We start from the raw sequence: 272,776 nt of genomic DNA on the forward strand, positions 1-272,776 counted from the left end.
GGGGTATCAGCGTACTCAGGACAAATTGGACAACAACTTTTGAGGTCCAATTTCTTCTCTTACCCTTGGAAAAATAAAAAATTGGGGGCAAAAATATAATTTTTGTGAAAAAATATGATTTTTTATTTTTACGGTTCTGCATTATAAACTTCTGTGAAGCACTTGGTGGGTCAAAGTGCTCACCACACATCCAGATAAGTTCCTTAGGGGGTCTACTTTCCAAAATGGTGTCACTTGTGGGGGGTTTCAATGTTTAGGCACATCAGTGGCTCTCCAAACGCAACATGGCGTCCCATCTCAATTCCTGTCAATTTTGCATTGAAAAGTCAAATAGCGCTCCTTCCCTTCCGAGCTCTCCCATGCGCCCAAACAGTGGTTTACTGCCACATATGGGGTATCAGCGTACTCAGGACAAATTGGACAACAACTTTTTGGGTCCAATTTCTCCTGTTACCCTTGGTAAAATAAAACAAATTGGAGCTGAAGTAAATTTTTTGTGTAAAAAAGTTAAATGTTCATTTTTATTTAAACATTCCAAAAATTCCTATTAAACACCTGAAGGGTTAATAAACTTCTTGAATGTGGTTTTGAGCACCTTGAGGGGTGCAGTTTTTAGAATGGTGTCACACTTGGGCATTTTCTATCATATAGACCCCTCAAAATGACTTCAAATGAGACGTGGTCCCTAAAAAAAAATGGTGTTGTAAAAATGAGAAATTGCTGGTCAACTTTTAACCCTTATAACTCCCTAACAAAAAAAAAATTGGTTCCAAAATTATGCTGATGTAAAGGAGACATGTGGGAAATGTTACTTATTAAGTATTTTGTGTGACATATCTCTGTGATTTAATTGCATAAAAATTCAAAGTTTGAAAATTGCGAAATTTTCAAAATTTTTGCCAAATTTCCGTTTTTTTTCACAAATAAACGCAGGTACTATCAAAGAAATTTTACCACTATCATGAAGTACAATATGTCACGAGAAAACAATGTCAGAATCACCAGGATCCGTTGAAGCGTTTCGGAGTTATAACCTCATAAAGGGACAGTGGTCAGAATTGTAAAAATTGGCCTGGTCATTGACGTGCAAACCACCCTTGGGGGTAAAGGGGTTAAGGACGACCTTTCCATTCAAATGGCGTTTTGACTCCATCACCTATCTGGGCATTAAAATTACAAGCAAAATTTCTAAACTGTTTGAGGCTAACTTTACATCAGCCCTACAAAAAAACAAACTTAAATTTAGAGAAATGGCATAGGCTTCAATTGTCTTGGTTGGGCAGGATCAATGCAGTCAAAATGGCCCTCCTACCACGCCTCTTATATTTCTTTCAAACAATACCTTTATACCTACCAGCCTCCTTCTTTTCTCACCTCAAACAAATAATCACTCGTTTTATTTGGTCTCATAGTCGGGCGCGTATTTCATATACATTATTAAGTAGATCTAAACTGACAGGTGGTTTGGGCCTCCCGGATCTTGCCTTCTATAGTTATGCATCAATAGGAACATGTATCCTGGACCTCTACCACAGTAAAAATAGTAAAAAATGGGTAAATCTAGAAAACGATCTTAATGGCTGCGACTCTCAAGTTGTTCTTTGGTCCGGAGGTAAGGGGATGGGGCCAGGTGTCTACATACCCTTCCTCACACGAAACATATTGCTTCTTATTAAAAACAGAAACAAAGGCCTTCAGATTACAACTCTCCCGCGTCCTTTGATTCCAATCTATGATAATCCTGCTTTTCCGGCGGGGCTAAATAGAGAGATGTATCTAAATAAGAGAAAAGATTCCAAACCCATCATCCATGACTATTTAAAAGAAACCGGGATGAAGTCCCTTCGGGAATTATTTCCAGAGGAGGAAACACACTTTGTTGATTGGTTCTTCTCGAAATGGGAGGGCGACCTGGGAAGGCCCTTGTCATCTGAAGACAGGGAAAAAATTCTTCTCTTCACGTTCAGATCGTCATTATGCGTGGTATCACAGGAGAGGAGCTATAAGATTCTAACAAGATGGTATAGATGCCCCTCCATGGTGCATGCGGTGTTCCCCACGACTCCTGACACCTGTTGGAGATGCTTAAAAGAAATAGGCTCTTACATGCATATTTGACGGGATTGCCCCCCCATAAATGATTTGTGGTTGGCCGTCTTTGAACTTCATAATAGGATGTCTATCACACGGATTCAACCCTCAGCAAGTTTAGCGTTATTGTCCTTATGTGACTTGTCGATCTCTAGGTTTAAGAAGGGCATCCTCAGACACTTTCTTACCGCAGTTAGGAATCTAATTCCACGTTTTTGGAAACAAGAAAAATTTCCTTCACGTGCGGAATTTGTGGCAGAACTTAATGATATCTATAGAATGGAGCAGCTGATAAATCAGTCTCCAGGTAATGTAGAAAAAACTTACAATACATGGGTTCCCTAGATTGCTTTTAGGGAAACCCCTGAATTAGATATCTGGATTTCCAGAACCTGACGTATTATGTAGCTCATTATCGTTTATTTCTGGGCCGTTTCTCGGCCCGCGCTCTGGCCGCTGGAATGGGACGACAGCCACACTTCTTTCCAGCATACCCCACACCCCCATCCATTCCTTTCCTCTTCTCTCCATCCCCCTTCCTTTTCTTTATCTTACTTTCTTTGTTTGTCTTCCTCTTATCCAGTTTGAATGTATATTCTGTTTTCAAATAATCACAAAGAGATTTAATAATGGCTATCAACTATTCTTGTTGTTCTTTATTGTTAACACTTTATAATATCGGGATAACCAGCAATATTATTTACCAAAAATGTTAAATTGCAAGACTTATATGCTGTCACAATGCTTCACTTGACTAATTTGTAACTACTGCTTAACATCGCACTGATTTACTTGTTTGTACTGTTTACCTTTATTCTTTTTTGCCGTGACCAATAAACCTGATTTATACAAAAACTATGAATTAACACATGTGGAATTATATACTTAACAAAAAAGTGTGAAACAACTGAAAATATGCTTTATATTCTAGGTTCTTCAAAGTAGCCACCTTTTGCTTTGATGACTGCTTTGCACACTCTTGGCATTCTCTTGATGAGCTTCAAGAGGTAGTCACCGGAAATGGTCTTCCAACAATCTTGAAGGAGTTCCCAGAGATGCTTAGCACTTCCCAGCATGCTTAGCTTAACCAGGCATGTAGAGTCCATCCGTTCACCTTTTCTGCGCCGCACAAAGACACGGTGGTTGGAACCAAAGATCTCAAATTTGGACTCATCAGAGCAAAGCACAGATTTCCACTGGTCTAATGTCCATTCCTTGTGTTCTTTAGCCCAAACAAGTCTCTTCTGCTTGTTGCCTGTCCTTAGCAGTGGTTTCCTAGCAGCTATTTTACCATGAAGGCCTGCTGCACAAAGTCTCCTCTTAACAGTTGTTGTAAAGATGTGTCTGCTGCTAGAACTCTGTGTGGTATTGACCTGGTCTCTAATCTGAGCTGCTGTTAACCTGCGATTTCTGAGGCTGGTGACTCAGATAAACTTATCCTTAGAAGCAGAGGTGACTCTTGGTCTTCCTTCCTGGGACGGTCCACATGTGAGCCAGTTTCTTTGTAGCGCTTGATGGTTTTTGCAACTGCACTTGGGGACACTTTCAAAGTTTTCGCCATTTTTCAGACTGACACCTTCATTTCTTAAAGTAATGATGGCCACTCGTTTTTCTTTACTTAGAATTTGTATTCTGGCAAGAAGAAAGCAGCTAACAGTCTATTCAGTAGGACTATCAGCTGTGTATCCACCAGACTTCTGCACAACACTACTGAGGGTCCCAACCCCATTTATAAAGCAAGAAATCCCACTTATTAAACCTGACAGGGCACACCTGTGAAGTGAAAACCATTCCCGGTGACTACCTCTTGAATCTCATAAAGAGGATGCCAAGATTGTGCAAAGCAGTCATCAAAGCAAAAGTTGGCTACTTTGTTGAACCTAGAATATAAGTGTAACGCTCGCGCTGAGACTGGTTGGCGCGGGCGTCTGGGGGTGTGGCCCCACTGGACCACAGACCAAACTTCCCTGTAAGGGGCGTAACTAAGTAGCTTCCTAGGTGTTCGTTGGAGCCTCTGATGGTGAGGTTAGACTTGCGCAATCGGAAGCTACCAGGTACCACTCCAGGGTGGAGTCTGACTGTGGATGCTGATCCCACCGGGAACAAGACACAGGCAGGCAGGCATGGCTGTGATACTGACTGATGGACGGGTGCGGCAGAGGCCCTGACAGGCAGACTGGCTTGATGGAGACACAGGCAGGCAGATGGGCACGGCTGGCACTCTGGCAGACAGGGCTGATACTCTGGTAGGAACTGGTACACAGGTGGGTGTATGGAAACAGGTAAAAACCTGTTCAGACTTGAGAGCATAAAGAAACAGGTAGAGACCTGTACGGCAAGTTGCTGAACAGAGGTAGAGCAAGAGCGGATGCAAAGCAGAATCACAGGAGGCGGAATAAGAGCAGGAAGTGGAGCTAAGAGCAGAGAAGGAGAAGGCAGAGACAAGAGTAGAGAAGGAGAAGGCAGAGGAGGAGCAGAGAAGGAGAAAGCAGAGGAGGCGGAGCCAAGGATGGAGGCGGAGCCAAGAGCAGAGGCGCTGGAGGCGGAGCCAAGAGCGGAGATGCTGGGGGCGGAGCCAAGAGCGGAGACGCTGGGGCGGAGCCAAGAGCGGAGACGCTGGAGGCAGAGCGGAGACGCTGGAGGCAGAGCCAAGAGCCAGAACCGCAGAAGGCAATGCCAAGAGTCAAAAGTCAGGGGACCACAGGTAGTGGTGAGCAAAACAGAGAAGCACAGAACCACAATGTAGTGGTGAACAGAGCAGAGAGAAGCAGAGCCAAAGACAGTGGCGAACAGAGCAGAGAGAAGCAGAGCCACAGACAGTGGCGAACAGAGCAGAAAGATAAGGCGGAGGTACACACAGCAGAGTGGGAAATGACAAATGACAAAGAAGGAACAGGAACGGACATAGACCAATGTTCAGACAGGAACGGACATGGATACACAAACAGAACACAGATGAAGGCCTGACAGACACAACCTGGCAGCTCAGTAGCAAGTGCTAACTGAGGGAAATAGTTTGCACAGGCATCCTCCAATGGGTGAGGATGCCTTAAGTATCAGAGACCTCTAAGCTATTGGCCAGGGACACCTTAGGGAGGTGCACACAGTCTCAGTAAGAATCCGGAGTTGCTGGCGCCGCCTGTTGTGAATTCTGTTGTCGGGCTCCCTCCTGTGGTCATGAATGGTACTTCGGCTGGTTCTGTCCATGGACTTCCTCTGGTGGGTGTTTCTGAGTTTCCTTCCACAGGTGACGAGGTTAATTCGTTAGCTGCTGCTCTATTTAACTCCACTTAGATCTTTGCTCCATGCCACCTGTCAATGTTCCAGTATTGGTCTAGTTCACTCCTGGATCGTTCTTGTGACCTGTCTTCCCATCAGAAGCTAAGTTCCAGCTTGTATTTCTTTGGTTTGCTATTTTTCTGTCCAGCTTGCTATTTAATTTGTTGTCTTGCTTGCTGGAAGCTCTGGGACGCAGAGGGAGCGCCTCCGCACGGTCGGTGCGGAGGGTCTTTTTGCGCCCTCTGCGTGGTCTTTTTGTAGGTTTTTGTGCTGACCGCAAAGTAACCTTTCCTATCCTCGGTCTGTTCAGTAAGTCGGGCCTCACTTTGCTTAATCTATTTCATCTCTGTGTTTGTATTTTCATCTTTACTCACAGTCATTATATGTGGGGGGCTGCCTTTTCCTTTGGGGAATTTCTCTGAGGCAAGGTAGGCTTTATTTTTCTATCTTCAGGGCTAGCTAGTTTCTTAGGCTGTGCCGAGTTGCATAGGGAGCGTTAGGCGCAATCCACGGCTATTTCTACTGTGTTTGATAGGTTTAGGGATTGCGGTCAGCAGAGTTCCCACGTCCCAGAGCTCGTCCTTATTATCAGTAACTATCAGGTCATTCCGTGTGCTCTTAACCACCAGGTCCATTATTGTCCTGACCACCAGGTCATAACAGCCGCCCCCCTATGCACACAGCCAGGAAGTGTACACAGAGTAAGCGCCCAGGGAACATGGCATGGAGCCGGCAGCTGACAGATCTCACAGCATGGCACTGGGTGAGTGAGTTGATGTAACAGGCAGGTGGGGAATGGAAGGTCTGCAGTGATGCCGACAGGGTTGTTACAATAAGTCATAAATTCAGTTGTTTCACACTTTTTTGTTAAGTATATAATTCCACATGTGTTAATTCATAGTTTTTTTTTACTTTTTGCATGCTTCAATAGTCTCCATGGGAGACTAGAAGCTGTGATAACCCGATCGCCTCTGCTACACACAGGCCATGATCAGATCGCCTGTATGCAGCAGAAATGCTCACTTGCTATGAGCGCCGACCACTGGGCTGCGCTCATAGCAATCCGTCAATAACAACCATAGAGGTATGCTGTAGACCTCTGGTTATCATGCCGACCCATCAGTGACCCGCGATCATGTGACGGGGTCACCGATGGGCGGGATTAGTGACGAGCTTCCAGCGTGATAACATTAAATGCCCCTGTAACTGATTGACAGCAGCATTTAACGGGTTAACAGCCATGGGTGGATCGCGATTTCACCCGTGGCTGTTAGGGGCACATGTTAGCTGTTCAGAACAGAACACTGGCTCTGATCTGATCTGCAACCTTTCACGTTAGCGCCGGTCAGAGCGCTGCGGTTCCCACTCTGTCACTCAGATGACAGCGTGTGAACCAGCAGCTCTGACCAGGGGTGAAATGCGTCGGCTCACGAGAGTACTTCTTTCATCAGCCTACGCCTCGTTGATAGCAATGAGAGCAGGCGAGGCTGATTAGAATATTCACCAGCCTGTCCATAGTAATAAAATTATCAGTGAGATAATTATAAGGCTTTGTGCACACGTTCAGGATTTTTAGCGTTTTTTCGGCCGTTTTCCTAAAAAAAAGCTAAAAAAGCTTACATAAGCATCCCATCATTTTTAATGCATTCCGCATTTTTTGTGCACATGCTGCATTTTTTTCCGCGGTGGAATCACATTCCGGTAAAAAACGCATGTTCATTCTTTGTGCGGAATCGCAGCGATTGCGCACACATAGGAATGCATTGATCCGCTTACTTCCCGCATGTGGCTATGCTCACCATGCGGGAAGTAAGGCTTCTTTCACATTTACGTCGGTACGGGGCCGTCACAAAGCGTCGGCGCGACGTACCGACGTACGTTTCTGAGTTTGTGCATAACGTGAGCAGCGGACGCAGTATTTCAATGCGTCCGCTGCCCATTTTAAAGTCCCCGGGAGGAGAGAGATATCTCCGCCCGAGCATGCGCAGTTCAAACTACAGGATGCAATGTACGAAAAAATGTTCCCTTGAACGTTTTTTCAAAACGACGGGCAGCCAAAACCCGACGCATTTAGTGGAGGACGCATGCAACGTATGGCCATACGTCGCAATGCGTCACTAATGCAAGTCTATGGTGCAAAAACGCATCCTGCGGGCAACTTTGCAGGATACGTTTTTCCACCAAAACGACGCATTGTGAGGGTTCCAAAACAACGGAAATGTGAAAGTAGCCTAAGCGGATCATGTGCGGTTGGTATCCAGGGTGGAGGAGAGGAGACTCTCCTCCAGGCCCTGGGAACCATATACCTGTAAAAAAAAAAGAATTAAAATAAAAAATCGTGATATGCTCACCTTCTGATGGAACCTGCAGCCTTCCAGCTCCTCGCGATGCTCCCGTTCCCAGTAATGCCTTGCGACAATGACCTGTGATGATGTAGGGGTCTCGTTTATGTTAAGTCATCTGGGGTCAATGCCGCGAGGCATTACTGGGAACGGGAGCTGCCGGGAGCATCGCGAGGAACGGGAAGGCTGTGGGGGCCGTCGGAAGGTGAGAATATCACGATTTTTAATTTTTTTAAATTATTTTTAACATTATATTTTTTTACTATTGATGCTGCTGGTTGACCTCTTTGGTGGGCCCAGGCACTGACACCTGCTGGCATACAGGACCAGCAGTTGTCTATAGATGCTGATACAATTGAAAGCAATAATGGAGGAGAGAGCGTCAGATGACGTTCCCTCTCTCATCATTCCCCTCTGGCATAGCAGGTGTGCGATGACGTTACTTCACCGCGTACCCGCTGTGTGCCGGGCAGACGGCAATGCAGCTGGTGAGACTGGAGCAGAGCTGGAATCAGCGTGGGAACGAGGAGGAGAGGTGAGTGTTGTGATTTGTTTTATATATATATATATATATATATATATATATATATATATATATATATCTCACAGTGAGTCATGGTTGTATTATACCCTATGATGGGGCAGCAATACACCTTATGGAAGGGCTTCATTATACCCTATGAGGGGGGCTACATTATACCCTACAAGGGGGGCTGCATTATACCCTATGAGGGGGCTGCAATATACCCTATGAGGGGGCTGCATTATACACTATAAGGGGAGCTGCATTATACTCTATAAGGGGGGCTGCATTATACTCTGAGGGGGCTACATTATATTCTGTGGGGAGGGCAGCATTATATTATATGAGGCTGGCTGCATTATACCTTATGAGGGGGGTACATTATATTCAATGGGGGCTGCATTATATTCTATGAGGGGGCTACATTATATTCTATGAGGACTCTGCATTATAAAACCAGGAGTGGGTGAATAATGCTGAAATGGTGACATTTTTCTATTATACTTTTCCTCTGATTGCTCCACTCCTGGTTTTGGCCTACAAATACTGAGGTAAAACACTGACCAAATACTGAGCGTGTACGTGCCTTAGAGTATGTGCTTGTGAGGCGTAGTACAGTAAAAGCACTGGTATGGGATTTTAAGGATTTGCATGCACATGGTGTGGAGAATAGTTGAAATTTGCAGCTATTATGTCATTTTATGCAGAGAGAAATGTGCCTCAAAATGGCAACATTTTTGCAATTCTGCAGCATAGCTTACACTGCAGATTTTGTTGCGCCAATTCTGCTGTGGTAAGTCTGCAGCGATTATGCCCTGTACTTTAAAGCAATGTTCACACAGGGTTTATCGAGTCAGACAATCTGAAGCGTTTTCAAGCAGAAGCTGCTTCAGGAACCTCAACTTAAGCAGATTTCAAAAATTTTGGAACAGTGAATTTAATTATGATCTGTTTTAACCCCTTACGACTGGGCAATTTGTTTTCTATGCTTCCATTTTTTTTCCTCCCCTTCCTCCAAGAGCCATAACTTATTTCCCTTTAACATAGATATATTTTTTTTTGCGGGATGAGTTGTAATTTTGAATAACACCATCCATTTCACCACACAGTGTGCTGATAAATGTGAAAAAATGTGCAATGAAATGTGAAAAAATGCACTTGTTTTGGGGTTTCGTTTTTACAACTTTCACTTTTTCTCTCAATGCAGCTATTTGAGGGCTTGTATTTTGCATGTTGAGCTCAAGTTTTCATTTTCAACATTTTGGAATAAATATTATTTTTATTTTGGGGTGAATTGCGGCTACCAAATATGTATGGTGGCCATCGTTAAGGGGTTAAAGAAATAACTTTTTTTTTACCACCTCAGAAAAAAAAGGAAACGTTCCAAAAATATATATGAATTTCTCATAGATATGACTAGGAAGTTTTTTTGGAACGTTATTTTTAAAACTATTTTGGAGCCAAAAAACTGCGTGAACATAACGCACTGTGTGACTAAGGCCATGTTCACACTAGCAGTATTTGGTCAGTATTTTACCTCAGTATTTGTGAGCCAAGACTAGGAATGGGAGAAAATGAAGAAATGGCGCCCGTGTTTCTATTATACTTTTCCTCAGATTGTTTCTCTCCTGATTTTGGCTTACTAATACTGAGGTAAAATACCGACCAAATACTGATAGTGTGAATGTGGCCTTATGGCGGCTTTGTCTATTGCTACATCACAACCACCGCCAGTGCGCGTGGTCGTGTTACAGTCCACAAATGACCACGACTCATCAGTTGTCACAAGTACAAACACCGCCACATTCACTACTACATCGGGGCTAAAATGGCGACTATGGGTGCGACACCTGTCCTGTGACCAATTTTTGCTAAGTGTGAGGCGTCATTGTTACATATTGGGTCACATTGGGACACTGAGTGTACTGTCACAACGACAAGCAAGTCACAACTCAAGAAGCCCAAAAATGTCCAATTTTTGGTGATTTTCAATGTCTCAACAAAGTCACCTTGTAAGGCTACGTTCACATTAGCGTTTTGCGTGTTTGCGTCGGGCGACGCAGCGGCGACACATGCGTCATGCGCCCCTATATTTAACATGGGGGACGCATGGACATGCGTTGTGCGACGCATGCGTTTTTTTTGCCGCAAGCGTCGGGCGCAGAAAACGCAACAAGTTGCATTTTTCTTGCGTCCAAATTTCGGCAAAAAAGGACGCATGCGTCGCAAAATGCAGCGTTTTTGCGTGCGTTTTGATTTGCGTTGTGCGTTGCGTCGCCGACGCAGTGGCGCACAACGCAAATGTGAACGTAGCTAATCCCAGCAGCCTTAGGTGAACTTTTTAGCAGCTAAGTTGTAGCCAACAGTCTGCGTGTGGCCCTCGTTTTAAAGTCCTATAAAATTGAGGTGTACATGCCGCAGCCTGGAGGGGGAACGGGGTAAACACAGTTATTTCCCTATGAGTCTTCTCAGCGGGAGCTGGACAGGACGCCATTGTGCCTCTCACAGCTCTGCCCTGGGCCACTAGGGGGCGCTGTGTGACGCAGGAGAAGGAGGAGCGCTGAGGCTGAGGAGCTGCTGCCAGGACGAGGCCTGTCTTGTGTCTTCAGTAGCTGAGTGCCGACATGGTGCTGGAGGTCTTAGCTCGGGTCATCAAGGTGCAGCTGCCCGCCTATCTGAAGAAGCTGCCTGTGCCGGACAGTATCGCCGGCTTCATCAGGCTGACAGGTAACATGGCGGCCTGAGTCCGGACTAGGAAGTGGTAATGCCCTCATGTGCTCCCTTACTGCCGGGCCTCTGCTGCCCTTCTCATTGTGTTGCTGGCTCGTGGAGAATCACTGGTGGGTGGAGGTGGATTTGTGTGCGGGTGACGCTGACAATCCTCTCAACATGTCCGAGCGTCTTCCCAGTTATAGTGTGAGGTATGGAGTGTGTTCAAAGAGAAGAGCACCTGGCGCCATTAGAAGCCTGAACGAGCCGTCTTCCATAGGAATGAATGGGCAGGTTCCTGTGATTATTGTGTTAGCTCATTTTCCCCCATATTTGTGAGTGAACCAGCTCTAAACAAAATCCCCGGCAGCTTTAACTGTTTATCTCTGAGATGCTGCAGCCTGATACAGCAGGTTCACGTTACCGAGCCCGGCACATCTGGCGGGTGGCTTCCGCCATGCCTATGCGGCATCAATAGTAAAAAATGTAATGTTAAAAATAATAATAAAAAAAAAACCTGCTATACTCACCCTCCGTAGTCGCTCGCGCCGGCCGCCATCTTCCGTTGCAGGTTCCGGTGGCAAAGATGGTATGCGAGAAGGACCTGCCATGACGTCACAATCATGTGACCACGACGTCATCACAGGTCCTGCGCTCATACCAACCCTGGGACCGGAAGCTGCCGCGTACACCGCACATAGGCGCCAGGACTTCAAGAGGCCTTCGGAGGGGGAGTATATGTTTATTTTTTTATTTTAAGTCTTTTTTTTAACCACGCATATAGTGCCCACATTGCTATATACTGCGTGGGCTGCGTTATATATATATTACATGGCTGCTATGTACAACGTGGGCAGTGTTATATACTGCGTGGGCTGCGTTATATACTGCGTGGCTGCTATGTACAACGTGGGCAGTGTTATATACTGCGTGGGCTGCGTTATATACTGCGTGGCTGCTATATACTACGTGGGCAGTGTTATATACTGTTGTGGCCTGTGCTATATGCTATGTGGCTGCTATATACATACATATTCTAGAATACCCAATGCGTTAGAATCAGGCCACCATCTAGTCCTACTATATAATCGTCTAATTCTATCTGTTTGTAATGGAAATCCCGCATCACTGATTGGTCACGGGCGGCTGGTGCGACCAATCAGCAACAGGCGCAGTCCGTCCGTAGTTCACTCACGTTTACTGAACACATTCTGTCAGTCACAGTGCCACATAGTTCAGTCACGTTCACTGAACACGTTCTGTCAATCAGAATATTCTAGAATACCCAATGCATTAGAATCGGGCCACCATCTAGTCTGGTATGAACAGGTGTGAAAATGCCAAGTCACTCAAGTTTTGCACCACTACAGGTTGCATAAAATGTTGTGACTTTTCCGAGCAATTTACACCAGATTTTTAGCTGAATTGGAGAAACGAGTCAACAGTCAATTGCCTAAAAGAGAAAAGAACCTCTCAGCATGATTTGTCCCTATAAACTAAAGCCATGGCCATAATGCCATTGTCATGCTGATCAATACGATACCTAATTATGAAGTTTTCATAAAATTACGTCGTGTGGTTCAGGATGTGCGGGCAGGGTCTTCCTCTCATTCCCTCCCTATAATCAGCCTCCTGTGCTTCTTCAGAGCCGAAATCTCGATCTGCGCATGTGCCACCTCCGGTGCCATTTTAGTTAAAGGGACTCTGTCACCTGAATTTGGCGGGACTGGTTTTGGGTCATATGGGCGGAGTTTTCGGGTGTTTGATTCACCCTTTCCTTACCCGCTGGCTGCATGCTGGCTGCAATATTGGATTGAAGTTCATTCTCTGTCCTCCATAGTACACACCTGCGCAAAGCAATCTTGCCTTGTGCAGGCGTGTACTATGGAGGACAGAGAATGAACTTCAATCCAATATTGCAGCCAGCGGGTAAGGAAAGGGTGAATCAAACACCCAAAAACCCCGCCCATATGACCCAAAACCAGTCCCGCCAAATTCAGATGACAGGTTCCCTTTAAGTCCTGCACACGGGATGCTGACTCCCACTGCGCAACCCACAGGCTCTCCATGCATGTGCTGTGACACATGTAGCTGCGGCGCTGATCAGCCGGCGCGCTCCATGGATCCGGGTTCCTTCTTGAGCTTATTCGGTAAGCGCTATAGCTTGCTGAATAAGCGGGGACCCGAAGAAATTTGCTCAACTCTAGTCTTCACCTTTTATCTCCACCACACCGTAGGTCTTTAGCAGGTTGTGACTACAGTGTTGTGAGCCAAAAGTCACTTTTCAGTGTAAGTCAATGAGAGCCTCGTTCTAGCTCTCATAGATTTATATTGAGCGCTTGTGACTGTTAGGCCGGGTTCACATTGCATTAAACAGCAGCCCGTTCAACACATACGTGAACGGGCTGCTGATGCAAGTGCCGACATTCTTCATCGCGCTAGCGCAGATAGAGCATCTGCTAACTCTGTCTGCGCTAGTGGTGACAGACCTGGAAACGCTGTAGCCTGTGTCTCGGGATCCGTCACTCAATGACGGCACATCGCTAGCGCACGCCCATTGTGGGCGTGCGCTAGCGATGCGTCCGACATAGGAGTTAATTGCGGCGTTAAGGGACTGCGTTACACCGCGGTGTAACGTAGTCCGTCTAACAGACGCCATTAACGCTATTTGAACCCAGCCTTACCTCTGACTTCTGGTCAGTGAAAAGTTGCGCTCACAAGATGGTGCCGCGGTTCCAGAGCAGCACCGATAAAAACGTGAAGACTATGACGAGTCGGGGACCTTCAAATGGTAGCACCACTGCAGTGCTGAAGTAGGAAAAAAAAGCTGGAATGGTGCTTTAACTGATTGTACCACCAAGTATGTGAATATACAGTATGTCCTCCCTCCTGCCAGCTTTTACCGCTTGTAGTGTGTAAGTTTTCTTATACTTCCATAATAAATATAAATATTTTCTTTTTTTGTTTGTTTTTCCCCATCATTGAATCTGTGCATATGACGAGCTTCCATCTAAACAAGGAGTTAAGTTAAAAATATAGAATTATCCATATATTATTACATATGACTATAGAGAGATGGTCAAAGTTTGGTTGCTTTATAAATTTAACCCCTTCCCGACCTGTGACACAGCGTATGCGTCATGAAAGTCGGTGCCAATCCGACCTGTGACGCATATGCTGTGTCACAGAAAGATCGCGTCCCTGCAGATCCGGTGAAAGGGTTAACTCCCATTTCACCCGATCTGCAGGGACAGGGGGAGTGGTAGTTTAGCCCAGGGGGGGTGGCTTCACCCCCTCGTGGCTACGATCGCTCTGATTGGCTGTTGAAAGTGAAACTGCCAATCAGAGCGATTTGTAATATTTCACCTAAAAAAATGGTGAAATATTACAATCCAGCCATGGCCGATGCTGCAATATCATCGGCCATGGCTGGAAATACTAATGTGCCCCCACCCCACCCCACCGATCGCCCCCCCAGCCCCCCGATCTGTGGCCCGCTCCCCTCCGTCCTGTGCTCCGCTCCCCCGTCCTCCTGCCCGCTCCCCCCGTGCTCCAATCACACCCCCCCGTGCTCCAATCAAACCCCCCCGCACTCCGATCCCCCCCCGTGCTCCGAACCACCCCCCCTGCACACCGATCCACCCCCCCTGCACACCGATCCACCCCCCCTGCACACCGATCACTCTCCCCCATGCTCCGATCCCTCCCCCCCCGTGCTCCGACGCCCCCCCGTGCCCTGATCTCCCCCCCCCTGTGCCCTGATCTCCCCCCCTTATACTTACCGATCCTGGCGGGGTCCCGTCCGTCTTCTTCCCCGAGCGCCGCCATGTTCCAAAATGGCGGGCGCATGCGCAGTGCGCCCGCCGAATCTGCCGGCCGGCAGATTCGTTCCAATGTGAATTTTGATCACTGTGATATAATCTATCACAGTGGTCAAAATAAAAAAACAGTAAATGACCCCCCCCATTTGTCCCCCATAGATAGGGACAATAATAAAATAAAGAATTTTTTTTTTTTTTCACTAAGGTTGGAGTTAGAACTAGGGTTAGGGTTAGGGGTAGGGTTAGGGGTAGGGGTAGGGGTAGGGTTAGGGCTAGGGGTAGGGCTAGGGTTAGGGGTAGGGTTAGGGTTAGGGGTAGGGTTAGGGGTAGGGTTAGGGTTAGGGTTAGGGTTTCGGTATGTGCACACGTATTCTGGTCCTCTGCGGATTTTTCCGCAGCGGATTTGATAAATCCGCAGTGCTAAACCGCTGCGGATTTATGGCAGATTTACCGCGGTTTTTCTGCGCATTTCACTGCGGTTTTACAACTGCGATTTTCTATTGGAGCAGTTGTAAAACCGCTGTGGAATCCGCAGAAAGAAGTGACATGCTGCGGAATGTAAACCGCTGCGTTTCCGTGCAGTTTTTCCGCAGCATGTGTACAGCGATTTTTGTTTCCCATAGGTTTACATTGAACTGTAAACTCATGGGAAACTGCTCCGGATCCGCAGCGTTTTCCGCAGCGTGTGCACATACCTTTAGAATTAGGCTATGTGCACACGGTGCGGATTTGGCTGCGGATCCGCAGCGGATTGGCCGCTGCGGATCCGCAGCAGTGTTCCATCAGGTTTACAGTACCATGTAAACCTATGGAAAACCAAATCCGCTGTGCCCATGGTGCGGAAAATACCGCACGGAAACGCTGCGTTGTATTTTCCGCAGCATGTCAATTCTTTGTGCGGATTCCGCAGCGTTTTACACCTATTCCTCAATAGGAATCCGCAGGTGAAATCCGCAGTAAATCCACAGGTAAAACGCAGTGCCTTTTACCCGCGGATTTTTCAAAAATGGTGCGGAAAAATCTCACACGAATCCGCAACGTGGGTACATAGCCTTAGGGTTAGGGTTGGGTTGGAATTAGGGTTGTGGTTAGGGTTAGGGGTGTGTTGGGGTTAGGGTTGTGGTTAGGGGTGTGTTGCGGTTAGGGTTGTGGTTAGGGTTACGGCTACAGTTGGGATAAGGGTTAGGGGTGTGTTGGCGTTAGAATTGAGGGGTTTCCACTGTTTAGGCACATCAGGGGGTCTCCAAACGCAACATGGCGCCACCATTGATTCCAGCCAATCTTTCATTCAAAAAGTCAAATGGTGCTCCTTCCCTTCCGAGCCCCGACGTGTGCCCAAACAGTGGTTTACCCCCACATATGGGGTATCAGTGTACTCAGGACAAACTGGGCAACAATTACTGGGGTCCAATTTCTCCTGTTACCCTTGAGAAAATAAAAAATTGCTTGCTAAAACATCATTTTTGAGGAAATTAAAATGATTTTTTATTTTCACGGCTCTGCGTTGTAAACGTCTGTGAAGCACTTGGGGGTTCAAAGTGCTCACCACATATCTAGATAAGTTCCTTGGGGGGTCTAGTTTCCAAAATGGGGTCACTTGTGGGGGGTTTCTACTGTTTAGGCACACCAGGGGCTCTGCAAACGCAACGTGACGCCCGCAGACCATTCCATCAAAGTCTGCATTTCAAAACGTCACTACTTGACTTCCGAGCCCCGACATGTGCCCAAACAGTGGTTTACCCCCACATATGGGGTATCAGCGTACTCAGGACAAACTGGGCAACAATTACTGGGGTCCAATTTCTCCTGTTACCCTTGAGAAAATAAAAAATTGCTTGCTAAAACATCATTTTTGAGGAAAGAAAAATGATTTTTTATTTTCACGGCTCTGCGTTGTAAACGTCTGTGAAGCACTTGGGGGTTCAAAGTGCTCACCACATATCTAGATAAGTTCCTTGGGGGGTCTAGTTTCCAAAATGGGGTCACTTGTGGGGGGTTTCTACTGTTTAGGCACACCAGGGGCTCTGCAAACGCAACGTGACGCCCGCAGACCATTCCATCAAAGTCTGCATTTCAAAAGTCACTACTTCCCTTCTGAGCCCCGACGTGTGCCCAAACAGTGGTTTACCCCCACATATGGGGTATCAGCGTACTCAGGAGAAACTGGACAACAACTTTTGGGGTCCAATTTCTCCTGTAACCCTTGGGAAAATAAAAAATTCTGGGCTAAAAAATTATTTTTGAGGAAAGAAAACGTATTTATTATTTTCACTGCTCTGTGTTATAAACTTCTGTGAAGCACTTGGGGGTTCAAAGTGCTCACCTCACATCTAGATAAGTTCCTTTCGGGGTCTAGTTTCTAAAATGGGGTCACTTGTGGGGGGTTTCTACTGTTTAGCCACATCAGGGGCTCTGCAAACGCAACGTAACGCCCGCAGAGCATTCCATCAAAGTCTGCATTTCAAAATGTCACTACTTGACTTCCGAGCCCCGACATGTGCCCAAACTGTGGTTTACCCCCACATATGGGGTATCAGCGTACTCAGGAGAAACTGTACAACAACTTTTGGGGTCAAATTTCTCCTTTTACCCTTGGGAAAATAATAAATTGCAGGCTAAAAAATCATTTTAGAGAAAATAAAATTTTTATTTTATTTTCATGGCTCTGCGTTATAAACTTCTGTGAAGCACTTGGAAGTTCAAAGTCCTCACCACACATCTAGATTAGTTCCTTTAGGGGTCTAGTTTCCAAAATGGGGTCATATGTGGGGGATCTCCAATGTTTAGGCACACAGGGGCTCTCCAAACGTGACATGGTGTCCGCTAATGATTGGAGCTAATTTTCCATTTAAAAAGCCAATTGGCGTGCCTTCCCTTCCGAGCCCTGCCGTGCGCCCAAACAGTGGTTTACCCCCACATATGGGGTATCAGCGTACTCAGGACAAACTGGACAACAACATTTGCGGTCCAATTTCTCCTATTACCCTTGGCAAAATAGGAAATTCCAGGCTAAAAATCATTTTTGAGGAAAGAAAAATTATTTTTTATTTTCATGGCTCTGCATTATAAACTTCTGTGAAGCACCTGGGGGTTTAAAGTGCTCAATATGCATCTAGATAAGTTCCTTGGGGGGTCTAGTTTCCAAAATGGGGTCACTTGTGGGGGAGCTCCAATGCATAGGCACACAGGGGCTCTCTAAACGCGACATGGTGTCCGCTAACAATTGGAGCTAATTTTCCATTCAAAAAGTCAAATGGCGCGCCTTCCCTTCCGAGCCCTGCCGTGTGCCCAAACAGTGGTTTACCCCCACATATGAGGTATCGGCGTACTCGGGAGAAATTGCCCAACAAATTTTAGGATTCATTTTATCCTATTGCCCATGTGAAAATGAAAAACTGAGGCGAAAAGAATTTTTTTGTGAAAAAAAAAGTACTTTTTCATTTTTACAGATCAATTTGTGAAGCACCTGAGGGTTTAAAGTGCTCAATATGCATCTAGATAAGTTCCTTGGGGGGTCTAGTTTCCAAAATGGGGTCATTTGTGGGGGAGCTCCAATGTTTAGGCACACGGGGGCTCTCCAAACACGACATGGTGTCCGCTAACGATGGAGATAATTTTTCATTCAAAAAGTCAAATGGCGCTCCTTCCCTTCCGAACCTTACCATGTGCCCAAACAGTGGTTTACCCCCACATGTGAGGTATCGGCGTACTCATGAGAAATTGCCCAACAAATTTTAGGATCCATTTTATCCTGTTACCCATGTGAAAATGAAAAAAATTGAGGCTAAAAGAATTTTTTTGTGAAAAAAAAGTACTTTTTCATTTTTACGGATCAATTTGTGAAGCCCCCGGGGGTTCAAAGTTCTCACTATGCATCTAGATAAGTTCCTTGGGGCGTCTAGTTTCCAAAATGGGGTCACGTGTGGGGGAGCTCCAATTTTTAGGCACACGGGGGCTCTCCAAACGTGACATGGTGTCCGCTAAAGAGTGGAGCCAATTTTTCATTCAAAAAGTCAAATGGCGCTCCTTCCCTTCCAAGCCCTGCCGTGCGCCCAAACAGTGGTTTACCCCCACATATGAGGTATCAGCGTACTCAGGACAAATTGGACAACAACTTTCGTGGTTCAGTTTCTCCTTGTACCATTGGGAAAATAAAAAAAATGTTGCTAAAAGATAATTTTTGTGACTAAAAAGTTAAATGTTCATTTTTTTCCTTCCATGTTGCTTCTGCTGCTGTGAAGCACCTGAAGGGTTAATAAACTTCTTGAATGTGGTTTTGAGTACCTTGAGGGGTGCATTTTTTAGAATGGTGTCACTTTTGGGTATTTTCAGCCATATAGACCCCTCAAACTGACTTCAAATGTGAGGTGGTCCCTAAAAAAAATGGTTTTGTAAATTTCGTTGTAAAAATGAGAAATCGCTGGTCAAATTTTAACTCTTATAACTTCCTAGCAAAAAAAAATTTTGTTTCCAAAATTGTGCTGGTGTAAAGTAGACATGTGGGAAATGTTATTTATTAACTATTTTGTGTCACATAACTCTCTGGTTTAACAGAATAAAAATTCAAAATGTGAAAATTGCGAAATTTTCAAAATTTTCGCCAAATTTCCGTTTTTATCACAAATAAACGCAGAATTTATTGACCTAAATTTACCACTAACATGAAGCCCAATATGTCACGAAAAAACAATCTCAGAACCGCTAGGATCCGTTGAAGCGTTCCTGAGTTATTACCTCATAAAGGGACACTGGTCAGAATTGCAAAAAACGGCCAGGTCATTAAGGTCAAAATAGGCTGGGTCATGAAGGGGTTAAAGCACCACTCCAGTGTGGTGTTTTTTTTTTTTTTTTTTTTTTGTTTTTTTTTAACCCCTTTCTGCCATCAGACGTACTATTGCGTCCATGGGGGGTGGGCCCTACTTCCCAAGGACGCAATAGTACGTCATATGCGATCGGCAGCGCTCACGGGGGGAGCGGCGCCGATCGCGGCCGGGTGTCAGCTGCCTATCGCAGCTGACATCCGGCACTATGTGCCAGGAGCGGTCACGGACCGCCCCCGGCACATTAACCCCCGGCACACCGCGATCAAAGATGATCGCGATGTGCCGGCGGTGCAGGGAAGCACCGCGCAGGGAGGGGGCTCCCTGCGGGCTTCCCTGAGACCCCCGCAGCAACGCGATGTAATCGCGTTGCTGCGAGGGTCTTGCCGCCCTCCCTCCCTGCTCTAGCCCCGGATCCAAGATGGCCGCGGATCCGGGTCCTGCAGGGAGGGAGGTGGCTTCACAGAGCCTGCTCAGAGCAGGCACTGTGAAGCCTGCACTGCTGCATGTCAGATCAGTGATCTGACAGAGTGCTGTGCAAACTGTCAGATCACTGATCTGTGATGTCCCCCCCTGGGACAAAGTAAAAAAGTAAAAAAAAAAATTTCCAAATGTGTAAAAAAAATTAAAAAAAAATATTCCTAAATAATGAAAAAAAAAAAAAAAAATATTCCCATAAATACATTTCTTCATCTAAATAAAAAAACAAAAAAACAATAAAAGTACACATATTTAGTATCGCCGCGTCCGTATCGACTCGCCCTATAAAACTGGCACACTAGTTAACCCCTTCAGTAAACACCGTAAGAAAAAAAAAAAAAAAAACGAGGCAAAAAACGACGCTTTATTATCATACCGCCGAACAAAAAGTGGAATAACACGTGATCAAAAAGACAGATATAACTAACCATGGTACCGCTGAAAGCGTCATCTTGTCCCGCAAAAAACGAGCCACCATACAGCATCATCAGCAAAAAAATGAAAAAGTTATAGTCCTGAGAATAAAGCGATGCCAAAATAATTATTTTTTCTATAAAATAGTTTTTATCGTATAAAAGCGCCAAAACATAAAAAAATGATATAAATGAGATGTCGCTGTAATCGTACTGACCCGAAGAATAAAACTGCTTTATCAATTTTACCAAACGCGGAACGGTATAAACGCCTCCCCCAAAAGAAATTCATGAATAGCTGGTTTTTGGTCATTCTGTCTCACAAAAATCGGAATAAAAAGCGATCAAAAAATGTCATGTGCCCGAAAATGTTACCAATAAAAACGTCAACTCGTCGCGCAAAAAACAAGACCTCACATGACTGTGTGGACCAAAATATGGAAAAATTATAGCTCTCAAAATGTGGTAACGCAAAAAATATTTTTTGCAATAAAAAGCGTCTTTCAGTGTGTGACGGCTGCCAATCATAAAAATCCGCTAAAAAACCCGCTATAAAAGTAAATCAAACCCCCCTTCATCACCCCCTTAGTTAGGGAAAAATAAAAAAATGTATTTATTTCCATTTTCCCATTAGGGCTAGGGTTAGGGCTAGGGTTAGGGCTAGTGTTAGGGTTAGGGCTAGGGTTAGGGCTAGGGTTAGGGCTAGGGCTAGGGTTAGGGCTAGGGTTAGGGTTAGGGTTAGGGCTAGGGTTAGGGCTAGGGTTAGGGCTAGGGTTAGGGCTAGGGTTAGGGTTGGGGCTAGGGTTAGGGCTAGGGTTAGGGCTAGGGTTAGGGTTAGGGCTAGGGTTAGGGTTAGGGTTAGGGCTAGGGTTAGGGCTAGGGTTAGGGTTGGGGCTAGGGTTAGGGCTAGGGTTAGGGCTAGGGTTAGGGCTACAGTTAGGGTTGGGGCTAAAGTTACAGTTAGGGTTTAGATTACATTTACAGTTGGGAATAGGGTTGGGATTAGGGTTAGGGGTGTGTCAGGGTTAGAGGTGTGGTTAGGGTTACCGTTGGAATTAGGGTTAGGGGAGTGTTTGGATTAGGGTTTCAGTTATAATTGGGGGGTTTCCACTGTTTAGGCACATCAGGGGCTCTCCAAAAGCGACATGGCGTCCGATCTCAATTCCAGCCAATTCTGCGTTGAAAAAGTAAAACAGTGCTTCTTTCCTTCCGAGCTCACCCGTGTGCCCAAACAGGGGTTTACCCCAACATATGGGGTATCAGCGTACTCAGGACAAATAGGACAACAACTGTTGGGGTCCAATTTCTCCTGTTACCCTTGGGAAAATACAAAACTGGGGGCTAAAAAATAATTTTTGTGGGAAAAAAAAGATTTTTTATTTTTACGGCTCTGCGTTATAAACTGTAGTGAAACACTTGGGGTTCAAAGTTCTCACAACACATCTAGATAAGTTCCCGGGGGGGTCTAGTTTCCAATATGGGGTCACTTGTGGGGGGTTTCTACTGTTTAGGTACATTAGGGGCTCTGCAAACGCAATGTGACGCCTGCAGACCATTCCATCTAAGTCTGCATTCAAATGGCACTCCTTCCCTTCCGAGCCCTCCCATGCGCCCAAACAGTGGTTTCCCCCCACATATGGGGTATCAGCGCACTCAGGACAAATTGGACAACACATTTTTGGGTCCAATTTCTCCTGTTACCCTCGGGAAAATACAAAACTGGGGGCTAAAAAATAATTTTTGTGGGAAAAAAATTTTGTTTTATTTTTACGGCTCTCCATTATAAACCTCTGTGAAGCCCTTGGTGGGTCAAAGCGCTCACCACACATCTAGATAAGTTCCTTAGGGGGTCTACTTTCCAAAATGGTGTCACTTGTGGGGGGTTTCTACTGTTTAGGTACATTAGGGGCTCTGCAAACGCAATGTGACGCCTGCAGACCATTCCATCTAAGTCTGCATTCAAATGGCACTCCTTCCCTTCCGAGCCCTCCCATGCGCCCAAACAGTGGTTTCCCCCCACATATGGGGTATCAGCGCACTCAGGACAAATTGGACAACACATTTTTGGGTCCAATTTCTCCTGTTACCCTCGGGAAAATACAAAACTGGGGGCTAAAAAATAATTTTTGTGGGAAAAAATTTTTGTTTTATTTTTACGGCTCTCCATTATAAACCTCTGTGAAGCCCTTGGTGGGTCAAAGCGCTCACCACACATCTAGATAAGTTCCTTAGGGGGTCTACTTTCCAAAATGGTGTCACTTGTGAGTGGTTTCTACTATTTAGGTACATTAGGGGCTCTGCAAACGCAACATGGCGTCTCATCTCAATTCCTGTCAATTTTGCATTGAAAAGTCAAACGGCGCTCCTTCCTTTCCGAGCTCTCCCATCCGCCCAAACAGTGGTTTACCCCCACATATGGGGTATCAGCGCACTCAGGACAAATTGTACAACAACTTTTGGGGTCCAATTTCTTCTCTTACCCTTGGAAAAATAAAAAATTGGGGGCGAAAAGATAATTTTTGTGAAAAAATATGATTTTTTTATTTTTACGGTTCTGCATTATAAACTTCTGTGAAGCACTGGGTGGGTCAAAGTGCTCACCACACCTCTAGATAAGTTCCTTAGGGGGTCTACTTTCCAAAATGGTGTCACTTGTGGGGGGTTTCAATGTTTAGGCACATCAGTGGCTTTCCAAACGCAACATGGCATCCCATCTCAATTCCTGTCAATTTTGCATTGAAAAGTCAAACGGCGCTCCTTCCCTTCCGAGCTCTCCCATCCGCCCAAACAGTGGTTTACCCCCACATATGGGATATCAGCTTACTCAGGACAAATTGTACAACAACTATTGGGGTCCAATTTCTTCTCTTACCCTTGGAAAAATAAAAAATTGGGGGCGAAAAGATAATTATTGTGAAAAAATATGATTTTTTATTTTTACGGTTCTACATTATAAACTTCTGTGAAGCACTTGGTGGGTGAAAGAGCTCACCACACCTCTAGATAAGTTCCTTAGGGGGTCTACTTTCCAAAATGGTGTCACTTGTGGGGGGTTTCAATGTTTAGGCACATCAGGGGCTCTCCAAACGAAACATGGCGTCCCATCTCAATTCCAGTCAATTTTGCATTGAAAAGTCAAATGGCGCTCCTTCGCTTCCGAGCTGTGCCATGCGCCCAAACAGTGGTTTACCCCCACATGTGGGGTATTGGCGTACTCAGGACAAATTGTACAACAATGATTGCGGTCCATTTTCTCCTGTTACCCTTGGTAAAATAAAACAAATTGGAGCTGAATTAAATTTTTTGTGAAAAAAAGTTAAATGTTCATTTTTATTTAAACATTCAAAAAATTCCTGTGAAGCACCAGAAGGGTTAATAAACTTCTTGAATGTGGTTTTAAGCACCTTGAGGGGTGTAGTTTTTAGAATGGTGTCACACTTGGGTATTTTCTATCATATAGACCCCTCAAAATGACTTCAAATGAGATGTGGTCCCTAAAAAAAAATGGTGTTGTAGAAATGAGAAATTGCTGGTCAAATTTTCACCCTTATAACTCCCTAAGAAAAAAAAATTTTGGTTCCAAAATTGTGCTGATGTAAAGTAGACATGTGGGAAATGTTACTTATTAAGTATTTTGTGTGACATAGCTCTGTGATTTAATTGCATAAAAATTCAAAGTTGGAAAATTGCGAAATTTTCATAATTTTCGCCAAATTTCCGTTTTTTTCACAAATAAACGCAGGTACTATCAAAGAATTTTTACCATTGTCATGAAGTACAATATGTCACGAGAAAACAATGTCAGATTCACTGGGATCCGTTGAAGCGTTCCAGAGTTATAACCTCATAAAGGGACAGTGGTCAGAATTGTAAAAATTGGCCCGGTCATTAACGTGCAAACCACCCTTGGGGGTAAAGGGGTTAATATTGCAACACCAGAGTGGTGCTTTAAATGTAATTCACCTGTCGCCGCCTCCGTCCCTTTCCAGCTTCGCTCCCGTTGGTCTCTAGTAAAGTGACCTGCCAGCAGCTCCTGTGTTTTATGGAACTTTCAGTTTAGTTTTTTCGTAGTTCTGAAATTTATGTACGTTCCTATATATTGGAGTGGGAAATACACTAATGCATATTAGCACGACCGAGGCCAGACAGACCCTATTTGGCCTCTGTTAGATGAATGGATCCTTATATTGCTCCAACAAGTCCAAATATCAACCACATTCGGATCCTTCAGACAGAACCGGAAAGCCTACAGTCTGCACTGACCCCCGCTGCCGCCTCACCACTACTGGAGCTGCCGCCTCACCAACACCGGAGCTGCTGCAACCCTCAACCTACTGTCTCTTTCCCCACCATCTGTAGAATGTAAGCCCGCAAGGGCAGGGTCCTCGCCCCTCTGTATCAGTCTGTATTTGTTTGCTTACTGTAAGTGATATCTGTAATTTGTATGTAACCCCTTCTCATGTACAGCACCATGGATTCAATGGCGCTATATAAATAAATAACAATAATAAGTACATGTGACATGTTTGTCAGGAGCTTTTCCCCACATATACACCAAACATAGGTTTAAAACATGATGTGAACGTAGCCTAAGACTATGTGCACATGTTCAGGATTTCTTGCAGAAATTTTCTGCAAGAAATCTGCTTGCGTTTTTTTCGCGTTTTTGGTGCTTTTTTTTTTTTTTGCGCATTTTTCCAGACATTTCCCAATGCATTATATAGTGGGAAATCCGCCAAAAAATCTGCAAAATTAATGAACATGCTGCGTTTTTTACCGCGATGCGTTTTTTTTTTTTCGTGGAAAAAAACGCATCATGTGCACAAAAATTGCGGAATTCATTCCAAATGATGGGATGCATAATGTAAGCTGTTTTTCTCTAGTCACGTTCCATGACGGCATACGGAGGTTGCCTCTTTGCCCTAATGGGGAACAGGAAATGGAGAGGTTAAAAGGCCCTCCCACCTCCCTCTCACCAGTGTCTTTCCTGTTCCCCATGGGACAGGAGAGGTTTACTTCGTATGCAGTGGTGGCCGGTAACTACTGCTACGCAGGCTCTGCCTAAATTATAAACCGGGCAGCATGGGGTCGTTTCTTACCTCCCCCTTCCGCTTATGCTGCTCCCGTCGCGCCGCGGTGTCCTTGGGACCTGGTCCTAGCCTTCCCGCGCCCCCGTGAGGGCAAAGCAGGCTAGCGTTCCTATCCGGAGTCCTCCTGGAGCTCTCCGGTGTCCTCTCCTCCACATGCCGCTGGCGACCCGGAAGTGATCGCGCGCGTCACTTCCGGTCTTTTTTGGGCGCCCTGGAGGCACTTCCGCCGGCGGTATCTTGTGCAGGACGGCGTCCTTCACCCTGGCCCATGGAGGGGAGGAGGAATTTTACAATCGCTGGGGGCTGGGACATGCCACAGAGCATAAAACCTGCCAGAAGACGTCGCAGGTAAGACTATCCTATCATGGAGAGCAGTACCTGCTCTGCACTTGCAGAGCCCAGCGCTGCCCCTGCCACAGTAAGTGCCGCAGGGACAAGGGGTCCTTAGATGGTATTTGGGGGTATTACTATTAGCATGACTCTCTCTCCCCTCTCATTGCAGGAAGAAAAGTCTACCCCCAAAACTACTACAAAAAAGAAGTGTGCCATCTGTAACATTAAGCTGCCACCATCTTGGGAGAAAAAACTCTGCAAGACCTGTACTGACAAGATTGTCAGGGCAGAGCAACCTTCTTTACTAGAAGAAATACGCTCCTTGGTCAAACAAGAGGTGCAATCCTCCCTAGCGGCCTTTATCCCCCCACCCCCTCAGCCACCCTCCCCAGCTAAAAAAAGGAAAATCCAGGAGGAGGATTCTGAATCTGAATCAGACCTCTCCTATGCCTCATCCTCGGGTAGACGGGAGGAACCTACGTCTCCTATAACCTCTGAAGTTCGGAAGTATCTTTTCTCTTCAGAATGGGTTGAGGATTTAGTAGCTGCTGTACGCAGTACTATGGGGCTGGAGGAAGAGCCAGAGCCACAGTCCATACAGGACCAGATGTTTGGCGGTATATCCAAGGGTAAACGGGTGGGGTTCCCGATCCACTCAAATATATCTGATATGATCGATCAAGAGTAGGAACTTCCTGAAAAACGTCTCAGTACTCCATCCGAGATGAAGCATAGATTCCCCTTAGAAGGAGATCTGACCAAATGGGATGTTCCGAAAGTTGATTCACAGGTGGCAAGAGTGGCTAAGAGAACGGCTCTTCCATTCGAAGACTCGTCTCAATTGAAAGACCCGATGGACAGAAAAATTGAAAGTCTGCTAAAAAAAATCGTGGGAAACCTCCTCGGTAGCCCTCAAAGCCAACATTGCTTCAACCTGCGTGGCTAGAGCACTTTTTCGTTGGTTAGGTGAACTAGAATCGCACATATCCCAGGGTACATCTAGAGCTGAATTGTTGGAATCGCTACCCAGTCTCCTTAGAGCCACGGGTTTCCTAGCAGACTCTTCTATGGAAACCATCAGAATTGCTGCCAGGTCATTAGTACAGACCAATTCGGCTAGAAGGGCGCTTTGGTTAAACATGTGGTCTGGTGATATCACCTCCAAGGCCAAATTATGCGCCATACCTTTTAAAGGTAACTATGTCTTCGGGCCTTCCCTGGATGACATCTTGGAGAAGGCAACCGATAAAAAGAAAGCCCTCCCAGAGCAAAAAACTCCCAAAAAGAAGTTTTTTCGTCCCTTTCAGGGCCAAACCTCTCAGAGAGGGAAAGGCAAGTCTGGGAGGTGGTTACCCGAAGGGAGGCTGGAGATGCATCCTTATCCCTCAGCAGCAGCAGTCTCAACAAGAGAAGCGGTGACTTCGACCCGGTGGGGGGAGGGGGACTCTCAGAATTTATACTCCAGTGGCAAAAAATCACCAATTGCTCCTGGGTCCTCAAAGTCATCGAAGAGGGTCTTCTAATAGAACTCATTTCCTCTCCCCCACGGGGTCTAAAAATCACCTCCCTTCCCTCCGTGAAAGACCAGTCCACTCTAGAGTCAGGTCTCAAGACCCTAAAGCGGTCAAATGTGATATCCCAGGTTCCGGAATCAGAGAGGGATCGGGGACACTACTCTCGTCTATTTCTGGTTCCCAAACCATCGGGCGAGTCCCGTATTATTATAAATCTGAAGGGCCTCAACCGGCATGTCAAATACCAAAAATTCAAGATGGAATCAGTGAAAAATGCGATTCCCTTGATAAGTCCGCACTCCTACATGGCCACTGTCGATTTGAAAGATGCATACTTTCACATCCCCATTCATCAGAGACATCGCCAGTACCTCAAGTTTGCAGTGCAGAAGGGACGTCTGATAGAGCACTATCAGTTCAACGTCCTTCCGTTTGGGATCTCCTCTGCTCCAAGAGTTTTTTTCCAAAGTAATGGGGGAAGTAGTCTCCTTCATCCGGAGGCAAGGCGTCTGTATAGTGCCATACCTAGACGACCTTTTGTTAGTGGCTCCCACCAAACAAACCCTGGAGTCTCATGTATCAAAGACTCTCGATATTCTGACATCTCTTGGATGGGTGCCGAATTTGGAAAAATCCCACCTACGACCCTCCAAATGCAGGAAATTCCTTGGAGTTCGTCTGACTCTATCAAAAGTCAAGATGTTCAGAGACACCAGATCCCCCTACAATCAGAGAAGGCATGTCTCTGCTAGGATCGATGACAGCTTGCATCCAATCGGTACCCTGCGCCCAAGCCCATTTCAGGATTCTTCAGGCACATATCCTACAGAATTGGAATGGTCAGCCCAGTTCTTTGAACAGGAGATTGTACACACCGGGCCGTGTCAAGGCCTCTCTGGCGTAGTGGATGACTCCGAAAAATGTACAAAAAGGAGTCAGTTGGACTCAGGTTCCTCTGACTACGGTCACAACAGATGCCAGCAAAAGAGGCTGGGGGGCCATGATAAATCGCACCCCTTTCCAAGGGCTCTGGGACCAATCGACGAGCAAGAAATCATCCAACTACAGAGAGCTAAAAGCTGTAGAGGAAGCCCTTCTGATGGGGGGGTCATCTTATCAAGGGATATCATGTCCGAATATATTCAGACAATGTGACCACGGTGGCTCACATCAGGGCAGTTCAAAAAACAACAACCTGAAGATCATATCTGCCAGAATATGTTCCTGGGCAGAAAGACATCTGTTATCCCTGACGGCAGTTCACCTGAAAGGCTCATCCAACACTCAGGCGGATTATCTAAGCCGTCAAGACATACATCCTGGAGAATGGTGTTTGAACAACCAAAGTTTCGAGATGCTGGTGAACAAATGGGGTCTTCCAGAAATCGACCTCTTTGCATCCCGGCAAAATGCGAAAGTCGAAGCCTTCTTCTCCCTAAACCCCAGAGACGGCTCCAGAGGAGTGGATGCATTGGCCCAGGAATGGAATTTTCGACTGGCCTATGCGTTTCCACCAATTCCGATATTGGCAAAAGTCTTGCAGAAGGTTCGGGAAGAACAGACACCAACTATATTGGTAGCTCCTTTGTGGCCAAAGAGGAGTTGGTACAACATGATAGTGGATTTACAGGTGGATGGGCCATTCCAGTTTCCGATGGAAGAAAACCTTCTTTCTCAAGGACCAATACATCTCCTAGACGTCCACAAATGGAATCTGGCGGCATGGCTACTGAAGCCCAGGTGTTGAGAGCCAAAGGACTATCAGAAGCAGTGGTTTCCACACTTCAAAAATCAAGGAAACTGGTGACCATTGCTATATATAATAAAATCTGGAAGAAATTTTCATCCTTTTGTCTTCCCGAAGTACCGGATCCCCTTAATCCGAATCTGTCGCAAATTCTAGATTTTTTGCAAAAAGGCCTAGAAATAGGCCTCAGGCCGAGCACCCTAAAAGTCCATGTTTCTGCACTCAGTTCAATATTTGACCAGGATCTGGCAAATCATCGCTGGATTAAGAGGTTCATGGTATCAGCCTCTAGGATGAATCCTAAAAAACAAATTACAGTACCTTTATGGGACCTGAATCTGGTATTACAAGGACTTACAGGTGCACCCTTTGAACCATTATCCTCCTGCTCGCAGAAAAATCTGATTTATAAAACAATTTTTCTAGTGGCCATTACCTCAGCAAGGAGGGTAGGAGAACTACAGGCTCTCTCAATAAGAGAACCATACTTGTCTATCTGAGATGACTCTAATACTGCGCCTTGACCCCCTCCTTTCTTCCAAAGGTCGTATCAGATTTCCACCGCTCTCAGGAAATCATTTTACCTTCTTTTTTGCCAGAATCCAACAAATCCAAAAGAAGAGAAATTTCATACTCTGGACGTCAGACGCATTGTATTATTTTACCTAGAGCAGACCAGCTCTTACAGAATTGACCAGAATCTGTTTGTCCATCCATCAGGACAAAATAAAGGAAAGAAAGTAGCAAAAAGCACTATTGCCAACTGGATAAAGAAAGCGATGGCAGAAGCATATCTCGCTCAAGATAAAACTCCTCCAGTGGGAATCAAGGCTCATTCAACTAGATCAACCTCAGTCTCTTGGGCAGAAAGAGCAGGTGCATCAACAGAGCAAATCTGCAGGGCAGCCACGTGGTCTTCGTTGCATACTTTCTCCAGACATTACAGACTAGACGTAATGTCCAACAAGGATTTAGTCTTCGGCAGGAAAGTACTCCAGGCCGTTGTCCCTCCCTAGCGCCAAAATTAGTTGGTATTCCTCCGTATGCCGTCGTGGAAGGTGACTAGAGAAAATAGAATTATTCTTACCGTTAATTCGGTTTCTAGGAACCTTCCACGACGGCGCTAGTTCCCTCCCTATATACTCCTGGATTAAAATCTGGGATTCAAGGTAAACCGGTGCTATGGTTTTCAGTTATAAGTCACTGGTGAGAGGGAGGTGGGAGGGCCTTTTAACCTCTCCATTTCCTGTTCCCCATTAGGGCAAAGAGGCAACCTCCGTATGCCGTCGTGGAAGGTTCCTAGAAACCGAATTAACGGTAAGAATAATTCTATTTTTTTTTTTTGCTTGTTTTCATAGCGAAAAAAACGTGAAAACTCAGCAACGTGTACACACAGCCTTACATTTTCCTTCACTGCAAAAAAAAAAAAAAATCACCTTTTGACCACCCCTTTAACATGTACATGGATTGTGATGAGCCATTGTGAAGTCTACTCCATAAATAAAGAGCTGGGCTCCGTCTGTGGCACGGAAAGTCTGACTTGACGGAGGATATTTCACTTTTTGACTTGCGTTGATCTGCCTTAGCTCAAGCACCAGTGGTCTTTATCAAACTTGGTAATAAACACAAACTATAGAACGTACTGATTGTGAAGGGGCAACATGCCCGCCTTTCTGTCGGATACCTGTGTATGTGTTGAATTATTTTGCAGCAATGTGAAAATAGCAAATCTTGTGCCTGGATATTTGAAAATCATCTGCATCTGGCTTTTAGATTGTTGTTGGTGCGTTTTTTTTTTTTTTTTTTTGTTTTTATAAATATTTGCAGTGTTTATAGAAATTGATTCAGCATTGCAGTGAAATATTCACCTTTTAATTACCGTACTTCCAGATCACCATTGTGTTCACGTTCTATGTCTTCTCTTCAGTTTCAGAATGGCTGCGGTTACTGCCTTTTCTGGGTGTCCTCGCTCTCTTAGGCTATCTTGCAATTCGGCCATTCCTGCCAAAAAAAAAGCAACAGAAGGATAGTTTGATCAATCTCAAAATCCAAAAGGAGAACCCAAAAGTGGTGAATGAAATTAACATCGAGGACCTGCATATTGCCAAAGCTGCCTACTGTCGATGCTGGCGCTCTAAAACGGTAAGCTTCTATCATTCCCATTAGCTGCCTGTGTAACTCCAAGTGCCTAAGCAAATGTACTAGCACATAGATCTCGGCTACTACGTTCTACTGTTAAGTCCCCAGTGAAAGGGTTGTCCACTACTGAGACAACCCCTGTATTTCTGCCTTGTAAAATAACGCTTAGATGTGCCCCTGGTGCCAGCACCGTTCCAGTGGTGCTGGAATGGCTTTAGAGGTGAATATAGTATTTTACAAGGTGGAAACATTGGGATTGAGAAGGGGTTGTTTCAGTAATGGCCAGCTCCTTTTTAAGATCTGTAAAAAAAAAAAGTAGAATAAGTAAATTAAAAATGTTAAAAAAAACCACAAACCCAACTTTACAATATTTTATGGTCTAACAACTTTTACAAAAATGTGTACACTCAGATTCATGAAACCTGTCTAAAGGTAGGTGAACGTGAGCATATTTTCTCACTTGTCATTTGTGCAGTCCACATACAATCCTTTTTTTACAGCTATTTATAGCAGCTATTAATAATTTACAGGACCATTTACAGTTTTCTATTACAGAATTGCAATGTATCCGTAAAGCCCGGATGCTATATTATGGCTCCATAAGGCATACATTTATTTATTTTTATTTTTTTTTACAACTAGCGATGTTTTTTATTTTTCAAGAGCAAAATAAGGTGTGTTCGATGGGTTGCTATAGACAAGACCTTTTTCTTTTAGTTCATAAATCACCCACACTACCCTGCCCAAATCTCATGTAATCAGTTTTTTCTTTGACTGTATGTTTTAGGACTATTGGTGAATTGGACCAGCATTTCTGTGCAGAACGTTCTATTTTAAGACTTCCCGAAAAAGTAGCAGCGACCCACCATGCCAGCACAAAATTGCATTGTCATAACCACATTGCTATTTAACCACTTAATGACTCGTGATGATAATGTACTAATTCCTGTAAAATGTCACACCACGGTATACACTTTCATCACGATCATGTTAGTGTATAAGATTTTATTTTGTTCCTCCAAGCTGGAGCGGAGTAATATTACACAGTCCCACTTTTGTCATGTAAAAGAAATCATACCAAGAAGTCTCCCATAATCTGTATAAATCCACTGACAAACATAACATTTATGAGGGTGAAAATACGGTAATAATAATAATGTCTAACACCCTGTTATAAATGGGGATGTGGTTGTGCTTAGAATTAGCCAGTCACAGTTCTACTCATGATAAATAGTAGTCTGTACACCACTGCCGCCATTTACACTCATTCTGATTAACCCCATATAAAGTTTAGCTGTTTTTAGTCGAATTTTCCTGACATTTTTCTATACTTAATCTCTCTCGTACACTTCTTGTCATATATCCTGTGGACCGGTGATATATGGATTTAGGTCAGAGATGGAGAACTGCAGGCCATGTATGGCCCTCTATCTATTATCTGGCCCCCGGGATCGCAGTACTTGGGCTGGCAGCTGTATTTTGGCGGCTGCCATCCCATTCATCTCTTGTTGCTTGGTGAGCACGTGCTTTCAATGTTTACATGTATTCATTTACTCAGCATTCAGCAGTGATGAAAGATTACGTACTGACACCAGTGCCAGCGTCAGGACGTACTTGGGTCGAGTTAGTGCCCAATTTATACAGCCCCCGAAGGATGATACAAATATCCAAATGACCCTTGGCAGAAAGATTTTGCACTCCCTGATTTAGGTGGGCATTATCTTTTAACATGTATTTACAGTGATATTTAATGAAGAAACTGTCAGCGTGATTTTGTAAAGACATGGCTTTAAATGTACTAGACTAATAACTTGATACCTTTTGGGTAAGAAATATGCTTTGTGGTTCTTCCTTAAAGGGAACCTGTCAGCAGGAATATGTGCAAAAAAAACCTCCTCATGTGTAAGACTGCCTAGTGCAGTTGAAACTCGTCAACCATGTAAATTTTTCTTTTGTATGCACCATATTTTCTTTTGAAAAAGAAAAGGAAAATCCAAGTCCTGTTGAGCTGGATTCCAATTTTTTCTCTTTTCCTGTTTATTGTTATGCTGTAATGTATTCTGTCTGTAAAAGTCTCCTCTAAAATGTAAAGTGCTGTGGAATATGTTGGCGCTATAGAAATAAAATTATCAATAACTTGAACAGTAAAGGCCCCGCCACACATAGCGAGATCGCTAGCGAGATCGCTGCTGAGTCACAAGTTTTGTGACGCAACAGCGATCTCAGTAGCGATCTCGCTATGTGTGACACGTACCAGCGATCAGGCCCCTGCTGTGAGATCGCTGGTCGTGTCGGAATGGCCTGGGCCATTTTTTGATCGTTGAGGTCCCGCTGACATCGCTGAATCGGCGTGTGTGACGCCGATTCAGCGATGTCTTCGCTGGTAACCAGGGTAAACATCGGGTAACTAAGCGCAGGGCCGCGCTTAGTAACCCGATGTTTACCCTGGTTACCATCGTTAAAGTAAAAAAAAACAAACGCTACATACTTACCTACCGCTGTCTGTCCCCGGCGTTCTGCTTCTCTGGTCTGGCTGTGAGCGCCGGGCAGCCGGAAAGCAGAGCGGTGACGTCACCGCTCTGCTTTCCGGCCGCTGTGCTCACAGCCAGACCAGAGAAGCAGAGCGCCGGGGACAGACAGCGGTAGGTAAGTATGTAGTGTTTTTTTTTTTTTTTTTAACTTTAACGATGGTAACCAGGGTAAACATCGGGTTACTAAGCGCGGCCCTGCGCTTAGTTACCCGATATTTACCCTGGTTACCGGGGACCTCGGGATCGTTGGTCGCTGGAGAGCTGTCTGTGTGACAGCTCTCCAGCGATCAAACAGCGACGCTGCAGCGATCCGGATCGTTGTCGGTATCGCTGCAGCGTCGCTATGTGTGACGGGGCCTTTATTCCTAGAACACTAAACATGCGATTTATGCTGCAGCGCATGTTTTTTTTTATTTTTTGTTTTCTTCAGTATGTACAGAGAATTATTATGCAAACTAGGGTGCAGATCAGTGACCTGTCAGCAGTCTGCATTACAAAACCGGGCTGACAGGTTGTCTTTGTCTTTCAGATTAGTTGATTCACCTCTTCTAAGTTGCCGTTTGTGTTTAGTTCCACGTTGTCTATCATTCCTGCTTTTTACTACATACATACGTTGTATTTAGGTTGGTGTTATTCTTCAGTAATGCCCTGATTCTGAATATTGTTTTTTAATTTTTGTTTCTCCAGTTTCCAGTCTGTGATGGTTCCCATAACAAGCACAATGAGTTAACGGGAGACAACATCGGTCCACTCATACTCAAAAAGAAAGACGTATAATGTCAGTCTGCATTCGTTTAGGAATTTGTGACCTGGTCCAATATACCAATCTAGTTTTGTAAAATAATTTCGAGACTGAGTTCTTTCTGTCCACCTTGAAATCTTGGAATGGATCCTTAGCACATTAATGATGGACTGTACGGAGAAAACCGTTTGCCTTATATAAAACTGTAGTGCCTAGCCCAAGATCCGTGAGCCCCAATTATTGGATATGTTTGTCCTATTCTTTGCACTTGTAAAATTCTTACAACCCCAAAATTAATCAGTGATGTGTTTGTAAAGTAGGCAGTGACCAGATTCTCTTGTTTAAAGGGACTCTTGTCAGCACATAATGACTGTTCAATTCAAGTAAAGGCACTTGGTGCTTCATGGTGGGGCCAGCCATTTATATACCCCTCCCACATGCCGGCTTTCCATATCTCCTCCCTTGTTTGGCTTTTTTAAGTCAAAGTTGTCAGTTAAAGGGGGGGTGGGGTGGTTGGGAAGGAGTGCCTAAATGTTTGCCCCTGCCATAATGCACAGAGCATTAGGGCTTAGTTTGAACAGTCATTCTGTGCTCACAGTTCTTTTTAAAATGCCACTATAGTGTTTTTGTTTTTTAATTTTTTCAGTGTTGGAGTGGTGCCATGAACATTAGGGTCCTGACCATAGTATTATGCTTCCCAGCTGCCATCTTAAGCTACTTATGCAGCTTTTGTTCCAAGCTGCCATCTTGTGACCATATCTTTTGATTAAACGGAAATTAGAGGTAATGGTAACAAGACAAGCTCTCAATGGAAGTTTATAAGAGTCTCTTTTTTGAATAGTGACATCCAGACCATCCAGCAAGCCAGACTGCTGGAGACCATATGGAGCGGCGCTGATAACAGAAGATGATGGTGGCTGGGGAGTATGCGACTATGGCTAAGTTCACATTAGTGTTTCAGTCTGCAGCATGGTGCTGCGGACTTCTTTCCTAAGGGTATGTGCACATGTTGCGGATTCCATTGCAGACTTTTCCGTGCTGATTCTGCAGAATCTGCAGGTAAAATGCCCTGCGTTTTACCTGCGGTTTTCGTGTGGATTCTACCTGTAATTACATCTGTGGATTCCTATTATGGAATAGGTGTAAAACGCTGCGGAAAGAATTGACGCACAAACAATTGACATGCTGCAGAAAATAAACCACTGCGATTCTGCACAGAATTTTCCACAGCATGTGCACTGCGGATTTGGTTTTCCATAGGTTTACATGGTACTGTACAATGCATGGAAAACCGCTGCGGATCTGCAGCCAAATCCGCAACGTGTGCGCATACCCTTAAGATCCACCTACGCTTGCACCCTGTGTACCTATCTTTAACATTGTGTACGCAGGCATGTGTTGTATGCGGATACGTCCACGTGCGTCGTTTTACGTGTCCGCCGAACGCAAGAAAATGCAACATGTGTTCAGCGGCACGTCAAAGATGCATGCAGACACATCCACATACAACGCATGTCCCTGCGTATACAATGTTAAAGATAGGTACGCAGGGCGCATGCGGAAATAGGCGGAGCTTAAGGAAAGAAGTCCGCAGCACCATGCTGCGGACTGAAATGCTAATGTGAACTCGGCCTTAGTGCAGGAAACTTAGATTAGTGGCACCATTCCAGCACTGCAATAAAAAAAAAAAAACATGGACTGGTACTTTTATATACTTTTGAAGCAGTGAACTAAAAGCTCCAATTGTCTTATTTCAAATTGAGCATATATGTATTGAAAAATAGGGAATAAATTTATATCAAAGAGCACAAAGTTGCTGAAGCCCGCTGTGCTCGCTTGTTCTGTTAGTGTTCAACACTTTCTGTTTTAAAGGGGGAAATTGACAGTTAATATCACGTTTTTTTGCTACATGTATCTTTTTTTTTTTTTTTTTTTTTTTCCAATTTGAGAACTTTTTTTTCATATCCAAGATAAAACAAAATTCCAATTTTCATGATGGCCACTAGAGCTTTTTTGGACTCTTCCTGTCTTTTACAAAGAGTTTACAGCAGTATCTTTATAATCAGAGCCAAAATTTAATTGACAGGTAACACCTCTATACACAGTTGATGACACAGAGGCTTTTGGTACTTGCAGTTTTACATTAGTAAGTATTGGTCCAGACATCAAAGCCAAACCATTCAGGCAAGAAATATAAATATATTTTGGTAGGCGTTTAGTAGACTAGCTGTGTTGTTGCAGATGTCAGCACTGCCTAGTTTATTCGAATGACTGTCACAATTACCACATCAATAAATGGGGTTACATTATTCTAAATGTTTTCTATAATTATGGATTAATATGTAGAAGTTTGCTGTTTCTATTGTGTAAATAGAATTGTCATCTTTTTTATACTATAGACCTTAGAGGTTAAAATAAAGCAAGCTCCAAATCTGAATATGTTTTAGTTTTTACAATTTTCTATTTTGACTTGAACACATTTCTGTAGAAAATTCTTTGAAGGGAACCTGTCCCCGTTTTGTTAACCTGCAGATATGGTGTGACTGGATTCAAGCTCTCTGGCATCCATTGAAGTGCACACATGCGCTGGGTTTTTTGTGTCCGTATAAGATTTATTATACTTTCCCATTCCTCACCATGGAGAGAGGATCCACCTCAAAGATAGGAAACCCTATAGCTTTAAAAGGCAGAACGCTTCAGTGGTTTCCTGACCTTGAGGGAGACCTTATTGCTCTGGGGGAGCGAATATTACCTGATTCCAGCAGAGTGGTGTCCATGGGCGGGTGCACAGCTGGCATTCATCTCCCCAGGAGCATGGCCAGGCCCGGTGTGTTCCTAGGAGCTGGTGGAAGTGGACTGACATTTCGAGGGGCATTGTCTAGTATGGTGCGGTGCTTCCCCGTAATCCTGCAGCTGACATTACATCCGGCAGCACGGTGCATCGCTGGGAGCCGGCATAGCGATGTACTGCGGGAGCACAGCCTGGTATGGCATAGTGTGTCCCCGGAATGGAGCTCATCGTCTTTTGGGGGCACGGCCTGAAGTGGCATAGTGCATCTCCCCAGCAACAGAATCCCAGCAGCAATGGATCCAGGGCTAGGATCCAATTTCTACACCTGGCTCGATCCAGGGGCAGACCTAGAAGGAGGGGTACAGTAATAAACCCCCCCACACACCACCTTTGAACCATGCTGCGGGAGGTATTCCAGATGGAGGATGTCAACCAACCTGGAGAACCTACAGATGCAGCCCTTCTGACCTCAGTAGTCCTGAATCGGGTATGGTTTGAGTCAGGGTTGAATTCTTGGAGAAAAAAACCTTTCTAAATGCCTGCATATTTTTTTCTGTTATCTGTGCGCTTTCTAGGCCTGCACTATAAAAAAAAAAAATCTAAAACCAAGCACAGGGAATGTGCTCTATGTAGGAATAGATTAGTGGCCACCTACACAAACTGTGGAAGGAGTGCATCCTGAAAACCCTGACAGAAGAATTCCCTTCCTTCATGGATAGTATAAGAGACATGATTAGGGTATAAATTAAGAAATCTCTAAAGGGGATTAAGGCCGGAACCTCAACTAGAGAAGCTAGAGCAAATTCCAGTTCAGAAGATGGAGAATTGAGGGGTTATAAAGACACATCCTCCTCAACTGACAGCAGCGGGAAGCCATCTTCCTGCCAGAAGACACGGCTGGATACCAGAAAACATAGCTGCTTTCTTGTATACAGGTCCTTCTCAAAAAATTAGCATATAGTGTTAAATTTCATTATTTACCATAATGTAATGATTACAATTAAACTTTCATATATTATAGATTCATTATCCACCAACTGAAATTTGTCAGGTCTTTTATTGTTTTAATACTGATGATTTTGGCATACAACTCCTGATAACCCAAAAAACCTGTCTCAATAAATTAGCATATCAAGAAAAGGTTCTCTAAACGACCTATTACCCTAATCTTCTGAATCAACTAATTAACTCTAAACACATGCAAAAGATACCTGAGGCTTTTATAAACTCCCTGCCTGGTTCATTACTCAAAACCCCCATCATGGGTAAGACTAGCGACCTGACAGATGTCAAGAAGGCCATCATTGACACCCTCAAGCAAGAGGGTAAGACCCAGAAAGAAATTTCTCAACAAATAGGCTGTTCCCAGAGTGCTGTATCAAGGCACCTCAATGGTAAGTCTGTTGGAAGGAAACAATGTGGCAGAAAACGCTGTACAACGAGAAGAGGAGACCGGACCCTGAGGAACATTGTGGAGAAGGACCGATTCCAGACCTTGGGGAACCTGAGGAAGCAGAGGACTGAGTCTGGTGTGGAAACATCCAGAGCCACCGTGCACAGGCGTGTGCAGGAAATGGGCTACAGGTGCCGCATTCCCCAGGTAAAGCCACTTTTGAGCTACAGAGAAGCAGCACTGGACTGTTGCTAAGTGGTCCCAAGTACTTTTTTCTGATGAAAGCAAATTTTGCATGTCATTCGGAAATCAAGGTGCCAGAGTCTGGAGGAAGACTGGGGAGAAGGAAATGCCAAAATGCCTGAAGTCCAGTGTCAAGTACCCACAGTCAGTGATGGTGTGGGGTGCCATGTCAGCTGCTGGTGTTGGTCCACTGTGTTTCATCAAGGGCAGGGTCAATGCAGCTAGCTATCAGGAGATTTTGGAGCACTTCATGCTTCCATCGGCTGAAATGCTTTATGGAGATGAAGATTTCATTTTTCAGCACGACCTGGCACCTGCTCACAGTGCCAAAACCACTGGTAAATGGTTTACTGACCATGGTATTACTGTGCTCAATTGGCCTGCCAACTCTCCTGACCTGAACCCCATAGAGACTGTGGGATATTGTGAAGAGAAAGTTGAGAGACGCAAGACCCAACACTCTGGATGAGCTTAAGGCCGCTATTGAAGCATCCTGGGCCTCCATAACATCTCAGCAGTGTCACAGGCTGATTGCCTCCATGCCACGCCGCATTGAAGCAGTCATTTCTGCCAAAGGATTCCCGACCAAGTATTGAGTGCATAACTGAACATTATTATTTGATGGTTTTTTTGTTTGTTATTAAACACTTTTATTTGATTGGATGGGTGAAATATGCTAATTTATTGAGACAGGTTTTTTGGGTTATCAGGAGTTGTATGCCAAAATCATCAGTATTAAAACAATAAAAGACCTGACAAATTTCAGTTGGTGGATAATGAATCTATAATATATGAAAGTTTAATTGTAATCATTACATTATGGTAAATAATGAAATTTAACACTATATGCTAATTTTTTGAGAAGGACCTGCATAAGAGTATAGCTTAATTAATCAAAAAGGAATGAAAAAAAACCTGACACATGCTTTCATTCCGAAACAGATTAAAAGGAAGTACCCTTTTGAAGCCGGGGATTCGGAAATATGGGACAAAGTGCCCAAGGTTAATGTGACAGTAAGGTGTCTCGCAATACGGCACTTATATTTGACGATGTAGGGCTGCTTAAGCAACCACATGATAAGAAAGCAGTCCGCTTTCTGAAAAGAGCTTTGGAATACAGGGCTGCTGCGATCAAGCCCAATATAGCCGCCACATGTACAGCAAGATCCCTAAGCATGTGGCTTGGTTAACTCCAAGAACAAGTAAGAAACAAATGCCCAAGGGATTAGTTAATTGCTAGTTTACCAAACATAGTGAAGGCGGCAGATTTTCTGGCTGATGCCTCAGTGGATGCTGTCTAACAGCACGGGCCTGTGCTTTTCCAAATACAGCTAGATGGGCCCTCTGGCAAGAAAAATTGGACTGGGGACTTCAACTCTAAATCCAGACTCTGCGGTATTCCGTTTAAAGGGGAATATCTCTTCGGGTCGTCACTGGACAAGATCCTGGATAAAGCCGCAGACTCTAAGAAAGGGTTTCCTCTGGCTAGTGTCCCAAAATTTAAGAGACCCTTTTGGCCATAAAGGAAAGGGGCCCCTAAACAAAAAGGAAGCAAGATGGAAGGATAAAGGAAAGACCATGCAAGGGGATTATTTTTTATCTGGGTTTCCAAAAAAAAACAAACCCAAAAAACAAGGAGACCGACGCCAGGCCCCAGGTAGGTGGAAGGCTGAGTCTAAGTTCACAGATGTGCGCAGCGTATCATCTGCTGCCAAAACGCATGCAAAAGCACGCTTACGCCTGCGCATCATCTTGCGCATGACACAAAAACGCATGTGCATGCTTTTAAATGTGTTTTGCCATGTGTTGCGTTTTTTATGCGCATGGTGGAGGCGGCGACATAATTTTCTGGACATTCGCAGTCTAAAGTACACATCCGTATTGCACACCAATGCGTTCCCATAGACAGTAATGTTTTCTTTTTACGTAATCATCCGAATGCAGAAGATTGCGCAATATTTGACGCCTCAAAAAATGCAACATGTTGCGTTTGCCGCAAACAGCGAAAAGACGCATGCGAACGCATACAAAAGCATATCCCTGCGTACACCATGTTAAAAGATATGTACGCATGACCCATGCGGATCATACGCTGCGCGCAAAAACACTAATGTGAACCCGGCCTGAGTCAGTTTCTTCCTGCCTGGGAAAGGATTTCCCTGAGCCCTTGGATATTGGGCACCATAAGGGAGGGGGTAAAGCTAGAATTCCTCTCACCCCCCAGAAAGATAAGTGGTCACAAAAGATTCGCATTTAGGGGTAAATCAAAACACCCTAGAGGAGGAAACAAGGTCAGTTTTAGAGAAGGGGGCCCCTCACTCTCGTGCCAAGTAGTGATGAGCCAATATACTCGTTACTCGAGATTTCCCGAGCATACTCGGGTGTCCTCAGAGTATTTTTTTAGTGCTCGGAGATTGTTTTCTTAGCCGCAGCTGAATGATTTACAGCGATTAGCCAGCTTGATTATGGAGCGCCCCCATGGGGCCGTGGGGTACTCGGTACCTGGTCCTGCAGTTCACAGGGTGATGTCATGGTGGCTGACCCGGCTCGGGGCCCTGGGACGTCTGTGTAAAAGGGAAAGGTCTTTAAAGGGATAGAGTTTATGTTCGTGAAGCCATCTGTGGTATTCGGTCAGGGTGACTGACGGTGCTTTAAAGGGTACACTGGGGTGATGTTATGGCAGCTAGATGGTATACCTTCGAACAGGTGAAGTATGTCCCCAGGGCTTCCCGGTGTGTAGATGGTGGTATGGTGAGAGGTGCAGAGAAGAACGAGGACACAAGGTTGCAGTCTCTACCTTTACTGAAGGCTTCAGCATCCACAGTCCAGAGCACCAGATCACAGGGCAGGCAGAGTCCGGCCGGTTTGGAGGCAAGTCCAAGTGGAAATCAGTAGCCTTCCCTTGCGCTGCAGTGTTGTAGTTCCTTACTGCCTAAGGCTTCACATAAGGTCCTCACAGGTGTAATGTCTTTCTCTCTGTCCCCCATATAGGATAGGACAAACCCGTATGATTGGTGGCTAGAGGCTGTGTATAGGGACTCTATCATGCCCCGGCCTCCATAGTTTGCCATCGTGCCTCCTGGGTGTATGGTGGACAGGTAACGTGAAATTAGCTGTCCTGCCGTCTCTGGAGCACGGCATAAAGGTCGTTACTCCCTCGGTGTTGCGGCTACTGGGCTTCTGCGCCTCAGAAGGAGGCAGCCTGTGTAGGGCTGGTCCCCTTCTGGTATCCACTCCTTTGCATGCACAGTTCTGTGTACTTTCTCCTTCGTTCTCTGACACGATCCCACCCCTGTCAGGGACCTACTAACTGAGCGATGCTCAGCCAGCAACTAACTCACTTTCCCTACAGGCGACCAGTTTTACCAATGTGGGGAGTGACCTAATAAATAGGAGCAAGAGCTCCCCCTGGTGGCCTGGAGTGTGAAATGTGTTGCATGTTTGTGATACCTGGATGCAGTTGTCCTTCTTTGCCTCCAAATGTAACACCACTCTCCCCTAGAGGAAAATGACGTTACTGCAACAACCAGGACCCTGGGGCGCTGCAATTACATGTGGGTATTCCCTAGCAACCAGGCAACCCCCACATGTACTTAGCCTGGCTAATAGCTGTAAATCATTCAGCTGAAGAGATGAAAACGAAATCTCCGAGCACTAAAAAATACTCGGGAGGACACCCGAGCGTGCTCGGGAAATCTCGAGTAACGAGTATATTCCCTCATCACTAGTGCCAAGGGGAGAAGGGGAAAGGGTTCTACAGCCCCATATTCTTAAGGAAAAAGCCAGACAAATCATTCGGGACAATAGTAAATTTAAAAGGCCTAAAGCAATTTCTAGTGCCCTGACCCTTCAAAATGGAGGTGTTATTGCCACTACAGATCTCCAAAACGCCTACTATTATGTGCCTATTTTTGAAAGCCATCAAAAACCCCTCAGGGTGACAGTCAACATACAAGGACTGTTAACACCCCTACAATTCCTGGCTCTCCCCCTTGGCCTATCTATGGCCCCAAGGGTCTTCACAAAGATAGTGGCAGATATGTCAGCACATAAGAGAAAAGGACATTTTATTCATCCTATACTTAGACAACTTCCTCATTGTTTGATGGAAGTCAGAAACCGAATGCAAACAGGCAGTGGGACATGTAATGGAGATACTGCACTCCATAGGATAGATAATAAACTTGAGAAAAATCAGGGGAGAATAAATCAAATTCTTAGACATTTTGTTGGCTGCAAAGAGGCAAACTTATTTTCTTCCGGAAGATAAAGTGTGCAGATTGGCTTCCAAATTGGTCAAATACCCAGTGACTGCCCTAAGAAGGGCTATATCAATCCTGGGAATCTTAACATCTTCCATCCCAGCTGTAACCTGGGCAAGGTTCCACTTTAGAACCCTTCAGTGGGAACTTCTGGAAGAGGGGAAAAAAAGCAGAAGGAAATCTGGACAAAAGAATTATTTCAGAAAGGATGCAGCAATCTTTAAGGAGGTGGCATCACAAGACAAACTTGTTGGGCGGAGTTGATTGGGAAATTAAAAACGCCCAAATCACCACGGGCTTAAGCCCTTTCGGCTGGGGAGCACACACAGAGGGAAGAATTCTCCAAGGAGAATGGTCTCAAAAGTTGCTGGACGCAGCTTCCAACAGGAATGAACTAACGGCTATCAGGCTGGCACTTATAAAAAATCTTATCAGAGATAAAAGGCCAACATGTCAAAAGTTTTGTCGGAACACCAAAACATCAGTTGTGTATATAAACAAGCAAGGGGGCATGGGGTCTCATGCCAGAATCAGACAGTATAATGACTTTAGCTGAAGAAATCTTAAGGTCACTATCGGCAAGTTATCTAAAAGAGTAGAACTCTGAGCAGATTACGTCAGTCATCATATGGTAGATCAAGATGAGTGGTCCCTAAACCCATAGATATTGCAAAGAATAAATCAAATATTAAACTCTGACACTCAAAAGATGAACGTTTGAAGTTTTATTGAAGCAAAACAAAAACCCATGATTTCGGATAGTAGACCCATACGAATACAGATGTGTTAAATTCATCAACGTTTTAGTGTAATTTCGCCTTTTTCAAGCTAAATCTGTTGTGTAAAATAAAACAATATTAATATAAGATAAAGGGTCTCAAAATGAAAAGAAAGGATACTGCTGTCTAGTTAATGGACTAAATGGAAACTATAATATTGCACAATTTAACTAAGTGATCTGAAGAGGCTATATACACCAAGTCCACTATATACACCAAGTTCAGGAGAAACTGGTTAACTGTGCCCACATGAATGTCAGTTTTATACCAGAGAAAGTATATGCGTGCATGCTGTTAAAGAAAATATGCATAGACCATGGAAAATGAAAGAAGGTTTCATATTTAAAGTCATGGATAATATATAGAGCCAGCATTACATGAGGTAAATAAAAGGAAGGAATCAAAGCAATAATGTACGCCCAAGAAAAATTAGAGTGACATGCTTTTAATAAAGAAAATGTGTACATATATATTACCTTAAAGGTTCAGGGTCCCCAAGTGGTGGAGTGAAGTGTCCAGGTGCATTGGTGTGTGGCTCGTTACAAACGTGCTCATTTATAGCCCAAGTGGAGGCGATTGAAAATACTTCCGGTGTTCTGCCCTATTTCTTGACTTTATATTTCAAAGAATAGTCTCAGACGCTGAAGGGAACCTCAGACTTGTTCACAAGCAAATCAAACAAATAAAAAAAAATCTTGAAGGTTCTTCTCCCTGGATCCAAAAGACCCTCCTATGTAGTCGACGCCCTTCTCCACAAATGGCCAAAAGAGCTAGTTTATGCTTTTCTCCCCAATTTTCATTTATTACGATAGTTCTCAGGAAAATTCTGTTGGACCAAGCCAAAGCGGTATTAATAGCACCCCTCTGGCCCAGAAGAACCTGGTTCACCTGGCTACATTGTCTGGCAGTGGGGGAACCATGGGTACTACCAGAAATCCCAGGGGACCCATATTACATCCCAATATCAGGGATCTCCATTTGACTGCATGGAGCTAGAGCGGAAGCTTCTAGCGGCTAGTGGATGCTCAGATGGGTTAATCTCCACCCTTATGAAGTCTAGGAAAAAAATTACATCAGACATCTAATCTAGAATTTGGGGACAATTCCTAACCTTTTCAGGGGTAGACCCATTAATAGCCAGGTCCCCTCGTTTCCTATTATAGAATTTTTTACAGAAAGGGTGGGTGTTGGGGTTGAAAAAGAGTACCCTTAAAGCCCACACTACAGCACTGGGAGCCCTCTTCTACCAAAGAATTGCCGATCACTCCCTGATAATAACATTTTTCAAGGCAGTCGCTCTGAGATATTCCCACAGCCCTGAGCCGCCTCTTGGGATCTAAACCTAGTTTTAAAAGCTTTAGTCAAACCTCTATTTGAGCCCCTATCAGATTGCTCGATTAAGATTTTGACCCAGAAAACGTCCCTTCGTGTGGCCCTTACATTAGCTAGAAGGGTTGGGGAGCTGCAGGCACTATTGGTCAACCAAACTTTTACTTGGATCTTGCCAGATAGGCTAGGTCAGGGCTTAGTATAACCCTTTCTCCCAAAGGTGGTAACAACCTTTCACAGATCTCAGGAGATAATGTTGCCATCTTTCTGTGATAACCCTAAAAATGAGGGGGAAAGAGGGTTTCATACCCTGGATGTTAGGAGACGCCGGATACAATACATAGTCAACCAGGGAATTCAGGAAATCTGTTCTCTTTCAGGGTCACAGGAGAGGCCAGGCTACGTCCAAAGAGTCCATAGCCAGATGGGTCAGAACACAGATTGCCTTGGCTTACACTTCGTGAGGTGCTTCCCCCATCCCCAGATAATATACAGGTCCTTCTCAAAAAATTAGCATATAGTGTTAAATTTCATTATTTACCATAATGTAATGATTACAATTAAACTTTCATATATTATAGATTCATTATCCACCAACTGAAATTTGTCAGGTCTTTTATTGTTTTAATACTGATGATTTTGGCATACAACTCCTGATAACCCAAAAAACCTGTCTCAATAAATTACCATATTTCACCCATCCAATCAAATAAAAGTGTTTTTTAATAACAAACAAAAAAACCAACAAATAATAATGTTCAGTTATGCACTCAATACTTGGTTGGGAATCCTTTGGCAGAAATGACTGCTTCAATGCGGCGTGGCATGGAGGCAATCAGCCTGTGACACTGCTGAGATGTTATGGAGGCCCAGGATGCTTCAATAGCGGCCTTAAGCTCATCCAGAGTGTTGGGTCTTGCGTCTCTCAACTTTCTCTTCACAATATCCCACAGATTCTCTATGGGGTTCAGGTCAGGAGAGTTGGCAGGCCAATTGAGCACAGTAATACCATGGTCAGTAAACCATTTACCAGTGGTTTTGGCACTGTGAGCAGGTGCCAGGTCGTGCTGAAAAATGAAATCTTCATCTCCATAAAGCATTTCAGCCGATGGAAGCATGAAGTGCTCCAAAATCTCCTGATAGCTAGCTGCATTGACCCTGCCCTTGATGAAACACAGTGGACCAACACCAGCAGCTGACATGGCACCCCACACCATCACTGACTGTGGGTACTTGACACTGGACTTCAGGCATTTTGGCATTTCCTTCTCCCCAGTCTTCCTCCAGATTCTGGCACCTTGATTTCCGAATGACATGCAAAATTTGCTTTCATCAGAAAAAAGTACTTGGGACCACTTAGCAACAGTCCAGTGCTGCTTCTCTGTAGCCCAGGTCAGGCGCCTCTGCCGCTGTTTATGGTTCAAAAGTGGCTTTACCTGGGGAATGCGGCACCTGTAGCCCATTTCCTGCACACGCCTGTGCACGGTGGCTCTGGATGTTTCCACACCAGACTCAGTCCACTGCTTCCTCAGGTTCCCCAAGGTCTGGAATCGGTCCTTCTCCACAATCTTCCTCAGGGTCCGGTCTCCTCTTCTCGTTGTACAGCGTTTTCTGCCACATTGTTTCCTTCCAACAGACTTACCATTGAGGTGCCTTGATACAGCACTCTGGGAACAGCCTATTTGTTGAGAAATTTCTTTCTGGGTCTTACCCTCTTGCTTGAGGGTGTCAATGATGGCCTTCTTGACATCTGTCAGGTCGCTAGTCTTACCCATGATGGGGGTTTTGAGTAATGAACCAGGCAGGGAGTTTATAAAAGCCTCAGGTATCTTTTGCATGTGTTTAGAGTTAATTAGTTGATTCAGAAGATTAGGGTAATAGGTCGTTTAGAGAACCTTTTCTTGATATGCTAATTTATTGAGACAGGTTTTTTGGGTTATCAGGAGTTGTATGCCAAAATCATCAGTATTAAAACAATAAAAGACCTGACAAATTTCAGTTGGTGGATAATGAATCTATAATATATGAAAGTTTAATTGTAATCATTACATTATGGTAAATAATGAAATTTAACACTATATGCTAATTTTTTGAGAAGGACCTGTAAAAGCACACTCTACAAGGGCTGTCTCTACATCCTGAGCAGAGAGCGAATGCATCTCTGGAACAAATCTGTACAGCTGCCACATGATCTTCACCCTCCACTTTTTCAAGCACTACAGGGTGGACTTAGGTGCTGGGGAAAGTTTTATAAGCAGTGGTCCCTCCCTAGGGGATTCCTCCAAAATCTCTATGGTGCTGTCGTGGGAAATGAGAAAAATGATTACTTAACTGTTATTCAGATTTTCCAGAATCCATGACAGCACCCTTCCTTATTCTCCCCCTTCTCACCTCTCTTTGGTGGATGGTCACTGTTGATTCACCGGGTGTTGCAGATTTTTTTTTTTTAATTTATTTTCAGATGTAGTCATGTGCAGGGTATGACTTAATACCACTGGAATAGCATGTATTACCAAATTTGTATATATACAATATATGTTAGTCTGTTTACTAAATTGGCCAAATGGAGTTCCTCATGCTATGTAAACTAATGAAGCGAATGAACCAATGAAGCGTACTCTAGGGCTCCACCTTTTAAAGCTATAGGGTTTCCTGTCCTTGGGGTGGAGCCTCTCTCTCCATTGTGCAGTTGTGGGTTCTGGAAAATCCGATTACCGGTAAGTAATAATCATTTTCATAAACTTCTACAGCGCTCAAATGCAAAGAAACTGCATTTTCCTGGCACAAATGAATAACCAAAGTCATTTCAGTGGGTAGGCAAAATAGTTCAAAACTGTCTTGCCTATTCTGCTTTAAATCCACCTCTCAGGCTCTGGCAGAGACTGTTCACCATTAATGGTATTTTCCCTGTCCAACCATCACAGGCACTCTAAGCTAGCTCAGCTGCCTGTTATTAGACAAGCAAACCCTGGGCTGGAGTATATGAGTGCGACCTTTCCCACACAGGCTCTTTTTAATCACTCCTAACTCCTGGACCCAAAATCTGTGACTTTCTTTTTTTTAATTATTCCTGGACTTACTTCACTGAAGCAAGCCACCTCAGTGACTCATACCTGCCATTCAGGACTTTACCTCCTGCTTCCCTACAGGTGTTAATCTGCAGATTAATAGCGTTCCAAACTGTGCAGCCGCCAGACTGATAGCCCGGCTAACAGTGGGAAGTTAACTTTATTTTTACTGGTAGCCTCTGGTTTTCAGTCACCAATCGGTACGCAGTGAGCAGAGCAAGCTGTCCGTCAATCAGCACTGAGCTGGCTGTCAGTCAATTCCAGGACATGGTTACAGCCGCCATTCAGTACACAGAGCAGTAACTGAAGCCATGTCAACACACCTCTATGACTGAAAGCTGGCAGCTCCCACAATGAATAAAGTTAGTTTCCTCCCTACATCATATCTCCAGATTAATAGGTTTTTAAATGTGTTTTTTTTTTTTTATCAATGAACAGATATGTCACAGATACATGCTGCTGACTACATTGACATAGTGGGAACTACCCAGTGTAGCAACAAGGTGGTGGTCTGAGTGTCCTGCAACAGCAATCAGGATCACAGGTCCATGTTAGGCTTCACTCGCACATCCCTGACTCCTAGTTTCTTCTCCAAGACACACAGTGTCCTATTTTCATAAATTTTGTTCATCAGAGTGCCATAAAAAGAAACAGAACTTTGAAAAGTCACTATATATTAGTCATTTATAGTAAACCTACCTAGTCCGAGCCATTTTTCTACAGTCTCTTCCTCTGAAATTGGCATTTTAATTCTGCATCCAAGGATGCCGCTACTGGGAAGTGGGGATCACAATGGTAAGTCTGAATCATGCCTTTACTTTTATGTTTCTGCTGTCAGAGACATGGCTCAGATTTAGCACTGCGGCAGCTGTTCCCCGTCAGTCATTGGGGTGGTGCTGTGTGCTGTTCGCTCAGGGTTTAGCAGTGACTGTGACCTCGCTGTAATCACTCCCTGGCAGTTTCAGTCTGCTTTGCACACACACGTTCTGTAGAACAGGCTGTTAATGTGCCCTGGATTGATAACGTGTGCTCGCAGTATAGTGAGAGATGACTAACTGTTCCCTGTACCGTCCTGATTATTTGGAAGCTAGCAGAATAACTTAATTTTCTCCCTGTAGCTACACTTTCAGTGAGCTGGGCAGACATGATTTAAACACTTGTTTTTGGATATGACTGCTTCCCTTTAAATATGGCTGTTAAATAAAGTGGCTGGGCTAGTAGTAATATAGTTAGCAAGGCCGAAAAAAGACATTTGTCCATCCACTTTAGCCTATATTCCGTCAGAACAAATCCCCAGATCTACATCCTTCTAAAGAACCTAATAACTGTAAGATACAATATTGTTCTGCTCCAGGAAGACTTCCAGGCCTCTCTTGAACCCCTCAACTGAGTTCGCCATCACCACCTCCTCAGGCAAGGAATTCCAGATTCTCACTGCCCTAACAGTAAAGAATCCTCTTCTATGTTGGTGGAAAAACCTTCTCTCCTCCAGATACAGAGAATGCCCCCTTTGGGACCGTCATATTCCTTGGTAACTGTATATATAGTTTATGACTCCTTTTTGTTTTGGAGCTACAACAACAAACTGAACGCCTGGCTCCAGGTTTACGTTGTCTATGTTGGCAGACAGTTAATAAAAAAAAATATACAGAGTCTCTATAGATATAAAAGTAATCTTTGTTTCCTCCGAAGATCATCCATTGTGCACATTCGATATTTACCTTTTATAAGAAATGTCAGAGGAAGTAGCATTTAGATGCACATAATGAAGGGCTGCTCTTGAACTGACCCAATATTCATGAGTACAACCTGTAAGGTCATTATCCTGAAGTCATGGTCGTCAGTTGACTATATTTAGGGTCTAGTATAAAAATAAGAAACTTTGAGATCTTTATTAAAAATTATAAGGATAAAAGTCTGATTGTTGTATAAGGCTTCCCAAGCTGTTCCAGTAATTAATGAAGTGCACTTACCCGTATATGCTGGTCACAATACTTTATTCGGACATGGTACAAAAAGTGCAGGGAGGGATGTGAAAAAAGCAGACAACGATCGTTTCGTGCCTCAGCACTTCAACGGGTCCACAAAAAAGTGGACCCGTTGAAGTGCTGAGGCACGAAACGATCGTTGTCCGCTTTTTTCACATCCCTCCCTGCACTTTTTGTACCATGTCCGAATAAAGTATTGTGACCAGCATATACGGGTAAGGTAACGTTCACACTAGCGTTATGCTAGTGTGCGTCGGGTGACGCAGTGGCGACGCACGCGTCATGCGCCCCGCATGCGGTTTTGTTTGTTGCGTTGTGCGACGCATGTGTCTTTTTTGCCGCAAGCGTCGGACCAAGAAAATGCAACAAGTTGCATTTTTCTTGCGTCCGATTTTCGGCAAAAAACGACGCATGCGTCGCAAAACGCAGCGTTTTTGCGTGCGTTTTGCCGCGTTTTTGCGTGCGTTGTGCGTTGCGTCGCCAACGCAGCGGCGCACAACGCTAGTGTGAACGTAGCCTAAGTGCACTTCTTTTTTTTTTTTTTTCTTTTGTTGGACTATTATGTTGCACTTTGGAAGCTGCACCCCGTAAGGTATTTGGCTCTCTGATCAGTTTGGGTTGTTGCATTTTTAGAATCTAACTAGATAGCAGCGGTGCGGTGGTTTTTTTTCTTTGTACTGCTCTGGTTCCAGTAATTAATGAAGTTTATAGGATGCCCCTTATGTGAGCAAACACCCATATCAAATGAAAACTGTTTAGCGGGCTTTGATCCAGTCTTGGACACAAGCTGCAGGTGTGAAGGGTAAGGGTATGTTTCCACGTCGCGTATTTGCTGCGGATTGGAGGCTGCGTACAGCCACAGCATCCAGATGTTACAGCATAGTGGAGGGGATTTTATGAAATCCCATATCCACTATGAGTACAAAGACGCAGGTGGCAAACCTGCGTATGCACACATGCGGCACGTCTTTATAGATAAATTGCGGATAAATAATACAAAAGTCTCGCACTCAACTTAAATCTTATTGCTTGATAGATTTTATTGGTACTAAGGTAGCACTGGAAACGTTTCAGCCCTTATCGAGCTTTCATCAGTCACGTGCTGTGCCTTTAAATGTGTAACGACTATACCAGACGCACAGTCTCCGCAAGATCAATAGCACTGTTCTATGTATAGGATGCGGTGATTCTGCATGTGTTCAATGAACAAATGCTGAATCACCGCCCATACAAAAGCCAGCAGCGCTTTGGACGGGGTGGGTGTCCACTGCGTCCAAAGCGCTCAGAATACAGGAAACATACCCTCACCGGTTATGCAATAACAAAGCATAGTGGCCATCTTGAATGCAACTTTTCTTGGATTTATATTTGTTTTTTCTTCAAATAAAAAGGCAGATGTGATACTCAGACTGGAAGTTCTATTAATATGAAGCACACCATTGTTTTTCTGGTAATTCTGTTTTCTTTATCATGTTAATAGGGATTTTACACTGATGTGAAAATGAAGACAGTAAATTGGGCACTGTGCATTTTGGACAGCCAGTCATGGTGGCCTGCTAAGGTACGTAATCTTGCTGTGTCTTAAACAACTGTGACCGTACCACTGGAACAATAAAGAATTCTAACTGGGAAGGAATTTTTTTCCCCAATGTGGAGCTTACTCTTTGCCACATGGTTTTTTTTTTGCCTTCCTCTGGATCAACATGTTAGGGCATGTTAGGTTAGGCTATGGGTTGAACTAGATGGACTTATAGTCTTCCTTCAACCTTAATAACTATGTAACTGAGAATTGAGAGTAATGAGGTCCATCAAAAAGCTGGTAGCAAATTGTGTAATATGTCATTTATGTCTAAATTGGATTACACAAACTATTCCTTGAACCAAGAGAAAATCTAAACTAGTGTTTCATATGACATTTATTAAAAGAACACTGAATTTGGGCAAAATGGTGGCTCAGTGGTTAGCCTTCGGGTCCCAGGTTCAATTCCCAAAAGGACAACATCTGCAATGAGTCTGTACGTCTTCCCTTGCTTGGTGGGTTTCCTCCATGTTCTCCAGTTTCCTCCAACACTCCAAAGACATACTGATAGGGAAATTGTGAGCCCCAATGGGATCTAAAGCTCTGTGGAATTAATGGCGTTATAAAAGTGAATTTTGAAGTCGTGACTGTCATAAGAAAGTAACCAAAATCCATGTGAATAAAAAAAAAAAATTGTTTTCATAGAATCTGCAGTAAGTTAAAAAAAAAATGTCCATACTGATGCGAGACTCGTTAAAGGGTCGATAGTAACTTGAAGGATTGCTGTTTCTAACAGGTGGCGCTATAGAGTTCCAGTCCTCTTCCACAAGATGCAATTTGCATACATATAGATTCTTGTGAGCCATGAATATGACAATATATAAATCATTCTTTGTTAACAGCAGATATAGTGAGAGAGCGCTGGTATAAATTACCCTCCATATATGCAACACCTGAAAGGTAGAAATAACCCTTCTTCTGAGTTTATATCTTCCTAAATATTTATTCCTTGATTGTGTTCATTAAAGTAACCTGTCAGCAGGATTGTGCGCAGTAACTTACCCACAGTGTCAGGTCGGCGCCGTTATACCGATTAAAATAATACCTGTGTTGATTAAATCAGTCTTGTTGTTTAATCTTTATTTGTAGTTTACAGCTAATGAGATTCTCGTGCTTCGGAGCGGCCTGTGTGTGTGTGGGGGGTATTTGTGGTGCCCTGCTTCAGGGGCGGACGTACGGCATGTGCAGCCAGTGTGGCTGCATTGGGACCCGGAGGTGTAGAGGGGCCCCAGCAGGGCAGCTAACTCTGAGGACCATCTGGCCTGTTTATCTGGCCCTGAGGCACCAGGCAGGGCCCTGACAAGATTGCCCCCATGTGCGGCGGGCAGGGAGCGATCCCTCCTGCTCCGCTACCTACAGTAGAAAATGGCAGCGGAGCGAGCTGCAGGGATCCGTCCTGCTTCCTGTCTTGACAGCAGTGCGGCCGGATGACGTCAACATTCAGTGCGCATCTGTGTCGGATAGAAAACTGCTGGAGACAAAAATTCTGTGGAGATGTGAGTGGTGTGTGGTGCAGAGGTGTGTGTGCATGGGTAGGTGGTGGAGAGGGCAATGAAGGGGGGTGGTGGGGGAGAAAGCAATGATGGAGGTGGTGGAAAGGACAATGCTGGGGATTGTAGGTTAGAAGGCAATGAGGGTGGTGGGGGAGGAGGCAATGATGGGGGTGAAGGCAATGATGGAGGAGGTGGAAAGGGCAATGATGGAGGTGGTGGAGAGGACAATGATGGGGATGGAGGGGAGAACAATGACTGGAGGTGGTAGAGAAGGCAGTTATTGGAGGTGGGGGAGAGGACAATGATGGGGATGGAGGGGAGAACAATGACTGGAGGTGGTAGAAAAGGCAGTGATTGGAGGTGGGGGAAAGGACAATGATGGGATGGGAGGAAGGGGGGCTTATAATGGACATTCGAACAGGGGTTGGAGGACGTTAAGATATGGATGTAAAATTAATTGGTTGGTAGAGGAGGCTACTCCCTGATAGCGTCCTCCCCATCTCACAATCCATTGTTGTGTTATCAGGGACTTAAAATTTATTTAGTATTGGGAAAGGAGGCGATAAGGTACATAGGACCCTTTTATAATGAACTGAAAGGTGGGAGAAGACGCTGTCAGGGACTTGTAATGAATTGGGAGGCGGCAAAGGATGCTCAGTATCCGATAGCGTCTTCTCCCACACCAAATTAATTATAATACTATCAACTACATATAATAAATGATGGGGACACAGGACAGGACTAAGGCTATGTGCACACGTTCAGGATTTGAAGGAGAAAATTCTGCTGTACATCCTAATGTGTTGACTGGAAGAAAGTTGAGTAAAATACATTTTTTTTCCACATATTTGCCAGGCTTTTGTTAAGTAATTTTAGTACAGATGAAATGCGCTGCTAGAATTGACATTATGCAGATTATAATCTATAATCTACTGCAAATCTGCAAGGAAAAAATAAGCAGCATGTGCACGAGACTTCAGGAATCTCATTCACTTCGCTTGTACTGTAAAACACTGCATACTTTACGTGTGCACATAGCCTTACAGGTATTTGGGGAAAGTCACAGACTGAATAATTTATATTATTGGGAGTCAGTGATTATAGTTAATGGGGGTCATAGTTCTGCTTATCACGTTATATTTTTAATGGTGGGGTACATATCTATTCGGGGGGAGACATGTATGTATACAATATATGTGACATTGTTATTTTCAGGGCTGCGAAGATCATTGTGACAAGACGAGTCGTGGCTGGGAGATGTCGACAAAAAGGTTTGACCAGATGGTGAAGAAACAGGAGAAAGCGGCTCTAATCAGACGAGACGTCAGCGGTAAGTGTCTGGATGTAGATATTATTCTGTATTTGCACTGTGTGATGTGGATTGATAATGTTTTTTTTGTAAAAGCCCTTATTCTACATTCTCACATTTGTGTGAAATGTCCGTGTGCTTCCAGGTTTTTTTTTTTTTATCAGCTTTATAGGTCCACACACATACATGTAAACTACAGATCTTTCTCTGAGGGTCAGAGAATGTTCTATTCTGATCCGATTTTGAGGATCAAAAAGGACATGCTCAATGTGTCTGTAAAAGCAGGCAGCACACCAACACTGCACACAGATACAGAGATGTAGCATTATGTCTAACACAGTCCCTTAGTATATTGTGTACTCACTTATTATTTATAACACAGTCCCTTAGTATATTGTGTACTCACTTATTATTTATAACAGTCCCTTAGTATATAGTGTACTCACTTATGTATAGCACAGTCTCTTAGAATATAACATACTCACTTATGTATAAGCACAGTCCTTATTTACAGTTTCTTTTATTATGCACAACACCGTCCCTTATTACATACCATCCTCTCTTTATATATGGTTCCGTCCCTTATTACATAACTCTGCTGTTATGTACAGTGCTGTGTCTTACATAGTGTATTTTTGTTATTCACAGTGCCCCCTTATTACATAGTCCTCTCTTATTCGATATAAAATGACTGCTTATGGAGCAGTCGGTGACTAGGAAACCAGTCCATCAGCTCCTCCATTAGAAAAAAAGCTTTCCCATGCTCCATCAGCATCATTGCATTATATATCTAACAAGACAGGACGGTATGTAATAAAGACAGGGCTCTATATATTCCGATATGTAAGTACATAAGAAGAGAGGACACTGTTTAATAGATGGCAATATACATAATAAAGGAGACTATGTAATACATATACATGTATGTGTGGCTATATCATGTATATAGTGGGCAGTTCAGTGACCTGACATAAGCTATACAGATGTATATGTAAGCAGAGCTGGGGCGGACACTGACCGCTTGGGGCGGACACTGACCACTTGGCGCCCCTGTACATTTATGGTGACAAATCTAATATATAAAGCTGAATGTGTGTGTGTGTGTGTGTGTGTGTCCGGGATTGGCATCTGCACAGTCACCCATCTGGACATCGACAGCATCATAGGCTATGTGGTGAGGCGAAATTTTAACCCCGCGCGTTCCAATTCACCAAACAAGTTTGCCCCTATCTACATAATGGGGAAAACGTGAAAGGAAAAGTGTTGGAGGCAAATTGACAGCTGCCAGATGTGAACAAGGGGGACTTAAAGAGTGAGAGCGATGGCGCCAAAGAGTATATACCGTACAGTTGCTAAGGTGGGGCCCCGAAATGGGATACTCACCACACACGGGGATATGAACACACACACAAAATGCGCCACACACTACCACGTGCTTGAACACATATACCACACTCGGCAAACATTTCACCACACACACACCAACCTCGCCACATAAAAGTCGAAACTCAAAAGTCGCCGCTCAAAACTCGCCACGCGCAAAACTAGGCTCACGCAAAACTCGCCACACGTGCAAAACTCACCTCATGGAAAACTCGCCACACGCAAAACTTGCACACGCGGAAATATTACCACATGCACAAAAATTGCAACATATGCAAAAGTTGCCTCACACAAAACTTGCACATACTCAAAACGCACCACACATAAAACTCGCCACTTGCAAAACTTGCTGCACACAACTTGCTACGCTAACCTGTCACATGCAACTTGACACACAAAGTTGGTACACGCATGTCGCCACACAAAACTCATCTCACAAAAGTCGCTACATGCATGTTGCCACACGCAACTCAACACACATAATTTGACACATGAAACTCGCCCTAAAACACACACAAGTCTGGTATTATCCTTCAAAAATAAAAATCTGATTAATAAGCAGACAAACTACAAGAGCAAGAAATATACCATATAGGAAATACGGCAGCTGTCAGTCACATGACCTGTCTATTATGTGTATGTGTGAGCTAATATATACTGCCAGGGGGGAGGCCTTCCTGTTGGCTGGGGATTTATCAGGCTGCCAATTTAGCTTACAGATACTGAGGTAAAAATACTGACCAAATAACGTGTGAACGCGGTCTAATACAGGAGGAGATGACATACAGATATATACTATATACAGGGGAGATGACACACAGATATATACTATATACAGGAGAGATGACACAGGTATATACATGAGGAGATGACAGGTATATACTATATACAGGAGGAGATGACACACAGGTATATACTATATACAGGAGGAGATGACTTACAGCTATGTACAGGAGGAGATGACATACAGGTATATACTATATAAAAGAGGAGATGACACATAGGTATATACAGAAAAAGATGACATACAGCAGATATACACTATATACAGGGGAGATGACATACAGGTATATACTATATACAGGAGATGACATACAAATATATCCTACATATAGGGGGAGATGACATACAGGTATATACTATATACAGAAGAGATGACATACAGGTATATACTGTACTATATACAGGAGGAAATGACACATAGGTATATAAAATATACAGGAGGAGATGACATACAGTAGGTATATACTATTTACAGGGGAGATGACATACAGGTACAGTATATTATATACAGGGGAGATGACATACAGGTATATACTATATGCAGGAGATGACATACAGGTGTATACTATATATAAGGGAGATGACAAACATGTATATACTGAGGGGAAAATGAGAGGTGTGAGGTGAAAATGAAAAGGTGTGAGTGCAAAATGAGAGGAGTGAGGGAAAATAGTGGAGTGATCGGAAAATGACAGATGTGAGGTCGAAATGACAAGTGTTAGGGGGGAGTGAGGGGGAAAATAAAAGGAGTGAGGGGGAAAATTATATATGTGTATATATATATTATATATATATCTATATATATCCATCTCTCTCTCTCTCTCTCTCTCTCTCTCTCTCTCTCTCTCTATATATATATAATCTACTATATAATTGTCTAAGTGGTACTTCCGTCTGTCTGTCCTCAACTTCCGTAACGGAAATCCTGCGTTGCTGATTGGTCTCGGCAGCTGCTTGTCATGGCTGCCGCGACCAATCAGCGATGGCCACAGTCCGATTAGTCCCTCCCCTGCACTCACTGCCCGGCGCCCGCTCCATAATCCCCTCCAGTCACCGCTCACACAGGGTTAATGGCAGCGGTAACGGGCCGCGGTGTAACGCACTCAGTTACCGCTGCTATTAACCCTGTGTGTCCCCAACTATTTACTATTGATGCTGCCTATGCGGCATCAATAGTAAAAAATGTAATGTTAAAAATAATAATTAAAAAAACAAACCTGCTATACTCACCCTCCGTTGCAGCTCGCACCGGCCACCATCTTCCGTTACAGGTTCTGGTGGCAGAAGGACCTGCCATGACGTCATGGTCATGTGACCGCGACGTCATCACAGGCCCTGCGCTACAAAGACCTGGCATGACATCACGGTCATGTGACCGCAACGTCATCACAGGTCCTGCGCTAATACCAACCCTGGGACCGGAACCTGCCGTGGACTACAAGGGCTCCCTCGGAAAGGTGAGTATATGTTTATTTTTTATTTTTTCACCTGTGACAAACCTGGCTGGGCAATATACTACGTGGCTGTGCAATATACTACGTCACTAGGCAATATACTATGTGGCTGCGCAATATACTACGTAACTGGGCATTATACTACGTGGCTGGGCAATATACTACGTGGCTGGGCAATATACTACGTGAGCTGGGAAATATACTACGTGGCTGGGCAATATGCTACGTGGCTGGGCAATATACTAAGTCACTGGGCAATATACTACGTGGCTGGCCAATATATTACGTCACTGGGCAATATACTACGTGGCTTGGCAATATACTACGTGGCTGGGCAATATGTTACGTGGCTGGGCAATATACTAAGTCACTGGGCAATATACTACGTGGCTGGCCAATATATTACGTCACTGGGCAATATACTACGTGGCTGGGCAATATACTACATCGCTGGGCAACATACTACGTGGGCTGTGCAATATACTACGTGGACATGCATATTCTAGAATACCCGATGCGTTAGAATCGGGCCACCATCTAGTATATATATATATATATATATTGTCACCATAATTCCATAAATGTACGGGGCCCCAAGCGGTCAGTGTCCGCCCCTGTTCTGCTTACATATACATCTGTATAGCTTATGTCAGGTCACTGAACTGACCCCTATTTTACATACTGAATATAATATAGTTTTGAAAAAAAAAAATAAAAAAATCACATTCAAACCAGTTTATATTCAGTATGCAAAATAAGGGGGCAGGTCAGTGCGGTATCAGTGACCTGTCATAAACCATACATATGAATATGTAAACAGAGCACCACATAAGGTCCTCCACAACAGGCCGCCCAGGAGCACGAGAATCTCATTAACTGAAGAGGTATCATTGTAATCAGTATAACGGAACCGACCTGACACTGTGTGTAGGTTACTGTGCACAATCCTGCTGACCGGTTCACTATAAATACTTTAGAGAAGATAAGATTCCCACTACTATGGTCCAGCCACCATGGATTGGAAGCCACACCAGGGCAGTGTGAATCTTTTTACTCGTTTCCATTTAATACATTTCAGAAAAAAATATATAAAATTGTTCCTACTGCTGGAACTGTACCATAAATGTTAATAAACTTTCCCATAGATTAGCAGAGTGGATTGTATGTCAGACTGGGCCAGAGATTTCCATCCTGTTGTCTGTCACCTCAGATTCTTCTGAACCTATGCGTGGGTTTGATTTCTGGAGCATTTTTCGCCCTGTCATACCAATGATTAAAGCACCTATTGGTGCAGTGATTAAAATAGCCAGGAAAGCTATAGTAAGCACATCCATGCCATATGCTTCAAACTGTTGGTTTCCAGTGTTCCTCGCCATATCCAGGGCAACAGAGCCAATGGCAGCCTGAAAGAAACACAATACAAGGTCTTTCAAAATTGTGTTAACTAGAAGGCAACCACAGAATTTAGTCTACAAAACAGCACTAATTTAACATAAGAATCTGATGATTTTTCGTTGTTTTCCTCCCCTTGTTCACTGAGCCATAACTTTTACTATTTTTTTTTATGGGCTCTTGGTTTTTTTGCAGGAAGAATTGTACTTTTGAATTACATCATCCAGTTCAGCATTTTTTTTTTTTTTAACACAGCATTAATCTTACCGTAAACCTGCAATACCAAAGATGAATAGTTTTTGTTTTAAGTGGTGAAAAAAGGTACATTTTGTAAAGAAAAAAGTTTTTGCTTGTGCCACCATTTCCCCAGAGTTGTAACGTTTACAGTTTGCAGGATATGGAGCTGTATGAGGACTTGTTTTATTATCACTTTCAGGTGGATATAATTATAATTATGTAATTATAATTATATAATTGCCAGTTTTTCCGTATTTTTGTGTCACTTCGAGGGATGAAAAAACACAATTCTGTTTTTTTCGCTATGCCTTTAACCGATCAGATTATTTTTTTTATTTTGATCAGACTTTTACAAATGTAACAATACCAAATCTGTGGTTTTTCTTCAATTTAAGTGTGGTGATTTGAAATGTATATTTTTTTCATATTAACCTTTCTTTCTTTTTACTGTATGTTAGTTCCATTAGAGCCATATGAGCCTGCAAACATCTGATTGCTTGGGCAATTTTCAGCCCTGCTATGTAAAGTGAAAATAACAGTCTCCTATGAACATGGACAAAGCAGAATTCATCATCTTTCTCTCATAACCATACTATGGAACTCTCTACCCCAACATATCAGACTCTCACCTACCATGGAAACCTTCAAAAGGAACCTGAAGACCTACCTCTTCCAACAAGCCTACAACCTGCAGTAACCACTCATCCACCAAACCACTGCACGAGCTGCTCTGCTCTTGCCTACTGTATCCTCACCTCACACATCCCTTGTAGATTGTGAGCCCTCGCGGGCAGGGTCCTCTATCCTCCTATACCAGTCATGATTTGAATGGTTTAAGATTACTGTACTTGTTTTTTATTATGTATACCCCATTTCACATGTAAAGCTCCATGGAATAAATGGAGCTATAATAATAAATAATAATGCCAGCTAAAGGACGGGGTCCCACTAGTGTATCACACTGAATGTAATATTCTAATGACACTCAGCTCCTGGTCTGCTGCGAGTGTGAGCCGAGTATCAGTGCTCTGTGGTGGAACACGCAGCAGATCTGTCCTGGCGGAGGTATCCAGGATCCTAGTCTGGGCAGAGAATCATGAGACAGCAATCTTGGTAGTTCATATTTGGAGGGGGGTGTAGCTGGTAGAAAACTGGGCCACCAACTTTCTAAGTCCACAGGGTCTCGCCTCAAGTGACTGGTCACTCAACTCCGAAGTTTTCATCCAGATCTGTCAGAAGTGGGACACCCCGACGAAGATCTGATGGCTCTTTCGATTCTTTTTCAGAAGGAGCTGGCGTCACGTCAGATCAGGACCTTCCTCAATGGAGTTGCCCACTTGGCTGCACCTTATCAGCCTCCGGTAGATCCATGGGATCTTAACTTGGTCCTATCTGCTCTTCAAGACTCTCCGTTTGAGCCCATCCAAGACGGTACAAATTTGTTCCTCTCCTGGAAGGTTGCCTTCGTGGTGGCGATCACGTCTATCAGATGAGTTTCGGAATTAGCAGCGCTTTCCTGTCACTCTCCTTTTCTGGTTATCCACCAGGATAAGGTCTTTCTTAGACCGGTTCCTTTGTTTCTTCCAAAGGTAGTTTCCTCTTTCCACATTAATGAGGATATTGTTCTGCCTTCCCTTTGCCCTTCCCCAGTTCATCCCAGGGAAAGGTCTCTCCACAAGCTGGATCTGGTCAGAGCTCTTCGTTACTACCTTTGTAGGGCAGCTCCCTTCCGGCACTCTGACTCTCTGTATATCATTTCGGAGTGTCGGCGTAAGGGTCTCCCAGCATCTAAATCTACTATCGTTTGCTCGATTTGCTCGGCTATCTTGGAGGCATATCGGGTTAAGAGCAGAACTCCCCCTCTGGGGGCTTCCTGGGCCGTTTGCCATCAGGCCTGTTCATCTTAGGTCTGCAAGGCAGCTACCTGGTCTTCCCTTCACACTTTTGTGAGGTTTTACAGAGTTCATACCTATGCTTTGGTGGATGCCAGTTAAAAGAAGGAAGGTTTTGCAGATAGTGGTCTGAGTTTTTTACCTGAATCCGACCTGAGTTTTCAAGATTCTCCTCCTCACCTACCCACTTTGGGATGTCCCATGGTTACCTGTGTCCCCCAATGAAGCGATAAAGAAAGATGTATTTTTTTGGTACTCACCGTAAAATCTTTCTTGGAGCCTTCATTGGGGGACACAGCACCCTACCTGGTTTATGCCATGTTGGGCCTGTTAATAGTTTTAGAGTTACGATTGCCTCTCCTACTGCTTTTTCACTAACTGACGAGCTTTGTGTCTGTTGGTGGGTGTATACTACTGAGGAGGAGCTAACTTTTTTTTGCCTACTGACAGCAGCACACAACCATGGTTACCTGTATCCCCCAATGAAGGCTCCAACAAAGATTTTATGGCGAGCACCAAAAATCCATCTTTTTAATCCATTCCTGATCCTTTTTAGATTAGTCCTCTATAAGTGAACTCCACCAGGAAAGAAATCCCAGTAGATGGAGAAAAAAAAAAAGAAAAAAGTGAGGAGCTTGTGTGGTCCCCATATTTATAATGGGGGCCTGCTGCGCGCTGTAGTACATCTGTATTGTGACCAGCAAGTTATTTCTTTTTTCACTGAATAACTCCTCATCTTGGCTTAAAAACAAGCATAAAAAACACTGATCAAATCCTTAAGATTACCCATCACCAGAATTCTAGTTTTATTAAAAAATGTAATTATTTGTTTACTTATTTTGGATGGATACTGACTGCTTTGAAAGTAAATAAAAATCTTTGTTTTCTGGACTTATTTTGCATCTTCTCACTTATTCCTATGCACCACGCTTCCTTCTAATTCACATGCGGAGATACTGGAAATGTGCTTGTTCTGTCTCCGCCATCTAATTTGTTACCCCACTTATCTGTTTGCATAATTGCAGGTTTCTCAGTATTGATATATTCATACCTTTATTTGTTTGTAGTGCTTTGGCTCCCTCTAGCGGTCAGAGTCATGTTGGCAGTTCCATTTTTTGTTTTTGGTATTTTCCATTTCTCATTCTCCTCCCCCTTTGCAATGCATTATGGTAGCTCAGCCTCCATTTCCCTTTCACTTCCTCCAGTTTGCTTCCAAGGAAAGACGCTTGCACTTCATCCCCCTTGCGATTGCATTGCCGGTATGTCTTTATGTTTTCTCTAGATAATTCCTGCTCTATATTAGCCTAGCTTAACCAGTTGTACTTCTAGTTCAGTTACTAGCTTTCTAAATGTTATGCATAATGTACATCATGTGTAGTATGTATCTGTTCTACTCCATGCACTGATTCTATGTATATCATTGTTCACAGTTTCACCGCATCAATATACCACTACGTTTAATAAAGCACAGACTCAACCACAGTCTCCTTATTGGACCCCGGTATAGCGGTTTAGCTGACTGTATAGCTACGTGGGCCTGTCTCATTTAGTGAGGACAGAACAGTGCTTCTTCTGGTGACATACTGCTATTTTATAAGGGGATTTTTCCTGGCCGCTACTCAGCTTCTCAATCTATCAGTCACAATGATTGTGCTCTGATCGATGTGAACACGCTGCAATCAGAGCATTAATGCCTAGTGAAGTTACAGGGAAAACTACTAATATACGTAGCACTGGTGAAGGTCGCTGGTGTGGCGATGAGCGGTCTTCAAATAAAGTGGTGCGATGTTTCTGGAAGCAGGTTAACGCGAGATCTCTGCTTAGTGAGGAGTAGGGTTGAGCGAAACGGGTCGGTAATATTCAGAAGTCGCCGACTTTTGGCAAGGTCGGGTTTCATGAAACCCGACCCGACCCCAGTGTGGGGTCGGCCATGAAGTCGGCGATCTTCTGAATCTGGAATCGGAATTCCGATACCGATTCCCAATATGTTTAAGATATCGGGAATTGGTATCGGAATGCAGATTTAAGTGTAAAATAAAGAATTAAAATAAAAAATATCGCAATACTTACCCTCTGACGCGCCCTGGTACTAACCGGGAACCTTCCTCCTTCGAATCAGCGCTTGCAGGACCTTGCGGTGACGTCGCGGCTTGTGATTGGTCGCGCGACCAATCAGAAGTCGTGACGTCACCGAAGGTCCTGGAAGCGCTGATTCTTAGGAAGGAAGGCTGTCGGAAAGAAGCAGGGCGCGTCCGAGGGTGAGTATATACCTAATAGGAATATACTCACCCTCGGACGCGCCCTGCTTCTTTCCGGCAGCCTTCCTTCCTAAGAATCAGCGCTTCCAGGACCTTCGGTGACGTCGCGGTGACGTCACGGCTTCTGATTGGTCGCGCGACCAATCACAAGCTGCGACGTCACCGCAAGGTCCTGGAAGCGCTGATTCGAAGGAGGAAGGTTCCCGGTTAGTACCAGGGCGCGTCAGAGGGTGAGTATTGCGATATTTTTTATTTTAATTCTTTATTTTACACTAAAATATGGATCGCAGGGCCTGAAGGAGAGTTTCCTCTCCTTCAGACCCTGGGAAGCATGGAAACCCAATGCACTGCATTGGGTTTCGGGTTTCGGCCGACCCCGACTTTTTTATAGGATCGGCCGCTTTCACTCGACCCGACTTTTGAAAAAGTCGGGTTTCGTGAAACCCGACCCGATCCTATAAAAGTAAAGGTCGCTCAACCCTAGTGAGGAGAGACACCTTGTGCTACCATACGCACAGCTCCAGAGAACATCATTTCGCTTTCTTAGAAACCCGCTCACCATCGCCCTTCACCATTTGTATAGTCTTAGTTTACCCTGCCATTCTGCAGCTTCACTATATCAATACCACACCGGTCTTTGCTCTAATTGGAACGTGTTTACTCCAATCAGAGCACAGACCAGTGTGACAATGAGGCATAGTGAAGAGCGTCAGGAAAAAATAATCTTTTAAAACAGTAGCAATATTTCCCCAGGAGAAAGGCACACATTTACTCCTCATCACTGAAGATGGTAAGATAGGTCACTTCTGTGCTGTGGAGTGACATAGCACCATTAGGCATGTCGGAAAATGGTGGCAACTTTTTATTGATAGCTGTATTAGCATATCATTTGCGTATCTTATCATGGTATTAAACAGCCATTTTTAGATTTTTTTTTTAAATGATATTAACGATCATTTATATATTTTTTCTTAATAAAAAAGCAAAAGCTATTCTTATAATGTGCACCAACAGTGCGCTCTCTTACAGACCCTTTACTCTCATCAGAGCCGGCGAGGGAGTGCATTGTCACTGTGCACTAAAAAGAATAGTGCGCAGTGATAAGATCCTACTGAGTATACGTCGAAACTGACAACCAACGCGAGCGCAGTAGAGCAGGGACTAGCCCAGCCTCTGAAGCGGATGTCACTAATGACACATTGCTTCAGAAGCTGTGGCAGTGAGACCCCCTCATGACAGCTCGTTTGAGTATCCTACCACTTACAAGGGGTTCTCATACAAAGCATCAAACAGGAAGGAAGTAAAATAAAGCAGTTAGATAGCATAGTGAAGGAATGATGGGGGTCTTGTTATTAAAGTATATTATAAAAGATTTAGGATTCAAAAATGTTAGTTTAACTTTACACATTTTCATTTGCCTTAAAGGGGTTGTGTCACCAACGAAGTACATTTTAATCAATGGATCCTAGATAATCTTGTAAATGTGCCACTGCTATGTACTGTGTAATGGCCGTGTCTGACCGTACAGGAACATGGTCTGATCATGCCCTATATGCTGCTAAACTGTTATTACAACATGGGATTGCAGTGGATTCTTTAGTTTTAACCCCCTTAGTGACCGAGCCAATTTTTACAATTCTGACCACTGTCACTTTATGTGGTTATAACTGGAACGCTTTAATGGATCCCGCTGATTCGGAGAATGTTTTTTTGTGACATATTGTACTTCAAGATAGTAGTAAAATTTCTTCAATGTGACTTGCGTTTATGTAAAAAATGGAAATGTGGTACAAATTTTAAAAAATTTAGCAATTTTCAAATTTTGAATTTTTACGCCCTTAAATCAGAGATGTCACACAAAATACTTAATAAACAACATTTCCCACAGCGAGGATGCGGCGATTACGCAGAACGGGAGTGGGTAATTGGAGGTTTAGGGGCTTTGCGAACGCAGAAATTATTATTATACAGGGTGGTCCAAAAGTAGGTGGACAGAAAATAACATTTTATTTTGATTTATTATTATTATTTATTTTGAATTTTTATTCTGTTACACCAGAGAGTTATGTGACACAAAATAATAATAATAATAAATAACATTTCCCACATGTCTACTTTATATCAGCACATTTTTTTTTGTTAGGAAGTTACAAGGGTTAAAAGTTGACCATCGATTTCTCATTTTTACAACGAAATTTACAAAACCATTTTATTTTAGGGACCTCCTCACATTTGAAGTCAGTTTCAGGGGTCTGTATGGCTGAAAATACATAAAAGTGACACCATTCTCAAAACGGCAACCCTTAAGGTGCTCAAAACCACATTCAAGAAGTTTATTAACCCTTCTGGGGTTTCAGAGCAGCAGAACTAACATGGAAGAAAAAAAATGAACATTTAACTTTTTAGTCACAAAAATGATCTTTTAACAACAATTTTATTTTCCCAAGGGTAAAAGGAGAAAGTGAACAGCAAAAGTTGTTGTCCAATTTGTCCTGACTACGTTAAAACCTCATATGTGGGGGTAAACCAATGTTTGGGCGCACGTCGGAGCTTGGAAGAGATAGTACAGATAGAGGAGGTTTGGGTGTCCCAGATATCACCAAATATTATTGGGCAACTCATTTGAGATGTATCCCAGTCTGGTCTGCACCTAGAGCAATTTCTAGGTGGAGATTGAGAAATTGTGGATGGCTCTGGTCCATCCCAACTCGTATCTATGGGCAACTACCTCAAATAAACTCGACCTGCACACATTGGGACCAATAGTGTTCACTAAGGGGATTTGGAATACCTGTATGAAAAAAATCCCACTGATGTCGAGATGCTCTCCCATAACTTCTTTTTTGTTTAATCCCAAACTACCAGATAGCTTTAGCGGGAACTTGATTAAGTTGTGGTTTGATAAGCGACTTTTTTGCTTTGCTGATATAGTTGATAGTCACTCTAGGTCCTTGTTACCTTTTGATAAGATACAATCGGGCTTCGATTTACCATCAAACTCTTTCCATCAGTATTTACAAATTAGTCATTATATGCAGTCTCTTTACTCCTCCTTAACAGTTTCTATACCAACTCGCTTTGAGAGACTCTGCAGGGCGGGAGTATCGACCAAGGGTCTTATTTCTGATATCTATGGGATTTTATTGGGCCCATATCCAGACGAGTCTCCATGACACTCCTATATGGACAGGTGGGATTGTTTCTTGGGGGAATCTTTCTCCGGGTGTGTGGCAGGGGGTCTGGAGGTGAGCAGCTAAGACTTCCACTTGTTACGCGTATAAGGAAAACCAGTTTAAATTGCTTATGTTTTGGTACCACACTCCTTCATTATTACATAAATGTAATCCTAATATATCTAACCAATGTTGGAGGTGTGGTTCTGATGAAGGAGACCTAACCCATATTTTTGGACATGTTCAATTATACAAAGGTTCTGAAGTAAGGTCAAAACTTTAATTTTTGAAGTCACTGGTCTTCATGTTCCATTAGACCCTAAATTCTACTTGCTCAATATCCCACAATTCAAGATTGGAAGTAGGACTCAGTGGCTTCTTTTACATCTGACCACAGCTGCGAGATGTATAATATCAAGGAATTGGAGGCTGGCTTATTCTCCATCACTTAATGAGTTATATTTCCGGATACAGGACACATGAAATATGGAGCACCTCACAGCTTTAATAAATGCGTTGGAAAGTTTTGAAGCAACGTGGAATCTGTGGGACGTCTACTGGGCTCAGAAGGCCTAACAATAGTATTTACCCAGCAAAATGTACCATCTTTCCCAGGGACCTCATCTCCTCTCCTCCCTCGTGTTTCACTGTCTTGTCAATCCTATTTGTTACTATTATATTTGTTAACTAATTTGCATTGAATGTTTACATGTATTATATCTTGGTGTGATTCCATTCTGTAAATTTCTATTGAAAAATAAAAAAATATTCAATTAAAAAAAAACCCTGACCTAATTCATGTCCTCTGGGGTCTCAGCTACCCCCCTCTCCCAATAGCCAAGACCCGGAAGATTTTCTGACTCTGGGGGGCGCTATCCAGTTATTTCTCAGCGCCGTTAAAAAGCGGCGCTGAGGAATAAGAAGCCTTAGGCCGGGATCACACATACGCGAGATACAGCCGAGTCTCGCAGGTGAAATCCCTCCTCTGGCGCCGGCACTCCGGAGCAGCGCATGCAGCCGCACAGCAAAACATGGAGCTGCACGCTCCGCTCCCAAGTGCCGGCACTAGAGGAGGGATTTCACCTGCGAGACTCGCCGTATCTCGCGTATGTGAGATCCCGACCTTAAAGGGAACCTGTCAGCAGATTTTGCCACTATAAGATGCGGCCACCGCCTTTCAGGGCTTATTTATAGCATTCTATAATCTACTATATAATTGTCTAAGGGTCACTTCCGTCTGTCTGTCTGTCCTTCTGTCACGGTTATTAATTCGCTGATTGGTCTCGGCAGCTGCCTGTCATGGCTGCCGCGACCAATCAGCGACGGGCACAGTCCGATTAGTCCCCCCCCTGCACTCACTGCCCGGCGCCCGCTCCATAATCCCCTCCACTCACCGCTCACACAGGGTTAATGGCAGCGGTAACGGCCCACGGTGTAACGCACTCCGTTACCGTTGCTATTAACCCTGTGTGTCCCCAACTATTTACTATTGATGCTGCCTATGCCTATGTTTCCGTCTTAGCAGCTGCATGATTTACAGCTGCTAGCCAGCCTGAGTACATGTGGGGGTTGTCTGGTTGCTAGGGAATCCTCACATGTATTCAAGCTGTTTAGCAGTTGCAAATCATGCAGCTGCTGAGACGAAAACAATCTCCTAGCATTCACAAATACTCGGGAGACCACCCGAGCGTGCTGGGGAAAACCTGAGCAACCAGTATACTCGCTCATCACTAGATCTATTGATTGAAATATACTTTGGAATTTGCAACTATGTTTGTGATAAAACCCCTTCATTGTGTATTCACATAGTCTATTTGAAGAAAAACAAAAACAACTTATACTGTGCTATTGTACGAGGTATAGTTAGATACTTGCCTGAACTGTAGCTTTAGGCATCCATGCCAAAGAAATAAATAATCTTTCTTTCATATTAAAACCGGCACAGGACACCATCAGGAAAGTGGAGAATATTCGTATGAGCAATGCGATGCCAAGCGTAGCAATACACAATCCTTAAATGTAAATGGAACAAATATTGTGTAAATAAATTTAAAAAAAAAAGTACACACTTGATGAATAAGGCAGGCAGCTGTTGTTCCTGTTTCCTGGAACTCATGATCAATGTCTTGCTTTGTCTCAAAACCATCTTAACCCCATTCCATCCATGCCCATTTAACCCCTTAGTGACAGAGCCAATTTGGTACTTAATGACCAGGCCAATTTTTGCAATTCTGACCACTGTCACTTTATGAGGTTATAACTCTGGAATGCTTCAACGGATCCCGCTGATTCTGAGATTGTTTTTTCGTGACATATTGTACTTCATGTTAGTGGTAACATTTCTTCGATATTACTTGCGATTATTTATGAAAAAAACGGAAATATGGCGAAAATGTTTAAAATTTTGCAATTTTCAAACTTTGTATTTTTATGCCCTTAAATCAGAGAGATATGTCATGAAAAATAGTTAATAAATAACATTTCCCACATGTCTACTTTACATCAGCACAATTTTGGAAACAAAATTTTTTTTTGTTAGGGAGTTATAAGGGTTAAAAGTTGACCAGCAATTTCTCATTTTTACAACACCATTTTTTTAGGGACCACATCACATTTGAAGTCATTTTGAGGGGTCTATATGATAGAAAATAATGAAGTGTGACACCATTCTAAAAACTACACCCCTCAAGGTTCTCAAAACCACATTCAAGAAGTTTATTAACCCTTTACGTGCTTCACAGGAACTGAAACAATGTGGAAGGAAAAAATGAACATTTAACTTTTTTTTGCAAACATCTTAATTCAGAACCATTTTTTTTATTTTCACAAGTGTAAAAACAGAAATGTAACCATAAATTTTGTTATGCAATTTCTCCTGAATACGCCAATACCCCATATGTGGGGGTAAACCACTGTTAGGGCGCACCGCAGAACTTAGAAGTGAAGGAGCGCCGTTTGACTTTTTCAATGCAGAATTGGCTGGAATTGAGATCGGACACCATGTCACATTTAGAGAGCCCCTGATGTACCTAAACAGTGGAAACTCCCCACAAGTGACACCATTTTGGAAACTAGACCCCTTAAGGAACTTATCTAGATGTGTGGTGAGCACTTTGAACCCCCAAGTGCTTCACAGAAGTTTATAACGTAGAGCCGTGAAAATAAAAAATCGCTTTTGTTTACACAAAAATGATCTTTTCGCCCACAAATTCTTATTTTCACAAGGGTAACAGGAGAAATTAGACCACAAAAGTTGTTGAGCAATTTCTCCTGAGTACACTGATACCCAATATGTGGGGGTAAACAACTGTTAGGGCGCACCGCAGAGCTTGGAAGAGAAGGAGCGCCGTTTTACTTTTTCAATGTAGAATTGGCTGGAATTGAGATTGGACGCCATGTCGCGTTTGGAGAGCCCCTGATGTGCCTAAACAGTGGAAACCCCCCACAAGTGACACCATTTTGGAAACTAGACCCCTTAAGGAACTTATCTAGATGTGTGGCGAGCACTTTGAACCCCCATGTGCTTCACAGAAGTTTATAACGTAGAGCCGTGAAAAAAAAAATTGCATTTTTTCTACAAAAATGATCTTTTTGCCCACAAATTTTTATTTTCACAAGGGTAACAGGAGAAATTAGACCACTAAAGTTGTTGTGCAATTTCTCCTGAGTACGTCGATACCCAATATGTGGGGGTAAACCACTGTTTGGGCGCACCGCAGAGCTTGGAAGAGAAAGAGTGCCGTTTTACTTTTTCAATGTAGAATTGGCTGGAATTGAGATCGGACGCCATGTCGCGTTTGGAGAGCCCCTGATGTGCCTAAACAGTAGAAATCCCCCACAAGTGACCCCATTTTGGAAACTAGACCCCCCATGGAACTTATCTAGATGTGTGGTGAGAACCTTGAATGCCCAAGTGCTTCACAGAAGTTTATAATGCAGAGCCGTGAAAATAAAAAATATTTTTTTTTTCCACAAAAAAGATTTTTTAGCCACCAAATTTTTATTTTCACAAGGGTAACAAGAGAAATTGGACCCCAAAAGTTGTCCAATTTGTCCTGAGTATGCTGGTACCCCATATGTGGGGGTAAACCACTGTTTGGGCGCACGGCAGAGCTCGGAAGGAAGGAGCGCCGTTTTGGAATGCAGACTTTGATAGAATGGTCTGCGGGTATTATGTTGCGTTTGCAGAGCCCCTGATGTACCTAACCAGTAGAAACCCTCCACAAGTGACCCCATTTTGGAAACTAGACCCCCCAAGGAACTTATCTAGATGTGTGGTGAGAACTTTGAATGCCCAAGTGCTTCACAGAAGTTTAGAATGCAGAGTCGTGAAAATAAAAAATATTATTTTTTTCCACAAAAAAGATATTGTAGCCCCCAAGTTTTTATTTTCACAAGGGTAACAGGAGAAATTGGACTGCAATAGTTGTTGTCCAATTTATCCCGAGTACGCTGATGCGCCATATGTGGGGGTAAACCACTGTTTGGGCGCACGGCAGAGCTCGGAAGGGAAGGAGCGCCTTTTTGGAATGCAGACTTTGATAGAATGGTCTGTGGGCATTATGTTGCGATTGCAGAGCCCCTGATGTACCTAAACTGTAGTAACCCCCCACAAGTGACCCCATTTTGGAAACTAGACCCCCCAAGGAACTTATCTAGATGTGTGGTGAGAACTTTGAATGCCCAAGTGCTTCACAGAAGTTTAGAATGCAGAGTCGTGAAAATAAAAAATATTATTTTTTTCACAAAAAAGATTTTGTAGCCCCCAAGTTTTTATTTTCACAAGGGTAACAAGAGAAATTGGACCCCAGAAGTTGTTGTCCAATTTATCCCGAGTACGCTGATGCCCCATATGTGGGGGTAACCCACTGTTTGGGCGCACGGCAGAGCTCAGAAGGGAGAGAGCACCATTTGACTTTTTGAGCGCAAAATTGGCTGTCGTATTTGGAGACCCCCTGATGTACCTAAACAGTGGAAACCCCCCAATTCTAGCTCCAACCCTAACCCCAACACACCCCTAACCCTAATCCCAACCTCATCCATAATCCTAATCACTAACCCTAAACATAATCACAACCCTTACCCCAAAACAACCCTAATGTCAACCCTAACCATAACCCTAATCAAAACCCTAAATCCAACACACCCCTAATCCTAATCTCAACCCTAACCTCAAACCTAACCCTAATCCCAATACACCCCTAATCACAACCCTAACCTTAACCCTAATCCCAAACCTAACCCTAATCCCAAGCGTAACCCTAATGCCAACCCTAATACGAACCCTAATCCAAACCTGTTGTGAATTCTGTGGCTGAATTCACTCCTGTGGTCACAAGTGGTATTGCAGCCTCTGGGCTTCCTCCCTCAGGTGTTTTGGTGAGCTCGTTGGCTGCCTTGCTATTTAACTCCACCTGAGTCTGTCTTCCTTGCTCCTTGTCTATGTTCCAGTGTTGGATCTGAGCTACTGCATCTTTCCTGTGGCCTGCTGCTCTGCTAGATAAGTGTTACTTTGTTTTTGTTTCCGTTTTTTCTGTCCAGCTGTGCTATTCTCTTTTGCTGGAAGCTCTGAGACGCAAAGGGTGCACCGCCGTGCCGTTAGTTCGGCACGGTGGGTCTTTTTGCCCCCCTTTTGCGTGGTTCTGCTTTAGGGTTTTTTGTAGACTGCATAGTTCTCTTTGCTATCCTCGCTCTGTCTAGAATATCGGGCCTCACTTTGCTGAATCTATTTCATTCCTACGTTTTGTCTTTTCATCTTGCTAACAGTCATTATATGTGGGGGGCTGCCTATTCCTTTGGGGTATTTCTCTGAGGCAAGTCAGGCTTGTATTTCTATCTTCAGGCTAGTCAGCTCCTCAGGCAGTGCCGAGTTGCATAGGTAGTGTTAGGCGCAATCCACTGCTGCTTTTAGTTGTGTGAGGATAGGTTCAGGTATTGCAGTCTGCAGAGATTCCACGTCTCAGAGCTTGTTCTATTGTTTTTGGGTTATTGCCATATCACTGTATGTGCGCTGATTACTGCACACTGTGTTGCCTGATAGCACAGCATAACAGTACAAGGAGCCAAACCAATGATTCTCAATAGAGGGAAAAAAGAAGTCCTGACATCATTTTTTTTTTTTTTTTCCTCAGCTCTGTCTTCAGTTTTTTTTTTTTTTTTTTTTTTCCCTAGACATTAGAGTGCTTCAGGACACAGCTGTGGACATGGATATTCAGGCTCTGTGCTCCTCAATGGATAATCTCGTTATGAATGTACAAAAGATTCAAGATACAATTGATCAGAAATCTATGCTAGAACCAAGAATTCCTATTCCTGATTTGTTTTTTGGTGACAGAACTAAGTTCCTGAGCTTCAAAAATAATTGTAAGCTATTTCTGGCCTTGAAACCTCATTCTTCTGGTAATCCTATTCAACAGGTTTTGATTATTATTTCTTTTTTGCGCGGCGTTTTCTCTTGCGCCAGGAGACCCTGCATTGAGTAATGTTGATGCGTTTTTCCAGGCGCTTGGATTGCTTTACGATGAGCCTAATTCAGTGGATCAGGCTGAGAAAAATTTGCTGGCTTTATGCCAGGGTCAGGATGATGTAGAAGTATATTGTCAGAAATTTAGGAAGTGGTCAGTACTCACTCTGTGGAATGAATCTGCACTGGCGGCTTGGTTCAGAAAGGGTCTCTCTGAAGCTCTTAAGGATGTCATGGTGGGATTTCCTATGCCTGCTGGTTTGAATGAGTCTATGTCCTTGGCCATTCAGATCGGTCGTCGCTTGCGCGAGCGTAAATCTGTGCACCATCTGGCGGTATTGTCTGAGAGTAAACCTGAGCCTATGCAGTGCGACAGGACTATGACTAAAGTTGAACGGCAAGAACACAGACGTCTGAACAGGCTGTGTTTCTACTGTGGTGATTCCACTCATGCTATTTCTAATTGTCCTAAGCGCACTAGGCGGTTCGATAGCTCTGCCGTCATTGGTACTGTACAGTCCAAATTCCTTCTGTCCATTACCTTGATATGCTCTTTGTCATCGTATTCTGTCATGGCGTTTGTGGATTCAGGCGCTGCCCTGAATCTGATGGATTTGGATTATGCTAAACGTTGTGGATTTTTCTTGGAGCCTTTGCGGTGTCCTATTCCGTTGAGAGGAATTGATGCTACACCTTTGGCCAAGAATAAGCCTCAGTACTGGGCCCAGCTGACCATGTGCATGGCTCCTGCACATCAGGAAGTTATTCGCTTTCTGGTACTGCATAATCTGCATGATGTGGTCGTGTTGGGGTTGCCATGGCTACAAACCCATAATCCAGTATTAGATTGGAACTCTATGTCGGTAACCAGCTGGGGTTGTCAGGGAGTACATGGTGATGTTCCATTTTTGTCTATTTCGTCATCCATTCCTTCTGACATCCCAGAGTTCTTGTCTGACTTTCAGGATGTATTTGAAGAGCCCAAGTCTGATGCCCTACCTCCGCATAGGAATTGTGATTGTGCTATCAATTTGATTCCTGGTAGTAAATTCCCTAAGGGTCGTTTATTTAATTTGTCCGTGCCTGAACACACCGCTATGCGCAGTTATGTGAAAGAATCCCTGGAGAAGGGACATATTCGCCCATCGTCATCACCATTGGGAGCAGGGTTCTTTTTTGTAGCCAAAAAGGATGGTTCGCTAAGACCGTGTATTGATTACCGCCTTCTTAATAAGATCACTGTTAAGTTTCAGTATCCCTTGCCATTGATATCTGACTTGTTTGCTCGGATTAAGGGGGCTAGTTGGTTTACTAAGATTGATCTTCGTGGTGCGTATAATCTGGTGAGAATCAGGCAGGGAGATGAATGGAAAACGGCATTTAATACGCCCGAGGGTCATTTTGAGTATCTGGTGATGCCGTTCGGACTTGCCAATGCTCCATCTGTTTTTCAGTCTTTTATGCATGACATTTTCCGTGAGTATCTGGATAAATTCCTGATTGTTTACTTGGATGACATTTTGATCTTCTCTGATGATTGGGAGTCTCATGTGAAGCAAGTCAGAATGGTTTTCCAGGTACTGCGTGCTAATTCCTTGTTCGTGAAGGGATCAAAGTGTCTCTTCGGTGTGCAGAAAGTTTCATTTTTGGGGTTCATCTTTTCCCCTTCTACTATCGAGATGGATCCGGTTAAGGTCCAGGCCATCCAGGATTGGACTCAGCCGACATCTCTGAAAAGTCTGCAGAAATTCCTGGGCTTTGCTAATTTTTATCGCCGCTTTATCTGTAATTTTTCTAGCATTGCCAGACCATTGACCGATTTGACCAAGAAGGGTGCTGATTTGGTTAATTGGTCTTCTGCTGCCGTGGAAGCTTTTCAGGAGTTGAAGCGTCGTTTTTGCTGTGCCCCTGTGTTGTGTCAACCAGATGTTTCTCTTCCGTTCCAGGTCGAGGTTGATGCTTCTGAGATTGGAGCAGGGGCGGTTTTGTCACAGAGAGGTTCTGGTTGCTCAGTGTTGAAACCATGTGCTTTCTTTTCCAGGAAATTTTCTGCTGCTGAGCGTAATTATGATGTGGGCAACCGAGAGTTGCTGGCCATGAAGTGGGCATTCGAGGAGTGGCGTCATTGGCTTGAGGGAGCTAAGCATCGCGTGGTGGTATTGACTGATCATAAGAACTTGACTTATCTCGAGTCTGCCAAGCGCTTGAATCCTAGACAGGCCCGTTGGTCGTTATTTTTTGCTCGTTTTGATTTTGTGATTTCGTACCTTCCGGGCTCTAAAAATGTGAAGGCGGATGCTCTGTCTAGGAGTTTTGTGCCCGACTCTCCGGGGTTATCTGAGCCGGCGAGTATCCTCAAGGAAGGAGTCATTGTGTCTGCCATCTCTCCTGATTTGCGGAGAGTGTTGCAGAAATTTCAGGCTAATAAACCTGATCGTTGTCCGGCCGAGAAACTGTTCGTCCCTGATAGGTGGACTAGTAAAGTTATCTCTGAACTTCATTGTTCGGTGCTGGCTGGTCATCCCGGAATCTTTGGTACCAGAGAGTTAGTGGCTAGATCCTTCTGGTGGCCATCTCTGTCACGGGATGTGCGTGCTTTTGTGCAGTCCTGTGGGATTTGTGCTAGGGCTAAGCCCTGTTGTTCACGTGCCAGTGGGTTGCTTTTGCCCTTGCCGGTCCCGAAGAGGCCTTGGACACATATTTCGATGGATTTCATTTCTGACCCTCCCGTTTCTCAAAAGATGTCGGTCATTTGGGTGGTCTGTGATCGCTTTTCTAAAATGGTCCATCTGGTGCCCTTGGTTAAATTGCCTTCCTCCTCTGATTTGGTGCCTTTGTTCTTCCAGCATGTGGTTCGTTTGCATGGCATTCCTGAGAATATTGTTTCTGACAGAGGTTCCCAGTTTGTCTCGAGGTTCTGGCGAGCCTTTTGTGGTAGGATGGGCATTGACCTATCTTTTTCCTCGGCCTTCCATCCTCAGACTAATGGCCAGACCGAACGAACCAATCAGACCTTGGAAACATATCTGAGATGTTTTGTTTCTGCTGACCAGGATGATTGGGTGTCATTTTTGCCGTTGGCTGAGTTCGCCCTTAATAATCGGGCCAGCTCGGCTACCTTGGTCTCTCCATTTTTCTGCAATTCTGGGTTCCATCCTCGTTTCTCTTCAGGACAGGTTGAGTCTTCGGACTGTCCTGGTGTGGATTCTGTGGTGGACAGGTTGCAGCAGATCTGGACTCAGGTAGTGGACAATTTGACCTTGTCCCAGGAGAAGGCTCAGCTTTTCGCTAATCGTAGACGCCGTGTGGGTCCCCGACTTCGTGTTGGGGATCTGGTTTGGTTATCTTCTCGTCATATTCCTATGAAGGTTTCCTCTCCTAAATTTAAACCTCGTTTTATTGGTCCGTATAGGATTTCTGAGATTCTCAATCCGGTGTCTTTTCGTCTGACCCTCCCAGACTCCTTTTCCATACATAATGTATTCCATAGGTCGTTGTTGAGAAGATACGTGGCACCTATGGTTCCATCTGTGGAGCCTCCTGCCCCTGTTTTGGTGGAGGGGGAATTGGAGTATATTGTGGAGAAAATTTTGGATTCTCGTGTCTCTAGACGGAAACTCCAGTATCTGGTCAAATAGAAGGGTTATGCTCAGGAGGATAATTCCTGGGTTTTTGCCTCTGATGTCCATGCCCCAGATCTTGTTCGTGCCTTTCATGTGGCTCATCCTGGTCGGCCTGGGGGTTCTGGTGAGGGTTCAGTGACCCCTCCTCAAGGGGGGGGTACTGTTGTGAATTCTGTGGCTGAATTCACTCCTGTGGTCACAAGTGGTATTGCAGCCTCTGGGCTTCCTCCCTCAGGTGTTTTGGTGAGCTCGTTGGCTGCCTTGCTATTTAACTCCACCTGAGTCTGTCTTCCTTGCTCCTTGTCTATGTTCCAGTGTTGGATCTGAGCTACTGCATCTTTCCTGTGGCCTGCTGCTCTGCTAGATAAGTGTTACTTTGTTTTTGTTTCCGTTTTTTCTGTCCAGCTGTGCTATTCTCTTTTGCTGGAAGCTCTGAGACGCAAAGGGTGCACCGCCGTGCCGTTAGTTCGGCACGGTGGGTCTTTTTGCCCCCCTTTTGCGTGGTTCTGCTTTAGGGTTTTTTGTAGACTGCATAGTTCTCTTTGCTATCCTCGCTCTGTCTAGAATATCGGGCCTCACTTTGCTGAATCTATTTCATTCCTACGTTTTGTCTTTTCATCTTGCTAACAGTCATTATATGTGGGGGGCTGCCTATTCCTTTTGGGTATTTCTCTGAGGCAAGTCAGGCTTGTATTTCTATCTTCAGGCTAGTCAGCTCCTCAGGCAGTGCCGAGTTGCATAGGTAGTGTTAGGCGCAATCCACTGCTGCTTTTAGTTGTGTGAGGATAGGTTCAGGTATTGCAGTCTGCAGAGATTCCACGTCTCAGAGCTTGTTCTATTGTTTTTGGGTTATTGCCATATCACTGTATGTGCGCTGATTACTGCACACTGTGTTGCCTGATAGCACAGCATAACACAAACCCTAACCCTAATCCCAGCTCTAACCCTAACTTTAGCCCCAACCCTAGCCCTAACTTTAGCCCCAACCCTAACCCTAGCCCTAGGGCTACTTTCACACTTGCGTCGTTTGGCATTCCATCGCAATCCGTCGTTTTGGACAAGAAACGGATCCTGCAAATGTGCCCGCAGGATGCGTTTTTTGCCCATAGACTTGTATTGCCGACGGATCATGACGGATGGCCACACGTCGCGTCCGTCGTGCACTGGATCAGTTGTGTTTTGGCGGAGCGTCGGCACAAAAAAAGTTCAATGAAACGTTTTTTTGTACGTCGCATCCGCCATTTCTGACCGCGCATGCGTGGCCGTAACTCCGCCCCCTCCTCCCCAGGACATAGATTGGGCAGCGGATGTGTTGAAAAACTACAGCTGCTGCCCACGTTGTGCACAATTTTCACAACGTGCGTCGGTATGTCGGGCCGACGCATTGCGACGGCCCCGTACCGACGTAAGTGTGAAAGAAGCCTAACCCTAAGTTTAGCCCCAACCCTAACCCTAAATTTAGCCCCAACCCTAACCCTAAATTTAGCCCCAACCCTAACCCTAAATTTAGCCCCAACCCTAGTCCTAACCCTAGCCCTACCCCTAACCTAACCCTACCCCTAACCCTAACCTAACCCTACCCCTAACCTAACCCTACCCCTAACCCTACCCCTACCCCTAACCCTACCCCTAACCTAACCCTACCCCTAACCCTACCCCTAACCCTAACCCTACCCCTAACCCTACCCCTACCCCTACCCCTAACCCTACCCCTAATTTTAGCCCCAACTGCTGTTCTCCTGCCGGCCGGCAGATGGAGACAGATGGCGGGCGCACTGGGCATGCGTCCGCCATGTTCTGCTGCCGGCGGCCAGGAGGAGCAGCAAGAGGATCCAGGGACCTAGGTGAGTATGCTAAGGTCCCCGAATCCCCCTATTTCTCTGTCCTCTGATGTGCGATCACATCAGAGGACAGAGAATTACACTTTACTTTTTTTTTTTTTTTTGCGGTCGCCGGTAAACAGTTAATTACCGGCGATCGCAAAACAGGGGTCGGTAATACCGACCCCGATCGTGCTCTTTGGGGTCTCGGCTACCCCCGGCAGCCGAGACCCCAAAGATTCTCCCGGTGCCGGCCGGCGGGCGCACTGCGCATGCGCCCGCCATTTTGAAGATGGCGGCGCCCACCGGGAGACACGAGGAGCATCGGGGGAGCTAGGTGAGTATTGGGGGGCCACCTGGGACCCCTTTTCTCTGTCCTCCGATGTGCGATCACATCGGAGGACAGAGAAATTAAAAAGAGATCGCTTTTTTTTTTTTTTTTTTGCGATCGCCGGTAAACGGTTAATTACCGGCGATCGCAAATGCGGGGTGGGTTAAAAACCCCCCGAATCATGTTCTCTGGGGTCTCGGCTACCCTCGGCAGCCGAGACCCCGGAGAAAATCGGCCTCTGGGGGGCGCTATGGACTTTTTCCACAGCGCCGTTAATTAACGGCGCTGTGGTTTAAGTACCCTTAGCGGCCGCCGTTAAAAGGCGTATCGGCGGTCACTAAGGGGTTAAAGTATTTTCATTTTTGTTTTATTGCCCCCAATCTGCCAAGAGCAGAAATATTTTGGAACAGTTTGGAACATGACAAGTTGCAGTTTTGACACCAATTTACTAATATACTGAAAAACAGGAAATATTCCTTTCTGAGTTGGAATGGTGAAAAGATGAATGGAATATTGTAATTGCCATTGTTTCATTTATTAATTTACTTCATATGCATAATAAGAAAAATACGATTTATATATTTTAAAATTTTATCCATACCTATTTTCATATTATAAAGGATACTGTCCCCCCCTAAATGGGGGTATGTCTTATAATCCGAATGTAGTTTGCCGAGAGAGGGGGGGAGGGGGGGGGGGGGGGTGTCGGCCACAGTGGAGTGGGGTCCCAGGAGGCAGGGTCACTGCTGCAGGAACCTGGCAGCAGGGGTGAGACGATGTTGCAGGCCCTAGGCTGGAAGAAGGGGGTGTTTAACAATATGAGGCTGCGGTTGTCTCCATGCTTTCACAAAATGTCAGCAGAGTCCTCACACTTCCCATCCTTTTCACTGCGGTGGACTTTGGGAAAATGGCCGAAGCTTGCACAGATTGAGGCCTAGCGTCCCAGCATTGCCCCACTCCTGCAGAAGTGACCCTGCCTCTCCTCGGATTCCCCACCCCCCGGTCAGCTATTGTAAAAACGGACTATAAGGCACACCTTCATTGAAAACATTTTTTCCGCTATTTTCCTCTCCAAAATTTGTGCTGCTTCTTATAGTCTTCAAAATACGGTGTGTATGTAATTTATAAATAGTGCATGAATACAGTCATGGCTGAAAGTGTTGGCACACTTTCTCCCAGAAAGTTATTGCAATTACACTTGATTAGTTACACACAAAGGAAATAAACATGCATACTGGAACAACACAACAAAAATGCAAATTGGACATAATTTCACACAAAACTCTAAAAATGGTCTGGCCAAAATTGTTAGCACCTTTCCAAAAATGTGGGTAAACAACTTTGTTTCAAGCATGTGATCCAAAATTCCAGTCGAGAAGTTTAAGAAGCTTGTTGGTGATTCTAGGAAGTGATTGATTGCAGTTACAGTTGGTACGGAAAGTATTCAGACCCCTTTAAATTTCTCATTCTTTTTTCATTGCAGCCATTTGGTAAATTCAAAAAAGTTGATTTTTTCACATTAATGTACACTCTGCACCTCATCTTGACTGGAAAAAATGGCCGGAGCTTGCATAGATAATATAATATAGAAATTTTTGCAAATTTAATAAAAAAGTAAAACTGAAATATCACATGGTCATAAGTATTCAGACCCCTTGCTCAGACACTCATATTTAAGTCACATGCTGTCCATTTCCTTGTGAACCTCCATGAGATGGTTCTACTCTTTCATTGGAGGCCAGCTGTGTTTAATTAAACTGATAGGACTTGATTTGGAAAGGCACACACCTCTCTATGTAAGACCTCACAGCTCACAGTGCATGTCAGACCAAATGAGAATCATGAGGTCAAAAGAACTGGCCAAGGAGCTCAGAGACAGAATTGTGGTAAGGCACAGATCTGGCCACGGGTACAAAACAATTTCTGCAGTACTCAAGGTTCCTAAGAGCACAGTGGCCTCCATAATCCTTAAATAGAAGAAGATTGGGACCACTAGAAGTCTTCCTAGACCTGGCCGTCTAGCCAAACTGAGAAATCGTGGGAGAAGAGCCTTGGTGAGAGTGTTAAGAAGAACCCCAAGATCACTGTGGCTGAGCCCCAGAGATGCAGTAGGGAGATAGGAGAAGGTTCCACAAAGTCAACTATCATCGCAGCCCTCCACCAGTCAGGTCTTTATGGCAGAGTGGCCCGACGGAAGCCTCTCCTCAGTGCAAGACATATGAAAGCCCACATTGAGTTTGCTAAAAACCACATGAAGGACTCCCAGACTATGAGAAATACAATTCTCTGGTCTGATGAGACGAAGATAGACCTTTTTGGTGATAATTCTAAGCTGTATGTGTGGAGAAAACCAGGCAATGCTCATCACCTGCCCAATACAATCCCAACAGTGAAACATGGTGGTGGTAGCATCATGCTATGGAGGTGTTTTTCAGCTTCAGGGACAGGACAACTGGTTGTCACTGAAGGAAATATGAATGCGGCCAAGTACAGAGCTATCCTGGATGAAAACCTCTTCCAGAGTGCTCTGGACCTCACACTTGGCCGAAGGTTCACCTTCCAACAAGACAATGACGCTAAGCAAACAGCTAAAATAACAAAAGAGTGGCTTCAGAACAACTCTGTGACCATTCTTGACTAGTCCAGCCAGAACCCTGACCTAAACCCAAAGGAGCATATCTGGAGAGACCTAAATATGGCTGTCCACCAACGTTCACCATCCAACCTGACGGAACTGGAGAGGATCTGCAAGGAAGAATGGCAGAGGATCCCCAAATCCGGGTGTGAAAAGCTTGTTGCAACATTTCCAAGAAGACTCATGGCTGTACTAGATCAAAGGGTGCTTCTACTCAATACTGAGCAAAGGGTCTGAATACTTATGACCATGTGATATTTCAGTTTTTCTTTTTTAATAAATTTGCAAAAATTTCTACATTTGTTTTTTTTTTTTTTCAGTCGAGATAGTGTGCATTAATGAGAAAAAGCATTAAGCTACTTACCGGTTGCGGCGTTTTTCGGAGCACCACGAGAGAGGGGATCCACCCCTTAGGAACAGGAAACTCACAGATACAAAAGGGCGGCACCTCTCCCACGTATCAGTTGTATTACAGAGCCTGAGAGGACTACTGCAGTTAATGACAAGCATATACAAACATTATATACAATTAAATACAATATCTTTAATAAAGTAATAATTCAGATATCACACGTGACACAATCTTTTTTTTTTTTTTTTTACATTCTAAGGAAATGCAACCCCCACGTGAAAGTGAAATAGGGAGGGAACTAAGGGTGCTGTCATGGGCCTCCGAAAAACGCAGCTACCGGTAAGTAGCTTAATGCTTTATTTGGACTCCCTTGACAGCACCACGAGAGACTTACAGAGAAGTAAGCCACCTTAGGGAGGGACTATAGCCTGCAGCACCTTTAACCTGAAGGTGAGATCTGAGGAGAACCCCAAGTATAACCAATAGTGTTTGAAAAAGGTGGAAGGGGATGACCATGTGGCCGGCTTACATATCTGGTCGATTGACACTCCAGACCTTTCCGCCCAGGATGATGCCATGGCTCGGGTGGAATGCACCCTCAGATTCTGCGGAGCCCCACCTGCTGTGTAAGCCAGAGAGTTAGCCTCCCTAATCCATTTAGCTAGTGTGTATTTTGACCCTCTAACCCCCTTCCTAGGACCTTGGAAGGATAAAGCCCCCGTCACACATAGCGAGATCGCTAGCGAGATCGCTGCTGAGTCACAAGTTTTGTGACGCAACAGCGGCCTCAGTAGCGATCTCGCTATGGCTACGTTCACACTAGCATTCCGCTAGTGTGCGTCGCCTTAGCGTCGGGCGACGCAGCGGCGACGCACGCGTCATGCGCCCCTATGTTTAACATGGGGGACGCATGCGTTTTTCTTGTTGCGTTTTCCGACACGTGCGTCGTTTTTGACGCTAGCGTCGGACGCAAGAAAATGCAACAAGTTGCATTTTTCTTGCGTCCGATTTTCGTCAAAAAACGACGCACGCGTCGCAAAACGCAGCGTTTTTGCGTGCGTTTGCACGCGTTTTTTCGTGCGTCGTGCGTTGCGTCACCGACGCAGCGGCGCGCAACGCTAATCTGAACGTAGCCTTAGTGTGACACGTAGCAGCGACCAGGCCCCTGCTGTGAGATCGCTGGTCGTGTCGGAATGGCCTGGACCGTTTTTTGATCGTTGAGGTCCCGCTGGGTAGCACACATTGCTGTGTTTGACACCTTACCAACGACCTCGTTGACAGGACGTCGCATTGAATCGTCATGAAATAGCATCGTTGTACAGGTCGCCGCATCGCTGCTGCGTCGTTGGGGAGATCGCACTGTGTGACATCTCACCAGCGACCACATAGCGACGCAGCAACGATCCCTGACAGGTCGTATCGTTGTCGGGATCGCTTAAGCGTCGCTATGTGTGACGGGGCCTTAAGAATAGTGCCTTATCTTTCTTTCAGTCATTAGTGACTGAAATATATTGTAGAAGGCATCTCCTGACATCTAATGTATGGAGTTTATTCTCTTTAGGGTTAGAAGGATTAGGGATAAAAGAAGGTAGAACTATCTCCTGTGACCTGTGAAATTGCAATGCTACCTTTGGTAAAGGTACCGTCACACTAAGCGACGCTGCAGCGATACCGACAACGATCCGGATCGCTGCAGCGTCGCTGTTTGGTCGCTGGAGAGCTGTCACACAGACAGCTCTCCAGCGACCAACGATCCCGAGGTCCCCGGTAACCAGGGTAAACATCGGGTTACTAAGCGCAAGGCCGCGCTTAGTAACCCGATGTTTACCCTGGTTACCAGCGTAAAAGTAAAAAAAAAAACAAACACTACATACTTACCTTCCGCTGTCTGTCCCTCGGCGCTCTGCTTCTCTGCCCTGTGTAAGCACAGCAGCCGGAAAGCACAGCGGTGACGTCACCGCTCTGCTTTCCGGCCGCTGTGCTTACACAGGGCAGAGAAGCAGAGCGCCGAGGGACAGACAGCGGAAGGTAAGTATGTAGTGTTTTTTTTTTTTTTTTTTACTTTTACGCTGGTAACCAGGGTAAACATCGGGTCACTAAGAGCGACCCTGCGCGTAGTAACCCGATGTTTACCCTGGTTACCAGCGAAGACATCGCTGAATCGGCGTGACACACGCCGATTCAGCGATGTCAGCAGGAAGTCCAGCGACGAAATAAAGTGCTGGACTTTATGCAGCGACCAACGACATCACAGCAGGATTCTGATCGCTGCTGTGTGTCAAACTGAACGATATCGCTAGCCAGGACGCTGCAACGTCACGGATCGCTAGCGATATCGTTTAGTGTGACGGTACCTTTAGTAAGCTGGGTCTGGCCTGAGGATAACTCTATCCTGTAAGAATTCCGTATACGGGGGAAGTCTGGAGAGCGCCTGGATGTCCCCTATTCTGTGAGCCGATGTTATAGATAACAGAAAAGCTGTTTTGAGAAATAACATTTTGATTGAGGCTTCATGTAAGGGCTCGAAGGGGGCTTTTGTTAGAGAAGAAAGGACTAGATTTAAGTCCCACTGTACCATTTTATTTTTATGTAACGGTCTAGCTCTACCGACTGCCTTAATGAATCTCGACACCCAATAATGATTGACAATATTACAAGAGAACAGGGCACCAAGTGCTGACACCTGTACTCTCAGTGTGCTTGTAGAGAGATTTAACTCTAACCCCCTCTGCAGAAATTCTAATATTTGGCGTATCGGTACCCCTTCTTTGATGTTAAAATTTGAGAAAGTCAGGAACTTTCACCAGGTTCTAGAGTAGATTTTTGTTGTTATCTGCTTTCTACTTTTTAAAAGGGTATCTACCAACTTTGGTGAGAAGCCTTTATCTTTTAATAATGACCGCTCAAACTCCAAGCCGTTAAATGGAGTCCCTTCACTTGTGGATGGAATATCGGCCCCTGGAAAAGTAAATTCGGAATGTCTGGTAGCACCCAGGGATCGCCTACCGACATTGTCCTGAGCCGTGCGAACCAGGTTCTCCTGGGCCAGAAAAGAGCAATCAGAATGACTTTCGCACGATCTTCCCTGATTTTCCTCACCACTAGAGGCAACAGGTTTAATGGTGGGAAGGCGTAAGGCAGAGTAAAATCCTATTTTATGAGGAATGCATCCACTGCCAGCGGATTCTCCCTGAGATTCAAAGAACAAAAGTTTTTTTTACTTTTTTGTTGTCTCTTGTAGCGAATAGGTCCACCAGTGGCTGACCCCATCGGCGGACAATCTGATTGAAGACGTCTCCATTTAGAGACCATTCCCCTTGTCTTAGTATATTGTGGCTGAGAAAGTCTGCTTTTACGTTTTCCTTCCCTTTGATGTGGAGAGCAGTCAAAGATTGAAAATTTGTTTCTGCCATCTGGAACAGGCAATCTGTGACCTGCATCAGAGTTTCGGAACGTGTTCCACTTTGATGATTTATATAGGCGACTGCCACCTGGTTGTCCGAGAGGATCCTGAATTGGTGGCCCTGAAGATACATGAGGAGTTTTTTAACTGCCAATTCAATCGCCAATAACTCCCTCTGATTGGATGAAGACGTTGTGTATGGTTCCCATTGTCCCTGAACCACAATGTCATCCATGTGAGCCCCCCACCCTGAGGGGCTAGCATCCGTAGTTATCACCCGGGATATATCTATTATCCAGGGAACCCCTGCCGATAAATTATCCCTATCCAGCCACCACTTTAGGGATTCAAGAGTTGCCGGTTTCAAGGTTATTTTTTCCCTTAATACACCCCTCAAGATTCTGTAATTAATCAAAACATGTTTCTGAAGGGGTCTAGTATGAAATTGGGCCCATCAGACCGCTGGGATGCATGATGTGAGGGACCCTAGCAGGGACATAGCTTGTCGAAGGGTCATAGAGGGTGTATTGATTGCCTTTAATACCTGATGCTGAATTTGATCTAATTTATTTACTGGGAGAAGACACTGTTATGTAGTTGAATCTAATAATAACCCTTTTGAATTTTTAGGGGCTGCAACCAGGATTTCTCATAATTAATTATCCAGCCCAGGTGTTCCAATTTAAGTCTAGTTACCTCTAATTGTGACTAACAGTGTCCCATTGAGTTCCCTGCTATGAGGAAATCCACAAGGTAGGGAACAATAAGAATATTAGATTCCCGTAAATGTGCCATAACCTCCCCAATTATTTTAGTAAATACTCTAGGGACAGAAGTTATACCGAAGGAAAGTGGTCTGTACTGAAAATGGTGAACTACTCCCCCCATTAATACTGCTACCCTTAGGAATTGTTGGAAATCTTCATGAATGGGCACATGATAATAGGCATCTTTTAAATACACTACTATCATAAAACAATTTTTGAACAGCATCTTTATTGTTGGGTTGATAGATTCCATCTTAAAGATATGTTTAACCAGGTAACTATTAAGAGGTCTACTGTGTGGGAAACCATGAAAGCGTACTTGAGAGGGCTGTTGTTTAGGGATATTAGCAGGTGTAAGCGGAAATCGAGAGAGGCAGAGAGGCTGGCGATAGATGGGCTGAGGGTGGCTGAAGATGAGATGGTAATAATGGGTACTTTGGAGGCTGGGAGGAGGTTAAAGGCAGCTCAAAGCCAGCTAGAGGCGGTCTTGCTGAGTAAGGCTGAAAGGAAGAGGGAATTCATGAATTTGGCCTATTACCAGGAGGGTGAATCAGTGGGTCATTTGCTGTCGCTGGTGGCATCTGCCCAGAGAAATACTTCCTTTGTTCACTCTTTGGTGACTGGGAGTGGTGTTGCTGTTTCTGAGACTTCAGAGATTTTGGAGACTTTTGCAGATTTTTACGCAGACTTATACTCCTCTCGGGTAGATGGGTCAATGGAGGACACGGTGGCGTTCCTTGAGGAGTTGGAGCTCCCGAGGCTGAGTGACACAGCTAGGGAGGATTTGGAGGCTCCCATTACGGAGGAGGAACTGGGACGGGCATTGCAGTCGATGGCTAATGGGAAGGCGCCTGGCGTAGACGGATTTCCTGCCGAAATTTATAAAAGCTTGGGGGAAGTGTTGATCCCTAAATTGAAGGCTGTCTTGGAAGAGGCTACGAATGGTGGAAGGCTACCGGCATCTATGCGGGAGGCCACAATAGTGGTGATTCCAAAGGAGGGGAAAGACCCGACACAGCCGGATTCATATCGGCCAATTTCTTTGCTTACTATCGACGTTAAACTCCTGGCTAAGGTGTTGGCGATGAGGTTGACAAGTGTTATTTCTGGCCTGATACACTCAGACCAGTCTGGCTTTATGCCTGATAGGTCAACTGCGATTAATCTACGAAGGCTGTATATGAACTTGCAACTCAAAGCCGATAACTGTGGCCAGAGAGTTATTGCATCTTTAGACGCTCACAAGGCGTTCGATAGTGTGGAGTGGGGGTATCTCTGGCAGGTGTTGCAAAGAATGGGGTTTGGACCGCAGTTCATATCATGGATTCAATTAATGTTCTCGATGCCGATGGCCAGGGTTAGGGTAAACGGGGAGTTGTCACGGACCATACAATTGGCTAGAGGGACGAGACAGGGGTGTCCGCTTTCCCCCCTTTTGTTTGCTCTGGCGGTGGAACCACTGGCCGCTACGCTTCGACAGTCTGATGAGATGACGGGGTTTAAATATGGGGTGATTGAAGAAAGGGTGGCGTTGTATGCGGATGATATTTTGTTGTTTCTGGCTGACCCGGTTGCATCCTTGGAGGGAGCCATTGGGATTATTGAACGATTCGGATCAGTGTCGGGACTTAGGATAAATTGGAGTAAGTCTATCTTGTTTAAGGTGGACGATGTGGATGGGGAGCCATTGGAGGACGGGCGACTGGAGGTGACGAGTAAATTTAAGTACCTGGGAATATGGGTATCTATGCCGGTCACTGACTATATACATGAGAATCTGACTCCAATCTTGGGTGCCCTCAAGGCAAAAGCGGATGCATGGCTTAAGCTACATTTGTCTGTGGTAGGCAGGGTGAATCTTATCAAAATGATTCTGATGCCGAAAATATTGTATATTCTTCACAATGCGCCGGTTTGGATACCACGTGGGAAATTTAGACAGATCAACTCTCTGTTTAGGAATCTGATTTGGGGGAGGCAGCATCCGCGTATCAAACTGGAGACACTTCAGCGACCCAAGGATGATGGGGGTCTGGCATTGCCTAACCCTGAGTTGTACTTTCTTGCAGCCCAGAGTCAGCAGGGCTGGGCGCATGAAGGGTCATCTGGGGCAGTACAGCGGTTGATGGAGGTGGTGACAAAAAGAAGGCCAGTGGTGCAATGTTTGGAGGATGGATCCTTGGAGAGTTTGGGGAAGCTATATCCGACTTTGCTGTTGATACGCAAGCTGTGGAGTAGATTGAGGCACATACGTGGGATCACGGACTTGACTAGATACTCGCCGCTATGGCATAATAACAATCTGAAAGAATTTGAGGCATTGGGGGTACTGATAGAGTGGTTGGGCAAAGGGATTCAGTATGTGTATCAAATAATTGAACAAGGTGAACTGAAATAATTTTCCCAATTGCAGGCGGAATTTGGTCTTGGGTCTGCAGGGGAGTATCAATATTTGCGGATGAGGCATGCCTTTGGAGCTCAAGAGTAGGAACGGAGGTATTAGGATTCAAAGGGATATAGTACTGGAGTATGTGTGTAATGATGGGACGACTGGAGGAGTCATATCCACTCTGTACAGGGATCTGTTGCACACTTTTCTATTGGGGTGTCCAATAATGGCAAGAGCTAAATGGGAAAGGGATTTGGGCCCAATAGATAACGAGACTTGGGAGTCGGTGTTGGAATGGATCCCAAGACTGTCGCTGAGTGAACCGTATAGACTGTCACAGCTCTATGTGATACACAGAGTTTATAGGTCTCCGATGGTGCTATATAAGGCAGGATTGCGTAATGACTCTGAATGTCCGAGGTGTAAGTCTACGGATGCAGACATTTTCCATATGATGTGGACATGTCCGAGGTTGGCTGCCTTCTGGGTGGTAGTTTTGAGTCGTATGGAAGGTGCGTATGGATGCACGGTGCCAAGGGATCCAGTTGTCTGTTTGTTGGGATGCGTGGATGAGATTGGAGTGGATAAACACCTAAAGATAGCTATAGCCAGATTGATATGGCTAGGAAGGTGATAGCTAGAAACTGGATTAGGGAAGAGCCGCCGTCAAGAGGAGAATTCCTCCAGTACGTAAAACAGGGCCTGACACTAGAAAAAGGGATTTATAAGAAGAAAGGGAAAACTGAAACGTTCAATAAAATGTGGTCTCCATGGATTGCTATGGGATAGTAATGTGAAGTGTGGCTTATACGAATGGTTGAGGGATTAGATACTCTATTGTTTTAATGATGGTAGTAATTAACAAGATGAGCTGCTTTGTGGGGTGGGGGTGGGGGGCTTTGGGATCGAAGGGGGCTGTTTGAAGGGGGAGAGGGGGGGAAATACTCTATATTGAAAATGTAAATGTAACATGTTAATTGCCTTGTTATTCTTAATAAAAATTTATTTGAATAAAAAAAAAACTATTAAGATGTCTAAGATTTATAATGGTCCTATAAGTCTTATCAGGTTTCTGAATAAGAAACAGGGGAGAATAAAATCCCTTTCCTCTATCAGACTTTGGAACCTCTACAGTGTATAAGGACATTTTTAGAACACCTCTTCTTCTAAAGCTGATTGTAAGAGGGGAGAAGAACGTAAAGGAGTCAATTTAAAATTATCCCGTGGAGTACGGATAAACTCAAGTGTGAGACCCCGAGAAATAGTGTTTTGTACCCAAACACTATTTGTGATCTCTGACTATTCTGAATAGAAATGCAATAGTCTACCCCCCACCGGGATTCCTAGTCGTTTGTCTTCCTTCTTTCTCTCCTTTGAGGAACGACGGAACATATATCCTGTACCTCTTCTACGTCTATCATCCAATCTAGACCGATCTCTTACAGGTGAAAAGGCACGCTTTCTTCCCCGACCAAATCTCTTCTTAGTGAAGGGACGACGATAGGACCCAAATAGATTAGGGAACTTCTTTTTGTCGTCTCCTGCTTTCTCTAGGAGTTCATCCAAGGTGGGATCAAATAAATATTCTCCTTTACACGGAATGGCACAAAGCTTTGATCTTTTTTGTATATCACCTGGCCAGCATTTTAACCACAGGGCTCTCCTAGCCGCATTAGAGAATCCTGCTGCTCTAGCTGCCATTTTAACAGAGTCAATGGAAGCGTCCGACAAGAAGGCAGCCGCCTCCTGAATCACCGGTAAAGCAGTTAGAATAGAGTCCCTAGAAGCTCCCTCTTTCAACTGGGTCTCTAACTGGTCCAGCCAAACCATCATTGATCTGACTGTGCAGGTTGAAGCCACCGCAGGTCTTAAGGAACCGGCCGCCATTTCCCAGGTACCCTTTAGAAAAGGGTCCGCCTTCCTGTCAAGGGGGTCCTTAAGGGTTCCCATATCCTCAAAGGGAAGAGAGGCCCGTTTCGCCACTTTGGCTATTGCCGCATCTAATTTAGGGGCTTTTTCCCAATTGATGACTGCTGGGTCATCAAGGGATACCTGCGTTTTTGTGCTGGTGGTAAGGAACCTTTTTCCTCAGGCGTCTTGCACTCCCTATTAAGAAGTTCTTGAATTTTTTCAATTAGCGGAAAAGCTCTACTTTTCTTTTGCTCCAATCCACTAAACATGATCTCCTCCTTGGATAGTTGTGGTTTGGGTTCTGTTATGCCCATTGTTCCTCTGACTGCTTTAACTAACTTATCTATCCTCTCAAGAGGTAGACAAAAGTGAGCGGTGTCTTCATCCGAGGAAGAGGACGATGTAGCTGAACCGCAGGAAACTTTATCCCTATCCTCATCCGCTGAAGAATCGGAGAACAATGGGGCTTTATATTTAGAGCTTCCTGCTTGAGATAGGCACTTTATGGATTGTTTGACTTCCATCCTGACCATCTCTTTCAGGCTTGCGGCCATAATAAGGGATTCTTCCGCTACCAGAGGAGGCAAGTAAGGCAATCTAATCTATGTAGAAATAATGCTCTCACCCCCTCCCCCTTCTTGAGACCTCACCGTCTGCTGGATACAGGGGGCGGGGCACAGTTTTTTAGGGCACGACTCAGGTAAGGGAACCCCGCAGATGGCGCATTCTTTGTGTTTCGCCTTAGTGACGCATTTCTTCCCCTACAATAAAACATATGAGGGGAATCAAGTCACTGGGTGAAATTTCACGAAGATCACTTACCAGCGGCTGCCCAAAGAAAGAGATACCGGAATATGAGAGGGATTCTTCCTGGCTGATGCTCCAGACCCCTGTCTGGAGGAGCTTTTGCATCCAGATTCACTACTCCTTCTGTCATGTTCCTTTCCTTTGGGCTTCTGAGACACCTCTTCCAGCAGCTGAGGCTGCTGTTCCTGCTCACTCTCCATTCTCACAATATGAGGCCAGAAGCACGGAACCCAGATCTGGAGCTCTTCATATAACCCCTCCTCCGGTCAGCAGATATGCCAAGCGCTCCCCTGATTTGCCGCCTGCCTCCCCCCCAGGTGCAGGACGTCTCCGGGGTCTGATTGCCAGCGGCGTGCAATTGTGGTTGGGCGCCGCTATCTTGGATGCACCGCGCATGCGCGGGACCTCGAAAACCCGGAAGTGACTGCCGGCTCCGCCCCCAGACGTCACCCCAGCTCCCAGCGCTTCGAGCAGCGTGGGACGCCAGGCTAACCCGCAGCACACCGGTGGCACCACCAAATGTCGCCGCCGCCGCAGACAGAACCCCCAGCCGCACCATTCCACTGGAAGGAGGAGACCCAGGGGACATAGTTACCTAGTGCTGGTCTTGGAGACAGGACACCACCGGCGACCGCTCCCTGCCGAAAATGTCACCGCCGTGCAGCCCTGCCAGGACCACCGTGACATCTCCAGGATCTCCGCACCGGCCGAGGTAGGAGACCCCCCCACCCGCTACCTGAGTCGGCCGGCCTGGGATCCTTTTGTAAATTCTGTAGGATTCAGTCCCTATAGGAACAGGAAACCAACTGATACGTGGGTTTCTGTGGGTATCTGTGGGTTTCCTGTTCATAAGGGGCGGATCCCCTCTCTCGTGGTGCTGTCATTGGAGTCCGAATAAAAATGAACTTTTTTTGAATTTACCAAATGGCTGCAATGAAACAAAGAGTGAGAAATTTAAAAGGGTCTGAATACTTTTGTATTTATTCCAAAGGGTGTGCAACAAAATATTAACCCCTCCACCACGGAGCCTGTTTTCACATTCCTAACCAGACCAATTTTTACTATTCTGACCACTGTCACTCTATGAGGTTATAGCTCTGGAACGCTTCAACAGATCCCCGTGATACAGAGACTGCTTTCCGTGACACATTGTACACCAGTAACCTTATGACAATACTTATAATATATTTTTCATAACTCCCCACTCAGTTCGAAGTCACCATCTACCTGGTTGAAAAGTGTCAGACTGCAGTTGGCGCAGCTACAGGCAGGTACCGGCAGGTACCAGCTGTAGATTTTGCTCTATTTTAGGAAATATTTGTATCCTCAGGAAAGAACAATTTTTAAGCATCTTTTTGTAGAACTCAGCAATGTTCTGATTCTCTGATATTTCTACTTGAAATTTATTAATACTTTGACAACTGGGTGCCTCCATTCCACTTGACATTACTGTGGTCACTCTCCCATATCAGTCGCCATCTCAGATGCTGTAATCTTGCCCCCCTGGTCATCACTGGGTCCGTGATGTCTGCAGCACAGCGAGTCGGATGTAAAGGTACCGTTACACTAAACGATTTACTAACGATCACGACCAGCGATATGACCTGGCCGTGATCGTTGGTAAGTCGTTGTGTGGTCGCTGGAGAGCTTTCACACAGACAGCTCTCCAGCGACCAACGATGCCGAAGTCCCCGGGTAACCAGGGTAAACATCAGGTTACTAAGCGCAGGGCTGCGCTTAGTAACCCGATGTTTACCCTGGTTACCATTGTAAATGTAAAAAAAAAAAAACACAACATACTCACATTCTGTTGTCTGTCACGTCCCCCGGCGTCACCTTCCTGCACTGACTGTCAGTGCCGGCCGGCCGTAAAGCAGAGCACAGCGGTGACGTCATGACGTCACCGCTGTGCTCTGCTTTACAGCCGGCCGGCGCTGACACAGTCAGTGCGGGAAGCTGACGCCGGGGGACGTGACAGACAACAGAATGTGAGTATGTACTGTTTTTTTTTTTTTTAACTTTTACAATGGTAATCAGGGTAAATATCAAGTTACTAAGCGTGGCCCTGCGCTTAGTAACCCAATATTTACCCTGGTTACCAACCAGTGAACACATCGCTGGATCTAACCTTTATGCAGGATTATATGGGGCATGTTTTAAAATGGAGCATCTTATGGGGCCATCATAAACTTTATTGAGCATTATATGGGGCTCCTGATTCAATATGGATATTCAAAAACACTTACCGTATATACTCGAGTATAAGCCGAGATTTTCAGCCCATTTTTTTGGGCTGAAAGTCCCCCTCTCGGCTTATACTCGAGTCATACCCAGGGGTCGGCAGGGGAGGGGAAACGGGGGCCGTCTAATTATACTCACCTACACCTGGTGCGGTCCCTACACGTCTTTTCCCCGACGCTGACAGCTTCCTGTATGAGCGGTCACATGGTCCCGCTCATTACAGTAATGAATATGCGGCTCCACCTCCCATAGAGGTGGAGCCGCATATTCATTACTGTAATGAGCGGTAACGGGGTGACCGCTCAGTACAGGAAGAAGCTGCCGGGGAACAGACGTGCAGGGACCGCGCCAGGGGCAGGTGAGTATAACGGGGAGGGGAGCTCTGCGCGATATTCACCTGCTCCTCGTTCCGGCACCGCTCCGTCTTCAGCAGTGACGCTCAGGTCAGAGGGCGCGGTGACGTGGTTAGTGCGTGCCCTGAACGTCAGTGCCGGAGATGCTGAAGATGGAGCGGCGCCGGAACGAGGAGCAGGTGAATATTGAAAGTGCCGGGGGCCTGAGCGACGGAGAGATGATTATGTGATTTTTTAATTTTTTTATCGCAGCAACAGCAAATGGGGCAAGTGTCTGTATGGAGCATCTATGGGGCCAGAACGTTTGTGCAGCATTATATGGGGCCATAACGTTTGTGCAGCACTCTATGGGGCCATAACGTTTGTGCAGCACTGTATGGGGCCATAACGTTTGTGCAGCACTGTATGGGGCCATAACGTTTGTGGAGCACTGTATGGGGCCATAACGTTTGTGCAGCACTATATGGAGCCATAACGTTTGTGCAGCACTGTATGGGGCCATAAAGTTTATGCAGCAATATATGGGGCAAGTGTCTCTATGGGGCCATAACGTTTGTGCAGCACTATATGGGGCCATAACGTTTGTGCAGCACTATATGGGGCAAGTGTCTGTATGGGGCCATAACGTTTGTGCAGCACTATTATGGGGCAAGTGTCTGTATGGGGCCATGATCAACGTTTGTGCAGCACTATATGGGGCAAATATCTTTATGGAGCATCTTATGGGGCCATAATCAACATTTGTGCAGCATTATATTGGGCATATTTTAATATGGAGCATCTTATGGGGCCCATCATAAACTTTATGGAGCATTATATGGGGCTCCTGATTCAATATGGATATTCAAAAACACTTAACCTACTGATGTCTCAATTAATTTTACTTTTGTTGGTATCTGTTTTTACTTTTGACATTTACCGGTAGCTGCTGCATTTCCCACCCTAGGCTTATACTCGAGTCATTAAGTTTTCCCAGTTTTTTGTGGCAAAATTACGGGGGTCGGATTACAGCCAGTCCGTGATTGACAGCAGCAATTAAAAGGTTGATAGCCACAGGAAGAGCTCAATTATGCTCCACCCGCGGTTGTGGGAGGCAAATAATAGTCAACTTTCACAACTCTCATCTGCCAGGAAAGATGAGGACTTGGCTTGTGAGCTTGCATCAAAGTCGTGGAGCCACAATAGGATGCCACTGTACGTTTTATTGCAGCAAGGGGTTAATAATTTCAAAAACATAATTTTACATTTATTGCTGGAAAAGTTTATCTGTTATCTCACACTCATTACATTCATTTTCCTGTACATAGGACCATGTTGTTGGAATAACTAGATTTATAGATCCTGTGTCTTACTACATTTTATATAGGCAAGGACTATGGCAAAAGGCATGCCAAAGACTAATTGGCAGCACATGGAGTAGATGAGGGTCTACATCCTTGCAGGCTGGCTGAACGGCTACGGAGAACAGATCTACTTTGCTTCCACAGTAGCCGACTACAGTCTCTTCTTGTTTTGTTACAGTAAAAGGGCAGATCTGGATCATATAAATCACAAAAAGTGCCCTTAAAATAGATATATCCCTATGACAGGGAAAGATATACCACTAAATAAGTTAATGTATCACATTTTTTTGGTGAAGTTAATCCCAAACCGAGTGGTAATTTGATATAAAATGATTTTTATTAACAACAGGTTAAAATTACATGCAGTAAGAAAAAGGGGCGAGAACAGAAAGATAATAGACAGAGGATATAGGAGAGCCAGGGATGCCCCCAGAGAACACCCACTACACAAAAACCAACCTATTTCCACTTGCAACATAGGTGACAATCAGGTAAGGTTTATTACTAACTACAGTAATGGGTGGTATGATCTAAAAAACGTCATTTTAAAACATTGGCAGATTCTGCATACAGACCTAACTCTCAAGAAGATTTTACCCGAGCGTCCCACCTTTGTGGCAAAAAGGGCCCCAAATTTGCGTGATATTCTCACGCACAGTTCCTACGATCCTAAAAGAAAGGAAATCACTAAGAAATATACGGAACATAGGGGCTTTTTTCCTTGTGGATTGTGCAAAGGATGCGCTAATATGCAAAAAGGCTTTACCTTCTGCAACTTTGACAATACTAGAAAATTTGAGATAAGGGCTCACATTACATGCGCCACGAAGGGAGTAATATACCACGCACAATGCCTGTGTAAGAAAATTTACATTGGCATGACTAGTCGGGAACGTAAAATCAGAGTACGGGAGCATTGCCTTGACATTGAGAAAGCTAGAACAGCCACTCTCCCCAGACACTTTACAAGATTTCACCAATGTCATTTTAGACAGCTTCAGATTAAGGGCATTGACCTTATTGACCTCGGACCTAGAGGAGGGGATCTAAGCAAGAGACTAGCCAAGAAAGAGTGCCAATGGACATACAGATTAGGTACACTCACACCACAGGGGCTTAATGAGAGTTTTGGATTTGGAGCTTTTTTGTAATTCATAATATTGTAGTTGTTTCATCCTCCACGTTTATACTGGAAGTATATGGTAGGGGTTTTATTTATATGTGTGTCAGTCAAGATTCAAGATTCAAAGAAGCTTTATTGGCAGGACCAAATACACATCAGTTTTGCCAAAGCAAGTGTATAGAGGCAATAGGGATAGGGACTGAGGGGATGTTGGGTAGGAGCTGTGGGGGGAGGTGGATGGGGCAGATCCAGGTTGGGGGCTATAGTCCATGGCATAGGGGAGGTGGATGGGGCAGATCCAGGTTGGGGGCTATAGTCCATGGCATAGGGGAGGTGGATGGGGCAGGTTCAGGTTGGGGGCTATAGTCCATGGCATAGGGGAGGTGGATGGGGCAGGTCCATTGTGGGGGCTATAGTCCATGGCATAGGGGAGGTGGATGGGGCAGATCCAGGTTGGGGGCTATAGTCCATGGCATCATAGTTCTCTTTCTCGCAGTCTATGGCATTCGCTCACATACCGCGCTGCTATCTCCACCGCTCTCTCTTCTTCTCCCAGCAAGATATATGTTTTCTCTTCCTCCTTCATGGTGATGAAGTCTGGGAAGAGATGTGAGAGTCTCCTGAAGTGAGTGTCCCTCACTGCTGAGTATTTGGAGCAGTGTAGCAGGAAGTGGGTTTCGTCCTCTATGGCCTCCTGGTCACAGTGTTGGCACAGTCTTTCCTCCCTGGGCTTGTAGCTCTGCCTGTGTCGGCCAGATTCGATGGCCAGACTGTGGGCGCTGAGTCTATATCGGCTCAGGATCTGGCGGTCTCTGGGGTCCGGGAGTTTCTCCAGATATGGGGCCAGTCTGTAGTCTCTCTGTAGGCTCCGGTACATGGTCAGTTTCTGTGAGCTGATGATATCATTCTTCCAGTCACTGACATACCTCTCCTGGCCTTCATCTGCCATCTTCCTAATTCCGGCTTTTGTCAGGTTGTTGTGATTGGTGTTCTGCTCCGGTTGGGTTTGGCTGGGCTGTTCCGGGGGTTCTGGTTTTTCTGTTTCACCTTCATGTATCAGGGCTTTATGGTGATGGGAGCTTGGATTGCTCCTATGCAGGTGAGCCCGGAATTACAGCGCCCTCTTTAGAACTGTCAGGTGTAGAGGGAATCTGCCCAGCTCGGCCCGACAAGCACTGTTGGAGGTGCTCCGATGGACCTGGAGAAGGTGCTTGCAGAATTCCAGGTGGAATATTTCTGTTGTTCTCTTTATTGGTTTTACTAATTATTTTTTCTTTATTTCTTTATATTTTAGTAAGTTCTATTTGTGTTTATTATACATGCTGAAACAGTGGCTGATGCAGAATATGGTTACAATGACTGTCGGCGCTTGGAAGAGGAGGATCTCTTCAGTAAAAATCACCAAGGGATTATATTGAGAAATATTGAAGCCTATGGCCCTTCAGACTATTATTTCTGGGACAACAACCAGTTGGACTTTAAGCGATCTGTTGGTGACTTGTGGCTCCACCCCCTTTTTAGTTTTCTTTTCTCTGTGCTTTTAAGTATTCCTTGGGGTTTTATTATAGCATTTATTATAGCATTTCTTTTCTAGTCTAAGTATTGTATATTAATGTTTGTACCTATATGTATTTCATTCAAGGTCAATTGCTGTTTACTTATGTATCATACTAGATGGTGGCCCGATTCGAACGCATCGGGTATTCTAGAATATGCATGTCCATGTAGTATATTGCACAGCCCACGTAGTATATTGTCAAGCCACGTAGTATATTGCCCAGTCACGTAGTATATTGCCCAGTGACGTAGTATATTGCCCAGTGACGTAGTATATTGCCCAGCCACGTAGTATATTGCCCAGCCACGTAGTATATTGCCTAGTGACGTAGTATATTGCGCAGCCACGTAGTATATTGGCCAGTTACGTAGTATACAGCCCAGAGCCACGTAGTATATTGCCCAGTTACGTAGTATATTGCCTAGTGACGTAGTATATTGCCTAGTGACGAAGTATATTGCGCAGCCACGTAGTATATTGGCCAGTTACGTAGTATACAGCATAGAGCCACGTAGTATATTGACCAGTCACGTAGTATATTGCCCAGCTACGTAGTATATTGCCCAGCCAGGTTTGTCACAGGTGAAAAAATAAACATATACTCACCTTTCCGAAGGCCCCTTGTAGACCACGGCAGCTTGCGGTCCCAGGTTTGGTATCAGAGCGCAGGACCTGTGATGACGTCGCGGTCACATGACTGTGACGTAATGGCAGGTCTTTCTAGCGCAGGCGCGCGCAGGGCCTGTGATGACGTCGCGGTCACATGACCGTGACGTCATGGCAGGTCCTTCTGCCATACCATCTTTGCCACCGGAAACTGCAGTGGAAGATGGCGGCCGGCGGGAGCACTCAGCAGACTACGGAGGGTGAGTATAGCAGGTTTATTTTTTTTAAAATTACATTTTTTACTATTGATGCCACATAGGCAGCGTCAATAGCAAAAAGTTGGGGACACACAGGGTTAATAGCGGCGGTAACGGAGTGCGTTACCCGCGGCATAACGCGGTCCGTTATGTTGTGAATTCTGTGGCAGAGTTCACTCCTGTGGTCACAAGTGGTACTTCGGCTGATTCTCTCTGGGATCTTCCGTTTGTGGAGGAAAGTGGTACTGCAGCTTCTGAGTTTCCTCCCTCAGGTGATCTGGTGAGCTCGTTAGCTTCTTCTCTACTTAACTCCACCTGATGCTTTGATCTATGCTTCCTGACAATGTTTCAGTGTGGGACTTGTTTTTTCCCTGGATCATTCCTGTGGCCTGCTGCTCTGCAAAGCTAAGTTTTGCTTATGTTATTTTGTTGCTATTTTTCTGTCCAGCTTGCTTTATTGGTTTTTCTCGCCTGCTGGAAGCTCTGAGACGCAGAGGGACCACCTCCGTACCGTTAGTCGGTGCGGAGGGTCTTTTTGTCCCCTCTGCGTGGTTTTTTATAGGTTTTTGTGCTGACCGCAAAGTTATCTTCCCTATCCTCGTTCTGTTCAGCTAGTCGGGCCTCACTTTGCTAAATCTGTTTCATCTCTATGTTTGTGTTTTCATCTTACTCACAGTCATTATATGTGGGGGGCTGCCTTTTCCTTTGGGGAATTTCTCTGAGGCAAGGTAGGCTTATTTTTCTATCTTCAGGATTAGCTAGTTTCTCAGGCTGTGACGAGGCGCCTAGGTTCTGGTCAGGAGCGCTCCACGGCTACCTTTAGTGTGGTTTGATAGGCTTAGGGATTGCGGTCTGCAGAGTTCCCACGTCTCAGAGCTCGTTCTATTATTTTGGGTTATTGTCAGTTCACTGTATGTGCTCTGACCTCCATGTCCATTGTGATTCTGAATTGCCTTTCATAACACCGTTACCACCGGCATTAACCCTGTGTTAGCGGTGACCGGAGGGGAGCATGCGGGCGACAGGCACTGACTGCGGGGAGTAAGGAGCGGCCATTTTCTTCCGGACTGTGCCCGTCGCTGATTGGTCGCGGCAGCCATGACAGGCAGCTGGCGAGACCAATCAGCGAATTAATAACCGTGACAGAAGGACAGAAAGACGGAAGTGACCCTTAGACAATTATATAGTAGACTAGATTGTGGCCCGATTCTAACGCATCGGGTATTCTAGAATATGCATGTCCCCGTAGTATATGGACAATGATGATTCCAGAATTCGCGGCACACTGTGCCCGTCGCTGATTGGTCGAGGCAACCTTTATGACATCATCGTCGCCATGGCAACCATTATGACATCTACGTCGATACTGTGCCCGTCGCTGAATCAGAAACGTGAGATGTCTACGTCCATTATGACATCATCGTCGCTATTCCCGTTGCTGATTGGTGGAGGCCGCGCGGCCTCCACCAATCAGAGACGCGGGATGTCTACGTCCTTTATGACATCATCGTCGCTGTGCCCGTTGCTGATTGGTCGAGGCCTGGCGGCCTCGACCAATCAGAGACGCGGGATTTCTACGTCGATGCTGTGCCGGTCTCTGATTGGTCGAGGCCTGGCGGCCTCGACCAATCAGAGAGCCGGGATTTCCAGGACAGACAGACAGACGGAAAAACCCTTAGACAATTATATATATAGATAATTAGCACTTTTGCACATAGCACTTTATGTACACTCATAGTGATGACCCTTATTAAGGGGACCTATAAATGTATCTCTGTTCACAATTGGCATTGTGTAATGTAGACCGCACTTTACAGGTCCTTCTCAAAAAATTAGCATATAGTGTTAAATTTCATTATTTACCATAATGTAATGATTACAATTAAACTTTCATATATTATAGATTCATTATCCACCAACTGAAATTTGTCAGGTCTTTTATTGTTTTAATACTGATGATTTTGGCATACAACTCCTGATAACCCAAAAAACCTGTCTCAATAAATTAGCATATCAAGAAAAGGTTCTCTAAACGACCTATTACCCTAATCTTCTGAATCAACTAATTAACTCTAAACACATGCAAAAGATACCTGAGGCTTTTATAAACTCCCTGCCTGGTTCATTACTCAAAACCCCCATCATGGGTAAGACTAGCGACCTGACAGATGTCAAGAAGGCCATCATTGACACCCTCAAGCAAGAGGGTAAGACCCAGAAAGAAATTTCTCAACAAATAGGCTGTTCCCAGAGTGCTGTATCAAGGCACCTCAATGGTAAGTCTGTTGGAAGGAAACAATGTGGCAGAAAACGCTGTACAACGAGAAGAGGAGACCGGACCCTGAGGAAGATTGTGGAGAAGGACCGATTCCAGACCTTGGGGAACCTGAGGAAGCAGTGGACTGAGTCTGGTGTGGAAACATCCAGAGCCACCGTGCACAGGCGTGTGCAGGAAATGGGCTACAGGTGCCGCATTCCCCAGGTAAAGCCACTTTTGAGCTACAGAGAAGCAGCACTGGACTGTTGCTAAGTGGTCCCAAGTACTTTTTTCTGATGAAAGCAAATTTTGCATGTCATTCGGAAATCAAGGTGCCAGAGTCTGGAGGAAGACTGGGGAGAAGGAAATGCCAAAATGCCTGAAGTCCAGTGTCAAGTACCCACAGTCAGTGATGGTGTGGGGTGCCATGTCAGCTGCTGGTGTTGGTCCACTGTGTTTCATCAAGGGCAGGGTCAATGCAGCTAGCTATCAGGAGATTTTGGAGCACTTCATGCTTCCATCGGCTGAAATGCTTTATGGAGATGAAGATTTCATTTTTCAGCACGACCTGGCACCTGCTCACAGTGCCAAAACCACTGGTAAATGGTTTACTGACCATGGTATTACTGTGCTCAATTGGCCTGCCAACTCTCCTGACCTGAACCCCATAGAGAATCTGTGGGATATTGTGAAGAGAAAGTTGAGAGACGCAAGACCCAACACTCTGGATGAGCTTAAGGCCGCTATTGAAGCATCCTGGGCCTCCATAACATCTCAGCAGTGTCACAGGCTGATTGCCTCCATGCCACGCCGCATTGAAGCAGTCATTTCTGCCAAAGGATTCCCGACCAAGTATTGAGTGCATAACTGAACATTATTATTTGTTGGTTTTTTTGTTTGTTATTAAAAAACACTTTTATTTGATTGGATGGGTGAAATATGCTAATTTATTGAGACAGGTTTTTTGGGTTATCAGGAGTTGTATGCCAAAATCATCAGTATTAAAACAATAAAAGACCTGACAAATTTCAGTTGGTGGATAATGAATCTATAATATATGAAAGTTTAATTGTAATCATTACATTATGGTAAATAATGAAATTTAACACTATATGCTAATTTTTTGAGAAGGACCTGTAGTTATGTTTAACAAAGCTTCACTTTAGGATTTTTACTAATTATTGAGTGACACTTGATATGATTAGTCACTTATTATTTCACTTCTTATCTATATACTTATCCCCCAATTATTCATTTCACTTACTTATATTCATATCCTTTTTAACATTGGTTTAGTCACTGCAAGTCACACTTACACACATAGACCCACAACATCATCTTACTCTTATTCATAGTTTCCCCCTTGGAGTGGTGCGCATGCGTGGTTTGCGGACACGGCTGGGAGATGGAAAGCGGCCTGCAGCGGTGCCACGTACCTATGTCATCATCACTGATGACGGGCACGTCGGGATCACATGACCGCAACCTATCCCCACTTACACCTCCGGTCTGACCACCCACAAATGCGCCGCTATACTCCCTCTTATATACAGAGATCATCAGCGCATGCGCCACTATATTCCCTCATCATATGTACAGAAATCGCCCGCACACGCGCCGCTATATATATTTTTTCACCATATACACAGTGAGCGCCATAAATACAAGTATTTCCTCACCGCCCCTTGGTTTATTTAATATTTACCACTCTATTGCGGATAACAATTTCATCTTCATTCCGTATAACCGGAAGTAAAGATACCTAATATCCTCCCACTTTGCAATACATCCAATTCGCGCGGCACCCTGTTATATTTAAACCGGGAGGAATATGCTACTACATGCTCAAAGGGCTTTATGGTACTATTAGCCCAATTAAATAAAGATACCATAGACTCCCTGGACAAAGAAATTGAGATTGTGCAAAACTCACTTAAGCGAGAGCTATCTGAGGTAGAATTACAAGCACTTAATTGTGAAGTTGATAAAGAATTCCAGAAGTGGGAGATGGAGATTTGTGCCACTAAGACAGCGAAGTTCTAGCGAGATGTTGGGGACAGACGGTCCAATATGATGTATAGGTGGAATTGGAAATCACGTAAATACATGAAGGGATCTAGGAGGAGATCTATATCTGCACCTATGACCTCATGCGCATCAAGTGAGGAATCATCTAAATCGCATTCGAAGGCTGTTGAACCTTATAAGATGTTCCCCAATAAGGATATTCAGGTGAAGCGTTAAGTGGGATATGCCAACAAACAAGATAAAAAGCACAAAACCAACCAACTAGAGGTAATTAATTTATCTGCGCATGTTCTGACTCAGGCTCAGTTGGAGGTTCTGTCCATGGGTTTAACCTTCTCACCAACTAATAATTTTGATTCTTTTACAGCAATAAAGGATTTGTTTTTGTTTTCAAGAAAATTAATTCTTAAAAAATTACACAATAAAGGACATGATGGGCAATCACATAATGAACAAGCAGAAATGGAAGCTCTAAGAGCCTTGGAGGAACTTCTAGCTGAGCAGGACTCAACATGTGCAGGTACGTTCCCACGTTTCATATATCCACGGTCCACTCGTTTCCCCCCCCCTTGTCGGTGTGTCCAGCTGTGGACATATTTACTAGGTTAGTTATGAATGATTTTCAACACATGTCCACCATTCGTAAAACCGATAATCTAACAGCACGGCAGAGACTAGCCCTGAGAGATCTCAGAGGCTATAGGGAAATCGTTATCAAGCCAGCCGACAAGGGGGGGAACATAGTGATATGGCCACAGTGGATGTATGAGAGGGAGGCCTATAGGCAATTGAAAGATAAAAAAACATACGATCGTCTTGATCATAATCCTATAATTACTTTTTCTGCAGAACTTGAATTAATTTTACAACAGGCCTTTGAGAAAGGCATTATCCCCAAAAAAGTAATGGAGGGTCTACTCACAAAAACCCCTAAAGTTCCGACCATCTATTTTACACCGAAAATTCACAAGGATTCTTCGAATCCACCCGGTCGGCCCATTGTGTCCGGCTTGGGTGGACTCTGTGAACCTATTTGTAAATTCATAGATTATTACCTCAAGCCGCTTGTGGAATCCTTACCCTCGTACGCACGGGACACAATGGATGTTCTGTCCAGAATTGACGGTATGCCCCTGGATTCAGATATGTTACTTGTGACGGCAGATATCGAATCACTGTACACATGCATCCGACACAGTGACGGTCTTCAAGCCTGTCGGTTTTTTCTTGATAACAGCAACTGGGATGGCCCTATGTGTGAGCTTATCCTGGAGCTGCTCCAGTACATCCTGACCCACAATTTCTTCGTCTTTCGTGATGTATTCTATCTACAGCGGTGCGGCACTGCCATGGGGGCGGCCTGTGCGCCCTCTTTCGCCAATCTCTTCCTAGGATTTTGGGACAGGGAGATTTATGGGGGAGAGGGCGTTCAGGCTGCGGACCATGTGCAGTGCTGGCTACGCTATATCGATGACGTTTTTATTGTGTGGCGGGGCGGCGAACAGCAGCTCTGTGATTTTATGGATGGCCTGAACTCCAATATGTATAATATCAAATTGACATATACATACAGCAGGACTGAGGTGGACTTTCTGGATGTCAAAATATTGGTGGATGAACACTTGCAGTTGCAGACTGACGTATACCGTAAGCCCAGCTCGGTCAATGCTTTGTTACATGCGAGTTCGGGCCATCTTACAGCCACCATTAGGGCCATCCCAGTGGGCCAATTCCTCAGAATGAGACGTATTTGCTCGTCTGAGGAAATATTTGAGGCTCAGGCGACGGATTTACGTGACAGGTTTCGGATGCGTGGGTACAGTGAACGTTGCATCAAGCGGGGAGATATGCGGGCAAAGAGGAGTAGCCGCTCCACCCTTTTACATGGCCAACTAAAAACCAAAAAAGAGGTGATGACCAAGTTAGATTCATATCCACCTATAATGGTCAGTGGATGCAGATGAGGGAGAGCCTAAAACGGCATTGGAACATGTTACAGACGGATCCAATACTGTCAAAATACTTACCTAGGGATCCACTAATGACAGCAAGACGCAGCCAGAATTTGGGAGATATGCTGGTAAGAAGTCACTACATACCAGATATCAAAAGCCCCTTTAATTCCCGAGGACCGCCACAGGGGTGCTTTCCCTGTGGTAGATGTGTAGCTTGTAAGAATATTTTAAGAACAAACACATTTACCTCATCGGATGGAACACGTAACTTTAATATCAGACAGCATATCACCTGTGCAACTGCACAGGTGATCTATTACGCTACGTGTGACTGCAATAAAATCTATATAGGGCTAACGTCACGACAGCTCAAAACACGTACTCGTGAGCACGTGCGTCACATACTTGCAGCGGCATCGGTCACTGACCAAACTTTGCTAAAGATCATACCTAGGCACTTTCGAAATTTCCACCAATGTGATCCTAAATCCTTTCTGGTCAGAGGGATTCAGCACATCCAACTGGGGATCCATGGTGGGGACATGAAACGCTTACTTGCCCAAAAAGAATGCAGATGGATTACCATCTTGGGCACAATGTCCCCCCACGGTCTCAATGAATCACAGGGGTTTGCTTCATTCCTCTGACCATTACTCACATGCGCTTTATGAGATAGTAGCTGTCTCTTTGTGTTTTCCCTGAGATTATCCTGCCTTCTGCTGTTGTATGTCTTTTTATTGGCTTTTTTTAATCATTTTTATTATGTTTTGACATTTATGTTTTTTATTCTTATTTCTTTAGTGATCAATCATATATAGCATATATGTTTCAACATCTGTTACATGCCCTTTTCAAGATGTATCCCCATACCCGGCAGATTACCTGGACGTTGATGGATATGAAGAGTGGTTCCTAAATACATCTAGCCCAATATCTATCAGGATGCTTTGAACTTCAATATGGACTTTATTTAACCACTTCTTTGATATTCTAAAGTACTGATGATCAGCATTTTGTCAACTGAAGTGTATCTAGTGATATTGCTGCGATGTCCCTTTTCTTGGGATATTTCAGCATAGTTATTATGGCTTTCTATACAATGGCGATCAAAAAAGAAAGGTATATTTTTGTATTCACGGCTCATTGTACCCCCTCCATCTGCCCTGCTTGATTTGGTGCATGGTGGCGGTTTGGCTCCAGCCGCTTCATGTGACCTGTCTTGCGTTGCAGACGGATGTGTGGGCATGTTTTTATTTTTTATCTGTTATGTCTGGCATTTTGCCTGACATTGGGCTCTCCTTGTGCCTTTATGGCACTGATCTCATTGTATGGGTGCTTCTATTCATGCATATACGGTACTTTGCTGCACTGATCTCATTGTATGGTTGCTTCTATTCATGCATATACGGTATGGCTGTTTCTATTCATGCATATACGGTATGGTTGCTTCTATTCATGCATATACGGCACTTTGCTGCACCTATGCTGACACATATCTAATGCCCGGGGATGGTTGCTTCTATTCATGTATATACTGTACTTTGCTGCACTGATCTCATTGTATGGTTGCTTCTATTCATGCATATACGGTACTTTGCTGCACCTATGCTGAGCACTTGCGCTGATGCGATCATTACGATTGGATCGCTTGTACCATGTGACCACACATGCCGGGTATTTAGGGTGGGATGAGTTGCCTCCAAAGCCACGCCCCCTGAAGAAGGTGGACTCGCACCGAAACGTGCGTTGGGGAGTGAGTCCCGGGACACCTGCCTAACACGCTATGGGTAAATACTATGTTTAACTGCAGTGCCATTTTTTTATTCATGTTTCTTGCATCAGTAGCTGGCATGATTTGACAAGTCTGGTATGTGCACATGCTGAACTATCTGGGAGTAGGTGGAAGTGGTTGGGGTCCACAGGGATATATGGTAGCCTTTAACTCCACTATTGCTCTCAGCTTTTTCAGCATGCTATGCAGGCTCTATTAGGAGCTAATGGGAGTGGTTGGCGTTCACAGGGATGTATAATGTGCTTCCAAATTTAACCATTTGTGCTACCAGCATACAGATAGGCTTGAAACTTATTGCTACTGCTGTGATATTTTTATAAATTTATTATGGTACTTTGATTTGGTATTCTTTGCTATATTGTGCTGGCCCAATTGTGCAGGCGGGACCTACCGGCACTCACTTATTTGGAATTTTTGTCATGTACCTCATATTGTTATAAACATCACTGATTGCTCCAAGAACTGTATGCACTGGCACACTAACAGTTCTAGTTTTATGTATATGGATATTTAATAAAAGTTTTGTGTACGTTTGTATATTGTGAGCTTCTGACTCGTTTTTTCTCCTGTATTATTATATATTTAAACCGGCCTTACCCCTGCCTAGACACGCCTCCCGAAGAAGCATTAGAGGCAGAGGGACGCGCATCGAGGCAGAGGGATGCCGAGGAACTCCACACAGCTGACCTTAGGTAATGTTATACCACTTCACTGCGGCATAGTATCCACATGCGCTGTACAGCATCGTAGGGGTTTTCACGTTCATGCCTCATTCCATCTATCACTATGGAGCACACTAGTGTTATTTTTGATTGAGTGTAATAACTAGGGGCAGTATTGTCTACTTTTTTCCCCATATGGTGCAATTGCACTTAGAGTTTCTGCATGTGGAGCACTGCCATACCTTGCTATAGGTGTGTATTTATGCATGACCAAATTGGTTGGAGTTTCCTATGGCAACTTGGTCCCTCTTTTAAATCTAGCACCTTTTTCTTACTGCATGTAATTTTAACCTGTTGTTAATAAAAATCATTTCATATCAAATTACCACTCGGTTTGGGATTAACTTCACTTTTATCACCAAAAAATGTGATAAAGATCTGGATCATGTATATAGCACTAACTCACAAAGAAGAACATGGAGGAGCTCAGGTGAACTTTATTTTTTAAAATGCATGTCAGGATGAAAAAGGTTTGCAGAAATTATATAAATTCTTATTTTAGGGACGGAAAAAATGAAATAAAATAGCGGCGCTAGTGCAGATGGATGAGAGTAGCTGCAGGTAGTATTCTGTACCACACACAGAAATGAATAATAATAAAATAATATATACAATGCGTACTACCTGCGCTGTCTGCTATATATACAATAATCAAACAATCACAGTGTGTATTTACCTGTCAGGTGAAGGACGTTTATCACATTGCTCAGTGGGAGGTGTGTGCATTTACTCGAACCAAAACAGATGGAATTTAGCAGCTATGGTTGAAAGAAAAGAAGAAAGGGGGGTCTTAATAGATAATTACTATTCTTAAAAATAGCCAGGATACTGTTGCGACACTTTCTAATACTACCGGGAGTGCGCTAATGTTTCTCCTAAAAATTACAAAGATATTAAAAATATAGTATAATGGTATACTCCTGTGATTGGACTCTAACAGTAAAACACCCGTAAACTACCTGGAAATAAAGCCCAGTGTTGTATCAGACAGGTACATATATATAGATCGATGCAGAAATAATGGTTGCGCGTGCAGTCTCAGTACAGTACCTGTAGTTTAAATAGGTGCCTTAAAAAATCCGTAGTTGCTACAAATGAATGCTGCTGGTTACTTAGCTTATATATGCAGGAGTTGATATCTTCCAGGCGGCTTATGCGAGCGCTGTCCCGGCCGGTGACAGGCGCTCGCGCGGCCTTTACTTGAAAGTCCTAATGCGGTGCTTCGCAGGACCTGCAGTGACGTTCGGGTCACGTGATCTTGAGTCATGTGGTGCCCCTGGAGACACTACGGATCGCAGTGGGAGCCAAAAACCAACGCGTTTCGGAATGACGCGGATTCCTTTATCAGGGTTGGCTCCCCCTGCGCTGGATTGGCTCTATATACCTGCGGTATGTCTCTCATAGGTTTAGTTAAATGCGAATAATTCCACCTCATTATTAAGGCCTTTAGGTCTCAAAGTATCCATCTCAAAGATGTATTTGGTTTCTTCACGAGACATCTGACTTATGAAATCGCCGTTGCGCCAATCACGATGTACCACCTTCATACCCACCACTTTTGATCCTCACGGATGTCCTTCGTGGTGGATTAAAAAATGTTTAGACAGTGGGTGATCAGCGTATTTGTTATGTATATTTCGGAGGTGCTCATTAATTCTTTGACTCAAAGCCCGTTTGGTGCGTCCCACATATTGTTTCCCACACGGACATTCGATAACGTATATCACTCCTTTCGTTGTACAGGTTATAAAGTCAGTGATGGGAATTTCCGTACCATTCCGTGATATCACTTGTTTTTGTTTGGTTAGTTTTAGTGATTTACACATTTTACATTTTTGGCACGGAAAAAAGCCCTGAATAATTTGTTTAAAAGGGCCCTTTGTTTTGCTTGGGGGATTTGGATTCCGCACAGTGGGGGCAATTAATAGGCCCAGATTACGTGCTTTCCTAAAAACAAAGCGTGGGCGTTCAGATAGTTTGTCCCCTATTATTTTATCCTCTTTCAAAAGGTCCCAGTGTTTATTTACAATTTTTCTCAAGATTTGTGTGTTTGAATTATATTGAGTGATAATAGGTATCACTATCTGGGATTGCTGATTAAAGGGATCCTGTTCCTCCTTATTGCTATCGGCAAGGAGTTTTGTTCGAGAGATTTCTTTGACCATATTTTTTGTTAAGGTCAAAGATTTTTTATCATACCCTTTATTTACAAACTTGTTAACTCCCGCATATACAAGCTAAGTAACCAGCAGCATTCATTTGTAGCAACTACGGATTTTTTAAGGCACCTATTTAAACTACAGGTACTGTACTGAGACTGCACGCGCAGCCATTATTTCTGCATCGATCTATATATATATGTACCTGTCTGATACAACACTGGACTTTATTTCCAGGTAGTTTACGGGTGTTTTACTGTTAGAGTCCAATCACAGGAGTATACCATTATACTATATTTTTAATATCTTTGTAATTTTTAGGAGAAACATTAGCGCACTCCCGGTAGTATTAGAAAGTGTCGCAACAGTATCCTGGCTATTTTTAAGAATAGTAATTATCTATTAAGACCCCCCTTTCTTTTTTTCTTTCAACCATAGCTGCTAAATTTCATCTGTTTTGGTTCGAGTAAATGCACACACCTCCCACTGAGCAATGTGATAAACGTCCTTCACCTGACAGGTAAATACACACTGTGATTGTTTGATTATTGTATATATAGCAGACAGCGCAAATTCTTATTTTATCCTAATTTTACATTAATATGTTATACTGAGCTAAGAATTATTGAGTATTCTTCTAGTAAATATAAAATGTAACTGGCTGATATTTTGTGAGATCATAATTACCTACTGTCTCTGGCCTTAATGAGGAAACCGATATTTCTGCTCCAATCAAGCTGAAGAGCAATAACTGGAAAATATCCCAGCCGACTGCAATAATGTCATCAACTACATCCTGTAAAAGAAATGTACATGGTTAGAATGGTCAAACGGCAGCCTGGAGAAGGGGAAAAAGGCAAGTAACATAACCAAATGTAAGCAAACCTACTAAGTAAAAGCTCCGGGCATTGCAGCCACAAAACAGGATTTTTGGTTGCTTACCGTAAAATCTTTTTCTCTGAGCCTTCATTGGGGGACACAGGAAACCATGGGTGTATGCTGCTGCCACTAGGAGGCTGACACTATGCAAATAAAAAAAAGTTAGCTCCTCCTCTGCAGTGTACACCCTACCGACAGGAAGTAGGATATTCAGTTAGTGAGAAAGCAGTAGGAGAAGCAACGAGAAAGAACAATATAATAATAATAATCTTTATTTATATAGCGCCAACAAACTCCGCAGCGCTCCACAGATTAACAGTTTCAAACGCTCAAAGAGAGTTCAAAGAACTCAAACGTTAACAGTATAACAATAAACAGAGCTGTTCAACTTGGGAGGGTGCTGTGTCCCCCAATGAAGGCTCAGAGAAAAAGATTTTACGGTAAGCAACCAAAAATCCTGTTTTCTCTATCGCCTCATTGGGGGACACAGGAAACCATGGGACGTCCCAAAGCAGTCCCTGGGGCGGGAACAGCAGTCAACTCCAATCTAGGTCAGAGGAACTCACCACCGTCGCCTGCAAGGTCTTCCTACCTAAGCCGGCATACGCTTAAGCTAGGCATCGAAGTTTCGCGAACATGTGGAGGACCGATCGTCGGTCTGTAGAGGTGCAAGGCAGAGGCCTTATATGTGCACCGCCGGGAGACGCCCACTGCCCGGGTAGAGTGCGCCTTAAACCTGGAAGGAGGAGCACTGCTCTGACCTGGCAAATCTAAACATTGCTGACCGGATTTTGCGGGCATACGTTGATTAGGAGGCCGGAGGGCCTCTCTACGCCGAGCCCTTATACTGAAAAGGGGGCCTTAGCTGGACAGACCCGGTAGAATGATGAGAGAACGCTACAAAGGACGAGTCCGAGCAGGACAAAGGGAAGGGAATCAAGAATGATGAACAGAACCATGGAGAACCTCGGCAAGGTAAGAGCAGAGCACTGAACCTGTGATCCACAGAATGTACAAAACTGCTGCCACAGACTCTGGAAGTGGTTGAGAGCCTGAAAGGAAGGTATAAAACTAAAATGGACCCACCCCTCGCAAAAATGCAGGAGTGTCCGATGTCTGAAGAAAGGGAGGACCTGGATGAAGGCTTTCATAAAATAAAGGCAAGCACACGCGGTCCCAGGAGAACTCTGTCCCTCCGAGGACCTCCTTAATAATTGGTTCACGTTGGAGACAAACTGACGGAAACCCTCGGAAGGCAAGCTGTCAGGGACTTCCTAGAGGATAAGTCCTGTCACGCCATAAGCAAGTGGTCCTTCGGAAGGGCACCATATTGCTGAATGTCCAAGTAGCACCTGCAGTGGCATCCGTGGGGACGGATACCATGCACTTCCTGCAGGATTAAATTAGTCCGCAAGGACAGAGATTTTCTCCGATCGGACTCCATGAAGGGGGCCCTGATGGAGCGGCTTAGCCCATGCGTCTATAAACCTTGCTGTCTAGGTGGAGACAAAGGCAGGGCACAATGTAGCGGCGGACACTTCAATGGCCGACTTTGCCGTGGACTATTAGTTCGTCGTTGGTATCCTTGAGGGATGCTCTCTGTGGAAGAGGAGGACTGGAAAAGCTGGAAACTGGAGGGTCCAGAGACGGAGAAGGGGTCCAGCTCGCAGTAAGTTCAGGGGAGAGGGAATATAGGAAAACCGAGAAGCTTCCCTCTTTGGAACGGCTGGACTAAGGATTTTAAGAGAAAACCCAGAAAAGACCATTAAATTGAAATGACAAGAAAAAGCTTGAGAGTAGGGTACTGGGAGCCTGCTAGAAAGCATGACAAGATGGGCATTGATAAGCACAATCGGACATGAGCAGTCAAGGGAGAAGAGTCCATGAAAAACTGGAGTATGTCAATTCCATGGGAAGTTGGCCCTATGAAGGAGTACATAGACCCCGGAAAAAAACTTGACTGCCAAAAGGAAGATCCGTACCTATGACGACCTGAGTGACCCTATCCGTCCCGGACCCTCTGGAATGGGAGAGGATTGTAGTGTGTGGATCTACTTACCTAAGTATAAGACACCACACAAACGAGGATAACAATGAAAGGGATACGAATCCTGCTGAAGGAAGGAACGTATTATCCCAAAAACCCATCATTGGATCCAGGCGTGGAGCAGCCCTGTACACTGGACGATGCTTGCACAGAGTAAGATCCAATTCCTATCCGAGGTGGGAGAACCTGTTCCTGCCACAGTCGGAAATAAAATCCCGGCGCTGCTCGAGGTTGAATCCAGTGTCTGTAAGAAAGAAGAGGTAAGTACTGATGCATAAATAGGAAGCTCTGTATAGAGGTAGTTCAAAGGCCGCTAGAATAGTGCCGTGAACAATCATGAGTCAAGGTATTACATGGGCTCTGACTTCGTAAGAGACAGCCAGACGTATAATACTGTAAATCATATAAGATGGAGTAACGCACTGGATCGTGCAGATAAATCTAGGACAGCACTGTAAACTTACCTACTGGATAGTTAGTGGTAGGACCGAATAACCAAACAGAGTGGAGAGGTCCTGGGGAGCAACCCGCAATTAAGGCCCAGTGCGTGGCTGAAGGAAAACTGCAACCAGTTGGTACCTGACACCGGCGAGTCCGACCTACCTGAAAGTGGACTGGCCACTAGGTCCACCCTGTGGCACTGAGATCCGCCTTGTGGTACGTGCTAGATGTTCTGTTTAGCTGTTAATAGACCACAGACGTTATTGACCGTGAAATACACGGTAAAAGTTGCGGCTCTGACTCACCTGAATGCGGTTGTAACTGCTGCGGCAGTCAACCAGAAGTGATAAATACCGGGCACCTCTCTCTGAGTGGTGATTAAAGGGTAGCCTAGGCAGATTCTGCAAAAGAACCTTAGGAGAGTGATAGAGGGCGTTTCTGACATACCTGACTCTGGAGCAAAAGAGCAGGACCAGTGCAGCAATCGATCTCGGGCACGTCTAAACCACTGGAACGATGGCAGGTATTGACTTAATGTGTCTGGAAGATAATATATAAAGCCTGGATAGCAGACAGTGCTGCTGCAATCGACAGGAGGAATAGGGGAGTGCACCTGACTTACCTGAATATAGTACAGAACGCCGGTGGTCAATCCAAGACATGACTGATCCACTGAAGATACGACAGTTTCAAATAACGTACTGTACCTGGAAGGTGGTGCGTGTGAAACCTGGGTGTCGGATAGAGTACTGCTGCAATCGGCTCTCGGTATCCTGCAACTATGGCAGATATAGTACTGGTGCGATCAGCTCTCGGTATCTTGCGACTATGGCAGATAGAGTACTGGTGCGATCAGCTCTCGGTATCCTGCGACTAAGGCGGATAGAGTACTGCTGCGATTGGCTCAGTATCCTGCGACTATGGCAGATAGAGTACTGCTGCGATCGGCTCTCGGTGTCCTGTGACTAATCAGCCTGGAGAGAGCCCTGGAGAAGGGTATAGGAGAGAGTTGATTCTGTGTTGCGGTCTAGGTCGTGATACCTGACGGCATTAGGCAGAATAACAGCTTCCGTGTAGTAAGCTGCACCACGGAGTCTGTCTTGAAGTATGTCCTGCCGTGCTCATTCTCCTGAAGGTAGGACAGTTGGCTTGTCAACAGGGAGCCTAAACTCCACTCTCTGTTGTGCACCTGAGTTCAAACCTTTGCGCCTGCGATCTGTGGTCAGATTCTTTATCCACTGAGCCACAGCAGACGTTGCTGGGAAATACAGACTCTTAACCGGCTGGAAGTCAGGTCTGAACACTGCAGTCGTGAAGTGAGTAGGAGCAGCTCCCTTCTCTGCTTAGAGCAGTTTAATGGTTGCATCCGGAGGAGGCTGCAGGGAGATGGAGGGCAAGTGCCTGAGAGCAGGAGATATGGAAACATTTGATATGCCAGGGCTCTAGCATCGCTGTGTGTAGAGAAATAGCCGAGCACCGCTGAAAATCAGGGCACAGGTCTGCAATAGCAGAAATCACAACAGCAGTGTGAAAACGTAGAAGTCTGAGAAATATGCAACTGAAACCTTCTACGAAGTGAACGTCATATGGCAGGTCTTATAATGGTCCATCTCCCCGTGGAAGGTGAGGGGCGGACAGTGGCCCAGATGACGGCAGCGTGGGGCATACTGCCATACCCCGCTGGAAACTGCATGGCTCTAGGGCACTTATTACACCGGTGACTGCACGGCTCTTGCTACTACGCCAGTGACTGTACGGCTGTAGAGTGCTACTTTGCCAGTGATTGCGCGGCTCCAGAGTACTATTACGCATTATGCCGGTGACTGCACAGGTCTAGAGTACTACTACGTATTGCGCCAGTGACTGCACGGGTCTAGAGTAGTGATACACCATCGACTGCACGGCTTTAGAGTACTAATACGTAACACACCAGTGACTGCATTACGCCAGTGGCTGCACGGTTGACCGGCTTGCATGAAAGGACGACGAGAACACTTTCTTATAGGATTAGGCATGATAAGCATACCTACTAAGGAATGCCAGAAGGTTAGGGGAACAGGAGAGATGCAGAGAGGAGGGCCAAACTGCTAAGCAGCGCTACTCACAGTAGTTGTAGTGTCCTGTAGTCTGCTCCAAGGTTGTAACTGCGACAGGCATCAGGACACAGGTCCAGGGCACCAGTATGAAGATGGAGGCGGGGAACCCGGCCATTGCAGATGCACGCTGGTGGGAAAGGACAAGCACACAGATCGGAAGAGGGGGGGGGGGGGGGGGGGCGCGAATAGCCATCAGTTCCGGAGGAGAACGGTTCCCAACAAGATAGCGGCGATCCCAGGCCGAATGGTGCGGCTGGGAGTAGTGGGCGGAGCTAGCCGCTCTGAACAGGAATGGGTACAGACTAAACCGCCTGTAGGGGAGCATCAAGATGGCGCCCGTGGGCGGAGCTTGCCGAAGATGGTCGGGCGGGAGAAAAGCCCGCCCGATGAAAAAGGAAGGGGGCGGAGCGCGGCACCGGAAGTAGGCCCCGGGAGAAGCCGGGGCCTAAATTAGAAGCCGGTGACCGCTGAAAAGTGTGCGCGGGCGCAAAGGAAAAAAGTGCGGGCGTCCCGCTGACAGGCGCGGCAGCTGCCGCATGCAACGAGGCGCCGGTGCCGGAAGTAGGCCCCGGGAAGAGCCGGGACCTATATTAAAAGCCGGCGGCCGCAGGAGACTACCGCGGCCGCTGGGAAGGACCGCGGGTCACCTAAAAGGTACGACCGCTGTGGAATTTCAGCGCGGCTGCCAGTAGGGGGGCCGCGCCGCAGAAGGCAGAGTGATCGCGGCCGTGGGGACATCAGAGCCGCCGCGCAAAAAGATAGGCCCCGATTTCTTGTCCCTAATAGCCCCAGTGCAGAAAAGGTGCGGCCGCAGGGATAGAAGTGCGGCCGCAGAAATAGTAGTGCGGCTGCCAGTAAGGCACCGCACAAAGTAGCAGGGGAGGTAGGGAATCCAAGACTCGGAGCACCAATACTCACCTAACATCCCACGCAGTCGTACTAACCTTAAAAAAACATGGAAGATATTAGACGTCCTTGGAGCTGGTGGACGTCCTCGTCTCCTCCGACCGACAGGCTCTGGAAGGCGAGTGGGTGGGGGACGGAGCCAGGACTGGACTTCTGAGCACGCTTGTGTGCTAGGCTCTTGGTCCTGGAGAGGGATCTATGAGGATACGGGGTGGCAGTACACACCGTACTCATAGTCCGCTTTGTGGGACTACAGGTGTGACTGTTCACCCTGTATCCCTTCCGGAAAACCTGAAAAGAAACGACGCACATTGAGGTAGATAAGGGTCTAATGAAAGACCCGTGTCCACCTCCTACTGACACTAAGCTAAACTGAATACCCTACTTCCTGTCGGTAGGGTGTACACTGCAGAGGAGGAGCTAACTTTTTTTTATTTGCATAGTGTCAGCCTCCTAGTGGCAGCAGCATACACCCATGGTTTCCTGTGTCCCCCAATGAGGCGATAGAGAAATATTGCCAGCAGGTGCATACAAATCAATAATACAATCATGAAATTTACATAGACTAACAGTGGAGGAAGAATGGGGTTTGTGAAACAGCTGTCACATGATGCCATCTGTTCAGATAGTAACAGTGTCATTTGAGGATTTCACTCTCTGTAGAAGTGTATGAGTACACTGTAAGCAGAAACATCCAGGGGGTAACAACAGCTGTGCTGTGAAGTGCCAAGGTAGGTAAAAGACAAGTTACGTCCTTTACACGCTCTAGAAGCAACATCGGAAGCTTCAGTCACTGAGTTTACATGGTCAGTGGCCATACACAAGCCTCATATTAACAACCATAACATTGGAACACCAGCAGAGCAGCAAAAAGCCAAATTTAGGTTAGTCAGAGACCATTAGAATTTATATGTGACTCGAGTTTTTCTAGTTGTAGTTTTGAATTCAAGTGTCTGCATACACTTAGAGGGGTCTCCAAAAATGTGTAAAAAAGGCACAGTCACGTAATTCAAATTCCAGCCCATTCTAGTCACGCGCATCTGGACATGTTGCAGTCGGAAGAAACACCACTCCCGAGACCTGCGTCTCAACTGTCAGAGGAGCAGTATCAAACTCACAAAAACACCATTGTGGGCTATCAGAGCAGGTCTGTGACATGAAAAGAAATAAAGCTTTCGTTGACGGAGTGTGCATGGTGAACTAAAGCTGGAGTGCTCAGTCAGCAAGATGATTTATTTCATATCACAGCTGTGCTCTGGCAACTCACTGAGGTGTGTGTTTTGAATCCAGCTCGTCTAACAGTTCAGACACGGGTCTCTATAGCAGTATTTCTTCAGACTAGGATGGGCTGCCATTTTAATGTAATGAGTGCTGATTATTCTGCATGAATAACTCTTTCAAATACTCAAATGGTAACCAAGAAAATAGGAAAACTAAGAAATGTTTTCTCCCTAATCAATTGGTTACACTGTAAAACTGTATATTTTGTGGTCACTGCTGTTTCCTAGTCAAACTACAATGAGCTGATTTGTATTCAGTTCATTGTACAACAGCACCCTGAGCTTACCTTTTCTCCATTCCACCCAAAGCCAGCCAGAAAAGCCATCACCAATGTACACAATCCTCCAGAACCGGGAAAGCCAAAGAAAAGACTGCCAAACACTGCAAACAGGGACAGTGCCAAAATAAGATAAGACCTTTTCCACTTCAGCATCTCCTGTTAAAGAAGGGGAACACAAAGGTGAATTCCTAACATATTGGCAAGGCTTTTTTATATACCATCTATTTCCTTTAGAATAAAGGTGATTTCTTAATACAGTTACTAGAATGTAACTTTGTATATATGTTACACTCCATCCATACCATTTTTTTTTAATGTTTTATGTTGAATGGGGCAAAAAGGGGGCAATTTGAACTTGTTTAATATTTTTAAAAACTTCTTTTTCTTACTCTTCTCTTGCTTCAGATGTTCCCTTAGGAGACTTAAAGCAGTGATCTTACAATCGTCTGTGCTACACATAGCAGAGCTTCAGCCCTCTCATGACAACCCATTGGCGCCCTGTAAATCACATAACAGGGGCGCCATTGGGCGTGTTTTGTGACGTGCTTCCTGTTAGCATGAGATAAATGCCGCTGTCAAGAGATTGACAGCATTTAACATTTTAGCAGCCGCGGATGAATCGCAATTCCACTCTCGGCTGTTAGATGCACATGACAGCTGGTCAAATCGACTGTCATCTGCACGGAAAGATGCGGACTCAGCACCAAAGCCCACATCAAAGACAGGGACACGATTGATGATGTATACACTAGCATGTAAAAGTTTGGACACCCCTGGTCAAAATTACTGTTTTTGTGAACAGTTAGGCACGTTGAAGATTAAATGATCTCTAAAAGACCTAAAGTTATCGATGACACTTTTTTTTTTTTTGTATTTTAGGCAAAATATACAAAAAAGGAAAATGGGAACCCTTGGAGATTTGTGTGCTCAGATAACTTTGACCAAGTTATCAGGCCTTAATTAGCCTGTTAGGGTTATGGCTTGTTCAACATCATTGTTAGGAAAGGCCAGGTGATGCAAATTTCTCAGCTTTATAAAAACTCAGCCTCCTCTAACCTAGTGCCAAAAAACAGCAGCCATGGATTTTTTAAGCAGCTGCCTAGTAACTGTGAAACTGGTGGAGGCTCACAAAGCAGGGGGACGCTATAAAGAAGATTGACAATGCTTTGCTAGTTGCCCTTTCCTCAGTTCAAAATATAATTAGGAAATATCAGTTAACACAAACAGTGGAGGTCAAGCTAAAGTCTGGAAGACCAAGCACAATTTCAGTGAGAGCTGCTCATGGATTGGTAGAGAGGCAAATCAGAACCCCAGCTTGACTGCATAAGACTTTTAGAAAGATTTAGCAGGTTCTGGAGATGTAGTACATTGTTCTACTGTTCAGAGACAGCAGCACAAATATGGCCTTCATGGAAGAGCCATCAGAAGAAAACCTCTCCTGTGTCTTCACTATAAAATTCAGTGTCAGAGTATGCAAAAGAACATCTAAACAAGTCTGATGCAGTTTGGAAACAAGTTCTGTGGAGCGATGAGGTTAAAATAGATCTCTTTAGTCACAATGATCAAAAGGTATGTGTATCTCCAACCATTAATGCATGGGGGTGGATCAATCAATGTATTGCCGCCAGTGGCATCGGGTATTTCATGGGTAGAAGGAAGAATGGATTTGATCAAATGTCAACAAATTCTTGATGCAAACATAACTCCACCTGTAAAAAAGTTGAAGTTGAATAGAGGATGTCTTCAACGAATAGATAATGATTCTAAACACACAGCAAAATCCACAATAGACTACCTCAAAAGGCACAAGCTGATGATTTTACAATGGTCCTCACAATCCCCTGATCTGATCATCATTGAAAATCTGTAGCTAGACCTCAAAATAGCAGTGCGTGCAAGATGACCCAGGAATATCACAGAACTGGAAGAATTTTCCAAGGAAGAATGAATGAAAATTCTTCAAACAAGAACTGAAATAGTCTAGGCTGGCTAAAAAAAAGCATTTACAAGCTGTGATACTTTCAAAAAGGGGGTGCTACTAGGTACTAACTATGCAGGGTGCCAAACTTTTGCATCGGCTCATTTTACTTTATGTAATTTTTAAAATGTAAAAGATAAATTATATACAGTGGGGAAAATAAGTATTTGATATACTGCCGACTCTGCAAGTTTTCCCACCTACAAAGAATGGAGAGGTCTAATTTTTATCGTAGGTAGGCTGCAACTGTGAAAGACAGAATCTAAAACAAAATACCCTGAAAATCAGATTGTATGATTTTTACATAACTAATTTGCATTTTATTGCATCAAATGAGTATTTAAACCCTTCACGACTGGGGCTTTTTTCAGATATGCGTTTTCGTTCCCCTTCTTTCCAGAGCCATAACTTTTTTATTTTTATTTTTTCGTCAATATAGCTATGTGAGGGCTTATTTTTTTTGCAGGACAAGTTGTACTTTTGAACTACACCATTAGTTTTACCATGTCGTGTACTCCAAAGCAGGAAAAAATTAAAAATTCCAAGTGCAGTGAAATTGCAAAAAAAGTGCAATCCTACACTTGTTTTTTTGTTTGGCTTTTTTGCTAGGTTCACTAAAAGTTAAAACTGACCTGCCATTATGATTTTCCAAGTCATTTCCAGTTCATAGACGCCAAACATGTCAACATGTCAAAAAAAATAATAAAATTGCGCCATTTTCCGAGACCCGTAGCGTTTCCATTTTTCGTGATACCACTTTTGTGCATATATGTTCTTTTGATCGTCCGTTATTACATTTCAATGCAATGTCGCGGCGACCAAAAAAACGTAATTCTGGAGTTTTTAATTTTTTTCTTGCTATGCAGTTTAGCGATCAAGTTAATCCTTTTTTTTGTACTGATAGATCGGGCGATTCTGTATGCGGCGATACCAAATATGTGTATGTTTGATTTTTTTATTTATTTTGAAGGTGGTGAAAGGGTGGTGATTTGAACTTATATTTTTTTTATTCTTTTAATAATTTTAAAAACATTTTTCTTTAACTTTTGGCATGCTTCAATAGCCTCCATGGGAGGCTAGTAGGTGCCATAGCTCGATCGGCTCTGCTACATAGAGGCGATGCTCTGATCGCCTCTATGAAGTAGAATTACAGATTTGCCATAAGCACCGACCACAGGGTGGTGTTTATAGCAATCCGGCATCAACAACCATAAAGGTCTCAAGCAGACCTCTAGAGGGCTGTCATGCCGACGAATGGATGAGCGCCAATCACGTGATGGGGTCAGCGGTGAACATATTTCCGGCCCGATGGCGGGAAGCGCTTATTAAATGCCGCTGTCAAACTCTGAATCGTATTCAGGAAAAATGGCAGCATGTTCATTCTTTGTGCGGAATCGCGGGGATTCCGCACACATAGGAATGCATTGATCCGCTTACTTTCCGCATGTGGCTATGCCCACCATGCGGGAAGTAAGCGGATCATGTGCGGTTGGTACCCAGGGTGGAAGAGAGGAGACTCTCCTCCAGGCCCTAGGAACCATATACCTGTAAAAAAAAAAAAAATGAATTAAAATAAAAAATCGTGATATTTTCACCTTCCGGCGTTCCTCGCAGCCTTCCCGCACCTCGCGATGCTCCCGTTCCCAGGCATGCTTTGCGGCAATGACCTGTGCTGACACAGCGGTCTCGCGTAATGCTCAATCATCTGGGGGTCATTTGTGCATTGCGAGGAGCGGGAAGGCTGCGGGGGACGCCAGAAGGTGAGAATATCACGATTTTTTATATTATTTTTAACATTAGATCTTTTTACTATTGATGCTGCATAGGCAATTTCGGACGTGAGCACATAGCCTAAGGGGTTAATACAATAGAAAAAAAAACAACTTTAATATTTAGTATAGAAACCTTTGTTTCCAATGTTTCCAATTACAGTGGGCGTTTCCTGTAGTTCTTGACCAAGTTTGCACACACTGCAGCAGGGATTTGGCCCACTCCTCCATACATTTCTTCTCCAGATCTTTCAGGTTTTGAGGCTGTCACTGGGCAACATTGAGTTTTAGCTCCCTCCAAAGATTTTCTATTGGGTTCAGGTCTGGAGACTGGCTAGGCCACTCCAGGACCTTGAAATGCTCCTTATGGCACCATTCAGTTGCCCTAGCTGTGTGTTTCGGGCCAGTGCCATGCTGGAAGATCCAGTCACAACCCACTTGCAATGCTCTTACTGAAGGAAGGAAGTTGTTGGCCAAAATCTCACAATTCATGACCACATCCATCCTCCCTTCAATAAGGTGCAGTCACCCTGTTCCCTTTGCAGAAAAGCATCCCCAAAGTATGAGGTTTCCCGCACCATGCTTCATGGTTGGGATGGTGTTCTTGGGGTAGTACTCCTTTTTTTTTCCTCCAAACACAGAGAGTGGAGTTGATGCCAAAAGTTCTAGTTTAGTCTCATCTGATCCCATATGACTCTTGCCTCCTCTGGATCATCCAAATGCTCATTGGCGAACTTCAAACAGGCCTGGACATGTGCTGGCATGAGCGTGCCCTGCAGGATTTTAACTCATGACAGCATAGTATGTTAATAAAGGTAATGTTTGAGACTATAGTCCCAGCTTTCTGCAGATCATTGACCAGGTTGTAGTTCTGGGCAGATTCCGGACTTTCCTCAGAATTATCCTTACCCCATGAGGTAAGATCTTGCATGGAGCAGCAGTGTTCCATCAGGTTTACAGTACCATGTAAACATATGGAAAACCAAATCCGCTGTGCCCATGGTGCGGAAAATACCACGTGGAAACGTTGCGTTGTATTTTCCGCAGCATGTCAATTCTTTGTGCGGATTCCGCAGCGTTTTACACCTGATCCTCAATAGGAATCCGCAGGTGAAATCCGCACAAAAAACACTGGAAATCCGCGGTAAATCCGCAGGTAAAACGTAGTGCCTTTTACCCGCGGATTTTTAAAAAATGGTGTGGAAAAATCTCACACGAATCCGCAACGTGGGCACATAGCCTTAGGGTTGGGTTGGAATTAGGGTTGTGGTTAGGGGCGTGTTGGGGTTAGGGTTGTGGTTAGGGTTACGGCTACAGTTGGGATAAGGGTTAGGGGTGTGTTCGCGTTAGAATTGAGGGGTTTCCACTGTTTAGGCACATCAGGGGGTCTCCAAACGCAACATGGCGCCACCATTGATTCCAGCCAATCTTTTATTCCTTCCGAGCCCCGACGTGTGCCCAAACAGTGGTTTACCCCCACATATGGGGTACCAGCATAGTCAGGGGAATAGATGTTTGGAGGGGAATAGATCTGCACAACACAAGAAGAATGTGAATCTAAGTGTGAGGAGGAGGAAGGGCAAGCAGACAAGAAAATGAAAGTGAAACTTTGAGCACAATACTGCAGCATAGCCACAGACAGACAAGTCTGGATCTGTTTGTGTGTACGATCTGAGGTTTATTACATTCTTTCCTTATAATGGCAGCAGGCCGTAAAAGAGACCCAGTTTGGGAATATTTTAATGAAGCTCCTTCGCCTATCGGTAAGGCAGGCATGCGTGCAAAATGCAAACGATGCAACAAAGAGATGCAAGGCCTGGTGGCGCGAATGAGGCAACATCATGAGAAGTGCGGTGATGAAGATGACCAAAGAAACACTTTTGAACAGGCAGGATCTTCAGGTTGGTAAACATTTTATTGAATCCTATTTCTAAAGACTGAACTGTCATGTGTGAGAAAAATTATATTTCTTATTATTACTGCATGTTACTGTCATTTGGTACAGTTATGAAGAAAAACAAATATTCCTTTTGGGGCAGGGGCAGTGATGTGTTGTGTACAATAAGCAGAAATTGTATAAACAATAAAATAACAGAATTTACTTTTTTTGTTTAGGGGAATTCATGGATTCTGGAAACTATCCACCTCCAAGATCACCATCATCCTGTTCTACAGTTTCAGAGTTATCCATCCAGGATAGTGCTTCATTAGCAGCAGCATCATCATCAGACACCCACAGCCACATATCACCATCACCCAAAAGGAAGAAAAAACCTTTACCTCCTGGAACCACCATAGATAGGTTTGTGATAAGAACTAGCAGATTAGAAAAAGAGTTGATTGATGAAAAAATTGCCCAGTTTATTTATGCAACGAACTCTTCTTTCCGTTTGACTGAGAACCCACATTTCATTAATATGGTTCAGTCACTGAGACCAGGATACAGTCCACCCAGCAGAGCTGATGTTGCAGGGAAACTGCTGGATCAAGTGTATGACAGAGAAATGGAGCAATGTGCAACAGCTCTGGAGGGTAAAATTGTTAACCTAAGTATTGATGGGTGGAGTAATGTCCACAATGATCCTATTGTATGTGCTTGTATAACAACAGAAGAAGGTAAAGTCTTCCTTGCACTAACAACTGATACGTCAGGAAATGCACACACAGCAGAATACTTACAAGAAGTGGCAGTAAAAGCTATAACGACATGTGAACAAAAATTCAAATGTCTAGTACGCAGTTTGGTCACTGACAATGCTGCAAACGTATCCAAGATGAGAAGAGAATTAGAAGAGCAGGGAGGGAATACAAAGCTGCTAATAACATATGGTTGCAGTGCTCATTTGCTGCACCTCTTAGCCAAAGACTTAAGTGTTCCATAAATAAAGGCTAATGTTGTTGAAATTGCTAAATACTTCCGGAATAATCATTTTGCTGCAGCAGCTCTGAAAAGGATGGGTGGAACCAAGCTAACGCTCCCACAAGATGTTAGATGGAACTCTTTGGACTGTTTTGAGCAGTATATCAAAAACTGGCCTATTCTGATGACACTTTGTGAAGAAAATCGAGATAAAATAGATGGCACTGTCACGGCCAAAATCCTCAACATTGGGCTTAGGAGAAATGTTGAACATATGCTGAGCTTCCTGAAACCCATCTCTCAAGCTTTAAACAAAATACAGAAAAATAGCTGTTTTATTGCGGATGCTGTTGAAATTTGGAAGGAACTGAGTGAACACTTAAAAACAGAACTACACATGGACAGAATTAAATTACAAGCAGTAAACAAACGAATGGGACAAGCACTGACTCCAGCTCATTTTTTGGCAAATATTATCAATAGCCAATATCAGGGTCAAAACCTAAGTGCTGAGGAAGAGGAGTTAGCTATGACATGGGTATCCAGCTATCATCCATCTTTAATGCCAACTATAATAAACTTCAGAGCTAAGGGGGAACCATTCAAGAAATATATGTTTGCTGAAGATATTTTAACCCCTTCATGACCCAGCCTATTTGACCTTAAAGACCTGGCCGTTTTTTGCAATTCTGACCAGTGTCCCTTTATGAGGTAATAACTCAGGAACGCTTCAATGGATCCTAGCGGTTCTGAGATTGTTTTTTCGTGACATATTGGGCTTCATGTTAGTAGTAAATTGAGGTCAATAAATTCTGTGTTTATTTGTGATAAAAACGGAAATTTGGCGAAAATTTCGCAATTTTCACATTTTGAATTTTTATTCTGTTAAACCAGAGAGTTATGTGACACAAAATAGTTAATAAATAACATTTCCCACATGTATACTTTACATCAGCACAATTTTGGAAAGAACATTTTTTTTTTTTGCTAGGAAGTTATAAGGGTTAAAATTTGACCAGCGATTTCTCATTTTTACAACGAAATTTACAAAACCATTTTTTTTAGGGACCACCTCACATTTGAAGTCAGATTGAGGGGTCTATATGGCTGAAAATACCCAAAAGTGAAACCATTCTAAAAACTGCACCCCTCAAGGTGCACAAAACCACATTCAAGAAGTTTATTAACCCTTCAGGTGCTTCACAGCAGCAGAAGCAACATGGAAGGAAAAAATGAACATTTAACTTTTTAGTCACAAAAATGATTTTTCAGCAACAATTTTTTTATTCTCCCAATGGTAAAAGGAGAAACTGAACCACGAAAGTTGTTGTCCAATTTGTCCTGAGTACGCTGATACCTCATATGTGGGGGTAAACCACTGTTTGGGCGCACGGCAGGGCATGGAAGGGAAGGAGCGCAATTTGACTTTTTGAATGAAAAATTGGCAGCACTCTTTAGCGGACACCATGTCACATTTGGAGAGCCCCCGTGTGCCTAAAAATTGGAGCATAGTGAGCACTTTAAACCCCCAGGTGCTTCACAAATTGATCCGTAAAAATGAAAAAGTACTTTTTTTTCACAAAAAAATTCTTTTAGCCTCAATTTTTTCATTTTCACATGGGCAACAGGATAAAATGGATCCTAAAATTTGTTGGGCAATTTCTCCTGAGTATACCGATACCTCACATGTGGGGGTAAACCACTGTTTGGGCACATGGTAAGGCTCGGAAGGGAAGGAGCGCCATTTGACTTTTTGAATGAAAAATTATCTCCATCGTTAGCGGACACCATCTCGCGTTTGGAGAGACCCTGTGTGCCTAAACATTGGAGCTCCCCCACAAGTGACCCCATTTTGGAAACTGGACCCCCCAAGGAACTTATCTAGATGCCTAGTGAGCACTTGAAACCCCCAGGTGCTTCACAGAAGTTTATAACGCAGAGCCATGAAAATAAAAAATATTTTTTCTTTCCTCAAAAATGATTTTTTAGCCTGGAATTTCCTATTTTGCCAACGGTAATAGGAGAAATTGGACCATAAATGTTGTTGTCCAGTTTGTCCTGAGTACGCAGATACCCCATATGTGGGGGTAAACCACTGTTTGGGCGCATGGCAGGGCTCGGAAAGGAAGGCACGCCATTTGGCTTTTTAAATGGAAAATTAGCTCCAATCATTAGCGGACACCATGTCGCGTTTGGAGAGCCCCTGTGTGCCTAAACATTGGAGATCCCCCACAAATTACCCCATTTTGGAAACTAGACCCCCAAAGGAACTAATCTAGATGTGTGGTGAGCACTTTGAACCCTCAAGTGCTTCACAGAAGTTTATAACGCAGAGACATGAAAATAAAAAAAAAATTTCTTTTCTCAAAAATTATTTTTTTAGCCCGCAATTTTTTATTTTCCCAAGGGTAACAGGAGAAATTTGACCCCAATATTTGTTGTCCAGTTTCTGCTGAGTACGGTGATACCGCATATGTGGGGGTAAACTACTGTTTGGGCACACGTCGGGGCTCGGAAGTGAAGTAGTGAAGTTTTGAAATGCAGACTTTGATGGAATGCTCTACGGGCGTCACGATGCGTTTGCAGAGCCCCTGATGTGGCTAAACAGTAGAAACCCCCCACAAGTGACCCCATTTTGGAAACTAGACCCCCCAAGGAACTTATCTAGATATGTGGTGAGCACTTTCAACCCCCAAGTGCTTCACAGAAGTTTATAATGCAGAGCCGTGAAAATAATAAATACGTTTTCTTTCCTCAAAAATGATGTTTTAGCAAGCAATTTTTTATTTTCTCAAGGGTAACAGGAGAAATTGGACCCCAGTAATTGTTGCGCAGTTTGTCCTGACTATGCTGGTACCCCATATGTGGGGGTAAACCACTGTTTGGGCACACGTCGGGGCTCGGAAGGAATAAAAGATTGGCTGGAATCAATGGTGGCGCCATGTTGCGTTTGGAGACCCCCTGATGTGCCTAAACAGTGGAAACCCCTCAATTCTAACGCGAACACACCCCTAACCCTTATCCCAACTGTAGCCGTAACCCTAACCACAACCCTAACCCCAATACACCCCTAACCACAACCCTAATTCCAACCCAACCCTAAGGCTATGTGCCCACGTTGCGGATTCGTGTGAGATTTTTCCACACCATTTTTTAAAAATCCGCGGGTAAAAGGCACTACGTTTTACCTGCGGATTTACCGCGGATTTCCAGTGTTTTTTGTGCGGATTTCACCTGCGGATTCCTATTGAGGATCAGGTGTAAAACGCTGCGGAATCCGCACAAAGAATTGACATGCTGCAGAAAATACAACGCAACGTTTCCGCGTGGTATTTTCCGCACCATGGGCACAGCGGATTTGGTTTTCCATATGTTTACATGGTACTGTAAACCTGATGGAACACTGCTGCGGATCGGCAGCGGCCAATCCGCTGCGGATCCGCAGCCAAATCCGCACCGTGTGCACATAGCCTAATTCTAAAGGTATGTGCACACACTGCGGAAAACGCTGCGGATTCGCAGCAGTTTCCCATGAGTTTACAGTTCAATGTAAACCTATGGGAAACAAAAATCGCTGTACACATGCTGCGGAAAAACTGCACGGAAACGCAGGGGTTTACATTCCGCAGCATGTCACTTCTTTCTGCGGATTCCACAGCGGTTTTACAACTGCTCCAATAGAAAATCGCAGTTGTAAAACCGCAGTGAAATGCGCAGAAAAACCGCGGTAAATCCGCGATAAATGCACAGCGGTTTAGCACTGCGGATTTATCAAATCCTCTGCAGAAAAATCCGCAGAGGACCAGAATACGTGTGCACATACCGTACCCTAACCCTAACCCTACCCCTACCCCTAACTCCAACCTTAGTGGAAAAAAAAAAAAATTTCTTTATTTTATTATTGTCCCTACCTATGGGGGACAAAGGGGGGGGGCAGATTCGGCGGGCGCACTGCGCATGCGCCGGCCATTTTGGAACATGGCGGCGCCCAGGAAATTAGACGGACACACCCTGGGAGGCTAGGTAAGTATAAGGGGGGAGATCAGGGCACGGGGGGGGGGGGCGTCGGAGCACGAGGGGGGTGGATCGGTGTGCGGGGTGGATCGGTGTGCGGGCGGGTGGATCGGTGTGCGGGGGGTGGATCGGTGTGCAGAGGGGGTGGATTGGAGCACCGGGGGTGGGATTGGAGCCCAGGGGTGCGGACAGGAGGACGGGGGAGCGGAGCACAGGACGGAGGGGAGCGGACCACAGATCGGAGGGCTGGGGGGGCGATCGGTGGGGTGGGGGCACAAAAGTGTTTCCAGCCATGGCCGATGATATTGCAGTATCGGCCATGGCTGGATTGTAATATTTCACCAGTTTTTTAGGTGAAATATTACAAATCGCTCTGATTGGCTGTTGAAAGTGAAACTGCCAATCAGAGCGATCGTAGCCACGGGGGGGTGAAGCCAACCCCCCTGGGCTAAACTACCACTCCCCCTGTCCCTGCAGGCCGGGTGAAATTGGAGTTAACCCTTTCACCCGGCCTGCAGGAGCCCAATCCGGCCATGACGCATATGCTGCGTCATAGGTCGGATTGGCACGGGTTTTCATGACGCATACGCTGCGTCAAAGGTCAGGAAGGGGTTAAGGAAGGTCACACCAGTAAACTGGTGGAAGTCACTTAAGCGCTTGGATTTAGAGACTGTTCAAGTAATGATTTCACTTTTAACAGCAGTAGCTTCTTCTGCAGGCGTTGAAAGAATATTCTCTTCCTTTGGACTCATTCATTCTAAATTGAGAAATCGGTTGGGACCCAATAAAGCAGGAAAGCTTGTTTTTCTTTTCCAGATTATGAATAGGAACAAAGAAGAAGATGATGATGAAGATGACGACAAGTGAGCTACAGAGGACAGCATGGACAGTAGTATTTAAGTTTTTCATGTGTCGGCTGGGCTGACAGTCTAAGTTTCTTATAATATATATATATTTTGTTTAGCCAAATTAGTTAACAAACATGGATGTTTGTTTAAGCAAATAACTTATGCTGTAATGTTGTTATTGTTTCAGTTGAATAAATCTATTTAAATTGTTATTAAGGTCAGGATTATTTTTCTCCTTCCTAAGTACAACAGAACAGTGGTGTCCAAATATGAATGATTAACCCATTAAACTGGGGAGAAAAAAGTAATATAAAAAGTGATTCTAAAAATCTTCATCTACTTGCATGTTAAAGTAGCAAGAACTAGTTTAGGTAGAAACTTTGATTTAAATCACTGATTTAAATCAAGCCTTACTGACTAGTGATTTAAATCGTGATTTAAATCGTGATTTAAATCAAATCCACCCTGGATTGATGCCACAAAAATTGATTAGGGCCTGAGCTTGGGAATAATGAGAAATTTAAAAGGATTATATTTAATTTACTAACTGATATAGCGCCATTAATTCTGCAGCACTTTACTGCACTATTGGCTCACAATCTAAATTCCCTATCGTATGTCTATGGAGTGTGAGATGAAACCAGAGAATCCAGAGGAATCCCACACAAACATGAGGAGACATGCAGATATTGTCTTTGGTTGGATTTGAACACAGGACCCCAGCGCTGCAAGGCTGCAGTGCTAACCACTGAGCCACCGTGCTGCCCAATATGGCCACTACATGTGTACCAATGCCATATTAGTAGAACGCAAAGCAACTTATGTTGTATTGCGCCCACTTAAAGTATAAAAAAGTAGTAGTAGTAGTCCCTCAGACTGAAAAAGGTTGTGCACCCCTGACCTAGTAACAAGCTCCCTTTAAATAAGAAACAATACTGTGTATCTAAACTGTCAATTTAACTGTGACTGTACATCACCAAATTAGTCTGGTACACAGGTTCTATTAAAATTAATTTGGACTGTTCACTGCTTTGGCAATGGTGAAGCTCCGATTGTACGATTTGAGTCTCCACACCCAATGTATAGACAGCAATTGAGAGTATACCACACAGTATATGAGTGAAGATTAGTTATATACATTAAAAAGGTAGTTACTTGATCTTTGCTTGGAAAGTAGTGAAGGAAAAATCCCAAGAGAATTCCTGCTGCAATGCCAACAACAACTTCCAACACCCCTCGGATGATGTTGTTAAATGTGGAGCCTAGAAAAGAAAAGAATGATTGCGGTCATACAGATTAAGGTATACTGTACCTGTGCGATTGTATGAGTACTGCTTAGAAAATAAATACAGTAAAGTCCATATATATTTGGACAGAGACAACATTTTTCTAATTTTGGTTATAGACATTACCACAATGAATTTTAAACAAAACAATCCAGATGCAGTTGAAGTTCAGACATCAGTTAATTTTTTACAGATTTTTAATGTTTTGAAAAAGTGCGGATTTTGGCCTGGTATGGCTTTACATTTTTTATCATATCTCTGGCTAGAATTAAGATATAGAGGTGGGGGAGGCATCATTTTTCTCAGAACGGTACCGGCTTTCATTTGATATGTCACAAGACTATGTTTCTTGATATTTTGTTTTGGAGAAATCAAATTCAAAATTTTGATGCGCAATTGTGAAAAAAACGTATGTTTTAAAATTGTGAAAACATGCATGTGTGTTACTTGTGTTCTTGTTTATATTTGTACAGGGATTCAACTTGGGACCTGTCAAATTTGTATTTTTTTTTTTTTTTTAAGCCTTGAATCATCTGATTTTATGTTTGTGTGAGTCATCCTAATTATATGTTAAAAACCAGATTAAAAGAACCAATATTTCCAGATCGTCCCTCATGACAGCACCACAGGAGGTTGCTCTTCATATCCTTGATAGGGACAGGAACACAGAAGAGGTTAAATAGCCCCTCTCCACCTCCACCCCTCAGTGTTTTTCCTGTCCCTATCAGGGACAGACGCAGGAGAGAGTTCTCCAGAAGATTAGGTTTTTCTCTTTACCTGATCCGAGGTCAGGTCTTGGAGCAGGAGCTCCGGAGAGCGGTCCATCCTCCTGGAGGGGGCTCTGGCCGCGAGAGTCTGGCGACTCCTGAAGTCGCACGATATCGCTGGAGGTCCCTCTGCGACTAGGTCGAGCTGTCTGCTCCCATGCGCTGCCTCATCCCCTCATCAAAGGGGGCGCTGAGGCAGCGGCTGCGGTGTCCGGCGCTCCCTCAGGCTCCACGTGCGGCCGGTGCTGGCGTCGCTCCCCTAACTTCCGGTCCGGCGCTCCAGCCGGAGGTGACGACTTCCGGGGGGCGTGGCCGGATTCCGGGGGTCGGCGGCGCCGATTGTTTCCGGGGCGCCTGGGAGCTGCAGGGGGAGATCAGAGCGCAATGGCTGAAGATTATGCGCCGGTTTCCAGGTCCCAGGCTGGTCTGCATGTGTTCCAGATGACGCATGCGCAGTACAGCTGGGAACCTGAAATCACCGTGGACGCCAGCAGCTGAGCTCGGAAGGAGGACGAATCAGATGTCTTGAAGCCGGGTAAGATTGCTACTTAATGACTGACATCTGACAGCACACTTGACCCAGTAACATGGGAGGTGCTACTCGCCCAGACGTCCAATCCTTAGAGCTGCACACGGACCATGTGAGTAGTACGTGGTACGGGATGCATTCCAAAAAGTTAGTTCTGTACCTACAGGGATCTCCTTTACATTTCAGGATAAGGACATTCCCGAGAGGTCAACTACTAAAAAAAGGACTATTAAATGCCCATTGTGCACCACCAAACTCCCAGAGGGCTATAAGAAGAAATTATGCGAAAAATGCATCGCTAAACTTCTTAAAGACGAACAGGCTTCGCTGTTAGATAATATTAAATCTATGATTAGAGACGAAGTCCAAGCTACAGTGTCTACTATGGTGCCACCCCAATCTCCGCGGCCTAAAAGGCCTAGATGGGATATGGATGTGAGTTCCGAGGAAGGAGAGGTCTCAGGTTATTCCGATCCGGGCTCGGACGAAGAGGACAATACATTAACTGTGCTTCCGGAAGAAATACTTGTTCTCATCCGAAAATACGGATATACTGCTAAAAGCAGTAAGAAGCACTATGAAAATAGAAGACTCGTCTGAGCCTTTATCAGTTCAAGACGAGATGTTTGGGGGCCTGAGAACTCGCAGGAATAGAGTTTTCCCGGTCAACAATCACATAACTGCAATGATAATGGAAGAGTGGGAAGATGTGGGAAAAAAATTAGTAGTCCCGAGAGACTTCAAATACCGTCTTCCCTTTGACCCAGAAGAAACTAAAGTCTGGGAGTCGGTTCCAAAGATCGACATTCCTGTGGCCAAAGTCACAAGGAAAACGGCTATTCCCTTTGAGGACTCGTCAGGGTTAAAAGACCCAATGGATAAGAGGTCAGAAGATCTTCTTAAGAAAGCCTGGGAATCGTCAGCCGCCATTATGAAGACGAATATAGCGGCTACCTCTGTAGCAAGGTCCATGAGTCTTTGGGTGGACGAGCTGGAGAGTCATATTAAAAATAGAACTCCAAGGGAAGAAATCCTAAAATCCTTTTCAGTTTTAAAGATGGCGACTGATTTCATGGCAGATGCTTCAGCGGAATCCGTACGCTTTGCTGCTCGGAATAATGCACTGTCAAACGCAGCAAGAAGGGCCTTATGGCTGAGATCGTGGACGGGAGATACCCAATCCAAGAACAAGCTGTGTTCGATTCCATTCTCAGGTTCTCACGTCTTTGGTCCAGTCCTTGACGAGCTACTTGAAAAAGCGTCTGATAAGAAGAAAGGCTTCCCTGAGGAGAAGCCAAAGAAACCGCAATTCTTCCGAAACACTCGCTCCCACCCAAGACAGGACTACAGAGGCAAGGGGAAGTCCGGTAGGTGGAGCTACCCTAAAGGAGGCAGAGGAAGAGGTTCCTTTCGAGACCAATCAACAGGACCCAGCAAACAATGACGCCAACAATATAGGAGGGAGACTACAATACTTCCAAGAAGGATGGCAGAACATAACTCAGAATCAGTGGATTCTACAGACAGTGGCACAGGGTTACAGGATCGAGTTTACTCATCTACCCCCCAAGAGATTCTGCTTAACACAGACAGAGTCATCAGCAGTACATCAAAGGCTGATAACAGACATACAGGAACTCTAAGAATTAAACGTCATAATACCGGTACCCCATCATCAACATTTTCAGGGGCATTACTCCAGTCTGTTCTCCATAAGAAAACCAAACGGAGATTACCGAACAATAATAAACTTAAAACCATTAAACAAATGGGTGGCGTACAAACGCTTCAAGATGGAATCTCTCAAATCAATTACACCGCTAATAAAAAAGAACTCTGTAATGTGCACGCTAGATCTCAAACATGCTTACTATCATGTTCCCATCCATCCCTCAGATCAAAAATTCCTCAGGTTCGCAATAAGAAACCACAAGAAAATACTTCATTTCCAGTTTCAGTGCCTACCATTTGGTCTCTCCTCTGCCCCGAGGATATTTACGAAGCTCATGACAGAGGTCATGGCCTACTTAAGAGAGAAGGAAGTTCTCATCGCACCATATCTGGACGATCTGTTGCTGATCGCAGATTCATCCCAACAGATGGAAGAATCCTTAGAAATTACCACGTCACTCCTGAAACGTCTGGGGTGGGTAATAAATGCAAAAAAATCGAGTCTCGAACCAGAGACGCAGAAGATATTTCTAGGGGTACTACTAAATTCCGAACTAGAATACTCCTTCCTACCAGACCAAAAACAACGGTCAATAAAAAAAGAACTTCAATCAATAAAAAAACGGAAATACATCTCCATCAGGAAAGCAATGAGGATTCTAGGTCTGATGACCTCATGCATTTCCAGTGTACAGTGGAGCCAGTTTCACTCCAGAACGCTTCAAAGGGAAGTTCTTTCGGTATGGAACGGAAGAAAAGATTCACTAGACAACAGGATGTGGTTACCCAGCAGGGTAAAGCAGTCCCTCTCATGGTGGATCAACATAAAAAACCTCAAAAGAGGAAAACCATGGAAAATATCTCCATGCATAAATATAACCACCGATGCAAGCTCAAGGGGCTGGGGAGCCCACATAGAAGGTCGATACCTTCAGGGGACATGGCCACCATCGATACGCGACAGTTCCTCCAACTACAGGGAACTCAGAGCGGTCTGGGAAGCACTAAAAAGGTGCCAACACGAGATTCAGGGACACCACATCCGAGTCTTCTCAGACAACTCGACCACGGTAGCTTTTCTCCTACATCAAGGAGGACCAAGGCACCGTCCACTTCAGGCACTAGCAGAAGAAATATTCTCCTGGGCGGAAAATACCGTAAAGTCCATCACGGCAGTACACCTAAAAGGTTCACAGAACCAAATAGCGGACTTTCTCAGCAGAGAGAAGGTACAGCCGTCAGAATGGTCTCTAAACGAAGAAATCTTTACTCAGTTAATCCAACAGTGGGGCACCCCACAAATAGATTTATTCGCCTCAAGGAGCAATACAAAAACGAAAGAATTCTTTTTGCTAAATCCAAGAGACAATCCAACTGGCATAGATGCATTGGCTCAACATTGGGACATGGAACTTGCATACGCGTTCCCTCCACTAGCCCTAATTCCCAGAGTTTTGAGGAAAATTCAGGAAAGTTTAGCCGTAGTAATCCTAATAGTGCCATATTGGCCCAAGAGGAGCTGGTTTCCTCTGCTGAAGTGGATGGCGGTGGAAGACCCAGTGTTACTACCACTAAGACGGGATCTTCTAATACAGGGACCATTGGTCCATCAAAATCTAAAGATGCTACAACTCTCAGCGTGGATCTTGAAAGGGAGATCTTGAGATCAAAGGGACTGTCTGAGTCAGTTATCTCGACCATGAAAAAAAGTAGAAAGCCGGTGACCTCGGCTATATACCAGAAAATTTGGAAGAAGTTTTGTGCACAGACCAAATCTCCAATATCCGTTCTCCAACAACCAGATATTCCTCAAATACTAAATTTTCTCCAAACAGGTTTTGATATGGGCTTAAGACCTAGTACGCTAAAGGTACAAATCTCAGCTTTAACTGCCTTTTATGACTATCCAATAGCGAATCATCCCTGGATAATGAGATACATTAAAGCTACACAACGTATCAGACCAACAATACGAAGCTCAGTACCCTCATGGAACCTCACTTTGGTGCTAAATGAGCTACGGAAAGCTCCATACGAGCCACTTGATCAGGCAGACCTAAAATCTGTGACATTCAAGACTGTTTTCCTCGTCGCAATAACGACAGCAAGGAGAATAGGTGAAATTCAAGCCCTGTCCATAACAGATCCATACTTAAAGATACAAGAAGATTGCATCGTTTTAAAGTTGGATCCCTCATTTCTTCCAAAAGTTGTGACGGACTTTCACAGAAACCAGGAAATAGTTTTACCCACGTTCTGCCAGAACTACAATAACGAAAAAGAACATTCTCTTCATTCTCTGGATGTCAAGAGAACAGTGTTGCAGTATCTAAAACTTACAGACAGCTGGAGAATTGACTCTAATCTCTTTATCCAGATGTCCGGGAAAAATAGAGGCAAAAAAGCCTCAAAAGCGACTCTGGCCAGATGGATCAAATCTACCATTTGCGCTGTGTATATTTCAGCTGGTGAATCTCCTCCAGATCACCTAAAAGCCCACTCTCTGAGAGCAGTATCTGCTTCATGGGCAGAGAGTGCGGGTGCATCCATGGACCAAATTTGCCGGGCGGCAACTTGGTCTAGCTCAAATACCTTTTGCAAGCACTACAAGCTGGACGTTCTTTCAAAGCAACAGACTAGCTTTGGGAGAAAAGTCCTCCAAGCTGTAATCCCGCCCTAATAGGAGTTATTTGGTATTTCTCCTGTGGTGCTGTCATGAGGGACGATCTGGAAACTAGGAGTTAGTCATACCGGTAACGGTATTTCCAGGAGTCCATCATGACAGCACCCATTATTTGCCCCCCCTTGAACTACTGTCTAATGTGTGATATGAACATGTATAGAGAGGAAGTTCAATAAAATTGTGTTGTATCCATCCTGATGTGGTACTTTGTAAAATCACTGAGGGGTGGAGGTGGGGAGGGGCTATTTAACCTCTTCTGTGTTCCTGTCCCTATCAAGGATGTGCTGTCATGATGGACTCCTGGAAATACCGTTACCGGTATGACTAACTCCTAGTTTTTACCACCCATTTATACATGTAAGAATTTTTTTTCTATTATATCACTAAACATGTCATTTATGAAGTGCTTAAGAGGAATAGTACAGTAGTTAATTCCTCGTTTTATAAAATATGAACTAGTCAAACAATTAATAGTAGGTTTTTACACTGGCCTGTTATCATCAATGTGTCCCTTCTAGTGGGTGAAATGTAATCTTGTCCATAAGGGCTTACTAGCAATGGCCATTTCCTTTTGTGTCAGAGTATGTGCGGCCGGTCATGGTGCTCGGCTCCACCTGAGTCAATATCTGATTTTTGTTAACTTTTACAATGTCTGGTTTTCTGGGATACACAAAGGACGGCGCTGGACCAGAAGCTCCAGAAAAGTCATTTCTACTTCTTCATTTTCACAATTTTTGGAGAGTACAGTAGTCGCCACCAGCGCCGATCATATTCACAGGTCACATCACCAGTTCTGTCATCCATTGCCGATCTTGTGCCTCCTTCTACCACGTCATGGACGTCCCTCTCTTTGCTGAATGAAGAAACCCTTGTTTATATTTCTGTGTCACTACATGGGATGACAGTCCGGTATTGCTGAGTCCCCTTTCTGCTTCCTGTACCCGAGGTTTTCACAAACTCTCCTCCTCTTTGTAGTCCTGGTTTGTAAAATACATGAACTGGATGTTAAGAATATTTTTCTCCCTCCATTTGAGGAGTTGCCTGGGTAGTAAGAAATGGTGTGAATATGGCCTCTGGAGGCTGGAGCTGCTGGCATCACTGTCTACCCCTGGTCATTCTCAGCCCTAACAAAGCTTTCCCCTCTGTCCTCTCCTGCTTCTAATACTCTGTAACATAATAAAATAATACAGTAATATCTAAAAATCCTGGATTATTTGGTAAATATAGATCCCACACTGTTAGACCACAGGCTAAACAGATCTGAATGCGAGATTTTCGAATTGACACTGTAATAGTTTTATTTTTTAAAATATGATCCCATCATGATCCCAGCTTGTATTTTGGTACAGATGTGGCTAGGAGCATAGCAGGCACATGTGCAGTTTTTGAAATTTTTAAATTAAACTTTTTTTCTGAAATGCGTTTTAGGCGTTCGCATAGGTAAAATATGATCAAAGATACTCTTGTGACATATCTGGTGAAAGCCTGTACAGTTCTGATTAGAATGGTGTTTATTTTGTTTCTCTATCTTTTTTTCTAGCCTGAGTTATAGGGAGAAATGTAAAGGCAGGCAACACCGAAAATCGCACTTTTTCCGAACTTTGAAAATCAATAAAAAAATTTTTAAAAAATCTAGAAATGTTTTTTTCTTCACATTTTGCATTCTCTGACACACTATTACCAAATAACAAAATCTCAAAAGAATTAAAAATATAGTGGTAAAAATCATTGATTCACTTGACTTGGAATTACCCGTGTGTTCAAAACCACATTCAAGAAGTTTATTAACCCTTCAGGTGCTTCACAGGAATCAATTGAATGCGGTGGAAAAAGAAACAACCAACTTTTTCACAAAAATTTTAGTTTAGACAAATTTTTAAATTTTGGGCCTCATTTTTTCCTGAGTATGCAGACACCCCATATATGGGGGGGGGGGGGAGGAAACTACTATTTGGGTGCATGGCAGGTATCAGAAATGATGGAGTGACGCTTTGGAACGCACATTTTGAAGGAATGTTCTGCAGGTGTCATGTCGCGTTTGGAGAGCAACTGATGTGCCTGAACAGTGGAAATCCCCCTCAAGTCCTATTTTGGAAACTAGACCCCACAAGGAATTGATCTAGATGTGTGGTGAGCACCTTAAATTCCCAGGTGCGTCACAGCAATGAATAATGTGAATTAAAAATTAAAAACAAAAAAACAAACTTTTTCCCGCAAAAATGTTCTTTAAGCCCTAATTTTTTTTTTCACAAGGTTAACAGGGAAAAATTTGTTGTGCAATTTCTCTCAAGTACGCCGGTACCCCATATGTGTCCTAAAACTTCTTTTATGTATGTGCACACGTTCCAGATTTGCCTGCAGAATTTTCTGCACAGAATATGCGTCTCTTGCCAGAAAACGCAGGTCAAAATAAAGATCTATTATTGAACAACAACAAAAAAAAAAGAATTGTGATGTCATTTCTTGTCCAACCTTTTCATTTACATACTCCATTGAAGAATAATGTTTACACAAACATAGATAAATAAATACCAAGCCCGATGTTTAGTAATAACCACAATAAAATGGTACATAAAGAGTTAAAGACACACACAAAATCTGCGTTAGGCAGGGATCACACTTGCGAGAAACTCACACGAGTCTCGCACCTCAACACCCAACACTGCCGCCGGCACTCGGGATCGGAGCATTCAGCTGCATAGAAATACATGCAGCCGCATGCTCCAGTCCTGAATGCCAGCGGCAGTGCCGGGTATTGATGCAAGAGACTCATGCAAGTTTCTTGCAAGTGTGACCCTGGCCTTAAACGCAATATCTGTTTGACTTCTAAAAAAAATGACGTGGGCTGACGCGCAATTTTCTGCGCCAGAGATGGAAAGCCAGCGACTAGGGGCCTATGTTTGTAGCTTAGGAAGGGGTTATTGTATTATGGTTATGGGTATTAACCCATGTATCTTCCCAGGCTATGAATATCAGCCCGCAGCTGTATATTTAGCCTTTACTGGCTATTAAAATAGAGGGACCCCCCCATGTAATTAATAGCCAGAAAAGGCTATGCAGACAGCTGTGAGCTGATATTCATAGCCTAGGAAGGAACCATGGATATTGCCCCCTCCCCTGCTACAAACACTAGCTCACAGGCTCCCCAGAAATGGCTCATCGGTAAATGCCCCAATTACGGCACTTAGCCTCTTTTCCCACTGCCCTGTAGCGGTGGCATATGGGGTAATAGGGGGTTAATGTCACCTTTGAATTGTAAGGTGACATCAAGTCGGCTTAGTAATGGAGAGGCGTCAATAAGAAACCTATCCATTACTAATCCTAGTTGTTAATGGGTTAAATAAACACACACACATGCAGGATAAAGTATTTTAATGAAATAAAACACACAGTTTTGCAATCTTTATTTTTCTGCCAATCCATGCGACGCCCTCGATCTCCTGGAAAAAAAGAAAAAATAATAAATCAACACAAATACTCCCTGGAACGACGCAATCCATTTAATAACGAGTGTCCCATGATGATCTCCCCTATAAAGCTGTCACATCAGGAAGCCTCCAGTGACACACTGACAGGAGGCAATGGCTCCGCAGTGTTATCACTGAGGGATCAATGGCCTCTGACTTTACGGCACTACTGCGTGAGAATTTTCCCACGCAGCGGTGCCACAAGTGACAGTATGAACTATACTGTACTCACAGAGGCGGAGGAATACAGTGCGGAAGGATACCTTCATTGTATCCCAGAGCCCCTGGAGAGCGGTCGCATCTGCCAATGTGACAGCTCTCCACGGGAGATCGTCATGGGACACTCCTTAATAAATGGATTACATCGGATCAGGGAGTATACTGTTGGATTATTATTTTTAATTTTTTTTTTTTTTACAGTTGATCGAGGGCTTCGGGGGCTAATCATTCAGCTGCCGCGATGAAAACTAAATCTCCGAACAGTCATAAATACTCAGAGGTCACCCGAGCGTGCTTGGGAAAACCCAAGCAACGAGTACACTCGCTCATCACTACTCACCACCTCTCGTGGCAGCCTGTTCCACTCATTGATTACCCTGTCAAAAAGTTTTTTCTAACATCTAATCTGTGTCTCCTCCCATTCAGTTTCATCCCAATGCTTCTAATCTTTCCTTGTGCAAATGAGAATAGAGAATAAAGATGATCCTTCTACAATGTGACAGCCCTTTATATATTTGTAGACAGCTATTAAGTCTCCTCTCAGTCTTCTTTTTTGCAAGTTAAACATTCCCAAATCCTGTAACCTGTCCTCATAGGACATGGTTTGCAAACCGGTCACCATTCTAGTTGCTCTTCTCTGAACTTGCTCCAGTTAGTTGATGTCTTTTTTTAAAATGTGATGCCCAAAACTAGACACAGTATTCCAGATGAGGTCTAACCAAAGAGTAGAGGGCAAAAATGACTTTGCGTGATTTAGACTGTATGCTTCTGTTAATACATCCCAGAATTGCATTTGCCTTTTTTGCTGCTGCATTACACTGTTGACTCATGTTCAGTTTGTGATCTATTAGTATACCCAAGTCTTTTTCACATGCGCTGTTGCTTAGCCCTATTCCTCCCATTCCGTATTTGCTTTTTTCATTTTTATTGCCCAGATGTAGTACTTTGCATTTTTCCTTGTTAAAAACCATTCTGTTAGTTGCTGCCCACTGCTCCAGTTTATTTATATCTTTTTGAATCTTCTCCCTCTCTTCTCTAGTATTAGCTATCCCTCCTAGCTTTGTGTCATCAGCAAACTTAATTAGTGTAAACTCAATTTCTTCATCTAAATCATTGATAAAGATGTTGAATACAGGGCCCAGGACAGAAGCCTGTGGTACCCCACTTGAGACATTCTTCCAACTGGATGTGCAGACATTATTGGACTTCAGATTTTGCTGGAATGCTTTGAGGGTGCCATGTCACATTGGTAGAGCCCCTGAAGTGACAGAACAGTAGAACCCCCCTCATAAGTGACCCCATTTTACAAATTACACCTCTAAAAAAATTAATTGTCACAAAATTTTATAGCATTGGGCAGCGATGAAAAAATAATTACATTTTTAACCCCTTCATGACCCAGCTTATATTGACCTTAATGACCTGGCCATTTTTTGCAATTCTGACCAGTGTCCCTTTATGAGGTAATAGGAACGCTTCAACGGATTCTAGCGATTCTGAGATTGTTTTTTCGTGACATATTGGGCTTCATGTTAGTGGTAAATTTAGGTCGATAATTTTTGCATTTATTTGTAGAAAAAAATGGAAATTTGGCTAAAATTTTGAAAATTTAGCAATTTTAAAATTTTTAATTTTTATTCTGTTAAACCAGGGAGTTATGTGACACAATTTTGTAAATAAAATTTTTTTTTGTTAGGAAGTTATAAGTAGGGTTGAGCGACCTTGACTTTTTTAGGGTCGAGCCGGGTTTCGCGAAACCTGACTATCTCAAAAGTCGAGTCGAGTGAAATCGGCCGATTATGGCGAAAAGTCGAGAATCGACCGAAACACGAAACCCAATGGGATTATTTCTTTCTCTCTCTCTCTCTCTCTCCCCTCCGTCCGTCCCTGAACTGAAAAGCTGGTGTTACACAGTGCAAATCGCTACAGCGCACAAGCGACAACATGGCGATAGGCGTCCACGCCCCTAAGACCTATGTCATCACTCTGCCCACGCCCCTTCATTGGCTGAAAAAAATGGCACCAAGCGCGTCATACGAAACGCGACTTTGGCGCGAAAGTCGCGTACCGCATGGCCGACCCCACACAGGGATCGGGTCGGGTTTCATGAAACCCGACTTTGCCAAAAGTCGGCGACTTTTGAAAATGAACGATCCGTTTCGCTCAACCCTAGTTATAAGGATTAAAAGATGACCAGCAATTTCTCATTTTTACAACAAAATTTACAAAACCTTTTTTTTAGGGAGCACCTCACATTTGAAGTCAGTTTGAGGAGTCCATATGGCTGAAAATACCAAAAAAGTGACACCATTCTAAAAACTGCACCCCTTTAGGTGTTCAAAACCACATTCAAGAAGTTTATTAACCCTTCAGGTGTTTCACAGCAGCAAAAGCAACATGGAAGAAAAAAAATGAACATTTAACTTTTTAGTCACAAAAATAATCTTTTAGCAACAATGTGTTTATTTTCCCAAGGGTAAAAGGAGAAAGTGGACCCCAAAAGTTGTTATCCTATTTGTCCTGAGTACGCTGAAACCCCACATGTGTGGTAAAATCTCTGTTTGGGCGCACGGCAAGGATCGGAAGGGAAAGAGCGCCATTTGACTTTTTGAATGCAAAATTAGCTCAAATCGTTAGCGGACACCATGTCGCGTTTAGAGAGCCCCTGTGTGCCTAAACATTGGAGATCTTCCACATGTGACCCCATTTTGGAAACTAGACCCCCCCCCCCCAGGGAACTTATCTAGATGCATAGTGAGCACTTTGAACACCCAGGTGCTTTGCAAATTTATCCATAAAAATGAAAAAGTACTTTATTTTTCACAAAAATTTTCTTTTAGCCTTAATTTTTTAATTTTCACATGGGCAACAGGATAAAATGGATACTAAGATTTGTTGGGCAATTTCTCCTGAGTATACCGATACCTCACATGTGGGGGTAAACCACTGTTTGGGTGCACGGCAGGGCTCGGAAGGAGCGCCATTTGACCTTTTGAATGAAAAATTATCTCCATCGTTAGCGGACACCATGTCGCGTTTGGAGAGCCCCTGTGTGCCTAAACATTGGAGCTCCCCCACAAGTGACCCCATTTTGGAAACTAGACCTCCCAAGGAACTAATCTAGATGTGTGGTGAGCACTTTTTACCCCCAAGTGCTTCACAGAAGTTTATAACGCAGAGCCGTGAAAATAAAAAATCTTTTTTTCCTCAGTTATTATGTTTTAGCCGGCAATTTTTTATTTTCACAAGGGTAGCAGGAGAAATTAGACCCCAAAAGTTGTTGTCCAGTTTGTCTTGAGTACGCTGATACCCCTTATGTGGAGGTAAACCACTGTTTGGGCACATGTCGGGGCTCGGAAGAGAAGTAGTGACGTTTTGGAATGCAGACTTTGATGGAATGATCTGCGGGCGTCATGTTACGTTTGCAGAGCCCCTGATGTACCTAAACAGTAGAAACCCCCCACAAATGACCTCATTTTGGAAACTAGTCCCCCCAAGGAACTTATCTAGATGTGTGGTGACCACTTTTTACCCTCAAGTGCTTCAGAGATGTTTATAACGCAGAGCCGTGAAAATACAAAATCTTTTTTTTTTTTTTTTAAATGATTTTTTAGCCCACAATTTTTTATTTTCCCAAGGGTAACAGGAGAAATTGGACTCCAAAAGTTGTTATCCAGTTTGTCCTGAGTAAGTCAGTATCCATATGTGGGGTGGACCACTGTTTGGGCACACATCTGGGCTCGGAAGGGAAGAAGTGACGTTTTGAAATGCAGACTTTGATGGAATAGTCTGCGGGCGTCATGTTATGTTTGTATAGCCCCTGATGTACCTAAACAGTAGAAACCCCCCACAAGTGACCCCATTTTGGAAACTAGACCCTCCAAGGAACTTATCTAGATGTGTGGTGAACACTTTTTACCCCCAAGTGCTTTACAGAAGTTTATAACGCAGAGCCATGAAAATAAAAAATCTTTTTTTCAAAAATGATTTTTTTAGCCCGCAATTTTTTATTTTCACAAAAGTAACAGGAGAAATTGGACCCCAATAGTTGTTATCCAGTTTGTCCTGAGCATGCTGATACCCCATATGTGGGGGTAAACCACTGTTTGGGCACACGTCGGGGCTCGGAAGGGAAGTAGTGGCGTTTTGGAATGCAGACTTTGATGGAATGGTCTGCGGGCGTTATGTCACGTTTGTAGACCCCCTGATGTGCCTATACAGTGGAAACCCCCCAATTCTAACTCAAACCCTAACCTCAACACACCCCTAACCCAACCCCTAATACCAACCCTAATCCCAGCCCTATCCCCAACCCTACCCCTAATCCCAACCCTACCCCAACTCTAACCCTACCCCTAATCCCAACCCTACCCCTAACCCCATCCCTAATCCCAACCCTACACTTAATTTTAGCCCCAACCCTAACGCGAAAACTGGTGCAGGGGGCTGATCACAGGGGGAGGGGGATCATCGGGGCAGGGGGAGATCAGCGTCGCAGGGGGAAGATCAGCGTTGCAGGGGGCGATAAGGGGGAAACACTGGGGTGGGGGGGTGATCACCGGGGGCAGGAGGGGACTGGGAGATGCGGGGGGCTGAGGATATGCAGGAGGAGATGGAGCCTGTAGCAGCAGCAGGTGGGGGTGAACACCGGGGCAGGGGGTGATCACTGGCGCAGGGGGGAGCAGATGTGGGGGGGTAGGTGGTCCAGGGGAGGGAGCGGAGGTCGGGACCGTGGAATTGGACAGCAGGGAGAACAGAGGGAAGCGGAGGGGAGTACCTGGCGGCAGCGGTGATGACTGCGATCGAGGTACAAAAAGTTTTTGAAATAGTCCCCACCCCTTACTCCCCCTCCCTTAAAGCCTCTATAAACAAGAATAGGACAATAGCATACATTGCTTACATAATAAAGCCACATTCCCTTGGAAACCAGTTCCTCTCCATCCACGGTTTCCAAAGTGTTTCAAAGGTTTTCACACTTTACCCTTTTTCATAAATACCCTTTTCCACATTAGTAACCATATCAGACTGTCTATAAAATTCCTGCAGAGTCAGCGGTACCTCACTCAGCCAGTGCCTGGCAATTAGCTTTCGCGCAACATACAATAATCTAGCTATGGCCACTTTATGATGATTTGGAACTCGGATCTCCTCCACATATCCCATAATATATATCACAGGATCTCTTTCAATTGCACAGCCATACGATTTTCCAATTGCTTCTCCCACATCCAACCAGTTTGAATTCAATCTCGTACATTGCCATAACATGTGTAAAATCCCTGCCCCCTCGGATTGACACTTAGGACACTCGGAAGTCTGTCTCAGCCCTGCCTTATATATTCTATCTTGAGTTCTATATACTCTGTGAAGTACATATAATTGCGAAAGTCTACTCGTCTCACTTAATGATAATTGGGGAATATACTCCATGCTATCCTCCCATTTATCCTCCTCTATCCTTCCCAACTCTTCCTCCCATTTCTCTTTTGCTTTAATAGGGAATCTATTAAGAAAGGTGTATAACAAATCCCTATAAATATCTGAGACTACCCCTTTTGTTCCTCCCGTTGCACAGACATAGTCTACCAGAATATCTCTATAAATTCCCATATCAACAGTTTTGCTCTGCGCAAGATAGGCATGTCTCAACTGTCCATATTGAAACCTACATGTCTCCTGCAACCCGTAACTCTCCTGCAGTGCCTCAAAGGATAACAGTCCTTGTGCGCCCTGAATCTGAGCCATATATTGAATACCCAATGCTTTCCAATTTTTGAATTCCCTCATTTTAATAAATTCAGGTAATATTTCATTGTGCCATATTGGGGAGAGATTTGTTAAAAGTCCCACTCTCCTTGCCTTTTTAATTGTCTCCCATACCTTTTGAATCAACGTCAAGGTAGGATAAGCCGTTCCAAACTTCCTGAATCCCCCTGTCTCCAATCCCTGAACCAATGGGTCCCTTTCCCAGTAACCAGACCAAAATCCGCTGAACCGAGCCCAGTCCATTCACCTCTCTCCAACTTCTCATCTGCTCACCCTGCGCTGCCAAAAAATTGATCCAGGGATTCGGAAGGGCCAGTCCCCCCATCTTTAGGCCTCTGAAGCAATTCCAGCCTAATTCTTGGCTGTTTCTTCACCCAAACAAGGTCTCGAAATATAGAGTTAATGGTGTGAAACCACTTTCGGGCAACCAAACGGGGAAATTATGCAATACATACAATAATTGGGACATAAGAATCACTTTGATTAAGTTTATCCTTCCCACCACTGAAAGGTACAGTTTGCACTACGCCCCTATTTTCCTCCTAAACCTGTCCAGCAATGGGGACAGATACAGATCGACGTAGCTCGAAAGAGGAATAGACACTTGAACGCCCAAATATTTAAACTGTGAAACCACTGTCAGCTTACTACCTTAACCTGATATTGGGATGTCATCGCCCCTTTTATCCACTATCAAGATATTTGACTTCTCCCAATTGATTTCAAGACCCGATATATCACCAAATGTATTGAGAATATTCATCGCACCCTCCAAGGCCTCTCCAGAATTTTCTAAAAATAGTAGCATGTCATCTGCATATAGGGCTATTTTCTCTTCTATCATGCCATACCGGAACCCCCTAACCGAAACCGAATTCCTAAATGTCTGTGCTAAGAGTTCCACTGCCAACATAAAAAGCAGCGGAGACAGCGGACACCCCTGCCTAGTCCCCCTATATAAACCAAAACTTCCAGACAGCTCACCATTAACTCTCACCCTAGCAGTCGGAGAAGAATACAACAACCTCACCCACGATTTAAAAGTCGGCCCGAAACCAAAAGATCTCAGAACCTCCCAAAGATAGCACCAATCAACACTATCAAACACTTTACGCGCATCCAGTGAGACCACAACTCTATTACCCTCGTTGTCCGACGGCAGCTGCAAGTTCAGGAATAATCTACGTAAATTTATCGCTGTACACTTATTTGGCATAAAACCAGTTTGATCAGGATGGACCAGATTCTGGACCACACTTGCCAACCGTCAGCAATGAAATTGGCCTATATGACTCCGCCAATCCTGGGTCCTTACCTTCCTTTAAAATGACCACTACTATCGCCTCTCTCATGGACGCCGACAACTCTCCCTCCTGTAATGCCTCAAAGACAATCTTTAATTTAGCCACTGAAATATCCAATAAATTCTTATATATCTCAACCAGGAGTCCATCAGCTCCAGGGGCCTTGTTATTAGTCATTGACATGATGGCAAGTTTAATCTCCTCCTCCATTTTAGGTTCATCCAACCTCCTCCTATCATAGTCCCCTATCCTGGGAAGATTCGCCTCACCCAGGAAGTTTACAATGTCCCCCAATGTAGCCCTCAACCCAGATGAATATAGTTGCTCATAAAAACTTCTAAACTCACCCAGGATATCTACTACATCTGTCAACACAGTACCTCCATCTATTCTTAAATTGTACACATACGAGGATTCTTTCTGTGCCGGTTACCACCGAGAGCAAGTGCCCAACTCTTTCTCCTTCCTCAAAAAACTGTAATTTCTGAAAAGCTCTTCTTCTCTCCTTTTTTTTTCATATACAACTTATTAACCGCTTCCTTGGCTTTCCTTAGTCTACATTACCTCAGATGGGTCCGACAACATGTCCCTTTCTGCTCTTTCTAATTTCTCAATGATCTCCCTATCATCCATCCTAGTCTTGGATTTACATCTACAAATCTCCGTAAAAAGAAGGCCCCTCAGAAAATCTTTAATTGCATCCCAAACTACCCGCTTATCAGCGCTATCTTCATTAAACTGCCAGTATTCTGTGATCTCCTTGATGTCATCCATATTAATATGCTCAAACCACAAGGGGTGAAATTTCCACCCACCTCCCCGTCCAGTCCTCTCTCCTGTCCGTTTGATTAAGAGTTCTATAGGTTTGTGGTCTGAAATAACTCGGGAGATATTCTATCCCACAAATCATGTGCGTCATTAAATCATTCCCCAGTGCTAGGTCAATCCTGGAAAGAGAACCGCGAGTTGCAGAATAACAGGAATAACAGATTACATTCTCATTCCTCACTCTCCTAAGGTCCACCATCCCCAATTCTTCCAAATAATTTCCTAACGCCAACAGTTTTTTAATGCCTTTGCCTAAACCTTTCTTATACCTGTCCCACCCTTCATCCATCACATTGACATCCCCAATAATTAACAGTGGTAATCCCATACCTCGTTTATGCAATTCAAATATTTCTTGAGCCTTTTTCCCAGAATATGGGGTGGGAAGTAAATAGCCGCCAGACAATGGTTGCCCATAAATTTTGAAAATAACAAAACATACCGCCCATCTCTATCAACATGACTCTCAATTTCTTCAAAAGTCGTGGACGCTCCAATCACAACCGAAACCCCCTAGCATATGAAGAATACTTAGAGTGATAAGACTTCCCAATGCACCTCCTTTTTAACACATCTACCTTTTCTGTAAGCAAATGTGTCTCCTGGAGACAAATGAAATCCGGGCCCCGTTTTCTCACATATTCCATAAGTGCCGTTCTCCGAGTACCCTCCGACAGTCCTCTTATATTACAACTAACAATTTTAATTTTGTCTCCTACCATAAAGCCTCACAAATACAAATTCCTGACCCCTTGAAATAGGATGCTGTTCCCAGTAAGCTATAAGTCCCAATTTCCAGCAATAGACCCCAGCCCCCTTCTTCCTCCCTTCCCAATATTCATTAACAAAGTAACCCATAACTGATCCGCTGTTGTTTTTCACCTCTCTTACCAGAGAGTAGGTAGTCCAGCGTCTAGCTACCCTTCCCTCAGTACCTGTAAACTGCTGTAACTAGAACACCTCCAAAACCCCTCCGCATATAGAACATTATTACAATAAGTCCCCTGAGAACCGCAACAACTATTAAACCAAAGTCCAGAGGTAACAATAAGGCAGCATCATCTTCATCTCCAGAATCTTCCTTTCACTTCCCTCTTTCTTTGTCAGCTGTAAGCTTCTGCTTATTTAAGTCCAGCCACTTAGTGGCTTCTTTTGGTGTTGGAAAAAAGTAAACCGCCCCCAGGGCTACAACCCTTAATTTCACCGGGTATAAAGTAGAATAAATCAATTTCAAGTCTCTCACTCTCCTTTTAACTGCTCCATAACTCATCCTCTGCTTTTACACCTCAGCCGAGTAGTCTGGGTAAATGGAGATCTTTTAGCCGTTAATGCACATGTCCTCAGCTGTACGAGCACTTCTCAATATGGAATCTCTGTCTATAGTTCAGGATCCTAGCAAGGATAGTACGAGGGGGGGACCCCGGCGGGAGAGGTCTCATAGGAACGCGGTGCGCCCTTTCCACCACAAATAACTTAGACAGGTTATCAGCACCTATCTTGTCCTGGAGCCATTTTTCAATAAATTTTGTAGGGTCATTTCCTTTAGTCTTCACAGGGATACCCACTAGTCTTACATTATTCCTCCGTGAGCGATTCTCCAGATCATCATTCTTATTAATCAAAGCAGCACATTTTTGTAGACACTGAGTATGGGATCTCTGCATTTTAGAGAGTTGATCCTCCAGCACACTTACTCGCTCTTCCACCTCTCCCACTCTCTTATCCATTTTGGTCATGTCTGCCTTTATTGTATTAACTTCTGCTATAGTCCCTGTTATGATAAGGTAATTCAGTACCACAATGGACATAGAGGTCAGAGCACATACAGTGACCTGACAATAACCCAAAAACAAAGAACGAGCTCTGAGACGTGGGAACTTTGCTGACCGCAATCCCTAATCCTCTCCAACCACAATAGAGGCAGCTGTGGATTGCGCCTAACGCTCCCTATGCAACTCGGCACAGCCTGAGAAACTAGCTAGCCTGAAGATAGAAAATAAGCCTACATTGCCTCAGAGAAATACCCCAAAGGAAAAGGCAGCCCCCACATATAATGACTGTGAGTTAAGATGAAACGACAAACGTAGAGATGAAATAGATTTAGCAAAGTGAGGCCCGACTTTCTGAACAGAGCGAGGATAGGAAAGGTAACTTTGCGGTCAACACAAAACCCTACAAAAACCACGCAAAGGGGGCAAAAAGACCCTCCGTACCGAACTAACGGCACGGAGGTACACCCTCTGCGTCCCAGAGCTGCCAGCAAGCAAGAAAAAACAAATAGACAAGCTGGACAGAAAAAAACAGCAAACAAAATAGCAAAGCAGAACTTAGCTATGCAGAGCAGCAGGCCACAGGAACGATCCAGGAGGAAACAGGTCCAATACTAGAACATTGACTGGAAGCCAGGATCAAAGCACTAGGTGGAGTTAAATAGAGCAGCACCTAACGACATCACCACATCACCTGAGGAAGGAAACTCAGAAGCCGCAGTACAACTCTCCTCCACCAACGGAAGCTCACAGAGAGAATCAGCCGAAGTACCACTTGTGACCACAGGAGGGAGCTCTGCCACAGAATTCACAACAAGTCCCATCCACTCTGTGAGTGAGAGTTGTTATTGCAGTTTTGCATGATCTGATCAGATCATAAATGTCTCGCAAAGTGCTTTCCCCTATTATAAGCTGCTCCACAGTCTCTTGCTCGACACCATCATTTTCCTGCATTCCTTCCTCCCCCTCTGGCCCCCCCTGTACCGTATCACTCTCTGAGCCTTCTCCTTGCACTTTCATTTTCTCTCCAGCCTGTTCCTCCTCCTATTCAGCTCTCTCCTTCCCTGCTCCGTCCACCCAGGCATACTTTTCAAGCTTAGCAGCCATCTCTAGCCTCATTGCATATGAGGCATTTGCAGCGTCCTCTCTCTCAGCCACCTCCACACTGTCGGCACCATCTTGGGTCCGGGTCACTGCTCCTGCCTTGGCGTCCTGCTGCCTTTTCCGGACCATATCCGCAGCTCTGCACAGCTTCACACGTCGGGGCCGACCTCCGGTGACCTCCGACAGCCGCACAACACGTTATCAGCTCCCAGAGAGATCTTATCTTCAGGATAAATGCAGGGTCACAGCGGAGGAGCTCCAGAAGCCGACCGCTCACATCAGGTGCTAGGCCACGCCCCCTTTTAATAAATCATAATTAAACCATACTTACGACATTGCCCATTGCATCGACGCTTGTCATCTGTAAAAAAGTTAAAAATAAAACACAAAAATATTCCTCACCTTGCTTCTAATCCATCTGTCCCACGATGAGACTAGCTCTGCTACAACTAGATGGCAGGCAGCATGACGTGAAGCGGACCCCAGAGCGCCCAACCCCCCTGTAGGCTCAAAACACTTGACCGCTCGCACATTGTCAATGTGACCCCTGGGCCCCGACAGATCTAGATGCCACCGGAGCCACCAGACACGTCATACAAACCCCAATGCTCATAACTTTCCACCGATGCCCAAATGTCCACTTTCCTCTGAATAGAACAATAGTTACCGCTAAAGCTGTTACATTTTTGTTTCCCTTCCTCTTGAAACTACAAATCTCAGTCTTTATGACTTCTTCTCACAATAGATATCCTGTCCACTGCAGAAAGTCTGGACTTCAAAAGGAGTTTTAATCAGTTGTGTCACTTCTTAGCTACCACCAATTTCCTTTAACCTATGTCAACTGTATTATTCTACTTCAATGTGGGTTTTAGATTGTAAGCCCTTTCTCCTTCTGGAGTTGACTTATGGATTTTAATGTTTTCTATAACACCTGTCTATAAAGAAAATTCTGTAATCAGGTTAAGTGACTTCAGACTGTTGAATCGTGATTGCGTGTGCTGCGCATGCAGGCACAATTCATCTGTAAGTGTCATGAAGGTGGGTGGTCATGTGTCCACATACTTGTGACCTCCATACTTGCAGTCACATGCCAACTGGACTCTCCTGCACTAGAACTTTGAGAAAGTAAGGAACGCCTAGCTGGTATGTGACCGCAGGTATGCAAATTGCACGCATGTGGTCATGTGACCAACCACCCTCACAGGAAATTCAGCAGTCAGAGTGAGAACAAATTTTTCTTCTTATAATGAACATACCACTTTGAACTTCCCCTAAAAAGGAGCTGTCCCCTAAAAAGGAGCTGGTCGGAGCAGAATTATAGTATGTTATGAATGGCATTACGGGTTATAGATAATTTAGTGATAAATATTTATAATTGATCGAGAAAGGTAGAGCTTAAAAGGACCTAGGTCATTTTTTTTCTTTCAAGCTATGTAATAATAATAATAATCTTTATTTTTATATAGCGCTAACATATTCCGCAGCGCTTTACGTAACTAAGCACATCTCCAGGGAGGGCATATTAATTGTAGTTCCAAAATATATATGGGGCTTTTCCTTTTAAAATAATCACATTTTATGATATTAACACATCAGCAGGGCAGTTTTTTCAAGCTGTTTTTTTCTGCCATTCCTACTCACTTGGCAGAAGTGTCAAACATTTTTCACTCCCATTTCCACATAGCCTAGTATGGGCATTTGACTGACCCCAAACCATAGACTTTCTCATATATGGAGCAGATTTTTATTGTAAGGTGTGTAAGAAAATATAAATGGTATACCTTTCAGATTTGACTATAACTAAATTTTGTTAAATCCATGTAGTTCTTATAACATTTGGATATTCTTGATTTTATATGATGAAAATAGAACAATGCAAAAGAGCATGTTTATTTTTACCTGAAGAAAAGGCCATCCCGAAACATGTATTGAAACCAGTTATAGCAAGGACGTCATCAAAACTTCCAGCCGCCATAAGCAATGTTGGGATCCCCTTGTCTACCCCGTATCCTTCTTTCTGCAGAAGTAGCATAGCAGGTACAACAACAGCAGGGGAAACGGCACCTAAAACAAAACTAGTCAAATGCAACATAAGGATTCATGTTATATCTGGGTTGCATTTACATTATGTTAGAAAAAAAATGCTTATTTTTTATTCATTGGGCTAATGATACAAGAAAAAAAAATATTATTTAGGACCATTTTACTCATCAAAAAGGGAAAGTATCATATATATTTTTCATCTTAGTTTATAATCTGCTTTATTTATTCCATTTTCTGTCCATGATTAGGCCATCTTGCCTGAGCTGTTAAATTTGCTTTAGAGCAAACACATGGACAAAAGAAGCCACTAGACTGTAGCTGTTTATTGACATTAAGGGAGGGTATTCTAAGCATGTTCTGTGGCGTGTGCAGAAGTCCTTGTGCAGAGAGAGGAGCATTATGCATTATTTGCCACACCACCATCCTGCACTAGCTCCATCCATTAGAGAGAGGACTAAAACTGGCACAAAAAGTTGAAGAGTTTTTGCGCAACACAATCATTTTGAGATTTTTTTCAAAATGTATTACACCAGAAAATGGAGGTACACACATTGAGGTATTGGCCCCTTAGTGCAACTATACAAAAATATGCAGCCAGCAAGCTCATCTGCTATCAATGTCGAAGGCATAATAATTACTAACTTTGCAAGGCTAATCTTATTGGGGGTAAATCATTGAAGTCATCCTTACACAAGCCATAAACTATTGAATATATGTACATTAAACAAAAGAAGCATTACCCCAACATAAATCCCCATGTCAGTGGCAGTCCTATCAGAAGATAAGAGAAGAGAGCAGCTGAACAAGTCTCAATGACGCAGGGAGCAAATGAAAGTCGTAAGCACACAGCCTTCAATTTTCTTAGGGCCTAAAATAAAAGCAAAAAACAAACAAACCACAGAATAATGTAATAAAAGGTGATTTGCTTGGTTATAACAAAAATTGGAATTTGGGATATGCCCGCCGTATAAGACTGGGGTCATCTTATACGGCGTGTGGTTCCCAGGGTCTGGAGGAGAGGAGACTCTCCTTCAGGCCTTGGGATCCATATTCATGTAAAAAATAAAGACGTCTCATGTGACCGCGACGTCATTGAAGGTCCTTCACTCACTGCAATTTTAGGAACGGAGGGAGACGCTAGCAGCGCTGTGAGCCAGGGGCCGTCCGAGGGCGAGTATATCCATGTTTTTTTATTTTTATTCTTTATTTTTTACATGAATATGGATCCCAGGGCCTGAAGGAGAGTCTCCTCTCCTCCAGACCCTGGGAACCGCACGCCGACATCCAGGATCGCTCCCTGCACACGCCGTACCCGGCGTATAAGACGATCCCCGACTTTTGGGACAATTTTTAGGGGTCAAAAAGTCGTCTTATACGCCGGAAAATACAGTATATATCTCGTATGTACTCGAGTATAAGCCGACCCGTGTATAAGCAGAGACCCCTAATTTTGCCACAAAAAACTGGGAAAACGTATTGACTCGAGTATAAGTATATAAAAATAAAAACCAATAAAAGTAAAATTAATTGAGACATCAGTAGGTTAAATGTTTTTGAATATCCATATTGGATCAGGAGCCCCATATAATGCTCCATACAGTTCATGATGGGCCCCATAAGATGCTCCATATTAAAATATGCCCCATATAATGCTGCATAAAAGGTTAATGATGGCCCCATAAGCTGCTTGATAGAATATTATGCCCCATATGCTGCTCCATAAAGGTCGATGGCCCCATAAGATGCCCCATAGAATAATATGCCCCATATAATGCTCCATAAAGGTTGATGGCCCCATGACATAAGATGCTCCATAGAATATTATACCCCATATAATGATGCACAAAGGTTGATGTCCCCATAAGATGCTCCATAGAATAATATGCCCCGTATGCTGCAATTTAAAAAAAAAGTGACATACTCCCCTCTCGTCGCTGGGAGCCAGGTGCCGGTGTCGCCGCTGGCTCAGGCCCCGGCACTTGCGATATTCACCTGTCCCCGTTCCACAGTCACGCGCCGCTGTGTCTTCCGGGTCTCTGCAGTGACTATTCAGGCAGAGGGCACGCACTAAGCACGTCATCGCGCCTTCTGACGTGAACGTCACAGCCAGAGAGCACGGAAGACAGAGCCCAGGGGTGGAACGGGGACAGGTGAATATCGCATGGCTCACCCCCCCTCAACGTCATATTCACCCTCCTGGCGCGGTCCCTGCTTCTCCGATGGTCTCTGGAGCCGGCAGCTTGTTCTTGTGTTCAGCGGTCACATGGTTCGCCTATGGGAGTGGAGTTGCGTCCATATTCATTACTTTAATGAGCGGTACGACGTAACCGCTGAACACAGGAGGAGCTGCGGGCGCCGGAGACCATCAGAGAAGCAGGGAAGTGCAGAGACTGCGACGGGAGCAGGTGAGTATGATGTGACAGCCGCCACTCTTGCAGCTCTCCCTCCCCCGCCAACCCCCTGGGACAATGACTCGAGTATAAGCCGGAAAAAGGCACTTTTAGCCTAAAAAAAATGGGTTGAAAATCTCAGCTTATATGGTATGTATATATATATCACCTCTGTAGTGGGGCAGAATACAAGTAGATAACTTCTGATAAAACAATATGAATATTAGTTCATTATGGAGATATGGGGTACATGTCTGAAGAAATGAGTAGTATTTTGTACACAGGATGGTGCTGTAACGCTTACCTTTGGGTCCAGTCCAAGCCCACCACGTGTCAATATGATCGCTAAAGCAATATTTCTCAAAGAAGCAGACCACTTATAACTGATTTGCACTTGGTCTGTGATGAATGGAATATTTCGTATCAGGAAACCAGCAAGTAACATACCTATGAAGGAAAACAACCTGTATTACAACATTGCACTTAAAGCCTGGGTGATTCTTAATTTTCGCACCTTCATTTTTTTTCCTCCCTCTCTTCCAAGAGTAATTAATTATTTACTGTTATGACATAATAGCTGTATGGGACTTGTTGTTTGCAGGATTAGTTACAGTTTTAAATGACACCATCCATTTTACCGTAGAATGTGCTGAAAAATGAAAAAGGACGGAGGTGAGGGAATGGGATTCCAAATGTGATAAAATGGTGAAATAAAAATGCAATTGTGCCCCACGGACTTTTGTGTTTTGCTTTTAAGGTGTTCATTGCACTACAAAATGACCTGGAAGTAAGATTCTCCAGGTAAGATAAATTACAACAGTACCAAACGCCTGGCTCTTGAGGAGGAAACAGATTTATGAAGAAAAAAAAAAAAAGATTCTCATAGAGGTCCCAGGACAAGTGGAAGAAGAGGGGTTTTACTTTCCCTTATTTTTGTTAGGAAAGTAGTTGCGACCTTCAAGAACCATAATAAATCTGAAGAAACTAAACAGATTCTTAACAATCAGATCATTTAGGATGGAGACCAAATGATCATCCATAAAACTTATATTTCCGGATTGCTATATGGCAGTCCTGGATTTAAAGGATGCATATTATCATGTTCTAATTCATGTAGAACACCAGAGATTCCCAAGGGTAGCTCTCAGCACAAAGGGACAGATCAAGGCCCTTTTCTTCTGGTTGTCGACGGCCCTTTGGATTTTTGCTAAGATTGTAGCCGAGATGACAGTTCACCTTCGGGAGAAAGATTCACTGGTGATACCTTACCTGAACAATTTTTTTTTTATGGTTGTCAGATCCGTTGAGCACTGCGGGATTCAGATTTAAAAAAATCAGAGATACCTTGACACGTTTAGGGTTGGCTTGTCAATCAAGAAATCAAGGTTAGAGCCCAAGAGAGCATAGGTTTTTGTTGGTCTTCTACTAGACTCAGTAATAAGAGTTGTTATCTCCCAGAGGTGAAGGAGGTTTGGGTGTCTTGCCAGGTGTTGAAATTGCTAAGCAATCCGATCACAACTCTGAGGAAGGCAATGTCTTTGTTAAGAACACACTCATATTTTAAAATGGAATATCCTGTTAAACAAGTATTCATTGAAAGGGCAGTTAGATGTAAAACTACGGTAACTATTTTTTTCAACAATGTCTCTGTCTCTCTTCGAGTAGCTAGTCAGAAAACCTGTCTAGAGGATTTTCCTTCACAAATCAGGTTTCTCAGGTCATTACAACAGATACAAGCCCTCAAGTAAGGGGTGCACATCTGGGGATCTCCTGGTCCAGGGTCAATGAACAAAGGAAAAAAAATCTGACTTCAACATAAACAAACTCTTAGCAGTATCAGTCATTAAGAGAGTTACTTCCATCCATTCAAGGTCAACATGTGAAAATCCTATAAGACAACAGAGTAACTGTGACCTACATAAACTATCAAGGGGCAACAAAGTCCAGATCCCTAATGACAGTGTCTAATCAGATCTATGGGATGGTGGAGTCCCACCTCTTATCTCTAACAGCTCTTCACATAAAGGGGGAATAAAATTGTAAGGTGGACTTTCAAAGTCGCATCCATCTTAAGCAGGAGAAATGGACTTTGAATCAGTTTTTGGTCAGATTGTGGACCTTTGTGAGCTCTCAGGCATAGATCATTTTGCAGACAGGCAGAACAGAAAGGTAAGAAGATCCTGTTCACTGGATCCCAAGGAAGGCCCACAAGCTGTGGATGCAGTCTAACCTATGCTTTTCCCCCATATCGTATTGATCGCAGCAGTTCTGAAAAAGATCAGCGAAGATCAAACAAGGGTAATCCTCAAAGCGCTATTTTGGCTCAAGAGGCCTTGGTTTTCATGGATGAGGATGGTGTACATAGCCGAGACATGAGTAATGCCGGATATTCCAGACCTGCTGTCCCAGGGTCCAATTCTACATCTTCAAGTGTCCAACTGGCATTTGACAGCATGGAATATTAAAAGGAAGCTACTAGAAGGTAGAGTTTTTGTCAAATCTGATCTTGACATTACTGCAGAATAGGAAAGAAGTAACAACAAGAATCTATAACAGGACTGGTCGTAAATTTCTGGTTTACTCATGGGAACACCGGTCAAAGTCATTTTGGAATTCCTACAGAATGGATTAGGACCAGGTCTGTTTACAAATACTGTTAAGGTCCAGGTATCAGCTCTGGGTGCCCTATACAACTATGATCTGGCAAGTGATCGGTGTCTTGGGATCGGAATCTGGTACTTACGGCTCTAAACAAACGCCAATGGAATCAACATCTATTAAGGTTCTTATACTTAAAACCATCATTCTGGTGGCTATGACTTCAGGCCTTGTCTGTTAATCCCCAGTTTACAAGGGTCTAAAAAGATAGGGTAGTTTTAAAACTGGATCTGGCTTGCCTTTCCAATGTGGCCTCCAAGTTGCATAGAAGTCAGGAAATTGTGCTCCCTTCTTTTTGTGCTAATCCTGTAACTCCAAAAAGAAAGAACAATATCATTCTTTGAGTGTCAGGAAAAGCCTGGTAAAATATATTTCGGCCACAGAAACGTAAAGGAGAGGTCAGTCACTTTTCATATCCTTACAGGGACCTAGAAAGAGATTTAAAACCTTGAGAAACACACTAGCTAGATGGATTAAAGAGGTTATGGAGTTGGCTAAGTCTGCAAGTAACAGGGCAGTTCAAGCCTCATTCAATTAGAGCAATTTCAACCAACTGGGCAGAGAAATCAGATATCTCCATCACGCAAATATGTAAGGCAGCGACGTGATCTTCATCTGGTACCTTCTATAAGTGCTTATAGGTTGGACTTTGGTTCTTCTGATGATCTTTCGTGAGTGCTGTCGTGGGTTCTGGAAAATCATATCACTGGTAAGTAATTCCATATTTTTCTTTGAAATAAGTGGCCAGACCACAGAGCTGAAATTGATAAACTTCAACAGTGACCCCAAAGATAATGTGCTCACTCTCCTACCTGAAAATACCTCGATTAAAAAATACAGATCAATCCATGGAATATGAAGCTATGAAAGAATGGCTTTTAGTCTCACCCAGTTTTACTCACCTCTTTATGTAGATTTATTGTACATGTGAACAGTAAAATGTAAAATTGCCCTTGAATTTGAACGTACGTGTATTATTCAGTTTTTTCACCAATACAACACATACCCATTATAGGTCATATGGCTGTTCACAAATTATTGTTTTTTTTCACAAATTATACATGCGCTTCTCACAAAATAAGAATATCATCAAAAAGTAAATTTATTTCAGCTAAATACAAAAAGTGAAACCCATTATTTAGAGTCATTACAAATAGAGTGATCTATTTCAAGTTTTTATTTTTGTTAATGTTGACGATTATGGCTTACAGTCAATGAAAACCCAAAAGTCATTATGTCAGTAAATTAAAATACATTATAACACCAGCTTGAAAAAGGATTTTAAAATCTGAAATGTTGGCCTACTGAAATGTATATTCAGCAAATGAACTTAATACTTGGTTGGGGTGTCTTTTGCATCAATTACTGCATCAATGCGGCGTGGCATGGGGGCGATCAGTCTGTGGCAATCCTGAGGTGTTATGGAAGCCCAGGTTGCTTTGATAACAGCCTTCAGCTCATCTGCATTGCTGGGTCTCGTGTCTCATCTTCCTCTTGACAATACCCCAAAGATTCTCTATGGGGTTAAGTTCATGTGAGTTTGCTGGCCAATTAAGCACAGTGATACTGTTGTTTTTAACCCTTTTCTGCCATCGGATGGAATAGTACGTCCGATGGCAGAACCCCCGCATTGATGCGGGCTCCGGCGGTGAGCCTGCATCAAAGCCGGGACATGCCAGCTGTTTTGAACAGCTGACATGTGTCTGCTAGAGGCACAAGCAGAATGGCGATTCGCCCGCACCTATTAACTAGTTAAATACCGCTGTCAAGCTCTGACAGCGGAATTTAACAAGCACTTTCGGCCATCTGGCTGGAAATGCGCGCACCGCTTACCCTCGTCAGGTGATTGGGGGTCATTGGTGCGTCGGCATAACAACCAGAAGTCTCCTGCAGACCTCTATGGTTGTTGATGCCAGATTGCTGTGAGCCCCACCCTGTGGTCGGCGCACATAGCAATGCAGTAATTTAGCTTCATAGGGGCGAGCTGAGCATCACCCCTATGTAGCAGAGTCGATCAGGCTATGCCAGCTTATAGCCATCCATGGAGGCTATTGTAGCATGGCAAAAGTAAAAAAAAAAAAATGCTTTTAAAAATACAAAAAAATAAAAAAAATATATAAAAGTTCAAATCACCCCACTTTCGCCCCATTCGAATTAAAACTATAAAAAAAAAATCAAACATACACATATTTGGTATTGCCACGTTCAGAATTGCCCGATCTATCAACTAAAAAAATGGATTAACCTGATCGCTAAACGGCGTAGCAAGAAAAAAAATGAAAAACGTCAGAATTACTTTCTTTTGAAATCGTATCATTAAAAACGGCAGCTCGGCACGCAAAAAATAAGCCCTCACCCAACCCGAGATCACGAAAAATGGAGACACTAAGGGTATCGGAAAATTGCGCATTTTTTTCTTTTCTTTTTTAGCAAAGTTTGGAATTTTTTTTCACCACTTAGATAAAAAATAATCTAGAAGTGTTTGGTGTCTATGAACTCGTAATAAAAATACGACATACAAATCTACCGGATCCCACTACCACCACTGCACATTACTGGCAGAGACCAGATGATACCACATGGGACACTCTGGATAGAGCCACTATAAGGTCACTGACATTGTTCTAGTGGGCACCACATTGGACATTTTCCTATCTAACACTACTATACCACTAATTATCAGCCAGAATAGACAATGTTCCTTACATTCATGCAGCCAGTACACTGAAGGTGGTCAGTGATTGAACGAAACGTTCGTTGTACTGCTTATGAATGTACATTAGTCATTCCCTTTTCTGCCTTTATCCAAAGTTGAGTGCCAAGTTTATTTTTATTACTGTACTGGTTGGGTACCTTCTTGTGCACCACTTTCAACGGTTCTACCACGGTTATTTCTGATATGAACTCGTAATGACCTGGAGAATCATAATGGCAAGTCAGTTTTAGAATTTAGTGAACCTAGCAAAAAAGCCAAAACAAAAAACAAGTGTGGGACTGCACTTTTTTTGCAATTTCACCGCACTTGGATTTTTTTCTCTGTTTTCTAGTACACGACATGGTAAAAGCAATGGTGTCGTTCAAAAGTACAGTTCGCCCCACAACGAAAAAACGGAAATGCAAAACTGAACAAACCTCCGGGGGTTAAACCAGATATTGGAACTTTTGGCAGTGTGGACAGGTGCCAAGTCCTGCTGGAGAATTAAATTTCCATCTCCAAAAAGCTTGTCGGCAGAGGTAAGCATGAAGTGCTCTCAAATTTCCTGGTAGACAGCTTCGATGACTTTAGTCTTGATAAAACACAGTGGACCTTCACCAGCAGATGACATGTATCCCCAAACCATCACCGATTGTGGAAACTTCACACTAGATCTCAAGCATCTTGGATTGTGGCCTTTCCACTCTTTCTCCAGATTCTGGGATCTTGATTTCCAAATGAAATGCAAAATTTACTTTTATCTGAAAACAGCACCTTGGACCAATGAGCAACAATCCAGTTCTTTTTCTCCTTGGCCCAGGTAACACGCTTCTGGCGTTGTCTATTGGTCATGAGTGGCTTGACACAAAAAATGCGACACTTGTAGCCCATGTCCTGGCTATGTCTGTCTGTGTGTGGTGGCTCTTGAAGCAATGACTCCAGAAGCAGTGAATTTCCCCAAAATTTCTTAACAATCCTTTCAAGGTTGCGGTTATCCCAGTTGCTTGAACACCTTTTTCTACCACACTTTTTCCTTCCACTCAACTTTCCACTAATATGCTTCCATACAGCACTCTGAACAGACAGCTTCTTTAACAATGACCTTTTGTGGCTTACCCTCCTTGTGGAGTGTGTCAATGACTGCCTTCTGGGCATCTGTCAAGTCAGGAGTCTTCCCCATGATTGTGGAGCCTACTGAAACAGACTAAGGGAACTTTTTAAACGTTTAGGAAGCCTTTGCAGGTGTTTTTGTTAATTATTCTAATTCACTGAGATAATGACTTTTGGGTTTTCACTGGCTGTAAGCCATAATCATCAACATTACCAGAAATAAACACTTGAAATAGACCACTCTGTTTGTAATGACTATGTAATATGAGTTCCACTTTTTGTATTGAAGAACTGAAATAAATTAAATTTTTGATGATATTCTAATTTTGTGAGAAGCACCTGTATGTCTGCTCAAAGGTCAGAGTCATGTCCGTTTTTTCCAGGAAATGTGCCAATACAAGTCTATTGCTTTGTGAAATACACGTACAGTACACTGATGACATCAGCGTGCTGTTCATATCTAACACTGCAAAGGATAGGGGAAGGTTTGCAATTTATTCTTCTGTGAAAAAAACAGATGACACACTAATAGTAAAAATGGACAGATGATCCAAGCACTGATGACCATTTTTATCATGGAAGTGTGAATGAGGCCTTAAATAGATTCTTAAGTTTTAGGAATGTGTGCTTAGCTGAAGTGTAACTGCATTTTCATAAACTTTTGACAATGAGACAGTCAGAAGTTTTCATTAGTTGGGATCCAACCACGGATCTCCGTGCTGACGATCTGGCCAATTACTTCAAAGAAAAAATTGACCACATTCGACAGGAAATCATCTCCCAATCTCTTCATACCATGCACTGTCCTCCCTCCCCCACTGCATCTAGTTCACTTTCTGACTTTGAAGCAGTTACAGAAGAAGAAGTAAGCAGGCTCCTTGCATCTTCTCGCCCGACCACTTGCACCAGTGACCCCATTCCGTCACATCTCCTCCAGTCCCTTTTCCCGGCTGTCACCTCTCACCTAACAAAAATATTCAACCTTTCCCTCACTTCCGGTATTTTTCCCTCCTCATTTAAGCATGCCATCATACATCCATTACTTAAAAAACCATCCCTCGATCAAAACTGTGCCGCTAATTATAGACCTGTCTCTAATCTTCCCTTCATCTCTAAACTCCTCGAACGCCTGGTCCACTCCCGTCTTACCCGCTATCTCTCAGAGAACTCTTCTCGACCCTCTTCAATCTGGCTTCCGCTCTTTACACTCTACTGAAACTGCCCTCACTAAAGTCTCTAATGACCTACTAACAGCTAAATCTAATGGTCACTACTCCATGCTAATTCTCTTGGATCTCTCTGCAGCATTCGACACTGTGGATCATCAGCTCCTCCTCACTATGCTCCGCTCCATCGGCCTCAAGGACACCGTTCTCTCCTGGTTCTCCTCCTATCTCTCTGACCGATCCTTCACTGTATGTTTTGCTGGTTCCTCCTCCTCTCACCTTCCCCTTACTGTTGGGGTTCCTCAAAGATCAGTCCTAGGCCCCCTACTCTTCTCGTTGTATACTGCCCCTATTGGACAAACAATCAGTAGATTTGGTTTCCAGTACCATCTCTATGCTGACGACACCCAATTATACACTTCTGCTCCCGATATCACACCGACCTTTTTAGAAAACACCAGTGATTGTCTTACCGCTGTCTCTAACATCATGTCCTCCCTCTATCTGAAACTAAACCTGTCAAAAACTGAACTCCTCGTGTTCTCTCCCTCTACTAACCTACCTTTGCCTGACATTGCCATCTCCGTGTGCGGTTCCACCATTACTCCAAAGCAACATGCCCGCTGCCTTGGGGTCCTACTTGATTCTGACCTTTCATTCACCCCCTACATCCGATCACTGGCTCGCTCTTCTTACCTGCATCTCAAAAACATTTCTAGAATTCGCCCTTTTCTTACTTTCGACTCTGCAAAAACTCTGACTGTTTCACTTATTCATTCTCGTCTGGACTATTGTAACTCTCTACTAATCGGCCTCCCTCTTGCAAAACTCTCCCCGCTCCAATCTGTCCTGAATGCTGCAGCCAGGATCATATTCCTCACCAACCGTTACACCGATGCCTCTACCCTGTGCCAGTCATTACACTGGCTACCCATCCACTCCAGAATCCAGTACAAAACTACTACCCTCATCCACAAAGCACTCCATGGCTCAGCACCACCCTACATCTCCTCTCTGGTATCAGTCTACCACCCTACCCGTGCCCTCCGCTCCGCTAATGACCTCAGGTTAGCATCCTCAATAATCAGAACCTCCCACTCCCGTCTCCAAGACTTTACACGTGCTGCGCCGATTCTTTGGAATGCACTACCTAGGTTAATACGATTAATCCCCAATCCCCACAGTTTTAAGCGTGCCCTAAAAACTCATTTGTTCAGACTGGCCTACCGCCTCAATGCATTAACCTAACGATCGCTGTGTGGCCTATTTATAATAAAAAAAAAAAAAAAAAAAGGTTCCTCGCATCATGTTCTCATACACTTTATGCAGTATTAGCCCTCTGTGTCTGTACTGCTACATACTTAGGCAGTTAACTGGTTCATGCAGCTTTACATGAACACCTGAGCCTTACACTATAGCTGGTCCGAATAACTAAAGCAATTGTTACCATCCACCTCTCGTGTCTCCCCTTTTCCCCATAGTTTGTAAGCTTGCGAGCAGGGCCCTCATTCCTCCTGGTATCTGTTTTGAACTGTATTTCTGTTATGCTGTAATGTCTATTGTCTGTACAAGTCCCCTCTATAATTTGTAAAGCGCTGCGGAATATGTTGGCGCTATATAAATAAAAATTATTATTATTATTATTATTATTATCCAAGTGCTAAGTTCCCTACCATTAGCTAAAGTAGAAAGTGCACCCAGTCGAACATTGCACACCTCAGAGACAAAAGAAAGAGAAGGTCAACAAAGTCTGTGACCCCGTCTTCAGTTCGGAGTAGAGCAACACTTGGCTGAACACTTTTGCTCTTTTATTTCAGTAGTCAGTGGGGGTCTCAGCACTCAGACCTCCATCAATTAAACCTTCTGACATGTCTTCTCACCAGTCAACAATGGTTGTTCATTTACACATGTATATCCATACAAATTGCCACATCATTAAAAAATATACTGTTCATATTATAGAAGGAGAAGAAGTGGCCAACTTGTACATACCAAGCAGTGGAGGCAATGGAGGTAGATTTCTTATCCTAACAAGACCGACAAGTTTGCCCCCAATGAAAGCAGAAAGAAGTAGAACTAGAATTCCAAACAGATTTCCACCAGGTAAACACTCTGGACCAGTTATTGACCACATGACAGCCCAGACTAGTACGATCATGGTTACTGCAAGCAGAAAATATAAGTACAGTCTTATTAATCGCCAGTCACAATAGTAGAAAATGTACAATAAGATAGAATATTGAATGTTACTTATATCTGTGTACCATTGGTAACTATAATGGGAAGAAGCCCTTGAGGAGGACAAGCAAAAAACTTCTTTATTCTCAGACATGCTTTGGCTGTAGAATCCTGAGTGGGGGAATGGCTTTCACTGTTTAGCAGTGTACTTTGTTCATTAGGAGGTGCCCCATCAGTTGTCTTTGTTGCATCCAGCTTCTCACCCTAGAGGAAGAGAAACCACATTATATAACGTAGGAACCATCTCTGAACTAGCAGTTTATGCTCCACCATCACCAACATGACCATTTAGTCTATATGTAAAAAGCAATTCTGACCTCCATTGGCTACCATATTATTAATAGTAATGACAGAGACAGATTTGATGAGGGAACGGTGTTAAGCGTTTAAACAAATTTTTATTAAAGATAGCCATAATTATAACTATATTGGTTATTACAAAATATCTACGCAAAAAAAAACCAACATAATGGGGCATGGCACAGAGAGGACAAACACAAGGAGAGCTCCCTTCAGACTGTGTTCCTATGAGAATAATAAGCAATATACAGCCTCCCACATGCCCTCCATTATGGGAAGGAAAGGCAAGAGATGAGAGGTTAATCTGAGGTTTTCCACCTCTGTCAGCATGTCTAGTATGCAGCATTTCTTATCATAGGGCTCCTCTTCCCGAGCACCAGAAAGCGCCATTACTGCTTCACCTCAGCGTGGAACAAGAAGCAGTTTTAACCCTCATTATGCCAAACAGCTCAAGTCTTTAAGTACTGCACCTACTTCTCTCTCAATGTCGGCCTCACAAGAAAACAGCTCAACAACTCTCACTGTACTCTCACAGAAGTCCATATACCCAGCAGCGCTTGCTTTACCCCTCTAGCCACAGAGGATTCTGATATGGGGAATGCGATCATTGATTTGAAACATCATATTGAGTTTATCCCTACTAAACAAGACCTGGAGCAATATATACACAGAGGCTGGAGACTGCATACAAAACCGAAATACATTCCCTCACTTCTGTCACAGAACAGAGATTAGAGGAGGATGTCATACAAGTTGTGGGCCATCATAAGAAAACACTGGATCTTCACAGCCAGCAAATAAACCGTCCATTCAAAATATGATTGATGACCAAGAAAAATCGCAATTGCCGCAATGATATATGCATGAGGGGTATATACCTGAAAGCATCAACGCACAACGATTAAGCCAACACTGCGGACATTTTTCAATAATATCCTTGTGATCCTATTGATAAGGAGCTGGTGATGGACAGGGCGCACCATGCACTAGGCCCTCCTGGCGCAAATCCTCAGCGTTCAAGGGACATTATCTGTCGCATACATTTTTTCAAATGTAAAAGAGGCCATTATGAGGAAAGCAATGTAGTTGGGTTCTGTTAATTTCAATGGAAAATGCCTACAATTGCTCACAGATCTATCCTGAATGGCACTTGCTAAAAAGGGTATTGAAACCACTACTTCTACTCCGTGAAAGTGGCCTGATGTACTCCTGGGGGTACCTATTTACAGCTGAAGGTCCGGGAAAATGGGGTCTCGGCATGCTCAGGAGAAATTGCACAACAAATTCTGGGGTCCATTTTTTCCTGTTAGCCTTGCGAAAAAAAAGAATTGGGTCTAAAGTAAAATTTAGATGAAAGTTAAATGTTATTTTTTCCCCTACATTCCAAAGATTCCTGTGAAGCACCTGAAGGGTTAATAATTTTCTTGAATGAGGTTTTCAGCACCTTGGAGTGCAGTTTTTAGAATGGCGTCACTTTTGGGTATTTTCTGTCATATAGACCTCTCAAATTCAATTCAAATATGAGGTGGTCCCTAAAGAAATGGTTTTGTAATTTTTGATGGAAAAAATGTGAAATTGCTGGTCAACTTTTAACGCTCCGGCTAAGTTCACAATGGGCGTTTTTGCTCCTTTTCTTTTCTGCAGTAAAACCTGTGGCAAAAATGCAGGTTTTGGTGCGTTTTTTGTCATGCATTTTTTCATTCAATTCAATGGATGAAAAATGGTGAAAAAACCATGACTGGAGTGACAAAAAACCAAGCAAAGCACAAAATACGGATGACAAAAAAACCAAGTTGTGTGCATCAGATTTCTGAAATCTCAAAGACATAGCTGGTACTGTCAAAGGCAGCTAAAAATTAGCGTAAAAAATGCAGCAAAAACGCCTAGTGTGAACTTAGCCTTATAACTTCCTAACAGAAAAAAAATTGTTTCCAAAATTCTGCTGATGTAAAGTAGACATGTGAGAAATGTTATTTATTAACTATTTTGTGTGACGCCACTCTTTGATTTAAGGACATCAGAATAGGTGTGGAGAGAGGTGAACATTCATTACCTTAATGAGCAGGGACACGTGATCGTCCGGCCACAGGAGCTGCTGGCATTGGAACGAGATGCTGTGAGGGCGCGCAGGGAAAGCAAGTAGGATGTTTATTTTCTTATTTTTTTTATGCTTTTCTCATGGAGGCCATACATACAAGGATGAGAATAAGGAGCCATGCAGACAAGGACGGGGATGAAGAGCCATGTAGACAAGGATGGGGATGAGGAACCATGCATACCAGAATAGGGATTAGGGGACAATGCATACCCGGCTTATACTTGAGTCAATAAGTTTTCCCAATTTTTCGAGGCAAAATTAGGTGCCTCGGCTTATACTCGGGTCTACTTATACACGAGTATATACGATAAGTTGAGTACATATTATATTATAAATATTAAATTGCATTCCTTTACTCGCGATATATTCCATGGTTCCCCCTAAAAGAAACCCCAGGTCTGAAAGTTTAAAGTTAGTCTCTAAAGACAACCCCCAATTACGGACTTGCATTGGGATCTGCTAGTTTTGCAAGTTTCCTTGTGTTCAATTTATTCATAATCTATACCTTTTTAGATTAGACACTGAGAGGTATACATTACTATCCAACGTCTACACTTCTGTTTTGTTCTTTCTATCCTTTTCTCCCCCCACCACCCATTTTTTCCCCTTTCTATAATATGGCAGAACTCAAAACTTGCTCATTGAATGTCAGAGAACTTAGGCTACTTTCACACTAGCGTCGTTTGGCCTCCATCCCAATGCGTCGTTTTGGAGAAAAAACGCATCCTGCAAAGTTGCCCGCAGGATGGGTTTTTTCTCCATAGACTTGTATTACCGACGCATTGCGAAGTATTGACACATGTTCCATACGTCGTGCACTGGATGCGTCGGTATTTGGCAGACCGTCGTAGCGAAAAAACGTTCAAGGGAACGTTTTTTTGTACGTCGGGTCCTGCATTTTGAACTGCGCAGGCGCGGCCGGAACTCCACCCCCTCCTCCCTGGGACTTCACAATGGGCAGCAGACACGTTGAAACACTGCGTTCGCTGCCCACGTTGTGCAAAAAATCACCACTGTCCATCGGTACGTCGCACCGACGCTTTGTGACGGCCCCGTACCGACGGAAGTGTGAAAGAAGCCTTAATGTTACAGAGAAAACATCAAGTGTTTCATCACATGCATAAACAACATGCACAAGTATCTTTCTTCAGGAAACCCATTTTAGAGGTGACCACATATCTCAGATATTATTCATCTTGGCGCCACAGTACAAATGCGGTTTCTAAGTCTGATGAGTGTAGGCATACATAAATCACTATCCTATACTATTTTGGAAACACTGACACCGAGGGAAGGTATGTGTTTGTTAAGATTTCAATCTACTCCAAAATTTAGATTTTGGCAAGCTTCTATCTCCCCAATTGTGACCAATTAAGACATGCAGTCAATACTTAAACTTAAAGTTTTGCAGAGGGCCTTATCATTGGAACCAACTTTAATTTTGTCTTGGATCCTTCTTTAGGCACGTCTCTGGGCAGGACTCCCCAATCTAAATCACAAACAAAAGCTTTGCTAAACGTGCTCCGGTCTCTCCAACTGGTTGATGTATGGAGGACACTACATCCAGACATAAAGGATTATACGAATTTTTCCCCTTTACACAATACGTATAGCCGTTTTCTTAATTGGCCATCACTTGCTTACATGGCAACCTACATCTCAGATAGAAACTTCTATATGGTCAGATTATGGTCCTGTATATTGTTATCTGACTATATCCTACTCCCAAGAAAACACCAAAAAAAAACAAACAGGTAAAGTTGCTTACCTGTCTTACTCGGGACCGCTGCACCATGATAGTGCATTTGATTTGAGGCCTAGACAGGTAAGCATATTTGCCTGTTTTTGTTTTTTTTTCTCGGTGTTTTCTCTAGAATAGTGGAGGTTTGTTCCTCTTTTTTTTCCTCCTTTTGTGGTTTTTGCTGTTAGACTAGGACTGGCAAGTGTGAGGACCCTTGACGTGGATTGCAAGCTTAAGTATTGTGGCCATAATATTAACTAATACCTTACATAGTTTGATATGTTCTTATGCGCTTTATTTATTTTAACTTTTTGAGGTGCAGTTGGACCCAGATGGCTTTCTAAATTGTGGCCTCTTTTCACACAGGACACAGTACAGTTGGCACTGGGCAGCCCGCCACAGGGCGTTACTAATAGGCTATCATCCAGATGCTGTGCATACTCTGTGTGAACACTGCTGCAGATTTTTTATTTGCATTGGTGTGCGAAGTGGTCAGTCCCTGTTTGTAGGCTGGCTGTCTCATTTGGCATTATCGCACCTGTGTAGTCACCATCTTTACTCGGGCCCGCTGCACTATGATAGTGCATTTGATTCAAGGCCTAGGCAGGTAAGCACCTTTGCCTGTTTTTTTTTCTTGGTGTTTTCTCTAGAATAGTGGAGGTTTTTTCCTTTTTTTTCTTCCTCCTTTTGTGGTTTATACTAGACTCCCAACAAGGTTTCAGATGCTGGAACTTAAATGATAATCTGCTTGAACACTCACTCTGTATCGCATACTTTCTTGAGACTATAGACTCCTTCAGACACATTCATGAGCATGATGAAACTTACTTATTTCAATGGGAAGCACTCAAATGCATCCTGAGAGGGATACTAATAAAACATGGATCCAGGCTAAAAAAAACAGCAGCTAAAGTCTCCCATTTGCTTGAGCAGATTGATCTCCTTGATAAATAAACGTTCTGCTTCCCTCCCAAGTACATGCAGGCCTGCTTAATGCTAGAAACAAGCTAAGGTACTCGTACGAATTCGCAAATAAATGTGGTCGCTCATTAGCAAGGTTACATTCACCCATGCAAAGGACATACCGGTAAGTATCCAAAGTAAAAGGGGCCCCCGGGCCAGAAGCTCATAGCCCCAAGGACATAGCTGAAGCATTTGTTGCCAATATAATATTCATGGACAATGCTACAACATGCCATCTAATATTCTTGGAACAAAAATTATCAAATAAGTTATGGACACCCCATTTCCTTACTTAAAGATGTTGGAGCATGAGGTATTAGACAAAGCTTTCAGTGAACAAGAGATGGGAGAGGCCATTAAATCATTCCCTTTTGGAAAGCGCCCTGGGCCTGATGGATTCAATAATAGATTTTATAAAATGTTTGCATTCCAGTTATTACCATTTTAAGGAAAAGTGTTCAATAATATCTCTGAAGACTCTCCCTTTGCCCCCAATCAATTAAGGCTCACATACCTGTTTTTTCAAAGCCTGGAAAAGAAACAAATGCCTGCCCTAATATTCGCCCAATATCATTAATGTAGATGTCAAAATATTCTCTAAAATAATTGGAACACGGCTCTCCTACCCTCAATTGTTAGCAGCAATCAGGTTGGCTTAGTTAAGGGTAGAGAAACTTTTGATAATAAAAAAATAAAACATTTTTTGAATGTAAAATTAATAAACGGGATCCCAATGTGCCTTGTTTCTGTCAACACTTTTAAAAAAGTGTTCGACAGTTGTGAGACAGTGACCAGCATTGTTATGAATGGCTGGTATGTGTCGCAGAGGAGGAGGTCCTCTGCGTTGTAAGCCTGGAATGTTTCTCTGAGAGTTGTAGTTCTATGAGCGTTGCTTAGTGGATAAGGGGATGGGCTTGCAGGGTTAGTCGGAGAGCTGGGTCGGTCTGGCTAACCACACACCTCCCATCAATGGGTGTCTCATACGTTAATATAAGATTGTGGTTTGGTCACATGGTCTCTGTGTTGGAAGGTCCTGAGAGTGTACAGGTTTCCTGGAAGGCACATGGAGGCGGCATGTGCCTGTAGAGTCCGTGACGGCTATCTGTGTTGAGGGAAGCTACAATCCTTCTGTGGGTCTGGAACTGACAGAGTGAGCTTGTCGAGCAAGACATAGTATGGGTCAGTGATCCCAGTAAGGCAGCGCTCGTGGAAGTGTATGTGCCTGCAGAGTCCAGGACTTCTGTGTTGGCAGGAAGCTACTGTCCTTCTGTGGGTCTGGAACTGACGGATGTGAGCTGGGCAAGCAAGTCATAATACGGGTCGGTGATCCCAGTAAGGCAGCGTCCCTGGAAGTCGGGACCCATGTGATGCCAGCCTGTGAAGCCTGCAACACTGCTATGCAGGTAACCCAGAGCATGGGAGACTGTGTGCACTGACGAGGGTCAGTTAATGAACTGTGCGGACATAACAGCAGTGGAGAGTGGACTGTAAAGTGGAATGTAAACATGGCCTACAGTGGTTTATGATAACATAATAAACCACATTGACTGGTTAAGGGGAAAAATCGTTCCTGTGTGCCTTAATCACGCCGCCAAGTGAGTGTTCCCCCCCCCATTCAGTGAGTGCTGCACTACACAGTGTATCGGACTTTCTTGAACAACACCCTACGACAAATTGGGTTGAGCCCTTTCTTGCTATCTAAAATTCTATCCTTATACACTGACCCTAAAGTGAGAGTTAGGATAAACAGCCTTCTATCTGACACATATTCTATTAGAAACGGAACGAGGCAAAGGTGTCCCTTATCACCTCTCCTATACACATGGATGATGGAACATTTAGTGGTAGCATTATGGAAAACCGGTTTTTACGTACCGGTAATAGGATTTTACAGAGTCCACGACAGCACCCACAACGAGAGAGGGGATCCGCCCACCTTCCGGACAGGAACCTACAGGTTAAAAAGGGGCGGTCCCCCTCGCCCTCCAGTTTGTGTTCCAGAGTACAAGGGATACCGCCAATGAATCAGTATGATAATATTATCTTAAACACTACTAAATACCACCACCTCTATAGAGTGATCTCTAAGGCACACCTTCCAACAGAGTGCAAGAATAAGTAACTAAATACAGGGGGGGGGGGGAATGTATGGGTGCTGTCGTGGACTCTGTAAAATCCTATTACCGGTACGTAAAAACCGGTTTTCCTATCGCCACGACAGCACCCACAACGAGAGACTTTCAAAGATTATCTATTTGGGAGGGACCACAGCACTAAGTACTGAACGGCCAAACTGTAAGCTGGAATTGGCAGATAGATCAAGGCGATAGTGCTTATAAAAGGTGGAAGGTGATGACCAAATTGCCGCCTTACATATCATTTCAATGGGGACATCTGCCTTCTCCGCCCAAGATGATGCCATAGCCCGAGAGGAGTGCGCCCTGATGCCTTCTGGTGGTGTTACTCCCCTGGCAGAGTAAGCAAGACATATCGCTTCTCCAATCCATCTAGCGATAGAATTCTTCGTGACACCTGAACCCTTTTTCCGATTTTGGAAAGAAACAAACAGAGCCCTACTCTGTCTCCAGCTTTGTGTCCTATTCAAGTATTCTAATATCGCCCTCTTGACATCTAGAGTATGATATTTTTTCTCCTCTTCTGAACCTGGATTTTCATAAAAAGATGGTAAATAAATCTCCTGACTTCTATGAAATTTAGTTGATACTTTTGGCAAGTATGCAGGATCAGGTTTTAAGACAATCTTATCCTGGAGAATTATTAGATAGGGAGGATCTACTGACAACGCATGTATATCACTGACCCTCCTGGCAGATGTTAATGCTAAAAGTAGAGCTGTTTTAAAGGTTAAATTTTTTATTGAAATAGAATCTAATGGCTCGAAAGGAGGTTCAGTCAACGCCTCAAGCACCAAATTTAGATCCCAAGGGGGTATTCTTACAATATGGATTGGGTTAGAACGCTGACATGCCTTAATAAACCTAGCAACCCATCTATTACCGGCTATATCACTGTTATACAGAGCCCCCAAGGCTGAAACATGAACTCTCAGGGTATTGACTGCCAAACCCAATTCCCAGCCTTTCTGAAGGAACTCTAAAATAGCCGAAATTGGAGCTTTATCTCCTAATGGTTGCTGATAAAACGTAAGGAATTTTTTCCAAATTTTTGAGTAGATTTTTGTAGTGACCTCCTTCCTGCATTTCAATAAGGTAGCTATTAAAGCATTAGAGAACCCCCTCTCCTTCAGAAGCTCCCTCTCAAGTTCCAAGCCGTTAAGCGAAGTCTCCAAATTTGGATGACGAAATGGACCTTGAGAAAGGGGTTCCGGAACCACTGGCAGCACCCAGGGATCGGTCACAGACATTGTCCTGAGGAGAGAGAACCAAGGCCTCCTGGGCCAGAAGAGGGCGATTAAGATCACTCTGGCTCTTTCCTCCCTGATCTTTCTGAGAACTATCGGAATCAGACACATTGGGGGAAAGGCATATGCCAGCTGGAAGTCCCAACGGACACGAAGGGAATCCACTATGAACGGTCGGTCTGCTATGTGTAAAGATGCAAACCTCCTGACCTTCCTGTTCTCCCTCGTAGCAAATAGATCTATTATCGGCAACCCCCAAAGATTGACTATCCGATCGAATATTTGTTGGTTTAGGGACCATTCTCCCTGACGAAGGGAATGGCGACTGAGATAGTCCGCCTCTATATTGAGTTCCCCTTTTATATGAACTGCCGACAGGGAATGTAAGTGATTCTCGGCCAGGGACAATATCTGTGCTGTAGTGGTCATTAGGGATCGTGACCTTGTCCCCCCCTGATGATTGATGTAGGCCACCACAGTCATATTGTCGGTTTGTATCTGTACATGCGAATTCCTCAGGGATGGTAGTAAGCAAAGAAGAGCTTGATTGACCGCAGCAAGCTCTCTTAGATTTGAGGAATTCTCGGATTCTTGAATCGACCATCGCCCTTGGGTTAGAATGTCTCCCATATGGGCTCCCCAACCGAACGGACTGGCATCTGTTGTAACTACATTGTCCGGAGTGATGGTCCAGAGAACTCCCTTTGCTAAATGTGCTAGATTGAGCCACCATCTCAGATCGTGAAGAGTGGTGGGTGATAAATTGAACTTTCTGCTTAGAGAACCCTGAAGATCTTTCTCTGCTTGAAGAACTTCGTACTGAAGCATTCGAGTATGAGCCTGAGCCCATCTCACCGCCGGTATACACGCAGTCAATGATCCCAGTAGAGACATTGCGTCTCTTAAACTTAAGTTTGGAACTTTCCTTACGGCCGTGATCCTTCGAATGATCTTCTGCTTCTTCTCTTCTGGTAGGAAGGATAACTGATCTTCTGAGTCTAGAAGAACTCCTAGGAACATTTGACGTCTTGTAGGTTCCAGTTTTTACTTTTCCCAGTTGATTATCCATCCAAGTTCCTGTAGGGATGATATTATGGCATTTACCCTAGCCGTACACTGAGCAATTCAATTCCCGACTATTAAAAAAATCATCTAGATAGGGCACTACAAGGGCTTCCTTTTCCCTGATATGGGCCATTACTTCCGAAATAACCTTTGTAAAAACTCTAGGTGCCATAGACAGGCCAAAGGGCATTGCCAGAAATTGGAAATGTTTAATCTGATGGTTTACCCATACTGCCATCGAGGAATTGCTGGTGATTTCTGTAAACTGGAAGATGGTAGTACGCATCTTTTAGATCCAAGACCGACATGTAGCACCTAGGAAACAAAAGCTTAGTTGTTGACCTAATGGATTCCATCTTAAAAGCGTGGTACTGAAGATATTTATTCAATTTACGCAAATTTATGATCGTCCTAAAGGACCCATCAGGTTTAGAGATTAAGAATAGCGGAGAATAAAAGCCCGTCTTCTCCTGATGTTTTGGAACCTCTTCAATAACTCGCTTTGTAAGTAATTGTTGAATCTCTAATTCTGAGGCCTGTTGTTGGGCCGGAGTGTCCAGCGATGTTATTACAAAATGATTTGGGGGAGTTCTCAAAAATTCTAATTTTAACCCGGACTCAACTACCCCCATTATCCAAGCACTAGAAGTTATCTTTTTCAATTCATCTGAGAAGAACCTCAGTCTTCCCCCTACTGGTAGATCTGTTCTATCTGTAGTTACGTCTACGTCTTGAAAAAGATGAAGGGTTCTTATAGTATCCACCTTTCTTCTTTTGATCCGATGTTTCCCAGTCACGATTATATCCCTGCTGGTCTGACTGGAATTTTCTGAAGGGCATGCGTCTCCGGAAGGCGTTCCTAAAAGTGGGATTAAACGTTTTAGGAAATCCCTTCTTTCTATCTTCTGCCTTTGCAAGGATGTCATCCAGCACCGGGCCGAATAGGTACTCACCCCTACACGGAATGGAGCACAATTTGGCTTTAGCCTGAGCATCCCCCTTCCAGGTCTTTAGCCATAGTGCCTGTCGGCCTGCATTTGAAAGACCCGCCGATCTTGCGGCCAATTTCAGGGAATCAATCGAGGCATCAGCTAGATAAGCCGCTCCTTCTCTGACCTGAGACAGGGAATTCAACAATTTATCCCTGGGTACTTTTGCTTTAAGCTGTTCCTCCAGCTGAGTCACCCAGACCATAATTGATTTAGCCGTACAGGTGCCTGCGATTGCGGGCTTAAAGGCTCCAGATGATGACTCCCACAACTTCTTAAGGAGCATGTCAGCCTTCCTGTCTGAAAGATCCTTAAGGAGTCCTACATCCTCTAATAGTAGCGAGGCTGTTTTCGAAGTAGAGGCTACTGCCGCATCTACTTTTGGGATCTTCATCCACTGGGATAAGGTGTCATCCTCAAAGGGGTACTGTGGCTGAATTCACTCCTGTGGTCACAAGTGGTACTGCAGCTTCTGAGCTTCCTCCCTCAGGTGTTCTGGTGAGCTCGTTAACTGCTTCATTACTTAACTCCGCCTGATGCTGCTATCCTTGCTCCTTGTCAATGTTTCAGTGTTGGATCTGAGCTTCTCCTGATTGTTCCTGTGACCTGCTGCTCTGTATAGCTAAGTGCTTTTGCTTTTTTGTTTCTTTTTTTCTGTCCAGCTTGTCTTTTGTTTTGCTGGAAGCTCTAAGACGCAAAGGGTGTACCGCCGTGCCGTTAGTTCGGCACGGTGGGTTTTTTTTTTGGCCCCCTTTACGTGGTTTTGCTTTAGGGTTTTTTGTAGACTGCAAAGTTCGCTTTACTGTCCTCGCTCTGTCCTAGAATATCGGGCCCCACTTTGCTGAATCTATTTCATCCCTACGTTTGTCTTTTCATCTTACTCACAGTCATTATATGTGGGGGGCTGCCTTTTCCTTTGGGGAATTTCTTTGGGGCAAGTCAGGCCTATTTTTCTATCTTTAGGCTAGCTAGTTTCTTAGGCTGTGCCGAGTTGCCTAGGTAGTTGTTAGGCGCAATCCACAGCCGCTTTTAGTTGTGTTTAGGATAGGATCAGGTGTGCAGTCTACAGAGTTTCCACGTCTCAGAGCTCGTTCTTGTATTTTTGGGTATTTGTCAGATCACTGTGTGCGCTCTGATCGCTAAGCACACTGTGTTTCTGGATTGCCTTCATAACACCTGTCATTAGCAAACATAACAGTACAAGGAGCCCAACTAATGATTCTCAATAGAGGGAAAGAAAAAGTTCTGACATCATTTTTTTTTTTTCTGCTCTGTGTTCACTTTTTTTTTTTTTCCCCTAGACATTTGGGTGATTCTGGACACAGGTGTGGACATGGATATTCAGGGTCTGTGCTCTTCAATGGATAATCTCGTTATAAATGTACAAAAAATTCAAGATACTATTGATCAGAAATCTATGTTAGAACCAAGAATTCCTATTCCTGATGTTTTTTGGAGATAGAACTAAGTTTCTAAGTTTCAAAAATAATTGTAAGCTATTTCTGGCCTTGAAACCTCATTCTTCTGGTAATCCTATTCAACAGGTTTTGATTATTATTTCTTTTTTGCGCGGCGACCCTCAAGACTGGGCATTTTCTCTTGCGCCAGGAGACCCTGCATTGAGTAGTGTCGATGCGTTTTTCCTGGCGCTCGGATTGCTGTACGATGAGCCTAATTCAGTGGATCAGGCTGAGAAAAATTTGCTGGCTTTGTGCCAGGGTCAGGATGATATAGAAGTATATTGTCAGAAATTTAGGAAATGGTCAGTACTCACTCAGTGGAATGAATCTGCGCTGGCAGCTTTGTTCAGAAAGGGTCTCTCTGAGGCTCTTAAGGATGTCATGGTGGGATTTCCTATGCCTGCTGGTTTGAATGAGTCTTTGTCTTTGGCCATTCAGATCGGTCGACGCTTGCGCGAGCGTAAATCTGTGCACCATTTGGCGGTACTGCCTGAGGTTAAACCTGAGCCTATGCAGTGCGATAGGACTATGACTAGAGTTGAACGGCAGGAATACAGACGTCTGAATGGTCTGTGTTTCTACTGTGGTGATTCCACTCATGCTATTTCTGATTGTCCTAAGCGCACTAAGCGGTCCGCTAGGTCTGCCGTCATTGGTACTGTACAGTCCAAATTCCTTCTGTCCATTACCTTGATATGCTCTTTGTCGTTGTTTTCTGTCATGGCGTTTGTGGATTCGGGCGCTGCCCTGAATCTGATGGATTAGGATTATGCTAAACGTTGTGGGTTTTTCTTGGAGCCTTTGCGGTGTCCTATTCCATTGAGAGGAATTGATGCTACACCTTTGGCCAAGAATAAACCTCAATACTGGGCCCAGCTGACCATGTGCATGGCTCCTGCACATCAGGAAGTTATTCGCTTTCTGGTGTTGCATAATCTGCATGATGTGGTCGTGTTGGGGTTGCCATGGCTACAAACCCATAATCCAGTATTGGATTGGAATTCCATGTCGGTATCCAGCTGGGGTTGTCAGGGGGTACATGGTGATGTTCCATTTTTGTCGATTTCGTCATCCACCCCTTCTGAGGTCCCAGAGTTCTTGTCTGATTATCAGGATGTATTTGAGGAGCCCAAGTCCGATGCCCTACCTCCGCATAGGGATTGTGATTGTGCTATCAATTTGATTCCTGGTAGTAAATTCCCTAAAGGTCGATTATTTAATTTATCCGTGCCCGAACACGCCGCTATGCGCAGTTATGTGAAGGAATCCCTGGAGAAGGGACATATTCGCCCATCGTCATCACCACTGGGAGCAGGGTTCTTCTTTGTAGCCAAGAAGGATGGTTCGCTGAGACCGTGTATTGATTACCGCCTTCTTAATAAGATCACTGTTAAATTTCAGTATCCCTTGCCATTGTTATCTGACTTGTTTGCTCGGATTAAGGGGGCTAGTTGGTTCACTAAGATAGATCTTCGTGGTGCGTATAATCTGGTGAGAATCAGGCAAGGAGATGAATGGAAAACTGCATTCAATACGCCCGAGGGTCATTTTGAGTATCTAGTGATGCCGTTCGGACTTGCCAATGCTCCATCTGTGTTTCAGTCTTTTATGCATGACATTTTCCGTGAGTATCTAGATAAATTCCTGATTGTTTACTTGGATGACATTTTGATCTTCTCAGATGATTGGGAGTCTCATGTGAAGCAGGTCAGAATGGTTTTTCAGGTCCTGCGTGCTAACTCTTTGTTTGTGAAGGGATCAAAGTGTCTCTTCGGTGTGCAGAAAGTTTCATTTTTGGGGTTCATCTTTACCCCTTCTACTATCGAGATGGATCCAGTTAAGGTCCAAGCCATCCAGGATTGGATTCAGCCGACATCTCTGAAAAGTCTGCAAAAGTTCCTGGGCTTTGCTAATTTTTATCGTCGCTTCATCTGTAATTTTTCTAGCATTGCCAAACCATTGACCGATTTGACCAAGAAGGGTGCTGATTTGGTTAATTGGTCTTCTGCTGCTGTGGAAGCTTTTCAGGAGTTGAAGCGTCGTTTTTGTTCTGCCCCTGTGTTGTGTCAGCCAGATGTTTCTCTTCCGTTCCAGGTCGAGGTTGATGCTTCTGAGATTGGAGCAGGGGCGGTTTTGTCACAGAGAGGTTCTGATTGCTCAGTGATGAAACCATGTGCTTTCTTTTCCAGGAAGTTTTCGCCCGCTGAGCGTAATTATGATGTGGGCAATCGAGAGTTGCTGGCCATGAAGTGGGCATTCGAGGAGTGGCGTCATTGGCTTGAAGGAGCTAAGCATCGCGTGGTGGTATTGACTGATCATAAGAACTTGACTTATCTCGAGTCTGCCAAGCGCTTGAATCCTAGACAGGCCCGTTGGTCGTTATTTTTTGCCCGCTTCGACTTTGTGATTTCGTACCTTCCGGGCTCTAAAAATGTGAAGGCGGATGCTCTGTCTAGGAGTTTTGTGCCCGACTCTCCGGATTTATCTGAGCCAGCGGGTATCCTCAAGGAAGGAGTCATTGTGTCTGCCATCTCCCCTGATTTGCGGCGGGTGCTGCAAAAATTTCAGGCGAATAAACCTGATCGTTGTCCAGCAGAGAAACTGTTCGTCCCTGATAGGTGGACTAATAAACTTATCTCTGAACTTCATTGTTCGGTGTTGGCTGGTCATCCTGGAATCTTTGGTACCAGAGAGTTAGTGGCTAGATCCTTCTGGTGGCCATCTCTGTCACGGGATGTACGTACTTTTGTGCAGTCCTGTGGGATTTGTGCTAGGGCTAAGCCCTGCTTTTCTCGTGACAGTGGGTTGCTTTTGCCCTTGCCGGTCCCAAAGAGGCCTTGGACACATATTTCGATGGATTTCATTTCTGACCTTCCCGTTTCTCAAAAGATGTCAGTCATTTGGGTGGTCTGTGATCGCTTTTCTAAAATGGTCCATCTGGTGCCCTTGGCTAAATTGCCTTCCTCCTCTGATTTGGTACCTTTGTTCTTTCAGCATGTGGTTCGGTTGCATGGCATTCCTGAGAATATTGTTTCTGACAGAGGTTCCCAGTTTGTTTCAAGGTTTTGGCGAGCCTTTTGTGGTAGGATGGGCATTGACCTATCCTTTTCCTCGGCTTTCCATCCTCAGACTAATGGCCAGACCGAACGAACCAATCAGACCTTGGAAACATATCTGAGATGTTTTGTTTCTGCAGACCAGGATGATTGGGTGTCCTTTTTGCCGTTGGCTGAGTTCGCCCTTAATAATCGGGCCAGCTCGGCTACCTTGGTTTCTCCATTTTTTTGCAATTCTGGGTTCCATCCTCGTTTCTCTTCAGGACAGGTTGAGTCTTCGGACTGTCCTGGTGTGGATTCTGTGGTGGATAGGTTGCAGCAGATCTGGACTCAGGTAGTGGACAATTTGATCTTGTCCCAGGAGAAAGCTCAACTTTTCGCTAATCGCAGACGCCGTGTGGGTCCCCGACTTCGTGTTGGGGATCTGGTTTGGTTATCTTCTCGTCATATTCCTATGAAGGTTTCCTCTCCTAAATTTAAACCTCGTTTTATTGGTCCGTATAGGATTTCTGAGGTTCTCAATCCTGTGTCTTTTCGTTTGACCCTCCCAGACTCCTTTTCCATACATAATGTATTCCATAGGTCGTTGTTGCGGAGATACGTGGCACCTATGGTTCCATCTGTTGAGCCTCCTGCCCCGGTTTTGGTGGAAGGGGAATTGGAGTATATTGTGGAGAAGATTTTGGATTCTCGTGTTTCTAGACGGAAACTCCAGTATCTGGTTAAATGGAAGGGTTATGCTCAGGAAGATAATTCCTGGGTTTTTGCCTCTGATGTTCATGCTTCCGATCTTGTTCGTGCCTTTCATGCGGCTCATCCTGGTCGGCCTGGGGGCTCTGGTGAGGGTTCGGTGACCCCTCCTCAAGGGGGGGGGGTACTGTTGTGAATTCTGTGGCTGAATTCACTCCTGTGGTCACAAGTGGTACTGCAGCTTCTGAGCTTCCTCCCTCAGGTGTTCTGGTGAGCTCGTTAACTGCTTCATTACTTAACTCCGCCTGATGCTGCTATCCTTGCTCCTTGTCAATGTTTCAGTGTTGGATCTGAGCTTCTCCTGATTGTTCCTGTGACCTGCTGCTCTGTATAGCTAAGTGCTTTTTGCTTTTTTGTTGCTTTTTTTCTGTCCAGCTTGTCTTTTGTTTTGCTGGAAGCTCTGAGATGCAAAGGGTGTACCGCCGTGCCGTTAGTTCGACACGGTGGGTTTTTTTTGCCCCCTTTGCGTGGTTTTGCTTTAGGGTTTTTTGTAGACTGCAAAGTTCGCTTTACTGTCCTCGCTCTGTCCTAGAATACCCACTTTGCTGAATCTATTTCATCCCTACGTTTGTCTTTTCATCTTACTCACAGTCATTATATGTGGGGGGCTGCCTTTTCCTTTGGGGAATTTCTCTGGGGCAAGTCAGGCCTATTTTTCTATCTTCAGGCTAGCTAGTTTCTTAGGCTGTGCCGAGTTGCCTAGGTAGTTGTTAGGCGCAATCCACAGCCGCTTTTAGTTGTGTTTAGGATAGGATCAGGTGTGCAGTCTACAGAGTTTCCACGTCTCAGAGCTCGTTCTTGTATTTTTGGGTATTTGTCAGATCACTGTGTGCGCTCTGATCGCTAAGCACACTGTGTTTCTGGATTGCCTTCATAACACCTGTCATTAGCAAACATAACAGGGTACCTTTTTTTTGCGGCCGAAGGTAAGAACCCTTTATCCAGCTTGTCCCACTCCCGTTTGACCAGATCTTTAATGGAATCTACCACCGGGAAAGCTTTGCGACTTCTCTGGCTCAGCCCTGCGAACATGATCTCCTGGGTTGTTTTCGGTTCTTTACTCTCCGCAACCCCCATAGTTGCACGGACTGCCTTAATTAAAGTCTCCATATTGTCAGCGGAAAAGCACGGCCTTCCCTCCTCATCTGAGGAGGATGTTGAAGAACTTTCCGAGCACTCGCCCTCTTGTAACGAAGGGCTAGAATCGGATACCATCTCCATACTGCTCTTTTCATGCCGTCTAGATTTAAGGGACGATTTTATTTCTTCCCTAATTACTTCCCTCAAATCCGATACCCGGAGAGGGGCCTCTTCCTCTAACGTAGGGCATATACACGTTTGACACAACTTCTTTAAATAGGTGTCAGGTAGTGGCTCCGTGCATAAAGCACACTGCTTATGCTTAGATTTAGAGACCTTCTTCCCCTACAACAAAGCATAATACAGAAAACAGTTGTATCAGCCAATGGCTCGGATATAACACTCAACACTGCTGACAAAATTAGAGTACCGGTTTCTGAGGGGGCGAGGTGCGACGTGACGTCGGGTTGCCAGGGTCCTGCTGCCCGCGTACCACATCACCACTACGAGATCTGCTGCTGCTCCTCTGCTCTCCTAGCTGTCGGTGTTCGGCGTCTCCTGTAGAAGACATGTTGCCGCACACACTCACCAAGCGCTGCCTTCTTTTCAAAAGTCCCGTGCTCCTCCTCCGGAAGTCGTTAGCTTACTTCCGGGTCATAAGCGCCGACCTGCTCCTGCAGCATCGCGCGCACGTGGACGACCCAGGGCGGCATGCCTTCCCCCAGGAACGCCACCGATCCTTGCCAGACGAGGGGGGAAGCTGGACACAGGACTTCCCCCGACGCTGCTTCCGGGCCCCCGACTCTGCCGTTCCCCCCGGACACCGCACAGAGGCTTGGCAGACCCGGGTAAGACGAAATCCTGCAGGCTCCCGCCGTCCGGACAGGAACCCAAACTGGAGGGCGAGGGGGACCGCCCCTTTTTAACCTGTAGGTTCCTGTCCGGAAGGTGGGCGGATCCCCTCTCTCGTTGTGGGTGCTGACGTGGCGATAGGAAAAATACAGATATTAGAGGAGCTACTATAGGCTCATATCACTATAAACTAGATCTACTGTATATGCAGATGACATGTTGCATAGAGGAATTTGAAAAATTCGGCCATGTAAGCAATTTTAAAGTCAACTACTCTAAAACAGGAGCATGAACATAACTTGATGCTGAACTGACACAATAACTAACTTTCCATTTAAGTGGCACATAGACGCAATAAAGTACCTGGATACACAAATTCTAGGGAACTTGGATGATCTGTATAGTTTAAATTATATCTCCATCCTTGAACTCTTCAAGATCTAATGAGTTATAACTTTAATTGGTTTGTGGGTTGTTTTCACACTGTGCAGTGGTCTCACTGGTGGCATAGTCGCTCCCTCCCCCCAAATAGGCCTGCTTTCTATTGCTCCATATTCAGTCTCTTTGCGCACTTTCTAACAGTCAATTGTTCCACATCACTGGATATCCACGAATACTCCAACTTTGAGTGAATGGGTGGCGGAGGTTGGCAGTGTTGTGAAGATAGACAAGATTGCAAATGGCGACTGTTGCCTCAAGGTTTTTCATCACCAATAGAAATATTAGATGTTGTTCAGTGAGAAGAATGACCTGGCAACCTAATTGTGAGGAAAAAATGATTAAACGGAATGTCGTGGTAGATGTAGTCTTTCCTGAAGTGCTGGTTTCAATAAGTCTTGTTTTTTTTTTCCCCCTCCCCTTTTTTTCGGTCCCATTCTTTCTCTTTCCGCCCTCTTTTCTTCTGTGTATTCCTCTAGCACACACATAGTTGTTTGGTTCATGTGGGACCTTATATTGGTGCCTCATCAGGCTGGTTGTGCTTATATTTTAGGGCCACATCCAAACATACAGTATTTGGTAAGTTTTTACCTCAGTATGTGTAAGCCAAAACCAGGAGTGGAACAATCAGAGGAAAAGTGTAACACTGGTCTACAAAAAAAATAAAAATTTCTGGCATGGACTTTAAGAACAGTTTTAGACTAATTTGAGGGTGCTGAATTCAAATCTGATCCTAGAATTTCTCTATCACATCATGTTTTTGCGCTATAGGTATATAGCCCAGTTTCATGAATTCCATGATAAATATAAGTAGTGTATGAAAAGTGCCGGTTTATACGGTTCACCAAGGTAACTTTAGTTTTCATTTAGTCTCCCAATAAATGTGAGAATATCTTTGTTTTCTCTGAACATGCATAATTCCCATTTGTTATGATAACACCCTTGTTTTCTGTGCTACTGGGACAGTAGAGCTACAGCAGAGCATTGGGTGAAAACTGAATGGCCTCAGCGACAGAGTTTGGCATCTGGCGATAAGAATATCATCCATGATCCTCTAGTGGATAGGAAGGACATTGTCTTTCCTCCCTTACACATAAAACTTGGATTGATGAAGCAGTTCGTCAAAGCTCTCAATTACAGTGGAGAATGCTTTAACTACAGTATATAAGTTCAACTTTTCCTGGTCTTAGTGAAGAGAAGAAAAAGGCTGGAATATTTGATGGACCTCAAATAAGAACACTTATGAGAGACTCAAATTTTATCACATCAATGAATGAGACAGAAGAAAGAGCTTGGAATGCATTTTGTAATGTGGTGCAGAATTTTCTAGGGACTAAGAAAGCAGATAACTATGAAGATATTGTGGAAGAGCTACTAATGAGTCTGCGGAATCTTGGATGTAGAATGAGTATCAAGATTCACTATTTACACAGCCATTTGGACTTTTTTGCAGAGAACCTTGGGGATGTAAGCGAGGAACAAGGGGAGCGTTTTCATCAGGACATTAAAACAATGAAAGAACAGTATCAAGGCCGGTGGGACTCACATATGATGGCTGACTATTGCTGGAGCTTGATGAGAAGCAACCCAGAAGCTGTACATCGCAGATCAGCCAAGAAAAGAAAGTTCAAATAACTGCCATTTGTCATTCATCTGTGTGCCATATATATGTGTTTTTATATTTTGTAGTTTAATTCTGTAAGTATATTTGATTTGCTGTACATAGACTTTGTAATCTTTGTTATTCCTTGATTAAAATATACAAAATGTAGTACCAAAAATCATGTGTTTTTATCATAAAACTTTAGTAGTAACTTTCATCAAAAATTGAAAATATCTCGAAATCCTGAGGTGATAGCCAAAAACGGAGTTCATATTCGTAATCAGCAGCCAAAATTGACTTAAAATATGTTTTAAAACCTTTTGCCAGAAAAATTGCGTTGACTAGTGTAATAGAAATGTCACCACTTCTGTATTTGTCTCCCACTCCTGGTTTTAGCTTACAAATAATGGAGGTGAAAAACCGACCAATTACTCACGTGTGAATGTGTGTGGAGAGGAAAGGGAAGAACCAAAAAGAAAACTATACCTACATGCAAGTACATTAATGTGTGCAAACAATATCCTTTACAAATGTTTATAAGGTCACTTAACTCATTTTCTGCCCATATAGGCGTATGAGGGAAAATGGAATTCTGACAATCTTTTGCGAATTGTTCACATTGTATGATAAAAAAAACAAAACAAAACCTGGCAATAGGATTCTCCTAATCATTACAATTACAGAGAAACCAAACTCATCCATTTATTTTTTATTATTATTTTAGTGGTGAAAAAAAGAAAAAACAGATATTATTTTAATGTGTCACCATTTTACGAGTCTAGTAAAGTTTTCATTTTTCAGTCGATATAGCTGTGTGAACACATTTTTAAATTAACGTATATACTAGAGCAATAAGCAGAGCTTTTCAGCAAATTTTTTAGTGCTGAAAACGAAACCCCCCCCGGTTTATTCTCGAGTCATTGTCCCAGAAGACGGGGGAGAGGGGAAGCGGCAGAGCAGCGGGTTACAGGAAGCAGGAACCGGCCGCTGTGGCTAACTCCTGTGCGCAGTGCTAAAGAGAGATGAATATTCACTGCACTGGCTGCACTGGCAGTGATCGCATGTTACCTTAATTAGCGATGACACGTGATCGCCCAGCCGTAGGAGCTGCTGGCACCGGAATAAGATGTTGCGAGGGTGCGCTGGGTCAGTAAGTAGGATGCTTTTTTTTTTCCTTATGCTTTTCTCATAGAGGCCATGCTTACAAGAATATGGAAGCCTATACTCCTTTGATTATCCTCCTCCTCCGCTTCAGTGTCACACCTTTGGTGCCTTATCTAACTTTTTGACTTTTCCTGCCTTTCCTGTTGGTGGTATGTTGGCCCATTCCTCCATGCAGATCTCCTCTAGAGCAGTGATGTTTTGGGCCGTCACTGGGAAACACAGACTTTCAACTCCCTCCAAAGGTTTTCTATGGGGTTGAGATCTGCAGACTGGCTAGGCCACTCCAGGACCTTCATATGCTTCTTACGAAGCCACTCCATTGCCCTGGCAGTGTGCTTGGGATCATTATCATGCTGAAAGACCCATCCACGTTTCATCTTCAATGCCCTTGCTGATGGAAGGAGGTTTGCACTCATAATCTCACCGCTCCATTCATTCTATCATGTATATGGCTCAGTCGTCCTGGTCCCTTTGCAGAGAAACAGCCCCAAAGCATGATGTTGCCACCCCCATGCTTCACAGTAGGTATGGTGTTCTTTGGATGCAACTCAGCATTCTGTTTCATTCAAACACGAGTTTTGTTTCTATTATTATTATTATTAATTATTATAGCGCCATTTATTCCATGGCGCTTTACATGTGAGGAGGGGTATACATAATAAACAGGTACAATAATCTTAAACAATACAAGTCACAACTGGTACAGGAGGAGAGAGGACCCTGCCCCCGAGGGCTCACAATCTACAAGGGATGGGTGAGAATACAGTAGGCGAGGGTAGAGCTGGCCGTGCAGCGGTTTGGTCGATCGGTGGTTACTGCAGGTTGTAGGCTTGTCGGAAGAGGTGGGTCTTCAGGTTCTTTTTGAAGGTTTCGATGGTAGGCGAGAGTCTGATATGTTGTGGTAGAGAATTCCAGAGTAGGGGGGATGCACGAGAGAAATCTTGTATGCGATTGTGGGAAGAGGAGATAATAGGGGAGTAGAGAAGGAGATCTTGTGAGGATCGGAGGTTGCGTGTAGGAGAGTACCGGGAGACGAGGTCGCAGATGTATGGAGGAGACAGGTTGTGGATGGCTTTGTATGTCATGGTTAGGCTTTTGTACTGGAGTCTCTGGGTGATGGGGAGCCAGTGCAGGGATTGACAGAGGGGAGAGGCCGGGGAATAGCGGGGGGACAGGTGGATTAGTCGGGCAGCAGAGTTTAGAATAGATTGGAGGGGTGCGAGAGTGTTCGAGGGGAGGCCACAGAGCAGGAGGTTACAGTAGTCAAGGCGGGAGATGATGAGGGCATGGACTAGGGTCTTTGCGGATTCTTGGTTTAGGAATGTGCGGATCCGTGAAATATTTTTGAGTTGGAGGCGACAGGAAGTGGAAAGGGTTTGGATGTGTGGTTTAAAAGAGAGATCAGTGTCAAGGATTACCCCAAGACAGCGGGCTTGTGGGACTGGGGAGAGTGGGCAGCCGTTTACTGTAATGGATAGGTTCGTTGGGGAGGTCGTGTGAGATGGGGGAAAGATGATGAATTCTGTTTTGTCCATGTTAAGTTTTAGAAATCTCGTGGAGAAGGATGAAATAGCAGACAGACATTGAGGGATTCTGGTTAGTAGGGTGGTAATATCTGGTCCGGAGATGTAGATCTGTGTGTCGTCAGCATAGAGATGATACTGAAAGCCATGAGATTCTATGAGCTGTCCCAGGCCAAAGGTGTAAATGGAGAAGAGCAGGGGTCCTAGAACTGAACCTTGTGGGACTCCCACAGATAGGGGGTTCTACCAAACAGTTCTACTTTGGTTTCATCAGACCATATGATATTCTCCCAATACTCTTCTGGATAATTCAAATGCTCTCTAGCAAACTTCAGAGGGTTCTGGACATGTACTGGCTTAAGAAGGGGTACACGTCTGGCACTGCAGGATCTGAGTTCCGGGGGACGAAGTGTGTTACTAATGGTAGCCTTTGTTAGGGTAGTCCCAGCTCTATACAGGTCACTCACTAGGTCCCCCCATATGATTCTGGGATGTTTGCTCACTGTTCTTGTGTTCATTTTGATCCCACAGGGTGAGATCTTGCGTGGAGCCCCAGATCGAGGGAGATTATCAGTGGTCTTGTAGGTCTTCCATTTTCTTATTAGTGATTTCCACAGTTAATTTCATCATACCAAGCTGCTTGCCTATTGCAGATTCAGTGTTCCCAGCCTGGTGAAGGGCTACAGTTTTGTCTCTGGTGTCCTTCGACAGCTCTTTGGTCTTCACCATAGTAGAGTTTAGAGAGTGACTCTGAGGTTGTGGACAGGTGTTTTTTATACTGATAACAAGTTCAAACAGGTGCTATTACTATAGGTAATGAGTGGAGGACAGAGGAGCTTCTTAAAGGAGAAGCTTCAGGTTTGTGAGAGCCAGAAATCTTGCATGTTTTTAGGTGACCAAATATTTATTTTACACCACACCTGAAATTATGTCTTATATTCTAGGTTCTTCAAAGTAGCCACCTTTTGCTTGGATGACTGCTTTGCACACTCTTGGCATTCTCTTGATGAGCGTCAAGAGGTAGTCACCGGGATTGGTCTTCCAACAATCTTGAAGGAGTTCCCAGAGATGCTTAGCACTTGTTGGCCCTTTTGCCTTCATTCTGCGGTCCAGTTCACCCCAAACCATCTCGATTGGATTCAGGTCTGGTGACTGTGGAGGCCAGGTCATCTGGCGTACCACCCCATCACTCTCCTTCTGGGTCAAATAGCCCTTACACGGGGGCGTGGCTATGTAGCCGAAGAAGACGGAAGCATCTTAGGAGAGCTCCGTACATCCTGAGGCATATCTGCCATAAATACTGAGCGGGACCTAGCGGTACCAACCCAAACCTGAGCCCTACATACCAGAGAGTCCCCTGGATCTTCTGGGAGACCGCTGCAGAGCTCCGTGGAGTCGGGAGCCGCGGGAACCGGAGCGGGCAGGAGATCCCCGCAGGTGACGGCGGCCATTTTCTGAGCACGCGCCAGGGAGCACAGGACGCGGTGCTGCCAACTACTGGAGCTGAACCCCCCTGTTATCCCGGAGGCGGCGGCGGCTGACCGCGCTGGTGAGAGCGGCGGGACACCTACATGTGTGAGCAGGGAGGGCGCATGAATCACAGCGCTGCTCTCTGTTGGGTTCCTCTCACCTCAGAAGTAACGGCGGTGGATGGTGCTGGAGAGAGAGGCGGGAAGCTTGCAGGCAGAAGCGGTGAGGACTGATAGGTGCTGGAAAGTGCCTGGGGCAGCGGCCATTAATATAGCGCACACCCTGGCAGATAGGGAGTTGCGCTTTTAACCACATCAGCGGCGCTGGGCGGTGAATGGGCGCCTGAAGAAGTAGGGGTGGTACAGTGTGTGCCCTGAAAAAGCGGGACCTGTGCCCCCCTGTCGGGTGGACATTTTCCCTACCAGTGACATAATACTACAGGGATTAACCCCTTTTTAGCTGCTTCCCCGGGGGTAACTGTGAAATTACACGGCCTGCGTGCTACAAGTGACTTTGAGCTTCCCCATAATTGCACCTGAGGTCGCTTTGCATAATCTTCTTGTAAACACTCACCATGCAGCACCCTAGAGGAGCTGCAGCTGCTGAAAAATTAAAAAAATATGCCAAGGATGATCCCCCTGATAATGTGCGCAGTCTTAGAAATAACCCCGCACCATCTCAGCGTAAAGGTCGCCCCTCTGATGGTAATGAGGAGAGAGGAGAGGATGAACTGACTCTTAAACAGGCATCAGAGCAGTTGATGCAAGCTATATCTCTCACTAGATCATCTCTCACGGAGAAAATAGAGGATGTACATACCGAGGTGGGGCGCCTGAGACATGACATGCAGGCTATGAGAGGGCGCATCTCAGAGGTTGAAACGAGGGTGTCTCATATAGAGGACACTATCACCCCTATGGAAGCTAAACTGAATAAAGCTGCTGGATCCGTGAATGCCTGGAAGCAAAAGGCAGACGACTTAGAAAATAGACTGCGCCGCAATAATATCCGTATCATAGGTCTCCCGGAGCGGTCAGAGGGCCAGCAGCCTGAGCAATTTCTGGAGGAATGGCTTAAGTCTACATTGGGAGATGGATTCTCCTCGACATTTTCGGTGGAGAGGGCCCACAGGGTCCCGACGAGACCTCTCCCTCCTGGAGCCCCTCCGCGACCCTTTCTGGCGCGTCTCCTTAATTGTAGAGACAGAGACGCCATCCTCCGCTTGGCGCGACAGAAGGGCCTCATTAAATTCGATAATGCTACCATTTCGATCTTTCCAGATTTTTCCATGGAGCTTCAAAAGCAGCGGGCACGATTTATGGATGTCAAGAAGCAACTTAGAGAGAGGAACATCGTCTACTCTATGCTTTATCCGGCCCGGCTCCGTATTGTTTATAAGGGCTCCTCCTTATTTTTCACAGACCCAGCGGAGGCGATCGAGTGGCTGCGGTCCCGTGTGGGGTCAAATGCGGAAAACTCCTAACCTGGACTCCCTGACTAATGGCAGTATAGATAGAGCTCTTTGTTTGGGTGCAGGGAATGTCAACAATACCGGACACTGAATCCAGTGAGGGTATCCCTTTTTCAATTTGACTGTGGGAGTATGGAAATATACTCCCCTATTGTTCAAGTTTTGTTCAGTTTGGTTTTATGTATTAGATTAGATTGTTTACTAGGTATGGTTGCCGCTAATGCTGACTCTTTGCTCTGTGCGATGCCGCTGAACTACACCCGAATAGTAATGATATGCATTCACTTTCCCTTTAAGAGTGAACATGGGGGCTGAAATTATATGTATGACCTGGAACATACGAGGTATAAAGACCCCACGAAAGAAAATTAAGGTATTCTCGCAGATAAAAAAATATCACCCTCATGTTGTGGCACTAATAGAGACACATTTAACAAGGGACACAGTTCGATGTATGCAGAAACCGTGGGTACAATGGTCCTTGCACACATTCCACACTAGCTACTCTAGAGGGGTTTCTCTACTGATACACAAGGAGGTCAGGTGGGAGGCCAGGGAGGCGAGACGTGATCCAGAGGGCCGCTTCGTTTTTGTGCATGCATTTATTAATTCACGAGAGTATGTGTTATTGTGCATCTATAATCCTCCTCCTGCCAATGTGTCAATCCTCCGTATGGCTCTAGGCTTTTCCTTAAAATATCCGGAAGCCAAAGTTATTTGTATGGGGGACTTTAACTTAGTTATGAATCAATCCATGGATAGATTGAGACTGGATGACGTAACATCAGGGGACGCTTTACCTCAACAACCCTCTCAATTAGCATTGTTTATGAACGGGAGCGGGTGGTTAGATTTATGGAGAATAAATCATCCGGAAGTTAGAGGGTACACCTGCCACTCGTCAACTAGACAATCTCTATCTAGAATAGACTATATATTTGGGTCGGGTGAGTTGGCATTACGGGTGGATAGCATTGAACATGGTAATCGGGGGATCTCAGACCATAGTCCAATTATTCTTAAACTTAAATATGAGAAATCCGATAATAGTGGTGGGTTCTGGAAACTGAATCCCTTCTGGTTGAAATTGATAGACTCTAGTGATAGGACGGTTGATCAGTTGAATGATTTTACTCTAACACATTCGGAACTCCAAAACTCTGGTCTATTTTGGGATACCCTGAAGGCATACCTGAGAGGGTGCTTGTCCTCAACTATTTCCTACATCAAGAGGGTAACGGCGAGGGAGGATGAGGAGATAGAGCAAAGATTAAAAGACTCAGAGGCCACTTATATAGCTAATCAGTCCAGCAGCAATAGAATTGAATGGCTTACTTCCCAGAGACTATATACCCAACATGCAGACGCTAAGTCAAAACGCAAACTATTTTTCACTCGGCAGTCCTATTTTGAGCTAGGCAATCAAGCCAGTACACTCCTGGCCTTTTTGGTGCGCCAACATAACACCTCCAACACAATATTGCAGATCCGAGCGTCTGATGGCTCGTTGGTATCCTCTACTGATAAAATACTTCAGAGCTTTTACGATTACTACATTTCATTATACAAATCTAAAAGTGGTTTTGATATTGATGAATGTTTGGATTATCTATCAGATATAACATTCCCCTTACTAAGCCCATCTCAACGAGCCCTTATGGAGGCTGAATTCACCCTGGAAGAGGTAGAACATGCAATAGCGGATATGGCTACTGGGAAGGCCCCGGGACCTGATGGGTTCCCCATTGAATTTTACAGGAAATACCGTGATAAATTGGCACCTATATTGCTAAAGGTACTTAGGGGAATATGGGAGGGTGAATCTGTACCTGAAACATTTTATGATGCTAGTATTGTCGTGCTCAGGAAGGAAGGGAAGGATCCTCTAGATTGTGGATCATATAGACCAATTTCTTTGGTGAATGTTGACTATAAGATTTTTACGAAAATTCTAGCTACCAGACTGAATACGATCATATTGGATCTCATACACCCAGATCAAACTGGTTTTATGCCTGGGAAAAACACCTCTATTAATATCAGACGGGTGCAATCGGTTATTCAATATAGTACACTAGAACCAGACAATAAGTGGGCATTGGCTTCGCTGGACGCAGCCAAGGCTTTTGATTCCCTTGAGTGGTCTTTTTTAATTGCATGTCTACGGAAATATGGGTTTGGGAATAAATTTCTGAGAGGGATAGGTACACTATATGCGAAACCGGGGGCGCGAATGGTGGTAAACGGCTCTGTGTCTGCGCCATTTTCTTTGCATAGGGGAACTCGCCAGGGATGCCCTCTCTCCCCAGCCTTATTTGCCTTGGCAATAGAAGCCTTGGCAATACGGATGAGGTCTTCTGTAGATATTAAAGGGATACATATTGCTGATCGGGTGGACACTATAGGTCTATATGCTGATGATATGGTGGTGTTTATGGACCAGACGGAGGATACATTACCAAAAGTAATAACGATGATTGATAAATTTAGCAAGTTTTCTGGCCTATATATAAACTGGGATAAGTCTGCTTTGATGCCTCTCTCCCATACCCCAATGCCAAACCTTGAAACCCTCTCGCTATTGCCCATTGTCTCCAATTTTAAGTATCTCGGGATGCATATGACTCAGCGCAGTCACCTTGATCTACATCTCAATATATATCCACTAATTGACGTGGTTAAATTTAAATATGCTACCTGGGATAAGCTCCCGCTATCGGTGGCTGGTCGTATTAATCTGATCAAAATGATTTTACTCCCAAAATTGAGCTATTGTTTTCAACATAGTGCCGTTTCAATACCTAAATCTTTCTTTGCAACCCTAAACTCCCTTACTACATCCTTCATATGGGGGAAGGCTAGGCCTAAACTTAAATTATCCACCCTGCAGAGACCTAAGCGGGGGGGCGGGGCGGCTTTGCCGGACTTCTATCTGTATTACCTTGCTGGACAGGCCAAAATGATAAGTGAGTGGATGCCCGGGAGGTCTCTCCCCAACTCTGAAAGTCATATATTACATTCAGCTAAAGTTGATTGCCCGCTGGGTTTTCTAGAGATGGAGAAAATTGCTGTCCCTCGTTTGCTTCCTTTGCTTCGCCTGGCACGATCAGTATGGAGACAAATTAAAAAAGTGACACAATATGTAGATATAGCAGCCGAAATGCCGTTATGGAATAATGGTTACTTTCCGGGATTATTGGGCCACCCATCTACTGAATTTTGGATATCGTGTGGTGTCCTTACGGTGAGCGATATACATAGCCAGGGGGTTTTTGTTTCTTTTGAACAATTACAAAATACTCATAATATACCGAAGTCTCAATTTTTCCGCTACCTGCAACTAAGATCTGCCTTCCAATCACATGTACGAAATACGGGTGCGGGTCGAGCTATTTCAACTCTGCCGTTAATAGGAATTCTTAATTCACAGGGCCCTCAGGGACTCATTTCCTCTTTATACACCTACATAATATCCATAGGCGAAGTATCTGTTACAGATTCAATTAAGGGAAAGTGGGGGAGACTTCTTCCGGATACACTAGGAGAAGAATGGGATGAAATCTTGGAATCTCCAACTAAGGTCTCCCCATCAATCAATAATAAGATGATCCAATTATATATAATCTATCAATCTTATTTGACCCCGACTCGTCTTTTTAAAATGGGCCGTCTTCATTCATCAGACTGCTTGAGATGTCACTCTAGTGACGCAGATTTTATCCATATGATATGGAAGTGTCCTGTTATTTTTCAATATTGGAGAGAAGTGACAGCACTATTGACATCTTTGGTGTCGATCCCTGTTCCACTTGAGCCACTGGTATGTTTGTTTGGAGTATGGGAGGCGGAGGCTTGGGATCACCACACAGGAATATTCCTGAGGGAGTCACTGTTCATGGCACGAAAGGTGTTGGCGCTGCGTTGGATGGGAGGCTCTGGTCCATCTCTTAGAGCATGGGTTGACTTAATAAATTCAATTATTCCGTATGAGCGGACGCTTTATCAGAATAGGGGTTGTCCAACTAAATTTGAGAAGATATGGGGAAGATGGAATTCATCCTATCACACTGTATAAGTTAAAAGGACTCAGTATACGCATAAGAAAAGGGTGTATGACTCTCTAGACATTATTTACCAACAGAGCGGGATGTATTTAGAAATATTCTTTGTAAGCGGCACTACGTTTGTATTAAAGACTTTATTAGAAGTTAATGTAGTTACAGTTAAAGTTTAAAATAAGGCATTAATGATCAACATGCACAATTTATTATTTTTATAATATCTTATACATGGCTATGTATGGTAATTTCCTGTAATTAATGGAAAATGATGAATACGAGCAAAATGTGTATGATCTTTCCTGAAATCAATAAACGAATTTAAAAAAAAAAAATAGCCCTTACACAGCCTGGAGGTGTGTTTGGGGTCATTGTCCTGTTGAAAAATAAATGACGGTCCAACTAAACGCAAACCAGATGGAATAGCATGCCGCTGCAAGATGCTGTGGTAGCCATGCTGGTTCAGTATGCCTTTAATTTTGAATAAATCCCCAATAGTGTCACCACCAAAGCACCCCCACACAATCACACCTCCTCCTCCAAGCTTCACGGTGGGAACCAGGCATGTGGAGTCCATCTGTTCACCTTTTCTGCGTCGCACAAAGACACGGTGGTTGGAACCAAAGATCTCAAATTTGGACTCATCAGACCAAAGCACAGATTTCCACTGGTCTAATGTCCATTCCTTGTGTTCTTTAGCCCAAACAAGTCTCTTCTGCTTGTTGCCTGTCCTTAGCAGTGGTTTCCTAGCAGCTATTTTACCACGAAGGCCTGCTGCACAAAGTCTCCTCTTAACAGTTGTTGTAGAAATGTGTCTGCTGCTAGAACTTTGTGTGGGATTGACCTGGTCTCTAATCTAAGCTGCTGTTAACCTGAGATTTCTGAGGCTGGTGGCTCGGATAAACTTATCCTCAGAAGCAGAGGTGACTCTTGGTCTTCCTTTCCTGGGGCTGTCCTCATGTGAGCCAGTTTCTTTGTAGCGCTTGATGGTTTTTGCCATTGCACTTGTGGACACTTTCAAAGTTTGCCCAATTTTTCGGACAGACTGACCTTCATTTCTTAAATTAATGATGGCCACTCGTTTTTCTTTACTTAGCTGCTTTTTTCTTGCCATAATACCAATTCTATCAGTCTGTTCAGTAGGACTATAAGCTGTGTATCCACTAGACTTCTGCACAACACAACTGATGGTCCCAACACCATTTATAAGGCAAGAAATCCCACTTATTAAACCTGACAGGGCACACCTGTGAAGTGAAAACCATTTCCGGTGACTACCTCTTGAAGCTCATCAAGAGAATGCCAAGAATGTGCAAAGCAGTCATCAAAGCAAAAGGTGGCTACTTTGAAGAACCTAGAATATAAGACAATTTCAGTTGTTTCACACTTTTTTTTGTTAAGTATATAACTCCACATGTGTTAATTCATAGTTTCGATGCCTTCAGTGTGAATTTAAAATTTTCATAGTCATGAAAATACAGTACAGAAAAATCTTTAAATGAGAAGGTGTCTCCAAACTTTTGGTCTGTACTGTATATGGGTGTGTGCGAGCCGAATTCAGAATACAATTGCAGCATGCTGCAATTTTTTTCCTGTCCAACTGCGATCTGATCAGGGGAAAAAAACGCAATTGAGAATAGGATTTAATTGGTACGAATGCAATCAGACTTTTATTCGGACAGCATTCGTCCGATTTAATCTCAAGTGGTAGCGAGCCCTATCCGTAAAAAAACAAATGCTATACTTTTGGCTCTGTATGGCATCTGATGCTTTTTTCCTGCACCCGTAGATTTGAATAGCTAAGTGTCATCCAATGTATGGAAGAAACTAGTGCATGCTGCGCCACTGAAAACATTAGTCCTTGAACCGAAAATAAGGTCATATGATTAGTGAGGAGCGGATATACTCGTTACTCGAGATTTCTCGAGCACGCTCGGGGGTCCTCCGAGTATTTTTTTAGTGCTCAGAGTTTGTTTTTCTTGCCGCAGCTGAATGATTTACATCTCTTAGCCAGCTTAAGTACATGTGGGGATTCCCTAGCAACCAGGCAACCCCCACATGTACTTAGCCTGGCTAACAGATGTAAATCATTCAGCTGCAGCAATAAAAACTAAATTTCCGAGCACTAAAAAATACTCGGAGGACCCCCGAGCATGCTCGAGAAATCTCGAGTAATGAGTATATTGGCTCATCACTACATATGATCAAGCTACTAGTGGCGCAAAATGTCGAAAAAACCCTCCCAGCAAAATAGTAAATGTACACTGCTGTGTGCATTATAGAGTGCTGGCTCCAATCGATACTGATTGGGGCATTTAATAGTCACAGCCTCCTAGTAGGGCGCCTGTTCAGGCACTCATCGCCCTTACCTTTTGTGCAAAGTGCTCGGGGGGATACAGATGGGTTGCCATATCAGAGAGGGGCTTGCTGAAAGCCTTCTATTTTTCCTGTATACTTATAAATTACATGGTGAAATGAATACAGTCATTCAAAACTACAACTCATGCTGCATAAAGAGAGCCATTATGTACCTAAAAAAAAGAAAAGAAAAAAAAAGGCTACTGGAAGAACAGGAGGAAAAAAACAAAAGAGGAAATACGTAAGATGGCTGCGTCCTGAAGTGCTTCAAGAATATGTGCACACGTTGCAGATTTCCTGCTGAACTGCAGCTTTTTTTTCCGCGCAGAAACGCTGCAGATCTGCAAGTGATTTACAGTACAATGTAAATCAATGGCAAAATAAAAATGCTGTGCTAAATGGTGCAGAAAATTCTGCACAGAAAACGCAGCATATTCGAAAAAGGACCATGTCAATTCTTTGTGCAGAACGGCATTCCATAATAGAAATCTGCAGGGGTAAAAAAAAGGAAGAAATCTGCACAAAAATCTGCAACATGTGCACATACCAAAAAAGTGCAGATTCTGACCTGCGTTTTCTGCCAAGAAATTCAGAATCTGCACAGAAAATTCCACAGTCAAATCTGCAACGTGTGCACATAACCTCAATCCACCAGAGGCTAAAAGTAAGATATTTGCCCCATTAATACCTTAATATTGTGCTCATTTGCGTCATCAGATTCAGTGTTTGCGCATGGCCCAATCTCAGATTCAATGTCGTTGCCTTCACTTGTCTCATTTTCATTGTGATGTTCACCCATCTTCAGGACCGAGGCGAGAAATATATAAATTCTGGAACAATGATTAAAACAATGTGTGAAAAAAGTATTTCAGAAAGAAAAAGGGCGTACAGATGGTTAACAGCACTTCCTCCTGCAGCAGACTGGGCTGCAGCCGTATAACGGCCGGCAAATGTTTCCATTAAAGCCAGGGCCCAAATAAATCCAAGCTCCCGCCAATGCTGATGACAGCACTGAGGAAATATATACACTTTATGAGGGTGCGCTATGGACAATCTTAGCTGTGGGTGATATAACATTCGAACATTCATAAAATGACACAGTGTGCACTTTTCATCTACATTTTGTTCATTTAGAACTGTGGTCCCTGACCTTTCTTACATTGAGAGCCACATTCTGCTCTGAAAGTTGGTCACGAGCCACGTAGAGTGCGCCGGCACCCTCTCCAACCCAGCATTGACCCCTAGTCATCCATTAACAGTATGATGACAAACTCCCCACAAGAAGCACAAAGAGACCTTGTACTCTCTTCCCTCCCTCTTTATAGGCAGTATACTTACATCTGAGGGGTCTCACTTTACCTACATTCAGTAATCTCGCATCAAGCGCCCCTAGCACACTACGCGGCATGCAGCTTCAAGCACCTCTCTAAGGCCGGGATCACACATGCAAGAAACACGTCCGTGTCTCGCATGTGAAATCCAAGCTCTGGCGCCGACACTGTGGAGCGGAGCGTGCGGCCGCATAGCAACACATGGAGCCGCACGCTCCACTCCCAAGTGCCGGCGCCAGAGCTTGGATTTCAAATGCGAGACACGGACGTGTTTCTCGCATGTGTGACTCCGGCCTAACTGGCAGTATCATCCTACTACCAGCTTTAGGCCCCTTTCACACATCAGTTTTTTGCCATCAGTCACAATCCGTCGAATTTTGAAAAAAACGGATCTGTCGCAGATTGTGAAAAACTGATGCGACGGATTCGCTTTTTCGCCTGATCCGACTAGCTGATCCGGCTAATTGGATCCTAAAAAAAAAAAGAAAAAAAAAAAAAATCTGAGCATGCTCAGTTAACCCCTTCATGACCGTGGGATTTTTCATTTTTCCGTGTTCGTTTTTCACTCCCCTCCTTCCCAGAGCCATAACTTTTTTATTTTTCCGTCAATTTGGCCATGTGAGGGCTTATTTTTTGCAGAACGAGTTGCACTTTTGAACAACATCATTGGTTTTACCATGTTGTGTACTAGAAAACGGGAAAAAAATTCCAAGTGCGGTGAAATTGCAAAAAAAGTGCAATCCCACACTTTTTGCTTGGCTTTTTTGCTAGGTTCATTAAATGCTAAAACTGACCTGCCATTATGATTCTCCAGGTCATTACGAGTTCATAGACACCTAACATGACTAGGTTATTTTTTATCTAAGTGGTGAAAAAAAATTCCAAACTTTGCTAAAAAAAAAAAAAAAAAAATTGTGCCATTTTCCGATACTCGTAGCGTCTCCGTTTTTCATGATCTGGGGTCGGTTGAGGGCTTATTTTTTGCGTGCCGAGCTGGCGTTTTTAAAGATTCCAATTCGGTGCAGATACATGCTTTTGATCGCCCGTTATTGCATTTTAATGCAATGTCGCGGGGACCAAAAAGACGTAATTCTGGCGTTTCGATTTTTTTTTCTCGTTACGCCGCTTAGCGATCAGGTTAATGCTTTTTTTTTATTGATAGATCGGGCGATTCTGAACGTGGCGATACCAAATATGTGTAGGTTTGATTTTTTTTTATTGATTTATTTTGTTTGGGGCGAAAGGGGGGTGATTTAAACTTTTATATTTTTTTTTTTTCACATTTTTTTTTAACTTTTTTTTTTTAACTTTTGCCATGCTTCAATAGCCTCCATGGGAGGCTAGAAGCAGGCACAACTCGATCGCCTCTGCTACATAGCAGCGATCTGCTGTTCGCTGCTATGTAGTAGAAAATCAGGTGTGCTGTGAGCGCCGACCACAGGGTGGCGCTCACAGCTACCGGCGATCAGTAACCATAGAGGTCCCAAGGACCTCTATGGTTACAATGGAGAAGCATCGCCGACCCCCGATCATGTGACGGGGGTCGGCGATGACGTAATTTCCGGCCGCCCGGCCGGATGCGGTAGTTAAATGCCGCTGTCTGCGTTTGACAGCGGCATTTAACTAGTTAATAGCGGCGGGTGAATCGCGATTTCACCCGCCGCTATTGCGGGCACATGTCAGCTGTTCAAAACAGCTGACATGTCCCGGCATTGATGTGGGCTCACCGCGGAGCCCGCATCAAAGCAGGGGAGCTGACATCAGACGTACTATACCGTCCGATGTCAGTAAGGGGTTAAAAAAACGTAATCTGACGCCGGATTCCGTCACTTAACGGATCCGGCGCCATAGACTTCCATTCTAGCAAACAATGGACGGATCCGTCACTGTCCGTTTTTTTTCGACGGGCACAAAAAAATTACTATGTCCATTGTCTCCGGCCGCCGGACAAACAATTTTCGACAGATCCGGCGAACGACGGATGAAACGTGAGGCCATCCGTTGCAATCCATCGCTAAGACAAGTCTATGAGAAAAAACAGATCCGGCGGCATCAGTCGCCGGATCCGTTTTTTTTCAAATTTGGACGGATTGCGACTGATGTGTGAAAGGGGCCTTACCATATTTATCTTCCCATCTTCTTACCCCCCACCCCTTCAGTACAGGTCCTTCTCAAAAAATTAGCATATAGTGTTAAATTTAATTATTTACCATAATGTAATGATTACAATTAAACTTTCATATATTATAGATTCATTATCCACCAACTGAAATTTGTGACGTCTTTTATTGTTTTAATACTGATGATTTTGGCATACAACTCCTGATAACCCAAAAAACCTGTCTCAATAAATTAGCATATCAAGAAAAGGTTCTCTAAACGACCTATTACCCTAATCTTCTGAATCAACTAATTAACTCTAAACACATGCAAAAGATACCTGAGGCTTTTATAAACTCCCTGCCTGGTTCATTACTCAAAACCCCCATCATGGGTAAGACTAGCGACCTGACAGATGTCAAGAAGGCCATCATTGACACCCTCAAGCAAGAGGGTAAGACCCAGAAAGAAATTTCTCAACAAATAGGCTGTTCCCAGAGTGCTGTATCAAGGCACCTCAATGGTAAGTCTGTTGGAAGGAAACAATGTGGCAGAAAACGCTGTACAACGAGAAGAGGAGATCGGACCCTGAGGAAGATTGTGGAGAAGGACCGATTCCAGACCTTGGGGAACCTGAGGAAGCAGTGGACTGAGTCTGGTGTGGAAACATCCAGAGCCACCGTGCACAGGCGTGTGCAGGAAATGGGCTACAGGTGCCGCATTCCCCAGGTAAAGCCACTTTTGAGCTACAGAGAAGCAGCACTGGACTGTTGCTAAGTGGTCCCAAGTACTTTTTTCTGATGAAAGCAAATTTTGCATGTCATTCGGAAATCAAGGTGCCAGAGTCTGGAGGAAGACTGGGGAGAAGGAAATGCCAAAATGTCTGAAGTCCAGTGTCAAGTACCCACAGTCAGTGATGGTGTGGGGTGCCATGTCAGCTGCTGGTGTTGGTCCACTGTGTTTCATCAAGGGCAGGGTCAATGCAGCTAGCTATCAGGAGATTTTGGAGCACTTCATGCTTCCATCGGCTGAAATGCTTTATGGAGATGAAGATTTCATTTTTCAGCACGACCTGGCACCTGCTCACAGTGCCAAAACCACTGGTAAATGGTTTACTGACCATGGTATTACTGTGCTCAATTGGCCTGCCAACTCTCCTGACCTGAACCCCATAGAGAATCTGTGGGATATTGTGAAGAGAAAGTTGAGAGACGCAAGACCCAACACTCTGGATGAGCTTAAGGCCGCTATTGAAGCATCCTGGGCCTCCATAACATCTCAGCAGTGTCACAGGCTGATTGCCTCCATGCCACGCCGCATTGAAGCAGTCATTTCTGCCAAAAGATTCCCGACCAAGTATTGAGTGCATAACTGAACATTATTATTTCATGGTTTTTTTGTTTGTTATTAAAAAACACTTTTATTTGATTGGATGGGTGAAATATGCTAATTTATTGAGACAGGTTTTTTGGGTTATCAGGAGTTGTATGCCAAAATCATCAGTATTAAAACAATAAAAGACCTGACAAATTTCAGTTGGTGGATAATGAATCTATAATATATGAAAGTTTAATTGTAATCATTACATTATGGTAAATAATGAAATTTAACACTATATGCTAATTTTTTGAGAAGGACCTGTATATGTTCACCCTGGGCCGGCGAGCCACAGTTTGGGGGTCCCCTCAGTTGGAATTATATACAGTGGGTACGGAAAGTATTCAGACCCCTTAAAATGTTTCACTCTTTATTTCATTGCAGCCATTTGGTAAATTCAAAAAAGTTCATTTTTTTCACATTAATGTACACTCTGAAATGACAGAGCTACCAGCGGTGTGCTTCTCCGATATACACATATTACACAAAGTAAATAGACCAATTTCTAGTTCTGCGTCTACAATATCTAGTGCAAACAGAATCAACTATACAAATCTACCACCCAACCCTCTTAGATCACATGCATCACAGATTAACCATTACTGGCACAGGACTCCAACATACCAGGTAAGCGTCACCTTTAACTAACACATGGTTACTTCTCTGCTTGACTATCTCCAGGTATGATCTGCCTATATAGTACGGCTTCACAGAGGTGGTGTAACCACACGCATTTCGGTTACTTTCACACATCCATTTAGAGAAACAAAATTTAAAACGGATGCGTTGTAAAACTAATACAAACATGAGCAGAGGGGCCTCATTATTATTGTAGGGACCGTATGGGTCCTATATTGTGGTCAGTTGTTAGAAGGGAAGAAGCGCAGCACGCAAAACTTTTCCTCCCGTTCTAAAAACTGAGGAATAAGGGTATGTGCACATGTTGCGGAGTTTGCTGCGGATCCGCAACGGTTTTGACGCTGCGGATTAGCAGCTGTTTTCCATGAGTTTACAGTACCATGTAAACCTATGGAAAACAAAATCCGCAGTGCACATGCTGCGGAAAAAAATGTATGGAAACGCAGCGTTGTTTATTCCACAGCATGTTCATTCTTTGTGCGGATTTCGCAGCTGTTTACACCTGCTCTGCAGGAGTAAAACCACATGTGAAATCCGCACAAAAACCACAAAAAAAAAGGCGGTAAATCTGCGTTAATTCCGCAGTGCGGTTTACCTGCGGGTTTACCAAAATCAGTCCGGAAAAATCCGAAAAACTTTCCGCAACGTGTGCAAGTAGCCTAAGAGAACCCAGGCAGACTCTAATTATCGAGAGGGACCATCTGCTTCCATTTTGCATCAGTTCCGTTGCGTCCATTTTTTAACTCCTCTAAATGGAGCAAACGGAATGTGCAATCGGAAGAGCGAGCGCCCTACCGTTATTTACAGGTATTTGCATAAGTAACTTGTGAAAAAAAAAAAATCTGTTTCATTTGAAACAAACATGCAATCAATGACTGCACCACAAAACGCAGCTGAAGGTCTCATTCAGACATCCCCATATTCACGTACCAGCGATATCCATGGTTTTTAACAGATAGCAATCATACCTGTGATAGTCTATGGAGCCTCTCACATTATCCTGATATTTTGGAGACCAAGAGTTCTAAGAAAAATTGGGGAGACATGTCCGATTTTGATCAGAGGTTCGGATCAAAACCGGCAATGGAAGTCAATGGATCCATGGAAAAAAAAAAATAAAAATTATATAATATATAATATAAAATATATATATAAAATATATATATATATATATATATATATATATATATATATATATATATATATATATATATATATATCTATATATCAAACCACAGTGCAGTGGTTACAGACTGACAGATGGAGAAATTTGTTTTTTCAATTTCTCGACATACAAGAAAAAATGGATAACACTAGGATCACATTCCATATATCCAAATTGTATCCATATCAATTCAGAGGGATTTTTTGTAGGGGTATGGTTCTTTATAGGACATACACTTGGGTACTGCCCTTGTAAGGATGGCAGCTACGCTGGGCACAACAGGGACAGTAGAAAACGCCACTTTTTCCAGAAAGCATGACAGCACAACTAAGAGAGGGATCCGCCCAGCCAGGAAAGGAAGCCTACTGAAATAAAAAGGGTTGTACCTCTCCAACGCTTCAGTTGGGTTACAGAGCATGAGAGGACCTCCGGGTTAATTTAGACAAATAACCAACACAACATTATAAAACACCCCAAACTATAGTGCACACCAATAAGGTGAGAAAGGGGGAAGGGGAAATGGGTGCTGTCATAGGTTCTGGAAAAAACAGCTACCGGTAAGTAACCTTGGCGTTTTCCCTTGACCCATGAGAGCATACCTGAGAGATTTCTGGAGAACTGAAACACCTTAGAGAGGGACCACCGCTTGCAGCACTCTTCTACCAAAGGTTAAGTCAGAAGAGGACAGATTCAGTCTGTAGTGCTTAAAGAAGGTAGATGGTGAGGACCAGGTAGCAGCCTTACAGATCTGATCAATTGACACCTCCGGTTTTTCTGCCCAGGAGGCTGCCATGGCTCTGGTGGAGCCTTGATGTCTTCAGGAACCATAGCACCACTTGTAATGTAAGATAACCTAATGGCCTCCCTGATCCATCTGGCAATGATGCCTTTGGAAAATCCATACCCCTTCCTGCTACCCTGAAAGGCTACAAATATGGACTGGTTCTTCCTCCACTGACTGGTCATGGACATATACTCCAACAGGGACCTCCTCACATCTAAGTTAAGGAATCTTTCCTCTTCTTGATAACTAGAGTTGCAACAATGGGAGGGCAAAATAATCCCTTCGCTACTACGGAACTTAAGAGCCACTTTGGGAAGATAGGCCAGGTCAGATCTTCGTACAATCCTATCCTGATACACCTGCATATAAGGGGGGACATATCAACAAGCCTGAATATCGCTCACCCTGCGGGCCGATGTCAGAGCCATTAGTAAAATGGTCTTAAGTGTGAGGAACTTGGTAGATAAATTCTGTAAGGGCTCAAACGGGTCTTTAGTTAGCGCCTCTAGTACTAGGTTCAGATCCCATGGTGGAATTTTTGGGACTATAACCGTTCTGGACCTACCACAGGATTTCGTAACTCGTGACACCCATCTATTTGCCACCAGATTACAAAATATATAAAGCACTTGTGACGCCCAGGAGACCGGGGTACCCAGCACCGGACCAATGGGGTCTGTCTCTTAAGCGGGATGTCACGGGTGGCTTGACCCGGTGCTGTGGCCTCAGGCAATGCACAGTGTAAGGGGTATCATGAGGGAACAGGCACTTACTTGATCAGCAGCAGGTTCTCTCAGCGGTGATGATCCTGATCCTGGATAGATAGCTATTGTCCAAATGAAAGTCTGAGGCACTGAAACGTTTAACCAGTTTACTTCAACATAAAGTGATTTACAACCAATCCTGTCACCGGAGTCTGTATGGGAACTCTGAGTTACTTTGACCCTGCCGGGGTCTTCGCCTCTTATTGTACGCAATTTCTGTGTGGCCCTGCTGCTGTATGTGAACTGGCTGCCGGCCCAATCTGTCCCCTCTGGGTCCTGGTTCGACGGGCAACCCGAGTCCTTTTATCAGCTTACCCCCTCCGGGAGTACCGCTGAACTCTGTGTCTGTTGCTGCGTCCGGCCCTAGTGAAGCTGATATCATCTCACGTTTTTCCGGTTGCTGTATTATATATAATGAATACAGCCACGGATCCGGTATCCGTCTTTGCGCCTGTTCTGGGTAGTGATTAATGCTACCCGGTTCTCACAATGTCCTTTTTCTCTATCCCTCTTCTCCTCAGGCCGGTGATTTAGGCCTGGTAACAGTCACAGGGCTGTTAGAGATTCAACTGTATGACCTCTCACTTTCAGCTCCTTGGCCCAACTGCCATTTCTTCTCTCAGACCAGAATGGATCAAGGGGAGTCTCTATTTGTGGCAAATACCCCTAGGGGTGCCACATTCCCCCTTAGTTAAGAACAGTACTCCGGGACTGTGGGACAATAACATTTTGAAATGACAATTAATATGTACAGAGTCTTAAAAATGAAAAGTTACAAAAACCACTCAAGGAAACAAAAATAGAGTTCTGTAAAAAGTCACTTCAAATAGCGTCCATTAATACAGTTCTATCCTTGAAGGTATTAGGAAAGGCACTGTACTTAGTGTCCAGGAATTTAGTTCCATTTTTCCAACGGAGTTATCAATATAAAGTCTAAAGAAAGTTCAAAAAGAGCAAAAAGCAAAGTTCAAAAAGTAGTCTTTCCGGAGCTTTGATTTAGTGCCTCCGGGCTGATAAAAAGTTCAAGAATATGCAAGAAGTTCATACAGACAAGTCTCTGTAGGCACTGGGCTTAAACGTTGCAGACTGATAACAATGACTATACTACATTTTCTGTTTAACTATATACGGCATAACATATATACAATTCACATTATGAGCTTTATAGTTGGTAATCTGCATACCTGGCCGGTAATTGACCCTGGGTACTACGCTGTGATCTACGTAATAGCGGTGTCTCTCCATGTGGTGTACTACTGTCTACTGCGGATGTAGTATCTGCCCGCTCTGCTAAAGATAATTCCACGACTATGGAGTTGGCAAGTCCACCGTGAATGAGATTACTCTGACCAGGAATCTGTTCTTCCTGGCCTGGAACCTCCTGTAGTACGGGGTCAGCCTCTTCCTGTCTTGGGACTTCTGGTATTGGGTTCGGTATTGGGTAAAAGGCCACCATGGGAACCACTACTGCACCATGGTATGTTAGTAGGGTTTTGGGAAAGTCTCCTATACAGGTGTGATACATTTCCTCTTCTTTTTCCTTTACTGGTTGAACCTGTATGGGTTGAATAACTTCTGGTTCTGGCTGGACAACGTCTGGCTCTTTCAATGCTTCCGGACATAATTTAAGATTGTCTCTTGACACTAGTACAGATGTCAAGCCTCCGTTTTTGCTAATGAGACACATTTTAGGATTATCCACTCTTGTTGGTAAAACTGTGTAGGGTACGGCTTCCCACTGATTGTCCAGTTTATTGGTTCGACGATTTCTCTTGAGCACTTGGTCACCCGGTCTTAATGGGGTCGCTAGAGCATTCTGGTTGAAAGTTCGCTCTTGTCTTTCTCTAGTTTGCTGAAGGCTTCTTTCCACACTCTCTTGCACTTGGCGATACTGCTTTTGCCGTATGATATCCCAATTGGAGTCTTGAACTTCTGCGTCTGGTTTCAGAATTCCCATTTCTAGATCGATTGGTAATTGGCCGGGTCTTGCACGCATAAGGTAAGCTGGGGTGCAGTTGGTGGAGCTCACCGGGACATGATTATACAGATCCACCAAGTCAGGCAATTTCTCTGGCCATTGATTCCTTTCTGTCTCAGGTAAAGTCTTTAGTAGGTCTATTACAATATGGTTCATCTTCTCGCATAAGCCGTTTGTTTGTGGATGATAGGCCGTCGTCCGGATCTTTTTGCAACCATACATATTACAGAATTCTCTGAAGATCTCTGATTCAAAGGCTGTACCTTGGTCGGTGAGAACCTGTTCTGGATATCCATGGGGTCTACAAAAGTACGTTTGGAATGCTTTGGCTGCTGTTTTTGCTGTCAGATCTTTTACGGGTACTACTACCAAGAAGCGTGAATAATGGTCCACGATGGTCAAGGCATAGACATAGCCGGACCGGCTTGGTGTCAACTTCACGTGGTCCATGGCTACAAGTTCAAGTGGTTGTTTGGTGATTATGGGCTGCAGTGGTGCTCTTTGGTTCTTTTGATCATTTCTTCTGAGGTTGCACGGGCCACAATTTCTGCACCACTGTTCGATTGATTTTCTCATCCCGACCCAATAAAATCTTTCTTAGAAGTACTTCTAACTTTTTCCAACCGAAGTGACCAGCACCATTATGGTAAGCTTCGAGGACCATCTTCACATCTTGTTTAGGCACGATAATCTGCCAAACCAATTCATGTGTTTTCGGATTGGTGTACCTTCTACAGAGCTTCCCTTGATACAGGAACATTTTGCCTCTCTCTTTCCAGAGTTGATGCATCTCTTCTGGGGCATCCTCATCGGGATATGCACTTTGCTCAATCAGCAGTTCCTTCACCAACTTCACAGCCGGATTGCTGTCTTGGGTGTCAGCCCATCTATGGTGTGCTAACGGATTAAAATTTACCTCTTGTTGTTTCTGATAGGTACTTGACTGATGATGTTTTGCCTTGGGATGATGGAAGGCTGGTAGTTCAATTTCTTCAAGCTCCCCCGTTTCTTCTTCTACATCTCTCAAGTGTGGCATCCGGGATAGGGCATCGGCATTTCCATTCTTGCGACCTGCTCGATACTTGATCTTGAAGTTGTAATTAGATAACCGGGCTATCCATCGCTGTTCTAATGCACCTAATTTGGCTGTGTCCAGGTGGGTCAACGGATTGTTGTCAGTATAGACAATAAATTCTGCAGCGGCCAGATAGTGTTTGAAACGTTCAGTCACAGCCCAAACTACTGCCAGTAGTTCCAATTTGAAGGAGCTATAATTTTCTGGATTTCTTTCAGTAGGCCGGAGCTTTCTACTTGCAAAGGCGATGACTTTCTCCCGACCTTCTTGCTTTTGTGACAGCACCGCTCCTAGTCCCACATTACTGGCATCGGTGTAGAGGATGAAAGGTTGATGGTAATCTGGGTATGCCAGAACCTCTTCTCCGGTTAGTACCTTCTTTAGTTGTTCAAAGGAGTCTTCCCTTTCGTCGTTCCACTGGAAAGGAGGGTTTCGGTTTGAAGGTTTCTTCGTCTGCCCTACCAAGGCGTCTTGCAAGGGTGCTGCCAACTTGGTAAATCCTTTTATAAATCTGCGATAGTAACCCACCAATCCCAGGAATTGCCTCACTTCTTTTGCGCTGGTAGGTCTCGGCCAATCCCTTATGGCGGTTATTTTCTCGGGATCCGGTGATACTCCCTCCGAACTCACGATGTGTCCCAGGTACTGTACCTTTGGCTTGAGAAGGTGACATTTGGATGGCTTGATTTTCATGCCATACCTGGATAAGGCTTCGAACACTTCTGCCAAGTCTTTTAAGTGTTGTTCGTAAGTCTTTGAGTAGACGATCACATCATCTAGGTACAGGAGGACGGTCTCGAAGTTCTTGTGTCCGAGGCAGCATTCCATCAGCCGCTGGAAGGTACCGGATGCATTGCAGAGTCCGAACGGCATGCGATTAAATTCACTTAGACCCATTGGTGTGGTGAATGCCGTCTTTTCCTTATCTCTCTCAGCCACAGGGACTTGCCAATACCCGCTTGTTAAGTCTAAGGTGGAAAAATAATTAGCAGATTTCAAAGCAGTCAAGGACTCTTCTATCCTAGGCAAGGGGTAGGCGTCTTTATGGGTGATGTTATTAATCTGCCGGTAGTCTACGCACATTTTCATGGTTCCGTCCTTTTTTTTGACAATCACTAGAGGGGCCGCCCAGGGGCTACAGCTGTCTCTTATTACCCCGGCCTGTTTCATCTCCCGCAGCATATCTTTTGCACACTGATAGTGAGTGGGCGGTATGGGTCTATATCTTTCTTTTATTGGGGGATGGTCACCGGTGGGGATTGTGTGTTCTACCCCTTCTATCCGTCCGAAGTCCAATGGGTGTTTACTGAAGACTTGTTCATATTCCGTCACTAGCCTATACACCCCTTGTTTTTGATGGGTAGGTGTTGAATTTATGCCCACGTGTAGCTGTTGGCACCAATCCTCCATTTCTCCATCTGAGCCGTTGACTTCCACCTGACAGGTTGGTTCTAAGGGCTCAATGGTTGTGATGGCATTGTTGTCAACAGTATATAGCTTTGCCACTGTAGCATACCGTGGCAAAGTGACCTCTTCCTCTCCACAGTTCAAAAGTCGTACCGGCACTCGTCCCCGGTGTACCTCGACTACCCCTCGTGCTGTGAGTATAGTGGGCCTGCTGTCGGTGTACACTGGTTCTATTAAGGCTTGATAATCTCGTCCCTTAGTACCAATGGCTGCTCTACACCATACCAGCATTTCTGTTTTTGGTGGGATTACAATAGATGTCGGATCACTTACCCTCACACTGCCGATTTCTCCACCTGCAACTTCTACCTGTTGCCTTAACATCAATACTTTTATTTCCCTCCAGAGAACTCTGCTGGTAGGATTGGGCAGTTTCAGCAATTTGCTGTAAGACAGAAATAACTTTGGCAAAGGAGTTCTCTAACACATTCATTCCTATCAATACAGTTGGTTCACAGTTCCGCCGGTCAACATCAACAACAATTATACCCTGTTTCTTCAATTCTACTTTACCAATCTTTATGGTCATCTCCCTGAATCCTAGTTTCGGTACCAACTTACCATTACTGGCCCATATATCTAGTTCAACATCAGAGGGCCCTTTATCAATATCTGCATCAGCCCAGTACCTCTTATAAAGGATATACGGTATAGATGAAATCTGGGAACCTGTGTCCAGCAAAGCGTTGAGGGGAATTCCGTCCAGCACGATAGGGATAATGGGTCGTCCTCCGATGTACCTGTTGTGCCAGGGTGTTGGGCCTTGAAAGTTCATTCCTGCGAAGCGGCCCGCATTCCCAGGGGATTCCCGTTTAAATCACAATCTCGTGCAAAGTGGCCTGGCTGCTGGCAACGGCGGCAAATGGGCTGTCCATCCGGTTGGTAGCGGTCGCGGGGTCGTCCTCTCCATGTCGGGTATCTCCGGGGTCTCATCCATGGAACATCTTCTCTACAGTTTGCCAACTCCATCTTGGGTCCTCTCATCTCCTGCATGATTTTAGCCATTGAAGCAACAACATCAGTTAAAGAGTCAAGCTTTTGTTGAAGAGCCTCATTAGTACTGCGCCCCAGGGGCTTAGCAATGGCCCCGGACATAGCTGATGTCACTGGCACTCCCTGTTGTTCAGGAACCTCTGCCATGGGTTGCACAGGCTCCTGATCCCGAGGTGCCTCTGCCAGCTGGAGACGTATAGCGCTCTCCTTTAATTGGGCAAATGTCAATTCAGGGTTCTTAAAAACAAGCATGCTCACATGCCCCCGGTGAGAAGGGGTGTAGAGTCCCTCAATAAATTGATCTCTTAGCAGTTTATCCGCTCCGGTGTTAAAAATGGGTTCAGCCAGTGTAAGTGATTTAAGGGCTTCCTGCAGGTTTAAGGCAAAGTCTCTCACGCCCTCATTAACTTTTTGTTTGCAATTAAAGAATCGTACTTTAGCTTTGCTGCTGGCAGTGGTTTCAAATGTAGCTTTTAATCCAGCAAATATGCGTTCAACAGTGCCTTTTAGATCAGCTGCCCATGCTGTGACTTCTCGCTTAGCATGGCCACTTAACTGCATCATCAGGAGACTAACACGCTGAACTTCACCCACGGGGAACATGTTAAAATGGGCCAGCATCTTTTCTCTGAAATCGTCAAGGGTATTAGGCTCACCTTCATACATTGGAAGCCACGGGCCACCCGGGGTATATGGCATCAGCACAGGCATGATGGGCGCCACTCCTTGCACCGCTGCGCTACCGGACTCTCCATCGACACTCTGTCTTTCAGCTGCATTAGCGTCGCCGGGTGCTGCGGCGTCTCCGTGCTGCGACATACTGTGCCCCCTTAGTTAATCCGGACCCTTCCGGTCCTCCGCTTCCGTCGGGATAGTGTAGATTCGTTCCGCTGTGCAGCAGGATTGGTTTTCCCCTTGCTCTGACGTCAGAGCGCTCAGCTTGGTGCCGCCCACAATGACACGCCCCCTGCTGCTCCCGCCTGCCGCGCGCTCTGTAATGGCAGATTCTGAAGCTTTTCAGTCAGACTGGGGCTCAGGTAATGGTGTAGCTCAATTAACAGTCTCGTGCCTAACGGTTATGAGGTGATGGCGGCCATCTTTACTCCATTATAACCAATGGGGAAAAGTCACTTTCAATAGTTTTTAATGGGAAATGGAATTTTCTTTAATAAAGTCAATTTTCAAGATTTTTCATCCAAGTTTTCACAGTTTTGGGCTCCAATCACGGCACACAATACCCGGTATACGGGCTGGCTGAATCCTGTTCGTGACGCCAATTGTGACGCCCAGGAGACCGGGGTACCCAGCACCGGACCAATGGGGTCTGTCTCTTGAGCGGGATGTCACGGGTGGCTTGACCCGGTGCTGTGGCCTCAGGCAATGCACAGTGTAAGGGGTATCATGAGGGAACAGGCACTTACTTGATCAGCAGCAGGTTCTCTCAGCGGTGATGATCCTGATCCTGGATAGATAGCTATTGTCCAAATGAAAGTCTGAGGCACTGAAACGTTTAACCAGTTTACTTCAACATAAAGGGATTTACAACCAATCCTGTCACCGGAGTCTGTATGGGAACTCTGAGTTACTCTGACCCTGCTGGGGTCTTCGCCTCTTATTGTACGCCATTTCTGTGTGGCCCTGCTGCTGTATGTGAACTGGCTGCCGGCCCAATCTGTCCCCTCTGGGTCCTGGTTCGACGGGCAACCCGAGTCCTTTTATCAGCTTACCCCCTCCGGGAGTACCGCTGAACTCTGTGTCTGTTGCTGCGTCCGGCCCTAGTGAAGCTGATATCACCTCACGTTTTTCCGGTTGCTGTATTATATATAATGAATACAGCCACGGATCCGGTATCCGTCTTTGCGCCTGTTCTGGGTAGTGATTAATGCTACCCGGTTCTCACAATGTCCTTTTTCTCTATCCCTCTTCTCCTCAGGCCGGTGATTTAGGCCTGGTAACAGTCACAGGGCTGTTAGAGATTCAACTGTATGACCTCTCACTTTCAGCTCCTTGGCCCAACTGCCATTTCTTCTCTCAGACCAGAATGGATCAAGGGGAGTCTCTGGAGCTCCCCCTTCTGGCCGGAGGTGGTAGTGCAGTCTTGTTATTTTAGTATTTGTATTTACTGTCAGTAACTATTTTTGTGGCAAATACCCCTAGGGGTGCCACATTCTCAAGGCCCAGACCTGTTCCTTTAGAGTGTTAGTTGCTAACCCCAGCTCCAGTCCTGATTACAAGAACTCTAGCATAGACCTCACTGGAGCCTTATCCCCTACAGAGGCTGCCCTGAAAATTCCAAAAATCTCTTCAATGGCCTGCCGTAAATCCTTGACCTGGAAGGGCTTTTTGGAAGATGTAGAGGACCCGTCGAACATAAACCCGGACTCCTTTCTGCCCTTGAACTCTCATTTCCCTTTTTCCCCCGGAAGACATCCCCTATTAAACTTTCTCCTCCGAAAGGAAGGATTCCTAACCTCAGTAAGGAATCCAGGAAAGCCCTTCTTGTCACCTGCTTTCTACAAAATGTCCTCCAATTTCTGTCCAAAAAGAAACTGGCCCTCACATGAGATAGAACACAGCTAGAAGAGTATAGCCCAATAGAAATAAAACATAACTTTTACTAATAATATTAAAAAGTGGACAAAACAATACAAAATACAAATAAAAGTGCTCACGCCGAAAACTGTGCTCAATTAAAAAACTGGTTTGATCTCACCAATCATGGACGAAGGGTACCCATACCAGTGATGAAGGGTCCCAGGGAGGGTCCAAAAGTTGTAGGGTAAGGCACAGGGGACGGGGAACCTATTTTCTAAACCCCTGTCATGCCCCAGCAATAGCTCCTGTCCTTACAAGGACAGGCCCAAGTCAGCCCTACAATGGACACCCCCCACCGTAAGTAGTATGGTAGACACCTCCCTACGCGTTTCTTCTCCAATCGTGGAGATTCATCAGGGGAGTTTCAATGGCCACAAGGCCCAGAGGTAACTTCAAAGTCCATAAATGCTCAAAAGTCCATAAGTAGAGTAAAGTAAGGGATATACGCAGTGGCTGTATATTATCCCCAGCATAGGCAGTTCTGTGTGATGTCTGTAACAGAAGGTGAGTCAGCTCAGTATGGCGCCCGCTACCTCCTTATAAACGAGGGGCCACTTCCCTCCAGACCAATAGGGTCACCTGTGTCCGCCCCATCCCCCTATAATACCTGTGTGGGCTAATTACTGTCCACGCTGCGCTCCAGGGGCTGGAACGCACGCCAAGCTCCCCCATGCCGACCGGCTGTGAACCGCTCATTCTGGCGAGACCGGAAGTAACAGCGCCATCCTGAGGATGCAACTTCCGGTGCGCCACCAGCAAGATGCGCTCCAACAGTGGAACGCAAACCCTGGGCGCTAATTGATCCGCTCGTCCCGGCGAGACCGGAAGTACAGACCCCATCTTGAAGATGTCACTTCCGATGCGCTGCTAACCTCATGCGCTCCAGCAGTGGAACGCAAGCTCTGGGCGCATAGTGATGGCATAGTCCACTGCTGGTATGGTGCGTTCCATCACATGAGATGAAGCAAACTATGTTTTTCGACTGCAGATCCCCAGGACATCCCTTAAGCCATAAGGCCCACCTGGTTGCATTTGATAGGCCCGCCGACCTAGCAGCTTATCTCACTGAGTCTGCAGAAGTGTCTGCAAGAAAAGCCGCTGCTCCTTGTAATAGAGACATATTGGCCAGGATTTTATCTCTTGGGGCCTTGTCTTTAAGATGTTCCTCGATTTGCTGCAGCCAGATCATAAGGGAGCGGGCAAGTACAGGTTCCAGCTATTCCCAGCTTCAGACCCCCATCCGCTTTTTTATCCAGCGGATCCCTAGGACCACCGGAATCCTCAAAGGGCAGAGCCGATCTCTTTGAAGATTTAGCCACTGCTCCATCAATTTTAGGGACTTTATCCCAGATCTCAGAGTCCTTTTCCTCAAAGGGGGTATCTCCTCTTCGAGGATGAGGGCAAGGTACCAGACCATTCTGGCTTTTTCCACTCCTTATTTATGTGCGTTTTTTATCTTGCTATTAACTGGAAAGGTGCGCTTTTTTCTTTCCTCCAACCCTCCGAACATTATTTCCTCCACGGACTTAGATGTTCTCTCCTCCTTCAGGCTCATTTTTGACCTAACAGCTCTGACAAGCCTATCCGTATCCTCAGCAGAAAAGCATGGTCTGCCCCCTACAGTCATGACCAAAAGTATTCACACCCCTGCAATTCTGTCAGATAATACCCAGTTTCTTCCTGAAAATGATTGCAAACACAAATTATTTGGTATTATTATCTTCATTTAATTTGTCTTAAATGAAAAAACACAAAAGAGAATGAAGCAGAAAGCAAAACATTGATCATTTCACACAAAACTCCAAAAATGGGCCAGACAAAAGTATTGGCACCCTCAGCCTAATACTTGGTTGCACAACCTTTAGCCAAAATAACTGAGACCAACTGCTTCCGGTAACCATCAATGAGTTTCTTACAATGATCTGCTGGAATTTTAGACCATTCTTCTTTGGCAAACTGCTCCAGGTCCCTGATATTTGAAGGGTGCCTTCTCCAAACTGCCATTTTTAGATCTCTCCACAGGTGTTCTATGGGATTCGGGTCTGGGCTCATTGCTGGCCACCTTAGAAGTCTCCAGTCCTTTCTCTCAAACCATTTTCTAGTGCTTTTTAAAGTGTGTTTTGGGTCATTGTCCTGCTGGAAGACCCATGACCTCTGAGGGAGACACAGCTTTCTCACACTGGGCCCTACATTATGCTGCAAAATTTGTTGGTAGTCTTCAGACTTCATAATGCCATGCACACGGTCAAGCAGTCCAGTGCCAGGGGCAGCAAAGCAACCCCAAAACATCAGGGAACCTCTGCCATGTTTGACTGTAGGGACCGTGTTCTTTACTTTGAATGCCTCTTTTTTTCTCCTGTAAACTCTATGTTGATGCCTTTGCTCAAAAAGCTCTACTTTTGTCTCATCTGACCAGAGAACATTCTTCCAAAACGTTTTAGGCTTTTTTAGGTAAGTTTTGGCAAACTCCAGCCTGGCTTTTTTATGTCTCGGGGTAAGAAGTGGGGTCTTCCTGGGTCTCCTACCATACAGTCCCTTTTCATTCAGATGCCGACAGATAGTATGGGTTGACACTGTTGTACCCTCGGACTGCAGGGCAGCTTGAACTTGTTTGGATGTTAGTTGGGGTTCTTTATCCAACATCCGCACAATCTTGCGTTGAAATCTCTTGTCAATTTTTCTTTTCCGTCCACATCTAGTGAGGTTAGCCACAGTGCCATGGGCTTCAAACTTCTTGATGACTGCACACGGTAGACACAGGAACATTCAGGTCTTTGGAGATGGACTTGTAGCCTTGAGATTGCTCATGCTTCCTCACAATTTGGTTTCTCAAATCCTCAGACAGTTCTTTGGTCTTATTTTTCTCCATGCTCAATGTGGTACACACAAGGACACAGGACAGAGGTTGAGTCAACTTTAATCCATGTCAACCGGCTGCAAGTGTGATTTAGTTATTGCCAACACCTGTTAGGTGCCACAGGTAAGTTACAGGTGCTGTTAATTACACAAATTAGAGAAGCATCACATGATTTTTCGAACGGTGTCAATACTTTTGTCCACCCCCTTTTTTATGTTTGGTGTGGAATTATATCCAATTTGGCTTTAGGACAATCCTTTTTGTGTTTTTTCATTTAAGACAAATTAAATGAAGATAATACCAAAGAATTTGTGACTGCAATCATTTTCAGGAACTGAGTATTATCTGACAGAATTGCAGGGGTGTGAATACTTTTGGCCATGACTGTATATCACTGTATGAGGAGGAGGACAGGGATTCACGGATATTCTCCCACTGACCTTGGAGAAACATCAGACTCCGTAGTGACCTCATGAGCCCTTTTCCTCCCCTCAACAGGGTGTTTAGAGAACCTTCAACCTCAGCCTTGATCAAGGACCTAAGGCTGCCGTCACACCAGCAGTATTTGGTCAGTATTTTACATCAGTATTTGTAAGCCAAAACCAGGAGTGGAACAATCAGAGGAACAGTATAATAGAAACATATGTACCACTTTTGCATTTATCACCCACTCCTGGTTTTGGCTTGCAAATACTGATGTAAAATACTGACCAAATACTGCTAGTGTGACGGCAGCCTGAGGCTTGCGGCGAAGTCAGATAGTTTACTGGATGCAGTCCAAGCAGAGACTCTTCTGCCAGTGGACTGCCAGCGGGGTTTTACATAGGGCACACTATTTTTCTTCTTGGTGCTAGCCTTCCTAGGTTCCTAGTGATTTAAGCAAGAAAATGGCCACGATATTCACGTTGATTACTCACCGCCCACTGTCACATCAAGGGTACCAGATTCGGAGGCTGATCTGAGGTACATACGACATCCCTTCTGGACATTGAGGAGTCCTGTGACCTTCCACTCCTGTGCTGAAGCGGCTGCCACTCTTGCAACTTCAGCAGCTACTCCCCTTAGTATGTTCATGCTGGTCAACGTACACTGGTAGTGATGAATGCTGCTGCTGCTGTCTTCCTAAGTCCTCCATGATGGAGTGAGCTTTAGACATAAGCGCCTTCTTGTGGTCATTCCTTTTTATGGGGGGTCCACAGCGTTTCCCTTGGTTTCGCCTCCTCCGGTCCAAAAAAAGCCCCACCCCCCTCGACACTGCCTCCGCCAGGACGTGCTGAATCCCCCCGTGTCCCAGCTGGCATTTTCGACCAGGGCGCCACCATCTTGCTTCCGGAACACCCCCTCTGACGTCACCAGGGCACGCCCATTCTCAGTGTGCCTTCCATGTGAAGCCAGCAGAGTGCGCCCCCAGAAACCTGACACACCACGGATTATAGTAGGGTAAATACATACAAACGTTTCGGTCACACAGACCTTCCTCAGTGTACCAACTGCAATATGGGGTGTTATAAGGAGGTACTGCTCCCAATATAAACTACCCACAAAGGCTATAAAGCAAATAGCATAGCCTGTGTATGAAGAACGGGATCCAAAGGTTACTACTACCATGTCCTGCTATGATGTATAGTTCGGTGCGACGCGGTATCCACTGCTGGTCATATCTCACTCCAACATTTGATATATACAAAGTTTACTTTACTAATCAAGCACGGCTTGGGAGCTTACCTTTGCACCACCGTACAGTCGTGCTTACGCTTTTGTACCGATTGACACACCACAGAGTCTGCCGTAAGATGGTGGAGGGAGACCGGCACGGTGGATCCAGACATGCATAGCATAACGTCTGTGCTGCCCGCACGTACACTAAGACCCCACCTGGACCCGTGGAAAGTGCTTCCATAATCTGAAGCGGCATACCGCCTGATCATCCGGTACCGGGCACAGGAGTTGGTAAGTCCAAAAAAGAAACTCATCAACCCGCCCGGGTTTCAGCACGTGGGTTCCATTCAGGAGAGGAAACCAACTGAAGCGGGGGAGAGGTATCGCCCTTTTATTTCAGTAGGTTTCCTGTCCTGGCTGGGTGGATCCCTCTCTCAGGTGTGCTGTCATGGGTGAAGGGAAAAGAACCCTTTTTGTAAGCTGCTAACACGATCTTTCGATCCAGCAGGAACCAAGTGAATACAGAAAGAATTTAGGCGAGATTGAACTATTCTTCTTGAGCACTCGTAATATTGAGCACTATATCAATGTACTGCATGTATTTTGGAGATTTACTATGTTTGGAGCTCTGATTTTGCATTTAATTTTTGCAAGCTGCTGGAAATACTGATAACAGTGAGCACCTTATATACCTAGGTAATTTTGTAGTTTGAGTAAGTGATTGTCTGTTCTGAGCTCAGCTCTCTGTGATAAAATATTTTGAATATTTGATTAAAAGTTAATTTTTAATAAGGCAGTGAGATCCTTTGGCTGTAGATCTTACTCTTGGATCAAAATAATCGGTCTGTTTTTCTCAGACATGGAAAACCTGGATGTGTGAATGAGCCCTAATGGTAAATTCACATGTGGTAGATTAATGGTAGACAGCTTTGTGCCTGACAATCTCTTTCCATACATGTGGATGGGATCATTTCTGCATCATGTGTATGGATGTCTGCAGTTAATAGCAGATTCCCATCTTCATAGGTGGATATTGTCCGATGTTGTAAATACAAACATTTTTGCAATTTACTGCTCTTGAGATATAAAAACTTGCCTTTTGTTTACATCTCATTGCCTAAGAGACCGACCACCACTACTATGTAGCTTCTAAGCGCTACAGTGAAGATAGCTGGTAACAGCACGCTCCAGAAATCCTGGTTAACTGCAAAACAGTGCTTTACAAGCTCAATAAGAAACAAAAGGGTTTGTAAGCACTGCACAAGTTGTGCTGTCTAGTGAAGGTGGTCGTCTCCTAGGCAACAAGCTGTAAACAAAAGAAAAACGTCAAAGGAGTTGTCCAGAAGTATTTCCTTTTTTTTTTTTTTTTAACTACGGGCCTAAAAACTAACAAGCTAACAGATGCACCTACGTGCCTGTTCTACCTAGCACAGGCTCAGAGCAGTCACCCATCACTCCTGCTGGTGATCCAGCAGCTCCACATCAACAGAGCGGCTCTTCTACTGGGCTGCTCTGCAGCAATTCAGCAGCTTCCACTAACGTCACATTGACAGAGCAGTGGCTTCTCTTCAGAAGGGAAAAAAAAAAAGAAAAAAAGTACAAAAAGTGGAAATGAGCCTCATCATGTAATACATGGGTGGTTGCTCTTCACTGGTATAGCTGAGATCCAAGCCCATTGGCCACTGGAAAAAAAAATTAAAAAAAAAAAAAAAAAAAATCAGAAAAAGGATCCACTGGCTAAATTCTGATCAAATTCAATTTTTATTTCACATAATTAAAAAAAAATAAAAACACGGATGGTCCAGACAGATTAAAAAGAAATACTCATTCTGATGCATTTCTGCCCATAGCCTTTACTTGTACAGTGTAACTGTTAACAGCAGAATATATAGGTTTAACCCCTTGTCAGATCCCAATACAATAAGCATATATCAGGGTTACAAAAAAAAAAAAATCACAGAAAAAAAGGGTACAAGATGATCATCATTAAACTGTATAACAATTACATATTAAATTACTGAATGAAAATGAATACAACGGTGTGTTGAAACATGGTGAATGCAAGCAGTCAAGAAAGATCATTGCGTCTAATTTGTGTATATTATCTGAAAAAAACAAACAAGGTTGCTCAGATGTTGTTCATTACGGCATAAAATATTTTCCCGAAATATAAATAGAAACATATGGGAAATATATTAGAGCAAGAAATGCAATAAATGATTATATGTTAGTCTTAAACTGAAAAAAAAATATTATTTTGAGGAAAATAGACCTAGGGATAAGAAGAAGAACCTTCCTACTGAGGCCAAATTCAATAAAAAATAGGTGTTTAGTAATCTACAAAAAGACTGCACTATAAATGTACATATACAAAGAGCGCACAGAGGGAAATCCGCCGCATCGTAGCCCGAAATCGGAATGTGCACAGCGTGAAATGAACCAACACGGGCAGGACACTATGGCTCCACAGCTGAAAATCAAGAAAGATTGCCACGAGGTCAGTGTTAACGATATGATGCCGCCTAGGTATTTAATTATGGATGTAAATAAAAATAAATAATGATTGTATCCAGTGCATTCTAATAAGTATTTATATATTGACTTTAAATTATTAGGGAGTTTATAAAAGGTTATTGAAAAATAAAATTGAAACCTTTATGACATTTACTGCAGCAAGGGATAAGATCATTGCTGCCGATATTGAGACGTAACTACACAATTAAACCCATGTTGAATTTCTAGGGCACAAAAAACTGAATCAGATAGGACTACAGTATAAAGTGCTAATAAAACTTTGATTTTATTTAAACATGATTAGAGTAACACTATAGTATGGAAGGGGACTGCATTCCAAGCAGGGAAAGCCACTACACAAGGTACCATCCAAAACGTGCTTGCCCAATGTAATGTACTTAGAGCCACTTGTAAATCAATGACATAACAAAGGGATATGCCATTCCCTGTAAAAGCAGGCAGGTACAGTCATGGCCAAAAGTATTGACACCCCTGCAATTCTGTCAGATAATACTTATTTTCTTCCTGAACATGATTGCAAACACAAATTATTTGGTATTATTATCTTCATTCAATTTGTCTTAAATGAAAAAACACAAAAAGAATTGTCCTAAAGCCAAATTGGATATAATCCCACACCAAACATAAAAAAGGGGGTGGACAAAAGTATTGGCACTGTTCAAAAAATCATGTAATGCTTCTCTAATTTGTGTAATTAATAGCACCTGTAACTTACCTGTGGCACCTAACAGGTGTCGGCAATAACTAAATCACACTTGCAGCCAGTTGACATGGATTAAAGTTGACTCAACCTCTGTCCTGTGTCCTTGTGTGTACCACATTGAGCATGGAGAAAAGAAAGAAGACCAAAGAACTGTCTGAGGACTTGAGAAACCAAATTGTGAGGAAGCACGAGCAATCTCAAGGCTACAAGTCCATCTCCAAAGACCTGAATGTTCCTGTGTCTACCGTGCGGAAGTTTAAAGCCCATGGCACTGTGGCTAACCTTCCTGGATGTGGACGGAAAAGAAAATGGGTATTATACCTACCGATAATTCGGTTTCCAGGAGTCCATCCTGACAGCACGCTGGAGGACGTCCTCCTCCTCCTTGCAGGGACAGGAAACACAACACGAGAGGTTAAAAGGTCCCACTCCACCCCCTTTCCCTCAGTGATTTGACAAGTAACACACCAAGGATAGATATACTTTGCAAAAATTTCATTTACCAACATATACAGCATATGAAAATAGAAACCATTGGGGGGGAAATAACAGTGCTGTCAGGATGGACTCCTGGAAACCGAATTATCGGTAGGTATAATACCCATTTTCCAGGACGTCCCCCTGACAGCACGCTGGAGAATACCAAAGAAACCTCCTCTAGGGTGGGACAACTGCCTGGAGAACTTTTCTCCCAAAAGACGTTTGATGGGCTGCTAACACATCCAATTTATAATGCCTGCAGAAAGTATCTACTCTGGCCCATGTAGCTGCTTTACAAATCTGATCTAGGGATGCCCCTGCCCGTTCGGCCCAAGAAGCCGAAACCGCTCTAGTAGAATGAGCTTTAATCCCTACTGGACAATCTACCCCTTCTGATAAGTAGGCTTTTGAGATTATAGACGTGATCCATCTCGCTATTGAAGTTTTGGAAGCTTTTTTACCTCTATTTTTACCCCCGAACAAAATGAACAGATTAGAATCCTTTCTCCAAGAACTAGTGGCTTCTAGATAGTCTAAGACCGCCTGCCTGACATCTAGGGAGTGTAACGCCTGTTCTTTCTCATTGGAAGGCTTGTCACAAAAAGAGGGTAAGATTATCTCCTGATCTCGATTTTTTGCAGACGCTATCTTGGGAATAAAGGTTGGATCTAATTTTAGTATTATATGGTCTTCTCGGACCTGAAGGTAAGGGTCTTTAACTGAAAGAGCCTGAATCTCGCCTATGCGTTTAGCTGTTGTAATTGCTACTAAAAAGGCCGTTTTCCAGGTACGTAGAGAAATAGGCATGCTTTCTCTAAGAGTATAGGGATCTTTACATAGAGCCCTGAGAACTAAATTTAAATCCCAAGAAGGAACTAGTTGTCTCAAGGTGGGACGTAATCTCTGGGTGGCCTTCACAAATCTAATTATCCACGGGTGGGAGGCCAATGGATAATCCAAGAAGGTACTAAGAGCCGAAATCTGAACCTTAAGAGTACTTGGACTAAGCCCCATGTCAAAACCAGATTGTAGAAAATTCAAAACTCTAGGAACATCCAAGGCTCCCGACATCCCGACCGACCTGCCACTTTCTGTACAAAATCTCTTCCAAATCTTGTGGTAGATGGCTATAGTCACAGGTTTCCTGCTAGCCTGGATGGTTGAAATTACTTTATCAGACAGACCTTTGGCTTTTAACATGTCCCTCTCAGGATCCATGCCGATAGATGTAATCTCTCCGGGAGTTGATGTAATACCGGCCCCTGATGGATGATATCCTTCCATAACGGGAGTCTGATAGGATCTTCCAACGTCATGGTTCCCAACAGTGGAAACCAACTTCTTCTCGGCCAGTATGGCACAATTGTTATTACTGTTGCTCGATCCTCTTGAATTTTTCTGAGCACAACTGGGATAAGTGCTATTGGAGGAAAAGCATAAGACAGAGGTTCGTTCCACGTCTGACTCAGAGCGTCGACCGCTTCCGGAAAGTCTGAGGGGTTGAGGGAATAAAATCTGGGAACCTTCGAATTTTTTCTTGTGGCGAACAAGTCTATCCCGGGAGTTCCCCAACGATGGTATAGAATTTGAAAGATTCCTTGATTCAGTTCCCACTCTGTTGGAGAAACATTTCTTCTGCTCAGGTAATCGGCTAGAATATTTTGAGATCCCTCTAGATGTACCGCTGTTATTGACAGGATCGTGTTTTCTGACCAGGTAAAAATTCTTCGTGCTAGATCTTGAAGATGCTTGTGTCTGGAACCTCCCTGATGTCTCAAAAAAGATACTGCTGTTACGTTGTCCGATAGTATCTTTATCTTTACGTGTCTGTTCCTTAAACGAAGACGATTTCTTCTGAGAGCTTCCCAGACTGCATACAATTCTCTGTAGTTTGAAGACATCCGACTGATCTCTTCTGGCCACTCCCCTTGGAAAAAAACTTCCTTCCAAGTGAGCTCCCCATCCCCACTGACTTGCGTCCGTGGTGATTACCACACAAGGAGTAGCAATCCAAGGAACACCCACTCTTAGGTTGTGGTCTTGAGTCCACCATAGTAACGACTTTCTTACGCTTATTGATACTCGTATCCTTCTGTCCAGGGATGAGCGACGACGATCCCATACCTTGAGAACTTGTTCCTGTAGTAGCCTTGAGTGTGCCTGAGCCCACCTGACACAAGGGATGCAAGCTGTCATCTTCCCCAAGATCTTCATGGCTGACCTTATTGTAACCGGACCTTTTAGGAATTCTAACATCATCTTCTTTATCGAGATCCGCTTGTCTTCTGGCAAAAAGGATTGTCTGTTTGTAGAGTCCAGGAGTACTCCCAAAAATATTTTTCGGGATTCTGGTTTTAGATGTGACTTTTCCCGGTTTACCACCCATCCTAGGTGTTCCAATACCGATACGACCCGATCTCTGTGTCTTAGTAGTATGTCTTCCGTTCTTGCCACTACGAGAAAATCGTCTAAGTATGGAACTATAGTTATGCCTTGGTTTCTTAGGTAAGCCACCACCTCTGCTACCAACTTCGTGAAAATCCTTGGAGCCGATGCTAGACCAAAGGGAAGACATTGAAACTGGAAGTGGCAGGTTAGGTCCGGGAATCTCACCGAGAACCTCAGCAGATCCTGAGATGAGGGATGTATTGGAACCTGATAATATGCACTCTTCAGGTCGAGAGTGCACATCATCGAGTCTTTGTTTATCAGATGAACAGTTGACCTTATGGACTCCATCCTGAATCTCTTGTACTTTACATACAAATTTAGAGGTTTTAAGTTTATTATCGTACGGGATTCTCCTGACACTTTTGGGATTGAAAACAGAGACGAATAGTGACCTGAGCCTATTTCGGAAGAGGGAACCCGAATAGCTTTTGAAGGTCTGAGTACATAGGAGAATTTGTGGCTACCAACGTTGGAGCAATACATCTCTGTGGTACGTGGGAACTTAGTTCTATTTTGTAACCCTCTGCAATTATAGATAGTACATAACTGTTGTCTGAAATCAGACTCCAAGGTTCTAGAAAAAGACTTAATCTCCCGCCTATCCTTATGGCGTCATTGTCTTCTCGATCTATAACTTGAACCAAAAAGGGAACTTCTTCCCTTCCTGTTCTGAGAAAAGGAACCTCTGAAGGACCCTCTACTAGGTCTCCATTGATCTCTATACTCAGGCTGCCTGCGGGGGGGAGGAGGAGGAGGGAAAGGTCTCTTCCGAAAGGGCAGAAACTTTTTAGGTTTATCCTCAGGGAATCCTTTTTTATTATCTGAAGCAGATTCCAAAATGTCATCCAGAGCCTGGCCAAATATTCTGGAACCCGTAAAAGGGATGGCGCATAACTTATTTTTTGATGCGTTATCCCCCGACCAAGATCTAAGCCAAATGGCCCTATGGGTCGCATTTGACAAAGAACTATTTCTGGCTGCAAATCTAACTGACTCAGCTGAAGTGTCTGCCATGAAAGCCGTGGCTGACTTTATGATAGGCAAGGAGGCAATTATATCTGCCCGCGGAGTCTTGTTAATTAAATGTTCTTCTAATTGTTCCATCCATAGAAACATGGATCTTGCTACTGACGTAGCTGCGATGTTAGTCTTTATCAGAGCTGCTGAGGTTTCCCAAGCTCGACGTAACAGGATATCTGCCTTGCGATCCATAGCATCCTTGAGACTCGAAGAATCCTCAAAGGGGATGGATGTCTTCTTTGTAACCTTAGCTATGGGCACATCTACTTTCGGAATCTCTTCCCAAATCTTGATTTCTTCAGGATTAAATGGTAGACTGTTTTTAAATTCACGTGACATCACCAATCTTCGCTCCGCATCCTTCCACTCTTGAGCAATCATCAGACGAATGTGTTCGCTCACCGGAAATACAGTCTGTTCCTGATGTGTGAGACCTCCAAACATCTGGTCTTGTCGCGATCTCGGTCGTGGCTCTTCCTTTATCTGCATAGTATCTCTTACAGCTTGAACCAGCTGCTCCGTGTCCTCAGCTGGAAAATAGTACTTTCTTCCTTGCTCTTGCTCTTCCCTTGGCAATTATCCTTCTTCTTGATCAGAATCTCTAATTTCCAATTCTTCTTCTGAAGAGCCGTACAGGTCCCTCTGGTCTGGATCACTTCTGAGTCTCTTACGGGCCGGGCCCGGACTGGACGGACCGCCCTGAGACATAGACGCCAAAGAATTCTGGACCTCTTCCCGGATTAGGCTTCTCATTTCTGATAATAACGAAGGTTGTTCTTCTCTGACTATTTTAGAGATACAAGAGCTACAGAGAGCTTTATTGTACGCCTCTGGGAGCTTCATACTACATACGGAGCACCTCTTAGATTTTGAAGATGCCTTTCCAGTCTTCTTTGACAGAGGAAGGGAAGTCTGGGTAGTCTCCTTATCCTAAATATAAGCATAGACACTGCTCAGTGTACTGCAGATGACAACGTACTTTGTGCTCTGCGCACTTACCCCCGCTTCCTCACTTCTGACCTCCATATCTTCTGTTGAGAGATACACAGAGTAAGTGTGTAATCTCTATCAATCACATAAAGGATATAGCAGCTTCTGCTGCACTCACCCTTTGTCTCCGGCATCCGAAACGGTTCAATATGCTGGCCGGCTCGGACTATCCGCTATACCGTGTCTCGCCGCCACCTCTGTACAATCAAGGATTGCGCCTTCTCCTCTTTCCCATAAAGGAATGCAGGACGCCCCATTGCAGTACCTTCGGTCTTACATACATGCTTCCGCGTTCCACCTGATGGAACGCACGCCGAATGCGTACCTCCCCCCGGATGTGATGTCACCTTACCGGAAGTACTGCCTTCGTCCTACTCCCGCGTTCCACCTCGTGGAACGCAACCGTCACCGGACCTCTCTGACATGCGGCGCCTCTTGCTGGTCTGGCGCCCGAGCCGAGAGCCTCCCACCGGGAGGAAGCGGCTCTTACCCAGGAGCTCGTCCGCTCAACTGGTCTCTGGACAGAGGAACTCCCCACCGGGAAGTTTCTGCCTTGGGCCATCCTCGCGGGGAAAAGATATTGGCACAGCCGCACGATCCCCCGGGCCCTCCGGACTTGGTAAGCTTCATGCTGCGCTGCGCTGCTCTGCTCTCGTGTGTCCCTCCATGCAGGGACAGGAAAAACACTGAGGGAAAGGGGGTGGAGTGGGACCTTTTAACCTCTCGTGTTGTGTTTCCTGTCCCTGCAAGGAGGAGGAGGACGTCCTCCAGCGTGCTGTCAGGGGGACGTCCTGGAAAATATGACAAGAGATTTCAACGCAAGATTGTGCGGATGTTGGATAAAGAAACTCGACTAACATAAAAACAAGTTCAAGCTGCCCTGCAGTCCGAGGGTACAACAGTGTCAACCCGTACTATCCATCGGCGTCTGAATGAAAAGGGACTGTATGGTAGGAGACCCAGGAAGACCCCACTTCTTACCCCGAGACATAAAAAAGCCAGGCTGGAGTTTGCCAAAACTTACCTGAAAAAGCCTAAAACGTTTTGGAAGAATGTTCTCTGGTCAGATAAGACAAAAGTAGAGCTTTTTGGGCAAAGGCATCAACATAGAGTTTACAGGAGAAAAAAAGAGGCATTCAAAAAAAAGAACACGGTCCCTACAGTCAAACATGGCAGAGGTTCCCTGATGTTTTGGTGTTGCTTTGCTGCCTCTGGCACTGGACTGCTTCACCGTGTGCATGGCATTGTGAAGTCTGAAGACTACCAGCAAATTTTGCAGCATAATGTAGGGCCCAGTGTGAGAAAGCTGTGTCTCCCTCAGAGGTCATGGGTCTTCCAGCAGGACAATGACCCAAAACACACTTCAAAAAGCACTAGAAAATGGTTTGAGAGATAGCACTGGAGACTTCTAAGGTGGCCAGCAATGAGTCCAGACCTGAATCCCATAGAACACCTGTGGAGAGATCTAAAAATGGCAGTTTGGAGAAGGCACCCTTCAAATATCAGGGACCTGGAGCAGTTTGCCAAAGAAGAATGGTCTAAAATTCCAGCAGAGCATTCTAAGAAAATCATTGATGGTTACCGGAAGCGGTTGGTCGCAGTTATTTTGGCTAAAGGTTGTGCAACCAAGTATTAGGCTGAGGGTGCCAATACTTTTGTCTGGCCCATTTTTGCGGTTTTGTGTGAAATGATCAATGTTTTGCTTCATTCTCTTTTGTGTTTTTTCATTTAAGACAAATTAAATGAGGATAATAATACCAAAGAATTGAAGAAACTGAGTATTATCTGACAGAATTGCAGGGGTGTCAATACTTTTGGCCATGACTGTAGTACAGTGATAGCAGCACTTACATGTGTACAAGGTCTGTGTGTGGCGTCCCAACGCACGTTTCGCTTCTTTGTCATTTTCTACCCTCTTTTCCTTGATTTTTTTGTAACACTGATGTATGCCAATTGTATTCTGATGTCACAAGGGGTTAAACCTATATTACTTCCGCTCTTAACACTGCTACATTCTACGACTAAGGCAGGGTTCACATTGCGTTAGTGCAGTCCGTTCTACGCATGCGCTAAAGGACTGCGTTATGTGATCGCGCTAGCAGTGACGGACCCCAAAATGCTGCAGAACGCGTCCGAGGGTCCGTCACAGAATGGCGGGACATCGCTAACACATGCCGATTATGACATGCGTTAGTGATGCGCTACATAATAGCAGTCAATCGGTTAGTTAGTGCCGCTATGTAACGGATGCCGTCAGCGCATTACCATTAACGCAATGTGAACCAGCCTAAGGTCTACGGCCAGGAACACGTCAGAATGAGTATTTCTTTTTAATCTGTCTGGACAATTCGTTTTTCTTTTTGCAATTATATGAAATAAAAACCGAATGTTATCAGCGGCTTCTCTTTGGCTCCGCTGACGAGCCTGCGACCCTTCTTTGCCGGCCTAGGTTGAGGCAGGGCGTAACAACCTGCCTGTAGGTTCTTAGGGCCAGAGTAAAAAAATGGTCCTGAATAACCCCTATGCTTTAAGAACAGATGAAAACCTTATAAAACTGGAAATTGTACAACTGCTTGTATTTATGAGCTATTTGACAAGACCCATTTATGAAAATGGGAAAAATCCTTTAAGGGTATGTTTCCACTGTCAGGATGGCCGGCGGTATCGCCGGAGCGGCTTAGCCGCTCTGCGCTAAGCCCCGCCCCCTTTCTGGGACGCGATGATGCCGAATGTGTTCATAGCACACATCTGGGATCATCGCTCCCCACCATAGGGCCCTGTGCTATATCTTGCGGCGACGCAGCGTCGCCGCAAGATATACGGACATGCTGCGATCTGAAAAGACGCGCAGCATGTCCGGAGTCGCAGGGTCGCCGCGTGCGTGTTACCACGCATAGTGGAGACGGGATTTCATTAAATCCCCTCCACTATGCTGTAACATCTGGACGCTGCGTGTCTGACGCTGCGGCTCTATGCAGCATCAGACACGCAGCGTTTCCTGATCGTGGAAATAGACCCTAAGTGGTTTCCAAAGCAACAAATCTTCTCTGTTCCCTTTAGGAACCCGTGCGCTCCTATCCAGGCTCCAAAGAGGTTGAAGTTCAACAGAGTATAGAAATAATACCGCCGCTCCTATGTGCGAAGTCTACAGGGACAATGTGTGATCATATAGTACCGCTATGGATTACTAGTGCTAATGTGACATGGGCTGGTGTAACACTGCACACGGGGGGCTCGGTACCTGTAACACGGCACATGAGGGGCTCCGGTATCGCTCTGTATCACCAACACACAGGGGGCTCCGGTATCGCTCTGTATCACCGCAAATGGGGGGCTCCGGTACCGCTCTGTATCACCGCACAAAGGGGGGCTCCGGTACCGCTCTGTATCACCGCACACAGGGGGGCTCCGGTATCGCCCTGTATCACCGCACAAAGGGGGGCTCCAGTACCGCTCTGTATCACCACACACAGGGGGGCTCTGGTATCGCCCTGTATCACCGCACACAGGGGGGCTCCGGTACCTGTAACACGGCACATGGGGGGCTCCTGTACCACCTTATAACACCACACACGGGGGGCTCCGGTACCGCTTTGTATCACCGCACACAGGGGGGCTCCGGTACCTGCAACACAGCACATGGGGGGCTCCTGTACCTGTAACATGGGGGGCTCTGGTACCGCCCTGTAACACCGCACATGGGGGGCTCCTGTACCTGTAACACCGCACATGGGGGGCTCCGGTACTACCCTGTAACACCGCACACATGGGGGGCACTTACTATGCCTGTGCCAGTCTGGTAATCCAGGGATGATAGTGGGAGAGATCACACAGGACACCTCCATTCTCAGCCCTAAGTAATAAGTATAGGGCATTCCTCTGTGTTGCCGGGAGCCTGGCATTAGGAGCCTTGGGAACTAACCCTGAATACACAGGTTCCAGCGCACAGAGCCCCGGGCAGCGGCACTCACCATGCACCGGGCACGCACCGTCACCGCAGGGCATCAGGTCTCCTCCCGCTGTCACCACCGCTCTTCGTCAGGATGACGAGGAGGATGGAGGGGGAGGGGCTGCGCTCCAGCTACATTACACCATGCTCTGCCTCTGACGCCCACCGCCATGTGAGAGGGTCTCAACCATGTGGGGGGGGGGAGGAGGAGCCAGGGAGAAGCTCGGGGAGTAATGGAGGATCCGATTCCCCATCCCTGGTACAGCTCGGTGTGTACCGACTACTGTCCGCTCCTCCCCCAGTGTGACAGTGCTGCTGGGTCAGCACCGGACATGTCGGACTCTCGGAGGCACTACAGCGGCGGAGCACGAGGGCGGCTGTACGCGCTGCTGCCTGGTAACGGCACGCACACAGGACGCGGAGGGGAGGGGCCCGCCACCGTGCTCAGCCTCCTCTGTGGTCGGGGGGTCCGCCGTGCTCAGCCTCCTCTGTGGTCGGGGGTCCGCCGTGCTCAGCCTCCTCTGTGGTCGGGGGGCCCGCCGCTCTCAGCCTCCTCTGTGGTCGGGGGGTCCGCCGCTCTCAGCCTCCTCTGTGGTCGGGGGGCCCGCCGCTCTCAGCCTCCTCTGTGGTCGGGGGGCCCGCCGCCGTGCTCAGCCTCCTCTGTGGTCGGGGGGTCCGCCGCTCTCAGCCTCCTCTGTGGTCGGGGGGTCCGCCGCTCTCAGCCTCCTCTGTGGTCGGGGGGCCCGCCGCCGTGCTCAGCCTCCTCTGTGGTCGGGGGTCCGCCGTGCTCAGCCTCCTCTGTGGTCGGGGGGTTCGCCGCCGCTCTCAGCCTCCTCTGTGGTCGGGGGGTCCGCCGCTCTCAGCCTCCTCTGTGGTCGGGGGGTCCGCCGTGCTCAGCCTCCTCTGTGGTCGGGGGGTCCGCCGTGCTCAGCCTCCTCTGGTCGGGGGGTCCGCCGTGCTCAGCCTCCTCTGTGGTCGGGGGTCCGCCGTGCTCAGCCTCCTCTGTGGTCGGGGGGCCCGCCGCCGCTCTCAGCCTCCTCTGTGGTCGGGGGGTCCGCCGTGCTCAGCCTCCTCTGTGGTCGGGGGTCCGCCGTGCTCAGCCTCCTCTGTGGTCGGGGGGCCCGCCGCCGCTCTCAGCCTCCTCTGTGGTCGGGGGGTCCGCCGCTCTCAGCCTCCTCTGTGGTCGGGGGGCCCGCCGCTCTCAGCCTCCTCTGTGGTCGGGGGGCCCGCCGCCGTGCTCAGCCTCCTCTGTGGTCGGGGGGTCCGCCGCTCTCAGCCTCCTCTGTGGTCGGGGGGTCCGCCGCTCTCAGCCTCCTCTGTGGTCGGGGGGCCCGCCGCCGCTCTCAGCCTCCTCTGTGGTCGGGGGTCCGCCGTGCTCAGCCTCCTCTGTGGTCGGGGGGTTCGCCGCCGCTCTCAGCCTCCTCTGTGGTCGGGGGGTCCGCCGCTCTCAGCCTCCTCTGTGGTCGGGGGGCCCGCCGCCGCTCTCAGCCTCCTCTGTGGTCGGGGGTCCGCCGTGCTCAGCCTCCTCTGTGGTCGGGGGGTCCGCCGCCGCGCTCAGCCTCCTCTGTGGTCGGGGGGTCCGCCGCCGTGCTCAGCCTCCTCTGTGGTCGGGGGGTCCGCCGCCGTGCTCAGCCTCCTCTGTGGTCGGGGGGGCCGCCGCCGCTCTCAGCCTCCTCTGTGGTCTGGGGGTCCGCCGCCGCGCTCAGCCTCCTCTGTGGTCGGGGGGTCCGCCGCCGCGCTCAGCCTCCTCTGTGGTCGGGGGGTCCGCCGTGCTCAGCCTCCTCTGTGGTCGGGGGGTCCGCCGTGCTCAGCCTCCTCTGGTCGGGGGGTCCGCCGTGCTCAGCCTCCTCTGTGGTCGGGGGGTCCGCCGCTCTCAGCCTCCTCTGTGGTTGGGGGGCCCGCCGCCGCTCTCAGCCTCCCCTGTGGTCGGGGGTCTGCCGTGCTCAGCCTCCTCTGTGGTCGGGGGGTCCGCCGTGCTCAGCCTCCTCTGTGGTCGGGGGGTCCGCCGTGCTCAGCCTCCTCTGTGGTCGGGGGGTCCGCCGTGCTCAGCCTCCTCTGTGGTCGGGGGGTCCGCCGTGCTCAGCCTCCTCTGTGGTCGGGGGGTCCGCCGCTCTCAGCCTCCTCTGTGGTTGGGGGGCCCGCCGCCGCTCTCAGCCTCCCCTGTGGTCGGGGGTCTGCCGTGCTCAGCCTCCTCTGTGGTCGGGGGGTCCGCCGCCGTGCTCAGCCTCCTCTGTGGTCGGGGGGTCCGCCGTGCTCAGCCTCCTCTGGTCGGGGGGTCCGCCGCTCTCAGCCTCCTCTGTGGTCGGGGGGCCCGCCGCCGCTCTCAGCCTCCTCTGTGGTCGGGGGTCCGCCGTGCTCAGCCTCCTCTGTGGTCGGGGGGTCCGCCGCCGCGCTCAGCCTCCTCTGTGGTCGGGGGGTCCGCCGCCGTGCTCAGCCTCCTCTGTGGTCGGGGGGTCCGCCGCCGTGCTCAGCCTCCTCTGTGGTCGGGGGGTCCGCCGCTCTCAGCCTCCTCTGTGGTCGGGGGGGCCGCCGCCGCTCTCAGTCTCCTCTGTGGTCTGGGGGTCCGCCGCCGCGCTCAGCCTTCTCTGTGGTCGGGGGGTCCGCCGCCGCGCTCAGCCTCCTCTGTGGTCGGGGGGTCCGCCGCCGCGCTCAGCCTCCTCTGTGGTCGGGGGGTCCGCCGCCGCGCTCAGCCTCCTCTGTGGTCGGGGGGTCCGCCGCCGCGCTCAGCCTCCTCTGTGGTCGGGGGGTCCGCCGTGCTCAGCCTCCTCTGTGGTCGGGGGGTCCGCCGTGCTCAGCCTCCTCTGTGGTCGGGGGGTCCGCCGTGCTCAGCCTCCTCTGTGGTCGGGGGGTCCGCCGTGCTCAGCCTCCTCTGTGGTCGGGGGGTCCGCCGCTCTCAGCCTCCTCTGTGGTTGGGGGGCCCGCCGCCGCTCTCAGCCTCCTCTGTGGTCGGGGGTCCGCCGTGCTCAGCCTCCTCTGTGGTCGGGGGGTCCGCCGCCGCGCTCAGCCTCCTCTGTGGTCGGGGGGCCCGCCGCCGCTCTCAGCCTCCTCTGTGGTCGGGGGGTCCGCCGCCGCGCTCAGCCTCCTCTGTGGTCGGGGGGTCCGCCGCCGCGCTCAGCCTCCTCTGTGCTCGGGGGGTCCGCCGTGCTCAGCCTCCTCTGTGGTCGGGGGGTCCGCCGCTCTCAGCCTCCTCTGTGGTCGGGGGGCCCGCCGCCGCTCTCAGCCTCCTCTGTGGTCGGGGGTCCGCCGCCGCGCTCAGCCTCCTCTGTGGTCGGGGGGTCCGCCGCCGTGCTCAGCCTCCTCTGTGGTCGGGGGGTCCGCCGCCGTGCTCAGCCTCCTCTGTGGTCGGGGGGTCCGCCGCTCTCAGCCTCCTCTGTGGTCGGGGGGCCGCCGCCGCTCTCAGCCTCCTCTGTGGTCTGGGGTTCCGCCGCCGCGCTCAGCCTCCTCTGTGGTCGGGGGGTCCGCCGCCGCGCTCAGCCTCCTCTGTGGTCGGGGGGTCCGCCGCCGCGCTCAGCCTCCTCTGTGGTCGGGGGGTCCGCCGCCGCGCTCAGCCTCCTCTGTGGTCGGGGGGTCCGCCGCCGCGCTCAGCCTCCTCTGTGGTCGTGGGGTCCGCCGCCGCGCTCAGCCTCCTCTGTGGTCGGGGGGTCCGCCGCCGCGCTCAGCCTCCTCTGTGGTCGGGGGGCCCGCCGCCGCGCTCAGCCTCCTCTGTGGTCGGGGGGCCCGCCGCCGTGCTCAGCCTCCTCTGTGGTCGGGGGGCCCGCCGCCGTGCTCAGCCTCCTCTGTTGGCGGGGGTCCGCCGTGCTCAGCCTCCTCTGTGGTCGGGGGGTCCGCCGCCGCGCTCAGCCTCCTCTGTGGTCGGGGGGTCCGCCGTGCTCAGCCTCCTCTGTGGTCGGGGGGCCCGCCGTGCTCAGCCTCCTCTGTGGTCGGGGGGCCCGCCGCCGCTCTCAGCCTCCTCTGTGGTCGGGGTGTCCGCCGTGCTCAGCCTCCCCTGTGGTTGGGGGGTCCGCCGCTCTCAGCCTCCTCTGTGGTCGGGGGGTCTGCCGCTCTCAGCCTCCTCTGTGGTTGGGGGGCCCGCCGCCGCTCTCAGCCTCCTCTGTGGTCGGGGGTCTGCCGTGCTCAGCCTCCTCTGTGGTCGGGGGGTCCGCCGCCGTGCTCAGCCTCCTCTGTGGTCGGGGGGTCCGCCGTGCTCAGCCTCCTCTGTGGTCGGGGGGTCCGCCGCCGCGCTCAGCCTCCTCTGTGGTCGGGGGGCCCGCCGCCGCGCTCAGCCTCCTCTGTGGTCGGGGGGCCCGCCGCCGCTCTCAGCCTCCTTTGTGGTCGGGGGGCCCGCCGTGCTCAGCCTCCTCTGTGGTCGGGGGGTCCGCCGCTCTCAGCCTCCTCTGTGGTCGGGGGGCCCGCCGCCGCTCTCAGCCTCCTCTGTGGTCGGGGGTCCGCCGTGCTCAGCCTCCTCTGTGGTCGGGGGGTCCACCGCTCTCAGCCTCCTCTGTGGTCGGGGGGCCCGCCGCCGCTCTCAGCCTCCTCTGTGGTCGGGGGTCCGCCGTGCTCAGCCTCCTCTGTGGTCGGGGGGTCCGCCGCCGTGCTCAGCCTCCTCTGTGGTCGGGGGGTCCGCCGCCGTGCTCAGCCTCCTCTGTGGTCGGGGGGTCCGCCGCCGTGCTCAGCCTCCTCTGTGGTCGGGGGGTCCGCCGCCGTGCTCAGCCTCCTCTGTGGTCGGGGGGCCCGCCGCCGTGCTCAGCCTCCTCTGTGGTCGGGGGGTCCGCCGCCGTGCTCAGCCTCCTCTGTGGTCGGGGGCTCCGCCGCCGTGCTCAGCCTCTTCTGTGGTCGGGGGGCCCGCTGTGGGTGCAGGATAGGAATAACTATGGCGCAATGTTATTAATGATTTTAGGCCATTTTATTTGAGTAGTAAAAAGGTTTCAAGGAAAAAAAAAAAAAACCACTAAGGCCCAATAGCCGAGAAATGAGGCTTCACCCCGCGTAGTTGACATAAAAATAGCAAGGTTGTGTCTGTGCAGAATGTGGAAAGGCGAAAACAAGCGAATCTTAAAAATCCGCGTCAGCAGAAGGATCGGATTACGGCCTGCGGCCTTTCCACAGTGTTATCACAGCCGGTGGCCCGAAGACGTAGTCCGGGTGGGCAACAGTGCGACCCCACTCACCTGGCTGCGCTGGGATAGCGCTGTATTTCGCCTGTCACAGCCGAGTCACTGTGTATCCCCGCCATAGTTGTTAATAACAGATGCAATGCTGGTTGTTACATCTGTGGTTATCCTCATCCGTGCAGGTAATGTGTATACAGGTGTGCGTAATATGAATATACCTGTCCGTAATGCGTGTGCATAGTGTGATGTGAGTAATGTGTATATATGTACACGTGTGAGTAAAGAGTGTACGTGTGTGTACATGTGTGTATTGCTTGTGTATGTGAATAAAGCATGTTCACAATATTTGTACATATGTGTAATGTGTGTGTGCGTTAGCGAGAATTGTGAATAAAGTATGTGCATATGTGAGCGAAATGTGTGTGCGTAATATGTTTATATGTATTTAACCCCTTCATGACCTTAGGATTTTCCATTTTTCCGTGTTCGTTTTTCGCTCCCCTCCCAGAGCCATAACTTTTTTTTATTTTTCCGTCAATATGGCTATGTGACGGCTAATTTTTTGTGGGACGAGTTGTACTTTTGAACGACATTAAAAAAAATAATAGTAATTCCAAGTGCGGTGAAATTGCAAAAAAAGCGCAGTCCCACACTTGTTTTTTGGTTGGCTTTTTTGCTAGGTTCACTAAATGCTAAAACTGACCTGCCATTATGATTCTCCAGGTCATTACGAGTTCATAGACGCCAAATATGTCTAGGTTCTCTTTTATCTAAGTGGTGAAAAAAAATTCCAAACTTTGCTAAAAAATAAAAAAAAAAAATTGCGCCATTTTCCAATACCCGTAGCGTCTCCATTTTTTGTGATCTGGGGTTGGTTGAGGGCTTATTTTTTGCGTGCTGAGCTGACGTTTTTAATAATACCACTTTTGTGCAGATACGTTCTTTTGATCGCCCGTTATTGCATTTTAATGCAATGTCGCGGCAACAACAAAAACGTAATTCTGGCGTTTCGAATTTTTTTCTCGCTACGCCGTTTAGAGATCAGGTTAATGCTTTTTTTTTATTGATCGGGCGATTCTGAACGCAGGGATATCAAATATGTGTAGGTTTGATTTTTTTTTTTTTTTTTTTCGTATTTTGAATGGGTGGGTGATTTAAACTTTTATATATATATATATTTTTTTTAACTTTTTTTTTTAAAAACTTTTGCCATGCTTCAATAGCCTCCATGGGAGGCTAGAAGCTGACACCACGCGATCGGCTCTGCTACATAGCAGCGATCATCAGATCGCTGCTATGTAGCTGAAATGCAGGCTTGCTCTGAGCGCCGACCACAGGGTGGCGCTCACAGCAAACCGGCATCAGTAACCATACAGGTCTCAAGGACCTCTATGGTTATGCAGAAGCATCGCTGACCCCCGATCATGTGACGGGGTCAGCGATGCGCTCATTTCCGGCCCGATGGCCGGAAGCGCCGATTCAATGCCGCTGTCTGCGTTTGACAGCAGCATTTAACTAGCTAATAGCGGCGGGTGGATCGCGATTTCACCCGCCGCTATTGCGTGCACATGTCAGCTGTTCAAAACAGCTGACATATCCCGGCTTTGATGCGGGCTCACTGCCGGAACCCACATCAAAGCAGGGGTTCTGACCTCGGAAGTACTATCCTGTCCGAGGTCAGAAAGGGGTTAATGTGTATACAGACAGAGAATGAACTTCAATCCAATATTGCAGCCAGCGGGTAAGGAAAGGGTGAATACAAAACCCCGCCTCCATGGCTGAAGATTGTTCCCTCCAAATTCAGGTGACAGTGTCCCTTTAACAGCTGCGAGACATGCAGCCGCAGGGACTCGCCAAAGTCACTTGGCACCCGTGCATGCCTGGGTAACGCCTTATCCGAGCACGTTCGCTCATCACTACACATGTTTATTTCCTTTGTGTGTGTGTGTTAGAACAACACAAAAAAACAGGAAAAGGGCAAATTGGACATAGTTTCACGCAAAACCCAAAAATCGGCCGAACAAAATTGTTGGCACCCTCAACTTATTTGGTTGCATACCCTTTGGAATTAATAACTTAATAAATTAATCAATCACTTCCTATAACCATCAACAAGCTTCTTCCACCTCTGGAATTTTGGACCACTCTTCTTTTGCAAACTGCTCTAGGTCTCATACTTGAAGGGTCTCTTCTCCCAACAGCAATTTTAAGATCTTTCCACAGGTGCTCAATGGGATTTAGGTCCAGTCTCATTGTTTCCATCCATTTCTGGGTGCTTCTTGAAGTACGGTATATAATCAAGTATAAGTTGACATTTTCAGCCCATTTTTTTTAGGCTGAAAGTGCCCCTCTCAGCTTATACTCGAGTCATTATCCCAGGGGATCGGAGGGTGAGCGGCGGCTGTCACATACATGCTCCTGGCGTGGTGTATCTCCGATGGTCTCCGGGCGCCAGTAGCTCTTCCTGTGTTCAGCGGTCATGTGGTACTGCTTGTTAAAGTAATGAATGTGGACGCATATTCATTACTTTAATGAGCGAGTACGGTGTGACAGCTGAACGTAGGAAGAAGCTGCCGGAGACCATCTGTCAGTGAGAAGCTTCCAGGGACCGTGCTGGGAGCAGGTGATTATAATGGGGAGGGTTAGCATCCCGATATTCACCTGTCCCCGTTCCACCGCCGGGTGCTGCCCCGTCTTCCACGTCCTCTGCCTGTGACATTCAGGTCAGAGGGCGCGATAAAGTAGCTAGTGTGGGCCCTCTGCCTGAACAGTCAGCTGGAAGACAGAGCGGCGCGCAGCAGTGGAATGAGGACAGGTGAATATCGCAAGTGCCGGGGAGCCTGAGCGACGAGAGGTGAGTATGTGATTTTTTTATTTTAAAATAATCGCAGCAACAGCATATGGGTCCATGAACCTTTATGCCGCATTGTATGGGGCCTAATCTGTGGAGCATCTTATGGGGCCATCAACCTTTATACAGAATTGTATGGGGTAAATGTTTCCATGGAGCATCTTGTGAGGCCATTATTAACCTTTGTGCAGTGTTATATGGGGCATATTTTAATATGGAGCATTATATGGGGCATATTTTGTATGGAGCATCTTATGGGCCCATCATGAACTGTATGGAGCATTATATGGGGCTCCTGATTCAATAGGGATATTCAAAAACACTTAACCTGATGTCTCAATTAATTTTACTTTTATTGGTATCTTTTTATTTTTGAAATTTATCAGTAGCTTCTGCATTTCCCACCCTAGGCTTATACTCGAGTCAATAAGTTTTCCCAGTAGTTTGTGGCAAAATTAGGGGGGTCGGGTCAGCTTATACTCGGGTCGGCTTATACTCGAGTATACACGGTAAGTAGCGATTGTCCTGCTGGAAGACAAACCCAACTTTCTGACACTGGGCACTACATTGCGACCCAAAATCCTTTGGTAATCTTCAGATTTCATGATGCCATGCACACAGTCAAGATATCCAGTGCTAGAGGCAGGAAACCAACCACAAAACATCTTTTAACCCCTATCATATTTGACTGTAGGAACTGTTCTTTTTTTGTAGGCCTCAATCTGTTTTTGGTAAACAGTAGAATGATGTGCTTTACCAAAAAGCTCTCTGTTATCTTCATCTATCTACAAGACCCTTTCCCAGAAGGATTTTGGCTTACTCATGTACATTGAGGCAAACTGCAATTTAGCATTTTTTTATGTCTGTGTCAGCAGTGGGGTCCTTCTGGGTCTTCTACCATTATCGTTTCAGTTAATTCAAATGTCAATGGTTAGTTGACACTGATATACCCTGAGCTTGCAGGACCGCTTATATTTCTTTGGAACTTGATTAAGGCTGCTTATCCACCATCCAGACTGTTCTGCTTTGCAACCTTTCATCAGTTTTTCCTCTGTAATGGGTTGTAAACGTCTTGCTTATGTTGTGTACCGGTGTTCGTGTTGTGTGCCGTGTTCTTCCGTGTTTTGCTCATTGTAACGACATGCTGCGTTCTGAAAAGACGCGTAGCATGTGCGTTTTCGTGGCTATGCCGCATGCGTTTTTTCCTGCATAGTGGAGACGAGATTTCATTAAATCCCCTCCACTATGCTGTAACATCTGGACGCTGCGGCTCAACGCAGCGTCAAAAGCGCAGCGTTTCCTGAACGTGGAAACATACCCTAAGAAGTATTATCCTTTCAACAAACTTTGCATCAGTTAACTGTGAGTACATGAGGAATAACAGTATTACTGACCACTATATCAGTTGTACGACCTGGCAATAATTTTGTACAATTGTTTTTAGGAAAAACAATTGTCATTTGGATTGTGAATGCAGAATTAGGGCTCACATGTGAAAACCAAGCTCTGGTGCCGGCACTTGGGAGCGGAGCGTGCGGCTCCATGTGTTGCTATGCGGCCGCACGCTTCGCTCCCAAGTGCCGGCGCCAGAGCTTGGTTTCCACATGCGAGACTCGGACGTGTTTCTCGCAAGTGGAAACAAGCCCTTAACCTGAGAATGTCAAAGAAGGGTCACATTAAATCAGCTGTATTTGAACATTTCACCATCACTCAAGATAGAAAACATTATGTCTGTCAGTGTATGACAAATGATCCAGACGAAAACAAATGCTGTGAAGCCAAGATCAGTGCATATTCAGGCAAAGGTAAAAATGTTTCTACCGGAGCTTCTAATCTAAAGAGACATTTACAGCGCTTTCATCCAGAAGTAGTGAAAGCAGTGGATGAGAGAGACTGCATCCAAACCAATGAACCAGTGCCCAGCTCTTCCAGCCAAACAAAGGAGCAGAGAACTTTGCAGCCATCAGTTGCAAGATATTTTGTCAGTGACAGTTACTGTGACAATGACAGTGGATCCATTTAAAAAAAGCTTGTTGTAAAGGATAGTGTCTGAATGGGGAAATGGCCCGCAAGCTTTGTGTTTCTCTGGAGAGAGAGTATTAGAAAATTAGTAATCGAAGAAGCTTTTAAACAAAAGGAAGAACTTGAAAAAACTCTCAAGGGACGCTTTCTGTTTCCTAAAATGGATGCCTGCACACGTCAGAGTGAACTATTTTGCCATCAATGTCCGATTTGTTTGTGACAAAAATGAAATAGTTATCAAGACATTGGCAGTCAAAGACACCAAAGCTCATCACACCAGTGAGTTTCTCCAGGTCTTGGTGGAAAAGGTTTGGCAAGACTATAAACTTAAAAAAGAGCAAGTTCTTTCTGTCGTAACTGACAATGCTTCAAATATGATAAGTACTACTAAGCTAATGAATGAGAGTAATGATGGTGACCAGCAGCTAGAAGAACATTCTGGGTCCACAGACACAGAAATGTTTGAAATTGTAACTGAGGAGCAAACTGAAGTTGCTTCAGATGAACAGCAACATGATAGTTTAGATGATCTTGTTGAAACTGTGTTAATACGTTCTTTCATTCATCCATCACATGCGCTGTGTTGTGCATACGCTACAGCTGGCTATAAGAGACAGTCTGCAAGAAGGACATGCTGCTGCACTGATTGGCAAGGTGAGAAAATTGGCTACTGTTGCCAGAACCCCTAAAGTTGACTCAATTTTGAAGAGACGTGCTGGAAAAGGGGCAATTATTGATCAAGCCACACGATGGGGCAGTACTTAATGATTCAGCGCTTGGCTGAACTGAAAACCTCTCTTGTAGACATGGCTAACCCTCAACTGGTGCTAAATGAAAGTCAGTGGAATCAGGTGACTGAGCTGGAAAAATTGCTAGAGCACCCATTTACAGTGACTAAAAAATTACAAGCAGAGGATTTAACTCCAGGTATTTTCTTAAAGGAGTGGAAGAACCTGATGTTTCGCCTGTCCCAAAGAGGAGGGTTAATTACAAGTGGCATTGCTACATCAATGAAACGGAGAGAGGAGCTACTATAACAAAATAACATTCTTTTGGCAGCTGTTTATGTAGACCCAATGCATCGGATTCTTCTAGATCAGAGGTCCCCAACTCCAGTCCTCAAGGCCCACCAACATGTCATGTTTTCAGGATTTCCTTAGTCTTGCCCAGGTAATAATTGCATCACCTGTGCAATGCAAAGGAAATCCTGAAAACATGACCTGTTGGTGGGCCTTGAGGACTGGAGTTGGGGACCTCTGTTCTAGATGATCAACAGCTAACTAAAGGAAAATAAGCTCTTTTTGAAATAGTAAGGATGAAAGGGTAGCAGAACAGTCAGGAGGAACAAGAAGAATTTGGTCGTCCTGCCACATCTTCACCCGTACGGCGCTCACTTTGCCTGCTGCTTCTGTGCCCACTGATGGCAGTCCCCTGATGAGCCCCTTTGGATTGCCATACGGGGCGAAACGCGTAGGGATGAGATATTGGTCTCCACGAGATAAGTGTTTTTTCATCTATACCTTTGTGCTGCGGGGCTGATGGAATTGTTTTGTTTGGACAAGATATGGATCATTAAGGCACAACACAAAGTGACGCCTCAACTATGTTTGACTATTGGTCTATTATGAGTATAAGACTGTGAGGCGATGTGCCCCCAAAGCTTTACTGGTTAAGGGTGCCTCCTGACAAAATATATTCCGCATGCATATATTTTTGGCGTCGGCGCCTAGCTTACATGCGGCTATTGTATGGTTGGGGACGCTCTAAATGAGCTTTGAAATGTCTGGTAATTATACCGACTGTTCTATATCTTAGTCTAGTCTGGCGGTGATGCCAGTAGGTCACGAAATCGGTACTTGTAAACCCATTTGACATCTTATTCTATCTCATTATTGGGTATTATTGAGCTAAGTCTGATAAAAGTGACCGCACTATGAGATGCACCTAATTTAGCTCTAGATACGGGAATTAGATCATTCTCTCTGGCGATGTACATGTGAATATATTGCATGACTTATTTAAGGTCTTTGAGAGTTACTTCAATATCAGGTGCGTTCCTTGTGAAGCTATGAAAGTATGGCAGTAATGTCTACGCCTTGATGGTGATGTCACCAAATTTATATCTATAATTCACTGGGAGTACGATCAAAATATCCATTTATTTATTTTTTATGTTTTTGTCTGGCGGTGATGCCATTTTGGTTATTAAATCTTTATTTATTTTCTTATTTATTTTCAACTTACGTACTCCCATCTAGTTCTATACCTATTAAGGTGACTCTAAGCTAACAATAGCTATTGCACTATTAAACATGCTCTAAAAGGAACGCTAAAAGGACAGTTGTGATATCAACATTGTCAGAAGCTATTTGTGTGACTCTCATATATAAAAATATATATCCTTTTTTTTTTTTTTTTTTTTTTATATATCAGTCGTACTGAGCTATCACTGCTCTTTGAGACAACATCTCTAACTCACAAATGTACGGCAGTATTTATACATATTAGCCGTATTGAGCTATCTTTTATTCTTTAGGACAGCATCTCTTACCCACAATATACGCCAGAAATTATATCAGCCGTATTGAGCTATTATTGCTCTTCAAGACAGCATTTAGCAGCACTGGTATTTTAGCTTTATTAGTTTCACTTGTTTTTTTGTTGTTTTTGTGGTGTTATTGTTGGTGGTGGCTTTTTGTGAGGGATTCCTTTGTAGGGACTTCAGGGTCAGTCGACGTTGAGTGGGGGCGCCATATCGTATCCCAGGGTGCCAACCTCCGCTGTCAGGAAGGGAATTCTCTAGGGATAGGCACGTCTACTTTCCCTAGGCCTTTCATGTACATTTGTTTTATATTTTTCTGGGACTCTTAGTGATACCAGTGACCCTGTTTTTCCCGTAGGATTCCTCCTATTGGTCTGAACGATATTTTTGCTTTTTTTTTATATTTTAATTAATATATTAAAATTCATTGTTTTAGGTCTTGTGTTAGTTTTTTGGTTTTTCTTCCACATCTTCACCCTCATCAACTGATGAAGAATTTAATTTTGAAAAATATTTGGATCACAAGGACCGTGCAAAGCGTTCCCGCATAGAAGAGTCATCACCATCAAAGAACACAGCCAGTACATTTCAGCAGAATTTTTCATGTGCCCTAAAAGAAATTGAGAAATTTGACCGTTGATCAAAAATAACAGTGCAACAAGCGATTCCTATGTATCCTGACATTGTCAGAGATGTTGCCCGAGTGGTTACTGCTTTGCCACCAACCCAAGTTAGTGTAGAGAGGTTGTTCTCTGCTCTCAAAATAATTAGATCAGATTTGAGGGCATCCATGAAGGAGGATCTGACAGAGGCAATACTTTTTCTGAGGACAAATTCATAGATTTCTTCTTATTAACTGCATAAGTGTTTATTGCATATTTACTTACAAAAGTTTATAAAAGTTATTTGCTATATTCTAATTCTATTCTAAGAAATATAGTTTCTGCTCTAAGTAATGGTGAGAAACTGAATAAGCACGATGTTAATATTTGACAACAGTAAATTTATTGTTACGAATTGGCCATTTATGAAGGAGCCGGAATCGGAACCTGATAAAATCCAGGAGTCGGAGTCGCAACTGTGGCTTACCGACTCCACAGCGCTGGTTTCTCTGTGCATAGTGTGGCAGACACAGACACACATTGCAAAGATTGAGCCAACTTTTCCCCTTTGTATCTGGATTCAGGTGTGATTTTTCATATTGCCCACACCTTTTACTTGCCACAGTGAGTTTGAATGAGCATCACATGCTTGAAATAAAGTTGTTTATACCCATAATTTTGGAAAGGTGCCAACAAGTTTGTCCAGACCATTTTGGGGTTTTGTGAGAAATTGTCCAATTTGCCTTTTTTTTGTGTTGTGGCAACACACAAAATAAAATAAATTAAAGCTTGTATAGCTACATGTGTAATTGCAATAATTCTCTGGGAAAAATACTTCATTTTCTGGAACAATTTAAAAGGGGCCAACGCTTTCAACCGTGAGAGTAATGTGTACAGATATAATGTGAAGACCTACTTCTTCTGACAAGCCTACAACCTGCAGTAACCATCAAACTGCTACACAGCCAGCTCTACCCTCACCTACTGTAATAATACGTGTGCATAATGTTTGTTCAGGGGTATACATGTTGGTAATATATTTACGTGTGCGCGATGTGTGCATTCATGTGCATAATGTATATTCGTGTGTGTAATCTTGTGAGGTGTGAGCAATGTATTGTGTATACATATTCTTAATGTATATATCGCAATGCATTGGCCCGACGTACCGATGCACGTTGTGAAAATTGTGCACAACGTGGGCAGCGGATGCAGTTTTTCAACGCATCCGCTACACTGTCTATGTCCAGGGGAGGAGGGGGCAGAGTTATGGCCACGCATGCACGGTCGGAAATGGCGGACACGACGTACAAAAAAACATTACATTGAACTTTTTTGTGACGACGGTCTGCCAAAACACAACGGATCCAGTGCACGACGGACGCGACGTGTGGCCATCCGTCACGATCCGTCGGCAGTACAAGTCTATCGGCAAAAAACGCATCCTGCGGGCACATTTGCAGGATCCGTAATATGTGCAGCTACAGCAATATATTGGAGAAGCACAGATGTGGGTTATGTTATATGCACGAGGGACAGAGGTGGCTTCATATGTCTTCAGGTGGCACAGTGGTTAGTTATATGGTGTGTATTTGAGGATGCACAGCGGCTAATCTCATATGGCTGGGGTACAATGTAGGGAACTTTTTGGGGTGTATTTGTGCTCAAAACGGCACAATGAGGCAAATAGTTGGTTAAGTGTTGTTTTTTTTTTTTTATGCTATAGTGATACATTGAGGGGCATATAGAAAAGCGTCTGGGGTTGCCAACCTGAATTTCTCTTTCTTTCTGTTCACCTTATCTAAACAACAAAGACATCCACCATTTTTTAACAAAAAAATTAGCCAGAATGAAGCCTAAAGATTACAAGAGAAAGATGCACAAAGCGCAATATGTTGATATAAACTCATATTACATTCATTTACTTGTGAGCTTCATAAGTACAATTCATCTAAGAAAAAATCATGGAGGCATCTTTTTTTTTTTTTTTTCCGAATACTGTAAAAATGTCCTATTTTTACAGACTGTCCTAGAATTTCGGGATAGCCTCGTCAGCCTTGGAAGTGACTGTAGGGCATGTGTATAGTAGACGATCACATTCATTAAATAATAATGTTCATTGTTCTCTGAGCACAGACTATCGTTCTCGGCAGCACATTACCCTGCTTACATAGGACGATGTGCTGCCAATAATCATTTTAAACATGCTTAACCCCTTGACCACCCAGCCTGTATTCACCTTCTTGACCAGGCCAAATGTTACAATTCTGATCTGTCACTTTTTGAGGTAACAACACTGGAACGCTTCAACGGATCCCACTGATTCTGAGATAGTTTTATTGTGCTTCAATTTAGACTGATTTTTTTTGTCTTAATTTGTGAAAATATCAGAATTAGGATGAAAATTTTGAAAGTTTTTCAGTTTTCAACCTTCTAATTTTCACGCCCTTATCCCCTGGGCCATTTTCCATGTTTGCGTTTTTGTTTTTTGCTCCCATTCTTCCCAGAGCCATAACTTTTTTAATTTGATGTCAAATGGCCATGTGAGGGCTTGTTTTTTGCGGGACAAGTTGTACTTTTGAACGACACCATTGGTTTTAACATTGTGTACTGGAAAACAGGAAAAAAAATTCCAAGTGCGGTGAAATTGCAACAAAAGTGCAATTCCACACTTAATTTTTTTTTTTTTTTCTTCACCGTGTTCACTAAATGCTAAAACTGGTGAAGTGGTGAAAAATTAATCCAAACTTTGGTTAAAAAAAAGCGTCATTTTCCGACACCTGTAGCATCTCCCTTTTTATCGTGATTTGGGGCTGAGTGAACGCTTATTTTTGGCACACCGAGCTGACCTTTTTATTGATACCATCTTGGTGTTTATACAATCTTTTGAGCGCACATTATTGCATTTTATTGCAATATAAGGGCGACCAAACAAAACGTAATTCTGGAATTTTTAATTTTTTCATTGTTACGCCGTTTAACGGCGATACAAAATATGTGTATGTTTGATTTTTATTTTTTTTGAATGGGATGAAAAAGGGGGTTATTTGAACTTTTTATATATACTGTATATATTTTTTTAAAATATTTTTCTAAACTTTTTTTTTTTTTTTTTAACTTTTTGCATGCTTTCAGTAGTCTCCCTGGGAGACCAGAAGATTCAGTTGTCCAATAGGCTCTACTACATACAGGCGATGATCAGATCGCCTGTGTGTAGCAGAAATGCTCACTTGTTATGAGCGCTGACCACCGGGGGGCGCTCATAGCAATCTGGTTATGACAACCATAGAGGTCTGCTGGAGACCTCTGCTTGTAGTGCCATATCATTGGTGACCCATGATTACGTGACAGGATCACCAATAAGCAGGATTTCTGGCACGCTTGCCGGAAGCTCAAGTTAAATGCCACTGTCCAGAGATTGACAGCGGCATTTAACGGGTTAAAAGCTGTGATGGCTCGCGATTCCACCTGCGGCTGTTAGACACACGTCAGCTGTTCAAAACAGCTGACGTACCCGGAAAGATGTGGGCTCAGCGCCGGAGCCCACATGAAAGGGAGGGATTCCAAAGTGGGTGTACTATTATGCCCAACGTCGGAAAGGGGCTAAACAGATAGTTATATCACACACTTCTCCAGTCTTCTGGGACTTCTCCTGCTCTCCAAAAATGTTCAAAGATTATGGACAGTGGTTCAAAAATTTATTTTGTATATAGGAGGCTATGTGGGGGCTCATGCTTTATATAGGGGGCTTTTACGGTATATAGGGGGCTGTGTGGGGACTCATACAGAAGAGGCTGTATGCAGGCTTATGGTAGAGTTTAACTTTATCAGCGTGTTGTGGAGCAAGCCCAGCTGAGGAGCCAAAGTGCCCCCCAAGCTCCAGTAGCTATGCTAATGCTAGGCGCACTTCTCTGGCCTGTGAATTGTGTGGACTGAGGATCCACACAGCAGGCGTGATGTAGGTTCGTCATCGCGCCTGCTGTGCTGAAACTTAAAGCTCAGATGCACAGGCATGGTGGCACAGGGTGCTGCTGACCATGGCCGGCCTTAGAACAGGGCGCCGGCTGCCAGACAAAATAGGGCGCTGCAGGGATACAGCAAGACTGTCATTTTTTGTTTCTCCTCTGTGTTTTTACTGTCTGCGCTCCTCTTACATGGTCACTCAGCAGCCAAAGAGGAGTATGGGGCGGGGAAACCATACTCTGATGCTGTGCCCCAGGAGGGCGGAGTGCTGCAGGTTCAGCCTGTGCCTGACAGTCCACAAATGAGATGTGAGTAACATTGCATTGCGCTGTAGTATGTGCAGGGGGAGAAGCGTGTACAGGGGACGCCATTACTCTTCAGGTAACAGGAGAATATATATATGTAGTTGGGAGAGTGGGGGAGCTGCTTGTGCTCATAATATAAATTGGGAGAGAGGGGCATTTTATTTTAAAGGGGTGCATATGATTGTCCCTGGAGTTTGGGGGTGGCATCTTTATTTTACTGTAAGTGGTTTTGTGGGTATGACTGACATACATAGAAGCTACATAGCAGTGTAATTACACATACCCATTTTTGTAAAATTAAACCCCCGTTAAAATATTAAATTAACCCCTTATAGCAATAAAATAATGCCACCTGCCCATATTACAATCAGAAAACATTGCCCCCACCCCAGAGTAAAATAAGAAAATAACACCCTCAAAATGTAATAATAAAATAACACCCCCATCCCGAGAGTTCAATAATAACAAAATAACACCCTATCCCTAGAGTTTAATAATAAAATAATGCCCCCACCTTTACTGTATAATAATAAAATAATGTCCCCACTTCTGGAATATAATAATAAAATAACCCCCCACCTCTTAAGTATAATAATAAAATAATGCCCACACCCCTAAAGATTAATAATAAAACACCCACACACTTCCTTTCAGGTAATAACATCCCTCCCACCCCTGGAGTATAATAATAAAATAACTCCCCCGCTCCTGCAGTATAATAATAATAATAAAATAACACCCCCCACCCCTAGAAATTAATAATAAAATAACACCCCCACCCCTGCAGTATAATAAAATAATGTCCACACTCCTAAAGTTTAATAATAAAACACCCCTACCACACCCTTCCTTTCAGAGAATAACGTCCCCGCTCGTGGAGTATAATCATAAAATAATGTCCCTACTACCCCTAGAGTATAATAGTAAAATAACACCCCTGTAGTGCAATAATAAAAAAAATAACTCCCCCGCCTCTGGAGATTAATAATAAAATAACCTCCCACCTCTGCAGTATAATAATAATAATAAAATAACACCCCAAACCTGGAGATTAATAATAAAATAACACCCTCACCCCTGGAGTATAAATATATTAACACGGTCCAGGAGAGAGGTGTGGGAGCTGCCGACATGATGAACGAATCCAGCCAAATGAGGTTGAGTCCAATCAGCAAACCATAGGAGGGTGCCAATACCGCTGTAGAGCACAGCAATAACAAGAAAAAACAGGGATTGAAAGAGGCACTCCGGACCTGGTGATAAAATATCAAAAAGCTTTATTTAAGGCATATCAGCCATGTTTAAAAACGTGAAGGAACACCGGAAGCATTTCAGGCACGTTAACTGCGCCCTTAGTCATAGGACGTGCGCAATAAAATGAATCAAAACCTCAAATACAAATCAAGACCAATCAGAAATACAAATGATTACATGGATATGCGATTGGTGTTAGAAATGCAAAATATCAGAAACGACGAAAAAGACATCTGAAAGATCAAACGCTATAAACCTGAAAGACAAAAAATATATTAATAAATCTAAAAAGTCATTCCTAGAATTCATGCCATTTGGATATCTTGTGTCTAATTTTAATATCCAAAATGCCTCCCGTGTTGTAAAAAGCTTCTGTCTGTTACCTATATAGGATTATATGCCGTGTTTTTCGGATTAAAAGACACTCCGGGTTATGAGACGCACCCCAAATTTTGAGGAGAAAATTAGGAAAAAACTTTTTTATATATAAATTGGTGGTGCTTCTTATAATCTATGCTTATTGCTTACTGGGGGTGGTGGCTGTGGTTAAATGGGGTCCCAGGGTTGCTGCTGGAGGCAGGAGTGGGGTGATGCTGCAGGACACAGGCTGGGATCAGGGGGGTGTTCAGATATGCGGCGCGCCGCTGTGGGAGAGTCTGGTGGTGCTATGGGGGTGTCCCCGGTGCTACGGGGGGTGTCTGGCGGTGCTGCTCGGAGCTGCTGCGAGTGTCTCCGGTCCAGTGCTGCTGCAGGGGGCTTTGATGACATTTTGTGAAAGGCCAGAGCCCCGCAGTCCCATGGCTTCCTGTGTGGTGGACTGCAGGAAAATGGCCACCGGGGGTCGGCGCATGTGCAGATGGAGAGCCCCCCTCCCACAGACGCACCAGACTGAAGACACCCGCAGCAGCATCGGGCAGTACCGCCGTACACCCCCGTAGCATTGCCGGGCACCCGCAGCACTGCAAGACACCCGCTCATCCCAGCCGGCCTGCAGCAACGGTACCAGTAAGGTATATACGCATTATAAGATGTACCCCCATTTTCACCCCAAATTTTTTGGGGAAAAAAGTGCGTCTTATCCAAAATACGGTACTTTTTCAAAACCAAAACAAAGCAAAATGAGAAACATCTCCCTTGTGTACATTAACAAAATGTTTGGATGCTCCAGAGTATGATGCATTTTTATTATAGATAGTTGATAAATGTTCAGCTATTCTTTTTGTAAGTTTGCGAATTGTACACCCAATATATTGAATTTTACAAGATGTGCAGTAAACGACATATTGAGTATCACAGTTAATAAATTAAAGGGACTCTGTCACCTGAATTTGGCGGGACTGGTTTTGGGTCATATGGGCGGAGTTTTCGGGTGTTTGATTCACCCTTTCCTTACCCGCTGGCTGCATGCCGGCTGCAATATTGGATTGAAGTTCATTCCTGTCCTTCATAGTACACGCCTGCGCAAAGCAATCTTGCCTTGTGCAGGCGTGTACTATGGAGGACAGAGAATGAACTTCAATCCAATATTGCAGCCAGCATGCAGCCAGCGGGTAAGGAAAGGGTGAATCAAACACCTGAAAACTCCGCCCATATGACCCAAAACCAGTCCCGCCAAATTCAGGTGACAGGTTCACTTTAAGTGACATGAGCTGAGACGATTTAATAATTTTAGTCTTATCTAAAGCATACTTAAGGCCCCTTCACATTAAGCGACGCTGCAGCGATACCGACAACGATCCGGATCGCTGCAGCGTCGCTGTTTGGTCGCTGGAGAGCTGTCACACAGACAGCTCTCCAGCGACCAACGATGCCGGTAACTGGGGTAAACATCGGGTAACTAAGCGCAGGGCCGCGCTTAGTAACCCGATGTTTACCCTGGTTACCTTCCTAAAAGTAAAAAAAACAAACAGTACATACTTACCTACCGCTGTCTGTCCCTCGGCGCTGTGCTCTGCACTCCTCCTGTACTGGCTGTGTGAGCACAGCGCCGGAAAGCAGAGCGGTGACGTCACCGCTCTGCTTTCCGGCTGACCGACGCTCACACGGACAGTACAGGAGGAGTGCAGAGCACAGCGCTGGAGGACAGACAGCATTAGGTAAGTATGTACTGTTTGTTTTTTTTACTTTTAGGAAGGTAACCAGGGTAAACATCGGGTTACTAAGCGCGGCCCTGCGCTTAGTTACCCGATGTTTACCCTGGTTACCAGTGAAGACATCGCTGGATCGGTGTCACACACGCCGATCCAGCGATGTCCACGGGAGATCCAGCGACGAAATAAAGTTCTGGACTTTCTTCAGCGACCAACGATCTCCCAGCAGGGGCCTGATCGTTGGTCGCTGTCACACAGAACGATTTTATTAACGATATCGTTGCTACGTCACAAAAAGCAACGATATCGTTAACAATATCGTTATGTGTGAAGGTACCTTTACAGATATTACATCTACTGCCTGCACACTTGTAAAAACCAGACATAGACAACCAGACTGAGTTGTACATGGCTGTTGAATGAGACTAGGAGCAAGGGAGTTGGCTAAACTGAGACCTTCTGGGAACATATCTGCAGCCGCCACAATATATTATCCTGATTGACCACGGGAAGGTATTTCTTAATGATGACTTTGATCTGATTAAATTGTGGACTGTGGGGCGTTTGAGAAAGTGATTAAAGATTATTGACTGTCAGAAGGAGATAAGGAACATGAGGATAAATTCCTGAGTTGATTTAAAGCCTTGTTGAATGCACACTGAATATAGGTGTTTTTATAACCTCTCTCCCACAAGTGGTTTTTAATGGTAGTGCTTTCACAAAGAAAGGTTTCTCTGTCAGAGCACAGATGTCTAGCCCTATTAAATGGCTCTTAAGGTATGGAGGGGATGTGCAGATGATGATAGAAGTTACGAGTTACCTGAATAATCCTTTCTATATAACGTGATATGAACTTTATGCATAATGGAATCACCTGTCAAGAAAATGTCTAGAAAAGGAGTTTTGTTGTCCAATTTACTAACAGTAAAGGAGAGATTGAGATAATTGAAATTCACATAAGAATGGAATTTTGTAAGATAAAGAGGTGACTTGCCAAACAAACAATAAATCGTCCACGTATCTGCCGAACCAAAAAATGTCATTAAAAAAGTATTATTATCAGAAAAAAAGATATTGTTCCCACCAAGCCATGTATAAAATAGCGAGAGAAGGGGAAAATTTTGAACCCATTGGAGCACCAAAGATTTGCAAAAAAATTGAGAATCAAACATAAAAAAATTATTGTACAGCAGACATGTGAGCGATACAATAATAAATTGTTTCAAGGCATCTGAGTAATTACTATAACAGTTCAAATGATGAGAAATTGCTCAAATAGCCAAATGATGAGGAATAGAAGAATTTAAATTACCATAATAACATCAAATTTGACAAAACCAAAATTACTTTCCCAATAAAAATGTTCAAAAGCTTGTAGAATTGATGATGTGTCCTTTAAATAACCCAGAATTCTGGAGATGAGTGGAGACAGGTTTTCATCAACCCAAGTAAGGTTTCCATTTAAGGACCCAATGCTAGAAATAATGGGACGTAATGGAGGAGGAAATATATATCCTTATGGATTTTTGCAAGACCGTGAAAAATAGGAATGATGGGGTCATGAGGCAACAACCAATTTAGAATTTTGGTATTGTTAACACCTGAATTCAAACCCATCTCCAGAATCTCGATTCATTTTATTTTGCATGATGAGGTAGGATCAGAACGGAGAGAAGCATATGTTGAACGATCATTTAAGATGTTATACACTAAATCCATGTATAAGGTGGTATTCAATAAAACCATGCAGCGGCCCTTATCCGATTGTCTTATAGTAATGTCAGAGTTCTCACGTAACTCCTGAATGACTGTCATTCAGACAGTCTGAAATTCAGACAGTCTGCGAGTGTCTGCGGTCCGGTGCTGCTGCAGGGGGCTTTGACGACATTTTGTGAAAGGCCAGAGCCCCGCAGTCCCATGGTTTCCTGTGTGGTGGACTCCAGGAAAATGGCCACCGGGGGTCGGCGCATGTGCAGATGGAAAGCCCCCCCACAGACGCACCAGATTTATGTTGATTTTAGTCAAATTGTTCTTGAGTTTTTGAGATTTGTCAATCCAGTTTGAACATTCAGTTTTAAATCCTTCTCCACCAAAGATTGAAAGGTATCAAGAGAAGCAGATTTCTCAGATTTCTGCCCCCATAAGGTCCTCAGATTTCTGCCCCCATAATGTCCTTAGATTTCTTCTGCCCCATAATGTCCTGATTTCTGCCCCCATCCTCTCCCTTCCCAGGTGCAGTTGCATGTGGTGGAGAAATCTGAGGAACACAGTAGTATACAGCACTGCACACATAGTAGTATACAGCACAGCCCGCTTAGTAGTATATAGCACAGCCCGCATAGTAGTATACAGCACCGCCCACGTAGCAGTATACAGCACAGCCCACGTAGCAGTATACAGCAGAGCCCACATAGCAGTATACAGCAGAGCCCACGTAGCAGTATACAGCACTGCCCACACAGTAGTATACAGCACCTTCCACATAGTAGTATACAGCACAGCCCGCATCTCTCCATCTGGCAGTTTGGTGTCTTCAGCTCCAGCCTCCATTACCCAGCCGTCTGGAGCTGGAGCACTTACCACAAACCGCAAGGCTGCCTGTGAAGAGCCGGCGAGTGATGTCAGCAGCGTGACCATGTGACCTGATTACACTGCTGGTGCTTCACTGATGCGGAAGTGCTGGCGGCGGTCAGGGCATAGATCAAGGGTACTAGCGTCTGAAGACGCTAGTACATCCTTGGGAGCAGACGTACAGCTCGGCCGGCTCAGAGAACGGAAGAATCTCAGTGTGGGGGCGGCAGAATTCCACCAATGGGGAGCCTCCTCCTTGGACCTCCGCATCAGATGGCCTGCTGGCGCCCCCCTGTTGGCTGCGCCCAGGGCACATGCCCCGGCTGCCCCTCCCCCCCTCTGGATACGCCACTGAAGAGAAGGAACCCTAGATTGAAGGGAATAATACAAAGAATTCTTAGCAATAATTCTGACATCATCATCTTGGTACATGAATTGTATCTGCGGTCTTGCAGCATGGAAAGTGTGGCAATAGCATGTTCCTTTTTTCTGTTTTTTTTTTGTTTTGAAAAAGTATATAATCCTATATAGCTTTTGACAACACGGGAGGCATTTTGGATATTAAAATTAGACACGAGATATCCAAATGGCATGAATTCTAGGAATTACTTATTTTATATTTATTAATATGCACTGTGTTCCAAATTATGCAAATTGGATTTAAGTGTCATAAAGATTTAATTGTTTTGTTTTTCAAATAAACTCGTGGATGTATTGTCTCAGGGCTCAATGGATCACTGAAATCAATCTTACACATGTGATAATTAGTTTTTCAAGTGATTCTAATTACAGGAAAACTACTTAAAAATGATGTTCCACATTATTAAGCAGGCCACAGGTTTCAAGCAATATGGGAAATAAAAGGGATCTCTCTGCTGCTGAAAAGCGTTAAATAATGCAATGCCTTGGACAAGGTATGAAAACATTGGCTATTTCATGAAAACTTATGAGTGACCATCATACTGTGAAGAGATTTGTGACTGAAACAGAGCACAGACATGTTTATGCAGATAAAGGCATAATGAGGAAGGTTTCTGCCAGACAAATTCATTGGATTAAGAGAGCAGCTGCCAAAATACCATTACAAAGCAGCAGTTATTTAAAGCTGCTGGTGCCTCTGGAGTCCCTCAAACCTCAAGGTGTATCCTTCAAAGGCTTGCTGTGGTGCATAAACCTACTATTCGGCCACCCCTAAACAGTGTTCACATGCAGAAACGGTTGCAGTGGGCCCAGACATACATGAAAACAAATTTCCAAACAGTCTTGTTTACTGCTGAGTGTCGAGCAACTTTGGATGGTCCAGATGGATGGAGTAGTGGATGTTTGATGGATGGCCACTATATCCCAACAAGGCTGCGACGTCAGCAAGGAGGTGGAGGAGTCATGTTTTAGGCCGGAATCATGGGGAAACAGCTGGTGGGGCCCTTCAAGGTTCCTGAAGATGTGAAAATGACCTCTGCAAAGTATATAGAGTTTCTGACTGACAACGTTCTTTCATGGTATAAAAAGCAGAAACGTGCCTTCAGGAGCAAAATCATCTTCATGCCGCAAAGAATACCTCTGAGTCATTGGCTGCTATGGGCACAAAAGGAGATAAACTTATGGTGTGGCCAACATCTTCCCCTGACCTCAACCCTATAGAAAACCTTTGGAGTATCATCAAGCGAAAGATCTATGAGGGTGGGAGGCAGTTCACATCAAAACAGCAGCTCTGGGAGGCGATTCTGACTTCATGCAAATAAATACAAGCAGAAACTCTCCAAAAACTCACAAGTTCAATGGATGCAAGAACTGTGAAGGTGATATCAAAGAAGGGGTCCTATGTTAACATGTAACTTGGCCTGTTAGGAGGTTTTGGAGTTAAATAGCTGTTTTGTTCAGTGAATGTGACCTCCTAATGCTGCAAATTCCACAAATGAGCATTTTCAGTTCTTTAAAACATATCAAATGTTTAGAAATTCTACTGTGCCTAATAATTTGGAACAGTGCATTTTGAGTTTTTATTCATTTTGGAGATTATACTGTTATCATTGGGAGGTTTCTTCAATAAAATTCGATGTATAAAACGGGTGATGACTTTTATTAGACTGACTGTCATTTGCACCGACCATTTAGGAAAATCCGAGAAATATAATTTGCATAATAATTTAGAACACGGTGTATTTTTGTCTTTCAGGTTTATAGCGTTTGATCTTTTCCTATCGCCACGACAGCACCCCTACGAGAGAGGGGATCTGCCCACCATCTGGACAGGAACCTACAGGATTTAAAGGGGCGGTCCCCCTCACCACTCCAGTTTGGGTTCCTGTCCGGACGGCGGGAGCCTGCAGAATGGACTTACCCGGGTCCACCATGCCTCGGTGCGGTATCCGTTTGGGAACGGCAGAATCAGGGGCCCGGAAGCAGCGTCGGGGTGTCCTGCGTGCAGACCCCCCCTTGTCTGGCCATGCGGAGCGCGTCCCAGGAGTCGGGCAGTGCCGTCCTGGTCCGCAGTTTGAGCGCGCAGTTCAGCGTTCTCACCGGCGTTGGTGAACCCGGAAGTAGTTGTAACACTTCCGGGGTAAGCCAGGGGAGGAGCGCTGCTGCGATATGAAAAGAGCGGCGGCTATGGAATGAAGTGTGCAGCAAAATGTCCTCAGTAGGGGACGCGGAGCACCCTCAGCGAGAGGGTCCGGAGCAGCACAGCAAGAGCGGTAGCGGCCGCTCAAGAAGTAGCAGCAGTGTGGTACAGGGGCAGCAGCATGCGAGCGTCCCAGCGTCACAGAGGGATTCTTCTCCTCCAAAGCCGGTATTCACATAATCGGCCTTATGGTGAGTGTTAACAATACACCTGGTGCTGATATGGTCCATTATTTTGTGCTTTGTTTTAGGGAAAAAAGACATCTAAATCTAAACATAAGCAATGTGCTTTATGCACGACTCCAATGCCTGACAGTTATACTAAAAGGCTTTGCCAGGCTTGCATCTGTCAGACCTTAGAAGAGGAAGCTCCCCTTCGTTCGTCAGACCTCAGAGCGGTCATCAGGGAGGAAATAAGTTATTCCCTTAGAGGCAGCCACCATGAAAGGTCGGTCAGGGACATATCTCATGGATCCAGCCCGTCCCTGCAAGAAGGTGAATGTTCCCGCTCCTCATCTCCATCCTCAGATGAAGAGGGAAGGCCATGTTTTTCGGTTGATAACATGGATGTTAGTTAAAGGAGTCCGAGCAACCATGGGCGTTGCAGAGAACAGGTAACCAAGATCTGCGCAAGACATGTTTGCGGGCTTGTGCCAGAAGAGTCGTAAGTCATTCCCGGTAGTGGATACAGTTAAGACCTTTATTAAACGGGAATGGGATTAACAGGACAAAGGTTTCCTGCCGTCATCAGCAAAGAGAAGGTATCCCTTTGACGATAATGACCTGTCGGAATGGATGAAAGTCCCAAAAGTGGACGCGGCGGTGGCTTCTACATCTAAAGCTGGTACCTTGCCTCTGGAGGATGTAGGCCTTCTGAAAGATCCGTCGGATAGAAAGGTGGATATGTTTTTGAAGAAAGTGTGGGAGTCATCTGCTGGAGCATTCAAACCGGCGATCTCTAGTACTTGTACAGCTAGATCCGTCATGGTCTGGATAACCCAGCTGGAGGAACAGCTGAAATCCAAAGTGCCTAGAGACAAGACGCTGAACTCCCTATCGCAAATACGTGAGGGTGTGGCGTATTTGGCGGATGCATCAGTGGATTCTCTAAAATTAGCAGCCAGATCAGCAGGTCTCTTGAACGCTCCTCGCCAAGCTCTATGGCTTAAGACCTGGAAAGGGGATGCTCAGGCAAGAGCTAAACTGTGTACAATTCCGTGTAGGGGTGAGTACCTGTTTGGCCCGGTATTGGATGACATCCTAGCTAAAGCTGAGGATAGGAAAAAGGGTTTTCCTAAAGTATTCAATCCTACCTTTAGGAATACCTTCAGGAGACGCTTCCCATACCGAAGACCTTACCAGAACCGAGACTGGAAGTCAACGGAGCCGAAAAATAAAGGTTCGGACTTTAATGCCTCATCATCTTCCTCAAGACGCAGAAGAAATTATCGTTAATAAAGATCTCCCAGTAGGGGGCAGGTTAAAGCACTTCTATGCTCAGTGGGCCAGAATAACTTCGAGCAATTGGGTTCTGGGTATAGTTAAGTCAGGTTTAAGATTAGAATTCCGGGAAAGACCTTCTAATTTTTATATCTTGACTGCCCCTGATTCCTTAGACCAACAAAAGGCCCTGGAAAAAGAGGTTCAGATGTTAAAACAGAAGGAGGTTATAGTAGAGGTTCCAAAACATCAGCAGGGGGAAGGGTTCTATTCCCCTTTATTTTTGATCTCCAAACCAGATTGATCCTTCCGAACCATCATAAATTTACGGAGATTGAACAAGTATCTACAATACCATGCCTTTAAAATGGAATCTATTAAAACGGCGACTAAACTTTTTTTTCCCAGATGTTATATGACAGTCCTGGATTTAAAGGATGCGTGTTACCATCTGCCCATTCACAAGGATCATCAACTCCTCAGAATGGCGGTGCACTTAAACGACCAGGTCAGACACTTTCAGTTTACTGCAATGCCATTTGGTCTATCTATGGCGCTGAGGGTGTTTACTAAGGTCATTGCGGAAGTGATGGCCTATGTCAGAGAACAAGATACATTAATTATACCCTACTTGTATGACTTCCTGGTAGTGGGAAATTCGTTTTTTCAGTGTAGAAGTCGCCTAAAGCATGTAATATCTTCCTTACAGGACTTGGGTTGGCTAGTCAATATGGAAAAATCAAGATTGGAAGCATCAATGACTCAGACTTTCCTGGGTATTCGGCTAAGTTCGGATGAGCAACTATGTTTCCTTCCAGAAGAAAAGCAGAGGATTGTGCACAAAGTCAGTACTGTAACAAAAAAAACAGATCTGACTTTGAGAGACGCTATGTCCCTTCTGGGATCCCTAACATCTTGCATACCAGCCGTCCAGTGGGCTCAATTCCACACTCGAGCATTGCAGGCCCAAGTCTTGGATGCAGAGAGGAGTCTTCAAGGGCAATTAGGCGGAAGACTCAGGCTATCCACCACCACTCTACACAGTCTGAGATGGTGGCTAAATATGGAACATTTAGGAAAAGGGGTAAGCTGGAGTATAGTACCAGACAACACGGTCACAACCGATGCCAGTCCGATAGGATGGGGAGCTCATATAGGAGATGTTTGGACTCAAGGGCAATGGTCTCTCTTAGAGGCTCAGGAGTCCTCGAATTGGAAAGCTTAAGGCAGTGAAAAATGCCCTACTCAATTGGCTACCTTCTCTGCGGGATTCACATGTAAGGGTCCAGTCAGACAACACAACAGTAGTAGCATATCTCAACCATCAAGGAGGGACAAGGTCTCTAATGAACACCACCACAGACATACTCAACATAGCCGAAGCTCACTTTCGCTCTCTTTCAGCCGTTCACATTCGGGGAAAGCTCAACACGGAGGCAGATTACCTCAGCCATCATTCTCTAAGTCAGGCAGAATGGGTTCTAAGTCGACGGGTGTTCAAACAGATAGTAGACCTATGGGGGTTGCCCGTTATAGACCTATTTGCAACGAGAGAGAACAGACAAACCAGGAAGTTTGCTTCTCTTCGGGTGGCGGACAAGCCCTGCGTAATAGACTCCTTTCAAATTCACTGGGATTTCCCTCTGGCATATGCGTTTCCCCCAATGTGTCTGATCCCCATTGTCCTCAGAAAGATCAGGGAGGAGAGGGCAAGAGTGATCCTGATTGCCCCCTTTTGGCCGCCCAGGAGGGCATGGTTCTCGTTACTCAGGGCAATGTCTGTGACCGACCCCTGGGCATTGCTGGTCAGTCCGGAGCTTCTTTCTCAGGGTCCATTCCGTTACCCCAATGTGGAATCCCTGCATCTGACGGCGTGGAATTTGAGAGGGGGTTATTGAGGAGGAAAGGGTTTTCAGAGGCTCTGATATCTACCCTTTTAAATAGCTGGAAAGAAGTTGCCACTAAGATCTATTCTAAAACTTGGAAAAAGTTCCTTGCCTTCTACCAACATCCCTTTTCAGGCAAGGTTCCAATTCCGGCTATTCTGGAGTTCATACAGAAAGGCAGAGAATTGGGCTTGGTGGTAAATACCCTTAGAGTCCAAGTATCAGCTTTGGGGGCATTATATAACAGCGATGTGGCGGGAAATAGATGGGTATCCAGATTTATTAAGGCCACCGAACGTAGTAACCCAGTGTATGTTCCTAAATTACCACGATGGGATTTAACCCCTTCATGACCCAGCCTATTTTGACCTTAAAGACCTTGCCGTTTTTTGCAATTCTGACCAGTGTCCCTTCATGAGGTAATAACTCAGGAACGCTTCAATGGATCCTAGCGATTCTGAGATTGTTTTTTCGTGACATATTGGGCTTCATGTTAGTGGTAAATTTAGGTCAATAAATTCTGTGTTTATTTGTGATAAAAACGCAAATTTGGCGAAAATTTTGAAAATTTCGCAATTTTCACATTTTGAATTTTTATTCTGTTAAACCAGAGAGTTATGTGACACAAAATAGTTAATAAATAACATTTCCCACATGTATACTTTACATCAGCACAATTTTGGAAACAACATTTTTTTTTGCTAGGAAGTTATAAGGGTTAAAATTTGACCAGCGATTTCTAATTTTTACAACGAAATTTACAAAACCATTTTTTTTAGGGACCACCTCACATTTGAAGTCAGTTTGAGGGGTCTATATGGCTGAAAATACCCAAAAGTGACACCATTCTAAAAACTGCACCCCTCAAGGTACTCAAAACCACATTCAAGAAGTTTATTAACCCTTCAGGTGCTTCACAGCAGCAGAAGCAACATGGAAGGAAAAAATGAACATTTAACTTTTTAGTCACAAAAATGATATTTCAGCAACAATTTTTTTATTTTCCCAATGGTAAAAGGAGAAACTGAACAACGAAAGTTGTTGTCCAATTTGTCCTGAGTACGCTGATACCTCATATGTGGGGGTAAACCACTGTTTGGGCGCACGGCAGGGCTTTGAAGGGAAGGAGCGCCATTTGACTTTTTGAATGAAAAATTGGCTGCACTCTTTAGCGGACACCATGTCACGTTTGGAGAGCCCCCGTGTGCCTAAAAATTGGAGCTCCCCCACAAGTGACCCCATTTTGGAAACTAGACGCCCCAAGGAACTTATCTAGATGCCTAGTGAGCCCTTTAAACCCTCAGGTGCTTCACAAATTGATCCGTAAAAATGAAAAAGTACTTTTTTTTCACAAAAAATTTATTTTCGCCTCAATTTTTTCATTTTCACATGGGCAATAGGATAAAATGGATCCTAAAATTTGTTGAGCAATTTCTCCCGAGTACGCCGATACCTCATATGTGGGGGTAAATCACTGTTCATAATGCAGAGCCATGAAAATAAAAAATAATTTTTCTTTTCTCAAAAATGATTTTTTAGCCTGGAATTTCCTATTTTGCCAATGGTAATAGGAGAAATTGGACCACAAATGTTGTTGTCCAGTTTGTCCTGAGTACGTAGATACCCCATATGTGGGGGTAAACCACTGTTTGGGCCCACGGCAGGGCTCAGAAGGGAAGGCACGCCATTTGGCTTTTTAAATGGAAAATTAGCTCCAATCATTAGCGGACACCATGTCACGTTTGGAGAGCCCCTGTGTGCCTAAACATTGGAGATCCCCCACAAATGACCCCATTTTGGAAACTAGACCCCCAAAACTAATCTAGATGTGTGGTGAGCACTTTGAACCCTCAAGTGCTTCACAGTAGTTTATAACGCAGAGCCATGAAAAAAAAAAAAAATTCTTTTCTCAAAAATGATTTTTTAGCCCGCAATTTTTTATTTTCCCAAGGGTAACAGGAGAAATTTGACCCCAAAAGTTGTTGTCCAGATTCTCCTGAGTACGCTGATACCCCATATGTGGGGGTAAACCACTATTTGGGCACTTGCTGGGGCTCGGAAGTGAAGTACTGACGTTTTGAAATACAGACTTTGATGGAATGCTCTACGGGCGTCACGTTGCGTTTGCAGAGCCCCTGATGTGGCTAAACAGTAGAAACCCCATTTTGGAAACTAGACCCCGAAAGGAACTTATCTAGATATGTGGTGAGCACTTTGAACCCCCAAGTGCTTCACAGACGTTTACAACGCAGAGCCGTGAAAATAATAAATACGTTTTCTTTCCTCAAAAATAATTTTTTAGCCCAGAATTTTTTATTTTCCCAAGGGTTACAGGAGAAATTGGACCACAAAAGTTGTTGTCCAGTTTCTCCTGAGTAAGCTGATACCCCATGTGTGGGGGTAAACCACTGTTTCGGCACACATGGGGGCTCAGAAGGGAAGTAGTGACTTTTGAAATGCAGACTTTGATGGAATGGTCTGCGGGCGTCACGTTGCGTTTGCAGAGCCCCTGGTGTGCCTAAACAGTAGAAACCCCCCACAAGTGACCCCATTTTGGAAACTAGACCCCCAAAGGAACTTATCTAGATGTGTGGTGAGCACTTTCAACCCCCAAGTGCTTTACAGAAGTTTATAACGCAGAGCCGTGAAAATAATAAATACGTTTTCTTTCCTCAAAAATAATTTTTTAGCCCAGAATTTTTTATTTTCCCAAGGGTTACAGGAGAAATTGGACCCCAAAGTTGTTGTCCAGTTTCTCCTGAGTACGCTGATACCCCATGTGTGGGGGTAAACCACTGTTTGGGCACACGTCGGGGCTCAGAAGGGAAGTAGTGACTTTTGAAATGCAGACTTTGATGGAATGCTCTGTGGGCGTCACGTTGCGTTTGCAGAGCCCCTGATGTGGCTAAACAGTAGAAACCCCCCACAAGTGACCCCATTTTGGAAACTAGATCCCCCAAGGAACTTATCTAGATATGTGGTGAGCACTTTGAACCCCCAAGTGCTTCACAGACATTTACAACGCAGAGCCGTGAAAATAAAAAATAATTTTTCTTTCCTCAAAAATGATGTTTTAGCAAGCAATTTTTTATTTTCTCGAGGGTAACAGGAGAAATTGGACCCCAGTAATTGTTGCGCAGTTTATCCTGAGTATGCTGGTACCCCATATATGGGGGTAACCCACTGTTTGGGCGCACGTCTGGGCTCGGAAGTGAGGGAGCACCATTTGACTTTTTGAATACAAGATTGGCTGGAATCAATGGTGGCGCCATGTTGCGTTTGGAGACCCCCTGATGTGCCTAAACAGTGGAAACCCCTCAATTCTACCTCCAGCACTAACCCCCCCACACCCCTAATGCTAATCCCAACTGTAGCCATAACCCCAACACAACCCTAACCCCCCCACACCGCTAACCCTAATCCCAACTGTAGCCGTAACCCTAATCACAACCCTAACCCCAACACACCCCTAACCACAACCCTAACCCCAACACACCCCTAACCCTAACCACAACCCTAATTCCAACCCAACCCTAACCCTAAGGCTATGTGCCAACGTTGCGGATTCGTATGAGATTTTTCAGCACCATTTTTGAAAAATCCGCGGGTAAAAGGCACTGCGTTTTACCTGCGGATTTACCGCGGATTTCCAGTGTTTTTTGTGCGGATTTCACCTGCAGATTCCTATTGAGGAACAGGTGTAAAACGCTGCGGAATCCGCACAAAGAATTGACATGCTGCGGAAAATAAAACGCAGCGTTCCCGCGTGGTATTTTCCGCATCATGGGCACAGCGGATTTGGTTTTCCATATGTTTACATGGTACTGTAAACCTGATGGAACACTGCTGCGGATCCGCAGCCAAATCCGCACCGTGTGCACATAGCCTAATTCTAAAGGTATGTGCACACGCTGCGGATCCGCAGCAGTTTCCCATGAGTTTACAGTTCAATGTAAACCTATGGGAAACAAAAATCGCTGTACACATGCTGCAGAAAAACTGCACGGAAACACAGGGGTTTACATTCCACAGCATGTCACTTCTTTCTGCGGATTCCGCAGCGGTTTTACAACTGCTCCAATAGAAAATCGCAGTTATAAAACCGCAGTGAAATGCGCAGAAAAACCGCGGTAAATCCGCAGCGGTTTAGCACTGCGGATTTATCAAATCCTCTGCAGAAAAATCCGCAGAGGAACAGAATACGTGTGCACATACCGAAACCCTAACCCTAACCCTAGTTCTTACCCCAACCTTAGTGAAAAAAAAAAAAAATCTTTATTTTTTTTTATTGTCCCTACCTATGGGGGTGACAAAGGGGGGGGGGGTCATTTACTATTTTTTTTATTTTGATCACTGAGATAGGTTATATCTCAGTGATCAAAATTCACTCTGGAAAGAATCTGCCGGCGCACTGCACATGCGCCCGCCATTTTGGAAGATGGCGGCGCCCAGGAAAGAAGACGGACAGACCCTGGGAGGCTAGGTAAGTATAAGGGGGGGAGATCAGGGCACTGGGGGGGCGTCGGAGCACGGGGGGGTGGATCGGAACATTGGGGGGTGGATTGGAGCACGGAGTGGGGGATCGCTGTGCGGGCGGGTGGATCGGAGCACCGGGGGGGGGATCGCTGTGCGGGAGGGGGGGGATCGGAGTGCGGGGGGGTTTAATTGGAGCACGGGGGGTGTGATTGGAGCACGGGGGGAGCGGACAGGAGGATGGGGGAGCGGAGCACAGGACGGAGGGGAGCGGACCACAGATCGGGGGGCTGGGGGGGCGATCGGTGGGGTGGGGTGGGTGCACATAAGTGTTTCCAGCCATTGCCGATGATATTGCAGCATCGGCCATGGCTGGATTGTAATATTTCACCAGTTTTTTAGGTGAAATATTACAAATCGCTCTGATTGGCAGTTTCACTTTCAACAGCCAATCAGAGCGATCGTAGCCACTGGGGGGGCTAAACTACCACTCCCCCTGTCCCTGCAGATCGGGTGAAATGGGAGTTAACCCTTTCACCCGATCTGCAGGGACGCGATCTTTCCATGACGCATATGCTGCGTCATGGGTCGGAATGGCACTGACTTTCATGACGCAGCGTATGCGTCAAAGGTCGGGAAGGGGTTAAATTTGGTTTTAGACGCTTTAACAGAACCCCCCTTTGAGCCATTACATTCTGTCTCCATTAAAAATTTAACTTTAAAAGCAGCCTTCCTAGAGGCCCGGACTTCCGCTAGGAGAGTGAGTGATTTACAAGCATTGTCGATTGACCTCCCTTATTTAATGGTCTTTCAGGATAGGGTAGTGTTAAAACCAGATCCAGCATCCTACCAAAAGTGGCTTCCAAATTTCATAGAAGTCAGGAAATAATTTTACCATCATTCTGTGACAATCCGGTTTCAGCTGAAGAGCAGAAATATCACATGCTAGATGTTAGAAGAACACTGTTAGAGTACCTGCACAAAACAGAACCATGGAGGCAGAGTAGCGCTCTATTTGTTTCCTTTCAGAACCCAAGGAAAGGGGCGAGTGTAACAAAAGCGTCTATCGCCAGATGGATAAGAGATGCCATATATCTTGCTTATACTGCTAAAGGATCAAAAAAGCGGTATATCCACCAATCCAAAACCAATATTGCAAAGCAGGGTGTGACTAATATCTAAAAAATAACTTTTAATATATTACATTAAAAATTGGTATAATCAACCACATATAAATAAAACATAAAGGACTCACAGAAAAAATTCCCATGCAAAGGGAATCTATAAATCACCAATTCCCTGAGACTGTCTAAATATACATCAGTGTCAATATCTAAAGGGAAGAAAAAACCTCCTACAAGGGAGCACGTGACATATATATAGTTAACAAACCACAAATCTTGTACCTCCACATGATTGATTGACACTTATACTTATTGATTGACACTTATACTGCTAAAGGCCACTCCACTCGAGCCATGGCCTCATCCTGGGCGGAAAGAGCGGACGTCTCCATAGACGTAATATGTAAGGCGGCAACGTGGTCATCTCCTTCCACCTTTTATAGACATTACCGTCTTGATTTATCATCAAAGGCCAATTTAGTTTTCGGCCGTACAGTACTTAGTGCTGTAGTCCCGCCCAGGTGATTGATCTTTGAAAATCTCTCGTAGGGGTGCTGTCGTGGCGATAGGAAAACCGTTTTTTACGTACCGGTAATAGGATTTTACAGAGTCCACGACAGCACCCGCACATTCCCCCCCGTAGTTAATCGCTGGTTTCTGCACCCTTTGGAAAGTGTGCTTTTAAAGATCACTCTTTAGAAGGTGATGGTATTTAGTAATGTTTAAGTGTATATGTTTATGTACTAACTCAATGGCGGTGTCCCTTATACTCTGAAACACAAACTGGAGTGGTGAGGGGGACTGCCCCTTTAAATCCTGTAGGTTCCTGTCCAGATGGTGGGGGGATCCCCTCTCTCGTAGGGGTGCTGTCGTGGACTCTGTAAAATCCTATTACCGGTACGTAAAAACTGGTTTCAGATGTCTTTTTCGTCATTTCTGATATTTTGCATTTGTAACATCGGTTACATATCCATGTAATCATTTTATATTTCTCTAATTGGTCTTTTGTATTTAAGGTTTTGATTCATTTTATTGCACACGTCCTATGACTAAGGGTATGTGCACACGATGCGGATTTAGCTGCGGATCCGCAGTTCAATGTAAACCTATGGAAAACCAAAAATGCTGCGCACATGCTGCGGAAAAAAACGCGCGGAAACGCAGCGGATTACATTCCGCAGCATGTCACTTCTTTCTGCGGATTCCGCAGTGATTTTACAACTGCTCCAATAGAAATCCGCAGTTGTAAAACCGCAGTGAAAACCGCAGAAAATCCGCAGCAATTTTCCACTGCGGATTTATCAAATCTGAAATCCGCTGCAGAAAAATCCGCAGTGGACCCAGAAAACGTGTGCACATAGCCTAAGGGTGCAGTTAACGTGCCTGAAACGTGTCAGGTGTTCCTTCACCTTTTTAAACATGGCTGACATGCAGTGGCGTCACTACAAAGTTATGGGCCCCCATGCGAACTTTCAAATGTGCCCCCCCACCATGCCAAAATATTTTCCACCCAAATTCACATTTTCCTTATTTATTTCTCACACTATTGCTTTATTGCAAAGTTGTATAGTGTGACCTCAGTGGCATAACTATCTGGTGCCCCATCCTCGTATATATTTGTCCCCCGTACTGCCGTTATGTAAAATTTTGTTTGAATGCAGATTGCACATTTTCTGTTAGTACAATAAACCTCATTTCAAGGCAGAAACTTTACTGTGTCCAACAGTTATTAGATATATGAAACTGAAATAGCTGTTGCAAAAAAAAAACAATTTTTATAAAACATTAAGCTTAAGATTAATAGGGGTGCCCAAACTTTTTCATATAAGTGTATACAAGAATTATAGCTTATTGTCACGGCCTCAGTTCCTGCTGCCTTGCCTGCCGCCTCCTCCGCTCGCCGACATACTTATCAGCTCCGGTGCAGTGCGCTCTTCGTGCAGTGCGCTCTTCCTGCAGGGGAGCCTCCTCCTTCATGATTCACCTCTACTTCCGGGATCTCGCCGGGTGAGCGTGCGCACCTCACTCCAGCTCCCTCTGCGCACGCGCACCTCCTTTCTCTGATCTACAGGCGCTCCGTACATCCACTCAGTGATCCTGGAGGATCCTGACCCGGAAGTCCTCCTGCACGCCGTGAATTTAAGGTGATTCCTTCCTTTACTCCTTGACTGTCTGTCATTTGTGCTCTTTTGACCAAGGTCCTCCTTTGTCTCTGCTCGGTCAGCCCTGTGTCTCTTTCAGCCCAGCCAGACTAGCTTTCTCGCCGTTCCTGCTCAGTCTGTTTTGTTATCTCTCCATCCCTTCTTCGTCTTGTGTCTCCTTCCTACCAATTCGCCCTGCGTCCTGTTACCCCCAGTCTGTCCTACCCATCGCTCCTTTCTCTGGGATCTCCTACTGCTTGTCACCTGGTGCTAGCTTCCGTGGCAATAGTCTCCCTTGGGCCTGCCCCTAACGCTCCCTGTACACGACACACAATCCCTCCCCCACCACATCACCACACATAATCCCGCCCCCCTACATCACCACACACAATCCCGCACCCCACCACATCACCACACACAATCCCGCGCCCCACATCACCACACACAATCCCGCGCCCCACATCACCACACACAATCCCGCGCCCCACCACATCACCACACACAATCCCACGCCCCACATCACCACACACAATCCCGCCCCCCACATCACCACACACAATCCCGCCCCCCACCACATCACCACACACAATCCCGTCCCTCACCACACACAATCCCGTCCCTCACCACATTACCACACATAATCCCGCCCCTCACCACATCACCACACATAATCCCACCCCACCACCACATTACCACATAATTCCGCCCCCTACCACACATAGTCCCGCCCCCCACATTACCACACATAATCCCACCCCCCCCACCAAATCACCACACACAATCCCATCCCCACACATTAAATTGTACTTGGTAGAAGTCAAGGAAAGATCTTTGAAAATGACGAAAATTACTACATTTAATTGTGTGTGTACAGAGAAATTTTAACTTAATTTACGTTTCGTTGAAATTTGTTTAGATGCTGGAATGAATAAAAAAATGCACATCTTACTGAATCCAGTTTTTACACTGTGAATAAAATGTATTAGTATTTTTCAGATTTTTAATGATTATTGTTATTAACTTCATTTTAAGTTAATTTACCACCTGCGTAAGCGCTATTGAATGTTGTAATTATTTACCTTAGTTTTATCACCAGCAGCATTAACTAGATAGCAATGAGCGTGCCGAGCATTAGCTGGCTGACAACAGCTAGTTAATATATATATTTACATAATTTTTCTCAAATTACATCATATACAAAGATCCTTAGTGCAATCCCTTTACATATTAACGTGCGATGTGCTAAAGTTCTATTATAAACCATGAGTCTTCACAATTATATTTCTCATTAATGACGTGCTAATTCCCTTTTTAACCCCTTAACGACCACCGATACGCCTTTTAACGGCAGCAGTTAAGGGTACTTAAGGGTGGAAAAAGTAAATAGCGCCCCCAGAGTCCGATTATCTCCGGGGTCTCGGCTGCTGAGGGTAACCGAGACCCCAGAGAACATGATTCGGGGTTTTTTTTTACTGACCCCGCTTTTGCGATCGCCGGTAATTAACTGTTTACCGGCGATCGAAAAAAAACAAAACGCGATTTCCCTTTTAATTTCTCTGTCCTCCGATGTGATCGCACATCAGAGAACAGAGAAAAGGGGTCCCAGATAGCCCCCCCCCCCCGATACTCACCTGTCTCCCCCGATGCTCCTCGTGGCTCCCGATGGGCGCCGCCATCTTTTTCTGCCGGAGGTAGCCGAGACCCCAAAGAACATGATCACCGACCCCTGTTTTGCGATCGCCGGTAATTAACTGTTTACCGGCGACCGCAAAAAAAAAAAAAAAAAAGCAATGTGTAATTCTCTGTCCTCTGATGTGATCGCACATCAGAGGACAGAGAAATAGGGAAATTCGGGGACCCTATTATACTCACCGGTGTCCCTGGGTCCTCCTGCATCCTCTCCTGCCTGCCGGCGTCTTCATGGGGAAAGAAAATGGCGGGCGCATGCGCAGTGCGCCCGCCATCTGCCGGCCAGCAGGAGAAGAGCAGTTGGGGCTAAAATTAGGGTTGGGGCTAAATTTAGGGTTAGGGTTGGGGCTAAATTTAGGGTTAGGATTGGGGCTAAAGTTAGGGTTAGGGTTCTTTCACACTTACGTCGGTATGGGGCCGTCGCAATGCGTCGGCCCGACATACCGACGCACGTTGTGAAAATTGTGCACAACGTGGGCAGCGGATGTAGTTTTTCAACGCATCCACTGCCCAATCTATGTCCTGGGGAGGAGGGGGCGAAGTTACGGCCACGCATGCGCGGTCAGAAATGGCAGACGCGAAGTACAAAAAAAAGTTACATTGAACGTTTTTTTGTGCCGACGGTCCGCCAAAACACAACTGATCCAGTGCACGACGGACGCGACGTGTGGCCATCCGTCGGCAATACAAGTCTATGGGCAAAAAACGCATCCTGCGGGCAAATTTGCAGGATCCGTTTTTTGTCCAAAACGACGGATTGCGACAGATGCCAAACGATGCAAATGTGAAAGTAGCCTTAGGGCTATCGTTAGGGTCGGGGCTAACGTTAGGGTTAGGGTCGGAGCTAAAGTTAGGGCTAGTGTTGGAGCTAAAGTTAGGGCTAAATTTAGGGTTAGAGTTAGGGCTAGGGTTGGGGATAAAGTTAGGGCTAGGGTTGCGGCTAAAGTTAGGGTTAGAGTTGGGATTAGGGTTTGGATTAGGGTTGGTATTAGGGTTAGGGTTGGCATTAGGGTTACGCTTGGGATTAGGGTTAGGTTTGGGATTAGGTTTGAGGTTAGGGTTGAGATTAGGATTAGGGGTGTGTTGGATTTAGGGTTTTGATTAGGGTTATGGTTGACATTAGGGTTTTGGGGTAAGGGTTGTGATTATCGTTAGGGTTAGTGATTAGGATTATGGATCGGGTTGGGATTAGGGTTAGGGGTGTGTTGGGGTTAGGGTTGGAGCTAGAATTGGGGGGTTTCCACTGTTTAGGTACATCAGGGGGTCTCCAAACACGACAGCCAATTTTGTGCTCAAAAAGTCAAATGGTGCTCCCTCCCTTCTGAGCTCTGCCGTGCGCCCAAACAGTGGGTTACCCCCACATATGGGGCATCAGCATACTCGGGATAAATTGGACAACTTTTGGGGTCCAATTTCTCCTGTTACCCTTGTGAAAATAAAAACTTGGGGGCTACAAAATCTATTTGGGGAAAAAAAATATTTTTTATTTTCATGACTCTGCATTATAAACTTCTGTGAAGCACTTGGGCATTCAAAGTTCTCACCACACATCTAGATAAGTTCCATGGGGGGTCTAGTTTCCAAAATGGGGTCACTTGTGGGGGTTACTACTGTTTAAGTACGTCAGGGGCTCTGCAAACGCAACATAACGCCCACAGACCATTCAAAGTCTGCATTCCAAAACAGCGCTCCTTCCTTCCGAGCTCTGCCGTGCGCCCAAACAGTGGTTTACCCCCACATATTGGGTACCAGCATACTCAGGACAAATTGGACAACAACTTTTGGGGTCCAATTTCTCTTGTTACCCTTGTAAAAATAAAAACTTGAGGGCTAAAAAATCTTTTTTTTGTGGAAAAATTTTTTATTTTCACGACTCTGCATTCTAAACTTCTGTGAAGCACTTGGGCATTCAAAGTTCTCACCACACATCTAGATAAGTTCCATGGGGGGTCTAGTTTCCAAAATGGGGTCACTTGTGGGGGTTTCTACTGTTTAGGCACATCAGGGGCTCTCCAAACGCGACATGGGGTCCGATCTCAATTCCAGACAATTCAACATTGAAAAAGTACAACGGCACTCCTTCTCTTCCAAGCTCTGCGGTGCGCCCAAACAGTGGTTTACCCCCACATATTGAGTATTGACGTACTCAGGAGAAATTGCACAACAACATTTGTTGTCTAATTTCTCCTGTTACCCTTGTGAAAATAAAAATTTGGGGGCAAAAAGATCATTTTTATAGAAAAAAATGTGATTTTTTATTTTCACGGCTCTACGTTATAAACTTCTGTGAAGCACATGGGGGTTCAAAGTGCTCATCACACATCTTGATAAGTTCCTTAAGGAGTCTAGTTTCAAAAATGGTGTCACTTGTGGGGGGTTTCCACTGTTTAGGCACATCAGGGGCTCGCCAAACGCGACATGGCGTCCGATCTCAATTGCAGGCAATTCTGCATTGAAAAAGTCAAACGGCGCTCCTTCACTTCCAAGTTCTGCGGTGTGCCCAAAAAAGTGGTTTACCCCCACATATGGGGTATTGACGTATTCAGGAGAAATTGCATAACAAAATTTATGGTTACATTTCTGTTTTTACACTTGTGAAAATAAAAAAAAAATTGTTCTGAATTAAAATGTTTGCAAAAAAAGTTAAATGTTCATTTTTTCCTTCCACATTGTTTCAGTTCCTGTGAAGCACATAAAGGGTTAATAAACTTCTTGAATGTGGTTTTGAGAACCTTGAGGGGTGTAGTTTTTAGAATGGTGTCACTTTGTTATTTTCTATCATATAGACCCCTCAAAAGGACTTCAAATGTGATGTGGTCCCTAAAAAAAAAAAATGGTGTTGTAAAAATGAGAAATTGCTGGTCAACTTTTAACCCTTATAACTCCCTAACAAAAAAAAAATTTTTGTTTCCAAAATTGTGCTGATGTAAAGTAGACATGTGGGAAATGTTATTTATTAACTATTTTTCATGACATATCTCTCTGATTTAAGGGCATAAAAATACAAAGTTTGAAAATTGCAAAATTTTAAAAAATTTCACCATATTTCCATTTTTTTCATAAATAATCGCAAGTAATATCGAAGAAATGTTACCACTAACATGAAGTAAAATATGTCACGAAAAAACAATCTCAGAATCAGCGGGATCCGTTGAAGCGTTATAGAGTTATAACCTCATAAAGGGACAGTGGTCAGAATTGTAAAAATTGGCTCGGTCATTAAGTACCAAATTGGCTCTGTCACTAAGGGGTTAAGCAAATATCACGTGCTGTTTATATATGTAATCATTTATATCTCTTACCCTGCCGCGTCTAGGTTAAACCACATGGAGGACGCTGTGTCTGCCATTACCAGCGTTCTATCGCACCTATTGCGCATGTCATGATATCATTCCACCCTGTCATAGGCTGTCAGCCAATCACAATACAAATGTGGCTTTCTTCTCCTTGCGCACTATCATTTTATCAGCGTCATGATGCCATCTTGGAAGTGGCTCTAATGCTGGGCGCATAGGATGGCATTAGAGCTACATCTAAGATGGCGTCATGACGCTGGTAAAATGATAGTGCGCAAGGTGAAGAAAGCCACATTTGTATTGTGATTGGCTGACAGCCTATGACAGGGTGGAATGATATCATGACATGCGCAATAGGTGCGATAGAACGCTGGTAATGGCAGACACAGCGTCCTCCATGTGGTTTAACCTAGACGCGGCAGGGTAAGAGAAATAAATGATTACATATACAGTGGGGCAAAAAAGTATTTAGTCAGTCAGCAATAGTGCAAGTTCCACCACTTAAAAAGATGAGAGGCGTCTGTAATTTACATTATAGGTAGACCTCAACTATGGGAGACAAACTGAGAAAAAAAAATCCAGAATATCACATTGTCTGTTTTTTTAACATTTTATTTGCATATTATGGTGGAAAATAAGTATTTGGTCAGAAACAAACAATCAAGATTTCTGGCTCTCACAGACCTGTAACTTCTTCTTTAAGAGTCTCCTCTTTCCT

The 272,776-nt window shown here is 44.8% G+C and overlaps 2 protein-coding genes across 2 annotated transcripts; one reads left to right on the forward strand and one right to left on the reverse strand.

The window, feature by feature from the left end:
* The first annotated feature begins 10,760 nt into the window (after positions 1-10,760).
* CISD2 (CDGSH iron sulfur domain 2) lies at positions 10,761-37,011 on the forward strand. The gene is made up of 3 exons (XM_069743659.1): positions 10,761-10,962; positions 31,090-31,304; positions 34,520-37,011. The coding sequence occupies exons 1-3, from the start codon at positions 10,860-10,862 to the stop codon at positions 34,607-34,609; spliced, it is 408 nt and encodes a 135-aa protein (XP_069599760.1). The 5' UTR covers positions 10,761-10,859; the 3' UTR covers positions 34,610-37,011.
* Positions 37,012-52,429: 15,418 nt separating this feature from the next.
* On the reverse strand, positions 52,430-230,241 carry SLC9B2 (solute carrier family 9 member B2). Its single transcript, XM_069743658.1, has 13 exons — positions 230,123-230,241; positions 197,877-198,018; positions 165,394-165,571; positions 165,122-165,292; positions 155,805-155,947; positions 153,851-153,978; positions 152,967-153,142; positions 130,830-130,936; positions 118,212-118,361; positions 110,963-111,071; positions 69,256-69,392; positions 59,547-59,831; positions 52,430-52,549 (listed from the first exon to the last, which is right to left on the reverse strand). Exons 2-12 carry the CDS (start codon positions 197,985-197,987, stop codon positions 59,595-59,597), a joined length of 1,647 nt encoding a protein of 548 aa, XP_069599759.1. The 5' UTR covers positions 197,988-198,018; positions 230,123-230,241; the 3' UTR covers positions 52,430-52,549; positions 59,547-59,594.
* Positions 230,242-272,776: the final 42,535 nt, after the last annotated feature.

This window comes from Ranitomeya imitator, chromosome 1, assembly GCF_032444005.1.
Source record: "Ranitomeya imitator isolate aRanImi1 chromosome 1, aRanImi1.pri, whole genome shotgun sequence".
Classification (NCBI taxonomy): domain Eukaryota; kingdom Metazoa; phylum Chordata; class Amphibia; order Anura; family Dendrobatidae; genus Ranitomeya; species Ranitomeya imitator.

What these genes read in the sequence shown, in the direction of transcription:
- CISD2 (XM_069743659.1), top strand. Translation starts at nt 10,860, where the DNA reads ATGGTGCTGGAGGTCTTAGCTCGGGTCATCAAGGTGCAGCTGCCCGCC. An exon ending in CGGCTTCATCAGGCTGACAG is followed by an intron (nt 10,963 to 31,089) that starts GTAACATGGCGG and finishes TCTTCTCTTCAG; the next exon opens with TTTCAGAATGGCTGCGGTTA. An exon ending in GATGCTGGCGCTCTAAAACG is followed by an intron (nt 31,305 to 34,519) that starts GTAAGCTTCTAT and finishes TTGTTTCTCCAG; the next exon opens with TTTCCAGTCTGTGATGGTTC.
- SLC9B2 (XM_069743658.1), bottom strand. Translation starts at nt 197,987, where the DNA reads ATGGGTGAACATCACAATGAAAATGAGACAAGTGAAGGCAACGACATT. An exon ending in CAAATGAGCACAATATTAAG is followed by an intron (nt 165,572 to 197,876) that starts GTATTAATGGGG and finishes CTCTTCCTCTAG; the next exon opens with GGTGAGAAGCTGGATGCAAC. An exon ending in TTGGGTGGAATGGAGAAAAG is followed by an intron (nt 111,072 to 118,211) that starts GTAAGCTCAGGG and finishes TTTCTTTTACAG; the next exon opens with GATGTAGTTGATGACATTAT.